General features: G+C 33.6%; 22 protein-coding genes, 2 long non-coding RNA genes, 1 other non-coding gene and 1 pseudogene across 38 annotated transcripts; 12 read left to right on the top strand and 14 right to left on the bottom strand.

The window, feature by feature from the left end:
• The first annotated feature begins 8,282 nt into the window (after positions 1-8,282).
• LOC117909955 (zinc finger protein ZAT10-like) lies at positions 8,283-9,239 on the top strand. The gene has a single exon (XM_034824004.1). The coding sequence runs from the start codon at positions 8,386-8,388 to the stop codon at positions 9,091-9,093; it is 708 nt and encodes a 235-aa protein (XP_034679895.1). The 5' UTR covers positions 8,283-8,385; the 3' UTR covers positions 9,094-9,239.
• A 10,407-nt stretch (positions 9,240-19,646) lies between these two features.
• LOC117911352 (BTB/POZ domain-containing protein NPY2) lies at positions 19,647-34,405 on the top strand. Its single transcript, XM_034825694.1, is given in 6 exon segments — positions 19,647-20,083; positions 20,226-20,993; positions 30,930-30,999; positions 31,504-32,605; positions 32,608-32,681; positions 33,552-34,405. Coding segments are annotated over 5 exon segments (1,878 nt in total). The 5' UTR covers positions 19,647-20,083; positions 20,226-20,931; the 3' UTR covers positions 34,122-34,405.
• A 13,477-nt stretch (positions 34,406-47,882) lies between these two features.
• LOC117911346 (LOB domain-containing protein 38-like) lies at positions 47,883-48,809 on the top strand. The gene is made up of 2 exons (XM_034825684.1): positions 47,883-48,180; positions 48,259-48,809. The coding sequence occupies exons 1-2, from the start codon at positions 47,997-47,999 to the stop codon at positions 48,660-48,662; spliced, it is 588 nt and encodes a 195-aa protein (XP_034681575.1). The 5' UTR covers positions 47,883-47,996; the 3' UTR covers positions 48,663-48,809.
• Positions 48,810-49,539: 730 nt separating this feature from the next.
• Positions 49,540-65,195, bottom strand: LOC117911345 (QWRF motif-containing protein 2). Its single transcript, XM_034825683.1, has 6 exons — positions 63,483-65,195; positions 59,449-59,568; positions 50,679-50,792; positions 50,343-50,432; positions 50,127-50,234; positions 49,540-50,039 (listed from the first exon to the last, which is right to left on the bottom strand). Exons 1-6 carry the CDS (start codon positions 64,884-64,886, stop codon positions 49,947-49,949), a joined length of 1,929 nt encoding a protein of 642 aa, XP_034681574.1. The 5' UTR covers positions 64,887-65,195; the 3' UTR covers positions 49,540-49,946.
• A 4,463-nt stretch (positions 65,196-69,658) lies between these two features.
• Positions 69,659-73,660, bottom strand: LOC117911450. The gene is made up of 3 exons (XM_034825829.1): positions 71,823-73,660; positions 70,351-70,412; positions 69,659-70,205 (listed from the first exon to the last, which is right to left on the bottom strand). Exons 1-3 carry the CDS (start codon positions 71,938-71,940, stop codon positions 69,993-69,995), a joined length of 393 nt encoding a protein of 130 aa, XP_034681720.1. The 5' UTR covers positions 71,941-73,660; the 3' UTR covers positions 69,659-69,992.
• Positions 73,661-73,783: 123 nt separating this feature from the next.
• LOC117911451 (40S ribosomal protein S29) lies at positions 73,784-81,435 on the bottom strand. The gene is made up of 2 exons (XM_034825830.1): positions 81,276-81,435; positions 73,784-73,892 (listed from the first exon to the last, which is right to left on the bottom strand). Exons 1-2 carry the CDS (start codon positions 81,335-81,337, stop codon positions 73,784-73,786), a joined length of 171 nt encoding a protein of 56 aa, XP_034681721.1. The 5' UTR covers positions 81,338-81,435.
• Positions 81,436-86,538: 5,103 nt separating this feature from the next.
• Positions 86,539-88,281, top strand: LOC117911857 (histone deacetylase 6). The gene is made up of 4 exons (XM_034826279.1): positions 86,539-86,644; positions 86,800-86,936; positions 87,705-87,830; positions 87,912-88,281. The coding sequence occupies exons 1-4, from the start codon at positions 86,609-86,611 to the stop codon at positions 88,072-88,074; spliced, it is 462 nt and encodes a 153-aa protein (XP_034682170.1). The 5' UTR covers positions 86,539-86,608; the 3' UTR covers positions 88,075-88,281.
• On the bottom strand, positions 88,226-93,499 carry LOC117911856 (FAD-linked sulfhydryl oxidase ERV1). The gene is made up of 6 exons (XM_034826278.1): positions 92,730-93,499; positions 92,096-92,173; positions 91,292-91,339; positions 89,656-89,720; positions 88,832-88,909; positions 88,226-88,505 (listed from the first exon to the last, which is right to left on the bottom strand). Exons 1-6 carry the CDS (start codon positions 92,937-92,939, stop codon positions 88,388-88,390), a joined length of 597 nt encoding a protein of 198 aa, XP_034682169.1. The 5' UTR covers positions 92,940-93,499; the 3' UTR covers positions 88,226-88,387.
• A 2,237-nt stretch (positions 93,500-95,736) lies between these two features.
• Positions 95,737-97,486, top strand: LOC117911648 (protein FAR1-RELATED SEQUENCE 5-like). The gene is made up of 2 exons (XM_034826052.1): positions 95,737-97,395; positions 97,454-97,486. The coding sequence occupies exons 1-2, from the start codon at positions 95,737-95,739 to the stop codon at positions 97,484-97,486; spliced, it is 1,692 nt and encodes a 563-aa protein (XP_034681943.1).
• An 8,412-nt stretch (positions 97,487-105,898) lies between these two features.
• Positions 105,899-109,115, top strand: LOC117911807 (probable polyamine transporter At3g19553). Of its 2 annotated transcripts, XM_034826228.1 has the most exons (3): positions 105,899-106,317; positions 106,406-107,487; positions 108,402-109,115. In XM_034826228.1, exons 2-3 carry the CDS (start codon positions 106,514-106,516, stop codon positions 108,940-108,942), a joined length of 1,515 nt encoding a protein of 504 aa, XP_034682119.1. In that variant the 5' UTR covers positions 105,899-106,317; positions 106,406-106,513; the 3' UTR covers positions 108,943-109,115. The 2 variants fall into 2 exon arrangements, with proteins under 2 accessions (XP_034682119.1, XP_034682120.1); XM_034826229.1 differs by having other exon boundaries at positions 105,899-107,487.
• A 1,837-nt stretch (positions 109,116-110,952) lies between these two features.
• Positions 110,953-114,622, top strand: LOC117911321. Of its 2 annotated transcripts, XR_004650862.1 has the most exons (3): positions 110,953-111,067; positions 111,845-114,051; positions 114,208-114,622. XR_004650862.1 is itself a non-coding variant. In XM_034825641.1 (2 exons), exon 2 carries the CDS (start codon positions 111,965-111,967, stop codon positions 113,027-113,029), a length of 1,065 nt encoding a protein of 354 aa, XP_034681532.1. In that variant the 5' UTR covers positions 110,953-111,067; positions 111,845-111,964; the 3' UTR covers positions 113,030-114,622. The 2 variants fall into 2 exon arrangements, 1 of the variants encoding a protein (XP_034681532.1); XM_034825641.1 differs by having other exon boundaries at positions 111,845-114,622.
• Positions 114,623-114,897: 275 nt separating this feature from the next.
• On the bottom strand, positions 114,898-118,512 carry LOC117911322 (PXMP2/4 family protein 4). Its single transcript, XM_034825643.1, has 4 exons — positions 118,158-118,512; positions 116,756-116,984; positions 115,540-115,664; positions 114,898-115,316 (listed from the first exon to the last, which is right to left on the bottom strand). Exons 1-4 carry the CDS (start codon positions 118,470-118,472, stop codon positions 115,233-115,235), a joined length of 753 nt encoding a protein of 250 aa, XP_034681534.1. The 5' UTR covers positions 118,473-118,512; the 3' UTR covers positions 114,898-115,232.
• A 6,415-nt stretch (positions 118,513-124,927) lies between these two features.
• LOC117911419 (transcription initiation factor TFIID subunit 4b-like) lies at positions 124,928-137,937 on the top strand. Of its 5 annotated transcripts, none has more exons than XM_034825787.1 (15): positions 124,928-125,045; positions 125,181-125,252; positions 126,506-126,973; positions 127,083-127,178; positions 132,446-132,728; positions 132,986-133,239; positions 134,106-134,221; positions 134,351-134,438; positions 134,544-134,676; positions 135,471-135,526; positions 135,605-135,661; positions 135,760-135,867; positions 135,950-136,015; positions 136,670-136,916; positions 137,390-137,937. In XM_034825787.1, the coding sequence occupies exons 3-15, from the start codon at positions 126,578-126,580 to the stop codon at positions 137,560-137,562; spliced, it is 2,073 nt and encodes a 690-aa protein (XP_034681678.1). In that variant the 5' UTR covers positions 124,928-125,045; positions 125,181-125,252; positions 126,506-126,577; the 3' UTR covers positions 137,563-137,937. The 5 variants fall into 5 exon arrangements, with proteins under 5 accessions (XP_034681678.1, XP_034681680.1, XP_034681677.1 ...); XM_034825789.1 differs by having other exon boundaries at positions 126,503-126,973; XM_034825786.1 differs by having other exon boundaries at positions 124,928-125,252.
• LOC117911421 lies at positions 132,592-134,646 on the bottom strand. The gene is made up of 3 exons (XR_004650878.1): positions 134,559-134,646; positions 132,751-133,198; positions 132,592-132,644 (listed from the first exon to the last, which is right to left on the bottom strand). It is a non-coding gene; the product is annotated as an uncharacterized LOC117911421 (long non-coding RNA).
• LOC117911420 (leucine-rich repeat protein 2-like) lies at positions 137,862-141,227 on the bottom strand. The gene is made up of 7 exons (XM_034825791.1): positions 141,059-141,227; positions 140,590-140,722; positions 140,442-140,513; positions 140,102-140,245; positions 139,935-140,006; positions 139,753-139,824; positions 137,862-138,140 (listed from the first exon to the last, which is right to left on the bottom strand). Exons 1-7 carry the CDS (start codon positions 141,138-141,140, stop codon positions 138,074-138,076), a joined length of 642 nt encoding a protein of 213 aa, XP_034681682.1. The 5' UTR covers positions 141,141-141,227; the 3' UTR covers positions 137,862-138,073.
• Positions 141,228-143,862: 2,635 nt separating this feature from the next.
• LOC117909174 lies at positions 143,863-145,036 on the bottom strand. Its single transcript, XR_004650313.1, has 2 exons — positions 144,573-145,036; positions 143,863-144,402 (listed from the first exon to the last, which is right to left on the bottom strand). It is a non-coding gene; the product is annotated as an uncharacterized LOC117909174 (long non-coding RNA).
• A 513-nt stretch (positions 145,037-145,549) lies between these two features.
• Positions 145,550-150,479, bottom strand: LOC117909162. Of its 2 annotated transcripts, none has more exons than XM_034823071.1 (5): positions 150,190-150,479; positions 148,247-148,408; positions 147,959-148,134; positions 145,943-147,878; positions 145,550-145,792 (listed from the first exon to the last, which is right to left on the bottom strand). In XM_034823071.1, exons 1-5 carry the CDS (start codon positions 150,304-150,306, stop codon positions 145,736-145,738), a joined length of 2,448 nt encoding a protein of 815 aa, XP_034678962.1. In that variant the 5' UTR covers positions 150,307-150,479; the 3' UTR covers positions 145,550-145,735. The 2 variants fall into 2 exon arrangements, with proteins under 2 accessions (XP_034678962.1, XP_034678970.1); XM_034823079.1 differs by having other exon boundaries at positions 147,959-148,131.
• Positions 150,480-152,012: 1,533 nt separating this feature from the next.
• On the bottom strand, positions 152,013-158,088 carry LOC117909306 (annotated as a pseudogene).
• Positions 157,823-177,552, bottom strand: LOC117909308. Of its 2 annotated transcripts, none has more exons than XM_034823304.1 (2): positions 177,275-177,552; positions 157,823-158,014 (listed from the first exon to the last, which is right to left on the bottom strand). In XM_034823304.1, exons 1-2 carry the CDS (start codon positions 177,455-177,457, stop codon positions 157,826-157,828), a joined length of 372 nt encoding a protein of 123 aa, XP_034679195.1. In that variant the 5' UTR covers positions 177,458-177,552; the 3' UTR covers positions 157,823-157,825. The 2 variants fall into 2 exon arrangements, with proteins under 2 accessions (XP_034679195.1, XP_034679184.1); XM_034823293.1 differs by lacking the exon at positions 157,823-158,014 and adding an exon at positions 167,906-168,509.
• A 349-nt stretch (positions 177,553-177,901) lies between these two features.
• TRNAE-CUC lies at positions 177,902-177,974 on the bottom strand. The gene has a single exon. It is a non-coding gene; the product is annotated as a tRNA-Glu (tRNA).
• Positions 177,975-179,481: 1,507 nt separating this feature from the next.
• On the top strand, positions 179,482-182,980 carry LOC117910912 (protein CHROMOSOME TRANSMISSION FIDELITY 7-like). Its single transcript, XM_034825099.1, has 6 exons — positions 179,482-179,720; positions 181,022-181,274; positions 181,363-181,458; positions 181,570-181,638; positions 181,935-182,284; positions 182,691-182,980. Exons 1-6 carry the CDS (start codon positions 179,503-179,505, stop codon positions 182,824-182,826), a joined length of 1,122 nt encoding a protein of 373 aa, XP_034680990.1. The 5' UTR covers positions 179,482-179,502; the 3' UTR covers positions 182,827-182,980.
• A 3,261-nt stretch (positions 182,981-186,241) lies between these two features.
• Positions 186,242-195,446, bottom strand: LOC117908559 (probable prolyl 4-hydroxylase 9). Its single transcript, XM_034822207.1, has 8 exons — positions 195,144-195,446; positions 194,949-195,059; positions 192,631-192,788; positions 188,965-189,067; positions 187,431-187,526; positions 187,166-187,231; positions 186,942-187,061; positions 186,242-186,653 (listed from the first exon to the last, which is right to left on the bottom strand). The coding sequence occupies exons 1-8, from the start codon at positions 195,255-195,257 to the stop codon at positions 186,567-186,569; spliced, it is 855 nt and encodes a 284-aa protein (XP_034678098.1). The 5' UTR covers positions 195,258-195,446; the 3' UTR covers positions 186,242-186,566.
• An 18,729-nt stretch (positions 195,447-214,175) lies between these two features.
• Positions 214,176-224,278, top strand: LOC117911803. Of its 5 annotated transcripts, none has more exons than XM_034826221.1 (2): positions 214,176-214,255; positions 214,364-214,790. In XM_034826221.1, exons 1-2 carry the CDS (start codon positions 214,212-214,214, stop codon positions 214,635-214,637), a joined length of 318 nt encoding a protein of 105 aa, XP_034682112.1. In that variant the 5' UTR covers positions 214,176-214,211; the 3' UTR covers positions 214,638-214,790. The 5 variants fall into 5 exon arrangements, with proteins under 5 accessions (XP_034682112.1, XP_034682115.1, XP_034682113.1 ...); XM_034826224.1 differs by having other exon boundaries at positions 214,180-214,255; positions 214,373-214,790; XM_034826222.1 differs by lacking the exon at positions 214,364-214,790 and adding an exon at positions 223,832-224,278 and having other exon boundaries at positions 214,209-214,255.
• Positions 224,279-228,985: 4,707 nt separating this feature from the next.
• On the top strand, positions 228,986-232,480 carry LOC117911829 (probable E3 ubiquitin-protein ligase RHY1A). Of its 2 annotated transcripts, none has more exons than XM_034826251.1 (3): positions 228,986-229,525; positions 230,483-230,679; positions 231,822-232,480. In XM_034826251.1, exons 1-3 carry the CDS (start codon positions 229,313-229,315, stop codon positions 232,183-232,185), a joined length of 774 nt encoding a protein of 257 aa, XP_034682142.1. In that variant the 5' UTR covers positions 228,986-229,312; the 3' UTR covers positions 232,186-232,480. The 2 variants fall into 2 exon arrangements, with proteins under 2 accessions (XP_034682142.1, XP_034682141.1); XM_034826250.1 differs by having other exon boundaries at positions 228,987-229,525; positions 231,759-232,480.
• Positions 232,481-234,157: 1,677 nt separating this feature from the next.
• Positions 234,158-237,985, top strand: LOC117911672 (probable protein phosphatase 2C 63). The gene is made up of 4 exons (XM_034826076.1): positions 234,158-234,552; positions 234,630-235,003; positions 236,769-237,005; positions 237,398-237,985. The coding sequence occupies exons 1-4, from the start codon at positions 234,291-234,293 to the stop codon at positions 237,668-237,670; spliced, it is 1,146 nt and encodes a 381-aa protein (XP_034681967.1). The 5' UTR covers positions 234,158-234,290; the 3' UTR covers positions 237,671-237,985.
• A 4,996-nt stretch (positions 237,986-242,981) lies between these two features.
• On the bottom strand, positions 242,982-245,261 carry LOC117911647 (putative disease resistance protein RGA3). Its single transcript, XM_034826051.1, has one exon. The coding sequence runs from the start codon at positions 245,259-245,261 to the stop codon at positions 242,982-242,984; it is 2,280 nt and encodes a 759-aa protein (XP_034681942.1).
• Between the last annotated feature and the right edge of the window lie 331 nt (positions 245,262-245,592).

Here is a 245,592-nt window from a genome sequence, read left to right as displayed (position 1 = left end):
ATGAGATTGAATAGTTGCATTGTGTGAATCATCGAAAGATAATTTAAGATGAATTGAATATATGATTCGAATTGATCTCTTGGATTAGATTACCTAATTTGAAGAAAAATTAGATCTAGACCTAAAACTAAATAAAAAATCGGTTTAGATTAAAATTTAGGTTTTCAATCTAACTTGATGAAAATTAGATCTCAACACCTATTCACCATGGAAATTGCTTTCTAGAAAATCTTAACTCCGATAATCTCACATCTTATTAATTTTCTTATCTTTTACACTTCATTTTCCTTTCAATTTGAATACATTGTTATCTTGAGATTTTATCATGCAATTTCAAGTCAATTTCACTTGATCACAATCATTTCTTATCATCTCATTCAAGCCTTATATACCGAGAATAATCCATCATTGTGGACGATACCTAAATACCACTATACTACAGTAGTTTGTACTAAAACCATTTTTGATCGGGTACAAACTACTCTAAAATAGTGAATTAGGTAATAAATTTTGTTTTGATCAAATAAATGATAAAAATCTGAGCGATCAAAAATGGCGATGTTGCTGGGGATGGTGCCAAGGTGATTGAGGCAATTTTTTTGGTCAGAATTAGTCGTCTATCTCGACTGGGATCTGCTGAGTAGCCGAAAAGAGCACCCCCCATGTTTTGTATTAGGGGTTCTCTCTTTATGATGGAAGGAATATGAGCACACGGGCTGAACCTTTCCTTTTGGCTCATCTTGACGGTATAAACGAACAAAACTTCCAACAAGGAAATATCTAGTTGAAAAAGCATGTCCAACACACTACACCCCATTAGCACTTGGACAACGTTCGGATGAAAAAAAAAAAACTAGAGGGATTTGTGTGAAATGAATAAATTGCTTGAAGAGAGAAAGGATAAGTAAACAGAGCCTAGCAACAAATTGCTCATTGGTGAAATACATCATATTACCGGGAAGGTTAGCAGAGGATAAAGCCTCATCGTCTGTTAATTGGATCGGGATATTGTCTGGAATATGGAAATGAGCTCGGAATTCCTGTTCAGATAGGACATAACTGGACACTCCAGTTTGAGGCGCTTGACTCTAGTGTTTTTATGTCCACTTTGCTGAAGGCTTCCACTGGTAGAAGCAACTCCTCCTTTTGCCATTATGCTAAGTGGATCTAAGCCGCGTGGAAACCTGTGCGGGTCAACGCAATTATCAAAACCAATCACTCAGCTCATCCATCATTTAGCATTGCCTCAACAATACAAAAAGGAACCTAAACGGACTAAAAACCCGAAACTAGACGAATTTGGCTATCGAAACTTGCAGAGCAAGTCTCTTAGCCAATGATAGAGAAAGAATTGTTCTCATCGCCCCAGCGCAACGACAACGAAACATGTGAGCCGACGATAAAAACACGGATGCCTTGGCAACACAGGAATGAAAGAGGAAACTGAAAAACCATAAATCCGACCCTTGACACATCCATCATCTCTCAAGCAAAGCATCCAAAACAAGCAAAAACACGGAGAAAACCCTAAATCTGGACGTCGAGGAGTCCATTTTCTCTCTAACCAAACAAGCCACTTGGAAATGCTTCCCAAAGCCAACTGAAGAAGTGTGTCGCTTGACAACCAACCTTGATTGATGTGATTCATCATTGCAGTCCCAAATGACACATGTTCCTAAAGCGCCCAAATAACCTGAAAAGATAGATAATCCGTTCTACCTCAACCCGTCGGCTACTCAACCTGAAAAAAGCAAATGGATTAAGGAGGCATTGTGGGGGGTTTCCCTCCACGTGTCCTCCCCCAAATCAAAAACCCTTGGTCCGTCCAAGGTAAGTAGATGATTCGTCCGAGATCGATCCATTTGAACCAAAACAAATTTTGTCTGGCGCAAAAGGAAAGAGATTTCCTTCTTTCTAGATGCCAGACAGAATGAACAAACCACGCCAGTTGAGATTCCCAAACGGATTAACCAACACAACCAAAGATTCCAGGCATTGAGCAGATGTATAATCGTACCCAATGCCTGAACAACGACCTAAACGGAATTGACGCCTAAAAGTTAATGAATGCTAATTGTTACGTGCAATCAGCAACATTGACAAACGTAAATGTATAGTCAACTACATGGTTCGAGACTCTTACTTGATAGCCAGCAAATGACACCAATTAACGGATTTTGTTTGGTATGATTGCTCAATTCGAGTACAAATGATGGTGTTGATTATCTTGTTAAGACTTGATTTCCACCCTAATGGCAATCATCATCACAAAAAAAGCATGAATGCATTATCAGCATTCTGGCGATGGTGTCATTCACTCTATAAAAACCCATCGAGAAGCATGAAACAGGTACACGCGTACAAAGCCATTTGAAATAATTGGATCCATCTTTATTAGTTTATGACTTAAGCTTCGAAGGGGTGTGCTCGAACCACCTGTCTGGACATCCTTTTGTGTAGTGAAGAAGCCCGTCTAACTCTAAAGAAGTTAGACGAACTCAAATCTGGTTGGCATTGTACCAACATAAAGGTCATATTGATTATAGTTGACTTCAAGTTGATTTCAAGTCAGGGTAATCTTCTAAGTACTTATATGTTTGAAGTAATTAGAGTTTAAGGAAATGACTATGGTATGCTAGTTTAGTGATATTTTAAGAGAAAATGTAAAAAAAAAATGAAATTTATTGTGCAAAATTAGAGAGGAACATTGACACATGTAGAAGAGCATTCAAATATCATTACAGATGGCTAAACGATCTCAAATGACGTTCAAACATCCCTTGGTATGTTCAAATATTGCCTTCCATTTGGCTAATTTTGATTTAATTTTTGTATGTTTAAACTGAGAATTATTTTCTAAAAGTTTTTCTAGGTTTTGGGTATACATAAATAATTTTATTGAATTGTATTAGAGACATAAGAATATAGTCATCATGATAATCTTAATTTTTCGTTTCTTAATTTTTTTAAGAGCAAATTTAAAAGAGTCCTTCAACGAAAAAAATGGTTTGATCTACTATTCTTAGCTAAAAATTGAGATATCTACTAAGGAATATGAGGCGTTCCATCAAATATATAAAAGATTATGTACATTCTGACCGATATAAGATCTCAAGAAATAGAAACATTCAAATCAAATTCAATATATTTATTTAAGGTTCTAATCATAATTTTTTTTTTATATCTATAGATTTTATGGGAAATTTTGTAAATATTTTTCCTATGTTATATTTGATGTGTTTTTGTATGGATCGATTATCTTCTACTTGTTGAATTCAATGAAATAAATTGATATTATCGAAATATAAATGAAATTAAAAACGAAGATAACTTGGACCACCTACTCACCCTACTAATCCTATGGATAAAATCAAGACTTGGGGAAATGGTACATCATAGGACGGTGGGTACGACATCAAGTTCACATGACCTTTATGGGTTAGTTAGCAAATATGATATAATATCAATTACCTTGGGAAACAAGGTTCTAAGGTGGAGCGAATCTGAAAAGATTGTCCCAATTCGAATTGACCTCCCTAATTCAGATTGTCCCAATTCGGATTGATCTCCCCAACTCAAAACCATGCACCAATGAAACTTGACATCTGAGTCGAAATGAAGGTAGGGGTTACATCTTACTTAGGATGAATCTATGGGTAAATTTATCTAAAATTAAAAAATTAAAATGTGTAATAAATAAATTAAAAATGGAATATTAAACATAAAAAATAAATATCAAAATATCAAACCTTTGTAGCTACTGACCGGAGTGGGTCAGGTGGGGGCTTTACAGGGGGAGGGGTGGGGGCTTTATAGTAGCAGTGGGTGCTTGCAACAGTGTAGGGGGAAGATGCGGCGTTGTAACGGTCGGTGGAGGGAAGGTTTTGCAAGGCTTCTAAGCCGCTGATGGGAGCTATCCCGGCGTGGGTGTCGCGAAGCATTGGGGGGCGGCAACTTATGCGGTTCAGACTGCAAGATGGAGGGTTTGAAAAGTGATTTTATATCCTCCAAAATGGCATTGTTTTAATGTCAGAAACATCAAAACAACGTCGTTTTGATACTATAAAATAAATAAATAAATTTAATTGATCCGTCCAATTCGTTCGATTCACTGATCAAATCGTTGGTTCAATCGATCCGATTCCGATTCAACCTATTCCTGGCCAATTGGCCGGACCGGATTGAAACCGTGATCAACCGGTCTGGTCCCGTTTCTAAAACCATAGTTATATATGATGTGTTTTTTTCTGGATCAATTATCTTCTACTTGTTGAATTCAATGAAATAAATTGATATTATTGAAATTTAAATAAAATTAAAAATGGAGATAACTTGGACCATCTACTCACCCTACTAATCCTACGGATAATTTTCTCAATCAAGACTTAAGGGAATGGTACATCATAGGACGGTGGGTACAACATCTGGTTCACACGACCTTTGTGGGTTAGTCAGCAAATATGATATAATAACAATTACCTTGGGAGACAAGGTTCTAAGGTGGAGCCAATCCGAAAAGATTGTCTCAATTCGAATTGATCTCCCCAACTCAAAAGTATGGAATTAGAATCAACATATCATATTGAAGAACTAACAATTTAACCTTCTAGATTTATTTTTATTTCCACCTTTACAAATCAAATTTTTAGTAGTGTTTCTCAATTGATCCAAAAATACTTTTCTTCGGGATGTCTTATTCTTTATGTGACTTTTACATCATGATTTTTCGATATCTAATATTAATTTTATAATATGATTTAAATATATAAAAATAATAATTATATTGTTGAAAAATTATCATCTCATCTCACTGAATACGTAAGACACGGAGAAGCACAACCAGGGACGATGGATGTGGGGGATTCTTACAAGACGTCGTAATTGGGTACACGTGAGTTGAACATGTATGATGAATGCAATGAAGTCAATGATTGGTTAAAATCTGTGGTGTTCAAAACCCAACCCAAGCTTACTTTTGACTTACATGCCTCCCCCTTCACACCATTAGCTTCACCACACCAACACTCAACCCTTACCATCTCCTCCACTCATCCCACACTCGTCGCTTCCACACAAATCCACCACGTCGATTCATCATTTGTTTTAGATATAGAAAAAATATGATTAGTAACATGGTCTAATACATCAATAATTAGATTGTCTTAATCACATACACACTTTCAAAATCGAATGATTGTATCTTAATCTCACTGATTTATACCCTCATACTATTTATATTATTATTCCATAATATAATTCTCACTGCACGTATTCGATGTCGGGTTTTTCTATTTTATAGATACTATAACGATACTTATAAAAAAAAAACATTTTTAATTCGACGATGTTATATATATATATTTTCAAGTGTTATTATCTATATCCTAATTTCACTTATTTATAATTTTGTATTTTGATTTCATTTATTTGTATTATCGTTCAATAACATAGATCTTATCATTTAATATTTTGGAATTTATGTTCTATAAATACCGAAATAGTACCTATCAAACAAAAAATTTAGACGGTTGAAATATGGATAAAATTAAAATATAAGAATACAAATAAATGAGACTATATGATAAAAAAAAAATTATATATATAATACTATCTAATTTATGTTACATTTTCGATAAATATCGAAAAAGTATCATTTGATACTAATGTCAAATATGAATATATTAATTATAATTATTTTGAAATAAAGTTACCCTTTGAGTAATTTTTTAGATTTTTTAAACAAAATGTTTAAAAATAAAATATTAAAAGGAAATTATATATTTTTAAATTTCAAAATATTAAAGTTATTTTTTGAATAATCAAATCATTTATTTATATTCTTATATTTTGATTTTATTTATTTCTAAGTTTCACTGTACACGTCTAAAAATTGAGATCGACAACTGTTATTTTCCTCGCTTTAGTTACTTGTACAGTTGTATAACAACCTACTACTCAAAGACGGACTCAAGAAAACGCAGCCACGTGTCGACGTCACGTATGCCGTATTCGTGACGGTTGGGCGTCGGTGGAGTTGCTGTCTCGCTGTTTCTCCACTGTCCTACTGAGCTCTACTAGGGGAGTTTCATTGACGGGAGTGCCCTTGGCCCAAACTAGATTCAATGGGGTATGTCGGTAATTTCGGGATTGGTGAATCATCTTCTTTGAAGTTCTAGAAACGACACCGCTTTTGCACACGTGGTCACCTGGGCTGCTTCTCAGAAAAGCTTAGGTGAGCCAACCAACGACGAACTGCCAAACTTAGACAGTCTAAATTGTAAGGATAAAAGGGGAATTTTCTGTTTTACCCTCCAAGGCCACTTTCTAGGCGCGTGAAGTGCGTGGTCTTGTCAGATTTCTTCATTGTAATAAAACTTCCTAAATATTTGAAATCAGAGATGACCATGTTTGGTTATCCAAAATTTAATAAAAAATATTAAGGAAAATATATATATAATTTTTTAAATGTTTATTTTTATAAACTAAAATCATTTAATTTTTTATTAAAATTATTTTCATTTTACTTTTTTTTTTCTATTTTTTTATCTAGTATTCATATTTGAAATAAAATATTTCTAAAATTTAAATTTATTTTTTTACATAAATATTAAATAATTCTAAAATAAATAAATTTATAATTAATTTCAATTATATTTGATTTATCAATCTTTCATCTTTTGTATTCAAGATTAAATAAATTTATAATTATTTTTAATTATATATATTTTATTTTTTTATAATAAATAAAACATAAAAAATATTTTTTTAATATTTTTTTTTCTTTTCTTAATGATTCTTGTGAGCCAAAAATAAAATAAATATTAAATTTTTTTATTCTTATGATAATGCAGAAAAATTTTAGAATCCATTTAATAGTGATTTTATAAAATGCTTTTAACCTAAAAAGCATTTTTGAAAAAAACATTAAAAGCTCATTTGCTAATAATTTTAAGACGTATTTTTAATATTTTTAATACTTTTTCGCTAGTAATTTTAGGAAGTGCTTATACAATTTTTAATACTTGAAAATTTTTATTTTCTAAGTATTAGAAATATTACAAACATTTCTCATAATTATTGCGAAACGTATTCTAAGTATTTAGCAAGTTTTTTAAAAAAAATTTAAAAATCACTTATAATGTTGAAATTTAAAGAAACACTTTATAAATTATTTTTTTTAACATTTCTATTAAAAATATTTTGAATAGAAACACTCTTAGAATGTGTTTAATGGTGATTTTAAAAAAGTATTTATGATTTAAAAATTTTTATTTTTCAAATATTAAAAAGATTATAAACATTTTTTAAAATCATTATCACATACACTATACAAAATGGATTTTACTTGAACCTTGAATGACACAGACTAATTAAATCACAAAGTTACAATCTTCGAATTTATTTATACTTGTTAACTTGAACTAAATGCTAAAATCCTATATTTCCATGATTAATTTCCTCCACTCATTACTATCACGGTGCCAAAATATTTTTGCATTTAATATATTATAGTACTATTTTAATGTCCAATCACTATTAGTGTGTACTAAAAAACGTGACATAAAAATATGAAAATTGAAGCACTCCAAAAAAAATTTAATGTTTTGGCAAGCATCCTTTTAAAGAATTATTAATGTTTGGCATGAATTTAGATTGTTGGTATGGTTTTAATAATCATAAAAATCTTGCGTGTGAGAGTGGTCTAGTCAATTAATTTAATTTAATTTATATTACATGTAATGAAATATGGAATTGATTAAAAAAAATATTTTAAATTAAGAAAAATAGAAAAAAAAGAAGGGAGAAAAATTAGCCATGGTTTTTATTGTTATTCTTAATTTTGCAGTGTGTCCATTTATAGTGATGCCATATTCCGAAAGATTCAGGAAATATCTGGCCATGTCGTGTCTCAGCCAATACAATTTATTACTATTATATGCGATATATAGTAATAATCTCACAAGCTTGTATCGTTATCTTCTTGTATTTTTGTTGGGGACGTTTGTGAGCGGGGAAGGCGGAGGGTGGGGCACACGCGCCGAAAGGAAGTGGGTCAAAAGGGTTAAAAGAGGAAGCTGACTGGAGCTTGAATGTGTGTGGTGATTTTGACTTGGAAAAAGTCATTGCAGGAAGCTCAGTCACACCTCCACAGCCCCTTCCACCACTCCACTCATCCCTTATTGACCGCCTTGCCACGACCACCACCCACCGCCTCCACTGCCACGTCATCCCTTACCGCTTCAACCCCTCTTATTTATTCCCCGCCTCATCTCCTTTCATTTCATTCTTCACTCCACTTCTCTCTCTACAATCTCATCGCAAACTCTTTTTTTCTCTCTCTCTGAAACTTCTCTGTCTCTTTCTCTTTCTCTCTTACAGTCAGTGATGGCTTTGGAAGCGCTGAATTCTCCAACGACGATGTCTCCTACTTTCAAATTTGAGGAGGCGGAGTTGCACTCTCTTGAGCCATGGACGAAGAGGAAGCGATCGAGACGACCCCGTTTTGAGAACCCCTCTACTGAGGAAGAGTACTTGGCTCTGTGTCTCATCATGTTGGCCCGTGGGGGCGCCACCACCCGGGAAGAGTCACCGATGCCGCTGCGGGCAGTGCCTCCTCCTCCCCCGTTGAATCTCTCTTACAAGTGTAACGTCTGCAACAAGGCCTTCTCTTCGTACCAAGCTCTTGGAGGCCACAAGGCCAGCCACCGGAAGTCCTCCACCGACGACGCGTCCACCTCTGCCAACACCACCACTACGGCGGGGAGTTCCGCGTTGAATCCTAGCGGGAAGACCCACGAGTGCACCATCTGCCACCGCACGTTCCCCACCGGGCAGGCCTTGGGCGGCCACAAGCGTTGTCACTACGATGGCGGCAGCAGCGGCGTCACATCTTCAGAAGGCGCTGTTTCTAGTCACAGCCACCGGGACTTTGACCTGAACTTGCCGGCCTTGCCGGATTTCTGGCCGAGGTTTCGCGTTGACGGAGGGCGGAAAAGTCAAACTGGGGTTGAGCAAGAGGTGGAGAGCCCACTGCCGGCGAAGAAGCCACGGTTATTGTTTCCGGCCGGCGATATGAATTCTTCACATGAGTGATCAGCATATTACATGAAGTGAATCCCTGAGCTTCATGTCATTTTTTTTTTTTAATTTGGTTTAATGAATTGTATCTGCACAGAGATTTGTTCATTATTTGTGGACTCTCTCATTAATTTAATTCATTGATTCACTTTCAAATTGAATATTTGCAATTTAAGGAATTTTCTCAGTTTGAGGTCAGTTTTCCTTACCTTTCATACAAGCCAAACAAGAAAAATATGGGAAAAATAAAAAGAAAATAAATAAAATTGGGTGAACAGCAGGGAAACAGCAGTGAGGACACAGAGGAAGCCGTGACTACTTCATTCCCATGCTTTCCACTTTTGAAACTTTTTGCTTTTCAATTTTTTTAAATTTCTTTATTTTTCTCTTTTTATTTTTTGTTTTCAATTTGGGGTGCATGGGTGGCCTCTGATACCAGCCAGCTCACCTCATGAACACTTCTCATCTCTCACCTCCACAAGCACCACAGGTCCACAGCTAACCTGTTTGGTGGAAAAGAAAAGAAAAGAAAAGAAAATCCCATTTCATAAAGCCAGAATAAAATTTATAAAGCACATACTAGAAAATTACTTGAGCCCAAATTTAATATAGGCATTTCGTTAAGTTCATGAAGATGTATGTGAATTTGACAACTTAAAAGAGAAATAAATAATTTTCGTAGACTTGCTGTGCTGGTGCATGCGTGCCGTGTTATTAATGGCAAGGTATCCAAACGCGGTCTTGAAGACTTTATATATGAATGCTTATCTCCAGTGGAGCATGCTTTGTCATCTACAGGTATTAGCTTTTTCTTTAACCCTAATTCCACCTATAATTAATTAAAATATGAGTATTTAATTTGCTTGTATCCACATTCTACGGGGCAGTCTAAAAATTTAATTTTAGAAATAAATAAATAAATAAAAATAGGGATGTGAGCAAAATATTTTTTTTTTGATAAATCAATACAAACCAGTCAAAACCAATTATATTGATTCAATTTTTCATAATAAAAAAGGTTGGTTCGGTATTAGATTTTCTTATCTCCTAACTGATATAAATTGAATAAAACCGACATTACCAATCAAAATTGACTATATTGATATATATATATATATATATAATATATATATATATATATATATATATATATATATATTATTAAAGTAATTCATTGTTTCATATTATAGTCAAATTAATTCTTAATCCTTTTAATATATTTTTAATATCAAATACAAGTTGATTTAAATTAATTTTAAAAACAAATTAGACTTAAAGTCTAATATAAACTCAAATTAACGGGTTTTGGGTTTAAAGAAAAAAAAAATCTAAAATTGAGCTAAGAACAAAAAATGACAATTAGGTTGGAATCGATCCATACAAATCGAACCAAACAGACCTTAAAAGGCTTGGTTTAGTTTGATTTTTCATTTCAAATCTAGTCGGTTTGATTTTTATCACATGTAAATCGATCACATCCATTCACTTCATTTTCTACTCAAAATCGATCGAATTCGTAAGAGACGTAATAAATTTTATAACATGCACGGACTTTGACATCTCTTCAAATATAAACTGCATGAGAAATTATTGAAAAAGTTAGGGTCAAAAATAGGACATAAAATATCTGGAATTTGGGAGATATAGGATAAGATTCTTCTATATTGACCATGAAGATATTTTAAGGTTTTAAAAACATTATAAACATGTCGAATTCATGAAAATATTATTTTAAATTATAAGAAGATAGAATATTAGGGGTTTTTTCTTGTCCATAGACCAAACTGGGTTGAAGAATTCTAGGCCCATGTTTGGTCCATCGTTCTGTTCAAGGTCTGCAGGTCCAAGTAGTTCGGCTGAGGTTTGCAAGCCACTGGTTGACTTTTAAAATTCAACGCAAAAGATTCTAGAATGTAGATGGTTTGGTGCGGATTTCTGGCAGTGTGGCTGGCCCATAGGATATGGGCTCAGCAAATGATGGGCCGAACTAGCAAGAAGTTCAGTCCGGATCCACCAAAAGGGTCATGCTCCATTATTCCTCAAATTAATTTTTAAAACAAATATAAAAGAAAATAAAAATGTTTTTGATAGGTTATTTGATTAAAAGGGTCATTGGAAACCAATTTCGGAAATCTAACCCTTTATTTTTTTTTGGGCTCATTTTGACAAAAATGTCCTTTTTGTTTTCTTGTAAAAATAACATTTTCATTTAAAACATATTGTAAATACTTGAAATAATTAAGGGTATTTATGTCAAAAATTAATTACTTTTTAAACAAAAAACATGGGAGGGGATAAATTCATAAATATAGGAAGTATTTTATTCTTTTTAACTAATTATTTCAATTGTAGACTTGGGAAGTTGATAGACAATAAAATTATTTTTCATTTATTTCATAGTACAAATTATATCATAATTGAATAAATTTGTCCTTAAATTATATTATATAGAAATCATATTAATGATAGAGATTATAAAACAAAGAAATATTGGTCATGTTAGGCAAATATTTTTAAAAACAATTTTCTGTTTTCTAGAATAAAAAAAAAGAGAAAAATATTTGTATTTGTTAGAAAACAAAAAATAGCTTTATGTTATTAAAAACAGAAAACAAAGTGTTTTTTGAGAACATCATTTAATTATTTTAAATTGTTTTCATTTATTTTTTTTAGGGTTGTTTTAAAAAAATAATTATACAATTTTGAAGAATGATTAAAAAAAATGCATATAAATGTTATTTTAAGAACATATTAAAAAAATAGAAAAAAAATGTTAAAAATATTTTAAATTCCCAAACATCCCTTTGTTTTGTGAAACATCATAAAAAAACTATTTTTGAAAACATGTCTCAACTAGAACCATTATTTCTAAATTGTTTTTAAATATGTATATTATGAATTTTTAAATTGTTTTTCAAAAAAGTCCAATTATAAAAGGTGATACTCTTGTAAGTTTAGGTAATGAGAATTATTGTGGTTTGACTCTATAACAACTCATTCCCAACCGCATAGATATTGTTCGTTTTGGGTTTAAATGGGTCTTCATGACTTTAAAACACATTTACAGGGTTAAGAAGAGCTCATACTTATATAGTACCATGAACTTTCTCCCATATCTGATGTGAGATATCACAAACACCCCTCATACAGATACAATGTCCTTATTGTGTCTCACAAGATTATAGGGTCAAACAAACAAACACATCTCACAAAGCCAAACAAACCCCCACACTAGGGACGATGATTGACTTTGATACCATTTGTAATGACTTACTGGTATCAGAGTCGATTCCTGACCTTGATGTAGGGGTTTGTTCGGCCCCATGAAAGGTATTTGTTAGTTTGGCACTGATGTACCACAAGGGATAGGGGAGAGAGTTTATGACACTATAAGTATGAACCCTTCTTAACCCTATAAACGCGCTTTAAAGCCGTGAGGGCTTTTTTTGGTCCAAAACGGACAATATCTACATAGTTGGGTGCAGATTATTACAAATGATATCAGAGCCGATCTTTAGCCTCGGTGTGCGGGTTTGTTTGGCCTTATGAGGGGTATTTGTTAATTTGACCATGATGTCCTATATCGGATAGGAGAGAAAGTTCCTAATACTATAAGTATGAACCTCCCTTAATCATGTAGAAGCGTTTTAAAGCTGTGAGAGCCCCTTTGAGCCTAGAACGAACAATATTTATATGATTGGGTGCGAGTTGTTACAAATGATATCGGAGTCGGTCCTCATCCCTGGTGTGAGGGTTTGTTTGGCCCTGTGGCACGAGCATAAAGGATTTCTGGACGACTTGGCATAAATGATCCCACAATGATTACTTGATAGCTAATGTCATGATTCATTATAAGTTTTATCCAATGTGTAACCATACACACTAGTGCACTCCTTATGAGAAACTTATCTTGATAATCAAGACAAGTTATTCCTCAATTTAGATGGTAATGCACTATAACCGGATAAATTGTCTAAGTCCATGAATCAACTATTAACATCTCATCAACCTATAAAGAATCCACGACTTGGATATTTCACACAACTCCTAATGTACCCAGGTTCATATATGATACAATTGATGTAGACTTGAATGCTTAGTGTACATAATGCATAAATATGACAATGAATGGAAAACCGAAATCATAATATAAATATTAATGAAATTCATTTACTGTTACATCATGTCATGCTTTTAAGACCATAATGCATAAATATGACAATGAATGAAAAACCCAAATCATAATATAAATATTAATAAAATTCATTTACTGTTGCATCATATCGTGCTTTTAAGGACTTTATCATAACATCTACAACAACCTTGAATTTTCAAAAGGAGTGTAAATTACAACATGTAGGCTATGTTTGGTACACTACAATGAGAAGTGAGAATGAACATATCATTTCATTTCTCATCCATTCCGATGTTTGAATAACTCAAGTGGGGACGAAAATATAATAAAAAATGATTCCAAAGCATTTTGATTCCCTTGATATGGTTGTTTTTAAAATCACTTTTCAAAAAATAAAAAACCAAAAACTTGTTTGGGTAAATTACTTTAATTTTTTTTTAAATTTGATTTTGTAAAAAAATTATAAATTCAGTCTATATAATATAAAATAAAATAAATTAAAGTTTTATTAAAAATATAAATAATTTTTTTTAATTGCAAATAAATTAAAAAATAAATAGTTTTTTAATAAGATATGAATATTAATATTCTCACAAAAGCATAATTGATTTATTTTTATTATAAATAAATAAAAATAATTGAAAATTAATAATTGTTAATGCTATTTTATTTTAAATGAATTTAAAAACAAATAAAGTTTATATTTTTAAGGTATAAATGAGTTAAGTTTTTCATTATATACATATAAAATATTTAGAAAATTTTTATCTACTTTGTAATTAATTGAATTGCAAATTATTTTTAAAAATTAAATTATTTATTAAAGAATTGAAAATATTAATTACGTTTCACTTAATAATTTTAATTTTTTCTTATTTCTCTATATTTTCCTTTTTTTTTCTTATTTTCTTTTGCCTACGATCAAACAAACTTCTATTATTTAGTTAAAAAAAAAAAATCTCTCAAATATGTTTTCTTTTTTATAAATGAAAACAAAAAAAATAGTTTTAACTATGTAGTTTGAGAGTTTTTTTTTTCAAATAAAAAAAAAATATTTTAAACGGATACTTTTGTCGATTTATTTCTTCTACCATTCTCATTCATGTTGTTACCTAACATTAAAATAAAAATAAATAAGTATTTCAATTTTGCATTTTTAAGTGCATCCAAACACAAAAATTAGAATTATCAAATTCATTTATGTTTAAGGAGAAATAAGAATGAAAATCAAATATTCATCTTTTTTTTAAAAAAAAAAATTAAAATAATTTAAATGACTTTAAAATATCAAATAAAAACAATTTATTAATTTTAAATCTATTTAAAAATTTTATTTCTTTTTTACTTTTCCTCCTAATTTTTTCTTCCTCGTTACCTCAAAATTGAAAAAACAAATTGAAACATTGTTTAGTAAACAAAAATTAGGTGGTACGAATCAAACAAAAGTTTTGGTAAACAAATATTAGGTGGTACCCAAACCTACAAGGTGACATGTGATGTGATGATAGAAAGTTAAAATTGTGAGTTAGACGAAACTTGTAGAAACTTCCTTCTCTCAAATTCTCAATTTTTATATTCGAGAAAACTATTTCTTTTCAAAAAAATATGAATAAATCATATTGTAAACTCTAACATTCCTCTCAAAAATCACATTGGAAACTGTGAGGTGATTTTTGAGAATCCTATGAACTTCTCAAAATTGTGTTTGATACTCAAGATCTTAGCTTTTCAAAGCCTCTCCCAAGTCAACGCTCACAAGGGCATTTGAATTACAAAATGATACTTCACTCTTAAATTTTTCAATTTTCTGACTATATTTTTAGAAAATGATTTTGCTTATTTATTTATTTATTTATTTTATTTCATTTTGGAAATAAAACATGATTTGGTAGATTTGATTTTGAACATCATTAATATATCACTTAATTGATGTAGTTGTTTTAGATACATTGACCATCAAATTGACCAAACCTAAAAGGAGGACGTGTTTGATTTGATTTTCCTTAGTTAATAAAAAATAATTGATTAAATTAATATTAATAGTTTAAATAAGAAAACCAACTATTTTTTATCAATTTGGAACAAAATACTAGAAGCTTATAATATAGCATACAGACCAATAATTATTAACATAGAATTTAAACCACTCTAATCTCATCCAAATGAGTAACAACTAAGCTCTAAAGTTATAAGTGGACTTACAAATATGTAAAGAAGCAAGGATACAAATTGCGAAGAGACAGATCGAACACGAGGGTTCTCTTTAAGCCAAACTTTGATATCATGTTGAATTATAATTCTTAAAAATTTAAGTTTACAGAATGTGTATTCATCATACATTTCATGTTATTTAACGATATCAACCCTTTATTATATGATTATTGGAAAGTAATCCGTCTTTGAAAGCAAATCAATGATAGCTAAAGCTAAATTGAAGTCTATAGAATTACCCTATCAACCTTTTATTTCAATTATTCAAGATATTAATGGATAGAAACACATTTGATCTACACAAATAACTCTTAGATGAAGTACTAAAATGAAAAGATTCATTAGATGATAATTTATTGGTTCTAGGTCAACTTCAATAATGAATCAATAATTTAGAGTGCTTTTCTTACGTATTCCCGATAAATATAATCATTTGGATTCATTTTTATATTTATTACATAAAAAATATGAACAATTATATTAAACCCATGAGATTGGATTGGGGCTAAGTCTGACCATTTTTCAAATTTTCTCAGACCCCTAATTTCACCCAAAAGGTAATGTTGTATGAACTCAATATTTAGTTTGGTATGCAACTTAAGCTGCTGACTTTTGGGTGATAAGCAACTAGCCTTGATTTATGAAGAAAATGGGTTTGGAGCCTTCATTTGGGTTTTAATCATAATGGGCTGTTCTTTGACTGACTTACTCCACTAGTCTCACAAAATTTTTGGTTAGGTTAGCTATGGTGTAGACAATGAGCAAGTTTGTCTACCAATTTCTTCCATACTGGGTTAAACTTCAACTTTTAATTAAAGCAACAAAACATGGAATCTCAAACCAGGCTTAAGCTTGTGATTCTTTGAGTCTTTTCAAAAAAGTTTAGAGCCATTGCCCAATCATTCAAAAAACTTCATACTTAAAAAGACTACAATCAACTACCCCTTTCTGAGATACATCATGTTGATTTTTTTGACCAAGTTGTTCAAGTTTCTGGTAGGATCCATGCCTAACAAGACATTGAAAATAAAGTTAGTGTTTGAGCCTTGTGCTGAAAGATTAAGTATATTGTATGTGACATCTGCCATTGAAGTTTTTGCATGTCACAATCTTGTCATCATGTCACCAATAAAATCATTATAATGGCGCACATGATCATTGGCACAAGTAGAATAAAGAGAGATGCCATGAGGGAGCTGCTATTCTATTGTTGAGGTAATTATGGCTCTTATCATCATTTCCCTGGTGCATATACACTTCTGAAAAGTGAAAAAGAAGACCAAATTCTAGGGCTTTGAAGCCTCTACTCTGAACCACACTTTTAATGGGTTGAAGTATACTCACATCTACATTTGTGGTGCCCAAGAATTTAGGTTCTGTGCTGAGTTTAGCAAGATGCTTTTAAAAATGGAACATGCCATGGCTTAGAATATTCTCCCATATGTGACAATCTTTCTAGGGGTCTCTCCTTTGAATCACCTTAGTCTGAACTTGAGTATTTTCTCTTTTCACCCCATTTTTGTCCTCAAGCTTCATTTTCCATGTTCTCTTTCTTGTGCCCACTTCTCTTCTTGCTTCAAAAACCATCATACCTAACCTTATTTGAACATCTTTCAACTTGATGGGAGACTGAGTTGATGCCTTCATCATCAGAATTCAGATGGTGACAATGGCTGCTGCACGGCATAATTACCAGGGGACTGAATTGATGCCTTGATTGCCAGCTTTTCTTGGCATAATGTCTGATTGGAAGCCAAGAAAATTAGACCAGGTTAACATTTGAAATGGGGTTGGCATAACTACTGTGTCTTCCCTGTTTTTGGAAAAGGCAAAAGGAAATTTCCCTTTTCCCATATGATAAACATTGTGCTATTGATCCTAAATACTAGAACAAGGCAAGACAGTAGTCTCTTCAGAAAGGAGAAAATTTCTCTAATTGTTAAAAAAGGGACGCAGGAAAAAGGGAAAATTTAAAATTATCCAACTAGAAGGCATTGACATGGCATGGGTGGTTAAAGGATGCATTTTGATTTTTAATTTAGGAAAATTATACCGACTGATCAGTTTTTCTATCATTTTTTTATGGTCTATTGATATCAGAAATGATGAATTACACAAAAAAAATATATTTTTCTGATAATTATGTCATCCGATGTTCATGGATCTGCATAACAAATGCAGTTGCCAACATATGAAGATCAATTTTAAGACTAAAAGTGGGCATTATTAGGGGTTTGTTGGAGGCATATCTTGGTTAATTAAGCATAGCATTACTGTTTAAAGGGCTATTTGTACTATGGCATTGGTGGCCATGTGCTCTGTGTTGGAGCATTAAGTAATAGTGTGTACTGATATATATGAGTTGTAAATGTGCTTGCTTTTTAATTAGGCCAAAAGGCAACAAAGTACCAATTGCTATCTAAAAATTTCTCTCCCTAATCAGAATATCTTGGACTTCAGGCATAAAGGATCCTCCCTTGTCTAGTATCAATTCTTCCACTGTCCCCCCCATGAAAGATCTCTCTCTCTCCCTCTCTCTCTACGAATTGGATACCAAGATGATTCTCCTCAAAATTAGGGATTTCCATTCAAGTTGGGAGAGGAAACGATTTGTTTAAGGAAAACCCATTTGATAAATGTAGGCAACCATACCAAAAACCCAAGCCAAAACATGTGGAACATGGGGGACCATTTTCCAGAACTAGCAAATGTCCACAATCAAGTGCTAAGATTCTAAAGGTTAAAACTAGGAGGTCATGACCCCATTTGAAAACAAGGTTGCGGGTTGACCATCTTATGTGGGAAAGCCCTGACCACATGATGAAGCAGATGGAACCGAAGTATTTTGCAAGGAATCAGTATCATTTTATGCATAGGATTTATAACTGTATTTATAAGGATACAGTCAGCACCATGTGTGTTAAGGAGCTCAGATAGATACCCATACCCTCTTAGGGAAAAGAGAGAATGGGAGCCTTAAAATGTGGTATGACTGATCTCTTTCTAAATTTAAAGAAATGTAGCACTATTATAGGGATGTGTTCTAAGGGAATATGATTAAATCCAAGCTTATTTTATAATCAGCCATGCTCTTCATCATTTTTTTTTTCTTTATTTTAATTTATATGAGTTTGGGTGGGAGAGGAGGATTCTTGGAATTTGAGGGTATATGCTTCTCCAATAGTCAATCTTGGTTAAGCTGCAGTGAGTTGGATGAAGCTATTTCTTCCTATTTAATAACTCTACTTCTGAGTTTGGTTAGACATTAAAGTCAAAGCAAATTAGGAGGAAGATACTTTTATTAGAAAATTCAAAATATTCAGAAATAATGAATCATGTAGAAAGAAAACATTGAATGTATTTTAACTTGATCAGGGAGAAAAAGAAATTGGAGATGATCCAGATAGAGAAAACAGGGGTGAACAAGTTATGAATTTATGAAGGTTGCCGGAAGCACAAGAAATGGGAAAATGGGTGAATTAGGACACAAGTAAAGGGTCATTTCATAAAGGACTCAACGTTAAAGAGGGTGCAAGAAACTGAGAAAGTTGAGTGTCAGCTTGGCGTGCAGATCGCAGATTGCACCCACATTTTTTCACTTTCTCACCATAATTAAACACTGAGGAAAGTTAAATAAATGGCTATTCTCATGTACAAAGAAAATTTTCTCCTTTTTCCCCGTTTGGTGAATGGGAAAAAAAAAGGGGGGGAGATGATGAGAAATCTGGAAGTTTCAATTAGTTATTAGGGTATACGATATACCCTGCAAAATGTGCCTGATTTTTGTTTTGTTTTCAAAAAAGAAAGAGAAAAAAAGGGAACTTTGAAGAAAGAATTCAAAAAAAAATATATATATGGAAAAAAAAAATATGGAAAAGAAGTTGATAATAAGGTGATTGGACATTTTCCAAAACGGTGAGTTTAGGGCGGGGCAGAAGCTGGTTGTTTCCTGTGATGGGGACTTTTGGGTTGTTTCATTAGCTTTCGGTTTTCGTGGGTCTGAGCCAATCTCATGGTGGTGCGTCTGGTCCACCAGACTTGTGCATGCTTAGTGCTTATTCATGCATGGACTCTATAGCTTGGCACTATTCTCTGCACTTCACTGTTTGATTCTTTCTACTTTCTTCAGTGAGAAGTGAGAGGGTTGGCACTTGGCACAGCTGTTGGTGTAGATTTTTGGGTGACTCTTTTACTTTTTCACTCTTGGTTGCTCTCTCTTGGTTGTTTGCTTCTCCTTTTGAGATGATTCTGGTTTGGGTTGTACAGAGTCAGTTGTCTTTGATTTCACTCCATTTCAAATGGGTTTTCTTCTATTTCTATTTTCTACATTCTTTCATGCAACCCATACGGATTTGAGAGTTGATGCCTGTTAGTATTTTTACATGGGTTTATGAGTTTATAGATTTGATATCAGCTTAAAAGGGTCTTGGGTTTTGTTGTGGTTTACACGGAGAGTGGATTTTGGGCTTTGTCTTTTGTTTTCAGCTTGATTGTGTGCAGAATTTCATGTGGGGTTTCGCGATTTCAATTTGTATGAACACAGCATGACGTTGGCCTCTACATTTTAGGCATAAATCTCTATGAATATCTCTGAGTTGATTCTGATATGTTGTTCCCCAGATTTCAATTCCGCTTCACGTTTTTGGAACCATTTTGTTGGTTGGTGATGTTGGATTGTTCATTAATATTTTACTTTATATTGTGATCCTTCTCATTTATATTCATATGAAGATAAGATGCTTGTTGTCTACCGTTTTGGTGGTTTCTTCAACTGATACCGAGATGCTGTTTTCTGTTGCAGGTTTTCAAACTTCAACGGTAAAAAGAAAATATATATAATTATATATAGGGTTTGGAACTTGAAACTTTAAACAGCACACAAGAGGGTCTTGGTGGTGTGAATCTTTGATCTTTTTAAGCTTTAAAAAAGAAAACAAAGAAACAGAGAAATCAGAGAGGGAAAGATAAAGAAATAGGGAGGGGGTGAGGGTGGAGTCAGATTTGTGCTTGTGGGTGTCTCTGGTTTGAGTATTATTTAGTGATGAGAGTCTGTTGGCTATGTCTCCTTGGCTGACTGGGTGCACCCGGGGTCCGTGGGCGCTGCCGTCGACCAAGGAAACAATCACTTCTCTGGCTCTCTTGTTATTTAAGAGAACCCCTGCTTAAAAAATTGCACTACCCCATTTGCTCTCTCTCTCTTTCACACAGACTCTTTACCTCCATTCTGGTCAAGATTCGGTCATAGTTGTGGCATATATCCTCTCTTTGATCCCTTTTTCTTCCCTTGAAACTGTGAAAGTTGGGCACATTCGGAAATCTGGTCCCCACACCTGGGGGATTCCTTTACGTCTCTCTGAAATCATTTCTCCATTCAGGCAAACTTGGATCATCAGGAGTGTGCCATGGCAACCATGAGATATCTGATTTTGCAGTGATTATTTGAGTCTTGGGGACACCTGGTTTGAAGTATTGGAGGAGAATCATAAGTGGATCCGCTGCTTGCCAAGATGAAGTTTATGAAGCTTGGATCAAAGCCAGATTCCTTTCAGACTGATGGAAACAGTGTTAGGTGAGATCTTTTGCAGCCTTAGCTATTTTTATCGTCATTTTTTTTTTTTTAATTTCTCTGAAGTTGTTTATGTTGATGTTTTATCATGATGCATTTGGTTTCACTTGGCATAAGCTTTGATGTTGACCATCTTCCTTGTCTCCATTGTTTTCTGCACATTGAAATTCTCTTCACTGTACCCTCTTTTGTTGTAGTTCTGCAACTTTTTTTCATGCTTAATCTAGGGCCATTGAAGCAGTTTGAAAATTTACGTTCTTATCTAGGATATTTCAGTATTCAGTAAGATAAAATAATGTCCAAGGTCTATTTTGGGCTTTTGTTGGTGTCTGCTAGTCACTTCATTGGTTAAAATGAAATATGCCAGCAGGCTCTATGAGCACAACCGGTTCATCCTTGTTCCACTCAGTCCATCTTACTGCCCCCAAAAAGGATTGGTCAATTTGTCTAGACCTGATTGTAATCTTGCATCCTTTTATGTTATATTCTTCTTTTGGCATTTGTGAGCCATTTCTGGAGAACTTCGAGGTCTGGAAGGAAGTGCTCAGTTATTTTAATTGTGATGGCTTCATGATTTAGCATGAATTTGCTAATAGCTTTTTTTGATGGGATGTTGAGACTTTATATCAAAAGTTCAGAAAGTTTGTTACAAAACTTTTAGCAGTTCCAATTGTTGGGTGCAGGTAATTGCTTTAAGGTTATATCTGCACTTCCTTTGAGAAGTATTGCTTACATATCATTTCTCACTTAGATGTGCTTACTGCATTCTGGAATTGAACATGGTTGGACATCTGGAAGGGGAACAAGGAGACACTATGTAATAATGACCCTTGATGTTGATTATTATCTTTGTTTTAAGCATTCAATTTATTAGTCAAGTAAATAATCACTTGTGCATTCCAACTGAAGGATTTTGGGCTTGGTGATGCAATTTTAAGTATAAGATTCCTTAGAAGGGATGGTAAAATGATTATGTCCCAATACTTTAAATAGAATGTTTGGAGGAAATATCATCATTATAAATGAGGACCTAGTTTGTCTTATCCGTGCTTACCATATTTTTGTAACTTAAAGGCTAATTTAGTGGCACATATGAAAGAATTAATAAGAAGCCTGATCTATGTATTAACTACATTAGATCTTGTTTAGTGGTATCAGTACAGAAATTGGGGAAGTTTATTCAATCATGGGCTTTGGAGAAAAAAGTTGATTTCCTTTAGAAGTGATATAGATTATATTATATCTGGCAAAGATCTGGAATTGGATCTGCTTCTGAATTTTATAGGGATGCTTTAGGCCTCTGGTATATTGGACACCTAGTCAATCCCTGGACTGGTTGTTTGTGCCTGGATGAAAGCTTGTTGCTTTGCTCATTCAAAAAGACATGGAAATAAAGTATTTGGCTTTGATTACAAGGCAAATGTGTCATATGAATGAGGATATCATCTTTGATGCTAATCCATTTAAGAGAACACCTCTGATGTGATATTAAAAATAAAATGAAGAAAATTGTGCCTTCAGCCAACAACTAGAAGATACTCTAAGTAGAATAGAGCAAATGTTGTCCATTACAGAACTAGAACTGGTGAGAACGGCAGAGTTGCCTGAAATATATACACCTTTGCATGCTAGTTGGCTTTCTTGCTTAAAAGCCATATCAGGAAAGGATAATCAAACAAGTTCTGGGGAAAGAGGATTAACATCAGTACAGTGAGATCACTACATATTACTTGAGTAACCCACCAAAAGCATTTCCAGGAAAGACTTAATTATGATTTATAACTACATCTATTTGGAAATGTGATATAATTTCAACTCTTTTACGATTTAATTTTTTTATACAAGGGACTCCTAAGTTAATTGTATCTGTAAGAAGCCACATCTTGTGGTTATGATTAACAATGGTGGCAGCGAAATATAGATTGTGGTAGTTGATGTGGTGTTTTTTAGGTAGAAATGGGAGCTGGTTGTTAGTAATTGTTGTAATTTTGGTAGCAAAAAATTGACCAGCATGGTGGTCTTTGAAGATGGCAGGTTAAGCACAGTGGGTTTAATGGCATTGGAGAGGGGTGATTCTATCAAGGAACATCAAAGGTGGCAGTGGTTTTCAGGGGTGGAATGGTGCACTATACCTCTTACCATGAAAATGTATGTATACCTGGGGTATCAATCATCTGGATTGCATTTTGCATATATGATACAACAGTTACAGAACTCTAAATTTAGAGATTTGGAAATTTTGTTCTTGATGTTCCTTCTGCTTTCCTTTATGTGAGGCAAAGTAACAATGTGAACAGCTCTAACCTAAAACAATATCCTCTGTTGCATTTGTTGATAATGCTCAAATGATCCTTTAACACCTCCTCTGCTAGTAAAGAGAGACCTATTGAAACCAGTATATCACATTCCAATTAAGTAAACTAATGCACTGTATCCTATTTGAATGTAAGCAGTATCATGTGGCTGCTATTATCTAATATACCACAGTGGTCCATCTTCCAGTAAAAGTGAATTTGAATATGGGGCGGAGTGACATTATTGGACAAGGTAGATTGTGGTGGTCTCAATGATGGGTTGTGATTGTATTTCAGTGGGTGAGAATAGAAGCAGTAGTGGTTGGTGATGGTGGCTGAAGTGGTGTTTAGATTCAGTAACAGTGGTTTAATGTGGAGATGGCAATGAATAAGGTAGTTCATTTGGGTTATTCTGGTGTTGAAAGAAATAACTAGTGTTAGGCATTTTATAGGCCTGGTGGAGAGATGGAAGAATATTATGGATATATTGTCCAGGATGCAGAGAGGATATTTTACGGACACTGATGCAACAGATTTCATAAAATAAAATAAGGTTGCATCTGGATTCTGATAATGATGTGATACACACGCATTCACACGTGTACGAGTTAAGTGTATATAACTAACAATTATAAGTTTTTGGTTCATCTATCTAAAATACTATTGTTGACTCATAACAATTGCTAATGTTGGAAAAAAGAATTAATTTTTAAAATCAAATTTGACAAGAAGCTATTTCGTTATCTCCCTCTCTTCAATTGTGAAAGTAGAGAGGCTTCATGCAATTGAAACCCTCTGTCACACATTTTCCCTTAGTTTATAAGAAGCCTCATTTATACACTTACTGAAGGGGCATTTTCATTATTTCATGAGAACCTTAGTTTTGTTTTTCCAAAAAATAGTTTTTAATCATGTCATATTCTAGCTGTATCATAAGCATATCTAGAAAGCATATAATTGTTCACAAATTATTTTGCATTCAGCATCCATCATTTCTCACTCCCCAACGCACAACAGGACACTTGTCTTTTATAGAACCATCCATGCTACTTCCTTATGGGGCTAGTTGAGGAGCTAGGGTGGAAGGTTTGGAGGTTAGTACTAGTCCTCATGGAGGTAATAATAAAAGCAGTGGGGAGTGAAGTTTGGTGTGATTGTCATGATTGAACATGTAGTGAAAAGCAAGAAGGGCAAGAGATCTTTCTCTATAAAATACAAAAATAAACTCAACAATGTATTTGGTGTTGTACATCAATCTAATTTGGGTGGACTTTGCAATATCAAATTTGATTCATTGGAAAATCCAATGAGGCATAAAATGTACATAATTGAAATAGGAATGTTAAGATAGAAGGTTCGAAAATGATAGAACTATGGAATTGGAAATGTATCATAACCTAAAAGTAGCACCCAATGTGATGGAAGAAGATTGGACAAAGGTTGTTGAATTGGCATGGTCACATGAAGCAAGGCTTAGTCATTGCACAAACATGGAGTTATATTGTATGAGTTAAATTATTAGGGCTATCTTTGTATGCATGGTTGAGAGGGGAAGGGGACCTTGCTCTGGTCTGTTGAAATTGACGACAAGGAAGAGGAAGCGACACCGAACCCTTTGTCCATGATGCTCAGAGATGGGTCAACAGTGGTTCTAACTGAAGCCTTGAGCTCTGATCCGGAAAAAGATGTGGCGAAGCAGAGAGACCTGTCGACTGCTCCCCCGTGCGAAGAAGGATGGTCAGAAGAGGAGCTCTCCAAACTATTTCATTTTAGCAAAGTCTTGGGAATGCATGTCGAAGGTCATGAAGTCGAAATTCTGGCCTTGCTTAAGAAATTGAAGTTGAGGACTGGAAGTAACTCCCTCTGCAAGAGAAGGAAGAGGAAAAAATCTTGCACCACCCGCTTTGAAAGAGAGTTAAAAAGATTGGAATGCTCTGTTAGTTATGGGGGGACATCAGGGATAACAAAAAAATCCGGTCAGAGCTCTTGGGATTTGATTCCAATTGATTAATGAGAATTAAAATTCTCTGTTGGAACGTCCAAGGGCTTAATGATTGTGAAAAAAGAAAACTGATTAAGGGAGTGGTGAGGAATCAAAAAGCAGATTTGGTTTGCCTCTTGGAGAAAACGAAAGTGAAAGAAGTTTCTCTGCAAATGGTAAAAAGTGTGGGAGTAGGAAGATTTCTTAATTGGGCTTCAATGGACGCTAGGGGCACGGCAGGAGGCCTCTTTCTCTTCTGGGATAACAAAGTCTTGGAGAATTTGGAGGTAGAAAGTGGGGGGTACTCCATCTCTGTTCATTTTAGAAACTGTGTTGATGGCTTCTATTGGATTTTCTCTGCAGTGTGCAGGCCAGTGATAGGCAGCGAAAAGGAAGAATTTTGGGAGGAGCTTGGAGCCATCCGTGGCCTTTGGGAAGACCCTTGGTGCATAGGAGGGGACTTTAATGTTGTAAGATTTCCAGAAGAAAGAAGAAATGCCCATAGACTCACAGTTGATATGAGGAGATTTACAGAGGTGATAGGGGAGCTGGGGCTGAGGGATTTGCTAGAGGTCCTTTCACTTGGATAGGGGGTTTGAACTCTCAAGCTGCCTCTAGATTGGACCGTTTCCTGATCTTGGACCAATGGGAGGACCACTTCTCTGCCATCACACAATCTGCTCTCCCTCGTTTGGTCTCTGATCACAACCCCATAGTTCTAGAAGCTGGTGGATTCTCTTCAGGCAAAAGCCCCTTCCGTTTTGAAAATATGTGACTGAAAATAGATGGTTTCAAAGACCTAGTAAGAAGCTGGTGGAATGGCTATTTTGTCGAAGGCTATAGCAGCCATTGCATTGCTGAGAAGCTCAAAGCACTTAAGAAGGACCTGAAAAACTAGAACAAGGAGGTGGTAGGCAACGTTTCTTTCAATAGAGCAGAGGTCTTCTCCCGCCTGCAGCGGTGGGAGGCCAAGGAGAATGAGAACTCTCTTACTCCTGGAGATGTGGAGGCTAAAAATCTAGCTCTTGAGGACTATAAGAAATGAGCTCTTCTGGAAGAAACTTCTTGGAGACAGAAGTCAAGAGAAATTTGGTTAAGAGAAGGCGATAAAAATACCAAATATGTCCACAAAATGGCCAATGCTAGGGTAAGGAGGAACTTCCTGTCTAAAATTAAAGTGAATGGGGTGAATCTCTCTTCCTTGGAAGATATAAAAAAAGGTGTTTGTAGAGCCTACCAGTCCCTTCTCTCAGATTCTAGGGATTGGAGGCCTAGTATCAATCGCCTTAACTTCAAGGAGCTGGGAGAAGGCTTGGCCAACAGCCTAGAAGTTATGTTTTCTGAGGAAGAAATTTTTGCAGCCCTAAGCAGCTTCTGTGGTGACAAAGCCCTAGGCCGGACGACTTCACAATGGCCTTCTAGTTGTTTTTGTTGGGACGTTGTTAAACTAGAGATTTTGGGTCTCTTTAGAGAGTTCTACCTCCATGGGACCTTCCAAAGAAGCTTAAACTCCACGTTCCTCTTGCTCATTCCTAAGGAGGGGACCGAAGACCTAAAAGATTTCAGACCAATCGGCCTGGTAGGGAGTGTGTACAAATTGCTTGCCAAAGCCCTTGCCAATAGACTGAAATCAATGATGGGGGGAGGTGATTTCTGATTCTCAACATGCTTTCGTCCATGGGAGACAGATTCTTGACGCTGTTCTTATTGCTAACAAAGCCCTTGATTCTAGATTGAAAGACAACATCCCGGGCCTCCTTCTCAAGATGGACATTGAGAAGGCTTTTGACCATGTCAATTGGGACTTTCTCATGGATGTGGTGTCTAAGATGGGATTTGGGCATAGATAGATTAATTGGATGAAATGGTGTGCTCTTCGGCTACCTTCTCGATCCTCATCAATGGAAGCCCTTCGGGCTTCTTTCGTAGCTCTAGGGGATTAAGACAGGGCGACCCTTTATCCCCCTATCTTTTCCTTTTTGCCATGGAAGCTCTTAACCAATTGTTGTCTTGTGCAAGAAATGGGGGCTTTATTTTTGGTTTCAGAGTGGGAGGAAGAGGAAGAAAGGGGTTGTTCGTGTCCCATCTCTTGTTTGCCAATGACACCTTAATTTTCTGTGATGCTAATGCAGATCAGTTGCAATATCTTAGCTAGACCTTCATGTGGTTTGAGGCGATTTCAGGATTAAAAGTCAATCTGAGCAAAACGGAGGCCATCTCAGTGGGGGAAGGCATTCCTATGGAGACTCTTGCATCGGTCTTGGGATGTAAGATAGGGAGTTTACCTACCTCCTACTTGGGTCTTCCCCTTGGAGCCCCTTACAAATCCACTAGGTTGTGGGATGCAATGGAAGAAAGATTCAAGAAAAGGTTGTCTCTTTGGAAAAGGCAATACCTCTCCAAAGGTGGTCGTCTTACCTTGCTAAAAAACACCCTCTCTAGCCTCCCAACCTACTTCCTTTCTCTCTTTGTGATCCCCAAGAGGGTGTGTGCAAGGCTTTAAAAGATCCAAAGGGATTTCTTATGGGGCGGTGGAGCCTTAGAGAATAAACCTCACTTGGTGAGTTGGAAGGCTATTTGTGCTGCTAAAAAGGAAGGAGGTTTAGGCATTCGCAATCTAGCTACTTTTAACAAGGCCCTTCTTGGGAAGTGGTTGTGGAGATTTGTGAATGAGAATGAGTCCCTATGGAAGCAAATTATCTCTAGTAAGTATGACCTTCAAGAGGGGGGATGGTGCTCCAAAGGTGTAAGAGACCGTTATGGGGTGGGGGTTTGGAAGGCCATTAGAAAGGTTGGGAGAACTTTCGTTCTCATTCCCGCTTCATCATAGGGGATGGCACTAGAGTGAAGTTTTGGAAGGACTTGTGGTGTGGAAATCAATCTCTGGAAGAAGCTTTCCCCATCTTGTTTAATCTCTCCGTCAACAAAGAAGGTTGGGTTGTTGAGGCTTGGGAGGAAGACGAAGTTGGGGGTAGCTGGGGGCTTCGTTTTAATAGACACCTTAATGATTGGGAGGTGGGAGAAGTAGAAAGCTTATTAAGCAAGCTTCATCCTTTGACCATTAGAAGAGGTGTGGATGATTTGCTCCGGTGGAAAGAGAACAAGAATGGGACCTTTTTTGTCAAGTCTTTTTATAGCTTACTCTCAAGGGGCACAAAGCCTCCCTTCCCAGCTAGAACAATTTGGACGCCTTGGGTTCCAATTAGGGCTAGCTTCTTTGGGTGGGAGGCGGCTTGGAGCAGGTTGCTCACCACTAACCGCCTGAAGAGATTTGGTTGGAGCATCCCCAACAGGTGTTTTTTTATGTAAATATGAGGAAGAAACCACAGATCACCTTCTTCTGTTTTGCGAGAAAGCCAGAATGTTATGGCTTCTGATCTTCTCCCTTTTTGGGGTGCAATGGGTGATGCACTCTTTTGTGAAAAAAAACCTCTTGGGTTGGCATGGATCTTTTGTGGGTAAGAAAAGGGAGAAAGCTTCGAGAGCTGCCCCCTTCTGCTTGATGTGGACTATCTGGAAAGAAAGGAATAGGAGGGTCTTCGATGATATTGAGAGGAACGATCAAGATATTAAATCCATTTTTTTGTACACTTTTGTGAATTAGGCTAGGGTGTATATAGAGGAACACACTTTGTCTTTGATAGATTTCGTAGACTGGCTAGCCACCAAGTAAGGGTCAGGCTTGTTTGTCCCTTTGCTTTTTGCTTCTTTGTATTTGATATATTGTGTGTATACCCTTTCTCTAGCCTATTGGCTCTTAATGAATTTACTTTACCTATCAAAAAAAAAAAAAGGTCTTAAACTTTTGAAATTGTTGATGCATTAGATTAAGTTGACAATTTTGTTCCATTATTGCATTGAATTCAACATGTCATATGTTCTGAGGGTTTTACCGGTTGACTTCAAGTAACTTGAGAATTAACTTCATTTGAGGTATGTACGTGTTCGGTGCATTAGGGTATGAGAAATGGTTTGGTATATAAAGAAGTTTGAAATTGAAAGAAAAGTATGAAAATCAGATGGAAAAATTGAGAAAAATGCATAGACGTTCAAAGGTCCTCTTGTTGGATGTTTAAATGTCCGCATCAAGTTCAAACCGGCCCCTGCAAGACATTTGAGTGTTGACTCTTCTATTCTGTATTTTTAAGCTTGATTTTTGGAATTTTATCAGATTTTTTGCTAAAATTACCTTGTAAAAACCTTCTCCAAATATCCAATTAGGGTTTTGATAGAAAAACCTAGCATTCTAGACTAAAAACTATGCATGTGATCTCAAAGCCATTATTCTTCGCTATCACTCTAGTTCTCTATATCTTTCAAGAACTTTCTTAGAAGTCCTTTAGGGGGAAAAACAAGATGGTGCATCAATCCATTAGCCTCAACACCATGTTGAGGTGATATGCTAAGGAGTTGGTTGTATCAAGGATGTGAAAGAAAAATTTATGTGTTGATTGATATAAGACCCTTGGAAGTAAGTGCATTTGGATCAGGTAAAACCATGTACCTTCTTTTCATATTTAGAGGATTTGTTCTACAATAGTTTGATCCGTGGTCTTTTATATTGGCAAAGGGAGACTTTATAGGTGGTTTTTCCACGTATATCGGTTGTTATTATGCAGTGCATGATTATTTTCACTTATCATTGATTGAATTATTGAAATTGATAAACTTTTGTTGTAATTTTGGAGTACATATTGCTTGAACTATGTCTTTACCTCCCTCTAGGTAGTTTTGTAATCAAGATTGAACTTTCAGAAATAACTAATCATGTACCATGGTGTCATAGTTTTGGTTGCTAGAGTCTTGCTTTCTGTGTATTTGTTCTCCCATTCATTTGTCTATGACCACCATCTGCCTCATAACATGTGGAATAGTCTCACCCTAGAGAGGGATATATATTGTTGACACATGCAAGACAAGAAGAGTTCCTAGCGAATCAGGATGAACTGCTGTGTAAAAGATCAGAGGACTAAATTAGTTCAGTAATAACATGCCCAAATTATTAATACTATTATTTTTTTTTCACTGGGCAGTTCCTGTAAATAAACTCAGATATTCAAGAAATGGTTCTAGAAAATTAAATTATATCTTTGGAGGCAGCTTTGCTGGTGATTGTCTAGTAGTTCACATGTGAGGTTGTTCACATTACATGGTACTTAACAACATAGTACACCAAAGCAATTATAATGGCACATTTCTCATCTAACAGCTTTGATACCCACCCTTTCCATGATTTCTTTTTTTCCAAAACAAACAGACCTCGGTTCTCTTTCTGTGGCTCCATTAATGGTCTGTCTTGAAATCTAGATGTGGCAACAGATTCTGTTTTTTCTGAAAAGTGCTGAGAATTTCATGCGGGTGACATCATATATTTCATGTGCTTCAAAAAAATTATTGTTTGATGTGACTGTACATTGTACATCCGTCTCCTGTCCTTTTTCTCTGTATCAAATAAAATAAGTAAACAAAAACATAAGATTCCATTTGGTTGTTCTCACTTATAAATCAAACGAAGTCATGAATTTTTTAAAAGACCCTTCTAACACAAGTTTATTAGCTAAAAAAAAAAAAGAAAAAAGAAAAATCGATGGCATAGTACATTAAATCGTCTCTACTTATGAAATTGCATTGACTACGTTACCAGATGAATATTCACATGTGCAGGTATGTGGCATCAGAGTTGGCAACTGACATTGTGGTTAATGTAGGGGAGGTGAAGTTTTATCTGCATAAGGTGTGTTGATCTGTTGATCTACATAGAAATGTGTGCACCTTTTACCATGTGATGACCAAACTATAATTTTTGCATTTTTCTACATGACACAGAAAACTGTGCTCACTTGATGCCATTCTGGCACATGATTTCTTTTGGGCATCAACCTGCATCAATGTCATTTTATAATTTCATAATGCAATCCATTTAACTCTAATCACTCATTTCTGCATATGCCAATTAGTCAATGGGGCTATTCTTGGTCAGTAATTTGATTGGGTTGTTCTGAGTTAAAACAACAAGAACTTGTTACTTGGCTTGAGTTCTGCTGCAATCCTCATAAGCCAAGCCTAAAACAAAGCTAGCATAGGCTTAGCTTCATGTTGAGTTTGTTATTTGATATAGGTTTTAAACTGTGTTGGATATGACACCCAATTATGTTGATACTAGGCACATGCATTAAATGACACAGCTCTCAAGATCGTTAATCTCATACTATTTCTTAACTGAATTCTGGTTCTGTAGTTTCCATTACTGTCCAAGAGTGAGTGCTTGCAAAAATTGGTTGCAGCCACAAATGACGGAAACAGTGATGAAGTCCACATTCCTGATATTCCTGGCGGGCCCTCTGCCTTTGAGATATGTGCCAAGTTCTGTTATGGTATGACTGTCACCCTCAATGCTTATAATGTTGTTGCAGCTCGTTGCGCAGCTGAGTATCTAGGGATGCATGAGACTATTGAGAAAGGGAACCTCATCTACAAAATTGAAGTTTTCCTTAACTCTAGCATTTTTCGTAGCTGGAAGGATTCTATCATTGTTCTTCAAACCACAAAGTCTCTTTTACCGTTGTCCGAGGACCTCAAGGTGATCAGCCACTGCATTGACTCTATAGCTTCCAAAGCTTCCATTGATGTTTCCAGGGTGGATTGGTCCTATACCTATAATCGGAAGAAGCTCCCAGAGGAAAATGGTACTGATCCAAAATGGAATGGTGTTGGAAACCGTCCAGTGGTTCCAAAGGACTGGTGGGTTGAGGACCTTTGTGAGCTTGAAATTGATTTGTACAAGCGTGTTATAATGAGTATCAAAACACAAGCAGTGATTTCTCATGAAGTGATTGGAGAAGCATTGAAAGCATTTGCTCTCAAAAGGCTGCCAGGTTTCTCCAAGGGCATGATCCCAAATGGAGATACGGCCAAGTTTAGATCAACAGTAGATACAATTGTGTGGCTTTTACCTGCAGATAAATGCAGTGTCTCCTGTAGTTTCTTGCTCAAGTTGTTAAAAGCTGCCATTTTTATGGATTCAGGAGAGAGAGCAAAGAGAGAGCTGGTGAGGAGAATAGGGCAGCAACTGGAGGAAGCCTCTGTGAATGATCTCCTGATAAGAGCACCAGAAGGGGAAACTGCAAGGTATGATGTTGATACAGTACAGCAAATAGTAGAGGAGTTTCTGATGCAAGAGCAGGATGCTGAGATTGAATCAACAGCTGCCCATGAGCTTCAGGAAGTAAGAAGGCCAGGGATTTTATCGGATGCTTCCAAACTGATGGTGGCAAAGCTGGTGGATGGGTACCTTGCTGAAATTGCCAAGGACCCAAATCTACCTCTGTCAAAGTTTGTTGACTAGCAGAGCTGGTCTCTGGTTTCTCTCGACCAGCTCATGACGGTCTATACCGAGCCATTGACATGTATCTCAAGGTAACAGTTTCTCAAAATTCTGCTCTTGATTTACATTATGAGACTCAACTAACTTTGTTTTTGCATGACACCTTTTGATTTATTTTTCATCTTAAAACCCATAATAGGGAATAATGAAAACGCTGTTGTCTCACCTGGAATAGGCTTTTGTTTTAGGCTATGTTTGGTTCTCATAAAGTTTGAGGGAAAATGTAAGGAAATAAAATAGAGAGGAAAAGTATAAGGAAAGAATAAGTAAAGAAAAATGAAAAATAGATTAAAAGTTAATAAATTATTTTTATATTGTACTTCAAACTCATCTTACTTATTTAACTCTCTTGTAGAAAGATTGAATAATTTAAAAATATATAAGTTTCTTATTCATTTTAATTATATTTGACTTTCTTTTGTGTTTTTTATATTCAAAACCAAACGAGAGAATCATTTTTCTTACATTTTTTTTCTTTCATTAGTACTTTTCAAAGCCAAGCATAACCTTAGAAACTCATTAGAATATATCAAATGAAAATTGCTGCTATATCTTTATAGTTCCTATGTGCACTGATTGTTTGTGGCAAGCTCTTGTTTTAATATTTTTCTTCACGAAACTTAAGATACTGCATAAAATCTGTGGACCAACTTCTGCTGGCATTTGGCATTACTCGAGGCTCATTTTTGTTGGGGGTGAACGAAATAGCCATTTTCTGTGATATTGCCAGTTTTGTGTTTTCTAATATAACAAGCGATGCAATCAAACAATACCTTAGAAGGAAACTATTTTAGATTAATATGTTATAATATAAGAGAATTAATTTCCAGAAGATAACACTTACAACATTTAGTTGATCAGGCTTATATATATTTACTTACTGATTTATAATTGTAATGCAGGAGCACCCTGGGATCAGCAAGAGTGAAAGGAAGAGAATTTGCAGGCTGATGGACTGCAAGAAGCTATCAGTTGATGCATGCATGCATGCAGTGCAGAATGAGAGACTCCCCTTGCGGGTAGTTGTGCAGGTACTCTTTTTTGAGCAGGTCCGGGCCACCGCTACATCAGGCAGCAGCACCCCTGACCTACCTAAAGGCATCAAGGATCTAAACAGTGCATCCCACGGCAGCTCAAGGTCAGTAACAACCAACACAGAAGAAGACTGGGATGCTGTGGCCACTCTGGAGGAGCTCAAGGCCCTCAAGGGGGAGCTAGCTTCCTTAAGGTTGGGCAATGGAGTGGGAGCAAGTGATCGTAACGGTGGAGACAGTAAAGGCAGCATCGACAAGGCTGCCATTAACAAAATGAAAGGATTGCTCATGTCAAAGAAGATCTTCACCAAACTCTGGTCAAGCAAATCGGGACAAGGTGAGAATAGCGGATCAGATTCATCAGGGAGCTCTGGTTCTGCCAACCCAGAAGAAGCCAAATCCACACCCTCCAGAAACAGGAGGCATTCAGTCTCCTGATACTACAAACGAATTATATAGAACGGTTTTACTGGGTTTTTTTTTTCCTTCTCTTTTGGGGTTTATGTTAGACTTAAAGCAAAAATGAAGCATATAATAGATCGGAAGAAGAGCTTGGAATTGATTTTGCAGGGTAAGTGGTTTAGGCAACTAGTGGTTGTTGAATGTTTTACAACTAAATATGAGTTTGATGTATGGTCCCTAGTCATTGTAAACAGCAATTGAGCTCTATCATTTCCATTATGGCAACTAGTAAATTTGTATTATGTTTTTGTTCTTAGCCAGTCAATTGTGTTGGTCATGAATAATCAGTATGTATGTATACTAGCCGATTGAAATGCGAGAATAGCAAGAAATATATGATGATTTAATCAATAGTGAGAAAGGGCTTAGGGATGTTGTTCTCATTCTCGTGTGACAGACGCACCACTTAAGAATAAGAATACCATGTTTTCAACCATAGTTTTGTGTATGGGAGCTTTCGTAAAACACCGTTAACTTTGTCTGCTACAACTTTCAAGGGTCCACAAAAATGGAGACCCCAGATGAGGATTTCAACCAGTCTCTGATCAACACGTCAATGAAATTCTCAGCCAGCTTCTTCAAGCACAGAACATCCTGGGCGTAGGGGTATTTCTAAATTCTAACCTCAAGTTCTCAACCCCCTCGCTCCCAGTCTCCACCCCACAGCCATCTGCAACTTCAAATTATGCGCATGCCCACATAATGTATTCACCAGTTCCCTGCGTGTGGACCTCCCTTCCCAATCCATACATCAATCGCATCCCAAATGGCCTAAACATGTCCCACTTCGTCGAAAACTGGGTGGATTTTAGAGTTGGCAGGTTAATCCAAGCGGAAGGCAACTGGTCCAATATGTTTCAATTGGAAAGGCCATAAAAACTCCTAGAATACATTTTCTTTTGTAGAAGGAATATTATATAGAATATTTCCAAAGTTTATGTGATTATAATTAGATTCCTCATAAAATAAGGAAAATTAGTAAGGATATTTTTATAAATTTTCGAAACCATGAGAGGAACAAGTTATGAGAGAGATATGAACTTGAAAATACTATACGGATAGGATATAGGTGTGAGAAAGAGGAAGAAACATTTGATGGAGTAAGAGGACTTGCAATTTAGGATGTAAATGTGAGAAAAAGTGAAAGACATGGTATTTTGGAATAGTTATATTTATTTGTGTCATTTGTAATATTTTTTTATGGTATAACTTATTGGTGAAGGTAGGGATGGTTGGCCCAACCAAGTTGACATAAGACAAGATTGCAATGCACAAAGGGAATTGTGACATATGGAGAGAGCAAGGTGTACAAGGAAACCATATATTATAGAGAGATAAAAGATTGACTTAATGAAATTTGATTCAAGGCAAAAATTGTTGGGAAGTGTATCCAATTCTTATTTGAAATCTATTTCCTTTTGTAGAAGGAATATTATATAAAATATTTATAAGTTTATATGTGATTGTAATTAGATTCACTGTAAAATTAGGAAAGCTAGTAGAGATACTTTCATAAATTTTTGAAGCCATGAGGAGAATATAAGAGGGATATGAGCCTATAAAGACTAAACATATAGGAGACACCCAATGGATTAAAATGGTTTAGATAGAGATATAAAGAGTACGAAATTATGTAATATTTCGAGACATAATAGTTGTTTTTATTTTTGTCCTTTGTAATGTTTTCTATCATATAATGGAATGTTATCTGTCATGCCCCAAGACCCACTCCAAGGGCGTGACGGTCATTTCACACTTCAAACCCGAAGGCTTACAGTGTAACCTGACCCAAACAATTATCTTGTAATCGGAAGTTACCAATTACCAAATACATGTTCAGAGTAGCGGAACAAATCTAAAATCCTCAAAATTCAATTTCAAAACTAAAACATCCACTATCCAAAATCCATTGTCCAAATATTTGCAAACTTAAACAATTCAAGTACTAGAACAAATTTCAAAATCTCCAAAACTCAACTTTGATCTAACATAAAATTTGAAGGATCAATATCCAAATAACTTCCAAATATCAAAAGATCTAAATGAATACAACTAACAGTTAAACAAAATCCAATATAAAATCCTAAGTCAAATTCTAATGATGACCATTCCTCAGCCTAGCCATCACTCCTCACCCGAACTAAGGGTACCTGAAAAGTGTCAACAAATGGAAATGAACTCATAGCCCAATAAGGAACATTAATGCAGTCCATGGATCAAATATTTCCATTTCAAATAGGAGATATCGTTTTTTTTTTTCATCAAATATCAGAGTTTCAAAAATACCAATATATTTAAATTTCAACCAACCATTTTCATGTCAAATTCAAACACTTTCACATAAGATTCAATCAAATCCATTCAATTTTTCATTACTCTGGTTATCAAATATCAAATGCCGCAGTTAGGTAGGACTTTTCAAATGGGTGGCTAGCCTCAAATTGTTCCTGGTGGAAGGAACAAACACTACTAGTACTAGTAACCTCTAACCAAACCCTAGAGGCTGGGGTCCAAATCAATTACATTCCCACCATAAAATGTAAATGTCAACTATTATATCCCGTTGACAGGGCCGAATAGTCAACTATTATATCCCGTTAACAGGGTCAAATAAACCAGAGTGATGTTTTTTTGTTCAAGTATTCAAATTTACACAACATAATATCTCCATATTTTGTGTCATAAAAAAAAATATATATTCCAACATAATATTTAGTGCAAACAGTTTGATCCATGCATGGTAACAAAATATCATTTTCTTTTTCCACAATTCAAAATACATATAAAATAATTTAATTTTATAAATATTGCATTAACTTCCCTTACCTCAAAATATGCAAAGACCTTGAAGAAAAAATAACCCTGAAAAGTCTACTCCTCACCTAACACAATAAAAAGACAACTATTACTATTTACCTCAAAATATAAATCTAATAATCCTAAAATTTCTAAATGTTAAGATTAATATTTTTGATTAACAAAGTAATAATTTAATTACTCTATTCCTTATTTAATTATAATATTTTTTTTCTAATTTAAGTCAAAGAACACTTCATAACTTAACTATTTACTATTTATTTTACTAATTAAATTTTATTCTATTTATTAGCTTAATTTTACCAACTAATCTTGTACTTCACTTTATTTACATAAACCTATATATATTATTATTATTATTATTATTGCACTTCATAATTTTCTGAATTGCTACCTCATTTCTTAATAAAAAAAATCTGGTTTATTATTACTTAACAATTACTAGCAAGCACCTATACCTCATCAAAAGTTCCAACACCTAGTTCCATATTATACTAGTCTTCATACTCAGCATTACTACCCATTCCTAACACCTGTACCTCATTTTTTTTTTTCTTTTCTACCCATTACTACTTTATTAATATAATATATATATATATATATATATATGAAAAAATTCTTTTTACACTCTCTGCCACTCCAGCACACGAGAATTTATTTTTTATTAGTAAAATATTATTTTCTCACTCTCTCATTCCCACTGCACACGGCATAACCAACAAGTCTTTTTTATTTTATTTTATTTTATTTTTATTATTCTCTGGCTATCACCTGTCGCCACAACACGCCCAGAAATTTCCTTCATTTTTTTTTATTCAGATTTATTCTTCTAAATTTCAAAGTTTCTCAATTTCCAACAATAAACTGCCCCATGTTCATAATTTTTTTTTTTTTTTTTTTATCAATGAAATAATTCATGTTCATGAATTTTCAATGTTTTGATTTAAAAACTAAATAGACAAACCCTAATCTAGATTTGGGTTTTCCAAAAGATATCTAATGTATTTGAAATTAATCAATGAATCTAAAATATTAAATTAGGGGTTAGAATCTTACCTATAGAGATTTGTTCTTCAACCCTGAATCTGACTCCAACTTACGTTCTCTAAAATTCTGCGAACAGAAACTCTATTCAGAAGAGAACAGGAAGAAATAGAATTTCTAATTTATACCTAGGGTATTTATTCGTAAAATTACACTTTTACCCCTATTCCACTTTATTAAATTAATTAATTAACTAATTTAATCATTATTAGTAATTTCCTAAATTACCCTTAAAAAAATACTTGGGCGTCACATTCTCCCCTCCTTAACAAAAGTTTAGTCTTATAAACTTGACATACCTGAGTCTTGAAATAATTGAGGATGTTTTTCTCTCATCTCTTCTTCTAATTCCCAAGTGGCCTCTCGGATACTATGATTGCTCCACTATACCTTTACCAACTTGACAACAGCATGTCGCAGTACCTTATCCATCACATCCACAATTTGAACGGGTACCTCTTCATAGGTCAAGTCCTCAGAAATTTGAATAGGCTCCAACTCTACAACATGAGAGGGATCATAAATATACTTCTTCAAGGTTGAAACATAGAAAACATTATGAATCTTAGATAGACTTGGGAGGCAAGGCTACTTTATATGCCAAAGTGCCTACTCTTTCTAATATTTCAAACGGACCCACAAAACGAGGACTAAGTTTTCCTTTTCTCCCAAATCTCATCACAGACTTCATAGGTGAAACTTTCAAGAACACATGATCACCCACCTCAAACTCCAAATCTCGCCTACGATTATCAGCATAACTCTTATGTCTACTTTGAGCTGTTTTTAACTTTTCTTTAATCAAAGCAACTTTTTCAACAGTCAACTACACAAGTTCAGGCTCCAAAAGTTTCCTTTCTCCAACATCATTCCAACATATAGGAGATCGACATTTTCTACCATACAATGCCTCAAAAGGTGTCATCCCAATGCTAGCTTGAAACTATTGTTATAGGCAAACTCTACTAAAGGTAAATGATCATCCCAATTACCTTGCAAGTCCAAATACAAGCTCTCAACAAGTCTTCCAAAACCTGAATTACCCTTTCTGATTGGCCATCAGTTTGAGGATGGAAAGCAGTACTAAAATTCAATTTAGTGCCAAAGCTTTTTGTAGACTATGCCAGAATCTAGAAGTGAAACGAGGATCTCTGTCAGACATTATAGAAACTGGTACTCCATGCATTCTCACAATCTCCTTCACATAAAGAGAAGCTAAACGATCTAAAGAAAAGTTGACTTTCATAGGCAAAAAGTGAGCAGACTTTGTCAACCGATTAACAATCACCCAAATAGCATTATTACCCCCTAAGGTTCTTGGCAATCCTATCATAAAATCCATGGTAATATGCTCCCACTTCTACTCAGGAATAGCAAGTGGCTGCAAAGACCCTGCTGGCCGCTGTTGCTCAGTCTTCACCTGTTGACACACTAAACACTGAGCCACAAATTGTGCAATATCACGCTTCATACCTGACCACCAATAGTTTTGCCTCAAATCCTTGTACATTTTTGTCCCTCTTGGGTGGATTGCAAACTTGGAACAATGAGCTTCCTCTAAAAGCTCCCTCCTTAAGTCTTTATCATTTGGGACACAAAATCTAGTCCCAAATCTTAAGATCTCATCATCTGACAAAACAAAATTAGGTTTACTGCCCCTCTTAACTTCCTCCATAACTTGCACTAATTGGGAATCATTCTTTTGTAGGGTCTTAATTCTCCCAACTAAGTCTGGTTGTACTCTGAAATTTGCTACAAGTGCTCCTAAGCCCATAACTCGAAAGTGGACTTGTAAGCTTCTCAACTCTTCAAGTAACTGCCTTTGAACAGCCTCTAATAGCTGCTAGAGAACCAACTGACTTCCTACTCAAGCATCAGCTACAACATTCGCCTTCCAGGATGATACTGAATAATAATACAATCATAGTCCTTAAGTAGTTCTATCCATCATCTCTGTCTCATGTTCAACTCATTTTGGGAAAATAGATACTTCAAACTCTTATGATCTGTGAATATCTCACAAGTTTCACCAAAAAGAAAATGTCTTCAAATCTTAAGTGCAAAAACCACAGCAGCTAACTCCAAATCATGAGTAGGGTAGTTCCTTTCATAAGGCTTCAACTGTCTAGAAGCATAAGCTACAACTCTCCCATGCTGCATAAGAACACAACCCAAACCCTGATGAGAGGCATCACTATACACCACAAATCTTCCTGAACTTGAAGGGATAGTCAAAAGAGGAGCTAACACTAATCTATTCTTCAACTCTTGGAAGCTACATTCACAATCATCAGACCACTCAAACTTAACTCCCTTCTGTGTCAACTTAGTTAAAGGTAGGGCAATCTTAGAGAACCCTTCTATAAACCGCCTATAGTAACCAGCAAGTCCTAAGAAACTTCGAATCTCAGTCACAGTACTAGGTCTTCTCCAATTAGCTACAGCATCTACCTTTTCAGGGTCAACTGAGATGTCATCATTGCTTACCACATGCCCAAGGAAAGAAATTCGGTCTAACCAAAACTCACACTTCTTCAGTTTAGCATACAATTGCTTATCTCTGAGGGTCTGTAATACAATACTCAAATGGCCCTCATGCTCCTCTCTACTTCTTGAGTATACCAATATGTCATCTATAAAAACCACCACAAACTGATCTAGATAGGGCTTGAATACCCTATTCATTAAGTCCATAAAAGCAGCAGGTGCATTAGTCAAACCAAAAGGCATAACCAAAAGCTCATAATGCCCGTATCTAGTTCGAAAATCAGTCTTGGGTACATCTTCACTTCTAACCCTTAATTGATGATAACCAGACCGAAGATCAATCTTAGAGAACACACAAGCACCTTGTAGCTGATCAAACAAATCATCAATCCGAGGAAGGGGATACTTGTTCCTCACTGTCACCTTATTCAACTCCCTATAGTCAATGCAAAGTCTCATTGAGCCATCCTTCTTCTTCACAAATAGAACAGGAGCTCCCTAAGGTGAAACACTGGGCCTGATAAAACCTTTGTCTAATAACTCCTGAAGCTGAACTTTCAACTCCTTAAGCTCCACAGGTGTCATCCTGTATGGGGCCTTAGACATAGGACCTGTTCTTGGTACCAGATCGATGGTGAACTCCACCTCTCTCTTTGGTGGCAAGCCAGACAAATCCTCTGGAAAGACATTAGGATACTCCCTTACTATGGGTATGTCTTCCAACTTCAAATCACTTTCATTACTCATCACACTAGCAAAAAATCCTTGGCAACCCTTCTTGAGCAAGCTACTAGCTCGCAAGGCTGAAATCATACGTAGTGGTCTGTCCACATGCTTCCCTTCAAAGCTAAACTTAGGCTGACCAGGAATACTAAACGTCACCCTTTTCTCAAAACAGTCAATAGAGGCATGGTAGGAAGTTAACCAATCCATCCCCAAAATCACATCAAAATCCTGAAAGTCAAGGAGTACTAAGTCAACTGGCATTTTCCCTATAACCAATCATCACAATACAATTTCTACGCATTCTATTGGCCACAACAGAATCTCCCACAAGAGTAGCAACAATCAAATCAAAGTCCATGCTAGCAACAGGCAAACCCAACAAACCAGCAAAAGATACTGAAACAAAAGAGTGTGTTGATCCAGGATCAATCAAGAATCTAGCAAATAAGGTGTGGATTCGGAGAGTACCTGTCACCACATCAGAAGTGGCCTGAGCATCTTGATGAGTCATAGCAAACACCCGTCCTTGGGCTTTGGGTTTCTGTTATCCTCCTTATTTTCCTCTTTAGGCTTCCCAGTGATGAACTTCCTATTCTCTGGACAATCTCTGATCAAATGTCCTCGTTTCCCACAACCAAAGCAAGCTTCAATCTCTCTATAGCATGACCTACCCCCATGCTTCTTACCACAAGTAGGACAAGCCCCATCTAAATTTTGCGCTACCTTCCATTTATTCTGATTTCTTCCTAATGTAGACCTTCGTTGTGCTTGATTACCATGAGCACCATCACTCCTATTTCGCTTCCTCTGCTGTTTCCTCTACTGATGAAGCTCCTCATTATCTTTCTTTGCTATAAGGGCTCTATCAACAACCTCTGAATAGACATCAAGCTTCAGAATGGATATCTTGTTCTTTAAATAAGGCTTCAATCCATCCTGAAACTTTAATGCATTTTCTTCTTCTGTAGCAATCAACTGTGGGGAAAAACGTGATAACTCTGTAAATTTGGCCTCATACTGAGCCACAATCATATCCCCCTGTTCCAAACAAATAAACTCTCCCACCTTCTGCCGCCTAACATTGTTAGGGAAATACTTCTTGTAGAAAGCCTCCCTAAATTGTCTCCATGTTATGGGTCCCTGATCCTCCAAAAGTCTCCTAGTCATACCCCACCAATGATCTGCCTCTTTATCTAACATAAAAGCTGCATAAGAGGCTTTTTACTCCTCAGAGCAATCTATTACACCAAAGAATTTCTCCATCTTAAGGATCTAAGCCTCTGCCTCTGTGGGATCTGTAGCACCAAAAAAGTAAGGAGGACCTAATTTCTTGAAGTCATCAAATGAGCTACCCCTAGAAGATGAAGACTGTCCCTGAACATTAGTCCCAACAACTCAAGTTTGGCGTTCAACTAAACCAGCTAGTGTCCCAAGATACCTATAGATCCCTTCTACACTCATAGGAGACAAACCCTCAACTGGAGGTACATCATCATTAGCCTAACTGTTTTGTGAAGAAGCTACTCTTCTTGGTGGCATGATGTCCTAAAATAATAAGGCATAACTAAATTAATCACTAAAGAACCAATTAGAAAATTTCCAAATAAAAAAAGAATTGGAATTTATACTAAATGAAACTAAAACTTAAACAAATGTGTCACTTATCTATCCCCAATCTAAACCAATTCAAATTCCCATCAAGATCAAAACCTAGTGCTCTGATACCATTTGTAACGACCCACTCCCAACCATGTAGATATTGTCCGTTTTGGGTCCAAATGGGCCCTCGCGACTTTAAAACGCATCTACTTGGTTAAGAGGAGCCTCTACATATATAGCACCAAGATCTTTCTCCCCTATACGATGTGGGACATCACAAACACCCCCCCATGCAGACACAACGTCCTCGTTGTGTCCCATGGGATTGCGGGGTCAAACAGACAAACACCCCTTACGGAGCCAAACAAACCCCTACATCGGGGTCGGGGATCGGCTCTGATACCATTCTGTCACGCCCCAAGACCCACTCCAAGGGCGTGACGGTCATTTCACACTTCAAACCCGAAGGCTTACAGTGTAACCTGACCCAAACAATTATCTTGTAATCGGAAGTTACCAATTACCAAATGTCTGTTCAGAGTAGCGGAACAAATCTAAAATCCTCAAAATTCAATTTCAAAACTAAAACATCCACTATCCAAAATCCATTGTCCAAATATTTGCAAACTTAAACAATTCAAGTACTAGAACAAATTTCAAAATTTCCAAAACTCAACTTTGATCTAACATAAAATTTGAAGGATCAATATCCAAATAAATACAACTAACAGTTAAACAAAATCCAATACAAAATCCTAAGTCAAATTCTAATGATGACCATTCCTCAGCCTAGCCATCACTCCTCACCCGAACTAAGGGTACCTGAAAAGTAGTCAACAAATGGAAATGAGCTCACAGCCCAATAAGGAACATTAATGCAGTCCATGGATCAAATATTTCCATTTCAAATAGGAGATATCGTTTTTTTTTTCTCATCAAATATTAGAGTTTCAAAAATACCAATATATTTAAATTTCAACCAACCATTTTCATGTCAAATTCAAACACTTTCACATAAGATTCAATCAAATCCATTCAATTTTTCATTACTCTGGTTATCAAATATCAAATGCCCAGTTATGTGGGACTTTTCAAATGGGTGGCTAGCCTCAAATTGTTCCTGATGGAAGGAACCAAACACTACTAGTACTAGTAACCTCTAACCAAACCCCTAGAGGTTGGGGTCCAAATCAATTACATTCCCAGCATAAAATGTAAATGTCAACTATTATATCCCGTTGATAGGGCCGAATAGTCAACTATTATATCCCGTTAACAATGGCCAAATAAACCAGAGTGATGTTTTTTTGTTCAAGTATTCAAATTTACACAACATAATATCTCCATATTTTGTGTCATAAATAAAACAAAATATTCCAACATAATGTTTAGTGCAAAACGGTTTGATCCATGCATGGTAACAAAATATCATTTTCTTTTCCACAATTCAAAATAACATATAAAATAATTTAATTTTATAAATATTGCATTAACTTCCCTTACCTCAAAATATGCAAAGACCTTGAAGGAAAAATAACCCTGAAAAGTCTACTCCTCACCTAACACAATAAAAAGACAACTATTACTATTTACCTCAAAATATAAATCTGATAATCCTAAATTTTCTAAATATTAAGATTAATATTTCTGATTAACAAAGTAATAATTTAATTACTCTATTCCTTATTTAATTATATTTTTTTTTCTAATTTAAGTCAAAGAACACCTCATAACTTAACTATTTACTATTTATTTTACTAATTAAATTTTATTCTATTTATTAGCTTAATTTTACCAACTAATCTTGTACTTCACTTTATTTACATAAACCTATATATATAATTATTATTATTATTACACTTCCTAATTCTCTGAATTGCTACCTCATTTCTTAATAAAAAAATATGGTTTATTATTACTTAACAATTACTAGCAAGCACCTATACCTCATCAAAAGTTCCAACACCTAGTTCCATATTATATTAGTCTTCATACTCAGCATTACTACCCATTCCTAACACTTGTACCCCATTTTTTTTTTCTTTTCTTTTCTACCCATTACTACTTTATTAATATAATATATATATATATATGAAAAACATTCTTTTTACACTCTCTGCCACTCCAGCACACGAGAATTTATTTTTTATTAGTAAAATATTATTTTCTCACTCTCTCATTCCCACTGCACACGGCATAACCAACAAGTCTTTTTTATTTTATTTTATTTTATTTTTATTATTCTCTGGCTATCACCCGCCGCCACAACACGCCCAAAAATTTCCTTCATTTTTTTTTTACTCAGATTTATTCTTCTAAATTTCAAAGTTTCTCAATTTCCAACAATAAACTGCCCCATGTTCATAATTTAATTTTTTTTTTACCAATGAAATAATTCATGTTCATGAATTTTCAATGTTTTGATTTAAAAACTAAATAGACAAACCCTAATCTAAATTTGGGTTTTCCAAAAGATATCTAATGTGTTTGAAGTTAATCAATGAATCTAAAATATTAAACTAGGGGTTAGAATCTTACTTATAGAGATCTGTTTTCAACCCTGAATCTGACTCCAACCTACGTTCTTTGAAATTCTGCGAACAGGAACTCTATTCAGAAGAGAACAGGAAGAAATAGAATTTCTAATTTATACCTAGGGTATTTATTCATAAAATTACACTTTTACCCCTCTTCCACTTTATTAAATTAATTAATTAACTAATTTAATTATTATTAGTAATTTCCTAAATTACCCTTAAAAAAATACTTGGGCGTTACATTATCTCTCACTAATGGAGGTAGGTATGGTTGATCAAACCATATTAAAATCTTATGTATCTTTCTATGTTGATTGTTTTATTTTTATGTTCTTCCATTAATATATTTGTATTAAAGCCTTCATTGGCACAATAAGTGGCATGGGAGCTTTTGTTTTCCTAACAAGTTGTATCAAAATTTTTGTTTTCCTGTAAATCAATATCAATGTCTTAGTTAAAGATTTTTAAAAGAGCCTTGATTGAAGATTTCTAAAATAGCCTTGGTTGAAGATTTATAAAAGAGTCGTTAAAGATGTGTAAAAGAGCCTTGATTGAAATTGTCTAGAAGAGTCTTAGTTAAAGATTTCAAAAAGAACAAAAAGAATATAATACAAAAGAGGATTGCAAAAATGAAGTTTTGTTGTAAGGTGAAGTTAATTATTCTTTCATAGAATATGATACAAGAAACAAGAAGATCGTGGCACACGACAGGACCATAATGCACGAAAAGAAGTGTGACACACAAGGAGAGCAAGGCACACAAGGAAACTGCATACTATGAAGAGGTGGAAAGTTAATGAATTTTGATTAAAGGTGTAGATTGTTGTAAAATGTCTAAAATTCTTAATTGGAATATGTTTCTTTCGTAGAAGGAATATCATATAGATTATTTCCTAAGTTCACGTGTGATTATTATTAGATTCATTATAAAATAAGAAAAGCTAATAGAAATATTTTTATAAATATTCTCGGTTATAAGAAGGAAAAATTATGAAAGAAAGAGAAAAAAATGAGCTTTTGAGAACTATATATAATGGATAGAAATGTGAGAAAGAGCAATAGATACCTAGTAGAGCAAGAGGAATCATCAAAGTGAAGAAGAGTGAGAGACACCTAGCGAATCCAATAGTTTACTAAGTTTTTTTATATTAAAGGCTTCCGTTGACCAAAGAGAACCACTATTCTACCAAAGCAAGCCACTACACTACTAGACAATCACCAGTGACACAGCATACATAAGTTTCCAAACATGGAGTCACCACTACTGTTTGACCATCCATTTTTGGGTGATCAGAAAGCCCATGAACAGTATGGTGCCTATAATTCAAAAAGAGTTTGCCAAAAAGTGCTAGTAAAGATAGGGTCACAGTCACTACGGTGGTAGGCATGCCATTCCCATGTAGTACCCAAAACGCATGATCCATGAAGAGAGTTAATTGGGCCTGAGGATGACCCCAATCTCTCCCCCTTAGCCAGCCCATAATGTTTAAGGCCCAATCTGAATCACATACACAATCCATTTCCATCCTACAAATTCAACAATAATATGCATGGAAACAAACAAAAACGCTCACATTAATCTACCAAATAAACATAAAAAACATCGACAAACGACTCCTAAACTTCGTCTCGGAACCATTTTTCGCGTAAATTATCTAGTTTTATGTTAGCTAAGATGACTTATAAAAGTGTTTAAAGGAATGCATCCCACTAGGCCGCGTAAATTTTATTAATAAACTAAGCAAAGGTTACTATGTTGGTTTTCACTTAGCTTCGGGGCTTTGTATTGAACGTTCAATTGGGAACAGCTCCACTCCCTTTTAACTCTTTCAAATGTAACAAAATGCAATGGGGCTTCAGGTATAAGAGAGAAGTCCAAAAACGTCCCAATCACAGAATTGAGGAGGGGGATTTTCTAAGGCTACAAATCCGTATCTTTGGGATCTGACAATTAAGATGGACAAATTTTCAAGATTTGGATTATGAGACAACGTTTTGTATGTGGATGCATTAGTCACCACACCACCACTTTTTTCTACGTAGTTTGGTTAGTGGTTCAGATGGGATAAAGACGCCACCTACCCTTTACTGGTTTCTCGCTACTATAATATCAATGATCTCCGCTTCATCCTTTCCGCCGTATTCAGTTATTGCCGGCTAACTCCTCACTTTTGACTAATAAAGATATGATACGTGTCAAAGACATTCAACATCAATGTTATGTTTAATCTAACTATTTTGACTTTTTGTGCTAAAGCTTTTATTGAATTTGGTAAAATCACTTAATTACTTAAGTTATTAAGTTGTTTCTTATGAGCATTTGGGTTACCACTGAAATCTGTTCAGATTCAGAAGAAAAACATCCATTTAATTTCCACTGTTACCTCTGAAGGCGCCAACAATGTGCGGAGACACGGAGCCGTCATCGCCCACGACTTGGGAAGTCCACATCCCCAACCAACCATGGTTAGCTCGATTTAACCGTGGTTAATTACCCTGGTTTTCCCTATAAAATCCTCCCTCTGTTGACGCCTTCACGACGTGGGATCTCTCTGGATAACCTCTAGACTTCAACGACGCTAACATGACAAGATAATGTAAAATTATAGTTTGAAGGTGATCCGAATCTGTACCGGAGGAGATGAGTTGCAGTGGCTGCAGAGTTCTTCGTAAAGGTTGTAGTGAGAATTGCATGCTTCGGCAGTGTTTGGAGTGGATTGACAGCCCTGAAGCTCAAGCTAATGCCACCATCTTTGTCGCCAAGTTCTTTGGTCGCGCCGATCTCATGGCCTTCATCTCCACCGTGCCGGAGAGACAACGTCCATGTATGTATTCCTCTAACGATATCTCTTTATGTACGGGCGTGTGGTTTGTGTTATGCTGATTAGGTTTGATGTTTTCAGGCTTGTTTCAGTCTCTGTTGTTTGAAGCGTGTGGTCGGACGGTGAATCCGGTGTTCGGAGCGGTAGGGTTATTGTGGACGGGGAACTGGCACGTGTGCCAGTCGGCAGTGGAGACGGTGCTCCGTGGCGGCGAGCTAGCGCCGCTACCAGAGTTTCTCGATCTCGAAGGAGTTGAGACGCCGGTATCCGAGGCATACTTGGCGGAGGAGTACCTTTCGAAGCCAGGAGATACTGATTACAGATTGACGGATGTCAATCTCCGACCAAAGCATGGTTCAGCAACGGGAATGAAGATTGAAGAAACGGAGGAGCGGAGACCGAGGACGTCTCCGGACGATTCTGCGACGATGACGTGGGAAAATGCTTTAGGAGATGAAGGAAATGCCCTGAGATTATTCCTTTAGAGAGTTAAAGAGTTGTGACATTTTGAGAGGAGGATTTTCTTTCTGAGATGAATGTTTTCTTTTGTAATTTTTCTTCCTAAGCAGTGAACAAATGAAATTTAAAGATCAGCAAGATGAAATGAAATCGTATCAGTTTTGGAATCCAAACTTCATTATTTCTGTGAATAAGTTACATTGAGCAGTTATTGAAGGATGATCCACCAGTTGAGACTTGAGATGAACCGATTTACAGGGTTTTTGATAATGAAGTTCAACGTCTCCGGCCTGACGAAAAGCCAAAAACATTTTAAGCAATAAAGGAGAAGAGATGGGTCTTCCCATCCTCAAATTGGGGATGGGATCACATGCTCAATAAGTAGTAGCAATCCAAATAATGAAAGCATTTGAAAAACAAGTCCAAAGGACAAAAGAAGATATTGCCTTTAGGTGGCAAATCCCATCTTCTAAGAGATTTGCTCTCAGAAAGTTCTAATTTAGTAATTATTTCACTAAAATTCTTTTTTTTCTTTTTTTCTTTTTTTCTGTTGACCATATATGATAGGAATTTAAGAAGAAAAGGGGAGCCGCCGTGGCTGAATTGATAAGACAAGAGACCATGAGATTCCACGACAGTAAGGAGTGTGGGAGAAGGAAAGGGGCGGCTGGTATATTACAGGAGCACGTGACTAAACGTCAGCGCATGTTATGGAGGTTGGCTAGGTAGGCTGTAGGCCCTCACTTCCGCATGCGCCGGAACTTCTCCCTCTGCCTCTCAGCTCCGCTGCCCTTTTTCATATTCATCCTGATGATTTCTATTTTCACATCTCTTCTTTTGGTTTCCCAACGTAAATGTACGTGAATAAAGTAAAATTATTAATAATAATTATAACAAATATTAGAAATTGCAATAAATTGAGATCTTACTACAAAACAATCAAGAGCATGAAACTCAGAGGCAGCCCAACAACTACTAAATAACAGGAATCAAAACAACATACATATATATACACGATCAGTTTCTTTTGGCCTTAAAAGGGAGGGTGAAGAGTTCTTAATTCTAACACAGTTGTTGTATACAGCGAAATTAGTGATGAACAGGCGGCACATTTTCTGTAATCTTTGCATACTAAGATACATGAGACATATACTAATACCTGAATGGGTAACAAAAATGCTAATATGAGAATCCAAAACTAAGGATCGTGATCGGTTTTTCTGTTTTTATTACCTCAGGTGTTGAGAAAGGGAAGGTTGGTTGGTTGTCATGTTAGCATTTTGATTACTGCAAGTCAGATGAGAACGGTTTTAGATGCATGTCGTCAGGGTTGTTGTCAGGCTGCTGGTGGCCGGGAGGCGATTTAGTTGTAATATATGCGTTCTCAAGCTACTGTATTTAACCTGTTTTCAAGCAATCACTCAAAACATCAGTGGGTGAAGTGGGAATTAGTTTGATTGACAAAGCAGCCAGCTGGCCAGCCACATCACCTGCATGGCTGCCAATGTGGACAAGAAGTCTCGGCATTGTTCCAGCAAAGCTCGCTCCTTTGCAGTGACGTCAGCGATTTCGACCACCAAGGAGTTCATTTCCTCCACCTGCAAGTGAACAATGGTTTTGATTCGTATCTCATTCTGTTCCAGCACTCCAAACTTGCCCTAAGAGTCATGGCCCTAGAAAATGAGAAGCAAACTTCAGAAGAATACCTTTGACAAAAGAGAGCAAATTGAGGATGCCATAGCCTGCATTACATCAACTGCTGAACCAACAGCATCCTTCAAGCTTTGGATATCTGCCTGTTAAAACAAAGAGAAATGTAGTCAAGGTCTATAGATTTGAGTTTTTGAACTAGTATATACTTATTTGCCTTTTCTTATCAAACTTTGCATAGATGATTTCGTAATTCTTGGAAAGATTTCTCATCATGGCATTTTCAGGGCATCCAAGGATTCCCTGAAATTGTTGTTTCTGATTTTAAGTAGGATAAAAGTATCATGCAGAAATATTTCAGAGAATTAAAAATAAAAATTAAAGACACATACTATTGCTCCAACAACTGGAAGACGGAGAGTGCTGGCCTTCAAAGCTTCTATTGCTCCATGCAAAGAACTAGAATGATCTCTTTCTAGAAGAGCCCATTCCTCCAAATAAGCCATCTATAATCACCAAGAACAACACAAATTTCAGTTATAGTTAAACAAAGAGTTAACAACGAAAAGAATATTCATAATTAGACATGCATCTAGAATACTGATTTTCAACACAATCAACAAAATTACGTCACACAAGCATGGAAAAGTAGGATTAACAAAAGGGTAAAGAAAAAGAAAAACAGGGAACTTAATCACCTAAGAGTACAGAGAAAGAGAGGTGGCATGTTGTAACTGAGGTGCCTCTTTTAAGAAGTATGTTGAGATGAAATAGAAAATCGAGAAACACAAGGAATCCACGTCCCCTGGCTCTATGAATGTTACATGAATGCATATGTTGATGAATCAGACTGATAATATATTCTCTGATTTCTGAGATTGTATAGCTGTGTATTTTCCTATTTTATTTTCTTGATTTGTAGGATAGACGATTTTTAGGAATTAGTTAGCTTCCCAATTTTGTGTGATGTAGTTTCCTAATTTTGTAGGATTGTACATGATAAATATTGTATCAATTTGTGAGAAAAAAATAAATAAAAATGATCATTCTCTTCCAGATGGTATCAAAGCCTAATCAAGGCCTCTAAGTTCTCTTCTAATTTTTTTTCCAATGGGCTTCATTCAAGCTGATTTCCAATGGCCTTCATTCCTGCTATTCTTAACCTCAAGCGACCTTCATTGTTGTCACCATTCTTTCCCCTTCTCAACGACCTTCTTTACCATTGACCATTTCCAAACCATTGCTATAGCTCAACAATTTTTCACATCAACTGTTGCACCACTACTGTCTCAAGTTTTGTCTCTATTTCATTGTACATTATGTTTTTTTTTTTTTTTTTTGATAAATTTTTCATTGTACATTATGTTGAAAAGCCCAAATAACAAAACCTCTGAAAATCCGACCTCAAACATTGCCTTCCAGAACCAACCATCTGCTGGTGAGTATCAAAACCTTCAGCCCTCATTTAGACTTAATGGCCAAAACAATTTTTTTGTTTTTTATTTTTCTTTGGATAGATTTAATGGCCAAAACAATCTAGTATGGTTTCAGCATGTACGCACATCTTTAACAGGAAAAGGCATGCTTAGCCACTTGATTGGACCAACACTGAGTGAAGATGATCCTAATTGTTGCTTGGGACGAGGATGACTCAATGATCATGTCTTAGCTGCTGAAAGTGATGCAACCCGAAATCAAGGGAATGTGTATATTCCTAATTATGGAAAAGGAAATCTAAGAGGTAATGAGACAGACTTATTCCAAAGTCCAAGATTGTGCTCAGATTTACAAGAAAAACACCAAGATTCACTCTACAAAGCAAGGCACTTTACCTGTAATTGAGTACAATAATGTTATGAAAGGATTTTGGTTTGAACTGGACTATCATCAAAATCTTAAAATGAAGAATAGTGAGGATGTTTAAGTACTCATTCAAGTGCATGGGGAAGAATCACTGGCATCCTTGAATGAAGTATTCTCAATCATAAGGGGTGAAGAAGGGAGAAAAGTGTGTAATGTTGGACACTCCAGCAAGTGAAGGGTTAGCTTGCTATTTCAAGCTCTAAAACCGGTCCAAATCCTAGCACAGTTTCAGGTAGAGGAGAGGTATCCAGGCAACCAAGTACCAAGGAAAACCTTTGGTGTAATCATTGCAAGAAACCAAGGCATACAAAAAGAGATGCCTTGAAAGTTACATGGGAAACCACAGTCCCTCAGCAAGAATCATGGAAACCAGAACCAATTTGACAATTTTAGAGGAGAAACCTAAATATAAGAATTCAAATAGCTCAGAGTTTGAAGGACTCAAAAAAGGAAGAGATTAACAGATTTCAGAGTTTCCTTGCCTGTCTAGACAAGTCTAGCACACCATACTCCTTAGCCAAATCAAGTAAGTACTCAATGACTAGTTCTTTTAAGGGCTCAAAAAATCAAAGCAACTGATGGTAGTTGAGGACTGTGGCTGGATAAGGGACTGTTACCCTTACCCCATCTCCTTCTCTAAAACCTAAGTTCCATGTGCCTAAATCTGTGAATTCATCAAGTTACCAAAGATCTAAACTGCAAAGTAACCTTTTCCCCATCCCACTGCGTTTTTTAAGACTTGGATACAGGTAGGACAATCGTTCATGCTAGGAAACAAGAGGGGCTTCATCTAGATGGTAGGAGTGACAATGGTAGTGGTTGCATCTTTATCTCATCTTTCAAGTTTTTCATCCAAGAAAGTCTAAATCTACCTACATCATTTATGTTTAGGTCATCCGTCGTTTCCTTTGTTAATGACTATGTTTCTTTTGTTATTTCAGAATTTGAATGTTAATGACTGTCATTGTGAAGAATGTCGATTGACCAAACATCATTGAATTTCTTTTCCTTTGAGCAATAATAGATCATCTTATCTCTTTACATTAATTCATACTGATGTTTTGGGAGCCTCTTGAATTCCAAATATCACTGGAGCTCATTGATTTGTTTCCTTTATTGATGACTATTCTTGTGTCACTTGGGTGTACCTTTTGAAAAACAAATCTGATGTTAATTTTGTTTTCTCTAATTTCTATAAGATGATCAATACCCTATTTGGTGTTCAAATAAAGAGTATCAGATGGGACAATGACAAAGAATACCTCAACTAGACCCTATCCTCTAACATAGAGAGAGAGAGAGAGAGAGAGAGAGAGAGAGAGAAGGAATGACTTGTGCTGATACTCTCCATAAAGAGAAGGAATGACTCAAAATGGAGTTGCAGAAAGAAAAAATTCAAGGTAATCTGTGCCTTGTTATTTGCAAAACAATTGCCTAAATCATATTGGAGGGATGCGACATTAACTACTGCTTATTTAATCAATGATTACCTTCTCAAGTGTTAGGAAACAAAGCTTCAATAAATGTTCTCTCTGAGTCCTTTCCCAATTTTCATGGGCTTAGCAAGATCCCCCCCTAACGTGTTAAGATGTGTCTCCTTTGTCCATAGTCATGCTCCAAGTCGTGGTAACCTTGATCCTTGAGCTCTTAAATGTGTCTTCATTGGTTAGCCACCAAAAAAGAAGGGGTAAAAATGTTATCACCCTAGATCCAAGAAAATTTTCATTTCCAAGGATGTCACTTTTGTTGTAAACTAACATTTTTTCACTCATCATCATCTTCAAGGGGAGTCTCTGTCATTAAATAAAGATGCAGCTAATTTGAGCTTACCCGATCTGTCAAATTTATTCCTTACAGCCCCTATTATATCAATTCCACATGCTACTCCTTCAGCAATCATTGCCTCATGCTAAAGATGCTTAAATATCACGGCCGAAGATGATATGCAATACAATCATGGGTTGCACAACATCCTAGTTGGAAATTTGCAAATGATGAAAATGTCAGAAATGGATCTTCTGGTATCAGCATTCCATACAGGTATCGTTAGAAATCACATCATGATGTTGTCACACACTTCTAGTGAAGAGGAAGGGCATTTATGCAAATGTTGGGTGTTGAAAATAATATCTAGCAACTATAAATCCTCTAATATTCTACTCCCAGATCTAAATCATAATATATGAGTTCTGAGCAGAAAAATAACCAAATTTACTGAGTAAAAGAAATACATCTGAAAATAAATCATGAAAGGGCATCATAGTATAATAATGTACAGAAGCATACATGACACTGGTCAAAGTATCACCTACTTAAGTTGCTGCTTTGGACACAGATAATGAGTATGAGAGACAGAGTAGACTAATGCATATTTACGTCATATTTCAGGTTTTTTAGACCATGCCAGACCACTTGAATCTGGAAACAAACTTCATGTTCCTGGAATGAGATGGAACAATATGCACAAATTCCTCCTTTTCACCTTTGATTTATTTTATGTTTTTCCTTCTTTCTTTTCCTCTCCCCTTACTAAACAGACTTTTAAGCTAAATACATAGTTTTAAAAGGCTCAAGGCGCAAAGTAGCCCTGGAGCCTGAGGCGCAAGGTGCACCTAAAGCGTGGGCTTTAGTGAAGTGAGGCGCACCCTAATTTACATATATATTTTTATATAATATAATCAAATTTAACAATCATTTATTTGTCCTAAACACATAAATCATCAAATATCATCCAAAACGTCAATTTAATCAACATGATGAGGTCTCGGAATGTACGTGACTATTTTTCCTCTATTTTTCCTCATCATCTTCTTCTTCTTCACTTCTCCACTGCATGGTTGAGGCTAGGGCATGATTGGGAGTGGTGTCGGGTTCAAAAATATCAGAAAAAGGGGGCTGGAAGGGAAAACAGGGCCAAAACAGCGTCATTTTGGCCTTTTTTTTTTTTTAAAGGAACAGGCTCCAAAATGACGCCGTTTTAGCCTATTCCTTTTAAAATAAAAAGGGCCAAAACAATGTCGTTTTGGATCCAAAAAATCAAAAAAAAAATTAGGGCTTCTCAACCCCAGCCCTCTGCAACCCGACGGTGACTGAAGAAGAGAAGAAGAAGGAGAAGAAGAAGAAGAAGGAGAAGAAGGAGGGCGTATCTGGCTGGAGGCGAGTCAGGCGACCGTGTCGCGCCTTGGGCCTACACGGCGCCTTTGTGAAGGGGCGTCGCCTACCTTGAGGCGAGGCGCCGAAGGGTGGCGTCGCACCACCTAAGCCTAGGCACGCCTTTCACAACTATGGCTAAATAAGAAATATCTTTGAACATAATCCATCAGAAAACTGAATAATGATCACTAGTGCAGTGGGTTTCTCTTAGAATTTTATTTGAATTCCTAGAGAGCAGGACCATAAGTTTATAACCACATGTGAGGGCTTGGAAAAGAGGTGATGGCTATTGGAAGCCAATTGGTCCATTAGGCTACTTACAACAACTCCTAGAATCCTCGCTATAATAGCATAAGCTCAACATCAAACTTGGCCAGATAGCAAGCACCTGTACCAAGTGGTCTTTTCCTTTCTGTACTCCTTCCAAAGAACGAATGTTTCAAGTGTATGATTTTGAAGTAATGTTTGGGAACCTTAACATGTCATTATAAGTTAAGGCATTTGTATATTTTCAAGCCAAAACCCTGGTCCTTGTTAGCGTTTTCAAAGTGTCGAAAGGTGGTAAAATTTCAGAAAAAGTGTGTTCAGTTCCACAAAAGCCTCCAAAGGAAGTTGATCAAAATATCTTATTGCTAGGCTATATAACAATACTTTAAAAAGGTTAAAATCATAAAATGATATGGTATGTCTCATTTCAATTCTAGAACAGTGGAAGTTCTTTATGCAACTAAAATCTTTCTCTACAGATTATGTAATATTTCTTTTTAAGAAATTTTTTGAGTTGACTGTTATGTGTTATATTAAATTATTTTTGTTGAACTACCAATTTTCTTAAAATCTAAAGTTTTTAGGACTTGGGTTCACAATATATCATATTCTTTAACACCTTCCTTCATGTGCAGCTTCATCACCACACATGGAGAGATGCATAGGCCCATAGGTAAACAACCACAATTAGCCTCTTTTTTGGGGTTACAAAATAAATAGGGGAAATAAGTATACAGTGAGGCTCGAATACGTGACCTTCCACGAAATGAGGTTCTAATACCATGTCAAACTACCAATGTTCCTAAAAGCTTAAGCTTTTAGGATTTGGGTTCACAATGTATATCATTGAAGGATTTGTTATGCAACTCAAACATTTCAGAAATGGGACATTATCAAACATTTACACCTTTTCCAATTTATGCTACTGCTGTAAGTTGATAGATATTCTAAGGATTACCATACCTGTATTAGTGGGGTTTTATTATTTGTGATCAGGATGGAGGCTTTAAGTTGCCTCATAAATAGAGCGGGAAAGGAGGGGGGGAGGGGGGGATGTTCTTATCAGGCTGTAGGATAAGGGGAAGGATTGGAGATGGGCCCAAAATCACTCGCCTGTTGTTCGCTGATTTTTTGTGAGGCTTCATAGGAGCAGATGGCTTTTTTGAGTTAGTTGTTAATGTGGTTTGAAGCCATTTCAAGGCTAACAATCAATTTGGGTAAGAGTGAAATTTTTCCAGTGGGGAGAGCAGAGAATGTAGAGATTTTGGCCCTTGAACTCAGTTGCAAAGTGGGAGCGCTTCCTTCCACTTGGGGCTCTCCTAGGGTGCACCGCACAAATCTATGGTGGTTTGGGATGGGGTGGAGGAGAGGTTTTGGAAGAGGCTATCCATGTGGAAGAGACAAAATATTTCTAAAAGAGCTCATTTGGAGCACTTTGTCTAGCATGACCATTTACTTCATGTCTTTGATGCGTATACCAAGAGTGGTTAGATTGAGATTAGAGCAAATCCAAAGGGACTTTCTCTGGGTTGGGGGAGTTTTGGAGAGGAAGCCTCATCTTGTCAAATGGCAATTGTTTGTTCAAATAAAAGGAAGGGTGGTTTAGGTGTTAAAAGTCTTTCTACACTCAATAGGGCCCTATTGTGCAAGTAGAATTGGTGCTTTGTGATAGAAAGGGAGACCTTTTGGAAGCATGTTGTTGGTAAGAAGTTTGGGGTGGAAGGAGGAGGATGGTGTAATCGATAAGTGAGGGAGGGCTATAGGGTGGGGTTATGGAAGGAAATTAGGAAGGAAGGGTCTCTGTTGCTTAAAATAATTGTTTTCTTTGTGGGGCATGGTAGAAGAGTGAGCTTTTGGAAGGACAAATGGTGTGGGAACAATGCCCTATGTGATTCTTTCCCCTCTTTGTATGCCTTAGCGGATTCAAAAGAGACATGGGTAGCGGAATGTTAGGGCTCTTTGGGTGAGGAGGGGGGCTGGAATCCTCAGTTCTCTAAGCCTTTCAATGATTGGGAGGTGGAGATAGTGGAGAGGTTACTGTTGACATTGCAATGAATGGAAAGAGACTACGGACTGGAAATTTGCTGTTAAGTCCCTTTATAGTGCTCTTAAACCTAGAAGTGCAGTAACGATTCTGAGGAACATCATTTAGAGCCCTTGTATTCCCACTAAGGTGGGTTTTTTTTGCTTGCGAAGCTTCATGGGGTAAGGTTCTAACCTTGGATCAACTCAAAAGGAAGGGGTGACCCATATCTAATAGATGTCTCCTTTTTTGTGCTGAAGAGGAGTCTATTAATCATATTTTAATCCATTGTACCAAGGCAAGGATTTTGTGAGAGTTATTATTTGCATTGTTTGGTGTGATGTAGGTCCTACAACTTTCGGCTAGAGATACCCTCCTAGGATGACATGGTTCCTTTGTCGGCAAGAAGCATAGAAAGGCTTGGATGGCAGCTCCATTATGTTTATTTTGATTGGTTTGGAAGGAAAGAAACAGGATTGCTTTTGAAAATAAGGAACTTTCGATTCAAATGATGAAAAATTCTTTTGTATGTAATCTTTGGTCTTGGTCTAAGTCGTGTATAGATGAAGGACTTTGACATTTAATCAACTTTTTTTATTGGTTGGGTTCCAGATGAGGATTGGTGAGTTTTCTTGTATCCCTTCTTCTTTTTTGTTCTTGCCTTTAAGTGCCTCTTGTATACTTCATGCATGCTTTGGGTTAGCCTTTAGGCGCCCTTTTCTCTTTTTATTTATAAATTTTTCTGTGTGTTTACCTATAAAAAAAATATTTATAAATGTAGAAATTGTGTGTTAGCCTATTTCATGCTAAAGGCTCCTCATAAACTGATTTTTGTATTAGTCATCCTGTGTCATTTGAAGGGTCAGTGAAGAGTCTTTGAAGACTTTGACATTGTGACATTCAAATTTGATCACAACCAAGTTGCATTGAAAACTTATAATGAAGCACATCACAAGGAATTGGTTGAAAAGCACAGAAAAAGACATTGAAGGTGAAGCTAATTTTTTTGTTGGATTTTGAAGCCCAAAAGTATTTCAAAATGCAGTATATTTGATAAGAAAAACAATGCAAAAAGAATCATGCAAATTGAATAAAAAACAACCAAGTTATGAAAGTTATATGTTTGGTTAAGATAGAGTGTGGGCAAGAAGATCAAGGGTGATAGTAATGATGCCAAGGAAAAGATATTGAAGGTGAAGCTAATTTTTTGTTGGATTTTGAAGTCCAAAAGTATGCCAAAATGCAGTATATTTGATTAGAAAAACAATGCAAAAAGAATCATGCAAATCGAATGAAAAACAACCAAGATATGAAAGTTATATGTTAGATCAAGATTGAGAGTGGGCTAGAATGTGGTAGTAATGATGCCCAAATATCACTAAGATCACGCATGGAGCTTCTCTTCTTTTTTGGTTACCTTTTGGCGCTTTTCGTATATGTCATGCGTACATAAGTGCACTCATTTGCTAGACACTATAAATATATTTACTGATTGCCTATAAAAAAAAGGATCAAACTTGAAGCCTGACTCCTAATCTTTGAGATAACGAAGATTGAGCATGCAGTAATGAAAATTGAGCTTAGTTCTTGGAAAAGTAATCTTTAAGCATCATACTAAGCGTCAAAGCATAATACCGAGTATCAATACTATAATGACTGAAATTGATTCACCAAAGCAAAAGGATCTTAATTCAAAAATATGAATCGGTGCAAGAGCACACATACCAAAATTTGTTTCCTAACGCTATAATGTACAAAACATATATAGAGTTTGGACATAATTCATGCCAGATAAAGTCTCACAAAAATTTCAGCATGATTCAATACTACAATACGACTGGAGTTATGAATCTTACTTGCCCCTTGAGGATGGAAGTTAGCTTCAGCTTTCGCCTCAACCACTGTAATTTCATTCTCTTACTGGTGACAGAGTCACGTAGCTTTGAGATCGTTATCCATGCATTCCATAGGTTTCTCTGGAAAAAAGACAAACATTAGAATTTGAAACTTCAGAAAATAATTTTTTGACTAGTACACAAAAAAAAAAAAAAAAAAAAAATTATAAATAAGAGGAGACAATACATGAAGGATGAAGCTAAAGCACACCAAAGTACATAGGGAGTGTAAAAAAAACGCCAAGCAAAAAGAGAAATGAAAGAAGAGTACAACACCTTCCCCCATCTACTTAGCACCTAACCAATCAATGAAATTCCCACATACAAAATCATTCTAGATGAGATCTCTAACATGAAACTTCAGAGACTAAATAATCCTGCATTCATTCTAACCAGTTTAAGACTAAACAACATATTTCCAAGCACATTATGCAACTAGAGGTCAGGGGTGCCTTTGAGGGCAGTATGAACAAATTCCAGCACTAAGAACAATGCCCTCACATGATTTAGACATGCAAACTTTGTATGAATAAGCAAAACTAGTGAACTTGCTACAAAAAGGGAATCCTTATGGAAACAAATCATAATAGAGAAGCTTGGAGAGGAGGGATGGTGTTTCAGAGGGGTGAGAGGTGGCTATGGAGTAGGGGTGTGGAAAGCTATCAGACACAAATGAAAGACTATAAAAGGTAGGTCTCCCTATTTACTTGGGAATGGGAGAAGGGTTAAATTTTGGAAAGACTTGTGGTGTGAGGATCAAACTTTGGAAAAAGTCTTTCCAAATTTATTTTCCGTGGCTTCTAACAAAGAGGGATAAGTGGTAAATGCTTAAGAGCTGGATGGGGAAGGGGGTGGGCTAGAACCCCCATTTTTCAAGGGAATTTAAAGCTTGGGAGTTGGATGAAGTGGAGAGTTTCTTACAAAAATTACAATAATTGGTAATTAAGAGGGAAGTGGAGGACAAACTGAGGTGGAATGAATCCAAGTGTAGCAAGTTTTCAGATAGATCTCTCCACTCTTCCTTTTCTAGGAGATATAGCGCGCCTTTTCCAGCTAGTATTGTGTGGAGGTCTTGGGCATCAATGAACGTAAGCCTTTTTGCCTAGGAAGTGTCTTGGGGTAGAAGCTTTACTCTTGACCAACTCAACAAGAGGGTTTGGACTTTCCCAAGTAGACGTTACTTGTGCAAAGGTGCAGAGGAAACAACATATCACTTGCTTCTACTTTGTTCCATAGCAAGAATGATATGGCACTTGATTTTCTCTCTTTTTGGAGTGGAGTGGGTTATGCATTCTTCAATTAGAGGGCACTTGTTGGGTTGACATGGCTCTTTTGTAAGGAAAAAACATAAAATAAAAAAATAAAAAATAAAAGCATGGAGGGTCGCTCCCTTATATTTGACATGGACTCTTTGGAAGAAGAGGAATAGAAGGGCTTTCAACGATGTTGAGCAATCGGATCAAACAATCAAATTCGTTTTTATACACGTTTGGGATTTGGGCTAGAGTGTATGTAGAGGATCACGCAATGTCATTATTAGATTTTGTAGATTGGTTGAGCTTAAAGTAAGGAGGGGGGTCTTTTTGCTCCTTTCCTTAGTCACTACTAGGTGTTTGTTGTATACTTCATGTGTACTGTGCTACACTTCCCATTAGGTGCTTTTAATATATGTTTTCCTGTTTGCCCATCAAAAAAAACAAAAACGCTTATAAATAAATTGGTGAGAATCCAATACACTACAAAGGGAATACATGGAGAAGGTCGATACACTAAACCATTCTTTTTTTTTTTTTTTTTTTTTTTTTGAGAAAAGCGAAAATATATTAGAAATGGCCTAGTAAAGGTGAATCAATGCACATGCAGTGTATATATATGACACCCAGAAAAAGAGCACTGGAAAAGAAAACACAAAAAAAAAACCTCCCCTTCCTTACATCAAGCTAAGTCAATTAACAAAGTCAATCATGGACAAAGAATGGTCATCTATGTACACTCTAATCCATTTAAAAAAGGTGCACTGAAAAAGGAGAGAAAACACAAAAAGCCTCCCTCTCCTTGTATCAAGCTAAGTCAATCATGGACAAAGAATGGTCATCTATGTATATTAAACCATTCATATGGCACACATCCTTCATGTTAGTATGAGAATAAAGGAATAAAAATCATTTCCAGCAGTGCCCCACCTGAATCACCTAAACTCAAAAAAGACTTGTCCCACTTATTTGGGAATGGCTGCCTCACCACATTATGTGAGGTTGGCTACAAGAATCTTTTCTCACCATTCTACTTCATCTAGGCTGGACAGCATGTCTTATCCCATAGCATTGGCTCATGTTCTTTCATTTTCTTCCCCCTGTTTTTAGCATGCTCAAATTGAATTACATCATTCATTCACTAGTGTAGTCATTAGCACTTGTCGAGCACAGCTACCATTCAGGCCAACTTCCTCTTATCATATCTCCAGTTGATACACAAAAACGTCATACAAATCAAGCAATAAGCCTAAGCCACGGATAATTGGCTCTCACACAGGTCACGAGAAGTAAGAACAAACCAGAATTATGTGTCTGCAGCTTTTGTTGATAAATATACCAGAACGTTATATCTTCCTAATCTAAAAAGATTGATGGTCAAAGTAATAACTGCTAAAAGCACCTGAACAAACATTTTAAATCTCTATTTACAAATGAGAGAATTGCATGACAAGGGCACTATTGAACAACCAAACCTGAGAAACAATAGGTCCTACTCCTGTAGAAGGAATCTCCATAATCTTACTGTCCACCGAGTTTCTTCAATGATTCAGAATTAACAAGAATGGACAGACTGACAACAGCAACAGAGGTTTTTTAATAAAGGCCAAGAAGGGGCTCCAAATTGGTAATTATTCATCCTCTTCATAATAGACCAAATTGGCTACAAGAACTAAATATCTTTGCTTATAAGATTCTCAATAACTAAGGAAAAATAACTAATGAATCTCACAAAATGCCTAGACTAACCAAGCAAGGTAGTGAGAGAGAGGTTTGCACTGATAGTCGTGGAATTGGAATTAATGGTATAAAGGTACCATCAGATCATCCACCAAAGAAAGAGTTAGAAAAAAGCACCTCTGTGAGTTTCTCACAATGACGATGCATCTCCTTTACTAGCATGAGCTTGAGCTGTCTCTAGCTTCTTTGCCCACTATCCAATCAGCAGTATCCTTCTGTAATCTACTTCTTTGTTGAATTCTCAAACACACACACACACACACACTCCCCCATACACCCAATTTAGTATGAATCAAGACAAATACTTCATCCCTGTTTGCCATGATAATGCTTGAATTAAGAGAAACAAGCTTTAGTACTTCAAAGTTTAGCAAAAACAACAATGTCAAATGGAGTGACCAGAATTTTCCTACCCCCCTATCCTCTAGTTGGTTCCAAAGATCACAGATGCATTATGATACGCTAGAAATGGGAAGCAATTTAATAATACTACACAGTGCTCTTGAAGTAGAAACGGTGAGACTTCAACATTCAAGAACTGCTACATGCTTTCACATCAGACCATTTGATCTGCTCAATTGACAAAATGCGGTGGATTGAAGATGGCCAACCCATAGTAAATGTTGGTGCAAATGCATCATCAAGATCTAGATGAGTATTCAAGATGACAATAAGGACAAAACAAACAGCATCAGATCAAGCAATCAAATCCCATTTCATGTCTATTTATCAGGAATGGATTAGAGTGTACACGGATGACCATTCAATGTATATGATAGGCTTTGTTGATTGGGTGAGCTCCAACTAAGGAGAGGGAGCTTGTGCATACCTTGGTGAGCTTGCTTAGGCACTAATAATATATTTTCTTTTCTTGCCTATCAAAAATATCATACATTTACAATTAAGCAAACACCATAGCCCACACAAACATAGATTAACCGAAAGGAGATAAAACCAAATTCCATGCATAAAACAATGAATTTGAAATGGGAGTAACCATACCTCTGCCCGCATCCTTTGCACCAACAAGGCAGCATCTGCCCTTGCATTTACAAACCGCCATTGCAAGTGCCGATTATACAAAAGTCTCAACAAGTGTGCGTCAACAATCCGATTTTCCCCCATCTTCCCTCTCCGAACATCAACAGAGAAACTAAGAATTGAAGGAGCAATACTTGAACTACTACTTAAAGGACTAGCAACTGCATTTCTCAACCTGGCTGGAGATGATGCCCTTATTGGAGACGACACAGGCATGGATGATACCATAAGTTTACTCGGAGATGCAGGCCTAGTAGCTCCCCTTATAGGGGACATCATTGTCCGAGGGGAGGCCAATGGGTTATCACTTGGGAATTTTTTTGATTGTATGAATTTGGCAGCCACTGCCATTCTGGAACCAGGGCTTGTTGACAAAGGTGATCCTGGATCCTGCAACCGCCTCAGCCGGCTATTAGTCTCCTGCCAAAACCTCGCCGAGACGACAATACCTCGAGGCCCACTTCGCCGACCACTAACACCAGCACATTCTTGCAATCCTGAAGTGCTACCGGAGGAAACACTATCTGTATCAGATGCAGTGAGATCAGTTGGCACAGATAAGTCATTAGCTGAATTGCCATCTGGGTCTGGCTTAGTTACCTTCAACAACTCAGCATTGCCCAAATCCAAACTCAATCTTCCATCAAATGAAGCCCTTCTACTCTCATCAATCATTGATTGCTGAAACGACCCAACCACTATCCCAGATCCAATGCTTTTCTTCCTATCAACACTACAATCGAAACTTCTCGCTAGTACATTCACCGACCGGGACCTCCCTGGCCATGGCCGCGAATTCTCAACCTGATCCACAGCTCCAGAACCCCTCACCGGCGTCGGCTTTCGCCTCTCCGGCGTTCCCTTCCTCACGTTACCCAAATTCGGCGCCGCCTTAGCCTTGCTAATCGGAAGCGAAAACGCCTCCCCTTGAAATGAAACCGACAAACTCCGCGTCGAAGTGAACAACAGCCTCGACGCCGCCGATACTTCTCCGGCACTACCCGGCGCCGCCGTGGCCGGCCGCCTCCGGTCCACGGAGTGCGACCGCGGAAAAGAAGAAGACGTCGACGACGCAGCCACCGGCAATGGCGTTGATGAGGCGGTGGAATTCGTGGAGCGGCTGATAAGCGGCGAAGAGCAGCGCCTGGGCACAGAAGCGGAGGTGGAAGGTGATGGGGACATGTATCTGGAAGAGACCTGTCTCGATTTGGGTCGTTTAGGAACGAGGCCATTGTCCTTCTCAGAAGGCAAAAGTGGAGGTCTAGCTGGATTCCGAAGATGGGTATCGTGGGTGTGAGAGGAGGCCTTGGGGTTTGGTGGGTTGGTCGAAGCTGCTTCAGAAATGGCAGCCAGCATCATCAGCATAAGTCACATTTCCCCCCACAAAAACACAGCTACAACCAAACCCAAAACCCAGAAAAGCCCATAGCTGAAAAAACCTGAAAAAACAAAATCAAGAAATCCCAGAAGAAACGCAAACCCCTGAATGGTTCTGGGTGGCATTCAACATTGTCTAAGTACCCAAAAACACCTGGATTCCATGTGGGCTTTGAATGTTGGAGACAGACAGAGAGTTGGTGGAGAGTAGTGGAGATTTGTGTAGAGTGTGAAGAAGCAAAGAGGAGAGAAGAGAGAAGAAAGAAGAGAGGAGAGTAGTATTGGTTTGGGTATGGGTTTTTGTGAATCTTTGGAGAGACGTTATGTTATTGCTAATCAAATTACATTTTCAATTTTCCATTTTTTTTTTCTTTTTAGTTTTTTATTTTTTATTTAAAATTGATTTAAGGTTTGAGAATGGGGTAGACTAGACTAGACCCTTATGGTTGTGAAAATTGTGAGTAGCAGAGGATGTTTTGTCTCTAGTGTGGGAGGTCCAACACTAGCCTCACCTACCATCTTCACATCTCTTAGCCTGCACTTCCCTTACTCTTTAATTCTAACTTCTTCTTCTTTTTTAATAATTTCTTTATATATATGTATAACAATGGGTACTTCAATACCTATCAAACATTGAAAATTATTTATCTTTCGAATGTAGGGATGGCAATGCCTCCGATTTTTTCGAGACCCATCCCACCCATAATGGGAAGGCTATGGGAAGGCTAGGCGTGGGCTTGAGATTTTTTTTTTTAAATTCATAATAGGTTAGAACTAAGTTCAAGTATTATCTTGTTTTGATCAATATTGATTATAAATAAAATTAATTTAAAAATAATTTTAATTTTAAAAAAAAAATTAAAGGATGTAAGAAGAGTGAGTATGAAAAATTTACATATTCGTTCAATTTCATTTAATTTTTTAAATGGGATGAAAATATGAATTATTTTGAATAAATAAATTGGAGTTAATATAGGGTCGACGGACCCTAACCCGTAACATTTTTATCCCTAATCATAAACATTTTCAAATTTTATTTACTTATAACTGTTGAACTATTTGCAATGTACAAAAGGCCCTTCATGTTACTCCCAATATTTCTTAAATAAATTTCTCTAAATTTTTAGAGAAAGTTGAGGACAGTCAAAAAGTTGAATTTTACCCATTAAAATTAATAGTAAATTTGATTTCCACACCATCAAATCAACATAAAGAATCTTATGGAATCATGTAAAATTACTATTTACACCATGATAAAGGAATAATTTTTTACTACTAGATGTAACAAGTACATTGAAGTAATAATTGGGTGAGTTAAAAGTTCACTATCAAGCATAACAGCCAATGATGATGTCACTGAAAATGCATTAAATATCATTAAAAATAAAATAAATAAATAAATAAAAATTAAAAAAATCATATTAAATGAGAAAATTCTCTTTTATAATAGTTTTTTGCAAGCTAAGTTAAACCCATGATTTAGTATAGTTTTCCTTAGGGTGCCTTGTCACTTTTAGGTCTCTCTCATTTCCATTTCAATTTCAATTTCAATTTCCCTTGCTTTTGAAGCATTTTCTCTGCCCATCTATCTCTTCTTAGTTGATTAACAATGCAATTGAATGCTTTCTAGTTTGTAAATTCATGACTTATGTCTTATTTCAATATTCTAAATGCCTATGGACCTTGTTTATTTATTTATTTAGATTATGTTTGGAAAATATTCTTAAAAATAATTTTTTATTCTTTAAAATAAAAAAAAATTTTAATTCAGAAAATAAATTCGATAAACATTTTATATTGAACAATTCTACGAGAATTTGTTTTAAAACCAGACTATTTTAGAACAAATAACCCTTTTTCGTATTTGAGTTTTGAAACGTTACTTTTTAAAAATAATTGAGAATTATTATTAATTGATAAGCCAATCATAGATTTGTTGAGTACCCTATAGAAATTTCATTGCTATATTCTTATAGATATGAGTTAACAAACATATGATTATATATGGGATTAACAAGCAATTCTAATGGACAAATCATATGGATGTAATCATATATAGTTAATCAAAATAAACCAATGATTAACTAACCAACCGACAGTCGACAAGTTTCGAGGAGTTATTGGCCAGGTTTATGAAATAATAAGTTAATTTTTTTAAGACAAGATATTTAATAATTTTTACTTCTTTTTTTGACAAATTAGAATGATGTTAGATTAAAGCTAATACTAGAGAAATGATGAAGGTTGGAAATATAGAAGGGCATATGACTTAACATACACTCCAAAGAATAATTGATTGAAAAGTAGTACACCCACTAAGTGAAGTTTGTGTAGTAAGTATAAGTTAGCCTGCTTTGGAAGTGATTACAAGCTTTTATGAGAATGACTTTGTCTGGAGGCCCATGCCTCTCTTTCCACTCCAAACACATCAACAAGAAGAATGTGCCTATTTCAATAAGGGTATTCAGTCCTCTCCCATCTTGGTTGCCCAACTTATATGTAGGGTTGGGCTACATTAAAGAAGAAGTATCTATCAAAAAAATGAGATTAATCAAGTCATATTTTGAAAAATGCGATCAATCAAGTTACTTTTTTAAAAGTATTGTATCGCGTAATATGTTTGTTAAAGTCTTAATTCCGATATTTATACTCTATTTCATTTTGTATACTTTGATCTCATTATTTGTACTTTCGTTAAAAAAATTTAGAATTATGTATTTTATAACAAAAAAGAAAAATAAAATATTTGATAATTAGAAAATAGAAAATATAGTGTTCTATGATGAATGTAGAATAAATAATAAGATAAATATAAAAAATAATTGAAAATAAAGTATTACATGTAAAAAAAAAAATTTAATATTTGAAAACATAAAAAAATATGTTGAAAACATTTAAAGTTTCGTAAGTAAACTATTATTCTAGAAGACATTAAAAATTATTTTTTGAGAACAACTTTCAAAAACCTTCCCAAACAAATCCAAAGAGTTTGATAGGTCTTGAATTGGTATCCTCACTCTTGTTGTTTTTTAAAATAGCTCTTAAAATATGGTTTTTGAAAACAATTGTTAAAATTAGGTTATGCTTGTAAAATGTTTTTAAAAGTAGTTCTAAAAATCATTTTTACTGTTATCTTATTTCAAATATGTTTTAAAAATAATTTTATATGTAATATCTTATTTCCAATCATTCTCTATATTTGTTTAATTGTTTTTAAAATATTTCTCATAAAACTAATGAAAACAATTAAAAAATATTATTTAAAAACACTTTATTTAAAAAAAATAGAAATCGATTTTTTTGTTTTCTGCTTGTCAAATATGTTTTTATATCTTTTTCTTTATATATTTTTTTGCATTTTCAATTTTAAAAAAAAAAAAAACTTTTATATATAATATTTTATTTTCATTCATTATTTGTATTATGTATAATTATTTTTTAAAATCGTCCATGGAGAACAAATGAAAAATAATAAAAAAATTTAAATATATTCTTAGAAAATAATCCACTTTAAGAACAAGTTCTTAAAAAATTATTTTTTTTGCAAAAAATTATCAAACCCGACCTCGAATGGCAGGGGGCTTACCTCTGGATCATCCCTGCTTGCAGAGTAGGAAAAAGAAATATTATTTTGGATTTTTCTAGAAGTAACCCTTCATAAATTTTCTTGAGCTTCAAATTGGGTTTTTTTTTTTTTTTTTCAAAAAAAAAAAAAAAACTATAAATCATATGCAAATCCCAAGTGAGTGAGTGTAAATGGGATGGGTGAAATCCAACTCCAAGCCTGATGTTTGTCTTGTAATCTTCAACTAGGCTGGAAGGATACCATTTCTTATACAACATTCAAAGTACTGCTCAAACTTTTGCCTCCAAATCAGACATTGGACTCATTCAAATTCTACATGCCAACCTCAACTGAAGTAAATATAAATTTCCCACAAAAAAAAAAAAATCCCCATTTCAAAATATTTGTTATGACTCCATGGAAATGTCATTCCAAACCTTCATTCCTATGATATGGACAAAATTTTGGCAAAAGATCCCGGGCACAAGGGTGTCGGCCGGACAATAATTTGCACACACATCTGGGTACTAATCATAGAGAAAATTGATTCATGTTTGAGAAGAGGAATGAATCTAGAGTGGGGTTGTCAAAAATAGCTTGAGGGAAAAGAAATTTTGATAGTTGTAACCCTAGTCAAAGAGGTTGGTGAAGTTTGTGCTTCATTTTCTTTGTGAGAAATTTTGAGCTTCCATGCACAAACACATCAGCTGAGAGCTAGTCGGTGCAGAATAAAAGGTCACAATGAATGTCTATGGAAATCAAGTAGACAAGAGCTGTCACTGAAAATGAAAGATAAACATCATAATTAAGTAATTAACACAGTAGAACTGTGAAAACTGTAGCTGAAAGTGAAACTTTCCCAGGAAAATGAGAAGAAAAAGTATGGTAATATTCATCCAGATTGTTAAAATGGAATCCAACCCCATGTCCATAGACAGCACACCAAAGTCACATCCTTGAAAAGAGTGGTGAGGGAGAAGAAAGGAAGAGAAGGGAAAGGATTTTCTACTAGCAACCTCCAAGTCTAAGCAAACATGATTAGTAAAACATCCCCTGCAACTGGTGAGAGTTTGGGATTACAGAAGGCCATGAAACCGACAATTCCATGAGCAATGGGATCTGTAAGAATAAATGCTGTCAGAGCAGGAAGTTGTGAGGCTTGGCAAACGATAAAGATATGAGACAAAATGACTTCAGTCGCAATCTTATCAGTACTAGAAGATAGACTGATACAAATGCCATGAATGACAAAGCACAATAATGCAGTGTTAATGGTAATTAGTAGAGTGAAAATGATACAAGAAAACAAAGGAAGAAAACTCCAAGACCTTAGAGGAGATATGGTCAAGAGGATGTTCATGGTTTCTGGAAATTCTTAAACCTACACTGCCCCACAAGGGGGCAGCAGGTTACACTCAGGTCTTCTTAAAACAGACAGGGCCTGATCATTGTTTCCAGGCACTCTAGTAGACAATCTTCAAATATATTACAACAGATAGTTCCCATTTTTTTACTGATCTTTCAGTAGCTTAAACAGGAGGAGAAGATCCACCATCCTGCTTAGGAGGACATGGAGGTGGCACGTTTGGAATGTAGGGGATAATGGGAGTGCCGTGCTCGATGGGTCCAGACGTTATTGCTGCCCTTGAACTTGGAGATGGATCAATTGGGTGGTAGTCTTCCAAATTCAGATTGCCTGGATTACTCTTCCTCTGCTCAGTGCTTGCCTTATAGCTTCCCAGCTGCAAACACAGAAAATAAACATTGAAAAAGAATTAGGCAAACTCCGTTTGGTTACCAAGAAAACAAGTCCTGTGTTCTTGGCAACCTAACCAAAGCATAAACAGAAAGAAACATTTGGAACCGAGTTGAACTTGGGAAGTATACCTCCAGTTTCCTGATAGATTGTGCACCTTTCATCCTACTTCCCATCATGGGGTAATTCATATCTGGATTCAACTCAATCAAAGAATTAAGTATTTAGAATAGAGCACTCTCATAGCCATTACCACTGTCACAGTTCTACAAAGTTAAACTAAAGCTCAATTCTTTCTGAAAACCTAAATTCTTTGAGTTCCAAACACTAGATACCAGACGGCATGGCTCTTTTTTTTTTATAACACATATAACCATATAAGACTATATTAACTTAACTCGGTGTGTCCAGTCACCGGGCTTGAGTTGAACCAAAAGCCAAACAGCTAGATTTAACACTCCATGACATATTGAGATTAGAAGCCACAATGAATTCTGTCCTACTCCAAATCTACCATTCTCATTCTTCATGTGCTACATTGATTCTCAACACAGGCACCACTTGTCAGACGAGGAATGAAAATGACTGGCAGGTCTCTGATGATGATAATGCATGGGAATATGTTCATAAGTCTTAAAGGAAATCATTAAGGAGCATTAAGCTTGGTACAGCTGTCATAAATAATTACTATGAGATTACTATTCTGTATGGCCCTTGATATAAGTTCTTAAGTCATCATCGCCAAATATTGGACAAAAATTTTAGGGATAAAACAACTCGTGCACCCACACACAAGATGATTGAATCCTATGCCCTCTCCGAATCATTTGAGTCTAGCTCTAACTTTGGATATTAGATTCAGTACAGGAGGTGTAGACATCAAGTAGGCCGTTTATCAATGAAAACTTCCCTATAAGGAGAAGATTCCATCAATAATAACATTCATTTGTAATCAAACAGCACAGGGAGGCTGTCAATGTATTTGCCGGAAGAGAAACTTCAACTGAATGTTGAGTTGACTCAAGAATCGACTAAACCTAACCCTCAAGGCTTGCTTAAAGGAGTGGGGCAGTGTTTGGGTAGGTCTAGGTTCAAGTCTCTTGATATTCTCCTTTGCACAAAATTCCCATTCCTTATGTTGCAAGAATGTCCTGAAAAGGGGAATTTTAAATATCTGAGCTCTCAAATCTATAGATGCAGCTCCAATCTTGTGAATATGGCTTGCAAATGGAACAACAACATCTTGAAGCAACAATAAATTGGAGCCCACCTTAAAATTTTACATGGCAAAATGTTCAGACGGTAGTGTCCAAATCCAACATGCAACCTAACGCAGCCCATGGATCTAGACAAGAATTTCCCACTTGTACAAGAAAAAGTAAAGGTAAATTCTCTTTCAAAGATGCTAACCAAATAAGGCCTGTACATCTAGCTGCACTAAAACAAAGAAGGTAGAGCTAACTTTACCAATAAAGAAAGAGAAAGAGAAACTGTCACAGCCAAGAGAAAGGCGAAAAATAAAGGATATCACTGTCACCAACAACTGAATTGAAAATGAAAAGACGGGTATGGTGAGAAATGTCAAAAGGTTGACAAAAATTACCAGGCGTAGAGGAAGAAGTACTAATGGTGGAGAAGGCAGGCAACATAAAGGCTGTCCCAGTCACCACCACCACCAGCATAACCCACAAGTAAAACCCTAGTAGTACCTTCATCTTCATCTCTCACAGCACTCAATATCCCAAAAACTCACTTTTTCACCAGAGCCCAGATGTCCTAAGTTGAAAAATCTATAGGGTAGAGGTGGTAAACCCTGTTTGTGAAATGTGGCTCTCTCTAAAACCCTCTTCCAAGCAACCTAATCTATGAAGAAATGTCCAGTTAATAAGGACACTCTCAATCTCTCTCTCTTGTCTCCCCCTCATTAAGAAGGCAGGAAAAGAACATTTATTGTGTCATGACTCATGTTAACCATAACTAGAGTTGGGTGTGAATGGAATTGAATGCTGGGTGTTGTGGAAAGAGAGCCCCCTCTGAAAGCTCTGCAGATAGATAAAGTGGATATCAATTGGGCTCCCATCTCAAGCAAAATACTTTTATCCTCTACTCTTAAACTGGTGCTACCAGCCAAGATCTGAGGCACTACATCCCTATAAACAGTATGTCAATCATGGGCAAAGTCCAAATGTTCTGTATTAGTTATAAAAGCCCTATCTTCCAGGGATTTACCCCAACTTGTAGAATTCAACTTCTCTGAAACAAATGTTGGGTCAGATTGTTTTGTCATGATGTCATTGATTTGGGCATCTGCAATTTTTCCACTGAGAAGGTTAACATAAAAACACCAACTTCATTCATTGCTGAAGGGGAGTTCAATATATATGGCAAACGATGGGGACACATACACAAGGAAGAACCGGATGTAAAAGCATAACTTCCATTGTTACACAGCGAATGAAAATACGTCTAGTGTATGTATCTCCTGAAAGATGAAAATATAGATTCAAATTTTTAATACGGCTGCAACCCACAAGGTGAAAACAATTGGTCATTGTCACATGGCACTGGAAGCTTGCTGCTCCATTTTGCCAGCAAGTTCAATCAAATTTTCGTCGCCTTGCTTCTTGCCCTATTTGTAACATTTACCATAATTGCCCTCCCGGTAGAAACAAAGTTGTCACTCATGAATAGAGCATTTCATCTAGGCAATTGGAATCCTAAATAATCCAATTAACCAGCCTCCCCTATGAATTACCCTGTTCCTGTAAATTTAGTGGGCATAAGTAGAGGCTTTATACAACTTGCCCAACGTAAAAATTCATTGATTTATATCACATATATTTCTAAACCGTCATGTTTGGATCAAAGGTTCATAAATATAGACTAATGCCATGTTTGGCTGTTCAAAAAGGACAATAAAATAACTCAAAAACACAAATCCAACTCAAATAAACATTTGAAAATTTAACCCAACATCCTCCTCTTAAGGAAATAGTTTCACACTCGTGTACCAATCTTCACACTCCTCTAGGTCCCAAATTAAGCCTCTAAGTTTGTATAAACAAAGTTTGGGGAAGCTCCCAAAATTACAGGAAAGCAATTTCCTTTATGTGATATCTCATTCCCATTACCATAATTAAGATCATGTAAATCCATCCGCAGCAAACAAATTTATGTTTGGCAACCTGCGAGAGGGAAGAGAGAGAAAAAGGAGAAAAAACGCTTCATAATAATGAAGTGAAGTTTTACCTAACAAAACAAGTGATGACAAGTAATCACTGATCCAAACAATTAATTCAAAAGTTTTCAATGATGGTTTAACTAAAAACATGAAAGAAACGTCACATAGTTCCTTCAACTAAAGACAATACGATCAGCATTCTACTTTGACAAAATCCTCCTCTGTTGTGGAAGAGATACCAAAAAGCATTCAGCGGTACTGCAAAGAGCAACAAATGAACTTGCGTCAAGTCCCTCCAAAGGATGACAAAGGTCTAGGTGATGAGTTACAAGCTTAAAGGTATAACACCGATATTTCATTTACCAGTTAGGGAAAATATGAATTTACCGGTACTTAATAAAACCAATTTCCTTGGCATTGCTGCGGAAGCATTGTCTGCAACACATGAGCCCATACTTCCGGATCAGCCCATGAGGGTTCCCGCACACACGACTGCCAACATCACAAATGTATTAAAATAACAATCATCTCAATTTACATATTTTCTTAGAAACTATTCAACACACAACTGTCAATTTAATTCTGAAACTATACACCTAAAGCCTCCTTGCATTCAGAAATGGATAAAATCACAACATAATATACAGTTCAAAGAGGTTGATGAAGATAATTTAGCAGGGGGAAAATTTCAAATTGAAATAATATCATAAATTCAGAAAAGCAATGAAACCATAACTTTATACTTCAACTTGCTGGATAGAAAGGTTCATTTTTGCACATGGAGCTCTGATAACCCAAAAATTGCTCAAGCAAAAATATTAATTGGTTGGATACAAAAGACCATTGATACATACAAAGCTCTAATGATTTCATGAATGAAATTATTTGTTTCTTTTATTGCCATTTACTAACGACTTTGATAACTCATGCAAAAAGGATAAATGTCTCAAATGTAAAAAAAGAAACAAAAAAAAAGGAAAAAATAAACCCAGCACAAGGGAGAATTAAATCCCTTGTATTTATGTCCAATTTTATCTACAATCCATCTTCCTAAATGGGGTTATCACCAATAACATCAATAGAACTCCTGTTATCAATTTTTTATGCATATTTATAACTTCAAAAAGTACAATGTCAAATTCAGTGGAAGAGTTATATGTCCATCTTTTTTTAATAGGCTAGAAGAGTTCAAACTTCAACATCCACCTTGAATTGCACAAAAAAACTAATTAAAATTAACTTCCCCCAGTTATCATCAATTCTCAACTATCATCTCCTAGAGCCCTAAACGGCTCGACTCCATACAAGCAGCGACCATTAATATTCAACCAGCATTTCTTAAAATCCTAAATTGTCCAAATTTTAAACCATTCACAAAGCACTATGAATATTTCATCAGCATATCATAGAACCATAAATTTCCCAAGCCTCAAACCATTCCCTAGCTTCCCTTAATTTTCCTCACAAATGACAGAGCAAAAAAAGTTTAAATCACATTGTTTAGAATTAATCCAATATTCACAAGAAAAACAAGTATAACCCAATAACCAATAATATACAAAGAAACCTCATTGTAGAGTTCTCACAACATTCTCAAAATATAAGCCTTCACATGAAGATAGTGACCAATTTGAGTTATGAGAAAATGTATAATAGAATTTTATTTTTTTTGCTCATCTTGTTCCAGAATTTGAATTTGCCAAAATCCTAACTTCAGGTCAAAATCAGAAAATCTTTGCTTGGTACAACCTTCCTAAATAGTCCTTTTTTATTAGGAATGGGATATCTTATCCATTGAAAGATTTGTAATTGATTATGGGTGCACCTCTTTCTAACTCAGCTTGATTTGCTGCACAACTCCAAGGAAACTTGCTTTTTCAAGAAGTTTGTGTTTTTTTTTTTTTTTTTTTGTTGGCAGTACACAAGCCATCATTCTTCATTCATTTGGATTGGTCTTGCCTTGGTGGAAAGGTCCTTTTCATTAACTTCTTTAATACATGGTAAGGATACAATATCTCTTTCTTTCCCAAAATGTATTGGGAATAAGCATATTTATCCTCTCCCAATCCAATTTTAACTTATTAATTCTCTTCATTATTTCCTTACGGCTTAGTTGTTTTTCAAATTGTTTATATTGAATTTCTTTGGATAAATACCCTATGTGTAATTGCTCCTTTTTGAATAAAATTTGAGTTTTTAAACATTTGAGTTTTTCATCATTGAAGTTTCTTAAAGAATATTTATTTCTTTTGCTTTCATGTGTCTAATGAATTCAAAACATATTTCTTGACCATTCATTCTTGTTTTTATTCCTTCAATTGTCGCAGATCTACTAGAAAAGGGTAAATCATTGAAAAAAAAGAGGTTTCCTAATATCATTTGTTGTTGCCTGTCCTTTACAAGATTAAATGTAGTTTTTTTTTATAGGTAAATAGAGTTTGCATTTGAAGCGCCTAAAAGCGGCGAAAACAGTACACACAAAGTATACAATCAGAACGCCCAAGAAACTAGGCAAAGAAGACAAAAATCCTTTCCTCTAACTAGACAGATAGTCATTCTATAAAATCAATCATAAACAAAGTGTGATCCCCTATAAACATCCTAGCCCAATTTACAAGAGTATACAAAAAGGAATGTTTTAAAGCTTGGTTCGACCGTTCGATATCATTGAACGTTCTTTCATTTCTTTCCTTCCATAAGGTCCACATTAAGCATAAAGGGGCAGCCCTCTAAGCTTTCTCCCTTCTCTTACCCACAAAGACACCATGCCAACCAAGCAAATTCCTTTTAATCGAAGAATACAAAACCCATTGCACACCAAAAAGGGAGAAAATCAAACTCCAAAGCATTGTAGCCTTTTCACAAAACAAGATGTAATGATCACTGGTTTCCTCTTTCTCTTTACACAAGTAGCACCTATTTAACATATTCCATCCCCTTCTTTTGAGTTGATTGATGGTTGAAATTTTGTTCCAAGACACTTCCCAAGCAAAAAAGCTCACACTCATCGAAGCCCAAGACCTCCACATAATACCCTAAGGAAAAAGATCACTAGAGGCCCTCATGCAGGAGCGATAGAGGGGATCTAACAGAGAAATGCCATCCCCACTTTCCTTCAAACTCAAAACATCCTCCACTTCTCTTCTCATTACCAAAGGATGCAATTTCCAGAACAAACCCTCCACTTCTTCCAATTCCCAATCATTAAAATGCCTTGAGAAGTGAGGATTCCAACTACCCAACTCCCCTCCCAAGCATTTGATAACCACTACTCATCTTTGTTAACCATCAACCGGTATAAGTTAGGGAAAGCTTCTTTCAAAGTTTGGTCCTCACACCACAAGTCCTTTGAAAACTTGACCTTTCTCTCACTCCCAACAATATAACAAGATCTGCAACGAATACCCTCCCATTCTTTTCTAATGGATTTCCACATCCCCACACCATAGCCTCCCATTGCTCCTCTTGAACACCACCGTCCTTCCTCTAACCCAAATTTGTTGATGATGACTTGTAGAATAAATGTAGTTAACAATGCATGTCTTAAATTTTATAATTAATTTTAAATTTTTCAGAATTTAATCTATACAATTGTTCGACTGTGTTTTCATAATATTGGGTTGGAATTAATCCTTATTGAATATAGCAAATTTAATCCTTCATTTGTTCTTATTTCATATTCCTTTACAAGGATTTTGACAAATACATGGCCATTTATGAATACGTGTTCTTGATTTGATTCAAAAATGTTGTTTCTTCTTTTTTAGTATCCTCAAGGCCATTATTTTTTTAAAGTTAGGATACCTTTTCTGGAAATTTTGAAGAGTAATCTATTTCAAGAATTAATATTTGAACTGATTTGACAATAATCTTGTTCTAATTTTCTTATTTATTTTTAGTTCTCATTTTGCAGATCTTGAAGCGTTATCAAATGACTTTTCCCTTTTCCAAATCTTCTTAATATGTTTCTTAGCTGGTAGGGGTCTTGTTCTAAGCGTTAATATGTCTCTTTGGATGGTTAAATTTTCTGATTTATCTATTATTTCTAATATTAGATTCTGATCGTTTGATGGGAAAACTTAGTCTTGGCTAGATGAACTAGAGAGGTCGTTCATCATTCGAGAATACAGCTTAGTCTTATCACAATGAGTTGGAGAAGTCTTTCATTGTCAAAGATTCCTTAACAGTGAAAAACGTCTCCAACTCATCAAGATAAGAAAAGACTCAACACCAACAATGAAAGGTCTTTTTATCAAAGATTCAAATTTGCAGATTCAAAACTCTCTCAAGTCCAAGGGATCAAGGCATTATGAAAGTCTATCATTATCGCTATAAAATGGAAGTCTCTTCATGACAAAGACATTGTCGGAAAACTCCCAGAAACAACCAAAATTCTTTGGAAAACTATGAATTCCTGCTTTCCTTTTCTGTCCTTGTCCTTCCAACTTTTGTTACTCAATCCTCTGCATCTCAATTCCCTCATTCCTAGACCTTGTAATCAAGATCCTGATAGATAAATCCAAATTTATTCCAAATATTTGTGATTACTGATTCAAATATCACAATTTCAATTAAGACTATAATCAAACTACATCTAGGAATAGTGTTGGTCAGCCCATGAGAGATTAAGAAAGACAATCCCCTAAGCCATAGATCTAGAAACCCATATGTGTTTGTTTAAGAGATACAAAACATGATAATTTTGGAGATTCATTAGAACATCTGAAAACAAACATGGCTTATGGACCATTCTATTTCAATTTTCAACTGCTATCCTAATTTGGCAGTAAGTTGTATAGATTATGATTCCCATTACAAAGTGTTAACCTCAAACATTTGAACTAAACGATATAACTTGAATTCAAGAGTAAAATATTTACAAATAATCTACAAAATATGTTATAAAGCCATTACCACTTCCCCCAATCCTAGATGCCTAGTCTCTTATCTAAAGAAGAGACTTCAATATTTTAAGCAAATATGGTGAGCATGCAACAACAATGGTCCATAAGTTGTTACCATGGGATCAATTGATGACTTCATCTAAATGGGACTTCAAAATTTTAACAACCTAAGAGAATTGAAAACATTCAACCAACCTATAATATTGAAGATAGAGAAAGAACCGATAACATTAAGTTCTGTTCTTCAATATCTAGGGATTGAGGAATTACCTATCAAAAAAAAATATCTAGGGATTGAGGAAATAAATCAAGAGACTCTTCATCTAGATCTTCCTTTTAGTTATACTCCAACCAGAATTAGAAATCAAGAACTATATGTACTAAACTTTCAACCTAGTATCCCAAGTGATGGGATAAACGCAAACAATGCACAACCAGATTTTATCCCCTCTTGTGAGAATCTAATAAGAATCAATTTAATAGAGTAACAATAATTCACCCAATGCAACAAGAATATGAACACCAACAATTTTTAGCGTGGAGAACCTTCCCTAATGTGAGAAATAAAAACCACGGGACCCTTAGGCCACTTAAACCCTCCACTAATATAATCAATGGGTTACACAATTCTCTCTAAATGAAACTAGAGATTTACATCAGTCATATCTCAAGACAATTAGTCTTGGCAAATACAAAACAACTTAGCATAAAACAATGGAGAGATCTCACCAAAACAGAGTCACTGGTCCCGGACACAAATCACCACTGTTCAAAATGAAGATCAATGAGTTAAGAACGTGCTAACAAAAATCATCTCGATCAGACCACGGATTAATCTCGATCAAAGCTGAAGATCAGAACTGCCCGGGTGAGAAGAAATTCAACAACAAAGACGCACTGTTCACGGACTGAAACAACAACCTTCCGGAACTCCAAAATCCGATCTCCACCGTTCAGATTAGAGATCAATGAGTTGAAAATCTCTCCTTCAAATTTCAGGTCGATCGGACCACACACGAAGCGGGATCGGCTGTTTGATGAAATCTGGATAGTAAAGAGAAGAAAAGAAATTAGCGTTTTTCTTCTCTCTAACTTCAAAAATTCAGTGGCTCTTTTTCTTTTTCTCTCTTTCTCTTCCTTTTTCTTCTTACTCTCCTCCAAGGGCTGCAAAGATGAAGAAGAAGAAGAGAAAACGGTTTCTTCTTCCCTTTTATACATTAAGGCCTAAGAAGCCTTAAATGTTTGGGCTTTGGGCTTTCCTCCACAAGAAGGAAATAACCCAACCCAACAAATCTCCCCCTTTCCGACTATGTGGAGGGACTCACCATCCCAGCGATGGAACAGTGGTGATTTGTGTCCGGGAACAGTGACTCTATTTTGGTGAGATCTCTCCATTGTTTTATGCAAATTGTTTTGTACCGTTTTCTCTTCTTCTTCATCTTTGCAGTCGTAAGAGGAGAGTAAGAAGAAAAAAGGAAGAGAAAATTAGAGAGAAAAAGAAAAAGAGCCATTGAATTTTTGAAGTTAGAGAGAAGGAAAACGCTGATTTCTTTTCTTCTCTTTACTGTCTAGATTTCATCAACGGCCGATCCCGCTTCGTGTGTGGTCCGATTGACCTGAAATTTGAAGGAGAGATTTTCAACTCATTGATCTCTAATCTGAACGGTGGAGATCGGATTTGGAGTTCCGGAAGGTTGTTGTTTCAGTCCGTGAACAATGCGTCTTTGTTGTTGAATTTCTTCTCACCCAAGCAGTTCTGATCTTCAGCTTTGATCGAGATTAATCCATGGTCTGATCGAGATGATTTTTGGTTAGCACGTTCTTAACTCATTGATCTTCATTTTGAACGGTGGAGATTGGATTTGGAGTTTGGAACAGTGGTGATTTTTGTCCGAGAATAGTGATTCTGTTTTGGTGAGATCTCTCCATTGTTTTATGCAAGTTGTTTTGTATTTGCCAAAACTAATTGTCTTGAGATATGACTGATGTAAATCTCTAGTTTCATATAGAGAGAATTATGTAACCCATTGATTATATTAGTGGAGGGTTTAAGTGGCCTAAGGGTCTCGTGGTTTTTACTTCTCACATTTGGGAAGGTTTTCCACGCTAAAAATTGTTGGTGTTCATATTATTGTTGCATTGAGTGAATTGTTGTTACTCTATTAAATTGATTCCTATTAGGTTCTCACAAGAGGGGATAAAATCTGGTTATGCATTGTTTGTGTTTATCCCATCACCAAGACCCTCTTATCAAGACAATATTAATACTGAAAACGGATCACAAGGTTATCTCCAACAAACCAAAACTTGCTCAAGCAAAAATTTTAATACTTAGAATTGGTCGGATATGAAACACCATTAATAAATGCAAAACTCTAATGATTTCATGAATTGAAATTATTTGATCCTTTGATTGTCAATTTTTTCTTCCCACAGGAATCTCATAAAATCCTAAAATGCTTAAACTGCTAACAATTACCAGCTATCATCAATTTTCATCTATCATTCCCTAAAGCCCTAAGTTGCTCTACTCCAAACAATTAACCAGTGACCACTAATATTCAACCAGCATCTCGTAAAACCCTGAACCGTTCAAATTTCAAACTATTCAGAAGCCACCATTAATATTTCACCAGCATATCATAGAACCCTAAATTTCCTAAGCCTTAAACCATTCCCTGACTGCCATCAAATTTAACAGAGTTAAAAAAAAAAAGTTTAAATCGCATTGTTTTAGAATTAATCCAATATTCACAAGAAATAAAAGTATAACCTAATAATCAATAATAATAATAATAATAATAAACACAGAAACCTCATGGTAGAGTTTCCAAGCATTCTCAAAATATAACCATACACGTGAAGATAAGACCGATATGCTGAGAAAAATATATAATAGAATAATTTAACTTCCGTGCTTTCCATTTTCCGAACAACTAAACAAAGGATGAAATCAAAAGAGATCTCTTACCAGGTGCGAGAGCCGGGACCGTAGCTCTTGGGATGCGAGTTCCAGACGTTAGAATGACCCATCTTCTGCTCTCAGTGAAACGCAACGTTTCGTGGAAGCACTAGGCACAGAAGACCGCAGCCGATGCAGAAGATTCAGGATCTCAACTGCGAGAAGAAGCTGCTTATTTATAGAGCAACCAAAACCCTAATCTTGTAAGATGCACGGTGGGCGTATTGCGCACAACCCACGTTTATTTGTACGTTGGGCGGGTTGAGCCCAACCCGGATCGTGCAGTGAAATCCGACCCGAGTTTCGGCCATATGAAGAAAATAATTCTTATGAGAAACCGATATTCTCTTTCCTTTTTTTTTTTAATTATATTAAATTTAGAAGTTAATTAACATAATACATATTAAAAATAATTTAAATGTTTTAAAATTCCAAGATAATGGCATAATGATTTATAATAAAATTAAAATGTAATTGAAATAATTTTAATATATTCAATTATTGGCTTTTTAAATTAAGAGATTTTATGCTTGGAATAGTGTGGATTCATGCAACAAATAGATAGAATTTTTGTTCAATAAATTTTAAAATTAAAAGATATGATTTATAAAAAATAATAATTCTTAACACGGATTGTTATTATCTTGAAGACTCATTTTAAAGTTGTTAGAAAATGGTGTAAACTTTTTCGGTTTTTGAATAACGATCATTAATTAATCCATAAAATATGAATATTCTCGATCCAAATTTTAGTTTAAATAAATTTTAAATCTTTTAATGTGATAAATGCATTATCTTTTCAAAAATAAAATTTTTTAAGAAATGACATCAATTTAAACAAATTTTATCCCTCTTTATAGAGGTATTGTTATAAATTATTATCATCATTTTTAAATCTGTTTATTTATCGTTTAGGTTATGTTTGATTCTAAAAAATAATTGCTAAAAAAGTATTTTTTTTATTGTAAAAAAAATAAAATAATAAAAATTAAATATAATTAAAATTAGTTAAAAAATTATATATTTTTAAATCATTTAATATTAAAATAAATAAAATAAGTTTGAAATAATATATAAAAATAATTTATTAATTTTAAATCTATTTTTTATTTTATTTCATTTTTCTTTTCTTTTTAGATTTTCCTTTAAATTTTTTGGAACCAAACAAGACTTAAGATTAAGTTTGGTTATTGAAAAATACTAAGAAAAGACAAAAATGGTAAAGAAAAATTATTTTTTCTATATATATATAATTTTATTATAGAAGAAAGGAAAAAAAAAGTCGGATATAATTAAAATGAATAAAATTTTTATATGATTTTAAATTATTTAATTTTTATAAAAATTAAATAATAATAAAATATGATATAAAAATAATTTATTGAATGTTATTTTTCTCTTTATATATATATCTATATATATATATATATATATATATATATATTTCTTCAAATTTTCCGAGCCAAACATACCCTTAATAACTTTGATACTAATTCGTTGGCTTAAAATAAAAGAAAAAAGAATTTTATTAGGGCACGCAAGGCATATGATAAAAAGAAGCTCCAGCTCTTTTTAACTGTTTGAGCGCAATCAACTACAAAGAGCGCTCACCCGTCACCACTAGCCTGTCTCATGGCTTCCCAAAGCCTCCGTCTCCGCCTCCCAACCACAAACCCCACCTCCTCCTCACCACCAATCCCATCATTCCACGTGTCCCTCCCCACCCTCCCACCACCTCCCAGGCCTCGCCGCCGCCTCTCGCTCTCTCCCTCCACCTCCAGCACTGTTGTCGAAATCTCTAGACTCTTCCTCACTAAACTCCAACAAAATTTTCTCCCCAATGCCGAAGAGGTCGCCGCAATCAAGAGCCTCCGGGACACAGCGGTATGCACGGCGGCGCCACTGTTCTTTGCTGCGATGCGGGACCGGCCGAGAGGGTACTTGAACACGCCGCTGACGGTGGTGGCGGCGGGAATGGCGAAATGGCTGGATATGTACAGCGGAGTGTTGATGGTGAGGGTGATGCTGAGTTGGTTTCCAAATATTCCGTGGGAGCGGCAGCCATTGTCGGCGATCAGAGATCTGTGCGACCCGTATTTGAATCTGTTCAGAAATATTATTCCGCCGGTGTTTGATGCTTTGGATTTAAGCCCGCTGTTGGCATTCTCGGTGTTGGGTGTGCTGGGTTCCATTCTGAATAACAGCATGGGAATGTACTGATCAACATTCCTTCTTAAAATATGTTGTCCAGTCTCAGTATTAATATTTGTCTTATTCAATCATATATTGCACAACTCATTTCTTAACGGTGTGTTTGGTTCCGAAGAATTTGAAGGGAAGTGAGAAAATTTAAAGGGTAAGAAAAACTAAATTTAAAATCAATAGATTATTTTAAGTTATTTTATTTATTTAATTTTTATATAAATATTAAATAATTTAAATATATATAGATTTCTAATTGTTTTTAATTATATTTAACTTTATTTTATATATTTTTATAGTAAAATACTCTCTATATATTATAATATAACTTATAAATAATAGAATAGATTAAATTAAGTTGCTCGTGCTGAGTTATTTTCAATTGGGTTCCCTCAACCCAAGTCTAATCTAATTATTAAAATTATTTGATCGAATAATTAAACCCTTCCAAACATTTGGATCTAAATATTTGTGTGCGGTTATTTATTAGAGCAATTATAATTTGGATGTCAATGTGCAAGTGTTCAAATTATATCACAATTAGGGATTCTCGTTATCTAAAGTTATGATCATATTAGTTATATTTAAAATGGGAAATAGGTATTAAGGTTCTTTGGTAACTATTTTAAAAAATAATTTTGACAAGTAGTTTTTTAAAATAATTTGTTTTCGGATTTTTGTAAAATAAAAGTTTGTTTGAAAACCTAAAATATTTTAATTTTTTTTTATAGTTTTAAATATGTTTTAAAAATAAATTTTACATTTAGTGTTTTGTTTTTAATCATTTTATATATTTGTATAATTATTTATTGAAACAGACTTAGCAAACAAGTGAAAACAATATAAAATAATTATAAAATATTATTTAAAAATCAATTATAAGATATCATCTAAAAATCAAGGTTTTAAAAATCGGATCGGACTAACCAATTCAACTGGTACGATGTATGACCGTTGATTGATCACAATTTAGGGATTGGTTGAACCGACTAATTGGGCGATTCCCTTCAAACTCTGATTCAATCATTTTTTTTCCCGGTTCAACCTTTTTTCTCCTAGCAACCTCTCCCGGGCCCCGGCAGAACCCCCATCCGAAAGCCCCATTTCCTCCCTTCGGCAAAAAGTTAAAAACGTTTACCTCCCCACTACCTTCTTCCCCTTTTTGGTCGCCCCACTCCTACTTTCCTTTCCACAATTTTTTTTTTAATTTAAAACTTTTACTTTATGATTTTTAAAACTTATGATTTTAATTTAAAATAATGAAAACATTACGATTTTTAAATAAATTTATGATTTTAAAATAACCTTTTGATTTAAATATAATTTTCAAATTTTCAAAATTCAAATTAAAATTATAATTTATATTTTTTTATTTTCAAATAAAATTTAATTTCTAAATAATATTTAAATTATTTTTTTATTTTTATAATTATTTTTAATTTTAATAATTTATAAATTATATATTTATGATATCAACCATGATTTGACTATTGGTCTAATCAGTAGAACTTTTCGTTGTAAAACCTACCCTTTACTCTCCCAAAAACCACCTCGCTCTCTCGCTAGAAAGCCGGAGGAAAACCTCTTCCCTTCCTTTGCAATTTTTTTTTATTTTATAATATTTTACCTTATCTCATTATTATTTATTTTCTTTTGATTGTAATTTAAATTAATTGAAACATATCAATTTTAAATAAATATCTGATTTTAAAAAAAGTTTTTGATTTAAACATAAATTTTAAAATTTCAAAATTAAATTAAAATTAAAATTATAATTTAAATTTCTAATTTGAAACTAATTTTTTATTTTTAAATAAAATTTTAATTTTTAAATAATATATATATTATTGTTTTTATTTTATAATTATTTTAAAATTTAATAATTTATAAATTATATATTTATAATGTCAATTCACCGTAGATCATCCAAAAGAACCACCCCCATGGCAGAAAACCCCTCCTCCCACCTTGTTCCATTCCTTTCCATATATATTTTATTTATTTATTTTACCTCATCTCATTATTATTTATTTTCTTTTGATTTTTAATTTAAATTAATGAAAACATTACAATTTTAAATATTTTTTAAATTTTAAAATAAGTTTTTGATTTAAATATAAATTTTAAAATTTAAAATTTAAAATTAAATTTTAATTTTAATTTCTAATTTGAAACTAATTTTTGATTTTCAAATAAAATTTTAATTTTTAAATAATATATAAATTATTATTATTATTTTTATAATTATTTTAAATTTTAATAATTTTTAAATTATATATTTATGACGTTATTAATTAGACTGTCAGTTTGACCAGTGAACCGTAAACCGATAACTTTTTTTATTCAATGACTGATCTAATTCTAAAAACATTGTTAAAAACATCTTGTTTTTTCACTTGAAAATAGAAAACAAAAAACCTTTTTAGCTGTTAAATATGTTTTATGTGTTTTTTGTTTGGAGAACATAAAATTGTTCTAAAAAAATAGTTACCAAATGCCCTAATTATTTATAAAATCCCAATGAAGATACTTTCACATAAACAAAATTTAAGAGTATGTTTGGTAACTATTTTCGAAAACAGTTTTTTGTTCTTAAACAAAATAACAAAAAAAACATGTTTGATAATCAGAAATTGTTTTTTATTTTTTGTTTTTTAAAAACAGAAAACATAATATTTTTCAAATAACATCTTTTAATTTTTTATATTATTTTCACTTATTTTCTAAGAATTGTTTTAGAAAATAATTATATAAACATGTAGAATGATTAAAAATTAATCATTAAATATAAAAATTATTTTGAAAATATATTTAAAAATAGGTTAAAAACATTGCAAGTTTCCAAACAAATTTTTGTTTTACAAAATATTAAGAAATAGTTTTCAAAAACTATTTTTAAAGTGTTTTAAAAAACAGAATCAATTTTTAGGCCTCTTATTACTTTGAATTACATAGATCAACGGCTCAGATTTTATAGCAACAGTTGGAAACGATAGGATCAGTGATTCCCTTGAAATACTTTTGATCGGCCGAGACAAATATAAACGACACCGTTTCAAACTCAACCCCCCCTCCCCATTTGAGACCCTGAACTTGATACTTCAAACGACGCAAACTCTGAAGCTCCAGCTACTGCATCAATGGCAAACCAAGCGTCCTCATCCTCTACTGCGCTGGTAGTGTCCTTTTTTTTTTGTTGCTTTTTGTATGCTTCCTGAGAAAATTTCCTGAAAGAAAGGATTGTGAATTTGTGAGTCTCTGGTTTTTCATTGCTAATAGTATAACCACGAAACCTAACGGAAGGTTTAAATGCTTTTGGTTTCTCTTTCAGGAAGTCCTAATCGAAGATGAAGAGTTCTTGTATGGAGCTGAATCGGGTTGGGTCGAGGCTCGTACCTCGTGCAATCACTTGGCTTCGCTGTCGTCCGATCTCGTACACATTCCCACTCCTGAAACTCCCTGCAACAGGTCTGATCCTGTGTCTTAGAAACCCTAATTGCTTACCCAGGAAAACCCTATCATCAATCTCCAAAACTGGAACAACCCTATCATCGAACTGTTTATCTACGCTGCATTTATTTTGTAGTCCAAAGATAGTTGCAATTGGTTCGAGTTTTAGGCAGAATGCTAGTTTTATTTTAAGATCTGTTTGGCTGCCTAGAAAAAGAGGGAAAAGAAAAGACAAGAAAAACTGAAGCCATATCTTTCCCAAAATTTAATTCTCCCAACCTAATTATATTTTCTGAATTGTATTTTGCTTGCTACTTCTTCGGGAGATCAATTTGCATGAATTCCAACTGCAAAATGCTACTGTTATGTGTTCTGGAGGGTGCTTTAATATTTTGTTGGATCATTGGGGTTTAGATTCAAGGTTGTTTCAAACGACCTTAGCATATGAATCGTCTTCTAGAATTTACAGGCATAGAGCTAGATATTCCCCCATTTGCAAGGATGACTTATACAGATGTCTGTCTCACACCCAAGTTTTGGTTTTCATGTGGTTGGAAGTTGATAACATGCTACAAAAATTGAATTTGCTACTAGAATTCACATAATGCTATAAACCTTAACCAATATATAATTCTGCATTCTGGATTCCTGAACTGTATCCTATAGAGTAGTCGCCAAAAGGCAGCCATTAGTGACCAAAAATTTCTTAGAATCAAAGCCTTTCTGTGAATAAGAAAATGAAGAAATTGCATTTGCTAACGGAATCTACGGCTTTACATTGTGAAGGTGCCATAACCCATCCGAAAATTGGTTATGTTTGTGCTGTAAGGAAGTTCTTTGCAGCCGTTTTGTAAACAAGCATATGCTTGAGCATTATCAGAAAGTAAACCATTGTTTGGCACTCAGCTACAGGTATGCATTAACATATCTGTTTTAATCTGTAGTTTCAGGATGATGCATTTGATCTGTTCTCTCTTCTGACTTTGTGAACAGTGATTTATCGATTTGGTGTTTCTCATGCGATGCATATTTGGATGCTCAAGCGATTTTGCAACTCCATCCTGTTTATGAAACTGCATATATACTGAAATTTGGCCAGGCCCCTCCATTTCCAACCACAGATAATCAAGCAGAAGCTTCAACTTCAGGCAATTAAGTTTCAACATAGCACATTAGATTTGTAGGTTCTACTATTGAGTCCTTTTTTTTGTTCTTCTCATTTTGGAAATTGGGAAGGATGTTGGGTTCTGGTTGGTTGTTAAGAAAAAACCAGTTGTTCACAACCATTGTTGAAATTATCCTTGAAATAGTTAAGGAAAACTGATTCTGTTTTATACAATACCAAAGAGAGTTATACAAGACATTCAGATGATTTCCTATATTAATTAATTTCAAATGACTGTTATTATTTGCAATTGTAACACTGAAAATCGAACAATAACATCAGTTGATGGTTTCTGGTAATTATGTTAATGTGATCCCTCACCAAAATCTGGAGTTCCTTGCAGATCACATGCACGCAGCTCGCAGTCCAGCTTGCCCCACCTTGCATCAACTCTCTTACAGGGAAATATTGGTTTATTAAGGCTGTTGAAACACAAAACAATTACAAATTAGCACAAACAAAACCAACTTGCATGTTGATCAGGCGGTTGTGGTTTTTGAGAAACTTGGTTTCATTCATCAAATGAGAAACCTGGATTGATTTGGTAAAATGGGTCATGTTGAAAACCCAGCAGAAAAACAGATGGTTCACTACCTATTTGGTTTCATCTTTGTATCCATTCAATTTTCAGGAGATGAATGTTCAAACTGGTAGATGAAAAACCAATTAGCAGGGGGCCTAGGAGAATATGTATATGAAACATTAGTAAAATAGTAATTCTATGGTACCAGTATGGGTAATCTCTCACCTTCTGTTAACAACATTGTGGACGTGACATAGCCACTGGGAGAACTCAGCTTGAGATCCAGCTTGTACAGGATTGGCTCTGTCAATGATTCACAGAAGAAATATCCATTTTTTAAAAAGATTACAAGATATATCCAGAGAAGATACTTTTCTATCTGAGAAGGTGCAGAAAGTGCATAAATGGATGTCCTGGAAAGTTAGTTTCCTTATCTTTTTGGCATAAAAGCTGCAGTGAGTCCACTTTGTTTCGTAGTATTTTAAGGGAGTGTTTGTGCGTCAATTATAGGATTATATTGGGATTTAAGTAACAAGGTTAACAACACCTTTCAACCTCACTTTTGCTAGTGACACCATTTATTCTGCACTGAATCCATTCTAAAGGACAAATGCAGCCTCTAATGCTATGGCAACAACAAAGAAAAATAGGAAGAACTTCATTTCAATATGCCATGCAGGGCCTCCTCCATCAGCCATTTCTTCTGTTAGTGTTCTGAATATGGCTCAACTTGAATATAGTAGCAGGAAGTAGGAACACAAAGACATGCCACCAATATAGGGTCAAGAATTCTGTTGCCAGGAAATAGCCATTTCACAATATTCCTACACTCAGTGGAGGGGCTTACCACAGAGAATAAGATGGATCACTGAAGATATGAATGCATGATCAGTTGAGTTTGAAATTCCCCCGTGTGTCAAATTTTGCCAGTTACACCAACACTTTTAACCACAAGGCTTTGGGGCACTGCAACCAGTTTGGTGGGTGTTTGTGTAGGTAAGGGGGTTGAGTGGGGGTTTGGGATGTTGGATGGGGTAGGGATATTGTACCTTAGAACTTCTTTGAAGTGATCTGCACATTCCTTGCATGGGTACATACGAGATAATATTGCCATCTGCATGCCAAATGCAATTATGTCAGTTTTCTTAATACAGAATAGGAACAATGCTTCAGCTCAACCATAAAATTCTGCTCCTACTTTCTTCCTAGATTGCGAATTGTCGTACATACACACACATGTATGTACACATGTGTGTGTATGTATAACAACCACTGACATGATTGTAACAGCTTACTACTATAACTTCCTTGAATGACAATAGGAATTCAAATTCACAAATAGCTTTTGTACTGACAATAAAAATTCAAATTCAAAAATAGTTTTTCTCTTTAGTTATAGCTGAAATCAATAGCTTCTTTGGCCACTTCCCTTCATATTTAATAACTTTTTCCTCATCCAATTCCCAAGGGGATTCATTTTCACAACAGGACGCAAAGATACATAATACAAGACATGTACAAGACACCTAACTTCGCCTCACAAACTTCATATTTAACTTAATTCACCTCAGAGAAATTAAACAAGTGCAAACAAATAGCTTAAAAGATTATTATAGAGGCCCTGCAATGTTTTTCTGTACATAGGCAGTAGAAACAGGGGAAGGACATTCAGGTTTCACATTTTTCTCCTAAACTTTTAGTAAATCAACCATAAATTTTTAGTAAATTTCTACATGTATTTATGCTTGATAAGTTAATCGATCATTTCGGTTTCAGTGGATTTTTATTGATCAATAAATGAGCGGTGGGATTTTTTTATTAAGGAAGTATTACATTATAACCTAGATAAAGTGATCGGCAGAGTGCAATCTGCATGCTAGACCCCAAAAATATTAGGGACAATGCTATAGTTTTAGTTGAGATAAGTAGAATTTCCATTTATTTGATCTTTATTCCAAGTTCCACATCTGAAACTTCAAGCATAATATGCTCAATGAACAAAATATTTCCATACCTAGAAAAAACCAACTAAGGTATACTTAAATCAACAGCTCACAGAAAACCTGATCATTTAAGCTGGAAGAAATATTCCGCCTTAATGATTAACCTGAGTTGATCATCAAGTCAGAAAGCAGGAAATTGGTCCCACGTGTTTCAGAAGATGTTTTGGTTGTCCTCTGGAATGTGAATGAACTAGTATTGGCCTAATCCTGTGCTCTGCTCTGGTTTACCATAACTATGAAATATATCACTAAATCTTGGGTTATCCATATATCTATTTCTGTCTATATAACCATACAAACATATACACATTGACCTTTAACATTAAAATGATCAATGATGCTTTTTCCCTACCAATTGGATCTGCTCCATCTAGTTTCACCCATTTCAGAATGCCAGATGTCATACTTGGTTAGAGATGTGCAATGGAACATTTTCCCATCAACTCCAGCCACATCTTGGCCTTCTCCTTGTGCATTTAGACATTTGATTTAGACCCAACTTAAATCCTTCTGAAGACCATACCAATGGCTTTACTAAATGGTCAGTTGATTCCCTCATTATATCTGCAATATATAAGGCATTCCACATGTTTCTAATCTTGAATTTTTTTGACAGAGTAGATGTTAGATGCTAAGTAGCATCACTACCATGTTGTTGAGAGAGTGAGGGAGAGAGTCATACCAGTTCTTTTACATCCTTCTTCTGCTGCCGAGTAGGATTGTCTGGAAACTGAAAAGTTGAAAAAATTTCTGAAAATTCAATCTACTTTTAAGGCTCAAGAGAACAATCATGAAATAATATAGAATTTTATTCTGACACAGGTGCATGTAAAGATTGAAGTTATCTTCCAGTACACTGTATTTGCTTACATACTAGCACAAATCAATCAAGCTAGTTTTATCTTTGAAACTAAAACATTTCATGAGGCAATACATACAAACTAGCAAGAGCGAGTTTTGCAGCATATAATCCAAGTGTACAGCCATTCTCATACATAGAGAATATCCAGGTAATATGGGAGGTTACTAAGATACTATAGAAGCATGCAGAGACATTAAAACTTCTGCCTTCCCATTATGCTCAAAGCTGACTCAAGGTAAATAACTAAATGCATTCAGATAGTATTAAGACCCAGGACACAGATTTATTTGCTTTAATTGAAAGTTCATAGACTCTGATAGTGCAAAATTGTTACATTTTTCCTAAATCACAAATTACCAAGTTTGACTAGTTAAAGTACATGAAGCTCTTAACACACTTCAGAAATAGTGTTTAAAATTCAAGTTCAGATGAACTATTATGGCAGAGATTATCAAATACAGTGGTTTTGCTATTAAGTTGCTTAGATTAGTTTTGCATCAAGATTGTCCAAATTAGATTGAATTGAAGTAAATAACAATTGACAGTTGAGACCTAAGTAGTCGTCAACTGATTGATAATGTCAAAATCATATCCAAACCTCCAAAGCAAGAAGTTTAAACAGACCTGAGCTGCAAGAGTATGGAGAAAAGTCCAAGCAGCCCTTCCAAGCTCTACTTTAGTCACAGGATTAGCCGATATTCCCTGAACAAAGAATTAATGAAAAATTTAGCAAGAAAGCCAAGTCTTACACAATACCATATGATAGAATAAATTCACCAAGTTGATGCAAATATGAATAGATATCGGTCTTAGAACACAAATCAGGCACTAAGAATCCTATATCTGGTATGTGTAGAAGGTTTCACTGAATCATCAATTTTGACATGGCAAGTTCCATGTAGCATGATAGAAGTACCAAACCGAGAGAGATGGCATAAAATGGGGAAAGCCCACTTGAACCAACAAGCCAGGGTGATTTTACTGAACATAAAAACAAATAAAAAAACCAGTATCCATTTTCCCCAATTAAGAATTTTTAAAGAAACAAAGAAAATTTGAAAATAAACAGCCATTATAGGAGGTCTGTGCATAACCCACATGATACGCTAAAACAATGTTAGACTATTCATTCAGTACTTTTATCGAACAGGTACCTAGCTTCAGCTCCATGGCACAAAAAAACATCAAAAAAATTCGAACCACAAACTAAATCCACTGCAAATTATCAAGTGGGTACAAAGAGGAGACAAATGGATACCTCGTCCACAAGACCTTTCTGCTGCCGAAGGGTAAAGTCCTTATGTGATAAGTTTGCTTTAGAGGACGATGTGATAGAGAAAGGAGGCTTTTCATTTGTGGGTGATGAGTGGCTTGGAGTACCACTAATGAAATTGGAGAGATGGGTTTGAATGCAATGTGAGAGTTTTTCTAAAGTTTGAAAGAGAGGATGAAATGGGGTTTCAGACATAATGCACAGCAACAAGGATATCCTCTAAAGGTTACAACTCGACGGCTCTGAATGGTTTTCGTTAAACCCAACCTTAATTCCAAAACTTTTCAATTCCTAAACCCTAAACCCTTAAACAATTTGAACAACCCGGGAAGAAGAAAGGAAAATTGATAGAACTTCTCTTCTGAAAGTTCAGAAAAGATTACAATAGCGAGATGATTTTTGCCCTCCCTCACAATACCAAAATTAGGATGGTCAACCGATTCCCAAATCCCTATTTCCCTGCTCAGGTTGAGTATGGAATCGATTATTTTTTTAAAAAATTAGATATTCTGGGTATCAATTGCAACTAACGGTCGGTTGAAATTTGACTGTTTTAGATGACATGGTTAAGTTGGGGAGAGGATGAGAATGGTGAGTTAAATGTCCATTATTGAGAACTGTAGAATTCAAGCATCTGGATGAGAGAGAGGGAGAGAGATAGGGTTTACAATTCGATTTTCATGGAGAAGAATGGAAAAGAACGAGGGGATTGGCTGTGCGAGAGGAAGGTAAAACTCCAACTAAGACATTTACACTGCAGGTAGAAGGAACGGAGAAAGGAGACGATATGGTTGTAATGACGAGATGAAGAAACGGGGTAACTAAAACGATGCGTATTGAGCAACGGAGGAATCAAAACCAAAGTGGGGGAAAATGGAAAATGTAATACAAACCAAGCGTGTTATGACTTACACCAAGGGATTTTTTAATATATATATATATATTATTTTTTTTAAAATAAATAAAAAAGACAATTCTTTTTAATAACTTGTTTGATTTTTACATTGAATTGAATTTTTGAAAATATAGTTTACTTTTGAACTCGTGTTTTGAAGAGATATATGTGGACCTCGCATTTTGTTGGATGCGTTCCCACTCGATGGGGAAACTCGTTTTTTGTTTTATTTGATGAAATTTGATTTTTAGAAAAAGACTTGGAGTCGCCACTTACTTTTGTTTTATTTTTGAAAGGGTAAACAAAATAAGAAAGAAAAACCCTAAGTGTGACTTCTTATTTTGGAAAAGACGGTCTGTAAAAAATCGGATCGGGTTCGGGGGTCAGGTTACTTATCGGGAAGGTACGGTAAACGACCATAACACCCCTCTAAGTCCCTAAATTCGGGTCTCTACTAATAAAATGAAACTGACGTGGCAATTAACGGGTAAATCAATGAATATCCTAAGGGTTGTTCTATGGTACTCACTCTTCGTTTTGGGGGTACCTACCCACATTTGACCTCAATAAAAATATGACATGTATAAAGTACATATCATTAAAAAATTTATAAAAACTTATCAAACTGGTAAAGATGACTTGTTGGTGAGAAATAATCACATGCATTTCATATATATCTAAATATTACAACTTTTTTATAATTTATTATTAAATATCAAATATAATTTGTTATTTAATGCATTACCTAACTCTATCTAAAAAAAGAAAATCTTACCTACTACTCTTATACTCTCATTATTCATATATAAAAAAAAAGATAGTAATTTAATATGAAAATTAAATAATTTCAACTACCAAATTACAAAATATGTAAGATGTATTTTGATGAATCAAATTTCAAGATCAAGTTCAAAACTTTTTGAGAGAGAAAATTTAAAATTTGTATTATATGAAGAAGATGAAGGATTTCAAGCGATTACAAGTGTCAAAGGTAATTTTTGATATTTTTTTATCCAAATATAATTGTTGTAGGAAGAAATGTGATGTTAAATAACGATTTTAGAATTTTTTATGAGTTTATTATAAAATTTTGTTATCAAATTGTTATTAATATTTTTATATAATTTTTTTTTTTTTGTTCATAGATTAAATTTGAAGATGAAGCTTTATATGTCTTGAAGGATGTCAAGTGATTACAAGTGTTAAAAGGTAACATTTGATTTATTTTTTTTCATTTACATATAACTATTGTAGGTAGAAATGTCATGTTAAATGACATTTAAATATGTAATCATTTATAATATCTATATTTTTTAATTTTTGTTCTGAGTTATTTTTAATCAAATTGAGAGCATTTAGTAATTTGTTATGAAATTGTCATTAATATTTTGTAAGAGAGGGTATGAACTTTCTAAGAGATGGTACGAACTTTCTAAGACAGGGTACAAACTTTCTAAGGGAGGGTACGAACTTTCTAAGGGAGGGTACGAACTTTCTAAGCGAGTGTACAAACTTTCTAAGAGAGGGTACGAACTTTCTAAGACCGGGTACGAACTTTCTAAGAGAGGGTACGAACTTTCTAAGAGAGTGTACGAACTTTCTAAGACCGGGTACGAACTTTCTAAGAAAGGGTACGAACTTTCTAAGAGAGGGTACGAACTTTCTAAGAGAGTGTACGAACTTTCTAAAAGTGGGTACGAACTTTTTAAGAGAGGGTACAAACTTTCTAAGACCGTGTACGAACTTTCTAAGAGAGGGTACGAACTTTCTAAGAGAGTGTACGAACTTTCTAAAAGTGGGTACGAACTTTCTAAGACAGGATACGAACTTTCTAAGATAGGGTACGAACTTTCTAAGACCGGGTAGGAAATTTCTAAGAGATGGTACGAACTTTCTAAGAGAGGGTACGAACTTTCTAAGGGAGGGTACGAACTTTCTAAGGGTAGGTACGAACTTTCTAAGACCGGGTATGAAATTTCTAAGAGAGGGTACGAACTTTCTAAGAGTGGGTACGAACTTTCTAAGAGAGGATACAAACTAGATAATATAATTTTCTAACTACTCTATCTTTTATATTTCAGTTTCTTCATAGATACAATGGACAAAGGCAAAGGAAAGGAATTTATCATTGATTTGAACGATGAAGACTTTGATTACCAATATGATAGCATTGTTAAAACTGAGTCTGATGAAGAGGCCATTCTAGTTTCGGACAAGATTTTTAATGATTTAACTATTGAAGATGTATGGAAGATGAAGTTTAGCTCAGTAGAGGAGGCAGAAGAATTTTATAATTTATTTGCTAAAGTTACCAGATTCAGTGTTAGAAAGGATGATGTGAAACGAGATAAAAATCAAAATATAGTATCTCGTAAGTGGGTTTGTTCGAAAGAAGGATATCGACATAGAGTGTGTTTAGAGAATGAAAATCGAAAACGAGAACCTAAGGCAGTAACTCGAGTTGGTTGTGAGGCAACATTTCGGATTGGGTTTAATAAACAAATGAACAAGTGGGTTGTGAAAGAGTTTATGGCTGATCATAATCATCCTTTGGTGGAACAAAAAAATGTCCAATTCCTTCGATCCCATAGGGTCATTAAAAATGCAGATAAAGCTCAATTGAATGCAATGCGAGGTGTTGGCATGGGAACTAGCCAAATTATGGATTACATGGTGCAACAATCAGGTGGATATAAAAATGTTGGCTTCACAAAAAAAGATCTATATAACCATGTTGATGCTGATCGTAGAGTTCATCTAAGAGATGGTGATGCAGAAGGTGCTCTGGCGTATTTGTGTGGAAAATCTGAAATGGATCCATCATTTTATTACAAGTACAATGTTGATGAAGACAACCGTCTAGCAAACCGGTTTTGGGCAGATTCTACTAGTAAATTGGATTACAGTTGTTTTGGAGATGTGTTAGCATTTGATACAACTTATCGGGCTAATGCTTATAAAAAACCGTTGGTCATACTAGTTGGCATTAACCATCACCATCAAACTATAGTGTTTGGATGTGCATTATTGGTAGATGAGAGTGTTAGCACTTATACTTGGGTCTTGAAGACTTTTTTGGATGCAATGAATAACAAGAAGCCTCTTTATGTTATTACTGATGGGGATAAAGCAATGCGTAAAGCCATCAAGAGGATATTTCCAGACTCTTGTCATCGATTATGTGCTTGGCATATTCAACGCAATGCATTCACTAATGTCCATGTCAAAGATTTTACTAATCATTTTTCTAAGTGCATGTTCATGGAAGGCACCGTTGAAGAATTTGAATGTGCATGGAATGACATGTTGGAAATGTTTAATCTTCATGGACATAAGTGGGTGACAGATATATATGTTAAGCGTTCTAGATGGGCAGAGGCTTATTTAAGGGGGCATTTCTTTGCTGGTATGAAAAGCACACAAAGGTGTGAGAGCATGAATGCATACTTGAATCGTTTCCTTAAAACTCGTTTGAAGCTGTTTGAGTTTGTCAAGCATTTTGATAGAGCACTCTCACGTATTCGTCATAATGAGGCAAAGGCAGAGTTTGAGACACACCATTCTTCAACTGTTCTAACAACCAAACTCTATGCACTTGAGAAATATGCAGGGACTGTTTTCACAAGACAATCTTTTCTAAAATTTAGGGATGAGATGAAGAATGCAGAGTTGTTTTTCCCTGTCAGTACAGAAAATCATGGAGGTTATCGTGTCCATACATTGACCAAGTTTAGAAGCCCTGACAAGATTTGGAAAGTATGTTATGGTAATAGTGATCGGTCTATGAAATGTACTTGTATGATGTTTGAGTCAGTTGGTTTTCCATGTCCCCACATGCTTGTTGTAATGAAGATAGAACACCTTGAAGAAATACCTGAGACTTGTATTATGAAAAGGTGGTCTAAGTTAGCAAAGGAAACGGCCCAAGTTCATCATGACAATGAAAATCAAGGTGATGCGACTAACATCATACGATATGGTGCACTCAGCTCTATGTGCTCACGGATGTCTTATTTCGCATCTCAATCGGAAAAAGCTTTTAAAGAGGCTAGATGTGAAATACAAAGACTCACTTGTCAAATGGAAGAACTTTGTAAAAATTCAGTGGAAGAAAGTGAACGAGAAGATTTGAAAGCTACAAAACACCATGTTCGAGATCCTATCATTGTGAAGACGAAAGGTAATCCGGGTAACTTAAAAGACAAATTTAAGAAACCAAGGCATTATGGAAAATGTAAGAAAGTAGGACACACTGTTCGAAAATGCCCAGAGTTCGTCAACACTCACAATGCATTTATCAACATTGAAGATTCAATTGAAGATATGGTATGTTCAAACACACATTCACTAAATTCATTAATTATTCACTTTATAGTTATTTTTATTTGGTTAAATTGGTTGAAATAAAAAATTGAATTCTTTATATTAATACAGGGGGACATGCCTTCATTACTAAATCACAACATGGAAGGTGGATCAAGACACGAGACAAATGAATTTTCTCAAAATGTAAGTTTAACATTTTTTAAGTAATTTTTATTATGATGTGAAAAATATTACTTATTAGAGTAATTGAAAAATTAAATCATATTACAGACAACACTTGGCACATTTCAGAATGGTCCAAAAACAAGCTTAAATGATTCATGGCTCGAGTTACATCCACCAAATTACTTCACAAACCAAGTAAGAATCATAGAATAAATTATTTACACCACATATCATATATCTATATATTGACAGAAGTTCCTTAACATTTAGTATTTAATCATATGGATTTTCTTTCAAAATATTATGTATAACTGTAAATATTTTCAATGTAGGTCACCATGAACCACTTTACATTCGGAATTTCGGGAGCAAGTTCTACATATCATAACCAATGAGTTATACTACAATGCAAAAAATTATGTACAAAAAAAAAAAAAATCAACTCTTGATTGTATTCTATACTCTTCTTCTCTTTATTTTTGCATGATTATGAACTTTATCTAATATTATAGCTTTCTCACTATTTTCATCATCAAGAAGTAATTCGATTGCCAATTTGTGTCTTATAGTTGTAGAGTCCCAATGGGAAGGGGTTGAACTTGAGTCCATGAAATCGGATCTTCACATATGATTAATGACATGGACTCCACAATCCCACCTAACAAATAAAATGAGTAAACATTTATCTAGTTAGTACATAGAAATATTATTTCTAACACTAAAAGGTTCAAAAGTCTAAAATTTTATTACATTTTAAATGAAAAATAAAATTAATTTATATAAAATATTTTATTTGAGATTTAGGTTCAAATCCATGTTGCATTATTATTTCTAACACTAAAAGGTTCAAAAGTTTAGAATTTTATTACATTTTAAATGAAAAATAAAATTAATTTATATAAAATATTTTATTTGAGATTTAGGTTCAAATCCATGTTGCATTATTATTTCTAACACTCAAAAATCTAGAATTTTATTATATTTTAAATGAAAAATAAAATTAATTTATATAAAATATTTTATTTGATATTTAATTTCTAAAATTTTATTAAAAATATGTGATAACATTTTTTTTATTAACATTAATGTATTTAAATAATTAAAATTATTAATAATTTATCTTATCAAATTAATTTTAATTCATAAAATATCGGTAATAAAATTCAAAAGTTCAATTTATATAAAATATTTTATTTGAGATTTAGGTTCAAATCCATGTTGTATTATTATTTCTAACACTCAAAAGTCTAGAATTTTATTATATTTTAAATGAAAAATAAAATTAATTTATATAAAATATTTTATTTGATATTTAATTTCTAAAATTTTATTAAAAATATGTGATAACAATTTTTTCTATTAACATTAATGTATTTAAATAATTAAAATTATTAATAATTTATCTTATCAAATTAATTTTAATTCATAAAATATCAGTAATAAAATTCGAATGTTCAATGGTAAAGATTTAATCAAAATGTAAATGGATAATTACTAATGGTAATGATTTAAACAAAATATAAATGGATAATTACTAATAGTAATGATTTAATCAAAATATAAATGGATAATTATTAATTATTTATATACAAAGATAAATTCCTAAAATGCCCTATTTTAACTGTATCTCGCACTCGGGGCTGGGCGTCAAGAAGGCCTCTTCTCACTCCAGACCGAGAATCCCTAAAAAGCCTCCAGACCAAGAATGCCTAAAAAGGCTCCAGCTCCCGCCACTCTCAATCCTCGCAGGTACTAATCTAATCATGTTATCATTTTTTGTTTTCAATACCCATTTGATTCTCAACAAAATCCATCCCCCATTTTTGGATCTGTTTGAGGGGTCTTTTTGCTTTTGTGCCATTCGATTTAAATTTCATGAACCCTAAATCCACGATTTTTTAGCCAGGTTGAAAAACACAACCTTTGCCTGCAAATCATGACCAGATTACCAAATAGTACCTTTTGTTTTTTTAAAAAAAATTGGACAGATTTTGTATTCTTGTGCGCGGCCTAGACCGGTAGGAAATATAGGGAAATTTCCCAAAAAAAATCGGTAAAAATACCAAAATTTTACTGATATTTTTGAATCGGTCAAAATATCATGTTTGTGCGTGGCTTGGACTGGTAGGAAATATCGGGAAATTTTCCAAAAACTCGGTAAAAATATAGTCTTTCTTAGAAATATTGCCGGAAATTTTTGACATTTCAATCACTACCATATAACATAAGATGAGTGAAGTACCTGTTCTAGGAGAGTAGGTAGAGTTGCCTGCAGGGGAGTTCTTTTCTTGTTGATTTCTCCTCTCTCTGATTTCTCCTTCAAAATCCCCACTCAGCTCACTCTCTCTGTAAATATTCATTTCACCCGAAAATTCCATCTCCACACCCTCAAATTCCTGAAGCTTAACTCTCTAAAATCCGGGAAAGTTGTAATGCCCATCAAACTAATAGCTCACCTCTCTGAAAATAGGCGTCAAGTGTAATACCCATCAGATAAATTTTTGTCTTTAGACAAGATTAAGCAAGATAGAAGCGGGAAAGCAGGTGACCGGCAACTTGCTTTTATTTTTTTTATATATTTAAATTTTTTTAAAAAAATACATAAACCAATTGGACGGTCCAGATTGAACCATTTTCATACAATGGTCAAGATTGTTTTTTGGGTAGGTACCGAAGTGGTACTGTAGAATTTTCCATATCCTGAATGATCATGCACACATAAGAGTCGAGACATGTATAAACAACGATTAGAGGGAAAATGGGTACATACCTGGGCAACAAGCCGCCATGCGCTATCAATAGAGAGGATTAGTGCACAATTTAGGAATAATCGCATGTATGTCGGAGAGTAGGGTAAATCAATCACGTATGATAATCAAAGCAAGCGACCAATCAATCAATCATGAAGTCACCCATGTTGGGCCCCCACCAAAGCCCATTTATTTAGCATGGCTTAATGTCCCTGGTTCCATTATTCTGAAATTATGAAAAATTCGTTCACGCATACTAAAACCAAGAGGAGTAGACAATCGTTTGAAAGCCAGAGCGGAATTAAAACTATTCGGGAGAAAATTAGATTTTTGAAATTTAATTGAAAAATTGGAATCTCGAAGATCACTAGAAAATTGGAGTTTTAGAGTTTATTTGGAGATTAGACTTTTAGAGATTGAATGTGAGAATGAGAATTTTTAGAAACTGAATTTGAAAAAGGTTGGAATTTTGAAAATGATTTGAGGGTTCGGGATTTTAAAGAAAGATTAAGTTGCGAAAATTGGGACTTTGGGAGTTGAATTTTGAAAGAGATCAGAATCGTAAGTTATTTGAGAAGTAGAAATTATGAAAGTCGATTTATGAAAATTGGAAATCTCGAAAATCATTTGAAGGCGAACTTTTTAGAAATGAACAAATAAAATGGTAATAAAAATAATGATGATAACAAATAAGTAACTGGGTAAATACGGTAATCGGAACATTAGGAACTGAAAATTAAGTTCGGAGATAGGACACTTGGAATTTTAGATAGCTAAATTTAGAAATCGGAATTTTGAATAATTAAACTTTAATTTTGAGAGTTATAAGAGAAATAAATGGGTAAATATGGAATAATGTTATTAATCAAGCAAAACGATATTTGGACGGATGAATAGTGAATAGTGGGGTTTGTGAGATTAAAGATTAAATTGGAAAATCGGATTTTGATGAAAGTGATATTTGAACGGATGAAAATGAATAGTGGGATTTTGAAAATTAAGTTTGAAAGTCAGATCTTTGAATAATTGGACTCTAATTATTGGAATTTTTAGAAGAAAGAAATAAGTAAACGTGAAATTTATAACAATGATAACAAAGATGATATTTGAATGAATAAAAGTGAATGTGGAATTTTTGAGTCTCAAGGTTAAATATGGAAATCCGGTTTTGAAGAATTGAATTTTAATGATTGAAATAAATAAATAAATAAATATGGAATAATGATACTAATTAACAAAAATAATGTTTAAACGAATAAAAGAAGAATAGTGGAATTTTTCTAATTGAGAATTTGAATTAGGGTGTTGGATTTTTAAAGGATATGACTTTGAATAAATAGGTAGGTATGAGATTATAATACTAATTAACGAGAATAATATTTAGGCGAATAAAGATGGATAGTAGAATTTTTGGGATTGAAGTTTTAATTCAGAAATTGGATTTTTGAAGAATTGGATTTTAAATTAGTAAATAAATATGAGATACTAATTCTAATGGATAATAATGAGATTTGAACTAATTGAAGAATTAACTTAAGACACCTGATTTCTTTGAAAACTTTAGACTTTAAATAGCTAGATAATATGTGATAATAATTCTTGATTGATGAAAATGAGATTTAAACGGATTATTGAAAGATTAGATTAAGGTATGGGGTTTTTGATGGATTAGAATTTAACTTTGATGAGTGAGATTTTAAAAGATGATAAATAGATACGTACGAAATAATAATAATAGTTGACAATCATAATGTTTAAACTAGTGAAATTGAATAGTGTAAATTTCAAGATAAAAATATAATTAACAATAATAATTTATCTTTTAATTGTCTTTAAGTTGAGCTAACTAAATTAGTGAAGATAAAATAAGATAAAAATAAGAATAAATAATAATAATAATAAAAAAGCATGAATAAGTTAATAATTTACTAAGGTTAGAGATTCAAAAACTTGTTTAGACATAATGTAGCCAAATGGGCTAATCCAACATGGACTTGGGCCAAGGAGATGGCTAGCATAGGGAGCAAAGGGGCCTTTCATCAGCAACTGTGGGTCTGGGCTCCAACTCAAGCCCAAAGTCACCAATATGGGCAAGCCCAAGGCACCAACTTAAGGTGGACTTGGGCCAGGAAGATGGCTGGCATGAGGCTCCTCACCCTCACAAACGAGCTTGGGCTCCAACTTAGGCCCACACCCATCATCAATGGGTGAGCCCAAGGTGGAAGAAGGAGAGAGGCTGCCGGTGTGGAATGAATCGCCTGGGGTGGCACCGGCATCGTCACTGGATGCCGCGCCAGCACCAGCCAGCGCCTGCCAGCAACGGCTGCACCCAAGGCCGCGATTATGGGTGCTCTCCAGTATAAAAACTCCGACAGAATGGAGAACTATGGTATTCACCATGGCAGGGCATCGAGAACATGGGAAAACAGCAAACATAGCACAATGGGAAAGGATAAAACGAACCCATACAAGCCATATTACATGTTTGAATCAATGAGTTTAGATAAGGGTGAGTTAAATCAAATAGGCATCCCATGGAATTGAAATGAAAGATAACAAGACTCCTGCATGATGCATAGTGAAATTTAAACAGAGTTATGTTATTCTCGAATCATCCCAAAGAAAAATGAAAGAGATAGCAACCAAGCATAAACCATAAAACTAAACACAGAGCCAAACGATCCACACAAAAAAATATCCAAAAAAACAGAGAGAGATTATGCTCCAATGAAGAAAACCTAAGCATTCATAGCAGTCATACCTTCCCTTTCCCCTTCAGGCTGCCTCATACCAGCAAGCTTACCTCACCCTCTCCTCTCACCAACAACCCCCTTCTTTCTAGACCCCCCAGCCACCTTCCTATTCCCCCTCGTCAGCCAGCATGGGAGACCCCAACCACTCCCATGAGCAGCCATGCCTCTTGCCGATTGTCCGCATCTCAGGCCATGCATGGGAAGGTCCCTCCCCCTCTCTTCTTCCACACATGTCATGCAAAAGGAGAAGGAGAAGAAACCAGCTTCCCCGGGTCCCCCTCACTTCTAAAAGGGTCTACAATATATTAACTTTTTTTGGTTGATCTTTAAAGAAAATGAATTCATTTTTTACATTTTGAATAAGAATAATTCTTTGGACCATTGGACGTGCAGGATGAGATCTTGACCATCCATTTTAATAGGTATTATTTAATTTTATTATAATTTTACAAGTGTTAACGTCCCATTTGATAATATGTGGAGGTATAATATTAAAAAGTTATTTTTCAATATTATAGTTTGACCTTCAAATTTTGTATATTCATATTGAATTTGTTTTGTAAAACACATTGCACTTTTACTTTAAACTTGCCCTTTTAAAAGACAAGTTGGATAAAAAATTTAAAAAATAGGATAATTCTAGAATTATTTTTGGTGGAATGAATTTTTAAAAAATTATTACAACCATACAAAAAGCTCCAAAATAAGTGGTATTCTATAGACTCATTCACCATAGAAAGTGTTAGGGTATTAAGTTTTTATTCTATTCGTTGGTAAATTTATTTCTTTTCATTCTAACATAATAATGACTTACTTTCCATTTAATTGAAAAGGTTGGTCATGTCCAAAATCATTACTTTAACTACAAGGAGGGGATGCCAAAGGTAAGGATAGTGACTTGAGTGAAGTCGTAACAGGGTAACTATAGTAGAAGGTGTGACTAGATCACCTCATTTTTCATAAAAACTGTCTATTTAAGACTGTCCTTTAACCTATAGGTTCTAATACAAGGTTAGAATTCTAAATCTTTTAAGATGGTATCTCACTCATGATCATCCCCAGAAAGAAGCTTTTAGAGGTAACTTTGAAAATGTTTGTTAGAGGCAACTTAATACACAAAAGTTAATATGAAAAAGGTATAGAGACAAGTTTATGGATTGGCCTTATAAAAATTGAATTAAAATACCTTAATTAATTTTTGGAAAGTTAAGATTTTATTTTTTAAAAAAAAAAATTGTTTTTGACTTCTTAGGCTTATATATACATTTTTAAAACCTATTTTAGGGGTTGATGCAAATCTTAACTTACTCTATTATTTCTTAAACTATAAGTCTCATATATTCGATTTTTGAATTGTTGAAAGGACTTGTATCCCCTTGAAGGCTAAATTAGAGCATTAGAAATGTTCTATCATGGATGTAGATCACAATATAGATATTGGAGAGTAAACTGATAAGATAAATGATCAATTAAATCTATGTATTTTAATTTTATACCGTGAATTGTTAGATTAGAGGTATAGATCTTATGGTTTTTTATTTTTATAGTTGGTGTAGAGGTTTTTCGTGTTGATTCAATTGTCTATCATGTAAATGTTTTTTATTGTTTATTCGTAATATCATACACATGTTAATTGTTTCAATAAAGGTTAATTCTACAAACACCCATCCCGGCAACCCGCACCTCAATGGCAGATATGAGTGACACATGGACTGAGATCCTCGACATAAATTATTATTTATTTATTTTTAATTATATTATTTATTATCTTAAATATAGAAAAATAAAATGAATAAGAAGTATAATCTTTCTCTTTTTTTAATTATATTAAACTTCTTTAACAATTAAAATTATTTTTTATAATTAAAGTTCGAGCTTATAAATTTATTTATGTTGAATTAATAGTTAATAAAAAAATTATTTTTCCATGTTCCATTATATTTTGAAATACAAAAAAAAAAAAAAAAATCTAAGATAATTATAATTAATTAAAAATTCAAGTATTTTTAAATATTTAATTTATAAATAGAATACATAAAATAAGTGAAATAAATATGATGTAATACATAAAATTTAAATTTTATTTTCCTATTTTTGTATCGAATTGAACGTATTAATTTTCGGATTTGACGCGGACTAACTGCTCAACATCCCGCAGCCTAATAAAGACGAGAAAAATGGTCACGAGACTAACGTTCAGTGATTTTTTATGTTCAATACGATCTCAAAATGGGCTTTGGCTGCTACCGGAAACACCCAAAACAAAAACAATAAAAAACGAAAACAAAACAAAAGGGAATGATGAGAAATTGAGAGAGGGTGATTGGGTTACGTGGGAAATGGGATCTGTGGACTAAACGCCATCCTGGATCAGTCCTGGCTTCCAATTTCTTGGAGACTCGTGCCATAATCGAAGCCAAATTGCGAGATTCACGCGAATTCACAGCGCTTGTGTAGCGCCTCCCTCTTACGCCACTACCCCATCACAAACTCTCGTATATTCCCTTCGACAAGCATACTTTTTTTATTAATTGTTTCCGTTTTGGGTATTTCCTGTGGAAAAAAGAGTGGGTTGAGTCATTGACCAATTGCGTAATTCAACATTGGTGTGGATCAAGGAATGGTAGGAGGGAAAGGGGGGGTGAAATTCCGGCGAGACCCATCTCGGTGATCCTTCAAAGCAGGTAGTTATTGAACTTCTTTCACGCAGATTTGTGATTTGTGTGCTTTTTTGTTGGTGGGTCTGAAGATAGGATGCTTTTTCTCTAACAGATCTCTCAAATCCACTCGCAACCCCGGTTGATTAGGCTCTTCAAATCGTCTGAATTTCGGGATTTGTGATTCAACACCGCTCTCTTTCTCTCTCTTCCCTGTTTGTGAATGGGTGAAGAGGGAATAGCAAGTGATGTCAAGAACACTGGTGGTAAAACAAATCCAAAGCTTACACTCTTGCCCCTTATTGCTTTAATCTTCTATGAGGTTTCTGGGGGGCCTTTTGGTGTGGAAGATTCAGTCAGTGCTGGGGGTGGTCCGCTTCTCTCCTTGCTTGGTTTCTTAATCTTTCCCTTACTTTGGAGCATCCCAGAAGCTCTGGTGACAGCTGAGCTTGCCACAAGCTTTCCTGAGAATGGTGGATATGTCATTTGGATATCAGCAGCCTTTGGACCCTTCTGGGGGTTCCAAGAAGGGTTTTGGAAATGGTTTAGTGGGGTTATGGACAACGCCCTTTACCCGGTATTGTTTCTGGATTACTTGAAACATTCATTTCCAATCTTCAATGGATTGGCAGCCAGAATTCCAGCTCTTCTGGGAATTACATTTTCATTGACTTATTTGAATTATCGAGGCCTACACATTGTTGGGTTTTCAGCAGTTTCTCTTGCAGTTTTTTCTCTTTGCCCTTTTATAGTAATGAGTATTCTTTCAATTCCTAGAATTAGGCCTGGACAGTGGCTAGTTGTAGATTTTAAGAAGGTGAATTGGAGGGGTTACTTCAATAGTATGTTTTGGAATTTGAATTATTGGGATAAGGCTAGCACTCTTGCAGGGGAGGTTGAAGACCCGAGTAGGACTTTCCCAAAGGCTCTTCTTGGGGCTGTGGTGTTGGTGGTTTCTTCATATATAATCCCACTTCTGGCAGGGACAGGAGCTTTGAGGTCTGCGTCTAGTGAATGGAAGGACGGGTATTTTGCAGAAGTTGGGATGCTGATAGGAGGGTTTTGGCTCAAATGGTGGATCCAAGCAGCAGCTGCAATGTCTAACATGGGGTTGTTTGAAGCAGAAATGAGCAGTGATGCCTTCCAGCTTCTTGGGATGAGTGAGATAGGAATGCTTCCAGCTATATTTGCTTCAAGGTCGGTTTTTTTTTTTTTTTGCCTGGTTCTGCTTCTTTTCTGGGCCTATATCATTGAGAATTATTTGCCATTTTCCTTTCTATTTGAACTTAAAATTTTTCATTGAAGCAACTTCAAGGGAGACTACCCTCTAAAATTCTAATAGCCTATTTCAATGTTTTCCACCTGCTCCCCCAACACACGCACACGCACATCTAATGGCCTATTTCAATGCCAGCAAGACACACATCTTCTTTTTAATTTCTCTCTGGAATCATGTGTTGCATGAGTTTTTAAGAATTATTTTTTACAGGTAAAAAGAGTGATTAAATTAAAAGTGCATGAAAGAGGCGCATCAAAGTACACACGTAGTATACGAAAAGCACCTTCCGGGAAGCCAAAGTAAAGGGCAACAACAACCTGCCCCCCAAACCAAGGCTAATGCTTAAGAGACCTAGAGAAAACAAAGTACCCCCAGAAGAGAGTCTCGTAGGCCTGCCTACCAAGCTGGTTGCTGTGACCCAAACATAGCAGAAGCCCATCTAACAATCCAAAAAGATGAAAAAAGGCATCTTCTAACCACTGCTGTGATTTCCCACGCTCCCTATCCACACCCTCATTGTTTACCTTCTGATCCCTTGTAATTCACAAAAGAGGCCAGTTTCTTTAATCCCTTTTAGATTTTTTAAGAATTATATCAGCTATGAGATTATATACATTGGATATCCTTTGAAAACCCATATTAACATTTCTAGTCTAAAAGGCTAGGGAGGATGATGAGATGTAATTCTTTCTTGAATTTACTTCTTTTGAGTTTTTCTTTTTTAGGTTTGTTGGAATTAGGAAAAGTGGAAAACAGATCACTGTTATGAGCAATTAGATGACATTTTTTGTTCCTTTTCTTTTTTATTTTATTTTATGTTTTTTGATTGCAGATCAAAGTATGGAACGCCTACCATTAGCATCTTGTGCTCTGCAACTGGGGTCATTTTCTTATCATGGATGAGCTTTCAGGAAATAGTGGAATTCCTGAATTTCCTATACTCTATAGGAATGCTTCTTGAGTTTGCAGCTTTTATAAAGTTGAGAATAAAGAAGCCAGATCTTCATAGACCTTATAAAGTTCCTCTGCAAACATTTGGCGTGATCATGCTTTGCCTACCTCCTTCATTGTTGCTTGTTCTTGTTATGTGTTTGGCTTCTATAAGGACCTTTCTAGTCAGTGGTGTAGTTATTGTTCTGGGATTCTTCTTATACCCTACTGTTGTTCATGCAAAGGATAAGAAGTGGGCTCGATTTGGTACAGAACAGCCAGCAGTGCCCTCTGATGATATTCTTGAAGCCCATCCAATTATGTCACAACTGCATCAAGAAGCTGCAGATGAGGCTTCTGTTAGCCTTATTCCAAACTTGTCATCTACTAAGGCAGAACAAGAATCTGAACTTTTGTTGGAAGAAGCCTTGAAAGTGGAATGAAAGATCTTTAGTATAGGATTGTACTATATTCTTATCAGTAAATACTGCACACAGTCAGTGAAATTAGATAAAGATTTTACCTTCTTGGGTTGTACCCTTATTGTGATTCATTAAGCAACAGCAACACTATGTATTCAATAATTTGAAGTTATATCAGTATTTTTCTGGGTAAATCTCTTGCTGCGGGTTCCTGTTAAGTTGTATCAATATATACTCGATCTTCTGCTGCATTCAGATAGATGAAGCATGTTCTGAAGCCATGAGAACTTGCATTTAGGTCTGTATGATTAGCATTTTTTAGACCCGTTTAGCCCACTGTCCTGGATCATGTCAGAAAAGTGAGGTAACTAGTCTCGCCATATCGTATTCCTATTGATCTTAAGGATGGCTTGCCCTCTTTAGCTTCTGATGATAGTTTTATTATGAAATCACCGCCTCTGCTTCCCAACTTGATTCTTAGCTGTATATGTATCACTGAAATGCTCCTCAAGGCACAATTCTATGGTTTGCATAGGATGCAGAGCTCAGTGATTACTAGCATATGAAGTCTAGAGGGTTTTCAAACATGTGGGACTGAAATTTTTAACTTGTTCTTCAAGAACAAAGGCTTGTCTGAGCATGTGACAGAAAATTAGAAGGGAAGAAAAATAAGTTAAATAAGTTTGAAATATTGTATAAAATAATTTATTAATTTTAAATCTATTTTTTATTTTTTTTTATTTTTATTTTATTTTATTTTTCTTCTTTATTTTCTTTTCCTCATATTTTTCGAAAACCAAACATAACTTAATCTCTGTGCTTATATATATAATTTGCTTGTTCTTCAAGCAATTAAGAGTTGGTTTGCGACATTAAGAATGAAATGAAGGAAATGAAATGGAATTTTTTTTTTTTTTTATATGTAAAACATTTCTCTTTGGACTAGGATATCTAGGGGTAATTTTGATGGGTTGGTACAAAGTCAATAAGATGTTTGAGTAGGTTTTGACAACCATTTTTAATATTTTAGTTTCTGTTTAGATTAAATTTTTTTAAATTCAAGTCAATTTGAGTTAGACTAAACCAAGGTTTGCATAATTCAAGTTTAATTTGAATTCAATTTAATATTTCTATAATGCATATTATCTTATATAATAATAATTATTTTTTAAGAAAAATATTAAATTATAATTGTATCAAAATAATTTGTCAATTTTCTATATAGAGATATAAACTTTTTTTATTTTTTTATTATCTTGAAATTTTGTTGTAAATGTATTTAAAAAAATTAAAAATACTTTGGATGAATTTTGAATCATATAATGCAATTAATCCCGATTAATCCTAATTTAGAAAAAAATTTGTGATTGAGCTGACTTGAATTAAGTACTTTTTTTTTTGTAATCGACTCAATTGTCCATTTCTTAATTCAAATTGCACTCAAGGTTAATCACCACCATGAACTAAAAATCCAAGAGTCACGTGACCAAAAAATAACTTTGTTTGAAAATTTTATAAATTTTGTTTTAATTAAATTTTATTTAAATGTTAGAACTCATGAATTCAGCTATATAATTATTCCACTTTATTTAGTAGTATAAGAAATTATTATTTAATCGAACAAGAATTTGAAATTAATGAAGACAAATAAAGAGAAAATAAGAAGAAATCCTTTTGTCTGAATCAAAATTTTTTAGAAAAATTGTAGTAAAAAAATTTTACTACCCCAAAATTATATATATATATATATATATATATATATATATATATATATATATATATATATATATATATAATTAGATATTTAATAAAATTTAAAAAATATTTTAAAATTTTGAAAAATCATTTGTTAGAGAAAAAAAGAAAGAATTAAAAAAGTGCACAATTTTATTAAATGTTTTCAAAATATTGTATTTTTTTTGTTTGTATGTCGGCTCCAGAGGTGAGAAAACAAAAAAAACTGAAAAACATAAACAAACAAGGCCTTAAACAGCGCACACATAAATACTCGCACATGTGTCTTAACTTCGGAATGGCTTTCACCAAATCAATAACATAAATAACATCAAAACGCAGACAAACCTTCGATCGTCAAACAAATTGGGGCCAAAAGAAACACTTCCAAACGTCAAACCCTATCAATCAGGTCTACCCTTCTCTCTACCTTTTTTTTTTTTCTTCAATTCGCACAATGGATTTTCAATTCTCTTCGTTATCTGAGATGGGTATCAATTGCTTTTCAAAATCATAGTTCGAATCCCTCATGTTTGTTCTATCTTTTCCTGCTCTTTGTTACTTCATGGAATTACAGAAAAAAAGCGGGATTTTCTTTTCTTTTTTAGTTTCTGTGCTTTTGGTGGTAATTGATATTAGTTTGTAGGTATAAGATGATCTTGATTTCAGTAACGTTGGGAACTATGTTTTGAGCTGAATTTGTTGTGGGTTTTGTTCTTTTTTTGTTTTGGAATTCTATGAGCGTGTACATTGTAATCGTACTTCGATGCAATTGTGGTAAATTTATTGGTAGGAACTGTTCCGGATATTAGGGTTTCTGTGCTGGAGAGTTCGTTTCTTACTCAAATCGTCATCGAAACCTTAATTCGTTATTTTTTTTATTTTCAATTCAGATTGAAATCTAAAATGGGTCTCAATTACTTCTTGAAATTGTAGTTCACATCTCTCCAATTTATGCAATTTTTTATTCTGTGCTTCTTCTTTAGTTTATATTTTGTGTGGTTTTAATGTTTCTTTATTAATTGATTGTTAGTTCGTGATTCTAAGATGTCTTGCATTGATGGAAATAGAATGCTGGTGACCATGATTTGAGCTGGATTTTCATATTGGCTTTGTTCACTTTTGTTGCAGAATTGATCAAGTGTGTATATTAGAACTGTTTTTTTATGTAATTTTTGTACATATACAGATGGAACGATGTTGTGGAAATTAGGGTTTGAAGTTTCAGATTGAAAATGGTCAATTTTCTCATCTGAGGTTTTCTGCAAAATTCAAGGTTCTGACAAGTGAGAGGAACTTCGAAGATAAAATGGTGCCAAATCAAAATTTTACTCGAATTGACACGTTAGAGCTAAAAGCTCTTATTGTTCGAAGGATTGGCCGCCAGAAAGCAGAAAAGTACTTTGATCAGCTGAAAAGATTATTTAGTTTGAAGCTTAGTAAGCGTGAGTTTGATAAGTTTTGCCTCTGGACGATTGGAAGAGAGAATATCCCTCTTCACAATCGACTAATTGGTTCCATTCTTAAGAATGCTTGCCTCTCCAAAGTTCCTCCATTGAAAGGTAGAAATGTGGGTGTGCCCAAAGATGTTAAAGTTGCTAATGGGTATCAGAGAAACTGTCTGCAGTCACTCTATGGAGACGCATTTCCTCCATCCCCTCGCAAGGGCAGGTCTCAAGTCAATCGGGATCGCAGGTTTCGGGACCGCCTGAGTCCTCTTGGGCCATTAGGAAAGCCCCAAAGTGTTGCATGTGAGGAATTGGCTTCCAAGGCACAAGAGCAGCAAAGTGCTACTGAATTGCTTTCTCTTGGTAGCAGACCTCCAGGTGAGGTGGTTTCTGTGGAAGATGGGGAAGAAGTTGAACAATTGGCCGGGAGCCCAAGCGTCCAAAGTAGAAGCCCAGTTAGAGCTCCTTTTGGAATTTCTATGAACATGGGTGGTCGTAAGTCTCTGTGTAATGTATCTGTCTGCAATTATCATCCCGAAACCTGTCATAACAGCGGTGAGCTACCTGATACTGGATCTCTCAGGAGTCATTTGGAGCGGAAGTTGGAGATGGAGGGCTTCGGTGTCTCGATGGACTGTGTTAACCTGTTGAATAATTCATTGGATGTGTTTCTGAAGAGATTAATTGAGCCTTGTCTGCAATTAGTGGGATCCAGATGTGGCAATGAGCACTTGAGACAACTAAATGCCCAAACCTTGCCTGGTATGAATAGGATTTTACCTGGAAGATATATTCAGAAGTCGAGAAAACCCAAATATGCATCCGTGTTGGATTTTCGTGTTGCAATGGAGTTGAATCCCCAGATTCTTGGAGAAGATTGGCCTATACAACTTGAGAAGATTTGCTTGCATGCTTCTGAAGAATGAACAAAACTTAATATCTGTGATTCATCAGATGATGAGATCATGAAAAATTAGTTTGAGAGCACATTAAATTGGCGACTTAGTGTTTTTAGGCAAATATTCACTCAAGTGAATTTCAACCTCGCTGTTATGCAAATTCTACAAGCATTTTCAAAGGGAATAAATTGTTAATGCTGTGGGAAGCTTCAATCCAGTTAGGTGGGATGCATTTAAATGTTAGTGCTGGTGGGAAAGGGGCCCTGTCTATACAGTAAAATGTAAACATCTGAATACAATTAAGAACCTCACTGTTTCAAGAGTTCAAAACCATTCTTCAATTGATATCTGTTTCTGTTAGTTGCTGAATTTTGCTGTGAAATAAAAGATTATTTAGTTTCAGATTGACTACAATCAACACTGTTGTCAGTTATAATCTCTTCCGAATTATGAATTGATCTGGAGTTTTCTTTCCTTATTCACATAATTCTATCTGAATATGTTATTCCTCCCTAATGTTATGCATGTCATTTCATCTTATATCAGTTTTGAGTTGTTTTTCAATATTTGTGACTCTGGTACTACAGAATATCTCCTTTGGGATATTTGCAGGAAGGTCTTGTATCATCCTTGTTTGGAGTTAACTAGGTTGTTTCTTGGTTAAAAACAGCTTTTAGATTGATTGTGCATTGCAACATGATTTCAACAAAATGGATTACATAACGGTATTTGATAAATTGTCAGTGTTTGAGAGTCTAATGCTCCCTTATTCTCATATTTTTACTGCTTAAATAGTACCACCACATCATCAATTTGTCATTTCCATAACAATTATGCCATCCTCATTCTAACAGCATTAAACTACTCCCCCAATTCCTTATGCCATACATATGGTTCTTCACTGGAACTGTCCAGTATTACTATAACTATGTTCTGGTTTGTTCAAGTTCCACAGAAAGCATCTTTTGGGTAGCTTCAAGTTGTCATTACTCACGAAATGCAGGCCTTATTGCGGTTTCAAGAAGGTGTACGCTTTCCCGAATAGCCTGGTGAGATTACCTTTTGACTGAATATAATTCCAGTAAACCGCAGGATCAACTGTGAGCTCATTATTCATTTTCAATTGGAGATAAAAATGAATTCTATTACCATATTCACGATATGCTTGCAAATTCTTGTTATTTCATGATGATGTGTTGATTTAGATGGTCAAAACTTGGCCCATCGTGTGCTGGTGAAAAATGAGTGAAAAGTTTTCTTGTATTATCAAAGAAAAATCTTCAGTTTGGCTGGTCATTAGCACAAGGCTAGTAATTACGAAGACTGCAGATTGAATGAATGTGAAAAGGCACGCGATGTAAAGTTCAGAGTTTGTTTAATTATATTTGGAAGGTAATTACATGTACCACCATCCTGGCGACAGGCAAGTGAAGATCCTGCTGGTTGATGGATATGTTCATGGAATTTCCCTGTTGATGTTCACCTGTGATTATTTTCTTCTTTTTTGGGACTTATTTTGTTCTTGGGATGGAACCTTTAAGTTCAAAGTCTGTACAGGCATTGTATCTAAAAGTTCAATTTGGTTAATGCTCTCTAATCACAATTACAGTTGTTTTTTAAGATTTATTCTGCAGTATATTCCTTTGTAAGTGGTGCTGTAATCTGCTATTGGAGAATGTTGAGTAACATACATATTGCTGCTCTGCTGCCTTCTTCTTTTGTGGCTTCCAAGTTCCATTGATATGACACAGATTTCCCACTACCCATTTCCATTGTGGATTCCTTCGTTTCAAGTTATCAAAGGTGGACATGACAGGAACAATGTGTAACTTCTTCACTTGAGAAGGTTAATAATAAATTCCAAATAAAACCAAAAGCAATTTTACTGGAGAATGTTTTCAAGAAAACAGAAACAGGAAAAATATTTTTCATTAACCCAATGATTTACAACACCCTGAAACTAAAATTCAATGATTTGATTTCCTATAATGAAATGTTTCACAATTACAATGAATGCATGAAGGTTAGAGTTTGCTGCTCAGTCTAAGATTGAATATTAAGTGGGGCTCTTTAATTCTGCTTCACCCATGCTTCTGCCTTAAGATGTCACATAGGAGATTGATTTGAATTGATTCTGCTTTTGCTACAACTAGCTGGAACACAAGGGGACGAATTCGGAACATGGAGGATTCATGGGGCTCGATCGGACAACAGATACCGTTTATAATCATCACTGGATGTCTGCTCTCTCAAGGCTTGCCATGTATGTCATGTAGATCGTCCAAAGGTACGAAAATGAATTGCTTACTAATGGCTGCCAATACAAAAACACCCATTAAAAGATTGAAGTAAATAATGACCAGGTTTATCTTAGAAGTAAGAAACAGATGGATCACATATGAGGAGAAAAAACAAAAATAATAATTCCTAAGGCAACTCTAGGCACTTGTCTCAATGCATTTACTAGGCTTCACTATATACCCAACCACAATTTATTAATCTAAGCTTAATATGAATAACTGAAACCTTGCACATACCTGTAAATGGACAGGGATGAATTTGAATGTAACAAAATCACATAGGGGCCAGTACATAACACCATTTATCAGTGTAGGAATCAAGTCTCGTTTCAATCGGGCAATGATATCTGAACCATTTTCACCTGAAAATGGCAATGATTAAGATATGAGGTTAGATATTATTAAACATAAGCTTACCTACACAAAGGCTATTGTCAATGGCAAATATAGATATGGACACTGATACAACAGTCAAGAGACAACACAAAGATATCCAAAACTTGTATATGAAAACATAAAGCATACATTCACTTCCTAGACAATCATTTATTTCATTTCCCTGGTGTTTTACACATTCTTTTTCACAATACTGTGATTTTCTTTAAATCATTCTATGATTAAAGTGTGCAATACATTATTTAATAGCGACAAGGAGAAAAACAAAAACAGATTTGTTACAAAAGTTTAGACCAAGATGCATCTCAGGTTCCAACCTATATTCAAATCTCAACACTTAAGAAAAGCAAATCATGTTTATTGCTTAGCTAGTGGATAATTTGCCTATTTTTTCTACTACTGTACCACAGAAGGAAAAGAACCTAACTAGCGTATTCTCATTTGTGATGATAACACAACCTCTGGCAAGCTGTTCCAACATCTTGCTGCAAGAAGCCCACATCTCAACATCATTGATTTCAAGTTACTCAAACCATATGCCTTTCTGCACTTATTTGGCTCTGTAAGTGCTCAATCTTGTAGGTAATAAAAAAAGGATAAAAACTTCAAGAAAAAAATGAAAATTGGGTGACATTTTATAGAAGTTGTGCAAGATGTATGGAACATAAGAAAAATTTATATGCACCTCACTGGCAAGCAATTTGGCAGCTCTGATGAGTTGAGCATCATAAAGAAGAGACATAAGGCGACCTATATGGTTATGGATTTAAAAACTTATTATAAGTTCCTAACATCCTTTTTTAAAAAAGACAATCACTAATGATATTAACAATATATCCAGTCTACAAACAAATACAGCACACTGGACACCTTGGATTAGTTTCTATCTATTAAACATAATTCATAACTTATAACATATAGATTCCATAATGAAATCCTTGATTTAGAAATGAGAACACAGGAGGCAACATTGACATTGAAGAATGTACAATACAAATTCTATCAGAAAAAAAGAAAAAAAGAAAAAAAAAAGTGTAATATACAGAATCTTGTATACCTTGTACAGCTGCATTTGCGGAGAAGAAAATAGCAGTCATAAAAGGTCCAAAGGTTGTCTGCCCCAGGCATATTTTCTTCAATGTAGTGATTAGATCCCGCTGTGGAAGGACTTTTGACATGAAATTGAACCAAAAATGCAGTGATGGTCCTAAAATTAGTATACCATATCCAGCCATGCGCAGAGTCCTCATAAAATCATATGGTTCTGAAGATTGACGAGAAATTGTCTGCAGAGAATCACCATAAATGAAAATAGAGATATAATTACTGCTCAAAGAATTATTTGGTTGCCAAAAAAATCGAACTTGCAGGTAGTCAAAATAGTGCCATGGTGTGCCACAACCATACAAGATCATAGATAGATTTGTATTAAAAGCAGAAGGAAGAAATTGCTAACTTGAATTATAAAAAACTAACAATTAAATAAAACTTTTCAAAATCACAAATTAAACCACTCAATTCCTCATGATTTTTCCTCCGAATAGAGGAGATGGTAAAGTCTACAATTAAGCCTTTAAGGAACCACCTATGAGGACAAAGGAATGAGAGAGATCAGTGATGTTGCTGCATCTAGTCACCTCTAACCAACCTCTTTAGCTGGCCCACTGGCAATAATTTCAAAGAAGACCGAAGATGGGGATGCACAAGCTCCTAATCCAGCTTCTCCATCAAACTCTAGTGTCTTTTTTCCCCTCCTAATCAGCCTTCTTCAAGTACTCCAATTGGTTCCTTTCTCTAGATAAATCATGGAGATCCAACCCACGAAACCATATGTTAAGCGCTAATTTTATATACCATGTCCTAAGATCTTCCACTCATTCACTCATCTGCTATGGAAATCCATTAATGTACCATGCATAATACCACAAAGTAAGGCTTCTATGAATAACTTAAGTCATCAAATTCAAGCAGAATCCATGATGCATCTCCACAAAGGGTCATATGGAGACGTCATGGAAATTAAAACAATTTTCTGAGTTGAGAATAGGCAATAAATCTGGTTTTCTTTCATATCATTGTTCTTAACAGAGACATTTTCAGAAATGAACTTATTTCAATTTTATTTTGGGAAGGTAATGCCTCTGCATCAACCCATAACTTCAAGATACAATTGCATTATGGCCCGCCCCACTGATTGCTACCACCATATCCAAACACACCCATATGTGGAAAATTTTCTATAATTAAACAAATGAAGGTACAAATATGTGAAATAAGCAACACCAAACAAGGGTTTCTCTTCACAAGTTTTCTCTAGATGAAGTACAAATGTGAAAGAAGTAACACTACTCAAGATTTTCTTGTTCTTTTCTTTTCCAGATAGGGCATCCAAATTTCAACAGCAAAACACATTCAAATACCATCTATCCAAAGAAAACAAAACAGGAGTTTTAATATACCTGGGATGTGCAATCCGCAGCAGCGTAAATAAGCGAGGAAGTGACACTTTTGGTGAGAAGGGGTCGTGACTGGACCAGCCCCAAATACCACGCAACAAATCCAACTCTTGATCGAGAAGGAGATGATGAAGAAGAAAAGGGAATAGAAAAGGCCCCCGAAGCCGATTCTTTGCTTTTGTTCAAGAAATTGTGATAATGGTGACTGCCCCTAGCATCACGATCTCTGGCGATCAGAAATGGGTTCTTCGCATCAGCTGACTTGCAAATCTGAGAAAAACGATGAACAAGACCGTTCTTGAGAAAAACGCCTCTCATTTTCAGAATGGTAAGAGGCGGAGGGTTTTGGAGGGTTTTGGAGGAGTACTTATAGGAAAAGTGGAGGGAGAAAGGCCTCTGGTGGGAAATCTGCAGAATTCAATTTTGTTCTCTCAAGTACTGAATGGGCTGCTACTCGCTTTTTCATACAGCGTTTCAAATTTAATTTTACAAATTTGGTGTCTGAAAAGGTAAATAAATATATCTTAGGACGAAGACTACCATGTTTTTCTAAAACAGTTTTTAACCACAGTAAAATGAAAATTTAAAATAGGTAAAAAGTAAAAACCCAGAAATATTAATAAATAAATAAATAATTCTGGTTTTTAATTAAAAAGAAAACTTTTTTTGACCTGTGGGCACATAAATGGAAGGAAGAGCGAGTAGCGGAATTTGGAAGACGCGAGCGAGTAGGAATAGCTGAACCCTAAAAGTGAAACACTTTGAAGAGTCCCCAGCGTTGAAACTCTTCCGGGTCTTTAGGTATGCAATAACTTTTGAACACGTGTTTAACTATGCCAACCGACTCTGCCACGTATACCTTCTTTTCACATGATTCATACATGCTTTTTTTCTGCCACGTATACGTTCCGCGCTCTTTCTGGAAAAAAAATTAAAGGAAATTTGGGTCGTGCTTGGGTTGGCGGCTCGAGCAACTTGAGTTTGACCCAAACCCCTATATATGAAAATTTTAAATTATAATTAAATATATATTATTTAATAGTAATATACTAATATCTATTTTATTTGAATTAAGATATATTTATTGTTTTAAATATTAAAAAATAATATAGAGTTGGGAATTGATTTACAATTAAAAACTTGATTATTTAGGTGCTAAGAAGAATTAATTTGCCTTTTTAATTTTAATTTTAAATGTAATTTTGTTGTTATGTTAAATATTCGATATATTTTTAAATTACTTTGGAAAACGTATTAGAAAAAACATTGTTTTTTCTAATTGTGATGAGTTGTTGGATATTGACTTTTGAAAAGTGTCATTCAATTTTACGTGATATTCTTTTATTTTATAACTTTTGATTATTTTTTTTATTTATAGCATAGTGTAGGTATTGAATTGATTAATCAATGAATGTTATGAATAAATTTTATTTATTAAATATAAGTTAATCAATATTCTCTTTTCATGATTTATAACCCAGCTTCCTTTTTGAAATTTCAAACTTTTCTTTCTTTTTTTTTTATACCTCCAATAAAAAAATTATTTGCGATTTTTTCTAATAATTCAAATTCCCCTCTTTTTAGAAAATGGAAATTTGAAAATAAAATAGGAAAAAAAGAATAAAAATACAAATAAAAAGAAAATAAAAACAAAGAAAACTAAAACTAAAAATAGAAATATTAATAAAAATAAAAATACAAGTGTTAATAGTGAGTGGATTTTGGTTCAATATGAATTTATTGATATAAAATATTATTTATTATTAAAAACTTTATGGATATAATATTAATTTATTAACATAAAGCATTATTTATTTATAAAAAATATGAATATAATAAGATAATAAATATTAATATTATCTAGACAAATATAAGAATAGAAATAATTATTTTTTATCAAATATATATAAATATAATAAGACAATAAATATTAATATAGCGTAAATCGAAACTAGTTATAAAATAAATTTAAAATATAATCTATATTTTGATATCTAAGTCCATAAGATGGGTTGAAATGGTTTGAATAGGAACATTCAAGTTCATCATATTCTTCTTTGGAGCTCTTTCGTATTGGCTAATAGATTGTGCGATCATTTGAGCATGCCTACAATTTGGGAGCTATGAATTTATATACCTATCAGGGATACATAGTACTTCAACTAAATTAATCATGAGTAAATAATAGTAATCATGTCTTGTAGTATCGGAGACTTATTTAATTACATTTTAATGTATATAACAATATAACCAATCAATCGTGAACGTATCTTTGTCAATAAAACCTAAAAAATATTCTTTTTGAGTTAAAGTTTTTTAGATTCAAATTAACTATTTATCCAATATATCTCATAAGGATAAATTATTTTATTTTATTGGAAACATATCAAAGTAACTATTAATTTGTCACCTCAAAATATAGATAAGAGTAAAAAAGAGTGCTTTAAGGGGCTATTATAATTGTAATATGTCAAAAGGATGTGTAAAGATTAATCACTCGTTTTCATTATTAATCACATTCAAATACATATAATATGAAATACATGCTATAATAGTTTTTCTTTACTTTGAGAGCCCATGTCAAACTTGCATCATACAGACCTTAATCAAAAGCTCTATATAAGTAACTTGCTGGAGTTTCATATTTATAATATTTCTTACACTTCTTATACTATAATTCATGTATGATTTAAACAAGAAAATGTAATTATGGGTGATTGCATTTGGTCATTATTTCATTTATTATATAACTTATTTTGATACTTATCAAGGTATGATACTTAATCAAGGTCACACGTATCATTCTTATATACTTTTCATTCATTTATCATTATTAGTATACTAAGTCTTATTTTGACTCTTAAACATATTGATTGGAGTGATTGCTCTTGTGAGATAGCCAACCTCTATCCGATAAAATACTTATAAGAATATATTTATGCGAATACTAATTTCATATGCAATGATATTTATGATATTTCAAATTCTTTAAATAAGTGATCATAGTTTGATTATTACTATAAACTATTGTTGGTCTAAAAACATTTGACTAGCATGTGTCACCAATATATATAAAATAAATGAAGACATGCAAATAAAAGACATGCTAATTTATCAAAAGATAAATATTCATGTGATGTCTTACATATCAAATATTTATAATTCTATGTTAAAAAAAAAATGAAAATCTAACATATAAAAGAAAACTAACCTCTTCATTTGAAGCTAAAAGAAACAATGTTTGGATTGAATGTTGTGTCTGCTATAATTCTAGAAGTTAGGAAAAGCATATAATGTTGGTGTTTGCTTAAAAGAATTTATCACATTGCATGTTCACCAATGTTCCTTAAAAATGTTTATTAAGTCATCAAAAGATTTTTTACTTTTATAGTTTATGAGCATATCCAATTTTGGTCCACGTTCTCTACCCCTTTCTACTTTTTATAGTTGTTTTTATTCATACCATTTCAAATCTTAAAAAGGAGATAGTAATTAATTTAATTTTAATGAGTAGTATATACTTATACTTTAATTAAATATTTAAACAAATAAAAAATTAATTATAAAAATCTAATTATTTTTATTTTTTAAATAATTTAGACATTTTGTATATGTTTGCCTAATTATATCTTCAACAAACCAATATACATAATTTGACTAATTTACAAAAAAAAAAAAAAAGTTTCGCTCTAAGTGTTAACTATTGTTTAATTAAAATATAGAATTAATTCTCAAAAAAAAAAAAAAAATCCAAAAAAAGTAGAAAAAAAAAAAACTCTTAGATAGGACCCATAAAAAAAAGAAAATCGCATGAAAACCACTAAGAGAAATGGTCATCAACAAGAAATGCCTCATACAAATAAATATAAGTCTCAATTCCCATTATTGTTGGAGTAGTGTCAATCAGATTTGGATTCGTTTAGCTTCCTTGGTGTCAGACAGACTTCTTCCCTGCACGAAAGGTTGTTTGGACAAGTGGTTCGAGCACACCCCTCTGAAGCTAAAACAAAACAATAAGAACGAGTCCAATTATTTTGAATGACTCTGTACGCGCATACCTTTTTTCATGTTTTTTGAGGGGTTTTTATAGAGTGAATGACACCATCGTTATAGCGCTGATGTTTTATTCATATGATGATGATTGTTGATTGCCATCAGGGCGAAAATTAAGTCTTAGCAAGAGAGTCAACATCATCATCTCTACGCGGATTGGACAATCATACCAAACAAAATCCACTAACTGGTGTCATTTGCTGACTGTTAAGTAAAAGTCTTAAACCATGTAGTTGACTATGCATTTACGTTTGTCAATGTGATTGCGCGTAACAATTAGCAGACATTGACTTTTAGGCTCAAATGCCGCCGTCGCTCAGGCACTAGGTGTGATTATCCATTTATTCAATGCCTAGAATCTCCGGTTGTACTGATTGATCCATTTGGGAATCCTAGTTGGCTTGATTTGTCCATTCCGTCTGACATTAAGTAAGAAGGAAATCTTTCTCTTCTTACACCATACGGAATTTGTGATTATCCATTTATTCAATGCCTAGAATCTCCGGTTGTACTGGTTGATCCATCTGAGAATCCTAGTTGGCTTGATTTGTTCATTCCATTTGACATTGAGCAAAAAGGAAATCTTTTTCCTCTTACACCACACGGAGGTTGTTTTGGTTTAGTTGGATCATCTGCTTACCTTGGATGAATCAAGGAGTTTTGAATTTGGGAAGACACTCGGAGGGAAACCCCACACTTATGGTTGGTACAATCCCTCACATGGGGAGAAAAAAAAAAGGCGGGAATACATGGGTAGCTTCAAAGCTACCCCATCACGGTTGTACGTAACTTCCCTCCTAGTGGTATTTATTAATATTTATGTTTTTTTTTTTCAATTTCATAAACTGTAATGTTTTGAAAAAGATAGTAATAATAATAATAAAAAAAAGGCTTGTAGTTGTTTATAATATATTTTTTTCATAAACATAATAAAAAAAGGGTTTGTTTTTTCCAATGTAAAAAGATTTCAAATATATATATATATAAAATGCAATGCTTGTGAATTCCAAAAAAAATAAAAATAAAATAAAATTGAAATTGCATAAAAAAAATCACAGAAAACTTGAATGGGTGATCGGGAATGGACAACATATGTAAAATAAATAAAGAGAAATGAAAAACATGTGATAAAAGAAAAAAATATATAAAACCAGATTGTAAGGTCCGTTAATGCCAATGGTTAAGTCGTAAATAATTAGTTTAATTGTTAATTTGTTAGAACAGATTTAGAAGCCGGGAAATTAGTTTAATATTAACAAACTATGGAAATCTTTTGTTTTATTTAATCCTAATAAGCTAACAATACTTAACAATATATTTTTAATTTCAATTTTGAAATAATAAGAAGATAATAACAATACTTACAACATATTTTTAATTTCAATTTTGAAATAATAACAAGATAATAACAAGATTTATCATAATATTTAAATAACAAAAGAATTTATTATGATATTATGATATAGACGAGATTAACTTATAAGATTTTGAAGTTAAGGGCATGTTTGGTATGTTGGAACGAGGAATGAGAATAAATATTTTATTTTCATTTTTATTCTCTTTTGAAAAGAATAAATTTGGTAATTTCAATTTTTATGTCTAGATATGTACAGGAATGTAAGGTTGGAATGATAGTTGGTTTCAATTTCAATAGTAAAAAAAATGAGAATAAAAATAAATAAATTGTCAAATATCTATATATATGGTTAAATTTTTTTTTTTAAAATTTTTATTTTAAAAAATCCATATTGTACATAGTTTCAAATATATTTTTATTTTTATTTAACAAAATCCTTGAGAAGTTTTTTTTGCTAAATAATAAAAACCTATTTGAGTGTGATTTTAAAAATTTGTTTTTAAACATTCATATTATATTTGGTTGTTGTTTTTCGGAAACAATTTTTTAAAAAAAAAAGTAAAATTGAGAACTGTTTTTCTAATTTTTTTTTATTAAAGAAAATGAATTTGAAATCAAATAAAACTTTGTATTTAATTTATTAATAAGTTTAATAATTTTAAAAAATAATTTAAAACTCTAAAAATATATATATAATGATTATAAAAAATAATAATCATAATTAATGTTTTTAATTCTTTAATAAATCTTGTAATTTTTAAGAATATTTTGAAATTAAAAAAACTGATAAATAAATTATAGATTAAATTAAATAATTAGGAATGCCATTTTTGTAATTGATTAATAAATATATACATATAAAAAAATATTTGACTTATTTGTATCTTTAAAAAATTAAATTAAATTTGTTTTTATATTCATTTAAATAGAACAGTAGTAGCAATTATTAATTTTGAATAATTATTCTTTATTTTTTTAAATAAATTAATTATGATTTTATAAGATGTTAATGTCATACTTTTATAATATTTATAAATCATATAAATAATATTAAAAATTATTAATTTTGAATTATTTTTATTTAGTTTTAACAAAATAAATCAATTAATGTTAATTTGCATATTTTTATTATATTTATAAAAATATAATTTATTGATTTTATTATATTATTAATATTCATATTTTATTAAAAGCTATTTATGTGTAATTAAAATTTATTTTTATTTTCAAAAAGACGTAAATTAAATTTACAATTTATGTTTTCATATAAATAAGGAGCAGTGAGAATTTGCTGAATCACTTTACAGCACAGGAGAAAACTAGCTCCATCAAGCATCAAATGGCCCAAAAGGCCTAAACGACAACCTTGATGTCGTTTTTTTTTTTACCCATATCACCCGTTTGGTTCCCGAGAAAACAGAGGAAAAGCAAATTTTTTTGAATGTTAATAAGTTCCGACGCAGTTCCCTACCGTGCTCGTCGTAAATAACGCTCTGATATCTTTTCCTTTTCCTACAGTTTTCTCAGTAACCGAACAGTGTCGTTTGGTTCTTTCATGGCTCTTAAAGAGAATTTGATGATTCTATGACTCTTCTGCTCTCTTTCTACATTTGTAGGATCAAACACATCTTCCACAAGTATTTTTCAGATTCTTGGAAGAAGGCTTCTCTAAATCAGAAACTTACAGGGTAAGTTGTTAATAGTACACGTAAAACTACTAGTGCTTCTTGAATGTTTTATATAGGATTGATTGGATTCATCTTGTTTGCAATTCAGCGTTCAATGTTTCTTGGAAGACTCTAGGCACATAGTTAAATCCGTTCTTATTACTTATCTATCTTTCTATATTTGGGGATTTTCTTATGACGATTACCAAGAGATAGAGAAAGAACAGTGTCGTTCAATCTCACACAGCGAACATTAATGACACCAATTCGATGCTTGGTTGCTTTCATTTTGTATGAAGACCTAACTAAAACATGCAGAGACTCTGTAAGAAATCCTAATCCATGAGCTCTGACTCATCAGATTGGTCTCTTGGATGTCTTTGCTTGGAAATTGTGGTTTTTATTGCTATCGTGTCTATTTGTATCGTGAGTAAAATATTCTCAAGTTGTTCATTGGTCTCTTAAAAACAAGCATCCAGCAAAAAATTCCTGGTGAAAAAAATTAATCATTTATTTTTAAATGGAAGAAAACAAAAATTGAGTTAAAAAAAAAAAAATCCTGATGAAAAAAATGAACCATTTCTTTTGCTTCTTTTAGGTTCTTGTTTTTCATTTACAGCACCATCTTGACATTAGTTCACTATGAATAAAGAAATGACTACACTAACAGGCTTCTTTCTCTCACCTAAAGCTGTTAACCTTTATCCTCAACTTCTATCTCATCTCCAACTCTAGACTGCCTCTTTCTTGCATTTTTCTTTTCAGCCAAAGCTAGGGAACCCTATTTTATAGGAAGAATATAAACCCTCCTTTAGAGAAAAACCTAAACCTGTGACTGGGAATACAAAAGAAGTTCTATAAAAATGGTTTTCCTGCTCTTCATTAGGAAACACTCTCCTAATAGCCACTAATCTTTGGCATGCTGCCATATGTCTTCCCATAGCAGTTCCCTACATTTCTTAGTTTTAAGAAAAGATAGTCTACAAACCAACCACCATGTGGCTGGCCCAATTGGTCACCACGTGCTACTTTAATGAATAATTCAAAGGGCTTTAAAAGCCAATTGGGTCTTCAGTTGTGCCTGTTTCATGTCCATGCCCTTACAAAGAAGAATGTCAATTTGGGGTGTCCCCAAAGTGGATTGTTGTATATGAAGAAATTTGTTTAATGTTCCGATTGAGATTGATTCTAGACTCCTTAGAATGACTTTTCTTATGATTTCTTTTATAACTAATGTGTTTGGTAAAGTAGAATCTCACCTACCTTGGCAGCAGGCAAGAGGTAGCTTTTTAAAAGTGATTCTCCAAGAACCAGGGTATCATCTACAAGAGCAACATTCGTTCAAAATGGAGCAGATGAAACATAAAGCTGATGCTGATAGTCAACAGCAACAAATTCATAACTCAGAGGAGCTTAATCAGCTCCAATTCCAACACAAGCAGCCACTTAATAATCAGAAACAGGGTCAGGGAGAAAAAAATCCTCTCCAGTTCTCTCAAAGCACTTGGATTCAAAATTCTGAAAAAAATCCTGGTCAATCCAGAGAGCTTCACAAAATGCAGTCTTCAGATAGCCAGTGCCTATATCAAAAGTTATGGACAAGTGGTCATCAACAGACAAACAGAAACCAGGGTTGTATGAGTGAAATTAAAGTGCCATTTGCTCCTTTGCTTGATTACATTCGACCCCAACTCGACGATAAAAAAGCCGCACAGATTCAAATGTTTTTCAATAAGTTGAAGGTGGGTTTTTAAACATAGATTTCTTGTTGTTACCTTTCCTTCTTCTCTGGAATTAATTACTATGTCATTTCTCATTCTAAATTTTGACTTTCAGTACTGTTATTCCTAGAAAAATGATATCAGTAATGCGAGCTTTCTCCGGTATGCAAAGAATATTGTGGGGAATCAGATGATGAGGGAGGCATTGGCCAACATACAATTTCAGGCAAGTAGATCACTGTTTCATGTAACTAAATGAATTTATTGTAGTAGAGCTCTTGTTGACTGACACATTGTTTTATTGATTAAAAAAATTCTAAGTTCGATACTTGGGCTGAAGCACCACATGTTATATCTTTGGTGTTCTTAACTAGTATGATCATACAAAAGGATAATGGTACCTCTTGTTTTGTTTTTATTTTTTATTTTTTTAAATAGGTTTGTATTCTCTTATGCAATGCCCTTGAGGCCTGGCTCAAGTGGTAAAGGGATGGGAGGGTGTGTGGGAGGTTCCAGGTTCAAGTGCCAATGGGGACCAAAAAATTTACCTATCAAAAAAAAAAAAAAAAAATCTCTTATGCAGTATTCTTTTAATCATCTAAACTGTAGACTAGGTGATCTCAAATATATGCATCATGTGCAAGAAGCATGGAAGATGTGGATCAACTATCACATATTTTGAATTGGTGTTAAATTTATAGAACTTTGGCATTGAAGGTGGTTTTGATTAATGTACCAATGTGGGAAGATCCTACTCATCGAATAGGATGGTCCCAAATATATGCATCACATGCAAAAAAACGGTGGCTGTGGGTCAATTTGTTATACCTTGTAAGTTGGAGCCAAAGATTCAGGAATTTGGGTTTTGTTTCACCATCTCTAGGATTGTTGGATTCCATGATGCTGAAAGGGTTCATTTGGATTGGTATTAGAGTAGTGTATATAGGAGAACAAGTGTTGTTTGTTGGAAAACGACAACCTTATGCTTGTATATGCCCATTTGGAAGGAAAGAAATAGTAGGATTTTAAGGATGAGGCATTCAGTGAAGTTGAAATTAATCTTAGCCGAACATCTTTATTTATTATGCAAGGGCTTTAAAGGATGGAAGTTGTTGTTAAGTTTATGCTAGTTCAAACCAAACTTTCAAACTCAAGGTTCCAATATATTAAGGCTTCCAAACCAAACTTTCAAGCTTTACACTTGGATTTATCAACTCTAATGGGCCCTTACAATTCTCTTCAAGAGATGCCTCACATTTGATCCCCAAGTGAAAAACCCCTCAAGTGATACCTCATACCTGAGAAACCTCACAAAATTACAATTGCACGAATTTGATCTCACAATATCCTGGTACAAGTTAAGCTCAAATGGATACAAGATGAAACTAGGATTGAGAAACTTAGGCTCAATGCACTCAAAATATTTTCTTAAAGCTCAAAAAATGTTTTAACAAAGATTTGAAGTTCTTCTTTGCTTAGTACATGAAGTTTGGAGCTTTTATATAGGAGATGGGGATCCAAATTAGCCATTAGACACATTTGGGACCTTTTTGGTTGAATTGGTTACTAGTTGTTGGGTATTTAATGCTTTGGTAGGTGATTGTGAGGTCATAAAGCTTGATTGATCAAAGCCCAATTCTCTATTGTTTAAGGTTTTTGGCTTCAATGGTTAAAACATGCTTTTGTCAATTTGTACCATTTTGGCCAACCTTCACTTGGGTTTAATTGGTTCCCTTGCACTTTGACTAATTATGACATTTAGCAAATTTAAGACTCATTTTAAATGGGGAAGAACGACTATGCTTCCAACACTATTGATAAACCCTTTTAGAAGTGATTTTGAGAAGTTTTGAGCTTTGGTTTTTCTTCAAAATAATTTCCATCTGAAAAGAAAAACAAAAAAAAACAAAAAAAACCAATTTAGTCACTTGGATGAATTAAGGTGTTTCAATAAGAAAATGAAATGCAATCTTAACTTAGTGCACCCACAATCTTACTAGATGAATCCTAAAGAAGAACTAGATAAACCTTCTCTTTGATATCCTTTTTCTTGATTTCCTCTTTAGCTCTGTGTAGTTTTTTCTTGATTGCTTCGAGGAAATCTTCTTGCTTATTACACTTAAAAAATATAAATGTTAAACCCCATTCTTGTTTTGTTATTATCAAAACATGAGATTAATCAAACTTTAGTTTAATAGTTGTGTAAGTGTTTGTTTCTTTTTTCTTAAGAGTGTATAACACGCCACATACATGCATCTTATCCTTTGTATTGCAATAAAATTATTACATAGTTCAATTAAAAGATATCATCATTTATCTCCATAATATGCCCTTATATTTCCTCTACATTCACCTTTTTTAGTTGGTTTTTTGTTATGTCAATAGGATGCTATAAAACCAGCTCCAAAAGGGGAGGTGTAACCCATGTAGATGGAATGAAAACAAAAGAAGCAAAAACAGGCTCCTTACTCCTTAAGGGCCGCATAAAACTACAATAGATAGTCTTCCACCTGCTATTGATCTAGTATATGACTTAAACAAAATTTCATAAAACCATGTTTCAGCTGCAATGCTAATTAGTTCAATCTATGAAAAATTCTTCTATTCCTTTTCTCTTAAATGCACCAAAATAAGCTTATTAAAGTTGTATTGTACACTGCATTGCCTTCTCCTTACTACTAATACTTCCTTTTCAACTACACAATGTATCCTTAATTGAATTAAGAAGCCTTCACAAAATTCCAAAAGTTGATAACAAATAAAGATTGTAAACTTTGTGCCGTAGCACTATAAATGGACATTTTTTGTATAACTGAGGAACTTTCCATGGTCAAGCCCTTTAGACTCCCCATGGAGACCCAAACCTTGAGGTGTTGACCTTGCTCGCTAGAACCAACGCTAGGTAAACCAAGGCATTCAACTACTATAATGGACGATTGCTTACATAAACAACACTAGTTAGATGATATCCTTCCGTTTCACATAAGTTTGCAGCAAGGATTAAAATATCAGAAATTGTGGAAGCAATCAATAGTCAGATTTTATGGAAATATAAAAAAAATACTAGAAATATTGAATTGGAAATTTGGACAAAAATTATTGGTGGTAAGAAGATTAATCAAAATTCACAACAATGTTTAGACAACTGTAAGAAATGATAAAACAAGTAATCATCTACATATTGAAGTTGTTTTACTATAGAAAATTATATATGTGTAAAAAAAATTTATAATATTTGGTAATAATCTGTAAATCCTGAAAACACATTTACTACTAAGATCATGATCTGTTTTGTTTAAATGTATTCAAGGATATATATATACATGTAACAATCGATTAAATAAAATTTGAAAATAAGATAATTAAAATTAATTTATTTACTAAAAATACTATTTTAATAGTTTAATTTTTTTTTTTTTTATATAAATGTAATTAAAGGTGTAGGAAATATAAATAAGTATATATAAAATAATGTACTATTGTTAACAAGTGCAAGGTTACCCTATTGGCAATGGCCTTGGTTTTGCATGGAGGAGAACTTAGGTTCGATCCTAGGTCTTCTTCTCTTTCCTTTTTAATCTTTTAATGTGGTGGCCTGAAAAATCAAATCGCCATCATATTGACCAAAAATTCCAAAATAATTGCTGAATTTCAACCCAATCTTATTTCCTCTTGTTTATTTTGGCGCCCACCGAAATTTCGAAAAAAATTCCTTATTTTTTAATCCAGGTTTAGTGGAAAGTAAGAATCTTTTCATAAACAAAGAAACCAACTTTGGAAGGGACAAGTGATTCCCAAACCCTCCTATGTGTGAACAAGATATATGTTGTCAACTTAGAGCCTTATAATAGGATTTCATAGAGTGTTTTCTATCTTTACCATACTTCCCAATTATCTTATTGTCCTTCTAGGTGCACAATCACATTTTGAATACAAGTCTAAAATGATTCCACTTCCAACTCCAAATGATGGAAACATTTCCCTTTAGTTGTTCCTTTACTGCAAAAGAAGCTCTTGCTTGGAGTTTTGAGTTGGTCATATCCAACTCATTCCTTTTATATTTAGTTTGAGGAATTATTTCCATTGCGTTGAATGTTGTTTTGGGTGACTGCTCATCTATCTTTATTCTCATATGGACATTACCTGATAAAATTAATTGCATATTTTCCTAATTAGTATCCTTGGTTGAAAGTTTCAATAACACAAACAATTGGAGTTCAGTAATTGAGATAAAGCAGTGAACTCTCATAACTATAGCCACAACTTCTATTATCAGGACTCTCAGAAATATGTGAAGGATCTGTGTCGGAGTGGTATGAAAAAGATTTGGCTTGGAATTATGCCCAACATGTCTATTGGTCAGGTATCCTGTAGCTGTCTCCAATAAATTAAGAAAAGAATGAAGGTCCTGAATCCTGGTTCATTCAGGTCACCTTAGTTTCATTATCATTTCTTCTATTCATAGATATGAATGAAGTATCACATTAGACATTCTAGCTTAACCATATACTTTAATTTAGCCTGATGAATGAGGAAAAATGAACATTAGGTTATTTAGCAGTGACTGCATGTTCTAAGACCTGTGAAGTAAACGAATCTGATACTTAGAAACACATCAACACCTAACACTTGTGCTTGTGTCCATGTAAAACTGGCCACAACAGGATTACTATTTAGCCTTCTTCACTATCTAATAGAAATATTGTATTACATGGGTATCCGTATTATAAAGGAGAAGGACATGACAACCTTACATGATCCAAAAAATATAACTAAAAAATGAATGAAATAATCCATTTGCAATTATTTTTCTAAGTCTCCCTTTCTGTATTTATGTCTCGGCTTCCTTTCACAATCCAGTTTGCTTTTCAGTAAGCATGGTCTTGCATATTTGAAAAGTTTTCCAAGTTTTATAGCTTAATTATGTCTGTAACTCTACATGATAACCTGTTCTTATTTCTGTAGTTAGATGTGTATTCATTAACTAATGAAGACCCAGACAGTAACATGACAGGCCTGGTCACATATCAGGCCCACTCAATTGTGCCATTTTGACAGGAATTTGAGATGGTCTGTGTGATTCCAAATGTGCAGGTAGGGCTACAATACACCACAAGAGCCTTAGAAAATTTTGGACTAACGGATAAGGTTTATTGGAGTCTGTGTGCCCTCCCCTATCTATTCCATGAAAGCATGGCATATGATGAAAATTAAGGGCATATAAATCTCATGTAATCTCTATATCATTCAAATATAGAGAAAGCTAAAGCCATGCTGCCTGCACTCATGGGATTCAACCAATTACAGTTACAGTAAAAGCCTACTGGTGCCCAAGATCTTGAAATGAGTTTGGCCTTGTTTGGGCATCAACTTCAGTTCGGGCAAAATCTTGGACACAGAAGAATAACATCTTAAAAGGCAGAAGCCCATCAGCTTAGAAGTGCTTTTTTCTCATAATTTTACAATTCTCATTCATTTGTATGGCATGATCAGATTGGACAGCGGCCTCCTTCATACTCATATCAGGCTCCCATTTCTGCAATTCAATTCCAGACTGACTCAAGTGCTTCAACCAGAGAAAGCTATGCAAAGGATTTCACAGAAGTGGAACACCCATCAGGTTTGCAGAGGATGCAGATACACCAAACATGCCAATCCAGCCTGATTACTGTCAATAAAGAAAGGAAGCTCCCTGCAGATCCATTCAGAGGACTTAACAAGCAGCAACACGTGAACATTGCACAAACTTCCTCCCTCACTACCAGCAGAGAAGTTGGTAAGTAAATGCTCATACTTACTCTGATTTACCTGTTAGTGGTTCACTCACTTCTCTTCAAATGAATGCTCAAGATTTACCTACAAAGTAAACTGTATTTCATGTTGAAGGGGAAGATTACCCAATAACATGATTATTCCAGTTCAAGACATGCCAATGCCTGTTAATGAACTCAACAGACTGCACAAGTGAACCTCTTTCTATTTTAATAGACAATTCAGAATTGTGAAAGAATCCTGATGAATTGCAATTCTCAGGTAGTCAAGAGCACAGAAGTGATGCACCTGAACCAGTTGATAAGACTGCTGCACCATTGCAGCTCTCAGCTTCACTGGGTTCATCTTCTTTGGGTGCTGTACAGGCTGGCCAGCAAGATGAAAGAACACCAGAAACATCACAGTGTAAATCTTCATTGGAGCATCCTAGAGCAGTTTTAGCAGCAGATGCAAGTATTGTGCCTACAAGTTCAGCTACACATTCCATGACTTTAAAACTTGACTCTACTTTTCTGGTATTGCTAACTTTGTTCTCAAGATTTTGCTTTATTTATATGTATGTGGTTTTATGATGTGTGGTTTAATTAAGTACTTGCTCACTCATGGATGAGATATTATTTTAAAGAAATGCTAAAAAAAAGCCTGCTAATTTTGATGTGACTTTTCTCAACTTAAAAAGAAAAAAAACAAAGAAATTTCCTGAAATCTGAATCCTTCTCAAGGTCCAAAAATCATGCTTGCATATTTGCATGTTCTTCATAACTAGAAAGGAGTTTACTTTCATATTCTTTGCCTTTCTTTGTGTTTGTAGGTCGTACTGGTTTGCCTATGAGTGTTGCTAGAAACCCGATTGACATGGTTGAACTAAATACAATTCTTGCTTGAACTTGAACTAAATTAAAAGGCAATGATTGTACTTCACACTAACTGGATGTGGTATATTGAGGACAACTTTTAGTTTTTATTGTTTTATGCATGTTAAAACAGACCATGCTATTTGAGAAAATAGGCATTGATTGCGAGTAGAAATAAAAAATTAGATTGAATCATTTTTCTTATATGCCCAGTTCTTAGTTATCTCAAGGTAGATTGGACCCCTGGTAGTTTATAGCAATGGTCATAAAAGGAAAGCCTTTTGAGAAAATGAAATTGTTTCAATCCCTTTCATTTCTTTATTCCTCCTGTTAGCATCAAGCTTCTGATATACCATATACGATCATGGTGGACTGGCTTTTATTCTGGTTTGCTATGTGATGCCAGATTTTCTGCTAATGGCTATATGTTTTAGACATGTTACTATCCATGCAACTATTGACTGCTATGATTGATATGATAATATGACTTGTTGGTTACTGCTTTCTTTTGCCTGGAACCCATGAAGACCTCATCTGCAGCAACTTCATTTGGGGCAACAGCTAAGGCCAATAGAACCCTGAAGAGACCTCTTGGCCAGGGGAAACCAATTCAAGCATTTTTAACTCCATTTCCATCCTCAAGGTGATTTAACTCTCTTTTTGAGTCACATATGTATGTGATGGACATATGTAGCTATAGTCTTAAATCTCAAGTTCTGTGTCTTTAAAAATAGTGAAAGCATGTGTACTATTTTCGTTTGGTTCCATACAGTAAAAGAATAAAGGTAACTGCAACCTCTCCTACTCCGATCATCGAAGAACTCAATGATGTTACTGCCATAAGTGAAATTAATTTAAGGGTATGATATTTTGTTTGGTTGTTTCTCAACAAGTTCCTGTCCCCTAGAGTTAGAAAATGACACACTTGAAATTTTAATTGAAGAGATTTACAATTTTCCCATTAGGAGGAAGAAGAGCACCTGTTTTCTGGGGATAAGGAGGAATGCCAAGCTTCAAAACCAGTACCAAGGGTTATAGAACAAGAAAAAAGGTTGACTTTGCAGAAATCAGCTGTTCAGAAAAAACTCGCACAAATCAGTTAAAAACTCAGTCTTCTCCTTCATAAATTCTTTGTCTAACCCCATAGGCTACATTTGGTTGATAAGATATGATAGGATAGAATAGGATAAGATATGTATATCCAAGGATATCATATCCCATTGGATAGGATATGCATATCCTAGGATATAATTTCCAATGGGATATGATATCCTTTGCTATACATATTTTATGGACATAATATTTTAAGGTAGCATATCCAATGAGATATGCTATATCATATTTATATTTAAATTTGTGAAATGAATAAAAAATAATATGAAATATATATTATTTTCAATATTTAAAATAAAAATTATATCACATTCAAATATTTTCTATTTAAAAAAATGAAAATTTTGTTATGTTTAACAATATTCATGATTAAAATATTTAAACATTTAAATAATTTTTTTTATATTATATTATTTAATATATAAAAATAATTTATACATATTATATATTAACATTATTTTACAGATATTTTTTTAGTTTTTCTTTTTTAATCATAAAATTAATTTATAATAAAAAAATTATTTTGTAAAATGAGGATATTAAAAAACAAAAAATTGATAAAAAATGAATTTAGATATGTATATCCCATATTTTACCATGGGATTAACATATCCCATGTGAAAAGGATGAAAAAAAGAGAGTGGATAATATATCTCACCACTTATCCTATTCCGTGCTATATCTGGTCAACCAAACATGGGTATAAGATATTTGCATCTTCAAGGTGGAGCTAGAATTAACTGTTTGAGTTAACAGATGGTTTCATGTGTTTCTGACAGTATCCAAATGCGGAATTGGAAGTATGAGCAATGACGTGGAGAGTTGCCTGTCATCGGTGCGATCCTAACTTCTAATTTGTTCTTTCCAATGTTCTTTTATATATATATTAAGCTCTTATGTGATTGAATGTCAGTCTGTGGAAGAAATAATGCAAGGATTGATAAGAAATATGATCAGATTGTCCAAACAGGTCAGTAAATGCTCATCTTCCTGCCAACTTCAGTTTTCTGTCAGTTGCTCTTTTTTTCTTTTTTTTTTCTTTTTTGATTTCAATAGTATCTTTGGCAGAGAGTTGATTTTGAGAAGACAAGACACCACGCTATCGTAACTTCGGATGTTGAAAATAAGATTTTAATGATGAATCTGAAAGTTAAGGATGATCTAAAACTACACAAGGTAATTTATTTTCATAAACAACAGGTATTTCTACTGATGCCTGGATCAACTCTGGTTTTCATGTGTGCGTAAATGAGTGCAGGCTGAAGGAGAAACGGAGGGTGATGCTGATATAGACAAGGATGTAGGTTTTCTGAAAACATCCAAGGTACTCAATTGATGCGAAGTTCTTATGTTAAACCCTACATGGCAGACTGAGTTCTGGTCTGTTTTCAAGGAAGACAGAATTTAGTCCGTTCCTAATGCTAGTCTGATAACCAAAATAATAATAATAACAATGAAACAAAACACAAACACACAAAAGCCAACGAACAAAACTTGGAAAAATCATGGATGGCATGGTTCTGATTGACTAGAAAAAGGATATCCTGTAGAAACCTAACATAGGATGTGGGGCCCACAGTAATTAGCAAGAATTTGGTCAAGGATAAGGTGATGTTTGTTTTTTGGCTGAATAGAAAAAGTCAAAATATTTGGCTTTTTCTATTTAGTTAAAAGTAACCTATTGACATTGTTATGTTCACTATAATTATATTGAACGATGTCAACAAGTTACTTTTAGCTGAATAGGAAAAGCAAAAAATTTTGGCTTTTTCTATTCAGCCAAAAAACAAACACCACCTAAGTGTTACTTTTCATGTTCAAAACTAGTTAGTAGTCTTATGTTCAAAGTTAAAATAAAAAATTTAAGTTACGGTTAAGAGGATGTCCATTGAGTTGTTCCGTGTATATAGGTATCCTAGATCTTTGGAACCTAGAGAACTCGATCCTCGTTTGAATGTGCTGTATGTGCACTGTGCAGGCAAATGAAATGAAAAGACTAACAGATAGTAGAGTGCAAAGAAAAGCAGCCAATGCTGCTGCCAGGGTAGCTGTTGGGGGAGATGACTTGACATTAAGATGGCAAGTTATGGCTAAGAAGGCCCAGCAGAAGAGTGATGGGGCATTTGGCAAATCATTTGTTGTTCAGCAAAGCAAGGACATGAAGCACATGCGTTCACCAACATCGGGAAGGAGAGTAGGAGATAGTCAAGAATTGCATGCAAAAGGTATCTCTGCTGATGTGGGTGATATTTTTAAATTCCTTATATTTGGATGGAAATATAAAATAATCACAACGCCGCCCATGTTGGCAATGCTTTTAAAAGCAGTTTTCAAAAAATAATTTTTAAAACCAGTTTGAAAACAGTTTTTTGGGAATGAAATTTTGTTTGAAAACTCAAAACAGTTTTGAAAATATTTCTGATCTTTTCAGTCATTGCTAATTAAATTCTATAAAAAAACAACTGAAAACAGACGTCAAAAATATACTGCAGATGTTTTCATGGAATTTTGAAAGAACAATCTGTAGGCTTACAGAGAAAACATAAAAGTGCATGTTCACATTTAGAAAAGTAAATATTGCTGCTCATTTCTATCAAATGAACAAAAAGCATCCAAATGGTTTGTGGGCATCCTTGATTGAACGATGTGGCGAATGATATAATGGCAAAGTGTTTATTTCTTTGTTTACTGGTGATAGGGACCAAAAGCAGAGTGGGAGAGAACCAATCTGCGAGACCACAGTCGAAGGTGGTGCGATCAGTCTCTATCAAGGACCTGTTAGCAACACTGGAAAGAGAACCGCAAATGGCAAAATCAGCTTTAACCCAGCGCTTGCGTGAGAGAATTCATTCTGATGGAACAGCCAACTGAGGTATTCCACTTTCACCATGAACTGACGCCCATTATCTCTTCCTTCAGGCACCATCCGAGAAGGATGGGATGCAAGTAAAGCTTACTTGGCTTACTTGTCTTACAGTTTAGGTGCTTTATTTTAGATTGGTTAGTCTCGAGCAGAAACACCCAAATACCAGTTGAATTGGATGCCCATTGCACGATAGATTGCCAATATTCCAGTTTTGCTTTCTGTCAATTTTTTTTTTTCCCGCAATGCACAGATTTTAGAGATTGCACCTTGCTATAACCTGCCAGTGAAAGCCCTGAACAGATAATTTTACAACACAGGTGAAACAATATCTGTTATAAGATTACAAACCCAGATTTTTCAAGCTAGCTATTTTCTTATTTTGCCAAGTGTTTTAAGTTACTATAATTATCCACAGAGTTATGATATATATTGAAGCTAGACATAAGCCTGAGCCTGCTGCTTGATCATACAATAAGTAGTACAAAAGAGGATCGCTGATTTCTTAGCCTATTTTTTTCAGCATCCAAAGTCGTAGGGCACCAGTCCTTGTAGCTCTGGCCCACTGAATCTGTTGTTTTGGAAACTGAAACAAAACCAGAAGATAGAAAACTTAGTTTGGATTCTGAAAGATGACAAATCAGTATCTATTCAGGTAATCTTAGACTATGCTAAAAAGAATTCCGAATCATCACATGCTTAAATTGCGGACTATAAATTTGTTGTCATCCAAAATAATTGTACAAGTGGAAGAAAGTGGCTGTGGAAAACGTTTTTTCCCTGTTTTAATGAAGTCCAGCAAATCGTCATTTATTTCATTATGGTCAAAAGCTGAATTTGTCTTCTTTAACGCAAATGACGGAACATGGGGAGCAACTATTCTCTTTTTTCATGTTGATCATGAAGCAAAATACTGTGGAATTGTGGAAAATCCCAACTAAAAACTATAAAATATAAAGAATAAAATATGTAAAATTAGGCAAAAGTTATTGCAATTAAGGAATTGAGGAGTTGGTAAAATAGCAATCTGCTGCATTTGTTCCAGAATCCTCCAGGTGAAATGCAAAGCATATTCTTATGGAAGCAGTACCACAACTTCCTACAAAGATAAATAAATAAATAAAGATGTTTTCTCCCTATTGTGGACAATTAGGAGTTTGTTCTCAACACAGTATCAGTCTTGTACTTCAAACATTAGTACTAAATGAATTATAAGATCATAAATCAGAGTCTCATTTCCATTCACCAAAAATCACTTAAACACCATATGCTCACCATAACAGATGATTACATTAGGTCAGATGGACCAAGCATGTTCTTAAATGGTTGCATAGATGGAAGATGACTACTAAGGATAGGAGAGGGAGTCATTCCAAATTTTCTTTTTCTTTTTTTGAACCTACACAGGCTGCCTAATGGCATATCAAAGGAGAAGATATAACTTGACGGGTACCTCACAAGGATAGCTTTTTTTTTTTTCCAGTTTCAAGATCATATGGAAGTTCTTGATTATTTTTATTTCCAACCTTTTTTTTTTCTTCACCTTTTTGTATGCCTAGGAAGCTATGACAAATTGACATAAGATACAAGTGGTTCATCAAATCATCAGCAAGCATAAATTATTATTAGATTTATCAAGAGCTGCATTATAACATCCCTATTGGCATTGAAACCACCATGACACAACCAGACATGATCATAGGTAACAAAATTTTGCAGTACAGTAACCATATTAAACCCCTCACAAAAAAGGTCAAAGCTGGGTAAGCAAACTTACTCAACTCCAGACTAAATGCCGGCTCAAAGCTGTATAAAGCCAAAAAATTGCCTTTTCATAAATAACGACACTTCTTAACCCTTTGTCCCAGGCAGTTGCGATAATCGACAATCGGGATTTTGTTGAACATATAATACTACAACCTAAAGGCACATAGGTTCTATAACATTCATAGCCATGGCAAACACTTTCATCCATCAAAATCACTGTTCCAGAGTAATTAAAGTAGAACTCAACTCCATGTTACAGCTCATAAAAAACACAGATGCAGAACACAAGAAAAGGATGGTATCATTTATTTCAGGTAAGACATGCAAAGAACATGGAAGCATTAAGTCATTCTAAGCTCTTACAGTTTTAATGCAGCAAATTCTAAACTTATAATTTCTTAAAAGGGAGAGAAAAGTGATAGATACAGTACCTCTCCATGGGGAAATTAGCAAAGGGGCCATCAACTGGAATTGTTCCGCACAGGTTATTATTTGAAACATCACTGTTGACAGTCAAAATCCAAAGTATATAACTTATACAATCCACCAAGAAGAAAGAGACTCCATAAAAGTAAACTAAAAATTTTTGGGGTTTAAATTTTGTCATACTTACAAAACTTTGAGGTTAGAGAGGGTGGCTAGCTCCCTGGGGATGGATCCTGTCAGCTTGTTATTGTTGAGACGCCTGTACAGTAAAGTCCAAAGGTCAACCACATTAAGTCATGGAAATTCAACAAATCCTCCATGGTTAAATTTACTAATCAAAACAAATATGCTTACAGAAATCGGAGTGACTTCAATTTGGCAATAGATTTGGGGATTTTCCCTTCAAATTTGTTGTCATACAAATCCATGCTAATAAGGTTTTTCAAATTACCCAACTCCTTGGGTATTTTCCCTTCAAAGTTGTTCCTATAAAGCTCCCTGCAATCCATTAAATCAGATTAAAAAGACAGGCCATCACGCTCATCCAAAGTGGAAATGAACAAATTTAGCTTTGTTTGGTTTCTGAGAAAAGAGCAGAAAAAGGGCATAGAAAATTTTAAAGTTGGAGTTTTTTGTAATAAAAAAGTTTTGAAAAAGGGGAAAGACTTTTCTATTTTGGTGTTCTTACAGCTCCAGGTACTGCAGATGCTGAAGCTGGCCGAGCTCAGGCCCCAAAGACCCAGAAATATTGGAATTACCCAAGTCCCTGAAATTGGAAGTATAAGAAAAAGAAGGAGAAAGGCAGGCACTAAAAAGGGAAAATGAGAAGAAGAAAATCGTACAGACGAATGACACGATTGTTGGAGTCGCAGGTGACATGAAACCAGGTGCAGGGATTGACCAGGGTCGGGTCCCAGCTCTGCAACACGTTTGTGGGGTCCGAAAGCCTGCTTCTCAATGCATGTAGCGCATTTCCTGAAAACCCAATCAACCGCTAAATTATCCTCCGTTTGGTTGCTAAGAAAATAAAGGAGAAAAAAAAAAAACCACTAAGACCCTCAAAATCTCTCAGAAATTTCCACCCCAAACCCCCACCCAACTCAGCAGACCTCATGCAACCATCTGCGGTAGCTGAGCTGAGCTGAGCTTCTTTTTCTTGTAGCTTGAAAGCCCAAAGCAACCGAAAACATTAAAAATTCAAATAGAAGAAGAAGAAGAAAAAAAAAAAACCTTTCTTTTCCTGAGTTTTCATGGAAAGTGAGGGCAAAAAGATTAAAAACCCTAGGGAAAGAATGAAAAGTAAGATTATACCTTCAGAATTCGTAGAGAGGGTGGATGTGAGAGAGAAGAGGATAGGGAGAAGAAAGCAGAGAACGGAGGTTGAAGAATCCATCTGTAGAGAGAGAAACACTAGCAAACTTCAATGGTGAAAAATTAAAGGAGCAGAGAAATTTTATAATAAAGATGAAGACGAAGCAGAAAGAAGAGAGAGAGTCTAAGTCAGCAAAATGAGGAGTGAGTCAAGTCAACATGCTTGTAATGGAGGACATATTCTGCAATGAACCCGCAGGGGGAATGGAGGGTTGTGGACCGTATGTGAGCCTGGGCCAGAGGAGTGGACGGTCCAGATGAGCGAATACTGTAGAGGTGGTTACAGAGGATCAGGAATCGAGCAGAGCCACGCTATAATTGCCGCGTTGTGGGTGGGCCCACCAATTTGGAAATTAAAGGATAGTGGGACTGACTTCGGAAATTGGATCCTCAGTCTGCACTCCTGCTCGGTCTAACACGGAACTACCCCAAAACGACATTTCTCATGTCGTTTCGTTTCTCCGTTTTCATTCCGTTAACCCACATCTTTCATTCCTTATTAATTTAATTATTAAAAAAAGATCAAGTAATAATCCAATTTTTCATCTTGATAATTAAAATTACATGATAATTACAATTAACTTGACCAAAACATAAAAAAAAAAGAAAGAATAAGATGTAAGCTAATAATATCATATTTATACAGACATAATACGACAAGATGATCGTATTATTTATTTATATATTGAATTAATTATTAAAAATTTTATTCTTATTTTAATTCATAATGAGATTATAGATTTATGTTCAATTTTGATGGCATGAAATTATTTTTTACTTATTTCTATTTTAGATTTAACCTTGGGCCATACTTGGTGAAGTTGAGCTTATTAATGTGGTATAGGAGGAATTTAGATCAAGGATTGGTAGGTGGTAAAGTAATGATGAAGTTTGAAGAAATGAGCAAGAAGATTAAATGAGATGGTGGAAGATAAGAAAGTCAGCAGGGAAGGAAGGAAGAAAGTGTACCATGGCATAAATAAATGTTCAAAGAATAGTTCAAAACCATTTAATGGGCCATGTTATGTTATCTCAAGAATATAAAAGTGAAAATAATTAAATGAAGTCAATTATTAATGATAATGATAAATGAAATTTGAATTAAATACACATGGTCATAGGAAAAAACATTATATTTTAAATTAAAATAATTATAGAATAAATCAACGCTAGGATAAAAACAAGATTGATGACTTTTTTTATATTTATTTATCAAAATTTAAGAAATTTGAGTACAGAGGACTAAAAGGAAAAAGAAGAGAAGAACGTCAATACAACACTATATACCTTCATTGTCAATTTGATAGGAATAAGATAGGAATGGGTTAATCACGATTTACATTAGGTTTTAAATTTTTAAATATAAAATTATATATTAACTAATATATTTAATATAGATATTTATTTTTAAATTTTTTTAAGTATATTATTTTTTAAAAGTGTATAAATGTAATAATAATAATATTATCTAGTTGATCATTGTACTTAGACATTAATTTATTAATGGGCTATAATATTTATACATTATTCAATCTTGTGTGATTAAGAGATAATCACTTATTTGATTGACACATACAAAGCTTCATCATATAGTATGAACCAAGATTTGTCTCTTCATGACTCCATCCAATTGAGCTTATAAATAAGTTGTTCCCTTTCCTGTGAAGAGCACCAATGAGAAAGGAAGTTTCATATGGACACACGTGATCGGTTACCATATTCCACAACAGTACCTGGCAGTCTGGGTGATAGTTGGGGAATGATGAGAAGAGATTCAGGCTCAGTGGTGTCAGAAAAGATAGGTGAAGTTTGCAATCCACATCTGCAACTTCTTTTCTCTCCTCTTTCATTTTTGAAATGTGGGCAAACTCGTACAATTGTCAGACTTTGGATGCTTTGCCTTGACATGTTGTTCCTGACACTGCCTCTGAGATCAATGTCCGCATGCACAACTTTCACAATGACTTCAACATCCGGGACTCTCTTATGAACTTCGACTGTTTGACATGATTAAAGGAGAAATACAGCCCCAGTGGAAAATCGAATGCATGAATTATGAAGATTCTTACAACTATGAATAGTCATCTAGTCTAGTATTAAAAAAATATGGTTGTTTTTTGTTGCTGTATTCAAAGACAATGAAGACCGAATCTTATACTGTTTCCAATTCCTGAAAAGAGTTCCACAGCCCCCAGTCAGGGAAAAGGAGAAGAGCTGAAAATGGACTTTCTACTGGCTTTGTTTGAACCTCAATTGTATTTTGTGAGGACACTTTTATTTTATTCACTTTGCATTATTTCCAACTCCAATATGCATATTACAAAACTGTAGCAATTATTGGTATCAGACATACATCCCATGTTTGGCCCTACTCTCACCATTCACAGGCATATTAGGGTAAGTCCGAACTTGATCTAAGTCAAACATGTAGCACCAAGAAATTTGTCCAACTGGATTAACAAAAGCTGAACCCAGACAAGAATGATTAACTTTGCTCTTTCACAAAAACATCAGTGAACAAAGGAAAAAGTTAAGAAACCTGTTTTCATTTAGTGCCACTGATCAACTAGGATTCTACAAATGAAAAAGTTTTCTGGTACCAACAAGGGCCTCAGAAAATTAGAACAAACCATTTATAATGCTTGATGGATCAGCAATTTGGGGAAATATAAGTGGACTGACACCATTTCAATGCAATGCAGAGAAAATAACAAATTTATAAAAGAGACCAGGCAATGCCTCCATTAACAAATCCAAATATCCATTTTCCATTTATAATATACCAGTAGTAATAGAACAGTGCTACCAACCGAATGGGCAGGGGTTTTTATGCATTTTATATGGAGTTTTTGAGAGGGAAGAAAAAAATCTTTGAGTTGGGTTCATCCCACTGGTTTTGCATGACAGTAGATAAGATACCAACCGAATGGGCAGGGGTTGATATGGGACTTCATATATAACATTTAAAATGCATAAAAACTGCATAACCAATCTCTTCTGCTCAAGGGTCCAAGCAACAAATTCCGACTTGCAGCCTTTTCAAGAAGCACTAACATAACTCATTTCCAATCTAGTTGCATATAGAACAAGAAAATACCATCTACACCATAAGAAATTTGTGAAAATTGAAACAAATATTGGCTGTAATTAAATTTGTAGCATACCCAAATATAAAGACTTTGTGATGAAAATATTTGACGGAAATAGTGGTAAAAATATAAAAGCTTGTGATGTTACTACCTGGATGATCATTGCTTTGCTTTGTTGGGGTACAAGATGGCTTCCTGCCCAAAAAGGAAAAAAGAAATGAATTCAAAGACTCAGCTAAGCTTCCTACAGGAAAAAAATAAAAAATAGAAAGGCAAAAATTCTGATGCAAATTAAAGTCAATATATTATATGAATATAACAAAGTTTGAGGAGATATTTAGAGAGAGGGGATAAATAAACCCAACCTCTGTTTGGTTGTCATGATTCTTGCATCCTCCTTTAGCTTTAATTCAAAAGCAGCATAAACATAGGGAACTAAAATTCCTTCACAGGTTTGCCGCCTTTCCTCCTTAAGCAATCTAAAACAAAAGGAATTACCTTCTACTCATAAAGAGAAAAAGAAAAGGCCAGTTGCTCAGTAGTTTTGAAACATTGTAAAAACTAAGAAACATACTAATTAGAATAAAGACAATATATGCAAAAAAGCATGAAAGCTTCATGAAAAATTAAATTTTAGACCATGAAAAGAAAATCAAAGAAATGAAATGCAATATGGGGTCTTGTGGAGGCAGAGTGAGTAGGAACATGGAATAGCAAGTTATATTGCTGATCTACTACTTCAGCACAGAATTTTAAATTAGACTGAAGGAATTTACTTAATATGTTAGCCAAAGAATTGACTGAAGGAAAAACTTCTTTACAGCTTGATCTGATTCGTCTAAACAGAAGGTGTTCGTCCCTAACAAGCTTAAGCTTGCCTCCCCCCCTCTCCCCCTTCAGCTTTAAAATCCCAAGCAGCCTAAACAGAAAGAAGAATCAACATAACAAGGAACACATGGCAAGACAATTTTTGAAAGAAAAGCTTATGCATCAGGAAGTTTGTCCTCAATGAATTGGTCAGCTATTTCAGTACTAAACATTAAAAATAAAGCTCTTTTATAGCTTAATCAATCAGCTTAAAGAGAAGGAACTAGAACTACTTCACAGCTTGGGCTTCCCCTTCTCTCCCCCCCCACCCCGCTCCAAGCTTTAGTCCAAGCAGCCTAAATGGAAAGAAGAACCAACATGCATGAAGAGGATAAACAAAAATGTTAGTTGTTAAGTCGGTATGGTTCAAATATTAGAAAACTGAACAGAATAAAAGTTGACATACCGGATGTGTTTGCGATGAGAAGGCACTGGGACAATGAATAAATCAGAGAAATGATATGCAAAAAGGGGATTGAATTTTCTGTGAGAAGCCAGAATGGGAATTTTATGTATTGCAAAAGTTGGTCTCTAATGAATTGAACAATAACAGCTCCAGTACAGAGCTAAGTTTGTCTCTAATGAATTGATCAACAATATTATCTTTACAAGTTATTTACTGACTGGAAAATTGAGATAAAAGAGATTTTGCCAAAAGAACTTATAACTCTTTCACAGCTTGCCTCCTTTCCTCCTCTTCAGCTTTAATCCAAGCAGCCTGAACATGCCCATAAAGAGAAAAAAAGGCAGTTCCTATGTCAGTATGGTTTTTAAGCATTATAAGAAAAATGAAACAGAACAATCTCAAACTAAATAAGGGGTGAATATTGTAAACAATAAAGGGAGCAAGAATAACAGCACTACACACCTTGTCTTGTTCAAGTTTTGAGAGATGTGGTCGTATGGAATTCCCTAAGCTCAAGCCTCCCCATGCTTCTTGCAACTCTTTCTCCCTTGCTTCTCTACGAGCTACAGAATATTTAACCTCGTCTTTGGGTTGCTGAGCAGCAGCCATCTTTTCCCTTTCAAGTTTTGATATATGTTTGACAAGAATTTGGTCCAAACCACCAGCATTCTCTGACTTCTGGTTCATGTCATTTCCCTTCACCTTCAGCACTCCTTCCTTTGAACTAAGCTTCATTTTCTCTTTCTCGAGTCTTGATATATGCTTTACTAGAACTTTGTCCAAACTCTCGAAATCTGCAACGCTGGACATTGCTTTCATTTTCTTGCTCTTGATATTTTCTTGCTCAATCTGCTTGCAAAGCTCACCTGAACAGTCGTTTGTATCCTGTGGCAGGAAATTTATTGTGCTTTCCTCTTTCTCTGTATTGAACTTTCCATCAACTTCCTTGTTTAAGTCAATATTTTCTTTCCCACAAACATTTTCTCCAGAATGTGTGATTGAACTAAATGAATTGACTTTCTTCTTCAGTGTAACCTCATTCCCTCCTTCAATTGGGCAGTTTTTACTTCTGCTCTTTGCTTCTTGAACCTCTCTTTCAAGTCTAGAGACATGTTTCACCAGAAACTTATCTAGGCTAGGAACTTCTTGAACTTTTTGTTTCCTGTGACTGACCACCCTACTTGGCATTCTGCCAAATTTCTTATCATTATTTTCAAATGTTATGTCACATTTCCTTTTTGCTTCTTCCATCTCCTTCTCAAGCTTTGAAGAATGCTTGATTAGCACACTTCCCAAGTCAGGGACAGCCTCAGATGAAGCTGTATCACTGTCTAAATTCTTGCAATTCATTTCAAACAGTTCTCCAGAATTCTTTTTTCCCTCTTCAATCTCCTTCTGGAACTTTGAAGAATGCTTTACAAGAATACTTCCCAAGTCTGGAATAGTCTCAAACAGAGTTACATTGTTATCTGAGTCACCCTTTCCATCATCAGATTTATCTGGGATTTCCCCAGATCTCACGTTAGACTCATTCTTTCTAGTGTTTTTTGCCTCTAGGACCTCCCTTTCTAGCTTTGACATGTGCTTGACCAAACACTCACCTAGACTTGGGAGTTGTGACTCAGCTCTCTTCTTTTTCATCTGCCCATCCATGAAATAATGCATGCTTGAGGTTTTTGTTGTTGCTGTTCCGAAGGAAGACATTCTTCTGGCAAAATTGAGAGTCAGGCCAGCAGCATAATCAGTGGCAGGATCTGGATCATGCAGCTTATTATTCTCTGCTTCAGCCAAGGCAGCATTTAATCCACATGTTGCAACTATTGTGGCAAGAGAAGCAAGCTCATCTTCCTTCAAACATCTAATCCTTTCAAGCATAATGTCAACAAGCTTTGATGTATTAAACTTTTCAGAAACCTGCCTCTTGTACCTCTTTTGTGTCATTTCTCCATTCAATGACTTCTGACCTTTTGATTCCTGAGAACTGAGACCATCTTTCTGCAATTCCACTTCAAGCTCTGACCCAGTATCTGATTCATTCTCTGAAGAAAAACCAGACAACTCATTCTTTTCGCCTGTATCTGGATTCTGGCTGATTTTCCATAGAACATCTTTGAATTCATCTTTGCTAAATGAAGGGCAATGTGCGAGCCTTACAAATGCAGTTTTAACTGCAGCAGCTACTTCCTTATCTACCTCAAATGCAGTTTCAAAGGATGCTGCAACAGTGTGAGTAGTAGATCCTCCTCCATTACAAGAGGATGTTTCTATTTCACAAGATTTTTGGGAGCAATTTGGCATATCATACATGACAACACCCTTAGCTGTTGCTGCCTCAAAGGCTTCAGCAACACTCTTTTCAGCTTTAGACAGCAGGGCTTCTGCTTCTTTGCTTTGGATCCTGCAAAGAATAATTAACAAGTATGAAAAATATGCCCAGAAATTATGTTATTCCAATTCTCACTGTATGAAAGAATTTACCTAGCTGCATTAAGTATCCGACACCAAGATGCTTCCACCATTGCGGCCTTCCAAGCCTCCATTGCCTTTTGTGCTGCCTCTTTAGCTGCAATTTTTTCTCTCAAAACTCTTGAGTAATGAGGATTTGAATCACCTAGAGTCTCATCTAGAGTTGAATTCATGCCACCTACTTCCTGCTATGAGCATACACAAAAACAATCATTTGCTTAAGTAGTGTAGTTCTTCTTTGCTTAAATCATGAGAGCAAGAGCGAATCCACTGAGTGAGATTAAAGGAATACAGGTTTACCTGCAGCAGTTTTATTTTCCTGTTTAAATAGGAGTCCACCTTTTTCCGTGGGAACCAATTGATAGGAGAAGTTTTCCGATGAGGGGGCTTCTTAATTTGTGATGTGAATTTGTTAAGAGCATTTGCTGTTGATTGACCAGTCTCTTTCAACACTTTATTACTCTGCACCACATATAAAAATATGAAATGTAAAAGTGGGGAAAAAAAGTCATGAAAGTTAGCTATTTAGATGTTCCAGTTATTGTTCCTTTTATGCAAATTTCATAGGGTTTGTAAACCTAGTTAAGTTCCATACCAGATTTATCCAGGATGTCCACCTTATCACGAATGGAACCACAATTTATTTTTTCACTGAAAATTGCAGAAGGGGCTGAGTAGAAAACTAACTAAAAGCACCATTCCATCAAATCTCTACTAAGGAATTCAGTAATTTGATAATTTTTTCAAGTTCCAGTAAATCTACCCAAAAACCACCTTTTAACCTAACAGTGAAAACAGTGGGAAAATCATTATTGGATCCAAAGGGAAAAATACCAAGAGTACGAAAGAAATCACAATTCCAGAGAGTTCACATGAATCCAAGTAAAGGCAATATTAACCTAACATGAAAACAATGAAGAATTGAATAATGCACCACCAACAACAAAACACTAATGCTATGTTTGGTTTCAGGAAAAGCACCAAGGAAAATATACTAACATGAAAACAATGTGGGATTGAGTAATGCACCAAGGCAATTTATTAACCTAACATGAAAACAATGTGGAATTGAGTAATGCACCACCACCAACAAAACACTAATGCTATGTTTGGTTTCAGGAAAGCACCAAGGGAAATATACTAAGAAACATGATTTTCTTATATTTGACTCCATAAAAATAGTAACGAAAATTTAATATAATTAAAATTAGTTAAAAACTTATCCATTATCCAATTATTTAATCTTTATATAAAAAGGTTAAAATAGGTGAAATGAGTTGGAAGTAGCATATAAAAATAATTTTTTTATTAACTTCAAATCTATTTTTTATTTTCTTTTATTCATCCTCTTCATTTTCTCTCCCTTGCATTTTCTCTCAAATTTTCTGGTAACCAAACATAGCCTAATAATAATGTCAAGGCTCCAAAACAAAGCAGATGAAAACCGTACAGCAAGAATTCAGTTTTTAGGCTTCTAATTCAAACCAAATGGTAATATCAATGTTTAGACGCTGGGGTTTTCAATGAACTTAATACTAAACACAGTGGAATCCAATTATAAGTATTTAGGGTTCCATATCAAATAGTGATTTATAAGTAAACCGAAGAAAAACTTCAATTATTAGGATTCCAAATCCAAGCCAAATGGTAAAAAACGGTGGTTAGAGTTTGGGACTTTGATATCTCAAAAATCCAAACAAATGAACCTAATACTGAACAGATTGGAATCCAATTGTTTGGGTTTAGGGTTCTAATTCCATCAGATCCAAACAAAACAAAACAAAGACCCATCATTCTAAACAAGAAATATACTGTGGTTCCAATGCTGAAAATTTAAATCAACAGATAAAATCACACACAAAAAAAAAAAAGCAATATACTGTAATCCAAGAAAATAAAACAATAAATCAATAGATACCCTAAATCATCACTATATTGACAAGCAAATCAAGAATCCAAAAAGGAAAGCAATTAGGCTGTATTCGAAATTGAGAATGGAAAGAAAAACGTCAAAAATACATTAAAATAGATTCTCTGTCAAACTACTTTTTATCATTTTCCTTCCCATTTGTTTGTTTTTCAAGATCTAACCGGTGCCTTCAATTACCACATTTCTTTTATCTAAACCGCTTTACAAACACTAAGCTCTCCTATCTATTCCTTCTCCTGCAACCATAATTAAGTCCTTCCCTTTCTCAACATTCAAACAGGCAAATAATCAAAGATTCAACACAAAAACGTACCTTTCCAAACTTTAAAGTCGCCGTCACTGCATCGCTCACATTGTTTTCCTTGTTCTCCAAGACACGAGAAGATTCATTGCAGGGCTTGTCTTCCACAGAAACGCGACCCAGATCCATGACGATTGATCGAAATAAGAATTGAACAACTACAAAATGCTTTGTGATGTCGTTGGTGAATCCAGACCTTAGGAATTTTCCAATTGAAATAAAATGAAGTGAGAGAGAATAGAGATTTGTTAATGGGCTCTTGAATTATGAGCGTTAGGGTTTTGAAGTGATGAAAAAGTAGCCGTTACGAGGCATCATTTTGAGCTCTAACGGTTCTTTTGTTCTTCCTGTGAGGATTTTTCTGGTGCATTCATACGCACAATAGTCATAGTGGAGTTATAATAGCAGCATGACACGTGGCTCAGGACTCTTTTGGATAAGATGACTCACACAGAGTCTCCACTGCTGCTCGTAGGATTGTGATGGAGTTGACTGCAGACGATTTCTATAAAATCCCTATTTTAGTTCCGATCAGCTCCTGAATTTTGGTTCAAGGGCTTAGGTTGTAATAATAATAATACTAATAACGTGTATATATATATATATATATAAATTAGTATTATCCTTATTATTTAAAAATGATTTGAAATACATATATTTTTTAACGTCTTAAAATGTCATTTTTATTTGTCATGTCATTAATATCAATTGACAATTATATTTCATCACGGAAATATTTCCATACATATAATTATTATTATTATTATAATTAGTGATTACCTTGGTCATGATCTTAGCCATATTTTTCATCGGAATTTTAGGATGACTCCCAATATCTTAGTTTTTAATTTTTACAAACCCTAATAAGTGATGACCTTAATCATGATCTTATCTCCATTTTTCATCAATATAGAATTTTAGGATGGCTCCCAATATCTTAGTTTTTAATTTTTCACTAACCCTAAGAAAATGTCGGCATAGAAAAAGTGTAAACCTAAGATATAAACCGGAAACAACTTCTACAAAATGTTGAACTGACAATGAATTATTAGGGTTATAAACAAAGGAAAATGTTATAGAGCATGTCAATAACATATATAATCACATCAAGAATTTTAGATGAAAAAAATTTAAAAACACAAAGTATTATCTTTTATCCATATCTCTATCTCCTCTATTGAAGGTGAAGTTTAAGGAAAGAAAACAAAGACTCAACTTTTCCAATAAGGTGTTTGTTTCTAGCAAAAAAAAGAAAAAAGAAAAAGAAAGAAAGCATTTTAGAGAATAATTATATGTCTGATTAAAAAATGTATGTTATTCAAATTATTTTTAAATAGATAAAAATACACTAATTTAAAAAATTTTGGTTTTTTTTTCATATTAATGAGTTAAAACCCACTTTTATCAAGAAAAGAAGTTAAAGAAAAATGATTTTTTTTTTAATGTTTAGTGTTATTAAAAAAAATATGAAAGAACGTCAAATACAATTATAATTAATAAGAAAATTTTATATTTAAAAATTATTTAATTTTTATATAAAACAACTAAATATATTTCAACTATGATATAAAAAGAATTTATTAATTTTAAATCTACCTTTTATTTATTTTCTTTCTCTTACATTTTCTTTTAGATGACTAAAACTGGGTTAGACTTTGCACAATTTTCCACTGAAAATATACCAATTCTGCTTCTGCACCAAAGGCCTTGCTCCTTTGCTCACAAAATGATAATGTTACAAACCATAGAAATCAATGATTTAAAAGAGATTCTGGGTTGGGTTCACCATTGCAATTACCATTGGACATTAGAGGGCATGAGAAAAAGAAGGGAGATAAGAGAGACAGAGAGGGAGGAGTGGGGTGGCACTTTGCTCCCCTCATATTTGCTACGTGAAAAAACTAATGTATCCAAATAGTTGCCTTTTACATGAAACAGTCTTCTCTTTTGTATGAACTATAGATCAACAAAAAAAAAAATAATAATAATAAGTAACGGTTCCCAAAAGAAATGACTTTTGATGCATTATTAGTCTTCTTGTTGTTCATCTCTGATCCACTTTGTAGCCACCCACTTCTCCCCTTCAATCACTGGACAGCTTCCATGCATAGATGTCTGCAATAAAGCTCAGCACATTGAAAGATAAGAAAGAATCCTACAAAAACAGAACATCAAAAGCTGCCACTGGAATTCAGCCCCAAATGGCGCCCCCCCCCCCAACTTATCAGAAACCAAATAAATCGTAGAAAGGAAGAGAAACCACACAAACTATGAACCCAACTTCACAATTTCATGTCAGGCATGACAAGGATTTTTTAAAATTCATTGGCCTGTTCAATTTATTGGATGCGTCATTGATGCATCATTGCCTACGAAAGGAAGAATCAGATCAATTTATATGCCATTGACATTCACTTGGAATCGAATAAAAAAAACTGTTACCCAATCAATTGTGCCATTTGGAAACACTGAATAAAATAAAAGTCCATCCACTCTTCGTGGCTTCACTTTCAAGCCAATGCATTTTCTGGAATTGAATGTATTGATATTCAAGTCATGCTGCAGATCAAAACATTAAGGTGACTACTCTATATGGCCAACACATATGGATGTTATAAAAAGGGAAAAATGAGAGAAGTCTGACAAATTTCCCCATCTCACCTCAAAAGGAAACATAGTTTTTCCACCTTCTTCTACATCAGATAGATACAACAAGAAGGAAGCAATCTGCAATAGTATCAGACAACATATCATACCCCCATTATAGAGATCAAAAAACATTTCTAATGTGTGGACTATTGAGGATCTCCATGTGGAATACAAAGCAATAGAAGGTATACAGTACTTCCCAGAGTATTCACAAAAGTATAGACAGAAGAGAATAAATTAGTCACTTAGCATGCTACTATGCTTCAAAAAAAGGCTTGATTAGTAGGTACCCTTTGGCTTGTTTGTATTCAGCAGGGTTGATTGCATCATAATGTGAATTATACCTCTGCCCAATCTCATACCTCAGAATATTGAATACCTGCAATCTGGTGACATCCCTGCATTACTCAAGACTAATTGACCTGTAATGAAAGGTCATCTCTTTCAATGCAAGGAAAACAAGTATTGATTGCACTATTGGTAAAACATTGATTTGGTAAATAAATAAGAAGGTGAAGTAAAAAAATCGTTCAAGAAGACAAAACAGTTTGACAATAGTAGTCTGATGAATTAGGAACAAACTACCCTCCGCACCAATTAAACTAGAGGAGCAGAAATGCACAAGATCGTGTAGATCATTTCCATGGATAAGGAACGTCCCCACAGCCACTGAACACATGAGCACACTACAGCCATGGGCAGATGCATTTGAGGGGGAACATTCAATTATTGTAATCATTGGATAAACCATGGATGTTCCTATCACTACAGAGCATTTCCATTCTGAAGGATTCAATCCAGCCATAGGTTCCACCATGGCTACCCTATTACAACTTCAACCCAGTTGAAGACCCGACAAGGATGGTGTAGGAGGTAAAAAGATGCATCATTTGTGCTTGTGAAATAAATATTCAATTGGACCCTCCATTTGGTTGACAAGCCAAGATATTCATTTCCTTTCCTTTACACATTTTCTTATCAACCAAGCACAACATTATCAAGTGATATATATCAAATACAATAAACTTATAAGAAAAAGGTTTTTTTTTAAAGGTCCGAGAATCCTAATAAATATATATATATCTAATTCACATAATTTGAATCAACACCCTAATTAATTGATAGGCACCTATAACATGTCTCTAATTTGCCAATAAAAACACTAAGGTGGTGTTTAGACACACTTCCTGGTTTTATTTTTATTTTTAAAAAATAATAGTAACTCCTATTCTTGAAAGACTTAATGATAATGATTTCTAAAAGCTATTTAAAAATTTGAGGTATTAGAAAATTTGTACTACTTTAAACTTTAAAATTTTTTTAAAGTGAATTTTAAGAAGGTAAGTTCATACGTTTTATATAAGAGTTTCTACTTTTTATATAGAAGTTAATACTATTTTTTTAAAAAAAAAAAAAAACAAATAACAGTAAGTGTATTCAAACAATACCTAAGCTATGAGAAAATAGTTTTGTGGACTCTGAATCCCAACTTCAAAAATAGTTAACAAGAAATTTGGCATATACCTAGGGGCACAAAGAAAGCATCCAACAAGAAAGGAATGTGCAATGAGAAACAAGGTTGAGAGAGAATGTTTTGTAGAGTATTTATCCACAAAAAAAGAAAAAAAAGACGAGGGAGAGAGAGTAGAGAGCTCTAGGGTGAGAAAGCAAAAGAACAAGATATAAGAGTGTGTTATACTCTGACTGTGTGTGTTTTTGTGGGTAAGCATGTGTTTGTGTGTGTGTGAGAGAGAGAGAGAGAGATAGAGAGAGATGTCCATGTGAGAGAATGAGTGAGAGTAGAGAGGGTGCAAAGAAAAGAGTATTTGGGATATTTGGAGTGGCTATGGGTCTAAAAACAGGGTGTTTGATACTGGTTTAAAGTTGTATTTTTTTATGTTTTGATCAATGACAGAATGGTTACATAAAAAAATCAATGGAAAGAGCATCTCCACAAATTGGTATCTGCTACAGTATCTTTTCATGCCTTCATAGAGTAATAGTCCCTGATGATGTTCTAGTAAATAGTGAAATATAATTCATAACTTTGTAAATTCAAAAGTGCCAATTGTTTTATTTATAAAAGTCCTAGTATTCAATACCAATTCTGCAGTCCATTTTGGAGGGTGAAAATTTAAATGGCACAAAGCACATCCATATATGCAAATATCATAACAGCGATGAGGAAGTTTACAACTTTTTCACACTAGTACCAAATTTTATTAAACGCAAATATCATAAAACTCTCATGCACTTTTGGCAATATCCCCAACTTCCTAAATCCTCTGATAAGGTCATAACTATGATTTACAAAATTTAAGCCATAATAGTGCATTACCTGCATTATCTTTAATTAATGAAATTTAGTTCAGTGGCATACTGCATATTAATACCTCAAAATGACAAATTTCATAAACAGATATAGACAATATGATGCAGAAATTCTTTTATCCATCAGTTTGTCATAAAATTTGTCAGTTTAAAATATTCCTAACACATGGTATGCTTAAATATTTTTTGATATAGAAACATTCAATTAAAAGAGCCTAACAAAAGGGGCATGACCAAATACACAGGTAATACAAGACAAGTTGCTAAACAATGAAGAAAAAGAAGGTAAAACAAATAAACAAATAAACCTCCCTCCCTTTAACTAGAACCCAACCAATCAATAAAGTCTATTAAGGACAAAGAACCCTCATCAACAAAGAATATGGATGGTATAAAGGTGAACTGTTGTACCTTCAAATTTATGAGTGATAGAAAAGAGTTGGTTTCTTATTAAAAAGAGCCGGTTGATATTTTGCCATCTAATCATTATGATATCAACCTATAGGTGAAACACATCATGGAATCCATGAATTGATGTTGCACAATTAAATTGTTTGGGATGAACAACCTCCAAAATATTGGTAAAACATGTCCCCTTTTTCTTTCCCCTTCAAAGAGAGGGAAACAACCATGTATTTCATTCTAAGCAACTTCAAGTGCACACTCATGTGACTTGTGCAGCTGAACATAAGCAATGGTGAGATGTTAGACATTTTTCTTTCAAGAGATTTTAATTATATTATAACAAAGAAGTAACCAAGTAGGAGTATATCAAACTGAAGTCAATGCATGCACAATGACCTACAAATGACTTGTTTCTTTGTCAAACATTGTCTCTAGTTATTGGTTTAATTTCTCCTTATGATACTAGAGAAAAAAAACAATTTTCTGCACAAATTATAATATTCAGTGAATAAAATAGGAACTCTATTCTGTACAAAAAGTTACCTAGTTCTAATTCCCTTAGTGCTCTCTTCAGTTTCTCCCTTTCGCAAAGCCAGGGTTGATGGACTAAGGCTTGACTTTGCCATTTCAATTATGCTTTGGCATTGTTCTGCAGTTGCAAAGTGAGGAAAATAGAGAGCTTGTGGTTTCCAACTCAAGACCTGCATTCAAGATCAAAAGGGCCAATAATGAAATGAAACCAAAGTAAAAGAAAAGACTTATACAAAAATTCTGACTATGTTGAATTCCAGAAAGAATGCTTGCCTTAAGTGCTGACTAAATGCATGGGATTGATGCTCTTAAAAGAACTTCTGGATCTTTTTTAAATAATAATAATAATAATAATAATTTCATGTGTTTATTTCCAATGTTTTTACCTATTGAACTGCGACTTTTTTGTATAGGTGAATAAAAAAGGACGCATGTGTTGGGGACCCATTGTAACCCATGGTCTTAGCATCAGTAATAAAGTGGACCCCCAATCTAGCATTTGGGGCAAGCCCATTTCATCCTACAGGCTCACACTAGGCTAGGGAAAAGACCCATGGATTGGGGGGCATCCCGGCTATAACAAAAAATAAATAAATAAATAAATAAAAAAACTTAGACAGTTGTGGGCTCTTCTTTCTCTCTTTATCTTTCTCTTCCATAAAACAGATACTGACTGAACCATCGGAGAGGGATCCCCAAGACCCTCCTCGGGCATCCTTTGTTTTGTAGGCTTTACTCAGCCAAATAGAAGGTGTTCATTGCACAACCAAAGCCAGACATCAGCTTATAGCACTGCTCATTTTTTTTTTTTTATGTACAAACAGCATGCAGCCCAATACCCTTCAAATTGCCACTTCTAATGGTCTACTGTTTTCCCTTTTTCTTGGCTTTGGCCAACTCTTTCACTTCGATATCAGAAATTCCAATCCATCTTTCTAAATTTAATTGCCAACACTGCAAACTTGGGCTCAACTCAACTCAGAATTAAGCCCTGAGCTAACTTAATTTTGAATCAAGTATTAACTGAGTCCAAGTCAACATTTAGACTCTAAGACCTTCCGCCAAATGCTAAAGATATTTCTTTTGTTTCCCAGAGATATTTTTCTGAGATGTAACTGTTAAAGAGCCAAGCATCAAATGCTACAATGTAGAAGCATTAGAATAGGGCCCAGCGGCGTATGAAATTTCACCTGCACAGCCAACTTTTCACCCGCACCCTGGAAACAATCACTGAGACATATAGTATAAACAAACAGCAATAATTTGGAAATAGGGAACTAATTTAAACAATTTATATGATCGAAACTTTAACTTAAGAAGCCAGACTAGCAGAGAGTATCTCTAAATACAGAATAATCCACCAGGAGTATGAATCGCAATCTCTTCAAATTCGAAAATTCAAAATGAGAAGCACAGTCAAGAACATCAGTTACCTGAAATGGGATCAAATCAACGGAACTCTCTCCAGTCTCCCCATGCGGCATCGAACTGTACTCCTCCTCCACCGATTCATGCAATCTCGGCGGTGATCGAATTCCATTTACATCCTGCAAAAAAGATCGACTTTGAACTCAAACCAAAGGCGACTGACACATTAAAAAAATACAAAAAAGGGAAAAGAAACCTGAGAGAACAGCATGGACCCAAAGAGCCCAGTGAGGAAGAAAAAGGACCATGAGAGGAAGAGAAGCGGCAATTCTAACTTGGGGCTCCAACCACCTTTGCCTTTCATCTACGGTTTCTTCAAATTTTCTCGCACTTTCTGCTTGTTCGCCACTGTTTTTGGTCTCTGGGATTTAAGAAATGGAATAGCGGGAGTTCCTCTTCTATTCAACAATGATGCATTGACTTGTAAAAACGTCGGAAAGATGTTCGACGATTCCATTTTCGGCCTTCTTTCCTTTAGGACCCGTTTGGCTGCCTAGAAAATTCATACAATCTCGGTCCTCTAGACCTTTAATTTATAATAAATAGAAATATTTTCGTCGAAAGTAAAAATATTTTTTTAAAAAAGAAATAGAAAAACGTCTACGAATTTGAAATCATACATCAAATATCAAATGGACTAAGATATCCTTTACCTTATTTATAAGAAGTGCTTTGAATACCATTTTCATAAAATTCAGTCATATTTTAATTATTTTAATTAAATATTAAATATAAATGCTTTTTATTTTTAAAAAATACATTGGCATAAGAATAGAATTAAAAAATTATTAAAACTAAAAAAATCAGAATTTATAGCAATATGAATCTTGCGGATGATTATTTATTAATGCCTCTTTGTAGAAGAGGGAGATTTTTAATGAAAATTTATTAAGTCTTCCTCTCGAGTATTCTATTTTTTCTTTTTCATTTTCTATAATACGTCATTGATACGACGCTCTAATGAAAGTTTGAAATACTTCTACATCAAAGATTATAAGAAGGTATGTGATAGTATAATTTTCTTCTGCTTCTAAGGGTTAAAGTCATAAAAACATTTTACCATTTAATTCAACCAAATAAAACATTTTTGTATTTTAATTCTTTTTTTTTTTTTTTTTCTATTTAGGGTCATTTTATCTCTCGCCCTTTCAAAAATTGGAATTAAGTTTAAATAATTAAAATTCTACCCTAAATGGAAATTTTATACACAATTTTCTTGGAATTTGAATGAATTTATTAGTTATTGATAAAAAAATTACTTTGAATTGAAGGAATTTATTAATGTTATGTAAGTATACTTAACATACTTTAGACCCTTGATTTTATCTCGTTGAGCATGATGTGAACCTATTTGCAAGTGTATAAGATTTGTACAAGTCTACTTATTGTGAATATATTTATATGTTTTTCTTCATTTGTTTTTTATACCATTAGAAACATTATTTACATAAATGTCAAATATTATTTGTTTATATTTTCATTTCTGTATAAGACATTTGTAATAAATGTATAGGGTATTTGAACTAATTGTATTAAACTTGTACAAGCCTACCTATTGTGAATATATTTGTGCATTGTTATGGATGTTAATAAAAACATGAAAATATCTTATACATTATTAAGTACAATTTTTTTGTATGTGTGTAAACATATGAAAAAAAAAATCATATTTGATATTTATGCATGTGTTTTTATTTAATTAAATTTCAAAAATAAAAAATTGTAAAATTTCATGAAAAAAAAAACATAAACTCCCATTTGGTCTGAGTCCACAATAAACAACTATTCTCTAAGCATGAAGATCAACAAATAATTCATTAAAATTTATTTCCTTTGGGCAAACAAATTTATCAAATTATTTATCTCATTCAATATCCTCATGTTGTTAAATTAATTTGCACAATAACCCCCTTTGGGCAGGCAATTGTAGAAATTAATTTAAAATTTTCCCCATCAACAAAATAGGAACTCATAAACTTGCAAATTATGATGATTAAATCACTTTGGTGAAATAACCTCAACAATTCACATGCAACGTTCCAAAATTGGGTAAATTAAAAAACAATATTGCCTAACAACAATAGTGCATATTAGCGATATATATGCATATGATCAAACAAGATAAAGTACGTTACAAAATGTAATTTCAATGATCAATGATCAATTATAGTTGCAAGAATTTGAACAACAATTTTTATTATTATTATTATACTTTAAACTAATTATTTAACTAGTTTATGTGATTTAGACCAAGTAGGAGAGTATGCTTGAAAAAGTTTCAATCTAAAGAGAGTGAGTACTACACTCCTTCCATATATATTAACATAATTTTTGGTAAATTCTCAACAGAAAATTATACCAAAGAATAATTTTCAACTAATTAAATCACATAAATAAATAATAATTATTTAATAAATATTTTTGACCCCCCAAAAATAAAATAATATATCCATAAAAATAGATGACAAAAAAAAAAAAAAAAACGAGCGCATAGGAAAAAACGGGACTCAAAATGGACACCGGATGAGGTTACACGCCCTGCACACACTTGACCCACGAGTGGGGAACGTGCGACACATGTGGCACGTGTGGCATGTGCTGGAGGTTATCTTCAACCTCAGCAGCGAGTCAAAAAACCTGTAATTCAGGTTAAATGATCCGATTGCTACTCGACTTACAAACAATTGAAAAATGAATGTTTTTCGATCGGGATCTCGAAGGGTTTTAAACTTTAGGTTGTTTCTAACAATTTTAAGTCATTTAATCATCAAAAAACAACTTAAAGATCTCCATAATTGATTAACAAAATTCGGTTTTTATACCTCCATAGCCAAGATCAAAAAATTCTATTTTAACACCTATTTGGCCTCATTTAACATGTATTTTTACCTTAACAATATAAGAAATCTCTCTACAACAATTAATTAAACAAAAAACTTCTCAATCTTGCTCAATTTTTTAAAAAATATAAAACGAATTTTCTAGAGTTCATACCCATATTTTCGAATTTTCAATTTTCACCAAATTGAGTCAAAAAACCGAAATTGATGCTACATATCAACTATAATATATGTAAATAACAAAATCTAAGAGTTTAATTTGAGTAAAACACAATAATTTGAACAAATAAAATTTTTCTTGAATCTTTAAACAAGAAAATTTTGAAAATTTAAAAACTTAATTACTCCCAATTTAAACAACAAAATTGCACATATAATATATCAATTTAAAGCTTGTGACAAGAGGAACAAAAGTCCTAAAGTTTCACAATTAAAAAAACCATACACATCCATGGATCACAGATTCGACTTCGAAAATAAAATAAAATAAGAAATTAAAAATTTTATTTTCGATTTCAATTGTAGATCCTAAATAATGTAAATCTCGCTCTGATACCACATGTATAATATTTACATAATCACATAAATTAATCATACATGATTAAAGGATACTAACAATAGAAAATCACTATAAAGAACATACCTGTTTGAGCCATCACAAAAACAAATAAGTGATTGATTGTTGCAACCAAGTCTTCCTCTCTATGATCTTGATAACAACTATGGTGGCTCTATGGGAAAACATAAAGACCCTTTATCTAAATTAAAGAAAGGACTTAGCATAACTCAATATTGGGTTCTTATTGGGCCCTCCCACAATGGGCTTCAATGAGACCCACAACCTACACTTGCCACTCAACTGAGCTTCTACTCAAAAGATGCAAAACTCAATCCAAATATGATCACTAGTTAATTGGGCTCATTATATAATAGACTATCCATTAACCTGTTTTTTGCAAATACAAATTATTCAATTAATGTTATCCCACATTTGGAAATTTTTTATATGAACTAACATTAATTGAATAATTTGTATTTCGAAAAAATGGGTTAATGGATAGTCTATTATATAATGAGCCCAATTAACTAGTGATCATATTTGGATTGAGTTTTGCATCTTTTGAGTAGAAGCTTAGTTGAGTGGCAAGTGTAGGCTATGGGTCTCATTGAAACCCATTATGGGAGGGCCCAATGAGAACCCAATATTGAGTTATGCTAAGTCCCATCTCTAATCTAAATAAAGGGTCTTTTTGTTTTCCCATAGAGCCACCATAGCTGTTATCAAGATCATAGAGAGGAAGACTTGGTTGCAACAATCAATCACTTGTTTTTTTTTTTTTTTTTTTTTTTTTTCTTTTTTTTTTTTTGCGATGACTCAAACATGTATGTTCTTTATAGTGATTTTCTATTGTTAGTATCCTTTAATCATGTATGATTAATTTATGTGATTATAAAAAATATTATACATGTGGTATCAGAGCGAGATTTACAAGATTTAGGATCTACAATTAGAAATCGAAAATAAAATTTTTAGTTTCTTATTTTATTTTATTTTCGAAGCCGAATATGTGATCCATGCTTGTGTATGGTTTTTTTGGTTTCTTTTTATTGTGAAACTTTAGGCCTTTTGTTCCTCTTGTCACAAGATTCAATTTGATATATTATATGTGCAATTTCATTGTTTAAATTGGGAGTAATTAAGTTTTAAATTTTTTGGAATTTTCTTATTTAAAGATTCAAGAAAAATTTTATTTGTTCAAATTATTGTGTTTTACTCAAATTAAACTCTTGGATTTTGTTGTTTACATATATTATAGTTAATATGTAGCATCAATTTCGGTTTTTTGGCTAAATTTGGTGAAAATTGAAAATTCGAAAATATGGGTATGAACCGTAGAAAATTTGTTTTATATTCTTTTAAAAATTGAGCAAGATTGAGAAGTTTTTTGTTTAATTAATTGTTGTAGAGAGATTTCTTATATTGTTAAGGTAAAAATACATGTAAAATAAGGTCAAATAGGTGTTAAAATAAAAATTTTCGATATTGGCTATGGAAGTATAAAAACCGAATTTTGTTAATCAATTATGGAGATCTTTAAGTTGTTTTTTGATGATTAAATGACTTAGAATTATTAGAAATAACCTAAAGTTTAAAACCCATCGAGATCCTGATCGAAAAACATTCATTTTTCAATTGTTTGTAAGTCTAGTAGCAATCGAGTCATTTAACCTGAATTGCAGGTTTTTTGACTCGCTGCTGGAGGTTGAAGATAACCTCTAGCAAATGCCACACATGCCATATGTGCCGCACGTTCCCCACCTGCGGGTCAAGTGTGTGAGACGTGTAACCTCATTTGGTGTTCGTTTTGAGCCCCGTTTTTTCTTGTGCGCTCAGTTTTTTTTTTTTTTTTTGTCATCCATTTTTCTGGATATATGATTTTTTTTGGGGGGTCAAAAATATTTATTAAATAATTATTACCTTTTTTGTGATTTAATTAGCTTAAAATTATTCTTTGGTATAATTTTCTATTGAGAATTTACTAGAAATTATGTTAATATATATGGAATAGGAGTGTAATACTCACTTTCTCTAGATTGAAACTTTTTCAAGCATACTCTCATACTTGGTCTAAATCACATAGTTAAATAATTAGTTTAAAGTGTAATAAAAAAAAAAATGTTGTTCAAATTCTTGCTACTATCATTGATCATTGAAAATACATTTTGTGACGTACTTCATCTTGTTTGATTATATGCATGTATATTACTAATATGCACTATTGTTGTTGGGCAATATTATTTTTTAATTTACCCAATTTTGGAATGTTGTATGTGAATTGTTGAGGTTATTTCACTGAAGTGACTTAACCATCAAAATTTGCAAGTTTATGAGTTCCTATTTTGTTGATGGATAAAATTTTAGATTAATTTCTACAATTGCCTAGCAAAGGGGGTTATTGTGCAAATTAATTTAACAACATGAGGATATTGAATGAGACAAATAATTTGATAAATTTGTTTGCCCAAAGGAAATAAATTTTAATGAATTATTTGTTGATCTTCATGCTTAGAGAATAGTTGTTTATTGTGGACTTTGCCCAAATGGGAGTTTATGATAATACAATTGATTCTTGTATTGTATTGCTTATGCTTATTTGAGCATTTTATCTATTGCCCATAATTGATCTAGTTGCAAATTTTTGTCAATAAGTTTCCTTTGTTGTGAACAACAATAATGCTACAATTGAAATTCTAAGTGGGTCGAACTATAAGAGATGGAGATCATACATAGAGTTTGTTTTAGGAATGATGGACTTGGACATGGCTCTACGTGAAGATGAACCTCCTAAGCCTACTAATGAAAGCACTGAAGCTATGAGAGCTTATTATGCGAAATAGGAAAGATCGAACTATTTGAGTCTCATTTCAATCAAGAGGTCCATTGCTGAGCATCTCCTTGGAGGAATACCTGAGAGCAACAATGTTAAGGAATTTCTCGTTGCTGTGAGAAATAAATACCAAACATCTGACAATGCCGAAGCTGGGTATTTTATGGATGAATTGATGAATATGAGGTATAATGATATGAAAGGGGTTCGTGAGTATATCCTAAAAATGGTGTATCTTCAGACTAGATTAAAAACACTAGACATTCCCATTCCCGATAAGTTTATTGTTCATCAAGCCCTCAATACTCTACCATTTTCTTTCAGCCAAATCAAGACTGCATACAATACCCGGAATTAGTCTTGGGGTGTGAATGACCTGATCACTAAGTGTGTGGCTGAGGAAGAAAAGCTGAAAAGAGAAAAAAATGAATCTGCTAATCTCGTTGCTCTTGGAAAACCGAATAATCAGAAGAAAGTTGAAAAGACTAGAAAACCCAACTTCCATGATCATAAGAAAATGAAGAATTTCAAGAAGAGTGGGAGTGAGAAGTAGAAGAATGGAAATGGAAATGCCAAGAACACAGACCTTAAGTGCTATCACTGCAACAAAAAAAGTCATAAGAGGGTTGATTGCTTTAAGTTTAAGAATTGGCTAGAGAAGAAAAAAAAAGAACATAGTATGTTATCTGCCTATGTCTGTTTTGAATCTAATTTAGTTAATGTTCCTTTAGATTCATGATGGCTTGACAGTGGTGCTACTGTTCATGTTGCAACTTCTTTACAGAGGATAAGAAATCTGAGGAAGCCAAGTGAAAAAGAGTCAAAGCTTAAAGTTGCCAATGACATTGGGATTGATGTTGAGCATATTGGGATTGCTGTTTTAGAATTAGATTATGGTTTTCAGCTTGTTTTGGACAATGTTTTTTGTGTACCTTCGTTTAGAAGGAATTTAATTTTCTTTTCAGTACTTAACAAAGCTGGATATAGTTTCACTTTTGCAAATAAAAGAGTTGAGGTGATTTATGACTCTAAAGTGATTGGCAATTGTGTTTTGTCTAATGGGCTTTATAGATTGTCGTTGTTATCTGCTTGTTCTTACAATGTTGAAAATAGTGTTGCTAAAAGACCTTTGACGAAGAAAAGATCTTCATTGTTATGGCATAAGCGTTTGGGGCACATTTCTAAAGAATGAGTAGAACGCTTAATTAGTTATGAGATTCTTTCTCGCCTTGATTCTGATGACTTAGAAATTTGTGTTGATTGTGTGAAAGGAAAATTGACAAAGACTAAGAAAAATGGTGCAACTCGTAATCAAAATTTGTTGGAGATTGTTCATACAAACATTAGTGGGCCTTACTCCACTACCTTATTTGGCAACAAGTACTTCATTACATTCATTGATGATTTCTCCTGATATGGCTATGTATATTCAATCAAAGAAAAGACAGATGCTCTTGAAATGTTCAAAGTCTTCCGAACTGAAGTTGAGAAACAACTGGGGAAAGTCATCAAGATTGTAAGATCTGATCAAGGTAGTGAGTATTATAGGAAACATGGTGATGTTGGACAACAAAAGGGACTTTTTACAAGGTACTTACAAGATAATGGTATTGTTGCTCAATATACTATGTCTGGTAGTCCTAAACAGAATGGCGTGGCAAAAAGGCGCAACCGCACTCTTATGGAAATGAAGAGGAACATGATGAGTAGATATATTTGATCAAAGAAAAGACAAATGCTCTTGAAATGTTCAAAGTCTTTCGAACTGAAGTTGAGAAACAACCGGGGAAAGTCATCAAGATTGTAAAATCTAATCAAGGTAGTGAGTATTACGGGAAGCATGGTGATGTTGGACAACAAAAGGAACAAAGAAAAGATAGATGCTCTTGAAATGTTCAAAGTCTTTTGAACTGAAGATGAGAAACAACTGGGAAAAGTCATCAAGATTGTAAGATCTGATCAAGGTAGTGAGTATTACGGGAAGCATGGTGATGTTGGACAACAAAAGGGGTTTTTTTGTAAGGTACTTACAAGATAATGGTATTGTTGCTTAGTATACTATGCCTGGTAGTCCTAAATAGAATGGCGTGGCAGAAAGATGCAACTGCACTCTTATGGAAATGAAGAGGAGCATGATGAGTAGATCAAATTTGCCAGAATACTTATGAGATGAAGCCATTAAAAGAGCAATCTACATTTTGAACTATGTTTCTAGTAAGTATGTGCCTAAAACACCATTTGAATTATGGACAGACAAAAAACCCAATTTGAATCATTTTAAAGTATGAGGATGTCTAGGTGAGGTGAAAATCTTTGATCCTTCTTTAAAGAAGGCAAATTCGAGAACTACTAGGTGTTACTTTATTAGGTATCCTAGTCACTCGAAAGGATACAAGTTTTATTGTTCGACTCATGGCACTAGAGTTGTTGAGTCTCAAGTGGCAACGTTTATAGAGTTGGATGTTGCTAATAGTATAGCCTCTCAATCCAATGAAAGAGTGGAACCCATGGATGTTATTTCTTTACATTTTTTGTCTCAGACGTCAACCTTAATGTTGGAGCTTTTGATTCTGGGATTCAGCAAGGAGTTGTTACTGTCAATTTTCCCACTATTGAAATAACCCCTATTGTAGATGAGATTTCTCATGTGGAAATGAGAAAATCGCAAAGAACTAGAAGGCCTGTTTTTTCTAACGATTATTATGTTTACCTCGGAAAGGGAGAGTATGACATTGGAGAAGAAGTGGACCCTACTACTTATCGTGAAGCTCTCAGTAGTGATAAGGCAAATGAATGGCTGATTGCCATGAGAGATGAGATGCAGTCTATGTCAGACAATGATATTTAAGAACTTGTTGATCTTCCCAAAGGATATAAACCCATTGGATTAAGAATCCCACCATAACCTATGTCAGAGGCATCAGTCTCAACAATCTTAAAGGCTTTTGGATCAGCTAGGGCAAAGTAAGGTTTTGACTCTAGATTTGACAATTTTGACAATCTTGGTATGATCTTTGTCTTGAATGTCGACATGTGTTCGAAAAAAGTAAGTCTTTCTCTTCCTTGAAAAAAAAAACACTTGCATTTGAAAATGTGAAGATTTTTCGCGGTGAATTCAAGTCGAGTTTCTCAAGTTGGGTTGAAGAACACCCAAAGATCAAAAGGGCTCTCTGAAAAATTTCAAGTCTACTTTCTCAACTATTGTCCCCTTTATATAAAAAAAAAATGTGTATAGGGATGACAAATTGGAAGATGATTGAAAGTGTAAAACAAGTAGGAAAACGAAGCGGAGTTTGGAAAAAAAGTGGAAAAGAAATAATTTTTTTTGGAAAAAATAGGAAACTTCTAATTAAAATATTTATTTGAAAATATTTATTTGAAAATAAAAAAAATTACTTCAAGACTCACCCCATCCACATGACAATGTTTGTAGGTGATGCGTCTTAAAGTGGGGGCATTTGTAGACATAAAAAATTAGTTGATTAAATTACCACTAATTTGGTATTCAAAATGAATAAATTTAAAAAAAATCATCTTATATCCAAGTTTCCCTAATCACCAACAAAATAATAATAATAATAAAGAAAATTATTATTGTTATTATTATTTAAATCAGAGTCTCACACCTTCCCGTGGTTCTGATACCATAGACACCCAAGACAAGGTCATATGCAATGAAAACATGAATTATCCCAAAATTCAAAACAAAGAAGAGGATTTAGAAAATAAACAAGATTAATAACCAAAGAAATTTAAAAAGAGAAGGAACCACAAACTTTAATTACATAAAATTAAAACCATCCATGATAGGAGGTAAATTGAAAAAATAAAACAAACTTGAAAATTTACGTAGCTTAAAAACCATCCATCATAGAAGGTATAACATAAAACATAAATACATAAGGAGATGAATATCTTACAATGGGAGAAGGAAGGAAAGCTTTGAAGAAAGCTTGGGGCTTGGAAGGCTTACATGTTGAGAGAGAAAGAAGAGAGAAGGGAGAACATAAGCTTGGAAGAGAAAAATGAAAAATTAAAGGATGCTTATAAATGAGGATCAAGCCTCCTTAAATAGCCAAAAAGATGGGACAAAGCACTGTTTGCTTTTTGACTAACTGTTGTGAATAGTAATCCCGTGCAATAATAGTGAATAGTGAATAGTGAACAGTAAAAGATGCTACTGTAGCATTTTTGACATTTTCACCGAGAATCTTACTTTTGGCTGAGAAGACGACTGACAGACTGCTTTGGAATGTATAGTCACATGCTTGCTGCTTTTGGTGCTGAAACTGCTTGACTGGATAATATTCTTGTCGGTAGGCCAACAAAAGGAATATGTTTAAGGTAGAGTGTAATCCTTACGATGTTCCTCAAGAAGCTTGACTTCTCCAGTAATAGACTTGGTTGGAAGAGGATCCAACTTCTTGCTACAGAAAATTTGATGACAAGAATATGCAGCAATGAGATAACCCATATTTTTTGGATAAGCCTCAAAATCCCTGCTAATAATTTTGGCTCTCCAATGGTTGATTTGCTTAATAATGGGTTCAACACAAATATCAGAAAATTGCAGAGAGAAAGACAATCGCGTAGGTCTTCTGTTATGATAATGGAGATAAATAATGTGCTGAGCTGGAATAAGTCTGCCACAAGAAACCCACTCAGGAGCTTTGCTGATGATGAAGGCATCAACGAATTTCTTGTTCATTTTAAATCCTTGAGTTAAGCCAAGAGCAATTTTTCTTCCAAACTGAGATACCTGGTTTGGATCATAGCAGATAATTTGATAAACTAATCCACAATTCAGAAGCTTTTCTAGAGTTAAGAGTAAGTCTTCATTCTTGAATTTTCAGCTGATTGGCGAATAGTACTGCAAGTCCAAGCAAACCCGACTGATTGTGAAATTTCTATTGCAATTGCATAACATCTTCTTAACGCCTTGTTGGCATTGGATAGGTTCTTCGACAATTCTATAAAGTTTAGAATCATCAAATTCCCTGTCAATAACCAAACTTAAACCTGGGACCTTAAAACCAATATTGGTTAAGAGATAGATATGAAGATCCTGAAGGTAAGATGAGATGAAGATTTGCTTTTCTTCAGCTGAAGACTTGACTTTTCCAAAAATTAGGAGACGTAGATCTGGCTGAAGAGAATATAAATTCTCTGTCTTATGGAAATACATTATTAACATACGGTAACCCAACTCTTTCTCACTCAATTTTTTAAAGTCCACCAGTAGGGTAGAATGCTTATTCTCAACATATTCTAGTGGGGAAAATAAGGCTTGAGCTTTTAACATAAGGTGATGAAAGACAATTAATTCAATCTTCCTTTCAAGAGTCTCACACATTTTCTGCAAATCAAAAATACAATTGATATATCCAGATAAAGGGTTAGTATTAAAAAATGGATTTGTGGGGAAGGAATCCTTCACAAAAGGTAGAAATTCTGAGCTTGAATATATATCCCTGCTAGGGGATGATGAAGGAATATGATGTTTGAAGTGGCTGCAAGAACCTGCTACTTCAAAATGTTCATAATAGAGTGGCATGAATTTCTCAGAAAGAGCTGAATGAGATTTCTTAGAATCTGGAGATTTCTTAATGAGCTTAAGAGGTTGTTTTTCTTTTTTAGGGGCCATGTTCTTGTGAATCCTACAAAAATTCACGAGTTAGGAAATTAGGGATTGAGTTACTTTCTCCTATAATATACTCAATTTGAAAATCAAAATTGCTTAAAATAGCTTGCTACCTAGCAAAAATATGCTTAGAAGCTATATTCTTAACATTCTTTTGTAAAACCAATTTTGCAGATTTGCAATCAACTCTTAATAAAACAATGCTTAAAATCTCTTTTTTGATGATGCTATAGTTGAGTTGGGCATGGTTCCAAGTACCTGAAGTAAACCTAACCAACAACTCTTGATTATTACTTCTTTGCTTAAGAATCCCCCCATATCCTATGTCAGAAGTATCGGTCTCAACTATCTTAAAGGCTTTATGATCAGCTAAGGCAAGACATGGTAGGGTCTTGACTCTAGACTTGACAATTTTGACAATCTTGGTATGATTCTCATTTCCAAGGAACTGAATCTTAAGTCTCTGTCTTAAGGGGGCACAAAGCTGGCTTAAATCTTGAATAAAGTCTGACACATAATTAAGGCTTCCTAAGAAACGTTGCAATTGTTTCTTATCCTTAATCTCATCAGGAAACTTATCAGCAAACTTAATTGATCTTTGAATATGAGTGAAAGTTCTTTGGTGAATATGATGACTTCAGAATCTTACCTTAGTTTGAAAGAGGTTAATCTTAGTGGCTGACAAGCTTAAACCATTACTCTTAACAGTCTCAACAAACTTATTGAGATGTTTCCAATGTTGTTCAATAGAATCTGAATAAATCAAAACATCAACAATGTAGACAATAATGAAATCAGAAAACTGGTTAAAGATTTCATTCATTATGTTATGGAACTCAAAAGGTGCATTCTTAAGGCCAAAGGGCATTACATTCCACTCATAATGTCCAAATGGGACCACAAAGGTTGCTTTGTATCTATATTTTTCTGCAATTTGGATTTGCCAAAATCCTGATTTCATGTCAAATTTAGAGAAAACTTTGGACTTAACTAATTTTTGAAGGAGGTCTCTCTTATTTGGGATAGGATACCAGATCCATCTTAAAACATCATTGAGAGGTTTATAGTTGATGACTAGTCTAGATATTCCTCTTTCTAATTTAGCTTGTTTCTGAACATAAAAGGCTGAACAACTCCAATGGGACTTAGACTTCCTTATTAACTTCTTATCAATGAGATCATGGATTTCCTTTTCACAATAGCTTAATAAATTCTTGTTCATTTGGATTGGTCTTGCTTTAGTGGGAATATTTTTCTCACTAAAATCTGGCTTATAAGGTAATTCTACCTCATGTTGCTTCCTGTGCCAAAATGCATTAGGAATGTTAGAACAAACTTCTTCAATAATTTTATTCTTAAATTTTTCTATGGCATCTTGAGTTTTCTTAACCTTCAATTGTTCTTCTGTTCTAACCAGCACAATCTCTTGTTTTAAGAGATTAACATGATTTTCCTTAGCCCTAATCACCTGATCTTTTATGGTGTTTATACTTCTTTCTCCAGGTGGATTGGCAAATTCAAACAGAATTTCCTTATCTAAAAGCTTAGTTCTTATACCTTGGTCATCTACCCACATGGGAAAGATGGAGCTTAGGAAAGGGACTCCAAGGAGAGCTTTCTCCTTAAGGTCTTTAACAAGGATGAAGGTTTGCTTAATGCAAATGCCTTGATTACAAATATGGGCATCTGACAACTTGTATTTGATAGTAAGCTTTTTACCATTAGCTCCAAAAAGAGTTTGTCTGGTTTTCTCATAAAGCTGGGTAGGTACTAGACATTCTTGTAGATAATTCAAAGCTACACCTGAATCAATTAAAGCAATAATATCAAAGATAAATTTGTTCTTAATTACTATAGTAAGGGAGATTTCCCACATTTGGAAGATAACTTTACTAATAGTATTTAAGTATGCATTTATCTTATCACTATTGACTTGTGAAGATTCAAAAACTTCTTCAAAGTCTTCATTTTTAGGATTACTATGGTAAAAACCAACCCTATTGATATGATCATAGGGGGTAAAGAATCCTAAACTTGTAGGTTTTTTTAGGCTCTTAATATCCTTCTTATACTGCCCTATTTCTTCTTGAAGATCCTTAATAGTCAAAGTATTAAGGATAAGCCTTTTCTCTTGTCTGTCACTATGATCCTTAAAAGGCTTTTGGATAGAGGGTTCTCTGGTTATCTTAATTAGTCCATTAACCTTTGTTTCAAGACTAATATTCCTTTTAACCAAATTGATTCTCCTATGGGAAGGTAAAGGTGTTTCAGGGATAGCAAAAGGTTGAGGTGTTTCAGGGATAAGAAGGTTATCTTTAACCTTTTGGCTTATTTTATCAATGAAAGCTTGATCAATATGAGGATTTTCCTGGAATTTCTTAGATAATTCAAAAAAACAAAGGCTTATTGTCATTCTTAACAAAAGACTTCTTAAGGTGATCCTGAGTTTCAATAATCTCCTCAACATGGTTGACTTGATTTCCAAGGGTTATGAGAAACATATTAGTGTAGTTAATTTGTTCCATGATCCTTCTAATATCAGCTGCACTAGTAGTTCCTTTATCCTCTGACTTAGTCTTAAAAAGTGAAGCTGTGACTATGGTTCCATTAATATTCTTTTCTATCTTAGCTTCAGGAGGATGAATGGATTCTATGACAATATTGTCACTAGTTTTCCATATCCTAGTTTTTGTGGAGGTGTTATTAATATGCTTACAAGGATAATCTGGATATTCCTCTTGTTTGAAGAGTTCAAACCAAATCCAAAACTTAATGTTTTTCTTTTCTTATCTTAAATAAGCATAAAATTCTTTCCGGTAAATGGTTCTAATGACTTTAGAGACAGTGAATCCTTCCTTTGCTTATTGACTTCAGAATAGAAGTCCTTTCTTAAGAGATCCCTGTTGATCTCAAAGTCCTCATCACTTAGGCTTATAGTATTAATCATCTAGGAATAGGTAGGAGACATAACGAGGGACTCATCCTGTTATGATTCCTGAGTAGACTCATTTTCCTCAGTGTAAAATGGTCTGGCCACGTTGATGTGACTTCTAACACCTGTTAGCTTAATATTCTTAGGATTTGCTGAACTGAAACCTTCTTCTTCCCTATTGGTTCTAACTGGGATAGAAGAGCTTGAAGCTCTAAAGGGTTCATAGACTGAAACTCCAGGGCTGCTGGAATGATGGAAAGATTTGGAGATAATCAGATCTCCTCCTCCATCATGATATTGAACAAACCTTTCAGTTCTCTATTCTATGGCTAGAACGACATTAGCAAAATGCCAATTTTCTGGAAACTCAACATCTTTCCACAAGATCTTCTTGGGGAAAATGAAGTTTGACTTATCTAACATATTTGAGTAAAAGAGAGTGGTCTCACCCTTAGGACTAGTGCAAAGTACTCCAGATCCAACGCTTGTGTTCATGCTCTTATAGACAAACTTGGTTATGATGGAAACATGACTGTTTCCTGGTTTGATCTTAAAGCCATGGGTTAAGATATGCAGGACAACAGAATCTAAGATGTCTGCATTTCTTAGTCTAACAATGAAGTTAGGGAAACACTGGAAATAAACTAGGCCATCATTTAGTCCAGCTTGGACCGCGCCAATAATAGAATCTCGATAATCGAGATGCCTGTTATCTCTTAAACACATGACAATAGAGGTGTTTAAACCTAATCTTGTCAAAGGCTTAGCAGCTACTTGAATCATACCAAAGTGTATGAAATTATAGCTAGATTTCTTATGCTTCTCAACGGACTTGTTATCTAGGAGTCTTATGACTTGATCGTCTTGTTCTAAGCTGATTGACATTTCAGAGGTTTTGATAGTATAATCTGTAAAAAAAACTTCAAGGTTCCTTTCTTATAAATTTCTTGATTAGACACCTTGGGTAACTTCCAATCATCTAAATCATTTTGGATCTTAAGATAATTGATCTTTTCACTGTTTACAACAGTATCTTGAGAATCTGTGGATCTCCTAAACATGGTTCTGAAAATTGAACTCATTTTAGGGTTTTGATCTAGAGCCTAATAGCAAATTGACAGACCTTATGAGACGTCACCCCAACCCTCTTACAGCCCTAACAAACGCCTATCCTTGACTAACAACGGGCTCAACCGACAGGGCTCGCGCTCCAAGGCACACTGCTACTTATCCTAGGATAGCTCAAAACACCCAAAGCAAACCCAACTTCCTTTCTCGTGGCTCTAATACCATAGACACCCAAAGCCACAGAATCATACCAAGATTGTCAAAATTGTCAAGTCTAGAGTCAAGGCCCTACCATGTCTTGCCTTAGCTGATCATAAAGCCTTTAAGATAGTTGATATTGATGCTTCTGTCATAGGATATGAGGGGATTCTTAAGCAAAGAAGTAATAATCAAGAGTTGTTGGTCAGATTTACTTCAGGTACTTGGAATCATGCCCAACTCAACTATAGCACCATCAAAAAAGAGATTTTAAGCATTGTTTTATGCATTTCAAAATTTCAAAATGATCTTTTGAATCAAAACTTTTATTAAGAGTTGATTGCAAATTTGCAAAATCAGTTTTACATAAGGATGTTAAAAATATAGCTTCTAAGCATATTTTTGCTAGGTGGCAAGCTATTTTAAGCAATTTTGATTTTCAAATTAAGTATATTAAAGGAGAAAGTAACTCAATCATTGATTTCCTAACTCGTGAATTTTTGCGGGATTCACAAGAACATGACCCCCAAAAAAGAAAAACAACCTCTTAAGCCCATTAAGAAATCTCCAGATTTTAAGAAATCCCATTCAGTTCTTTATGAGAAATACATGTCACTCTATTATGAACATTTTGAAGTAGCAGGTTCTTCTTGCAGCCATTTTAAACATCATATTCCTTTAGCATCCCCTAGTAGGGATATAGATTCAAGCTCGGAATCTCTACCTTTTGTGGAGGATTCCTTCCCCACAAATCTATCTTTTAATACTAACCCTTTATTTGGATATATCAATTGTATTTCTAACTTGTAGGAAAGGTGTGAGACTCTTGAAAGGAAGCTTGAATTAGTTGACTTTCATCAGCTTATGTTAAAAGCTCAAGCCTCATTTTCTCCACTGGAAAATGGTGAAAATAAGCATTTTACCCCACTGGTGGATGTTAAAAAATTGAGTGAGGAAGAGTTGGGTTACCGTATGTTAAGAATGTATTTCCATAAGACAAAGAATTTATATTCTCTTCAGCCAGATCTACGTCTCCTAATTTTTGGAAAAGTCAAGTCTTCAGTTGAAGAAAAGCAAATCTTCATCTCATCTTACCTCCAGGATCTTCATATCTATCTCTCAACCAATATTGGTTTTAAGGTCCCAGGTTTAAGTTTGGTTATTGACAGGGAATTTGATGATTCTAAACTTTGTAGAATTGTCGAAGAACCTATCCAGTGCCAACAAGGCATTAAGAAGATGTTATGCAATAGAAATTTCACAATCAGTCGGGTTTGCTTGGACTTGCAGTACTATTCGCCAATCAGCCGAAAATTCAAGAATGAAGACTTACTCTTAACTCTTATAAAAGCTTTTGGATTATTAATGTTCATCAAATTATCTGCTTTGATTCAAACCAGGTATCTCAGTTTGGAAGAAAAATTGCTCTTGGCTTAACTCAAGGATTTAAAATGAATAAGAAATTCGCTGACACCACCATCATCAGCAAAGCTCTTGAGTGGGTTTCTTGTGGCAGACTTATTCCAGCTCAGCACATTGTTTCTCTCCACTATCAGAATAGAAGACCTACATGGCTGTCTTTCCCTCTGCAATTTTTTTTAAGCAAATCAACCATTGGAGAGCCATAATTATTAGTAGGGATTTTGAGGTTTATCCAAAAAATATGGGTTATCTCATTGCTGTAGATTCTTGTCATCGGATTTTTTGTAGCAAGAAGTTGGATCATCTTCCAACCAAGTCTATTACTGGAGAAGTCAAGCTTTTTGAGGAGCATCGTAAGGATTACACTCTGCCTTAAACATACTCCTCTTGTTGGCCTACCGACAAGAATATTATCCAGCCAAGCAGTTTCAGCACCAAAAGCAGCAAGCATGTGACTATCTATATATATAGTCCAAAGCAGTGTCAACCGTCTTCTCAGCCGAAACTAAGATTCTCGGTGAAAATGTCAAAAGTGCTACAGTAGCATCTTTTACTGTTCACTTTTTACTATTCACTATTTCTTGCACGGGATTACTATTCACAACTGTTAGTCAAAAAGCAAACAGTGCTTTCAGCACCAAAAGCAGTTTCAGCACCAAAAGCAGCAAGCATGTGACTATCTATATATATAGTCCAAAGCAGTGTCAACCGTCTTCTCAGTCGAAAGTAAGATTCTCGGTGAAAATGTCAAAAGTGCTACAGTAGCATCTTTTACTGTTCACTTTTTACTATTCACTATTTCTTGCACGGGATTACTATATTCACAACTGTTAGTCAAAAAACAAACAGTGCTTCGTCCCATCTTTTTAGCTATTTAAAGAGGCTTGATCCTCATTTGTAAGCATCTTTTAATTTTTCATTTTTCTCTTCCAAGCTTATGTTCTCTCCCTTCTCTCTTCTCTCTCTCTCAACGTGTAAGCCTTCCAAGCCCCAAGCTTTCTTCAAAGCGACCCTTCTCCCATTGTACGATATTCATCTCCTTATGTATCTATGTTTTATGTTATACCTCCTATGATGGATGGTTTTTAAGCTATGTAAATTTTCAAGTTTGTTTTATGTTTTCAGTTTACTTCCTATCATGGATGGTTTTAATTTTATGTAATTAAAGTTTGTGGTTTCTTCTCTTTTTAAATTTCTTTGGTAATCTTGTTTATTTTCTAACTCCTCTTCTTTGTTTTGAATTTTGGCATTTTGTTGGTAAAACCTTTCGGAGAGGAAAATTTGCTAAAATCAAGGAACTAAATCCCTTGAATTAAGCAACTAAAATTCGGAAATTTAAAATTCAAATTCCCTATCAAGGAAGGAAATTAAGAAATAAAAAAAATCCAAAAAGAAAAATCATAAGAAGAAAATCCAAAGGTAACTTCGTACGAGAAAAAGGGTTTCATAATAAAATAAAGTTTGATCAAATCTCCCTACAAGTTCAATAAACGGCAAAAAAACTGTTATATGCATTTTTTGCCATTCAACAAGGTCATTCGACAATAAGCCACTTTTGGCCCTTGGTTGATCTTCGAAATCAAGAAAATGTTATCATCATTTTCTAAAGTGCGATCAAGGCAAAATAATCAGAGGGAAAATATTCTTTTGGAAAGAATATTATTTTTGAGATTGTACACATAATATATTTTAATAATTATTTTGTTCGCATTATTTTCCTATTTGTTTTGCTAATTTTTGCAGGACCAAAAAAATTACGAAATTTGTGCGTACAGTTAGGTTTTAGGGTTCCAGTTCCATCATATCCAAACAAAACTAAACAGGACCTATTCATTCCAAACAAGAAATATACTGGATTCAAAAACTGAAAGTTTCAATCAACCAATAAAATCGCAAAATTCAAGAGAATAAAACAATAGATGAATAGATACCCTAAATCATCACTGTATCAACGAGCAAATGGAGAATCCAAGAAAGAAAAAAGGCAAATTAGCTGTATTTGAAATTCAGAATGGAAAGAAAAACGTCAAAAATGCATTAAAATGGATTCTTTCTCGAGCTACTTTTATCATTTTCCTTTCCATTTGTTCCTTTTTCAAGATCGAACCGGAGCCTTCGATTACCACAATTTCTTTGATCTAAACCGCTTTATAACACTAAGCTCTCCCATCTCGTCCTTCTCCCACAACCATAACTAAGTCCTTCCCTCCATTTTCTCAACATCCAAACAGACAAATAATCAAAGATTCAGAGCAAAACGTACCTTGCCAAACTTTAGAGTCGCCGTCACTGCCTCGCTCGAATTGTTTTCCAGGTTCTCAATAATCAACACCCAAGGCAGGAGATGATTCATTTCAGGGCTTGTCTTCCACAGAAACGCAACCCAGATCCATGATGATCGATTGAAATAAGAACTGAACCACTGCATAATGCTTTGGTATATCATGGGTGAATCTAGACGTTAGGAATTTTGAAATTCAAAAAAAAAATGAAGTGACAGTGAATAGACATTTGTCGTGTGGCTCTGGGCATATGAGCGTTGGGTTTTTGACGTGATGAAAAGTAGCCGTTACGAGCCATTATTTTGGGCTCCAACGGTTCTTTTCTTTTTCTAGTTCCTGTTGGGATTTATCTGGTGCATTAATACACACTATAGTCAGCACGACACGTGGATTATAATTCGTTTGGAAATGGTACATAGGCCTCAAAGTAACCCCAAGTAAAAACCCAAGATGGAAACGGTATACAGGCCTCAAAGTAAGCCCAAGGAAAACAGCCCAACTATTAAAACCTTCTCTGTATTTTCTTTCCCAAAGATGGAAATGTTATATAGGCCTCAAAGTAAGCCCAAGGAGAAAACAGCCCAGCAATTAAAAAATAAAAATATATATTCCGTTGCCGGGACTTGAACCCGGGTCTCTCGGGTGAGAGCCGAGTATCCTAACCAACTAGACTACAACGGATTGTATTTGAGTTTTGATAATATAAAATTATATATATAAAAAACAATTATGATAGACAAAAATGTCTAAATCCAAATGAACCTCTCATTTCTCCCCACCATAAAACACACAGATTTTTTTAATAAAAATATTTTTTTAACAGTTATTTAAAAAATAAATATACACTTCTCTTATATATGTATTAAAATCATATTTTCAAAAAACGAATTTGCTTTTTATATTGAACTTGCCTTTTTAAAAGATGATTTCTTTTTTGTGCTAAATTTGTCTTTTAAAAAAATTAGTTTTATTTTTATCTTAAAACATCTTATATTGAACCCATCTTTTTAAAAAAGTTGATAAAAATATTCTTTTAAAAAAATATTATTAAAATATAACTATTTAAAAAATAAATATATGCTTACTTATTTTTGTAGTAAACTCATATTTTTAAAAGACGAATTCACTTTTTATATAAAACTCGTCTTTTTAAAAGATGATTTCCCTTATATCTTTTATTGAATTTGTATTTCGGAAAAATAAGTTCTATTTTTATATTAACACATTTTATATTGAATTTGTCTTTTTAGAAAAAAAAAATCATTGAACTCATCTTTTAAAAAATGAGTTTGTTTTTACAAAAATACCATAATTTTATAATCATTTTTTATGTTACAATGTTTTTTTTTAATACACTAATCTTTTAGAAAACCCTAAAACACATCCACTATAAGTCATATTTTTCTAATTTACAAGTAGTTCCTTCATAATTCACCTTTGTGTTTCCTTATTGAGAAATTATATGAAACTAAATAAAATTAAAATATTTTGGATTATTGAATTTAGGAATCATTGTTGAACAAAACATGGAGAGAGAGAGAGAGAGAGAGAGAGAGAGAGAGAGAGAGAGAGAGAGAGAGAGAGAGAGAGAGAGAGAGAGAGAGAGAGAGAGAGAATTGAGATTGATTCTATGAACAAAAAAATGAAATAAATTTTCTCCTCTTTGGAGTGTTTTTTATTTTTATTTTTTATAAATACTAATTAGATTGATCACAAAAAATGAAAATAAAAATGTCGAAAAAATTATTATTTTAAAATACTTTTAAATAAACAAAATGGTTAATGTTTGTTTAGATACCATTCATATTTTCTATTTTTAAAATTAAAAATAGTATTAAATTTAAGATATTATAATTTTTGGATGTTTACACTAAAAAAAATAATGGTTTTAAAAATCGTTAAAAAAATTAAGGTATAAAAAAATTATTATTTTAATTTTTAAAATTTTGAAAGTGATATTTAAAGACATAAGTTTAATTTATACTTTTTATGTAAAATATTTTATTTTTTATATAAAATTTATTAGTATTTTTTATTTTTAAAAACAAAAAATAAAAAGTGTATATTGAAGATTACTTAGTAATTCAAAGAAAGAAATTATTAAAAATGTATTTCCCTCCAACTATTTTGGCGCCAAAAGAAAGGAGACGCACTGAAAAGTGTAAGATACCAAACAATCAGGAACGAACCACGAAGCGATGTCGTTTTGATGATGCAAGCCAAGATCAGCTCCTTCTTCAAGCCCTCTTCTGCACCTAAATCACCTCCAATTTTCGATGATGATGATGATGATGCGGACGATGAAACAACACCGTTTTCCGCCATGGAGGAACCTCCCATTTTCGGTGACGACAACGAAACGGCGTCGTTTTGGGAGAAGGAACCAAAGGTCATCACCTACAAGCGCAGAGCTCCGAACCCAGATTGGTAAGACTCCGTTTTGATTTCCCTTGATTTTGCTTCATTTGGGTTTTGATTATTGGTATTTGATGTTTCGGGTGTCTCGTTTTTCTCGAGGTTCTGTTTGGTTGTTGAGAAACTGTGGGAAAGTGGAAGAAATTGTTGGCACCCAACATCATTGTTTTGATTCTTAATTTTTGTTTTTTTGTATATTATTTGGAACCTTTAGGGGGAAAAAAGGGGGGAAATTTGGCTGAATTTCTTCAAGGGTCTGTTTGGCTGCTGAGAAAAGGTTGGAAAATAGAAGATGTCGAGGCTTTTTTATTCTTTGCTATTTTTTCGTTGTTTAGAAGGTTTTGTGGGGAAAGGGAAATTTTCAAGATGTAAGGAAGTATAAGAAATTATTGAAACTCGAAATCAACGTTTTTATTGTAATATTTTTGTTCATTGTTTCAAACATTTCCGGGGAAGAAAAGGGGGAAATTTCTCCGAATGGGTGTTATGTTTCTTTGCTGAGAAAGGTAGGAAAATAGAAGACACTGAAACTTTAACTCTTAATTATGTTTCATTGTTAAAGTGGTGTTGGGGAAGCCAAATTCCATTGATTTTTCCTCTGTTTAGGTGCTGAGAAACCTTAGGAAAAAAAGAAGAATTCAAGATTTTGATTATTATTTTTTTCTTATTATTTAGAACATTTGTGTGAAAAAGAAAAAAAAAAGGGAAAAAAAAAAAAAAAAAGGGAAAACTCTACTAATGTTTGAAGGTTCTGTTTGGCTGCTGAAAAAAAGTGTTGGAAAATAGAAGAAACCAAAGCTTTGATTTGTAATTTCTTATGTTTCCTTTTGGTTGGGGAGAAAATGTAGGAAAAGAAGAGAACCAATGAAATTTTTATCATCAATTTTTGAACTATTTAAAACGTTTTGGGAAAAAAATATTCTGCTTCAGTCAAATTTTAAGTATCTGCTTGGTTGCTGGAAAAATGTGGCAAGGTAGAAGGGATAATATTTTTGTTTCTCATTGTTTGGAACATTTTGGGTAGAACGTTTCACTCAGTTTAGTCTGACACCACATTTGAGGTTTTCTATTTTGCCCAACAAAGACTGGAAAGTATGATGCTCTAAATACATATCCAAGTGTATTGCTCCTTTTTTCATAAGGGTGATAAAGATATTCATTTCAATTTTCTGTACATCAGTTTCTTTTGGGTTACAACAACACTCTTTTTCCTTTTTCAATTTTAATTCCTATCTCACATATTTTCAACCTTGGTATGTTTTCGGGTTCTTGTTATTTTTCAACAACTTGGGCTTTTTGGTTTTGTCATCAAGGGAAAAAAGCGAGACGGATGGTGGTTTGATTGCTGAAACTATGAAGAAACCCATTGTAGTGGATTCATCACTCCCAAGCAGAACCCTCAATAAGAAGAGAAGCTTTGCTCAGTTCCATTTAGAGTTAGGCCAGTCTGATTTCCTTCTGCATTCATGCTCTACATGTGGGCTTAAGTATTCTCCTGGTGATGAAGGGGATGAGCAAGTTCACAAGGCATTCCACAAGAATTACACCCATGGAATTCAATTCAAGGTTCATTAGTAGGAAATGTTGGCATCTAGCTGCTTTCATTTGGATTGTTTTGGTGTTTTTTGAATCAGATTGTTAGTTAAATTCACAGGGTTGGCGCAATGAGAGAATCATTCGTATGCCTTCAGCTGGAGGGGGACGAATCATTTTGGTGTTGGATGGCGACCCTCCTGCTCAGAAGAACAAGGTTTATATCAATTTCTTGACCTTGGATCTGATGGGTGAAGTTTTCTACATGTTGATCTTGACATTTGGTCATTATTTGGAGCTTTTAATTCGGATTCTATGGTATTAGCAGGTCCATGAGGTTGTAAAGATGATGGAGATTGAACTTGGAGGTAGATGGATTTTTCATAAGAACTGTAAGGTGATCAACATCAAATTCTACTTTGTCTTTTTGAAGGGTTTATTATCTGGGGGGCTTATCTAACTATATTTCTTTCCAAATTATGCTTAAAGAATAGTAGAATGTGCTTTCTATTTTCCAATATGCTTTGGTCTCCTTGGAATTCTTATCCTTGAGTTTCTTCCCAAAATTATTTTTGAAATTTTGATGAAGTTGTTACCATCATTGGCCTCAAAACCAATTCTAGAGTAATGATTCTCAACTCTCAATTTCGTATCTTTGGGTTTTTCCTTTGTTTCTCATCCTTATGATTGCAGGTGTATCTATTCATTTCCTCCCAAAGGGTTGCTGGCTGTCTTGTTGCAGAACCAATAAAGAAAGCCTACAAAATTCTCTCGTCCTTAGCAGATGAAAGATCTAATGATACTAGTTCAAAGGAAGCAAGACCGAATTCAAACACACTTCAGTTTGGGACTGTAAGTTTTCAGAGGGAAGTCATCAAAAGAGCCCCTTCTGCTAATAGCTGTGAAGTATTGGATGGAACACCCAATGGACCTGTTGTTTGTGAAAATGAAGCTGTACCTGCTATCTGTGGAATTAGAGCCATATGGGTTACTCCCTCCAACAGAAGAAAACATATTGCCAGCCAACTTCTGGATGCTGTGAGGTGAGTTCATGAACTTCTGTTTCTTTCACTGTGTCCTCTCAGTTTTGTTCATTTGATTTCCCTCGAGAAACTATCAAATTATGTTAAGTAAATGGAAGAAAACAACATCAAATTGATTGAAGGGTTGTGTGTGATATCCCAAATGACCAATTTAGGCACCTTTTCTTGAATTTTACCGAACAGCTGGGAAATTCTCTACTGCAATTTGATGATAAGGTAACCTAAGAAATCATAGCTGAGTTTAATGATTTCCAAATGTGAGCTTAGGCACTCAGGATGAATATAAGCCATTTTTGTCCTCCCTCGAGTCTGAAGTAGCCTCCAGATGGAGGTTGATTGTTGCTTTTCCTGTCAATTTGCTGGTTTTTTCTTCTTTTCTGTTCTTATAGTTTCTCTTTTAATGCAGGAAAAGTTTCTGCATGGGGTTTGTCCTCAAGAGCTCTCAGCTGGCATTCTCTCAACCAACATCAGCAGGAATGGCGTTGGCTTCCAATTATTTTGGTTCAGGATCTTTCTTGGTGTACAAGACTAATAAATCATAAATCATTCTGCTGAATGGTATGAAGAAACTTAGATTTGTAGGTTGGGCTCCATCAATTTTGCCCATGTTTTCTCATTCTCATTCTCATCCCATGTATTATAACATTAACAAGTAACAATATGTATTCAAATTAAAATAAAACATACTAAGAGGAACTTGGTGCCTTTATATTCAACATAGTGGATTTGGATACATGCAAAAGCATTTTAGAGCTTACAATGTCTCTTTTCCTGAATGATTGCCTCGCATACATGTTTGAAATGACTGTGATGTCAAATGTCATAAAAGGTTTGATCTTTTTTATTGGTCATTAATTAGCTTTTTGATGACATCGTTAAAGCCCTATTCAAATGGTATCAAAGTGAAGAATACGAGTTTAGCTAATGTCAATAAAAGGTTTGACTTTATTAGACACCAACTAGATTTCAAGCAAAATAGTGAAAGTCGATGTGAGGTTAAGAGCTAGCTCGAGAATTGTTTTTAAAAATAAAAACTAGTTTCTAGTCTCAAAAAATACATTTGACAACTTTGTGATAAAAAACAATTTTTTAAAACTTGCATGGAAATATGATGTTTTTATAACATATTTTAATCGTTGTCAAATGTTTTCAATTGAAGTCAAACTTATAAAATGAAAGCAATTTGAGAATCAACCAATGAAATAGTTCGTTTTGTTTGAAATCACGAATAAAAGTTATGACTCTATTCATACAACATACGAATTTATGTCATAGGATAATCTTCTGATAGATTTTCAAAGACTTTTGAGCATTTGCACAATACCATGAGCAATAATTCAAGCATTTCTTGACTTTATTGACCTCTGACAATTGTGATATAAAAACAATAAGAGAAATCGATCAAGAAGGGAAAAAAAAGCAAGAAAGAGAAAAAGAGAGAGGAGGAGAGAGAGAAAGAGAAAGAAATTTACGTGGGTTAATTTGGTGCTGATACAAGCACACATGTTTAGGACACAACGCATGTTGCAGAAATTATAATTATTTGTATCGAATTTGGATGAAATTTCAAACATTGCGGTGCACAAACAAAAGGAGCTTTGATCTTTATGGTAGTCACAACCATAATAACATGCGGAATGGCAGTGTTTGAAAGAGGTTGTTTGTTTTGCGAACATGCCTAATGTCAAACCAATGACTATGATAATAATAATAATAATGTAATAGTAATATATAGTCTTTCATCCAAATCTTGATAATTTAAAAATCTTAGTTTCACAATCCTTCTTGCATTAAGCATGACTTAAAAGAAATGAACTATTTGACTAAATATTCAACAAGTATACACAACAATGAAAAGTTTCACATATGTAGTATATATAAACTATTTGTATATTTTTAGGGATAGTAATGAGACGATATTTTTCAGGTACCTTGTTTCACCTCACTTTTAATGGTACCAATTTGAAATTTAAATAAACAAGTTAGGAGTAAATTTAATTTTTTTTAAAAAAAAAATTAGAATGGGTTTGGATATTGTATTGTCCCACTATACTCATCTTGATTATATACAAAATTAATTTGATTTATTTTTAATTTATATAATAATAATAATAATAATTACTTTTCAATCAAATAAGTGATAAAAATATAATATTTAATTATTTATAACATATATTTATTTAAATGTAATAAAATTTTAATTTTTTTTTAAATTCAAAAAAAATTAATTGAGATGGAGCATGTATGTAAAATTCATATACCTGCCTCACCCTATTTATTTTTTATTTTTTTAATGAAACGGGAATGAAAATTATTTTGAATAAATGAGACAAAGTTGGGATGAGGGTGATCCATCCTGAACCAGTCTGATTGTCATCCTTACATGTTCCATGAATATAACTTGAAGGTTTATGATCTTAATTATGAAACTATTAAGAAGGGGGTGGGTGGATTAGGGAGGTGAATGGTTAGTCCTTTTTATTATAACCCAAAGATTACAAAATTTTATTTTCATAATTCTCTTAATGAATTAAACAATCAATCGAGAATTAACAAAGCTTCTTAGAAACTTTGTGAATGTCAAAATCATGGGATCAAAGAGCAGAGTTATAATCCACTATTTGGAAAAAATGGTACACCAATTTACCTTGCAAATGCATGGTTAAAGCCACAAATTATGCTCTAATGACAAAATTAGAGAGTGAATTATGTTATAAAAAGGTTCAACTCACCCGACTTAACTTAAATTGTTACTAAGACCATAACCATGAGTTTAACAAATATCTTAAGTCAAATTTCAAGTTTAAAAGATGAAAATGATGCAAGTTATAAGAACCGCTTTCATTCATGATAGCGAAGGAGCTTAATTTACATCAAAGGAGCTTTAAGGGTTGTGAAATGTGATGGGAGTTGTAACAAGTGCAAATCAAGCGATGCATAGCATGAAAGATGATAAATGAAGATTATAGAAAGAGATAAAGATCAAGCAAACAAGAAAAAGAAGGTTGGAGGCTATAACTTGAAGTTCAACATGGGAATTGGAATTCAAAATTTGATAACAACATATATATCTTTGCTTTGAGGTGAATTCTGGAACACTTTTCAATATCATTTTTAGACAAATTATATATTGGTTTGAAGCTTAGGGATTTAAGATTCTAAAACTTAAAACAATGCACAAATCAAAGTTGAAACAAACAAAAAAAAGTTAATGATCATTTGAAGACAACTAGGTAGAACTGAAAAGGCATTTTGAATTAATTCAATTTATGATTTTGAAATTCATTTCAAAATTATCCCAATTTTCAAATCACAAACTACTATTATGAGATTTTGCTTCCTCCACTTTAGGAATTACATATTGGGCACTCCATCAACCCTATATTTGCGGGAAATTATTTGGGAAATACTTGGCCATTAGGAGCATGCCACTTGGTAGTTCTTTATTATTCTATAAAACCCCCAATTTTAGGTTTTGAAAAAGACTTCAGAGAATTTTTGACATTTCTTGAGAGAGAGAGAGAGAGGAAGACAGAAGATTTTCTTGATTTTCTTTCTCTTTTTAAATTTGAGATAACTTTTATACTTTGATATAGAGAGTTTGAATTTTTGTGAAAGGAGAGAAAAAAAGGAATGACTTGGAGAGGTGGCTCTCGCTTCTCTCATTTGTAAAGATAGGTATGATTGACTTAGAACCTTGATGCCTTTAGGTGTGGATTATTTTATTTTTGTATTCTTCCATTAATATGTTTATATCAAGGAATAAACAAATTTTTCAAAGTTTTATATTAAAAAGTTTTAAAAATTATTTAAGAACTTTCTCTCAAAATATTTGACAATCAAGCTTCTGCACGGTTAATATCTTTAATAATCTTTGACTCCACAATTTTCCACTGCTAAGATACCAATTCTTCTTCTGCACGCAGGCCTTTCTCCTTTGCTCTCAAAGTGATGATGTTACACAAATCATCTGAAATCAATAATTTAAAATAGATTCTGGGTTGGGTTCACCATTACAATTGCCATGTGACACTTGAGGGCATGAGGAAAAAAGAAAGGACAAAAAAAAGGAGATAAGGGGAGACATTGAGGGGGAGAATAGATGGAGTGGAGTGGCTCTTTCCTCCCCCTCATATTTGCTTTGTGAAAAAAAATAATGTATCCAAATAGTTGCCTTCTACATGAAATAGTCTCCTCTTTCGTATGAACTACTGATTTAGATCAAAAGAAAAAAAATAACAATAATAAATAATAGTTCCCAAAAGAAATGACTTTTGATATATTAGTCGTCTTGTTGTTCATCTCTGATCCACTTTGTAGCCACCCACTTCTCCCCTGCAATCACTGGACAGCTTCCATGGAGTGATGTCTGCAATAAAGCTCAACACATTGAAGATAAGAAAGAATCCAACAAAAAAAAGAACATCAAAGTTGCCACACTCTGATTTTAACCTCCAAATAAACCATAAAAAGGAAGAGAAACCACACAAACTATGAACCCAACTCCACAGTTTCAAGTTAGGCTTTACAAGTATTTTTTGATAATTCATTGGCCTGTTCAGTTTATTGGAAGCATCATTGATGCATTGCCTATCAAAGGAAGAATCAATCAGTTTATATGCCATTAACATTCACTTCAAATAAAAAAAACAGTTACCCGATCAATAGTGCCATTTGGAAACACTGAATAAAATAGAAGCCCATCCCCTCTTTGTGGCTTCACTTTCAAACCAATGCATTTTTTGTAATCATAGCCCGTACCGATATTCAAGTCATGCTGCACACATCAAAAGGTTAAGGTGACAACTCTAGACCCAACATAAATTATGGATATTATAAAAAATGAAAAACAAGAGAAGTCAACATATTTTCCCATCTCACCTCAAAAGGAAACATAGTTTCTCCACCATCTTCTACATCAGATAGATACAACAAGAAGGAAGCAACCTGCAATAGCATCAGACAATATATCATAGACCCATCAAAAAGCATTTCTAATTGTGCAGAACATGATCTCCATGTAGGAATACAAAGCAATAGAAGGTATACAGTACTTTCTATAGTCATTCATGAAAGTAAAGACAAGAAAAAATGTAGTTACTTAGCACACCATCATGCTCCAAAAAAAAGCTTGATTAGTAAGTACCCTTTGGCTTGTTTGTGGTCCATATTCAGCTGGGTTGAATGCATCATAATGTGAATTATACCTCTGCCCAATCTCATACCGCAGAATATTGAATGCCTGCAACATGATGACATCCCCGCATTACTCAAGACTAATTAATAATTGACCTGTAATGAAAGGTCAATTCTTTCAATGCAAGGAAAACAAATATTGATTGCACTATTGGTAAAACATTGATTTGGCAAATAAATAAAAAAGCGAAGTAAGAGGATTGGTATAAGAAAACAAGACAGTCTTACAGTAGTAATCTGATGAACTAGGAACAAACTACCCTCCGCTTCAATTAAACTAGAGGGCAGAGATACGTGAGATATCACAAGATAGTGTAGATCATTTTCACGGAATAAGGAACATCTCCACAGCCACTGAAAACATGGGCTCACTGCCGTGGGCAGATGCATTTGAGGGGGAACATTCAATTATTGTAATCATTGGCTTAAATATGGATGTTCCTATCCCTACTGAGCATTTCCCTTCTGAATGATTTAATCCCACCATAGGTTCCACCATGGCTACCTGATGACAACTTCAACCTAGTTGAAGACCCCACAAGGATGGTGGAGATAAAAAAGAGACTAAGAAAGACAAAGAAAAAAATGAAATAGGAGTCCAGAAGCATTGGACTATAGGGATGCCCATGGGAATAATCATGAGTAACTCTCTTGATTGACCTCTCTCTCTCTCTCTCTCTCTCTCTCTCTCTCTCTATATATATATATATATATAGATCCATTTTAAACCATTTTTAAGGATATGGCTGGTCATCTATCTATCTATATATATGTATAAATCCCTTTTTAACCATTTTTAAGGATATGGCTGGTGTAGGAGACAAAAAGAGAGACAAAGAAACAGAAGTCCTTAAGTAATGTACTATAGGGACACCCAAGGGAATAATCATCTGAACTCTCCTGATTGACTTAACTCTATCTCCAAAAAACAACTGAATATAGAAGGAAAGAGGAAAAAAAAAAAGACTAGTTAGTATTAAAATTAGAAGATAGAAACAGGAGAAGAATAATAACAGAGGTTCCTTTTTTTCTTTTTCTTTTGGTAGATGGGAGAAGAATTATAATAAACTGTGTTTTACCTACATGCCCAGGTAATGAAAGGGCAGCTGAAGCCTGAAAACAGTTTCTATTCATATCCCTAGATGCAAAAAACCTGCCAGCATTCCACAATATTAAGGTCTTGAGGACAACAAGTTTTCAAAAGTCCCCTTTGTTGCTTCAGTATTTATATTAAATAATAGTCAGAACTTTATTTTAGTAATCTAACTTGCTGCCAAACAAGCACCGACATTAATGTATATAGCATGAGCATCACTCTAGTCAAGGGCTTCAAGACAGATCATAACAAAATAAAAAAAAATATATAAAATTTTAAAAATAAAGAAGGTAAAATATTCCTTAACTAATAATGAGTGCAGAAAGATAAATAGCACTCCAAGAAAAAGCTATCTCACAGAAAAAATTAATTCCATAAGAAAACACACCTCTCCATGGCTTCTTGGAATCATTGTAGCCTTTGCAATTTTTCGCTCAACAAAGTCCAGAGTCCCAGTTTTGTCTTCTGATGCACTAATAAATGTACCTGAACTGTTGCCAATGAAAGTATAAGCTGAGAAAAGAAGAATAATAATATGTTGCACATGCAATTTACAAACAAACAATGAAATTGAAAATAAGAGTACTATCATCAATCAACTCCTATGTAAAATCTAGAGAGGAATTTTATTGATCATATTGTGGACCTGGTACATGAGGGAATACAAGGGTATAAACCATATTCTCTAGCCTTGGCTCAGATGGAAAAGGAGTTAGGGTTGAGTTGTGGAGAAAAATCCAAGTTTGATTCCATGCACCAAAAAGTTGAGTGACAAAAAAATTTCTCCATTTACTAGGGTGTGTTAGGGAACTATTTATTTTATTTAAGATGGCATGAAAAGCCTCTTTAGAAAATATTCAAGTTCTACAAATTCCATTTTCAGTGGCTTTTAATTTAGCAGCTTTGCCCTCAACTATAAAAGATAAACCAGCACTCAAATCCTAAATCCATACCAAACACCCAAATCCATGAGCACTCCTAATATCCTAGACATGCCCTTATGAACCCTCTTTGCTTTTGGATGTCATCTCTTTCTCTGTATCATTCTTTCACTTTAGGAATGTCAATGTGACGGACCCTTATCTGAACCCTACATCCATGATATAAATAATTTCCCATCCTAGGGTCAAACTTGAAGGTACTGTGGGAAAGTGGGATTTGTAGACCCATCCTACCCTACCCCAGTATATAGAGTTGGTCATTATATAAAATCACTAATGAATGACAAACAAGTAAATTAAATTTTACGTAATGTTTTATATTTTGTTTGAAAAAAAAAAAAAAAAGTTAACTTGCATCTTTTCTTGTACATCTGTTTCAAGAGAGAGAGAGAAACAAAATATGGATTTAATTTTCCTTTCACATGATTCATAATAAGCGCAAGATGGTGTGAGACCCAAATCTTATAAATTATTGTTCTGACTAAGGTTTCTGAATTTGGGTTCATTACTAAATTATGTTTCGAGCCTTTTTTCGTTTCTTTTCTTCTTCTTTTTTTTTCTTTTTAAAAAAAAAATCTATTCTCATAAATTTGTTGTACTTATGCTTGGGATATATTCTTGCTAATTTTCCAATTGGTTGATAAGAAAAATGTAGTTAAAGCTCTATCGAAAAAAAGGGAAAAGAAAAATGCAGTAAAAGGCAAGAAACTAGCATCTTGGCTTTAGATTCCTGAATGCATCATTTGTGTTTGTAAAATAAATATTCAATTGGACCCTCCATTTGGCTGATAAGCCAATATATTCATTTCCTTTCCTTTTAACAATTTTCCTATCAACCAAGCACAACATTATCAAGAGACATATCTCAAATACAATAAATTTATAAGAATAGATTTTAAAGTCCGAGAATCCTAATTAATATATATCTCTAATTTGCATAATTTAAAAACCCTAATTAATTGATAGGCACTCATAATATGTGTCTATAATTTGCCAAATTAAAACATTAAGTGGGTGTTTAGATGCACTTTCAGTTTTTTGTTTTAAAAACAAAAAAGAAGAGTAACTCCTGTATAAAATGCAAAACTCTTAAAAGACTTACTTTAAAATGATAATGATTTCTAAAAACTAATTAAAAATTTGAGGTTTTAGAAAATTTTTACTACGTTAAACTTCAAGATTTTTTAAAGTGATTTTTAAGGACACAAGGTGAGTCGATACTTTTTATATGGGTCTCTCTACTTTTTATATAAAGTTATTAGTATTTTTGTTTTTAAAAACAAAAAATGGGAAATGTATCCAAATGAAACCTAAGCTATGAGGAAATGTTTTAGTGAATTCTGAATCCCACCTTCAAAAAAGAGAGTTGAGATAGAGCATTGAGATAGAATATTTTATAGAGTATTATCTAAGAAAAAATTAAAAAATAAATAAAAATAAAAAGGTGAGAACATGGAGCTCCATAGCAACAAAACAAAAGAACAAGAGAGTGACCCACCATACCAGAATGATAAGTTGGAAGGGAATCAGATAAGAGAGTGTGTTCTACTATGTGTGTGAGTTTGTTGTGGGAGAGAGAGAGATGTCCATGTGAGAGTAGTGAGGGTGCAAAGAAAAGAGTATTTGGGATATTCTGAGTGGCTATGGGTTTAAAAACAGAGTGTTTGATACTGGTTTAATGTTGTATTATTTATGTTTTGATCAAGGACATAATGGTTGTATAAAAAAACCAACTTAATAGCATCTCCATAAATTGGTATCTGCTACAGTATCTTTTCATGCATTCATAGAGGGAATAGTCCCTGATCATATTACCTACCAGAAAGAAAAAAAAAAAAAATAGTCCCTGGTCATGCTCTAGTAAATAGTAAAATATAATTCATGACTTTGTAAAGTCAAAAGTTCCAATTGTTTTATTTGTAGAATTCCTAATATTCAATACCAATTCTGCAGTCCATTTTGAAGGGTTAAAATTTAAATGACACAAAGCACATCCATGTATGCAAATATCATAGAAGTGATGAGAAAATTTACAACTTTTTCATACAAGTACCAACTTTTATTTAAATGCAAATATCATATAACTCTCATGCAGTTTCAGCAATATCCTCAACTTCCTAAATCCTCCAGTAAGGTTATAACTACGATTAACAAAATTTAAGCCATTGCAGTGCATTATCCTTCTTTTTTAATTAATAAACAGTTCAGTGACATAGTGCATGTTAATACCCCAAAATGACAGTTCTTAAATGGATATAGACAATAGATGCAGAAATTCTCGAGTCCATCACTTTGTCATAAAAATTGTCAGTTTAATCCAAAAACATGGTATGCTAAAATATTTTTTGACAAACAAACACTCAACTAAAAGAGCCTAACAAAAAGGGCGCAATCAAAGTATACAAGTAGTATAAGACAATCGCTAAACAACCAAGAAAAATAAGGTAAACACAAATAAACCTCCCTTCCTTTAACTAGAACCCAATCAATCAATAAAGTCTAATAAGGACAAAGAAGCTTCATCAACAAAGAATACAGATAGTATATAGGTGAACTGTGGTACCTTCAAATTTATGAGTGATAGAAAAGAGTTGGTCAGGAGTGTTTGAGATTTGGTTTCTTATTAAAAAAAATTCCGGTTGAGATTTTGCTATCTAATCATTATGATATAGAAGGAAAAAAAAAACACACCATGGAATCCATGAGTTGATGTTGCGCTATTAAATTGTTTGGAATGAACAACCTCCAAAATATTAGCAGAACATGTCCTTTTTTCTCCTTCCCTCTCAAGAGAAACGGCCTTGTATTTCATTTCTAAGCAACTTAAAGTGCACATTCATGTGACTTGTGCAGCTGAACACATGCAACAGAGAAGTGCTAGACATTTTTCTTTCAAGAGATTTTAACTATAAAAAAGTAACCAAGTAGGAGTATGTAAAACTGAAATCATGCATGTACAATAACAAAAAACAAATGACTTGTTTCTTAGTGAAAAATTTTCTCCAGTTATCGGTTTAATTCCTCCTGATAATACTACAGCAAAAAACAATTTGTTGCAAAAATTATAATATTCTCTGAATAAAATAGGAACTCTATTGTGTACAAAAAGGTACCTAGTTCTTGTTCCCTTGGTGCTCTCATCAGTTTCTCCCTGCCGCAAAGCCAAGGTTGACGGTCTAAGGTTTGCCTTTGCCATTTCAATTATGCTTTGGCATTGTTCTGCGGTTGCAAAGCGAGGAAAATAGAGAGCTCGTGGTTTCCAACTCAAGACCTGCATTTAAAATCAAAAGGGCTCATAATGAAATGACACAAAAGTAAACGAAAAAGCTTTTAAAAAAATTTATGACTTGGTTGAATTCCAGAAAGAATGCCTGCCTTAAGTGCTGACTAAATACATGGGGTTGATACTCTTAAAAGAACTTCTTGATCTTTTTTTTTTTAAATTTTAATTTCATGTGTTTATTTCTAATGTTTACCTTTCTAACTGCCACTTTTTCTTTATAGGTGAATAAAAAAAGACGGGTGCAGCCCAATACAGCTTAAACTGCCACTTCTAATGGTCTACTGTTTTCCCTGTTTCTTGGTTTTGGCCAACTCTTTCACTTTGATATCAGAAACTTCCAATCCATTTTTCTAAACTTAAATTGCCAACACTGCAAACTTGGGTTCAACTCAACTCAGAATCAAGCTCTGAGCTAGCTCAACTTGGAATCAAGTATGAACTGAGTCCAAGCCAACATTTAGATTCTAAGGCCTTCAGCCAAATGTTAAAGATGTTTCTTTCTGTTCCCAGATATCTTTTGCAGAGATGTAAGCATTAAAGAGCCAAGCATCAAATGGTACAATGTAGAACCATTTAGGTAGCGCCTACAGGCATATGAAATTTCACCTGTGCAGCCACTTTTCACCCACACCCTAGAAACAAACACTGAGAAATATAGTATAAACAAACAACAACAATTTGGAATGAGTCTTTATTTGGCATGCAAACATCATAGCCCTTTATAAAGGCTAGGTTCTTCAATTCATGGAAGAACAAGCCTGGAACCTAAAAAAGCTCACAGAATCTGTAAAGTAGGAAGGTCCAACTTTTCTTGTTCATAAAAGAATGCAGAAAAGGTGTGGAAAGAACATCCATAGCTAAGTTCCTGCTAAAGGGAAGAAAGAGAGAGAAGGGGTTAGTGAAGAAGGGTATTGGAAATTCATCTTAGGGGCTCCAACAAAGAGATTTGAGGTTAACAAATAACAGAACAGGGAATTTCCTAGTGCCAGTCTTTCAACTTTTCATTTGTTTCACATCACAGAATCCCCAATTAATAACTAAGCCAATGATAAAGGAAATCTGCATCTTTGTCCCAACCTTTTCTTTTTAAGTTACATCTTCAATATTCTTCAAGCTGAGTTCAGATTGTGTTGCTTTAATGACAGAGGTCAACAAGTAAATGATAAACCCTCCAAGAATTCATACAATTCTAATTTTTCTTCAATTTTTTCAATCTCCTGAGGAAAAAAAGGACCCACAATATCCACTTCCACAGGAAGATACCGTAAAAATTAAGAAACTACAGAACAAACTTGGATTATCTACAACCAATATCAGATTACATATGCGCATGAAATTTCCCCTACTGAGCTACAAAACTTGACAGAAGGAAGGAAATTCAAGGAGGGGACAGAGATGCCTAATTAAATATTCTCAAATTGATAGTTTAAATTTTTTAATTGTACAAATGAGCAAAAGTTTAGAGTGATTGATTCTACTCAGCAAAGCCTTAATCAATTAACTAAATCCTAAATAGACAAATACAAATTCAAACAAATTCAAATTTATTAATTAAACCACCTAAACCTTGATTTGCTTTTGGGAGGCAGCAGGCTGGTAGCATCTCTCTCAAATGAGAATGAGGCTTTAACCTGATATGGTGAAGCATGTTCCAATACAATTGGTTTCTAGGAGCAGTGCTTCAAACTAATCTCAAATTGCTCAACTCAATTTGAACCTCACTTTTATAGCACTGTAGCAAATCACTGATGAAAAACAATGCTCTTCATACCAAAAATAAATATGTGACTGATCCTCTACATATCACAGTCATCACCACCTGCCCCTAATTCCAATTCCATGGTAAAATCAAAATTTACAAATTCCAGAGAACTGAATTCTCAAATCAAATACAGTTCCTTGCAATCAATCATGCTCAAATTCCTCAGACTCAATGCAACCACTAATTTATAGAACTCGTTTTCTTCTTCTCCTTTTTTTTTAAATCTTTTTCATAGGCAACTAATTTAAACAAATCAAACTTTAACTTAAGAAGCCAGACTAGCAGATAGTATCTCTAGATATAGAATAATCCACCAGGAGTATGAATAGCAATCTCTTCAAATTCGAAAATTCAAAATGAGAAGCACAGTCAACTACATCAATTACCTGAAATGGGATCAAATCAACAGAACTCTCCCCAGTCTCTCCATGCGGCATCGGACTGTACTCCTCCACCGATTCAAGCAATCTCGGCTGTGATCGAACTCCATTTACATCCTGCAAAAAGGATCGACTTTCAACTTAAACCAAAAGGCGACTGACACACATATTAAAAAAAAATCCAAAAAGAGGAAAAGAAACCTGAGAGAAAAGCATGGATCCGAAGAGCCCAGCTAGAAAGAAAAAGGACCATGAGATGAAGAGAAGCAGTAACCCTAACTTGGGCCTCCAAACACCTTTGCCCTTGCCTTTCATCTACGGTTTCTTCAAATTTTCTCGCACTTTCTCCCTGTTTAACACTGTTTCTGGTTTCTGTGCATTGAAGAAATGGCAATAGCGGGAGTTCTCCTTCTATTCAACGATGATGCATTGACTTTTGAAAACGTCGGAAAGATGTTCGACGTTTCCATTTGGGCCGTCTTTCCTTCTGGGCCTGTTTGGCTGCCTAGAAAATAATATAGTCACGGTCCTCTAGATCTTCAATTTATAATAAATAGAAATATTTGCGATAAAAGCCAAAATATTAATTAAGAAAAAACGTCCACGCATTTGAAAATATAAATATAATATCAAATAGATTAAAATATTTTATTTTAAAAAATAAAATATTACAACCATTTTTAAAAAAATTTAAAAATAGTTTTTTAAAACTATAATACCTTTTAAAACAAAATTTATTTAAGAATTTGAAATGTTTTTAGGAAGAATTGTGTTTTGGGCCCAATTGGGCCCAAAAATTAACATTTGGTCCATATAACTTCCATAATTGATGAAAATTATATAAGATATTAAAAGACCAATATATCCTTCAAATTTCTATATATTACCTTTTAAGGATATAAAATAGTGATGAACTAAAATACCCGATGACCTTTCATATAAGCTTTTTTTGCCTTTATTGTACCACTATTCATGCAACCATAATGATTCTATTTTAACAATTTGGATTTTTCATGTTTTTTAATTTTTTTATATAAATAATTAAAAATCAACATTATTTTCTATTTTAAATTATAAATAAAGAAAAATAATGTTTAAAAACTATTTTAAAAAATACTTTCTAAAAAAATGGTAATATGATTTATATTTTTTATATTTTCTTTTGAAAAACATTTAATTAAAAAATGAAAATTATTTTTAAAAATAAAAATTGAAAACTTTGTTTAGTACTATTTTTTATATGAAAATAATAAAAATAATTAAATTTCAGTAATTGATTATCCATTTTTATTTTTTTCCATTAGTTATTTTAATAATAAAATAAAAATATAATATGTTTACAATTAAACAAAGAAATTGATTAATTATGTGTTTTTTGTGGGACTATCTTTTACATGAAAAATAATTAAATAACTAAATTATATATATTTATTTCTCTTTTTAATTTTATTTTCTTTATTTATTTTTTGTCTAATAGAAAATTTTAATATATACATAATTAACAAAGTAATAAATCAATTGTGCACATTTTAATCTATTAAAATAAATTACTTTCTAATTTAAATAAATAAAATGAAATAAGTAAACAAATTTGAGGTTATTTCTATTTTTTAACATATCTTATATCAATATTTTTTCTTTAATTCCAAAAATAAAATAAAATAAAGAAATAAATTTGATATTTTCTAACTGATCTTATATTCATATTTTTTATGGTTAAATAAATTTTTTATTCTTTTTTCTTTATTTCCAAAAATAAAAGGAAATAAATAAATAAACTTGGCTTAAATAATAGTTTTTAAGTAATTTCTTTGTCTTATTTTTAATTACATTTTGCATTGAAAATAAAAATAAAATAACGTTTTATTTGTTTTAATTATTTGAAATGTCAAACTATTGGGAACATAATTTACACACTCATGTGGATATAATTTATACATATATATGAAATTTATACCATTATATAAAGTTATTACACTAATTGTACAAGAGGTGTACAAAATTGTACATTTTGAACAACTTTTTTTTTTCTTGTCATCTAAGGATTATATGTTCTCCTACCACAAATTATTTTATTTCATATACTTTATTTAACTCGCATATAACAATTCAAATACTTACCTTAATAATGATGTTTAGAGAAAAATTTTGTTTTTACATTTTATATCATTTTTTAAGTCAAACCATTTGAAACATGGTTCACACATCATATGTGGCACATAATGTATGCATATGGATGAAATTTGCACCATTGTACAAGGGTGTTATACTAACTGTACAAGGTAAATGTTCAATTGGACAAGACAAATGTTCTAACTGTACAAAACAAATGTTCTAACTATACAAGGGGTATACAAGATTATCATTTGTGAAAGATTTTAATCAATTTTGGACAACTTTTTTTTTTTTTTTTGTCTTGTCATCTAAAGATTGCACACTCTTAAGGTATACATTCTTTATTAAGGAAATTATATTTTAGTTATTGTATGATTATCTTGACATAATTAGCTGATTGTATAGGAGCATAATTTACCTTATATTTCTGATTCTATAGCTATAATTTAGGAGAAGATTAGATCAAACATGTGTATATATATACTACATTCTGTTAATGAGAAAAGTATCCAATTTGAAGCCAATCTCTTTATTCTTGTTATGGTATCAGAGCCAGAACAACAAACCACCATGGCTGGCAGTCAGAAGGCTTCTGGATCAGAAAACAAGACCATCGATCCTTCACATCCCCTCTATATTCATCATTCAGATCAACCAGGCCATCTTTTGGTGCCCATCAAATTAAATGGGGTCAACTATCAATCATGGAGCAAAGCAGTTATTCATGCCCTTACTGCCAAGAAGAAGATCGGCTTCGTCAACGGGACAGTTGAAGAACCATCGCGGGAAGATGAACCCTTTCTATTTGAACAGTGGAATCAATGCAACAGCATGATACTTTCTTGGCTAACTCATGCTGTTGAATCGGACATTGCTGAAGGAATTATCCATGCTAAAACAGCACGCGAAGTGTGGGTTGATTTACGCGACCAGTTTTCTCAAAAGAATGCTCCAGCTGTTTTTCAAATACAGAAATCAATCGCCACCATGTCGCAAGGAACGATGACAGTAGCTGCATATTTTACAAAGATCAAAGCCTTATGGGACGAGCTTGAGACATACCGTTCCCCGCTGACCTGCAACCAACGACAAACACATCTCGAGCAAAGGGAGGAAGACCGTCTTATGCAATTTCTAATGGGTTTGAATGAGTCATATAAGGCAGTGAGATCCAATATTTTGATGATGTCGCCATTGCCCAATGTCCGTCAAGCATACTCTTTAATTGTCCAGGAAGAGATGCAATGACAAGTTTCTTCTGAGCCAACCGAGAATTTCTCAATAACTGCCGCAGTCCCGGGAAAAGGAGGTAATCCAAGACAGAAAATGTGTGACCATTGTAACAGATCCGGACATACCATAGATGAATGTCGGACTCTTAAATTTCATTGTAAGTTCTGTGATAAAAGAGGTCACACGGAGGATAGATGCCGACTGAAAAATGGGAGCAATAACAAAGCGGGACAATTCCGAGGACAACGTCCTTTTGGTCGTGGGAATCAGCCCTCAGCAAACGCGACAGAATCCCAGGAAATGTCTGATTCGACTTCTTCTAGTACAGTCCAGGGGTTCACTACAGAACAAATACAACAGTTGGCTCAAGCAATTCGTGCATTAAATCACAGTAATTCCGGGTAATATTGACGCATATGCAAATGTTGCAGGTTTGATTCCATCAACTCTTGTGTCTGTTAATTCTAGTAGTACAAGTTCTTGGATTTTGGATACAGGTGCCACGGATCATATCGTTTCCCACATGTCTCTTCTCACTGATCTCAAACCTTCTAATGTCACAACTGTTAATTTACCAAATGGTGCAGCATCACCAATAACACACACTGGCACCGTTATTTTTGATTCCCAATTGACCCTTAAAGATGTTTTATGTGTCCCATCCTTTAACTTGAATTTAATTTCGGCTAACAAACTCGCAAAAGATCAGAATTGCTGCATCATATTCTTTCCTGACTATTGTATTTTGCAGGACTTGGTTTCGGGGAAGATGATTGGCTCGGGTAAACAGCGTGGTGGTCTATACTACATGCATCCATCAACAAATAAATCGGTTGTCTTTCATGTTTCTCAACCGTCTGACTTATGGCATTTACGCCTGGGTCATCCCTCTTTTTCTCGTTTTAAATTATTATCACATTTGCTTCCAGATGTTCATAAAGAATTAGGAAATCATTGTTCAATTTGCCCACAGGCTAAGCAGACACGCTTGCCCTTTCCCAAAAGTTCAATAACTACAAAATTTCCTTTTTCTCTTTTACATTGTGATGTCTGGGGTCCTCACAAAATTCCTGCACATACTGGTTCACGTTATTTCCTTACAATTGTTGACGATTTTTCTCGTTGCACATGGCTTTTCCTTATGCATCATAAATCAGAAACACAATCTTTGTTAACTAATTTGTGCAATTCGTCAAAACTCAATTCCACACAGATGTTCAAACGGTAAGAATGGATAATGGCACAGAATTTATTCCTCTTCGCATCTTTCTTCAAAATAAAGGAATTGAACTTCAAACCTCTTGCATTTACACTCCGCAACAAAACGGAGTTGTAGAACGCAAACATTGACACATTTTAAATGTTGCCCGTTCTCTCATGTTTCAATCAAATGTCCCACTTGAGTTTTGGGGGGAATGTGTTTTAACAGCCGTTTATCTGATAAACCGCATTCCGACTCCATTGCTCTCAAACAAATCACCATTCGAGGTCTTATATAATCGACCTCCTTCACTCACACATTTGCGAGTTTTTGGTTGTGAATGCTATGTAACCAATGTTCACCCCAAACAGAAATTTGACCCTCGGGCATCTATTTGTGTTTTTTTGGGGTATCCACATGGAGAAAAAGGCTATAAAGTACTCGATTTGCGAACACAAAAAATATCAGTCAGCCGAGATGTATTCTTTCGGGAAAATATTTTTCCTTTCCATCCTAGTTCTTCTCAATCTCAACAACATTCACCTTCTCTTCCTTTACCGCTTCCCATTTCTTTTGATTCCACACCTCAGTCGATATCTCTTCCTCGTTTTTCTCCAAGTTCCACTCCTCCCTTGTCGCATCACAATCCTGTATTATCTCCACCTTCCTCTAATACTGATGTTCCCGAACCTTTATCCCCAGAATCAGTTGTGTCACCCTTACCTTCTTCTCCATCTCCTTCTTCGCTTTCTTCCCCACCTTCCGTGCCCTCAGTACCCTCCAACACGTCAGCCCTTCCCCCACCCATGAACCCCCTCTTCGACGTTCCACTCGCCATATTCAGCCTCCTGCCTGGCACCACGACTATGCCATGTCTGCCCAGCTTAATCATTCTTCCACGCAATCAAGTTCTCGTCAAGGTACAAGGTATCCCCTCTCTTCTCACCTTTCTTTTTTTCGTTTTTCACCCCATCACCGTGCTTTTTTAGCTCTTTTGACAGCCCAAACCGAACCTTCATCCTTTGAACAAGCTGACTGTGATCCACGTTGGCGCCAAGCCATGTCCACTGAACTTCAGGCTCTAGAACGAAACAACACTTGGGAGATGGTCCCTCTTCCTCCGGGACACAAACCCATTGGCTGCCGCTGGGTGTACAAGATCAAATATCATTCTGATGGAACCATTGAACGCTATAAAGCACGTTTGGTTGCCAAGGGCTACACACAAGTCGCCGGTATCGACTATCAGGAAACCTTTTCTCCAACTGCCAAACTCACCACTCTTCGCTGTTTGCTGACTGTCGCAGCTTCCAGAAATTGGTACATCCATCAGCTTGATGTGCACAACGCATTCCTTCATGGCAATTTACAAGAAGAGGTTTATATGACTCCACCTCCTGGTCTTCGCCGACAGGGGGAGAATCTGGTATGTCGGCTTCGCAAATCTATTTACGGTTTGAAACAGGCATCACGCAATTGGTTCTCAACTTTTACAGCTACTGTTAAGTCTGCGGGTTACATACAGTCCAAAGCAGATTATTCACTTTTTACTAAATCCCAAGGTAACAAGTTCACTGCTATTCTCATTTATGTTGATGATATCCTGTTGACTGGTAATGATTTGCATGAAATCAAGATGCTCAAGACTCATCTGCTCAAGCGTTTTTTTATTAAAGACCTCGGTGAATTGAAATATTTTTTGGGTATAGAATTCTCTCGCTCTAAAAAGGGAATCTTTATGTCTCAAAGAAAATATGCATTAGATATTTTGCAAGACACAGGATTGACAGGAGTGAAGCCCGAAAAATTTCCAATGGAGCAAAACTTGAAATTGACTGACGAAGATGGCGAGTTACTTCATGATCCAAGTAGGTATCGGAGACTGGTTGGCAGATTAATATACTTGACTGTAACCAGGCCTGACATAGTGTATTCAGTACGTACACTAAGTCAATTCATGAACACACCTCGGAAGCCGCACTGGGAAGCAGCATTACGGGTCCTCCGATATATTAAAGGATCACCAGGTCAATGTCTTTTTCTTCCATCTGAAAATAATTTAACACTCAGCGCATTTTGCGATTCAGATTGGGGAGGATGTCGTATGTCAAGACGTTCCGTTTCTGGTTATTGTGTTTTCCTCGGATCATCACTCATCTCTTGGAAATCAAAAAAACAAACGAATGTTTCACGTTCGTCAGCAGAAGCAGAGTACAGAGCAATGGCGAATACTTGCCTGGAATTGACTTGGTTGAGGTACATACTTAAAGATTTGAAGGTTGAATTGGACAAACCAGCACCATTGTTTTGTGATAATCAAGCAGCTTTATATATTGCGGCTAATCCAGTTTTTCACGAACGTACTAAACACATTGAGATTGATTGTCATATAGTTCGAGAAAAACTTCAAGTTGGGGTAATTCGTCCGTGTTATGTTTCTACAAAGATGCAGTTGGCGGACGTTTTTACAAAGGCACTTGGCAAGGAGCAGTTCGAATTTTTGTGCACCAAGTTGGGAGTTCTTGATTTGCACTCTCCAACTTGAGGGGGAGTATTAAGGAAATTATATTTTAGTTATTGTATGATTATCTTGACATAATTAGCTGATTGTATAGGAGCATAATTTACCTTATATTTCTGATTCTATAGCTATAATTTAGGAGAAGATTAGATCAAACATGTGTATATATATACTACATTCTGTTAATGAGAAAAGTATCCAATTTGAAGCCAATCTCTTTATTCTTGTTATTCCTCTATTACACACTCATCTTATGCACTTTATTTAACTCGCACATGATAATTTGAATACTTATCCCACTAATGATGTTTGAGAGAAAATTTTGTTTTTTCATCTTTCACTTTTTTTAAACAAACCAATGAAAACATGGTTTATCTTATACAAGACTATTATTTGTGAAGGATTTTAAGTGATTCTGAAAAACTTGTTTGTTTATTTCCCCTAACCGATGATAAATGGCATTCTTTACACACATTGGTTAAGCATACTGTAGAACCTCAGGCTATACCAACTCTCCGAAAAGCAATTGTTGTTAGGAAAGACGCATACCCTAACCTTATAATGCATTCACCTAAGCGCCCACGGCGAACACAAGGGGAGTTGATGGACGCAGCCAACCCTCCGATCTACCAACAATCTTCCCCCCAGCGACACCCCTAGGGTTCGAACCCGTGACCTCGGTTATGATACCACTTGTAGGACCTCAGGCGTTACCAACTCTCCTAAAAGCAATTGCTGTTAGGAAAGGCGCATACCCTAGCCTTATAGTGCATTCACCCAAGCGCCCATGGCGAACACAAGGGGAGTTGATGGACGCGGCCAACCCTCCGATCTGCCAACACATACATTCATCTCATGCACTTTATCTAACTTGTATATGATCATTTGAATAGGTACCCCACTTATGATGATTGTAAAACAAAATTATACAACAATTTTTCTTCTTTTTTAAAACCAAACCAATGCAAACATGGTTAACAGACCTATTGTCAGATATTTATGAGATGATGTATGAAATTTGAGTTATTGTACAAGGGTATTACACTAACTGTACAAGACAAATTTACTAATTGTACAAGGGTGTACAAGACTACTTTTTGTTAAGGATTTCAAGTGATTTTGAAAACTTTCCCATTTTTTTCCACTCAAAGATTTTTTCCCTACTCAAATTCTCTCACTCAAGAATTGTTTTGAATTTTAGTTTTAAATTTCATTATCAAAATGTTGTAATTGCATATTTTGTTTTTGTAGTTTTAGCAATGTTATTTCTTTCCACTATTTTTTTTTTTTTTTTTTTTGTGAAAATTTATCCAAAGGAATCTATATTTATCAAATTTTTTACTAAGAATATCTTTAATTCTTTTAATATATTTATACTCATTTATTTAAAAAATGAAAAACTAATTTTTTTTTTAAACATGTTCTATTACCTTTCAAGTAAAAAATTAGATAAGTTTGAAAGTCACTAAAAAAATTAAATACCACTTTCAATAATTTTTAGATAAAATTTTATATAATACATTTTATCTGAAATTTAATCTCTAAAGTTGAACTAAAATCTTATATTGACAATTTTCTTGTTGTGAGTCAAAATACTTTGCATTAGTCTATCTAAATAAGAAAAATTATTAATATAATATTAAAACTTCATATCTTAGTTATTTTTTCAATAAATTTATCTTTTTAAAATAAAGACATTAAAAATTAAAAAGCTAAAAGGATATATATATATAATAAAGTGAAGTGATAGTCAATTTTAAAAAATTTTAAAATATGGTTAATGTAGAAAATATAAAAAATAATTAAAAATAAGAGAAAAATATAAATGAAAGGGTAATATAAATTTAAAATAAAAAATGAAAATTAAACTAAAAGATAAATACAAAAAAGATAAAAAATATTTGGATGAAAAATCCCAAATTTTTTATCATTGCTTATAATAAGAGCAAAAAGATTCAATATCTTTAAAAATGAAAAGCAAAAAACATTATTGCTTTTTATTTGACATAAAATAGAAATATAGATTGGAAGAAAAAGAAAAAGAAAAGTTAAAAATGAGTAATACTTAATAGGGAATAGAAAAGGGAAAAAAAAACACAAAAAAATTGAAATTCACACTCACTTGTGTCTATATAAGGGTGTAGACCTCTTTTGTGGGAGAGGGCCCGGGAAAATGGTTTTTTCTCTTCCTTTGCATTTCCTTTTGAAATAAGGGGGGGCCCCTTTCCTCCCGGGAAATCAGCTGCATGGGCATGGCAGGGGCCATGCTGGTGATGAAGAAGCCATGCTGGCTGATGAAGAAACAGTAAGGTTGGTGGCAGAGAGCAGAGGGCAGAAAAAAAAAAAAAAAAAAAAAAGCTGGAGCGGAAGAGGTTTTGAAGGAGGCCGCTGGGGAGGTTGCAGAGGGCATTTTGGTGGGGAGGGTACTCTATAGCCAGCAAGAAACCAAGTGAAGAGGGAGCTTATTCTCAGGTATGGTACCGTAGACTCTCTATTTTATTCATCATCCCCAAGCTTACATTTCTTCCTAGCTATTCCTAGTTATTACTTCCCTGATTTGAGAATGGAGAATTGGTCACGTATATATTTTTTTTGGGCTGAGAGCTAAGCTGTAGGTGAACTCTGACATTGCTGATTCATGTTCTGTTTATGCTATTATGCTTATGTGTTGCTCTGCTTTGTCGGGATTTTTGCTAAAATTTTTGCCACTGTTAACATTGCCTTTAAAATCTGTTTCTATGTCCCACCTGGCTCGCAGGCTTAAATGTTGCTTGTTTCGGATCATTTGTTTTTCTTTTTTTTCTTGGTGTAAACTCCTCCGTTCTGGTTTCCTTTCTCTCATTCATTGGAGCTGGTTGCAACTGATGTTTCCATGGAGCTTTTTGTTCTAAGTTGCTGTCGCCTGAAAAGTTTCTAAATGCTCCCAGATCTGAGTGTTAAATGTTTGGAACCCCTTATTCATCTTTTAGCCATCACCATCATCATTCTCGTTCACATACCCCCCACGTACATACGCTTCTATTGAATATTTCATCACCTCTCACCCTTCAAAACCATTTCTCGGACCCGTGCATGCTGCCACTTTTTCCTTTTCTTTTAATATTACACACTCACAAGCAATGGGCATGGGCAGCCAAATGAATGGAAGATTTACCCTTCCAGCTTATAATGGCCACGTGCCATCATTTTGTTTTTTTTTATCTTTTATCATTATTTTATTATTTTATTATTTTTAATGTTAAAAGTTTTGTTTCTTTGATTATTTTATTTATTCTTTTATATATATATATATTCTCCATTAACTCTTTTAAAATTTCCTAAAATTTCAAAGTCCCAAATTTATTCATTTATTCATTTATTTATTATTTGTTATTTATTTATTTAAAAAATGCCATTCTCGGAATAATTTTCTAAAATTCTAATTTTAAATTTAATTTCCTAATAATCAAAATTTAAAATTTAATTTTCCGAAAATTCCTAATCCCGAAAATTTCCCATATTCACATTAATTTATTATTATTATTTTATTTATTTATTCTAAAATTCCATTTTAAACAATTCATTTAAAACTTTCGATTTCCGAATTAAATTGCTATTTCTGAAAATTCCGATATTCACATTAATCTATTTAATTATTATTATTTTAGTTATTTATTCTAAAATTCCATTTCAAACAATTCTTCAAAATTCCAATTTCTGAACTTAATTTCCGATTTTCAAAATTCTAATTTCTTTCAAATTTAATATCCAAAATTCCAATTCTTAAATTTAATTCTCAAGACTCTAGTCTTCAAATAATTTTCGAGACTTCAATTTCTAAATAAATCTCAAAAATCCAATTTTCTCTCGAACAGTCTTAATTCCACTCCAATTTTTAAATAATGTTCTATTTCTTTTAATTTTTACACAAGTAAGAATGATGAATCTTCATAATTCCGAAATAATGGGATTCATGAGATTAATTCATGCAAGATAAATTGGGCTTTGGTGGGGGCCCCACATATGTGATTTTATGACTGACTGATTGATTGATTGATTGATTTATTTACCATGCTTGTTTGATTTGTTCTGTTTCCTTGACATGCACATAATTTTATCTATTCGTGATTCACTAATCCTGTTTCATGGTAGCGCATTCGTGACTGGAGGACCAGGTACGTATCCACTCATATTTTGTTCATTCTTTATACATATTTTGATTCTCACATGTGCATAATCACTCTGAGTATTCATTGATTCCCTCATCAATTGCCATGATTGCTTCATTTTATTAGTAGAGACCCGACTTTAGGGACTTAGAGGGGTGTTACGGTCTTTACCGTACCTTCCCGATAAGTAACCTAACCCCCGAACCCGATCCGGTTTTTCACAGACCGCCTTTTCCAAATAAGGAGTCACACTTAGGGTTTTTCTTTCTTATTTTGTTTACCCTTTTAAAAATAAAACAAAAAATAAGTGGCGACTCCAAGTCAATTTTTTCTTAATCAATAAAAATCACTTTTTGAAATCTAAATCGAGCTTGCCATCGAGTGGGAAACGCATGAGCCGAAATACGGGGTCCACAAAGGGTTAAGAGTATTTTAGGGATTAATGAAATATAATATCCTTTATCTTAATTTTCATACTTTGTTTGGGTCTTGGGCTTAAATATGTATGATGTGGACCAAATGTTAATTTTTAGGCCCAACTGGGCTCAAAACATAATTCTCCCATATTTTTAACAAATTTTTAATATTTTTAAAATAATTTTTATATCTATAATTTTATTTTTAATTGTTTAATTATTTTTTAAAACGGTTTTAAAAAATAAATAAAATTAAAACTAAAAATGACTAAAAAAATGTTTTCTAAAAATACTTTATTTTTTATTTTTGAAAACAATAATTTTTAAAACAAAAAATTGAAAACAATTTATGGGTATAAAAGTGTTTTTCGGTTTTTTTTTTCTAAAAATAAAAAATTATTCTAAAAAACAATTGTAAAACGGGTCTTTAAACTTTTTTTCCACAAAATTTTGGAAAAGAATAGGTTAACGTTGAAATCATGTGATAATATTATTTTTATTTTAATATTAAGTTTTTATATAGTCCATACAAAAGCTATACTTTACTTGTATTAGTTAAATGGTTCACATCAACAGCTCGTGAATACCTATTTTTAGGTCGGAAAAATTTGTCACACTACTTTTCTTGAAAGCAACTTGCCATTTAATTGAACCAAATAAAGCATTTTATATATCAATTTTTTTTCTACCAAAAGTCTACTTTTTTTAGCTGCCAGCCTTTTAAATATTGAGATTAAGCTTAAATAATTAAAATTCTGCAGCAAATGAAAATTTATACAAATTTTTCTTGGAATTGGACAAATTTTTATATATTGTTTAAGAATATTATTATATCATTTAAGAATATACTAAGATATTTGTAAGCTGTTAATGTTTGTAAAGTGCTCCAAATTTCTAATTAGCAAATTTTTATATATATATAAAATATTTTTAAAATTAATATATTATTGTAACATTAAATTTTGTTATAAAATAAAGAAAGTTGTTGAAAATACCTCTATAAATATTTTAGGTTAGAAAAAATGTTATAAGATGAAAATAGACTCGTAAAAAACTGTAAGGGATGAATAGAAAAATGAGGAAGAACTAAAGGTGCCCAATGAACCGTGTCAGGTCGGCACGAAACGATATTGATCGAGCCATTACGGGTCAGCACGACTCACTTAAAAATCGTGTCGGGTTAGGCTAGCCCATGCAAGCCAAATGGGTGGCCCGATATGACCCATAAGCTTGCGGGCTAATCGTGCCATGCTGTGGCTCATGGGTCACTCATTTTGTTAAAAATTTTAATTTATACTTTTTAAGTCATTTTTTTAAAAGTTTTTTTTATTGTTAAATAAAATTTATTTTTGTTACTTTAAATACCTCTAATAATTATATTTTTTTATTTTTTATACACCTCTAATAATTATACTTTTTATTTTTTATATTTATATTTATCGAGTTTGTAAATGTAAAATTTATAGAAATGTTAATTTTTTGTTTTTAAAAATAGTAAAAAAAATTACATTTGAATTTGTTTTTTTTATCAAAATAAAAATAAATTTAAAATAATGGAATATAAAAGGAAATGAAATATAAAAAAATAATTCTTTTATTCAATATTTCAACAAATTACATGAAAAAATAAGAAGAAACAAAAAATGTTGGAATTGCAAGGTGGGTCGGCATGGTGGGTTGGTGGGCTGTTTCTTTAGACCCAACACAGTATGCTCCTTCAGGTCGTGTCAGCCCATCCTGCTACAGTGTTGGGTCGTGTCGCCCCGCCCGACATTTTGGCATGCCAAGCCATGGGCCAAAATGGGCAACCCGACCCAATGGATACCTCTAGAAGAACAGTGGAGTAAGAAGACTCGTACTTAAAGTGTGAATACAATGAGTAGAAAATATGAGATGTTTCGAGACTCGATAATTATATTTAGTTTCTGTCCTCTGTAATATCCTCCTAATAATTATATTTGGCTTTTGTTCTTTGTAATTATTATCTATGGAATAGTGGAAAGATTTTGTGAATTAAGGTATCTTTCTGTGCTTATTGGTTTGAAAATTCGTCAAATATCTTCCTTATTTTAAATTAGAAATGAGAGTGAAAATATTAAATGAAAAGAGTAAAAGAGGTGTTTGATGAAATTTAAACCAATGAGGGATAGATGTATTTAGCTAAAATCTTAAGAGAGGTTAATGAAATTAACACATTTATATAAGAAAGCAAACATAAGAAATTAAATTGTGATTTAATTTACATAATCTTAAAAAATTAACTAATGAAATTCCCATTTAATGAATATAAACTTCATAAATCAATTAGTAAAATAAATTGCTAATTTTTATTAACATCAATTTACACAAAATTAATATATTCACCAAAATCTAATTTAATATTTATTAGCTTTAGGATTGATAATTGATAAAACAAGTTTAGATCATTATTAACATTAATTTATATATAAAAAAAATCTGATTTTACGTAATTAAATGGGTGTTTGGTAAAATTAATATTTACTTAATGATTTAAGTTGATTTTAAGTTAAATTATACTTACGTTATTGACTTAAAAACTTATTACTTAATTATTACTTTAAGTATTAATGTTGTTTGATAAAAACTTAAAATTTATTTTAAATCATTAAATTAACATATTTATCCTCATAAATTATAATTAGGACAAAAGATGTTAAGTAACAATAAAAATGCTTTTGACAGTGATTCTACAAAATGTTTCTATCATTTCTAATACTTGAAAATTCTTATTTTTCAAATATTAAAAAATATTATAAACACTTATTAAAATCACTATCAAACGCACTCTAAATGTTATAAAATAAAAAAAGAGATCGTGAAGGTAATTATGACAAATGAGGATAAAAAGTTAAAATGAAAATGTAGATTTAAGAATAAGTTAATTATTTTTACTTATTATTTAAATTAATTTTTAACTTTAAGTGATACAATTAAGTTATTTTACCAAATATACTTAATTTATTTAATAACTTAAATAAAATTATTAAGTTAATTTAAGTTATTAAGTTAGTTTACCAAACACACTAATTTTACCATAAATTGACAAAAGAATCTTTTGAATTATTTTTTACTAACATCAATTCAAAAAAATATGCCAACAAAATATCAGATTTAATGTAACAATAAATCTTATTTAATATATATTAATTTTCAATTACTTGGGGCTCTCTCTCTTTCTCTTTAAACATCAATTCATGAAATTGGTTATAGTGCATTCACCCAAGCGCCTAAGCGCCCACGGTGAACATAAGGGGAGTTGATGGACGCGGCTAATCCTCCAATCTACCAACAATCTCCCCCCAGCGACACCCCTGGGGTTTGAACCCGTGACCTCGATTCTGATACCAATTGTTAGGAAAATTAGGTTAATCCAACCTATGGTAATCACCCTAGAGGGGGGGGGGGGGGGGGGTGAATAGGGTGATTGTCTCTTTTTGCAAATTTAAATTATGTGAATATAAGAGACAATTATATACAAGTATATAATAAACAATATAAAGACAATTGCATATAAATTAAAGAGTAGGGAAGAGAGAATGCAAACACAAGAGTTTATAGTGGTTCGGTGCAACCTGACCTACATCCACTCTCCTCTAGCTTCAATCCCAAGCTTGAGGTTCCACTAATTCAAGGCTTTCAAACCAAGCCTTCAAGCAATACAATTGGATTATGGTTCCAATTCACCCTCTTGGACTTTTGGCTCCAAGCACCCTTTACACTTCTCAAGAGATATCACACTCTTGAAAAACTTCATCTCAAAGGTTTACAAATGAATGATCTCACAAAATCTTGGTACAAAGATTTTAAGCTCAAATGATACAAGAAAACTAGGATTGAATGATGCACTAAAGATATGCAAGTTTTAGAACAATGGTGCACTAAAAAACACTCTTCCAAGGCTCAAATATAATCAAGAAAGGTTTGGGAAGGTTAAACTCTTTAAACAATGAAGATTTGAGCATTTTTATAGAAGAGAAAAGCCAAACTAGCCGTTTGGGGTTCGACCGGTTGACTAGCCGTTAGTATTAAATGTTTAGCAGGTGACCGTTGGGCCTCAACCAGACCTCGATCGGTCCTCGACCGGGAAGAGAAGGCCACTGGGAGAGAGAGAAACTTTTTGGCCTCCCTCGACCGGTGGTCTACCGGATGAGCACAATCGGTCGACTGGTTCTTCAACTGGTTGAGTCATTTTTTGGCTCAACACCCAATTTTTTCAACTTAAAACCTTTTAAAACAAGTTTGAAAAATATTTAACACAAGGTTTTAGTTGAAAACATGAAATCATCCAATTCTTAATATATTTAAAACAAAATAACTATTGGATGATTTTGGTGCATAAGTAAAGAATGTAATGCATGAAAATCCTAGTGCACCAACAACTTTACAAAGAGATCTCATGAAGCTTGGGTCTTGAAAAACACTTCTCTTTGAGGTTGTCTTCTTCTTCATGATTTCTCCTTGGCTTGATTTGTCTTTGTGATTGCCACTTTGTAAATCGTCTTACCTAATCACACTTCAAATATTATCATTAGTTCTAAACCTTGTTTTGTTATCATTAAAATCAAGATTAACCAAACCTTGATTTCACAATTTTGATTTAAGCAAATATCAGTTTTATAAAAGTAATTACGTTCATAGTATGAAATTTACTATTATTAAGTTAATTAGGATTGATTTATTTTGCAAACAATTTTAAGTAGGAAATTTCTATTCCACGGTCAATTTTTATTATTAGATCTTATTTTTTAAATTTTAATTAGTTGTAATTATTTGGTTAATAAAGATTAGTTTTTTGTTTTGAAAAACAATTCCATATTTAATTTTTTAATTATTCAATGTTATTTGGTAATTTTGGTTAGTGATAATTAAAATTAGCCTATTTAATAAAAAAAATTGGACTAGAAAACTATTTTTTTTCCATATTTAGATACTTTATTGTTTGATGTTAATATTATTTGGTAATTTTATTTAATAATAATTTGAGTTTAATTATGATTAATTTATTTATTAAAAAAATAAAAATATATTTAGTTCATAAGTAGGTCTTTTATGGCATAATATTAATATTATTTATCAAATTTAGTTCATAATAATTAAGAGATAATTAGGTATATATTATTTCACATAACATTTGATACAATAGCGAAATAATTTTCCTTTTTCCTTACAATACCTATTAAACGAGAAAAAATAGAACATGTCACGCTCATGATCTCGAGAATCAGACCTTATTTATCTACGTATTTGAAACATCCCAAAATTAAGACGATTAATTGATTCTCATATTATTTTTTCAACACGTAACAATATTTAATTAGAAATATATATTCAAATTAATTATTCTTTGCATAAGATTAAGTTATATTGTTTTTATGATAATTCTATAAATTTTTAAATTTTTTTTTTTTTAATTTTATAAAATTACTATTCTTTATAATTAAAATTTTTATATAATCTTAATTTTATTAATTAACCATCCACGTGACCAGGACGTGGTTCGAACCTAGTATTGAAAAAGGCAGTTGAAGAGAGGTTTTCTATTGCTTTTGAACGCATCTTTCACCCAAAAAAAGCGGATTGAGGCTGGAAATAGAAGGCAAAAAAGTTGAAAAGGGAAAGCTGTGGATGCTTATTCTGGTTTCCAGTATTTGACTTCCACCATCTTTTTGTGCTTTCTAACTATATTTCTATAATTTTCTTTTATTTATTTATTGTAAGGAAAAATCTAGGAATTTTTTATAAAAAAAATGCCATTTGATAAAAATATTTTAAAATTAATTTTTTTTATTAAGGAAGTAAAAACAATGCTCTTTTTCATAATTTTTGGGAAAATTATTTCATAATTAATGTTCTAAAAAAATGATTTTTACTTTAATTTTAATTTATGAATAAAGTTAAAAAATGACATGTTACCTTTGCCAGTTCCATTTACAAAATGATTAATTTCATTAAGACCCCATGTTTAATATAAATATTGTAGGTTTTAAATTTCGTCAATTATCACCTTTATAAACTTATTATATTTATTAAATTTATTTTTTAGAGAGAATTTAAGTTAAAATATTTTAAATAAGAGTGTTTAATAATTCTCTAATAATTAAATTTTATTATTTTAAAAATAAAATTTATATATATAATATATTTATAAGGATGTTAATTGATGAAATTTAAAATATGGGGTGAATTAGCTTATTTGCAATAAACCTTTTGAGATTATAATAAAATTAACCTTTTACAAAAAAATAAAAAATAAAAAGACAAAAGTGTCCGACCCATATTTTTTTTCTTTATTCATTTATATATATAATCATATTTATTTTTTTATAAATGTTATTTTGGATATTATCATTTAAAAATTTACATTAATTGAGGTAACAGGAAATTATTTTTACTAGTGTGATTTTTTGCTTTCATTTTGTCAATGTTCTTGTAGAGGTATCCATGGGATGGAAGACATTTTATCAAAATTCCATGTGGGACAAATTATTTGGACAAACAAGTAAGAAACATACCTTCTAAAAATGATTCCACCTTTTTAAAACAAAGAGAATAATACTTTTCATCAAACTCTTTATACCCATTTTACAATTTTTATAAAATAATATAAAGAATATTTTGATAAATTTGAGATTATATGTTTATAATTTTACTTTTCAAAATGGAAGATTTTTTTTTTTTTGATACCAACCATTACTCGTGCATGATCTTGACTTGACGATCTAGGAATAATTATTGGATATAAACTCAAAAGCAAGTAGACGGTCTTTACTTCTCTCCTAATATTCTTTATTCTAAAGTTTTTTTGAAAGTTAACACATATATTCAATTTAATTTTCTTGTACATTGACTATTTTGAAATGTCGGAATAAAGAACGAGAATTCAATTTCATTTCCATTTAATAATTAGTTTGAATTACTTTTTAAATAAGAATAGAAATAGAAAAATCTCTATTATAAAAATTAAATTCCACTCTTTTTAGAATTTTAATTTTTCTTTTTTATATACTCCTATTTCCACTCGTAAGCACGTAAATATACTAACATTAACATTTCTTAATTGTTTTGTCATGTGTCGATTTTTTAGCATTACTTTTTTTTTTGCTTGGCCTTGAATTTTTCATCCTTTTGGGAGTACATGAATGGGAATTTTTTACTTCAGTTATAAGGTATGTACAGTCATGGAGCACATTGAACATACAAACATCAACCCGCATCTCACAACTCCTTTACAAAATCCATATATTCTCAATGTACTCAACCAAGATCGATCGTCAACAAATAAGCACACGGACGATGGCATTTTCTTTGGTCCATTTAACGGAGGGTACCCCCATCAAAGAACAAACAAGAATAAGGTTCAAGACCACAGTACTTTTCAGTACTCCTCATCTTACCCGAATGGAGAAGGTGCCGAAATTCACTTTTCCTTTAGAATGTATACTTTTCATTTGTCTCAGGTAATCTGCACGAAAACTGTACAGTGAGAATCGATTCTGTAGCGCCGCTGTTATGCATCAAGAATGTGTCATTTTTAGAGCATAAAAAGGGGTCAGGACTCCACACCCTTGGTAACAAACCCAGCTCTGGGCTTACATCTTTGCTGCTGATCAGGCCATGGCTAGAACTGGTGTAGCCAAAACACAGATGTTATTTCTTAGGTAACTCCACTTTGGGTCACTGGTTTGCGTTCTTTTGCTAATGGGGTGCTCTAAATTTCTTGTATATATGTAAGGCATATTTTACACAAAATTCTAAGGCAGTGTCAGTTCATGCAGGGGAGCAAAGCCGGTGTGGCGGGGCTTGAGTAAGGTAGCTGGGGCTGAGGGGGCGCCGGGGAAAGCTAGAGGACGGACGGATGGTGCTGATCATAAGGGCGACGGCTCATCGTCCAGCTGGGTGCCGCACCCTCGGACTGGGATATACATCCCCGAAGGGCATGACCATATGATGGACGATGTCCCGGATGGTGCAGCCTCCTTTGGCCAGACTTACTGGTTGAGGACTGTGGATGGAGTGGACAAACCGGACCCTGATGTTTGAACTCAATATTGAAGTCCTAGGAAGGGCCTTGTACGTATAATAAACTATGATCATGACCTTCATGTCATAGGCTTATGAATCTAGTATATATATATAAAAGAAGATGATGGCCTTTGATGTACTAATATTGGTTGTTTACGTAGGATCTTAATATATAATATCAGTTGAAAAAAACACTTCTAAAACTATTTTATGGCAAAGGATGATTGTTTATAGTCTATTTTACAATGTTTTTAATATAAAAAAAAACATTTTAAAAGAAAACCACATGTTTTATAAAACTTAGAAAATACTTTCAAAAAGTTAAAAAATCACTTGCAGTATTTTCTAAAGAAGCAATGGATCGATAATTCTCCCAAATTAAGAGTATGTTTGATAGTAATTTTTGAAAGTATTTTTATGCTTTCTTACACTTGAAATTTTTTATTTTTTAAGTATTAAAAAAACTAAAAACACTTTTTATAGTCATTACCAAATGCACACTAGAACATTTTTACTAAAAATATTTCAAATAAAATTACTATCAAACATATTCTTATTATTTTATTTAGTGTTATGAAAGTCGGGAGTTGGATATTACAAGAATTTTATAGAGAACAACTAACCATTCTAATTTTATGTGGTTCAGACGAGGGTTTGTTGTCCATAATAGACGGTTTTTTGTCCTTGCAAGACAATCCTTTAGAACTAATGATTGTAGTGATAACTCTTTTCTCTTTAATTTTCCTTTCTTCTGATAGTATCACGGTCATCATCTCTTACTTACAAGGGAATCAAGGTCATCGGTCATCATCTCTATTTTCTTGTTAGAGTTTAAACAATGTTCTGAATAACTTGATTGTCAATGATTTATCATAGTCTTCACACGGATGTGCTTGTAAAGGAGATATTATTGTGAGTCAATGGGAGTCTAAAGATGTCATCCCTTTTTAGTGATAAAAGAATGTAGGGAGAATCGTGCTTTACTTAAAAATTGACCGAAGATGCTTATATCCCTTGTATTTAAGCCTAAGACCTAATGGATGAGTGAAAATTGAATTAAAGAACATTACCTTTTAAATTTCGTGAAATGCCCTTGGTTGTAAAAAAACTAAATAAATAAATAAATAAATAAATAAATCAGTTTTTCGTTTCTCTCTCATTCTCTCATTCTTTTTCTTTTGTCTCTCTCTTCATTCACCTTACCTTTTTCTCACAGATTAATTGGTAGGACCATGTAAATTAATTCCTAGCTAGAGAGGTGTCACTATTTCCACAAATTATTTTTCTCCTAAAAACCATGCCTTAATTAATAAATTGAATATTGTAAACCAATGGTTAAAAATAATTATTACTACATTTTTTAAGTATATTTTTTTAAACACCTCATAAAATATTTTTTTTTTCAAACTTACAAAATATATAATAAATATTTTTTAAAAACCTTAAAAAATATTATTATTCTTTTTTATCTAATATATATGTGTATATATAAAATCTATTTTTTATATAAATATCTTTAAAGTTATAGACAATTATCTGAATATTTTCTCTATTTTATGAACAATATATAAACATTGTCTTAATATATTATTTTGTAACATGATCATCTTTTAACTAATGGTGATAATTAATTTTTAATTGAATAATGTATTATAATTTAATAATTTGAAAAATATTAAAATACTCTTTTAAATCTGAAATAGATGTGAACTTGATATGGTTTAAATTATTAAAACATGATGTCATCAAGTCAAACAAATGTTTCATGTTAAGAGATGTGTATGTAATTATATCATAATTTTCTGTTCTTTTTTTTTTTTTTCTTGTACATGATATCTTTTGTATAAAGTTTTGTAGATGAAAAATGACAAAATCTTTTGTTATGCAAAGAGGTATAAAAACACATTAAAATTGAAAAGAGAATATAATGAAGCACAAATGAGATGAAAATCACCTTAAAAAGAGATATAATAGAAAACATGAAAATATGGGTAAAAACAAGTTTGGATGAAATTTAAGATAAAGAATCAAAGAAAATAAATTAAAAGTAATAATATAAAAATCATGGGATCTTCAAACTATAATTACAACAAAAAAAAAAATTTATTTTAAATTAACTGGATAATTTAAATTAATGTTTTTGTTTTAAATTACAAATGTTACAAAAATATTTTTTTTATCATTTTTAATTCTATTTAAATATGATTTTTTTTAAATCTATGCTAACATTATGTTTATAAAGGTAAAATAGTAAAATTATATATTCCATTTGGTTTACTTGTAATAAACAATTTAAATATGATTAATTTAAATTTTATTTCTTATGTTTTAATTTTGGTATGGAAGATCTAAATGACATAGTTTGATAAAAAATATTAATAATTTTTCCTAAACAGTTATTATATGTTGTTTATATTGTCTTGAGTCATTTGAAACAATGACACTAATGTGTTATCCATTTATATTAATTTGATTTCGCATAAATGTAATACCTAAATATTATGGTTAATTTTCCTTTATATAGGATGCAAATGTACTAAGAAAAAAATATTATTAAAACTACTCAAACGAAATATGCAATTACAATTTTGGATGATGAAATTTAAAACTTCAAATTGAAACAATTTTTAGGTGAACGAATGTGCAGGGGAAAAGTGTTCATTCCTTAGGTGATAAGAAAAAACAAAGTTGAGAATTGATTGAAATCTTGCACAAAGGGTAGCCTTATATACCTCTTGTACAGTCAATACATTTGCTTTATACAATTAGTACATTTGCCTTGTACAGTGAGTGTAACACCTTTGTATAGTAGTACAAATTTTATATACAATCTGTGGGTGACAACGAAAACAAAGATGTGATTCAAAATCGATTAAAATCTTTCACAAAAGGTAACCTTGTGCACCCATATACACTTAGTACATTTTCCTTGTACACTTATATATTCCCCTTGTACAGTTAGTGTAACACCATTGTACAATGACATAATATATCCATCTTAGGTTATGTGTCTACATAGGTATGTTAACCATATTTCTAATAGTTTGGCTGAGAAAATGATGGATGAATTAAGGTTAAAAAAATTTCCCCAAACATTATTAATAAGGAAAGTATCGGAATTTCCATGCGAGAGTTAAATAAAGTGCATGACATAAGTATATAATCCGTGGGTGACAAGGAAAATGAAGAAGTGATTCACAATCGATTAAAATCTTTCACAAATGGTAGTCTTGTACACTCTTGTACAGTTAGTACATTTCCTTTATATAATTGTACAATGACACAATATATCCCTCCTAAGTAGTCCACAAACATGTGTAAACCATATTTCTAATGGTTTAGTTGAGAAAAAGATGGATGAATTAAGGTTAAATTTTTTTCCCCAAATATCATTACCGGGGAAAACATCGAAATTAACATGTAATAGTTAAATAAAGTGCATGATGTGGGTATACAATCTATGAGTGACAAGGAAAAAACAATATAGAAAATAAAAATTATTTTTAAAAATATAAAGAAAACTAGAAAAATATTTTAAAACTAAACTCAAACATAATCTATATAATTTTTAACTACTTATTTTCATTTAAAATAAGAAAATATATCAATCAACCCTTTTATATGAGAAAAAACTTAATCGACTATACTATGTATTGATATAATCCATTTCTAAATACGAAAATATTTTGGTTGGATATTTGAAATAAAAACTCTCCATCCATCATATTTCTTTTTTTTTTTTCTTTTTCTTATTTCAATAAATTTTCAATTAATTCAAATCATTAAAAAAAATAATTCTTAATAAACAAATTTGCAACATTTCATATAACTTATTATCAAAAGTCTATATTAAAAAAAATATTAAAATAAGAAAGAAAGAAGATTATAAAAAAAATTAAACCTTTTATTTTATAATAGTAAAAAAAAACTTTAAAATACCTTTTAGTATAAAAAAATAGCAAATATATTTATTTTAAATTGTGTTTTAATCATTAAATGATTTACTTTTAAAATGTAAAATATATTTTTTATTCATTTAAATTAATATTTTTTTGGAAAATATTTTCCAAAATAGTTTTTGAATCATTAATATAATATTTGTTTATTTATAATTTTAAAATATAAAATAATACTAATTTTTCAATTATTTTTAAAAGAATTTAAAAAAACAATGAAAAATAAAATAAATGAAATAAGGGAGAATTTTATGAAACTAAGAGTGGTGGTATAAAGATAAAAATGATGGGGTAAGTTAAAGAGTTATTTTTGTCTATTCATATTTCGTATCTTTATAATAAATTATGAGTGTTAGAATGACTTTTTATTAATTATCACACTCCAACGGGTGTAAAACACAATTCTCCGTAAAATGTGTATATTCATAACAATCTAAAGTGGTATTTGTTTTTTTACTTAATTCTAAATACAACCTTAATGCTTAATAACGTTAAATATTAGATTGTTTGTTTTTATAGTATTTTATTTCTATTAAGTATTAAAAATAAAAAAAAAAACCAATATGTTATTTTTTCTATTTAGAAAAAGCTACATATTTTGGCTTTTTCTATTTAGTAAAAAGTTTATAATAAGTCATGAAAAAAATAAAAAAACAAACAACTTAAATTCTAAAAACAAATTACTTTCAGTAAAAAGTAAAAAAAAACAAACCCCACTTAAATATGTTAACCCTTTAAGTAATAGAATATATGTACTTCTTATTCATATCGGCATTTCATATAGATATCACATTAGTAATAGTGCCTGTATCCATGATGAACTATAACTATTGGTGCCACCTAATTTTGACATACTATGAAAATGGAATTGTAGATTAAAAAAAAGAAAAATAAAAAAAAAAGAATAATGGGCCCAAATGTTATGACATGTGTCTTAATTAAAAAATAACTACATTTAAAATTGGAAATCTTAAATTTAGAGTCTTAAATTCAATAAATTATTTGAATTTGGAAATATATTAATCTCCTTATCCATAATTCTTTATCAGTAAAGAAATTATTAGACGAGGAAAAAAAACAAAGGAAAAAAAAGAGAGCTCTATATAATTTTACAAGTGTCTTCCAACACTCTCCAAATTTGCTTTAAGTTCAATTTTCTTTTCAAAATTTAAAGTGGATTGTCAAAGTAAAAAAGTCAAGAACAAGCCTAGTTGGTTGTTGACCAAGTCAATCGAGAGCACATGATTGACATCTCCGAATCAAGATCAACTTAAGAGATCAAAAAAAATATTCTTTATTATAAAGAATATCAAAGAATAGTGTACCCATTTTTTTTAAATATAAATTTGTCCACAATTATTCCATAATTTCCTAAGAACAAGAAATTTGAGTGTACAAATGAGTGGATGCTTGATGGGAATCTTTTGCCTTTCATCTTTTTTGACCAAAGTTTCTCTATCATCCTAAGTTAGTGGCTTCAAGAAAGAACTAAGTTGGATATGCTTGCAAAAGGAATGGTAAGACTATTATTACCTTATCATCACAAAATACTTCTATTGGTCTAATGATTCGTAATAAGGCAAGAGCATTAGTAGTTACCTTACCTTAAAATCAACATATGTTGGCGCATGCTCATTCATTGATACTTGTGAAATGGTAAAACAATGACTTTAACATTGAAGATGACCTTCTTGTCAAGCAATTTGTGCACTCCCTTTGAGGAAATCCCTTTGATTGATGCACAAATCTCGAGCCCAAGTCCAATGACATATGAGATAAAATGGAATAGGAGTTCTTAAACTATTTCTATAAAACACACAAGATTAGTAGTAGAAAGATTAGCTTGTGGTTGACTAGAGTCTTAACTATAAAGATAGGTTATCAAAAGTATCAATGGTAGAGGTGTACATACAAGATATACATTGGAGTCTCTTGTATAATCTTCAAGAAATTAAACTTCATATCTTTAAAGAATTGACCACATGAGCTCATGACATAAAGCTTAACATTACTAGTCATAGTATGAAGAAAAAAAACTATGAGGGAAAATGGTTGACAAAACTATGAAGAAGTCAACTAAGGAACGGTTAATATGGCTCGTATCAAAATTTCAAAAAAAAAAAAAATGAAAAAAAGAAAGAAATAAAGAACTTAGTTTGGATTCATGGGTGGAAATGTGATGAGTCCATTAATTGGTTGCCTAGAGAGTAATTAATGGATTCTGTTCGAGTTCTATGTTGGATGAATCATACACATCTCGAGGAGATTAATTGGCCCTTAGGGCCCATAATAAGTGTAAAATTAAAAATGAGTTCATAAAGTTTTATTTTTATAAGTTTCACATTGTCTTTGCTTGAGGTTTTATATTTTTAATACCTAAAGTTGTGTTGCTGACTAAATCTTACCAAATTATCATTCATATTAAATAATTCAATAACTTCATACAATTTAAGAATTTTCATTATATAAAAATCCAAAAAGAAATAAAATGAAAATAAATAAAAGAAGTTTTAGCATTCTTTTACAATATTTTTTTTTAAATTTCTTTTTAAAAGTTATTATAAGGAAAGAACAAGTTTTGAGAAATATTTTTAAAAGTAAGAATACTTAACATGTTAACTACAACATTACAAATATCAACATTTATTAAAATTGTATCTTGTTTTATGATATATATTCTTTTTATCAATATATTATTTATTAGTACAAATTGGTATCTCTCCACGTGCACATAATTCAAAAGGTTTTGATTTTTTAATATAAAATCCTTAAAAGGTGAGAAAATCTAGTACTTATCTAAGACATGGTACCTCTCTTGGTTACATTTACAAAAAGCAAAAAGAATATGAAAGTGGATGTCCCTTTTTTTTTCTTTTTTCTTTATTCATTTATATATATATATATATATATATATATATATATAACCATATTTAATTAGATTTATTTTTATAAATATTATTCTAGATATTATTATTTAAAAATTCACATTAATTAAAAACCGATCAATTCATAGTAACACAAAATTATTTTTACTAGTGTGATTTTTTGCTTTCATTTTGTCAATATTCTTGTAGATGTCTCCATGGGATGGGACACATTTTATCAAAATTCCATGTGGGACAAACAAGTAAGAAACATACCATTTCTAAAAAAGGTATTCCATTAAAAAGTTCAAAAAAAGAAATTATCTTGTAAAAATGATTTCACTTTTTTAAAACAACTTTTCATCAAACTCTTTATACCCATTTTACATTTTTTTTTATAGAATAATATATAGAATATTTAGATAAATTTGAGATTATATTTGTTATTTTACATTAGTGAAAATCACTTTTCAAAATGGGAAATATTTTGTCCTTTTAATACCAATCATGACTAGTGCGTAATCCTGATGTTCGAGGAATAAATTATTAACCAATGAGCTCAAAAGCAAAGACACGGTCTGTACCACTCTCTTAGTATTCCTTATTCCAAAGTTGGTTTCAAAGTTAAAACATATATTCAAATTGATTTTCTTGTACTTTTGTTATTTTGAAACGTTGAAATAAAGAATGAGAATTCAATTCAATTCTCATTTAATAATTAGTTTGGAATATTTTTTTAACCGAGGATAAAAATAAAAAATTCATTATTATAAAAATTAAAGGGAAAAATGGGTTTTGACTCGTTAATTTAGAAAAATATAAAAAAAATAAACTTCAACTTTTATAAATAAGTTTTATCTTTATCCATTTAAAAATATTTTAAAATACATATATTTTTTTTACAAGTCGGATAATTATTTCCTAAAATGATATTTTACTTGTTAGATTATTAACATTAAAAATTGATTTGAGATCAATAAAAGAAAAAAAATTATAAAATACAATTAAAAATAAAACAACTTTAAAGCTAAAAATATAAAAATAAAATATTAACTTTTATTTGGTTAAATCATACTAGTTAAAATATAGATTCGAAAAAGAATTGAAAATACAATGAGAGTCTATTTTATTTTTAAAATTTTAAGTTTTCTGGTTTTCAAAATATTTAATTTTTAATTTTTTAATTTTAATTATATTGTTCATGTCCACTAACAAAAATTTTATCCAATTTTATTAAAAAAGAGAGAGAAAATGAGTGAATTTATATATAATACATGATATAAAATTATTATTAATTAGAAAAATAGAAATATTTTATTTACAATTTGAGGATTCGTGGAGAATTTTCTCGCATTATATAATAAAATTTTTATAATATATTTATTTGTAAAATATTTTTATCAAATTAAAATAATAAATTATTTTCTGATGATTTTCTTTAATATTATAAAATAAAAAGGTATTTCAAAAAATAATTATCCAGACTTATGAAAAAGTATATATAAGATAAAATTGATTTAAAATTAAAATTCCCCTTTTTATATTTTTTCAAATTAGGGAACGAAAACCTACTTCTATCCAAATTTTAAATGCCACTCTTATTAAAATTTTGATTCTTCTATATTATGACTCAACTCTAAACTCATTCTATTTCCCACGTAAGAAACACGTAAATATACTAACATTAACATTTGTAAAGTGTTTTGTCATGTTTCGATTTTTTAGCATTACTTTTTTTTTTTCCTTGGCCTTGAATTTTTCATCCTTTTACCTGAATGGGAATTTTGGACTTCAATTACAAGCTATGTGATAGTCATGGAGCACATTGAACATACAAACATCAGCCCGCATCTCACCATTCCTTTGCAAAATCCATATATTCTCAATGTACTCAACCGAGATCATCAACAAATCACACTGACAATGGCATTTTCTTTAGTCCATTTAATGGAGGGTACCCCCGATAAAGGACAAACAAGAATAAGGTTCAAAACCACAGTACTTTTCACCCCTCATCTTACCCAAATGGAAAAGGAGCTGAAATTCACTTTTCCTTCAGAATGTGTATTTTTCATCTGTATCAGGTAATCTGCGCGAAAACTGTGCCGTGAGAATCGATTCTGTAGAGCCGCTGTTAAGCACCAAGAATGTGTCATTTTTAGAGCATAAAAAGGGGTCAGGACTCCACACCCTTGGTAACAAACCCAGCTCTGGGCTTACACCTTCGCTGCTCATCAGGCCATGGCTAGAACTGGTGTAGCCAAAACACGGATGTTGTTTCTTAGGTAACTCCACTTTGGGTCACTGGTTTGCGTTTTTATGCTAATGGGATGGTCTAGATTTCTTGTACATATGAAGCATCTTTCACACAAAAATTTTAAGGCAATGCCAGTTCATGCAGGGAAGCAACGCTGGTGTGGCGGGGCTTGAGTAAGGTAGCTGGGGCTGAAGGGGCGCCGGGGAAAGCTAGAGGACGGACGGATGATGCTGATAATAAGGGTGACGGCTCATCGTCCGGCTGGGTGCCGCACCCTCGGACTGGGATATATTTCCCCAAAGGGCATGACCATGTGATGGACGATGTCCCGGATGGTGCAGCCTGCTCTGGCCAGACTTACTGGTTGAGGACTGTGGATGGAGTGGACAAACCGGACCCTGATGTTTGAACTCAATATTGAAGTCCTAAGAAGGGCCTTGTATGCATAGTTATTAATTTTATGATCATGAGCTTCATGTCATAGCTTATGAATCTAGTTATATACTATAACAGGTGAAGTTAAATAAGGTTGAAAATGAAACTTTATTTCAATTTTTGAGGGTCTATGTTGGTTCATCCCTATTTTTACTAGTCTTTGTTTCAAAGTTGGCAATATCTACGTGGAAGAGAGCAAAATTTAGTCATTACATAACTTGTAAAGAAAATATGAAAGGCTATTTTTTTTTTTTTTTAACTTAAAAAACAAATTTTGATTTTTTTATTTTATTTTATTAAAGTTAGATTTTTGAAAATTTGTTTTCTTCAACTAGTTTTTCAAACATATTTGATTATTTTTCTTGTATTTTTTGTAGAGTATGTTGAGAAATAGTTAAAAATATGAAAAATACTTTGTAAATTTTTTTTATATTATACATAAATAAATAGTACTTTTATGGCAAATAAACCAAAAAATCTATCTTTTGTATTTGAGCTCTCAAATAGAGTTTTACTTTTTATAGTTTATTTTTTAAAAAACTATTCTTTAAAACAATTTTTTTTAAACCATTCATGAAGTTTATCAAACAAGTTCAAAGTTTGTTCAATTGTCACATCCTTATCCTTATACTTATGATTTTTCTTTTTCTTTTTTATGATTAATTACTTTTAAAAAAATATAAAAAAAATAGTAGTTATTAATCTATTTAAAAAAAATACAACTTTTTATATCAACATCAAAATCGACTTTTGAAAAAAACAATACAAATCAATAAATTGTGTTTATATTAAAATTATATTTTAAAAATCAATTTTACTTTATAACTATTTACGTCAAAATTGTCTTATGAAAAAATGATTTCAATTTAAATTTATTAAACCAAAATTTGGTTAATCTAGATTTTGATGATAAAAAATATAAGGATTTGAACTAATGTTTTATATTGAGTTTATACAATAAAATTTTCAAAGTGACAATTACAAAGACAAATCAAGTAAAAATAAATAAAAAATAAAATAAAAACATCAAAGAGAAGTATTTTCAAGACATAAAGTTCTTTATGATCTTTTTGTAAAGTTATTGACACACTAGAATCGTGCACTTTATTTTTATTCATTCACTTAAATGAATCAAAGGGTTGAATTGTTTTAAAATATGTTATAGTCGGATGATTTTATGTTTTTAATTAAAACTTTGTGTCAAATTCTTTTTAAACTTATTCAAAAGGTTTTAAAGAAAGGTGCATCACTTATTAGAGGTTACAAACCTCAAAATTAGGTTATTTGAGCATGTCACAATACAATCAATAAAAGGGTTAGGGAATTGGTCGAGGGGTATTTTTATACTCTATTTTTTCTAGTAGTTGTGTTTAACTGGTTCAACTTTAACCTTGTCCAATCAACGTCCAGTTGAGGATTGATTGAGCATTGGTCGAAGCTCGATCGAACCTTGAAAAGCTCAACGATCACCTATAGAGCAGTTATTGTATCAACGGTTTGATCAATCAACCCCTTAACTTGCTTGACAGCTAGTTTAGGCTTCCTAACCCTATTTAAAGCTTCCAAACTTCATTGTTTTTAAGAGCAAGAATTCTAAATCCTTTATGAATTAATTAAGCCTTGGAAGAGTGTTTTGAGTGCAATTTGTTTTCAAACTTACATTTAGTTTATTTTGTATCCATTTGTGCTTAAGTTTCTATTAGGATTTTGTGTGATCAAGTTCTATATTTTTCTTGTAACCTTTAAGATGTGAACTCAAAGTATGGGGTATTATTAGAGGGAAAAATTTTAATATAAAATATCATTTAGTATTTGTTAAGTATGAGATATCATTTGAAGAGTTCAAGAATGAATTATCTCCTGAAGAATTTGTAAGTATCAATTGAAGTCACTTAATCCAATTGTAATGCTTGAAAGTATAAGTTGGAAGCTTCAAATTAGTGAAACTCTCACTTAATTAAAAACTTGAGGAAAATAAACATAAGTCAGGTTGTGCTGAATCATTATAAAATATTGTGTTTATATTCTCATTACCCTATTCACTCCCTATCTAAGGTATTTTTACCTTATGTTGATCTAACTAAAATTCTAACAAAGAAACTATGGATCATTAAATGGAAAATATCTCTATTGGGTCAAGTTTGAACTTATACCAATAGTATATAGCTTCCTAATAAAATTTTATTTATTTATTTATTTTCATTATTATTAATAAAGTTTTAATGTAGAATTTTTACACAAACATTGGGAAAAGTTTTAGAACCATCTTTTATGAAAAAGAAAGATTGTATTTTATTTATTTTGTTTAGTGTTATACAAGTCAAGCCTTATTCATTTTTTCATTCTTTTCCAACATTTAAATTAAATATTATAAGGCCTTTCATGGGGACCCACCGTTATGATTTCATGAGATTCAATCAATGATCCTTTTGTTCTCCATAAAGTGTGATGTTTCTCCTACATTGGAGATTATCTACAATATCATATTCATAACTCTACACTTCTTCCTAACTTCCAACACTATCACATTCATCATTTCTATTTTTTTTAGAATTAAATTATTTTTTCCATGGACATACGTATAAAGAAAATATTCTTCAATTTAATTAGGGCTGCATCTGAAAACTGCTATCTTTCATTGACACCTGTATATAGGGAGACGATAGCTGTTTCTAGACATCATATAATCATATGACCCACATAAAAAGGCCAATTATTTCTTACAATACTACAATTTCTTAATTATAATTCTTGATTTATTACTACTACAACCAACAAATTTGAGATATTTGGTAAAATTGTACATATTTAATTTTTGTCATATATCATGTGCTCACACACTATTCTTTTCATATATATATATATATATATATATATTTGAATTAATCGGTTAAAAATGATGAAAAAAATCCTCATATTTATAAATTTAACATTTCTCATGTTTTTGGTTGAAGAGTAATTCATTTTTTATATAAATGTCTTCGATTATTTAAAGTATTTACAAGTATGTTTTAAAAGAAATTGTTATTTTTATAAAAAAAAAAAAAAATGAGGGCAATTTTATTAAAATAAAGTAAAAAAAGAATAAATGGTTAGATTTTTAAAATTGGATTTCCAATGATCGTCTTAATCAAATAACTCTGGATATTTCAATGATTTTATAAGAAAATATAAATAAAACGTTTGTGTGTGTCTACGGATGCGGCTACACCCATGATAGGGTGGTAACCATGGTCTGGAGCTAAGTAGAGACAATACTTGTTTAAGCTCTTCGAAAAATTAATTCTGCTGATGGAATATGACCTAATTTATTTGTTATGTGGATTCCTTTGTCATTAAGTTATATGTTTTAATTAATAATTATTTAATTTTTATTATTTAAAATTATTTCAATAAAATATTCATTTAAATTTGTTCCTTTTGTTTCTTACATAAAAGAGTTTCTACCCACAATCCAAATTCTAGGAAATCAAAAGATCATTACATCCTTCGTCACTTCATTTAAGATAAAGAGCTTTGTTTTCTTACAATGGAAAAGTACAAGATTTTTTTTTGCTTTTCCACATTTTCTTTCCTTTTTGGATGCTTATATAATGAAAAATTTTAGATCTTTTAATCATATCATTAAGCAGTAAACAATGAAATGAGAATCAATGAATGAATATTAACTTGGTATAGGAAACAATGGAAAAAAAAATCAATGGAGGAATGATAACCTAGCAAGATACAATGAGATGTAGTCTTCTGATCTTATCTAGTAATTTGTTGTAGAACAATGACAAATAATAGAAGGCAAGTGTTATGGTGGTATAATTTAATTTTGAATTACTATTATTTATAATTTTATTATTTTTGGAAAAGAATGTGAATCGATAAATTAGGAAGAAGTTAAGGGTACTGAATCGGTACGTATGTATCCAACTCTTAATCATAATCGATAAATGCATATAGTGAAATCTAAATTGTTGAACGATGGTACAAAACATAAAAGATGACAAATAACTGAAATCTAAATACAAAAAAATGAAACTAAGGTACAAAATTACTTGGTCATAAAACAATGAGACGCAAAATACATAGATGAAATGTGATTGCTCTTGTTTTATAGGCACTAATTCAATAGGCAAAGACCCATAAATTGATTGAAAAAAAAAATAAAATCTACCATCAAGAATGAAAGTAGGGATGAAAATTGAGACATATTCAAAACAAGTTATTTCATCCCATTTATATAAATTGATTCTCATTTCCATTTCAATGAAAAATTTAAATGAGACTTTTTATACTTCACTCACTCCGTTCTGCCCTTATTTAATCTATTTATTTATTATTTTTAAGTTTTTTGAAAATTTAATTACATTAAAATTAAATAATAAAAATTTACATTTAATTATATATATAATTTGACCAACGAGGCAAAACAATATCCAAACTTGCTTAGAATCAACGGCGAATTAAAAAAAAATCATTTCCTAAAGGCAGGTGGATGGGTAGGTAAAAAACCCCCGGTCCAAACGTCATGAAAGCATTAAATTATGTTGAATTTCCTAGGCCTTTCCATGCAACCTATAGTCGAAGTGGGTGTGTTCAACAAGCCCATACTACGATAACGACTCGTATTGAGGTGGCAAAATCCTGCACATTTCCCTACATTTTCCTATCTAAGAATTCGTATACTTGATGTATACCTCAACCCATACCTACCCGAATCCAAAATCCGGGTCGGGTCAATTAAAATCTAACTTAAATAAAGTGTAATTATGATTAAGTTACTAAATAATAAAAACAAAATAAAAGGAGGCGTTATTGATTAACCTGACTTTGTAACGAGCGGAGGTCAAATCGATAAGAAAACGAGTCGGTGTGGAAGGGCAGATCAGGCCAAGTCGACCCGGGCACGTAGCAGTTCGCTCCCATTTTCGGGAGAAATGGATGGAAAATGGAGGAAAGGGGGAGGATAAAAGGACTGGTCCATATCATCAACTAGCCAACCTCTCTTCTCTTCAAACCCTTCGTTTCCCTCTCTTCCTCCTCTGCTTTTCTTGGAAGCTACCGCTGATCTTCCCTCGTAATTCTCCTCGTCTTCCGAATTCTATATATAAACCCACTCTCTGTTTCTCTTCTCCCAAAATATTACCGATCAAATAGGAATTCGGTTCAGGAGTGGGGGCCCATAATTGCATGACGAGCGCATCGGAGCTTTTCTCCAGAAGGTCTCGTCTGGGCCGAGCCGCGCCACCCGCTGATTTCGAGGGGCTTGAATTGCCTGATGACCGGAGTTTTCATTACGTCTCCAATCGTCGCCGTCACCACCATCGCCATGATCCCGATGGCTGCGACCCTCTCCGGCGGGCTCAGCATTTCAGGCACGTCTCCCATCGCGTCCACCGTCCGGTAAGTTTGGGGTTTTTTTTGAATTGTGTTTGTATTGTTGCGTTTTCCTTTTTCTTTTGAAATTCCTAGGTCTTCTTTTATTTCTCTTCATGAATTAGGCTTAGATAATAAAATTTTTACTCCATGTTCGGATTTCTGGAGGAATAAAGCAAGATAAAATCCTGAATCTTGTGATTAACGTTTCCCAAAAATTAAGCATTGACCCCTTTTCAGTTTGGCCTTTTCTTTGCTATTTCAATAATCAGCTGCCAACCCTAATTTTTGTTTATTTTGATTATATACATCAAATTGCTTGGAAATCATTCATTTGTGTTTGGTATAGCAATAACTTCATCAGTGTTTGATATGAAGTGTGGTAACCAGACGATCGATCCAGTAGGCTTATTTAGATTTTATGTCCGCCACTTTGGCTTGTATGCTTAACTTAAAGGGCGCCATAATAATTGCATTAAATTAATTCTTATGAAGACGAATACAGTGGTTGTTGCTAGTTTCACCCAATTGTTCTGGTGGGTCCAGTTTTGATTGGGATAGGCGCGTCAAATTGAATGGGTGTGAATTTTGTTGGGAAACCACAAAGATGAGAGCAGAAATATAAAGAAATGGCTGTAGACAGAAAAAGGGAAAGAGAAGGAAAGAAACAAATGGAAAATGGAGCAAGTGGGCGGAGAAAAAGTGAAAAACTGCGAAACAGATATGCAAGATATGATAGACATCTGGAAAGTTGACATATGCTTACTACCCTTTTTCTTTTTTCTTGGTTCATCTTATGAAACTCTAATGACAAAACCCAATCTTTTACTTTATTATTTGTTTTCTTAACTTGATGTAAATACTATTGTTCCTGTGAAATTATTGTTATTTAAACCCCTAGTAAATGGATTAGTTTTTGATGAGTCAATTCATGCTACTATTATACTTTTATGCTCATCTTTCTGATGGATTTGGCATGCTCAGGAGCGTGAACCGGTTCGGCTGGACCAAGCTACCCATCAGCCCAGTTCTAGCGGCATCAACAGTGTCAGTGCCGATATTTTAAGTGGTATAAGCCACAGGCAGAGATTCACTGGGAGTGACAGGCTTCCTGGAGCTGTGTTGCTTGCAAGGGAAAGACTTCTTGCAAGGTTGAGAGGTGTCCCACTTTCTGGAAACAGGTTGGTTCTCACCTCTGATTGCAAGTTTGGTATTAGTTAACTTTTTCACAAAACTAATATTATCATGTATACTCCCTGATGGTTTCTAGATTAAAATGCCTTCATTTAGCCTAGAAAGTGGTGCAGTGGTGGAGAGAAATAGGATGTGTAATTGTTAGTTTGCTAAGGATTTATTATATGTCAATACTGTTGGGTGGTTGTGTCTTAGTTTCTCTTTAGATGAAATGCAAGCTTTCAGGACACATGCAGCAAATTCTGATCTGCCTTCTTAAGATGTTTGCTGTGATCATTGTTATACAAGCCTGACCTATCAAAAAAAATATTGTTGTACAAACCTGAAATCTTAATTTGATTTTGGACTCACAGTAAGAACCCTGATTGATCTCATATGTCATCTGGAGATATCATTGGATGACGTTAAAATTGGTTGGACCTCAGTGCACTTATTAGAGTGATAATTTAACCCCTTAAATCCCCTATCTTTTGCAAATTGGAAGCTGGAGAAGACCATGAACCAGAGTGATGAAATACTGGAATATTTTGAGAAATAAGAAAGCCTTTTAATTAAATATAATTATTGATAAATATGAAGTATCACTTTGTTATTAAGCTAATGAAAATACAAGTCCTATCATGCAATGTGTTTTATGCTTAAATTCATTCTTTAAATTATTAACGATGGGTTTCCCAGTCAAGATTGTGCTGGCTATTATTTGAATTCCTAATAAGTCCTTGTTGAACAATTTCTGAATGTTAGTTGCTGTGAACTACTACAGCACCGCCTACTACTGTTGTTGTTTCTTTAATTTATGGTTTGTGAATGGTAAACTCTTTTTTTTCAAAAGAAATAAAGGGGGTTTTGGCTAGACATGAGCCTATTGTTCTGGTGACATTTCTTGGCTACTTTCAAACATTTTCCATAATAGGAATTGTTTCTCTAAATAGATGATTGGACCATGAGGCACATTAGTTTCTTTCTAAGACATCCTTTTCACCATGCCCATCTCTGAATGCAAATGTATGCTACCACTTGTGTTGAATGTTAGGTAATGACCCAATTTGTTTGTCTTTTTGTTTAGGCGAATCAGCAGACCTTCATTAGACTTCCACCTTGATGATTTCACATTTGGTGATGACTTCAGGCTCATAGACGTGGGGGACTGGAGCACTGGGTGGTTGACAGGAGGCACTCCCTCTTCTGATTTGAACTCTGTAACAATGCTGCCACCTTTAATGCGAGAACCAAGCAAAAGGAAGCCACCTGGACTCACTCAGGAAGCCCTGGACTCCTTGCACCGAGCGGTGTTCAGCAGAGCAGAAGGTGCAGAAGAAGGGATGTCAAGAGCGTCACGGGACTGTTCTATATGTCTGGATGGTTACAGGGAAGGAGACAAACTGACATGCTTACCTTGTGGGCATAAGTTCCATTCTGCCTGCCTGGATCCATGGGTTCGTACTTGTGGGGACTGTCCATACTGTCGCAGTGTTATAGATATAAGCTCGTAAATAGCCGCAGAACCATAAACAGGACGGGAAGTCCTCACCTGAGTTTTGTGAATCAGGGGTTTTTCTTAGATTGTGGTTTAAGTTTTGGGAGTTGACCAAATTAGGGAAATGCATTGTAATTTTACCATGTACTGTTGTTGTTTTGTCGTGAGCGACTTTTAACTTCAAACACCTGTTCATGTTGTTTACTTCCCTAGTCGTGTAGCACAAACATGGCACATGTGGCTACTTTTTTAGATCAACTGTACGCTTCTTCAAACCGATTAAAGATTATCAATTTTTTGTGTTTTTGAGATGGCCTTTTTCACAAGCGGATACGAACATTTCGCATTGATTATGATGCTCACTCAGTATTTTGATAATGCTTCAATGGTATAAATTCATTACCCATGGTATCAAATTGGACAGGCTCTCTACTGTGGGCACGACCATCTTCTTTTCATAATTTTGTCTTCCACCCTAACAAAAAGGGGTCATGGTTTGGACAACTTTTGACCCTAAATGGGGATGCCTTTATTTAAGCAACACGATTTCATAGCTTGTAGTGGTGTCTATTGAATAAAATATCTGAGGGTATACCAATGATATCAAATTTGACGGTGTCTTATAAATAGGAGAATAAATATCAAAATTGGTGGTGTCTTACAAGTACAAGAATGAACCTAACCTAATGAAAGTGATAGGAGAAATGAAAATGAACTAAACCTAATGAAAGTGATAGGAGAAATGAAAATGGTTGTTTGATTAAAAATATAGTTAAAAATCTATTTTTTTTGTTGTAAAAATAATAATTTCTTTTTAATATTAAAGGGTAGTTCAGGTGGTCCGACCTTAGGTTTGCTCCTCAATGGTCAATGGTCATCCGTTTAAGTCTTATCAAAGCTATTGGAGGCTTATCCGATCCTTAACTTCAGACCCTATGAGATTAGTCGAGGTGTGCATAAATTGGTATGAGCATCCACTTTATAAAATAAAAAAAATTCTTTTCAAATAAACTAATAAATAATTAAAATAATAAAGAATATTTATATAAAAAATAAATTAATTTTTAAGTAAAACCATAAGAGAGATTAGATTTTACCTCCTTTAACTAATTAATTCAAATAAAAAAAAACTAAATATAGAAGCAAGGGTCATTACCATTCGATAGAAAAAGAAACAAAATCATACAAAGATATGAACGGATCGTAATCATTAATCACTCTTTATTCCACAATTACGTATCATCGAAAAGAAAGAGAGAGAGAGAAAGAGAGTAAAATTGGTGACCCCAGAAAAGGGTCTTAAAGCTTGTGCTTTAGCCTTTAACCCCACATCCTTTCCTTCTCTCTTAAGCATTCTTCCCTTTTAATGTAAAGCAACATCCATTTGCCTAAAAGTAATGCAAGAAATCAAAGCTAAACATGCCCAAAACCGCGTTAATCCCTTCCCAAATTCATCACCAATATATATATAGCCATTTGATTAAAAAGATCAATAAAAATCCAATTTTAATTTTTTTATCTTATTTTAATAAAAATGATCTCATTATTTTCATATAAAAATAACATTTTAAAAATTAATATATAAATACTTGAAATAATAAAAAATATTTACATAAAAAAAATTTACTTAAAAAAAACATAAAATAAGTTAAATTCACAATTTAAGATCATTTCACCTCTTTTAATCAAATATGTAATTTTAATTAATTAACAATTTTTTTACTTTTTATTTTTATTTTTATTTTTTTAACTACAATTAAAAAAGTCAAGACAACCCACTTACAAACAACAGGAATTTCGCTGTAATACCACGCCTTCATTGAATTCAGGTCAAATATTTTGCTTTTTTGGTTTTATTTGGTTTTTTATTTTATTTTATTTTATTTCAGTTAATTTTTTTTGTTAGTTGTTTAAAATTTAAATCCCACGCGGAGGGAGGACTCGCTGGTCTTTTTCTCAAACGCGTCATCTCCTTCCCGCAGACTCCTCTTTTTCTATCTTCTTCAACCCATTACACATTTACACCCAGGAATTCAACAAAATACAGAACAGTTTTTTATTTTCTCTGTGAGATAGAAAAGGTTTTCTAGAGAGAGGGAGAAGGAGAGGGAGAGCAAGAAGATGATGTTGCGTTCGTGCTTATGCAGACCTCTGGAGAGGTGTTTTGGGAGAAGGGGCGGCGATGGACTCATGTGGAACATGGACCTCAAGCCTCACGCCTCTGGGGACTTCTCCATCGCAGTCGTTCAAGCCAATTCTTCTCTTGAGGATCAGGGTCAAGTGTTCACGTCGCCCTCCGCCACCTACGTCGGTGTCTACGACGGCCATGGCGGCCCTGAAGCTTCTCGATTTGTTAATAAACATCTATTCCCTTATCTCAACAGTACGCCTATTTAAACCCTAATCTTTCGGTGTACTGTTTGGTTATGTTATGTGTGTAATGTTTGTTTTTCGATGCAGAATTTGCCTTGGAGCAGGGAGGGTTGTCGGCGGATGTGATAAAGAAGGCGTTTAATGCGACGGAGGAGGAGTTTCTACATGTGGTAAAGAGGTCGTTGCCGGCTCGGCCGCAGATTGCATCGGTGGGGTCCTGTTGTCTAGTTGGTGCGATTTCGAATGGTGTACTGTATGTAGCGAATCTAGGGGACTCGAGGGCGGTTCTTGGGCGGAGAGCTTCGGAGGGAAGGAAGAATCCGGTGGTGGCAGAGCGTTTGTCGACGGATCATAATGTTAGTGTTGAGGAAGTAAGGAGGGAGGTTGAGGCGCTTCACCCGGATGATTCGCATGTTGTGGTTTATACGCGTGGTGTTTGGAGAATTAAGGGCATTATACAGGTAAAATGGGCTTATTCTTATTGACTCGTTTCGTTTGTTTAGAATCAAGCTTCCACTGATTAAAATTTGTTTACTTTAGGTAAGGTCTGGAATCCATTACCAGTCAATTTGAAATTTCTATTGATTTCTTAGGTTTTTGGGGATTGTTTGATATCCAGTGTTTGGTTTTGTGATAATGGCTGAGCCTCTAGACCCTCATGGCGATTTCGATGTAAAATAGTTGCAACTATTATTTCCTGCACCCTCCGCTGGTTTATCAGGTTATAAGTTTGTTTCATTTGGTAGTTTATTGTGTTGGGAATTTGAGTCTGGGGGTTTTTGTTTGCAGTTCTCTGCTTTCTATAGCAAGTGTTTGTTTCGTATTCTCATGTTATTCCTTTCGGATGTCATGGGCCATTTCTTCAATGTGAAATTTTATGTTTGCATATGTAGGAAGTTGATTGTGGGGTTATAGATTGGGAAACAATCAGAGGCAGAGAGGGATTACAGCATGTGTGTGGTTGATCTCATATTCTAAAGATTGCATTAGACTATGCTAAGTGGTGTTTGCAAATCTGTTTATGCATCTTCCATGAAAATTTGTACTCTTTTCTACTTAAGACAGCGTGTCATGCTGGCCAAGTAGTTTACAACTCTGCCCGTTGTTCCGACAAGGAAATCTAGGCATTTTGTTAGATACAAATAAAGGTTGTGCAGGCGTTAAACTACTAAGACTGTAATTGTGGTTAGGTTTTGTAGATAATGTCGGTGTTCTAACTTGGTATTGAAAAGTGGCAATCCCATTCTGGTTTTCTCATGTACTATTGTGGTTCCTGGCTCATGTATCCTTGCCATTGTTGCATCTCTTTCACCCTGAAAAAATTCATTACTGAACTCTGGTATCATGTATCTTCACTTCATGTTGTGCCATAGTTTAGAAATCTTTTTTGCAGCAAAAATTATGCCTGTGCTGCAAACATGATTAGAGCTTTGGTTCATGATGTGTAAAGCAGTAACCTACAAGAAAAGGAAAAAGCTTCCGTCTTTGCATGATAAGTAGCATACCATGAAACCAGCATTTTAGAAACTGGGAGCGAGTTCAGCATTTCAGCTAGTCACTGAAACTACTAAAGCAAAGAAGCTAAATAGAATTAACAGTAACAGTAGGATGAAAAATATCAGGGAAAATGCATGATATGAACTACTATTTATTAATTTATCCATGTTCTTCATCACTATTGACAAGCATAAATCCCTTTATGGATATTTTTTGTTTATATTATCTGTTTAATTTTGCTTTCTTTTAGCTTTATAAAAGATGTCTATTTTGCATCCTACACAGTAGTCAAATCTATTCTGAAAGGGGCTATATATTCCCCTTTATCCATTAATACTCTTGCAGGAATCACATGCTTTGCCTCTTAGTCCAATCACCTCATGCAGCTTAAATCAAAAGTAGTATATCTGTGTGCATGTGATGTACATGAAGCCTCCTAAAATTTAATACTATAATAATGTGACTCCAGCGACAAATATTTATTCCTCTTCCTTGGCATCTTGGCAATCCAGAAGACCCGATTCCCCTGTCAACTGCAAGGAATCAATTTTGAGTTCCTCCTCTATGACATTAATATAGCATGTGATGTTTGATTTTTTTTCCCCTTTGTAGGAATCCAAGTGAATAGGTTCCTCATGAATGCTGTTACTTTACTTCCAATGTTCAACAGCTTATCCATATGGACATGTGACTGAAGATGCTAATCTAAACACCTTTTTCCTTTTTCAGGTTTCAAGGTCTATTGGTGATGTTTATTTGAAGAAACCCGAGTTTAACAGGGACCCGATTTTCCAGCAATTTGGAAATCCTGTCCCTTTGAAACGTCCTGTAATGACAGCAGAACCCTCAATCCTAATTAGAAAGCTTCTGCCACAAGACTCATTCCTAATATTTGCGTCAGACGGTCTATGGGAACAACTGAGTGATGAAGCAGCAGTAGAGATTGTCTTCAAAAACCCAAGAGCTGTGAGTGCCCCATCTGTTGACCTTTTTTTCTTATACTATTTATTTATTTATTTATGGTCGTCTTGGCTCAACCCCACAATTTCAATTTGTCTATCCCAGTTTGTCCACTAATTTAGTTCCTGCTACTGCCATTGATGCCAATTCTTACCTTCCATTTGATTGGATGCTAGGAAAATGGAATGTTTGGGTTTCACTTTTGACTGCATCCTAAGGTGCCAACAATACAATTCATGAACAAAATACCATTGATCTTTTGAAATTTGTTTCGTGTGATAGAACACAATCAATTATTACAATTGCAACCAGAGCAGAATGAATCACCCCTAGAATGCTCTTTGGTAGTGTTTTGCAGAATCCATGACATGATTTCATTTTGATCCTGATACACGCAGGGAATAGCTAAGAGATTGGTGAGAGCTGCACTTCATGAGGCTGCAAAGAAGAGGGAGATGAGTTACCAGGACATCAAGAGAATAGAAAAAGGAATAAGGCGCCATTTCCATGATGACATCACTGTGATCGTGATCTATCTGGATCACCACAAGGGCTCCAGTAACAGACGACCTAAGCACAGTACTGTTAACGGCACCACCAACGCACCTACTGACATCTTCTCGCTTAAAGCCCATGCAGGGGATGAGGATCTGCTGCATACCTTTTCATGAGCAAACAAACCCAAGTAGGGGGCAAGCACACTGACTCTGTTGTGGTAAATGTTATTAATTATACAATAATCAAAGACACTGCGAAGAGGTGAATTGGTGCCGGAGCAGCCAGGCAGTTGGGAGCCACGAGAAGAAATTTTGTAGATAAATGAGTCACTGATGGATGCTGATAGGTGGAGGCTAATCCGTACACTTTGCCATAGATTTTTTTTTTTCAAAATTATAGTTGTAATCTTCTTTCCTCTTATTCTCTCTTGGTTATTGTATGTGATTGTTACCTTTGTCAATTGAATACATAACAGATTCTCTTCATACATAGTGCATTGATGGTGTCATGTTTTGACGGAGTCATCCTTGGTTGCAGTTGGACCCCTGGATTTTGACCCGATCATAATGGGGTACAGTTTTTGGATTTTCATAGGGCAGTGAGAAGACTTGAGCAATGACTTCCAGCATGACATAATATTATTAATTTTTATCTTTTGGCCAAACATATCCACGAAAACAAAAAGGGACAATTGTGTTTTGATCAGTTGGGCTTAAAAATTAAGGTTACTCTATCATTTACATAATTGATGAAAATGACATAAGATATCAAAATACCAAAATACTTATTAACCTTTCACATAAGTTTTTTTTGTCTTTATTACACCATTATTCATAAACCATAATAATTCTATTTTAACCATTTAAATTTTTCATTGTTTTTTAAAACTTTTTTTTTTATATAAATAATTGAAAATCAACATTATTTTCTATTTTAAATTATAAATAAAAAAAATAAAAAATTTTATTTTTACTTATAATAAGAGTAAAAAGATTCAATATCTTTAAAAAAGAAAAAACAAAACAAAAAATTGAAATTTGCACTCACTGTGTGCCTATGTAGGGATTAAGGGTATCTTAGGGATTAATGAAGGATAATATCCTTCAACTTAATTTTTATATTTTATTTGTATCTTGTGTTTAAATGTGCATTATATATGGATCTTTGGTCAGTTTTTGGGCCGAGCTGAGCCCAAAACACAATTCTTCCAAACAAAAATGAATTACCATCAGTCTTCAACGATAATATGTATGGAAAATTATGTGGACATCCCGGGGTATTTGATAATTATAGTTTAGTCCCCCAATTTTATGAAATTACACTGACGTTCCTTGTTAGAGTTTGTTAGCTAACAGGATTAATGTCTAGTAAAATCTCATAAACACCCTCTTAGTTAAATGACAACATTTTGCATCTAGAGAGAAAGACAAAGTGGTGTTTCAAATTCGTGAACAGTCAAAGAACAAGTCATTTGATATCAGTTTGAAGTAGGGATGACAACGGGACGGGTTTTTTCGGATACCTGCCCCGCCTCGCCTCGCCCCTAATGGGACGGGGTTAAAATTTATTAAACGGGTTTGAGATGGGTATGAGATTTTTTTTTTAAACCCAGGGCGGGTTCGGGTATTGCCCCATCCTGCCCCGTTTACATATAAAATTAATTTAAAATTTTAATTTGATTTAATTTTAAAATTAATTTAATTTAAAATTTCATTTTACTATTTTTAATATATAGATAATAATAAATTTTTTTAATAAAATAAGTTATAAAAAATATAATAATTTTATTATTTATAAAATATATTTATTTTAATGTAATTAAAATTTTTAAAGTAATTAAAAAAAAAAAATAAACGGGGCGGGACGGGCGGGTATGGGATAATTTTTTAAATGAGACGGGGATGGGAATTGGTTTTGCTAAATCGGGCAGGATTGGGATGGGGGCAACCCATCCCGAACCCGTCCCGTTGCCATTCCTAGTTTGAAGAGCTACTGTAGTTGAGGTTGTGTTCCCAACACAATCTTCAGAAGCTGGTGGAAGGTCACATGTGACAGAAGTGAGGCCTGATCAAGATATATTTGAAGATGAAGTTGGGCTTTCCGTGAAGCCCATTGGGCATGGGTTTGTTGGTGGCGGAGGACCAAATACTAAGGGTGGGATTGACTCGAAAGGGGAAGATACCATAGGGTTTAAGAGTGATGAGAGGAAAATGAACCATAAAGCCCCGGAAGATGCGGAGTGTGAGATTAAGGATGAGGATGCAGAGGTGATAATGATGGGTGAGATGTCTATAAAGATTTTGTGGATGATTGGGAATTAAGTTGTTTGTGAGGGCCAAGAATTTGGCATAAGTGAGGATTATACTGACATTGAGTGGTGTCCAGCTAGTCATGTAGCGGAGATTTCATAGAGTGATCAACAATCATTGGATAACGGAGAATACGGGAAACTTCCCAAAAAATTTGAAGAAAAATGCAAGAGAAAGAAAATATAAAGAAAAAGTAGAACGAAAGAAAAAATGAAGAAAAATAAAAAAATAAATTAAAAGTTTATAAATTTTCTTTTTGTTATTTTAAACTCATTTTATTTATTTTAACTCATCAATATAAAAATTAAATAATTTAAAAATATATAAGTTTTTAATTAGTTTTAATTATATTTGATTTTATTTGATATTTTTCATAGAACAATCATGAAAAAATCATTTTCTTTTACATTTTTTTTTATTTCTTTAGTATTTTCTAGGAACCAAACATAACCTTATAGGGTATGAGTCGCATAACAACATTGGGGTATATGGGCAATTCGAGCTGAGGAAATGAAAATACTAAAGTAGCTAGTTTTGATGACATAAACAAAGGAGTTAAAAGGGAGACATATAATGTGATTGAAGGAGAAAAGATAAATTTGAAAAAGGATTAGTTATTTGGAAATTTCCTTAAGTTTAGAGAATTGATGTTTCTCCTATCGTTAATGGGGTGACATACATGATTAAGACATAGACAAGGTGACAATTGTGTGAGAATTTCAAAAAATTTGATTTTGATATTTGAATGGACAAACACAAAATAAAGGGAAAGCTAAAAAAGATCTTAACAGGGTGACATACATGATTAAGATATAGACAAGGTGACAATTGTGTGAGAATTTAAAAAAATTTGATTTTGAAATTTGAATGGACAAACACAAAATTAAGGGGAAAGCTAAAAAAGATCTTAACATGAAATTGGTTGGAACGAGGAAAGAATGGAGAGGAAAGAAAGATGTAATTTTATAAGGCAAAATGGAAGATAAGTAAGAATGCTTTAAGCATACACTAAAGTTGTTAGGATGACAAATCCTAAATCTTAACTGAAGATCAATGGTGACGGGTAAACTTCAAAATTTGATTTTAATCAAAATAAATATTTTGTAAAATTTAATAAAAATATTAATTTCTTTTTTATTTAAAAAATATTCAATAAAATTTGTTTTCTTGACACAAAATTTTATTTTATTTATTTTACAAAATAATTGTTTTATCAAATTAGTAACAAGTTCTATATTGTTTATACAAATATATATTTTTTAACGAATAATACACATACATGCTCGGCCGCACCTTTCAAATTATCAATTTCGTCACTTCTAATTTTTCTTAAGTCAAGTCAATCGTTGCATAGACCAAGGTAGATTAGAAATGATACAATGAGATTTTGAAAAAAAAGTACAATACTTTCAAAAAATATTTTCTAAAATATTTTCAACTATTATCAAATCTATAATAACACTACTTGATGAAGCAACCATAAATATAGTATTAAAGTTGCTCTTTTCAAGAAAACCAAAAGAAAAATGGGATTTATGTTCTATAGAATCATAGTTGCAGGTCTCATGGTGAATTAGAGGCCTAATAGCTCCCAATTGCTTTCAAGGGTCTTTTACTCACCTTCTTGGATGAAGTACGATTAAAATACACCTATAGACTTGTCATTACTTAGTCCTAAGTTCAAACACAAAACCTAACTACTTATCCATGCCCTTAACTATAGAGTTTTCAACTCGATCATAACTCATACAAGTCTCAGTGCAAATGAAGTAGTTTTGAACAAACAAAATATTGCCAACCTAACTCATACAAGGCAGAGGAGTACAGAAAAACACAAATGAAGCTCAAGAATTCAGCACCGGTGAAACAAAGAAATCAACAATCAAGACTCACCTGCCATGAAAACTGACTCAATGGCCTTCATAACTTGACGAGCAAACTAGCATTCTTGTAATATCCCACATCAAGAAGGAAAAAGAAGTTTCATGAGAGCCACGAGCAGTGGTTGGGAGCAAACCATTACAAATGACATCAGAACTAATCCTGTGGGACACGACATGTTAGGAGAACCCTTTTGAGTTTAGAACAGACAATATTTATGTGAAACTACTTTAAGCACTTCTACATGTTTAGAAGAAAATCTAATCATCCCAGCAGTCATGGGCCTTTCCATCCTTCAAGCCTGTCATTATGGAGTTCAGGAGAAGAATTAGTCCTCCAGGCTTCATATTGTATACTTCCTCAAAAGCTTTAGCTGACTCACTGTTCTGCACCTAGACATAATTCCTGATAGAAACAAACCAGTAAGCCAAGAATTGAAAATGATGGTATGAGAAAAAAAAAAAATTAATGCATTTGAGGAGATTGGTTTGATAGCATACATCTCCCACTCAGGGAACACAAAGTTCAAACAAGAAATTATGTAGTGTGCACAGCATCAAAACAAATTTCATGGAACATGTCTACTGAATCAGCTGTATGAAAAAATCAACCAGTATGGTTTCGTCTATTTATTTTAATCTTATATTTTGAACCTCAGGCAATTGAATCCATGTTGCACAGTCAATAGTGAAAGAAGATGGAATATTTCGCCCTTACCAAAACATCGGTGGTTGTTTCTTTTTTTTTTGTCACCAACATGTGCACCTGGGTCAGGAACAGTTGATTTAGGACAATCTTCGATGTTAAATTGAGGATAGGAACCCAACTTTTGCAGCACCTCCCGTGACAATCCTATAGGCTATGTTTGGTTCCCGGAAAATTTGAGGGAAAATGCGAGGGAAAGAAAATACAAAGGAAAAGTAGAAGGAAAGAAAAAGTGAAGGAAAATAAAAAAATAGATTAAAAGTTGATAAATTATTTTTTTTGTTACTTCAAACTCATTTTATTTATTTTAACTCATCAATATAAAGATTAAATAATTTAAAAATCCATAAGTTTTTAATTAGTTTTAATTATATTTGATTTTCTTTGATATTTTTCATAGGACAACCAAACATGAGAAAATCATTTTCTTTAGTATTTTGTTTTTCCTTTGTACTTTCCGGGAACCAAACATAGCCATAAAGTTGGGACAGGCTTCAATGACTATGCATGACAGAGTGTTGATAGCAGAAGCAGCTGCCTGAAGGATCCACTTGGGCAAAGTCCTCAACCTTGGTAACTTCACAATCACCTAGAGCTTGAGACTCTTCAAGCCTGGAACGTTGCCATCATCACCATCCAGCAAATCAAGTGTCCCACAATCATCGATTCTCAGAATCTTTAAAGCAGATAGGTGTCTGACGCCACATGGCAGAGAAACCAAACTTGGACATCTGTGAATGAACAATGTTCCAAGGGCAGTGAAGGTTTCCCTCCCTCCAAACAGAGATTTCAAATTGACACATCCTACAACCCCCAAATATCTGAGAAACTTAAAGGAATTCAACGCAGGCAAAGCCTCCTCTTTCGTGGATATTTCCAAATGCCTCAGGTTGATCATAAGCTCCATACCTTTTGGCAAATTTGAAAGTTCTGAACATCCTCCAAGCATCAATGCACGCAAATTCTTCAACCGGGAAATGGAATCAGGGAGTTTCATGATCCTATCATTCCTCTTTAAACTGAGAAATCTCAGATGTTTTAGACTAGTAATGGACTCTGGCAGTGCCTCAAATCTTGAATCACTCAAATCGAGCACCTGCATTGATTTGAACCTCTCAATGCAAGTATTGACAATTGATTCACTATTGAGCCCCACTCCATCGACTGGGAACAAAATGGTTTGAACATCAGTCAGCTTCCCTAAAAAATTTAGAACTTGCTGTTCATGCCCTGACCAATCTTCATCAGAAAACGACACATGTCGGATCTTTCTGGAGATATTTTTTGCAGTAAAAGTCAGCATAATGTTCTCTTGCTGTGCCAGGGACGCTGCAAGATCATGTACAAGATCGTGAATTCTAAAACTGAAACAAGCCCCATGCTCTCTTTTTTCAAAATCTTGAAAGAAGGATCTCTCCAATAATTCCTTGATGTACTCCTCGCCAATATCTTCCATCTCTTTATCACCTTGATTTGATATTGCTTTTATCAAGTCATGCATAATCCACAGCTGAACCAGATCATCACTACGAATTTCAGAATTTTTTGGGAAGATTGAACAAAAAGTGAAGCAGGGTTTTAAGTGAGATGGCAACTTTTCATAACTCAACTTCAGCGCTGGTAAATGCTCTAAGCTCCATATTCCATTATCTCTCACAGATGTCCAATCCTCTGTCTCCTTTGCAGAATACATTAAGTTTCCCGACATTCTCACTTGTATAGGAATTCCTCCACATTTCTCCACAACTTGGTACCCAAATTCCATTAGATTTGAAGACTGTCCTTCTAGCCTTTCTACACATGCGTGTTCCAGAAACAAAGACCAGCTCTCCTCAGGAGGAAGAGGGCTCAATACATACGTCTGAATAGTACCCATTATCGGTCCGACCCCTATCTTACGAGTAGTCACGACGATTTTACTCCCACGACCACCACCCATTAGCAAGGCTCTCAGCTTAAGCCATTTTTCGCGATCTCTATTCCATACGTCATCCAGGATGATCAAGAACCTTTTCCCATCTAGGATACGTCTTAGACGAGTTTGCAATTCATCTAAGGTTAAATTGCCACACTTTTCACCAGTTGCAGAATAAATCATTTCCTTAATTATCTTCGTGATATTAAAGCTTTCTGAGACATAAACCCACATTCTTTTTTGAAAATGTGTAGCTATCTGTACATCATCATACACCCATCTAACCAGAGTTGTCTTGCCTATACCTCCAACTCCAACAATGGGAAGGACAGAAACATTCTCACCATCTCCTGAATGCATCAAGAGCTGGATAATATTTTTCTTCTCCTGGTCTCTCCCAATAATATCTGTAGCACCAATAGAGAATTGCGCCATCCCCCTCTTCCTGGGCTTCACATACATGTCTACATGTCTGGGTCTCACATGCATATCTACAACTCTTTTAGCATACACAGTGGAATTAGAATTTGGCTTTTGATATGCAATCTTCTCTACCTTCATCCTGACCTCCTTGATGTGGGAAATCGTGGATGCAAGTGAATTTGATCTTGAGAACAAACTGCATACCTCTCTTTTAATGCTCCCAGGCCTGGTCCTTTGTGCCGCTTTTCTCCCTAAAACTTCGAGCTGCAATTCATCCATCAAACTTGGCATAGAGTCCATAGCCTGCGTGATGTCGTACAGCCAAATTCCGAGCTCAGAGCCTTCCGTTTTCTGTGTGGGTTGCCCCTCAGCTACTAAGACCAGGTCTTGGATGGTGGACAAGGTGGCTCGAAGCAGTTTTAGCTCGCTTCCGACGTCCAATACCTTTTCGAGGCCAATTCCTTGGGCTAAGAGGGAGTCTAACTTCTCCAAAACCAGGTCTGGTACCACATGTTCAAGTGATTCGGCCATAATGCTACAATACCAGAGGTCAACCAGAGAGAGGATGTTGTTGCATATCGACCGCCACTACCATTTCATTCATGTCCGGGCTACAATTACGGGAACCAGTCAATTTTCACAATTTTATTAAATTGATAAATTTCAATAAGAACAAAGATTCAATCATATTAGGTTAGGTTCACACGCCTATCGAATTGACTCAGACAAAATAGATCTCATCTAATTGATCATTTGAATGGTGGCACCAAAAATGCTAAGGTGCAAAAGTTATACTTATCAAACTCCACATCTGAGCAGATGAATGGATGTGGTAAAATCTATAATAATAGTAGATGGTATA

The sequence above is a fragment of the Vitis riparia genome, chromosome 3 (genome assembly GCF_004353265.1).
Source record: "Vitis riparia cultivar Riparia Gloire de Montpellier isolate 1030 chromosome 3, EGFV_Vit.rip_1.0, whole genome shotgun sequence".
Lineage (NCBI taxonomy): Eukaryota > Viridiplantae > Streptophyta > Magnoliopsida > Vitales > Vitaceae > Vitis > Vitis riparia.
The sequence above is the reverse complement of the archived record's forward strand: the minus strand, read 5'-3'. Positions and strand labels throughout refer to the sequence as shown.

What these genes read in the sequence shown, in the direction of transcription:
- LOC117909955 (XM_034824004.1), top strand. Translation starts at nt 8,386, where the DNA reads ATGGCTTTGGAAGCGCTGAATTCTCCAACGACGATGTCTCCTACTTTC.
- LOC117911346 (XM_034825684.1), top strand. Translation starts at nt 47,997, where the DNA reads ATGAGTTGCAGTGGCTGCAGAGTTCTTCGTAAAGGTTGTAGTGAGAAT. An exon ending in GCCGGAGAGACAACGTCCAT is followed by an intron (nt 48,181 to 48,258) that starts GTATGTATTCCT and finishes TGATGTTTTCAG; the next exon opens with GCTTGTTTCAGTCTCTGTTG.
- LOC117911345 (XM_034825683.1), bottom strand. Translation starts at nt 64,886, where the DNA reads ATGCTGATGATGCTGGCTGCCATTTCTGAAGCAGCTTCGACCAACCCA. An exon ending in TGCAAAGGATGCGGGCAGAG is followed by an intron (nt 59,569 to 63,482) that starts GTATGGTTACTC and finishes TCTTTTTTCCAG; the next exon opens with AGAAACCTATGGAATGCATG. An exon ending in CTTCCATCCTCAAGGGGCAA is followed by an intron (nt 50,793 to 59,448) that starts GTAAGATTCATA and finishes TGGTGATTATAG; the next exon opens with ATGGCTTATTTGGAGGAATG.
- LOC117911450 (XM_034825829.1), bottom strand. Translation starts at nt 71,940, where the DNA reads ATGAAGATGAAGGTACTACTAGGGTTTTACTTGTGGGTTATGCTGGTG. An exon ending in TACTTCTTCCTCTACGCCTG is followed by an intron (nt 70,413 to 71,822) that starts GTAATTTTTGTC and finishes AGTTGAATCCAG; the next exon opens with ATATGAATTACCCCATGATG. An exon ending in AATCTATCAGGAAACTGGAG is followed by an intron (nt 70,206 to 70,350) that starts GTATACTTCCCA and finishes CTGTGTTTGCAG; the next exon opens with CTGGGAAGCTATAAGGCAAG.
- LOC117911451 (XM_034825830.1), bottom strand. Translation starts at nt 81,337, where the DNA reads ATGGGTCATTCTAACGTCTGGAACTCGCATCCCAAGAGCTACGGTCCC. An exon ending in GGTCCCGGCTCTCGCACCTG is followed by an intron (nt 73,893 to 81,275) that starts GTAAGAGATCTC and finishes TGATGTTGGCAG; the next exon opens with TCGTGTGTGCGGGAACCCTC.
- LOC117911857 (XM_034826279.1), top strand. Translation starts at nt 86,609, where the DNA reads ATGGCAAACCAAGCGTCCTCATCCTCTACTGCGCTG. An exon ending in CCTGAAACTCCCTGCAACAG is followed by an intron (nt 86,937 to 87,704) that starts GTCTGATCCTGT and finishes TACATTGTGAAG; the next exon opens with GTGCCATAACCCATCCGAAA. An exon ending in TGTTTGGCACTCAGCTACAG is followed by an intron (nt 87,831 to 87,911) that starts GTATGCATTAAC and finishes CTTTGTGAACAG; the next exon opens with TGATTTATCGATTTGGTGTT.
- LOC117911856 (XM_034826278.1), bottom strand. Translation starts at nt 92,939, where the DNA reads ATGTCTGAAACCCCATTTCATCCTCTCTTTCAAACTTTAGAAAAACTC. An exon ending in TCCATACTCTTGCAGCTCAG is followed by an intron (nt 91,340 to 92,095) that starts GTCTGTTTAAAC and finishes TCAACTTTTCAG; the next exon opens with TTTCCAGACAATCCTACTCG. An exon ending in CACAATGTTGTTAACAGAAG is followed by an intron (nt 88,506 to 88,831) that starts GTGAGAGATTAC and finishes GTGTTTCAACAG; the next exon opens with CCTTAATAAACCAATATTTC.
- LOC117911648 (XM_034826052.1), top strand. Translation starts at nt 95,737, where the DNA reads ATGGACAAAGGCAAAGGAAAGGAATTTATCATTGATTTGAACGATGAA. An exon ending in GCCCTGACAAGATTTGGAAA is followed by an intron (nt 97,396 to 97,453) that starts GTATGTTATGGT and finishes TGTTTGAGTCAG; the next exon opens with TTGGTTTTCCATGTCCCCAC.
- LOC117911807 (XM_034826228.1), top strand. Translation starts at nt 106,514, where the DNA reads ATGGGTGAAGAGGGAATAGCAAGTGATGTCAAGAACACTGGTGGTAAA. An exon ending in CCAGCTATATTTGCTTCAAG is followed by an intron (nt 107,488 to 108,401) that starts GTCGGTTTTTTT and finishes TTTTGATTGCAG; the next exon opens with ATCAAAGTATGGAACGCCTA.
- LOC117911321 (XM_034825641.1), top strand. Translation starts at nt 111,965, where the DNA reads ATGGTGCCAAATCAAAATTTTACTCGAATTGACACGTTAGAGCTAAAA.
- LOC117911322 (XM_034825643.1), bottom strand. Translation starts at nt 118,472, where the DNA reads ATGAGAGGCGTTTTTCTCAAGAACGGTCTTGTTCATCGTTTTTCTCAG. An exon ending in CTGCGGATTGCACATCCCAG is followed by an intron (nt 116,985 to 118,157) that starts GTATATTAAAAC and finishes GATTCTCTGCAG; the next exon opens with ACAATTTCTCGTCAATCTTC. An exon ending in CGCAAATGCAGCTGTACAAG is followed by an intron (nt 115,665 to 116,755) that starts GTATACAAGATT and finishes TGCCATTTTCAG; the next exon opens with GTGAAAATGGTTCAGATATC.
- LOC117911419 (XM_034825787.1), top strand. Translation starts at nt 126,578, where the DNA reads ATGGAGCAGATGAAACATAAAGCTGATGCTGATAGTCAACAGCAACAA. An exon ending in TGTTTTTCAATAAGTTGAAG is followed by an intron (nt 126,974 to 127,082) that starts GTGGGTTTTTAA and finishes TGTTATTCCTAG; the next exon opens with AAAAATGATATCAGTAATGC. An exon ending in TGGCCAACATACAATTTCAG is followed by an intron (nt 127,179 to 132,445) that starts GCAAGTAGATCA and finishes TGGCATGATCAG; the next exon opens with ATTGGACAGCGGCCTCCTTC.
- LOC117911420 (XM_034825791.1), bottom strand. Translation starts at nt 141,140, where the DNA reads ATGGATTCTTCAACCTCCGTTCTCTGCTTTCTTCTCCCTATCCTCTTC. An exon ending in CCTCTCTACGAATTCTGAAG is followed by an intron (nt 140,723 to 141,058) that starts GTATAATCTTAC and finishes TTGGGTTTTCAG; the next exon opens with GAAATGCGCTACATGCATTG. An exon ending in TTGAAGTCACTCCGATTTCT is followed by an intron (nt 140,007 to 140,101) that starts GTAAGCATATTT and finishes TTTACTGTACAG; the next exon opens with GCGTCTCAACAATAACAAGC.
- LOC117909162 (XM_034823071.1), bottom strand. Translation starts at nt 150,306, where the DNA reads ATGGATCTGGGTCGCGTTTCTGTGGAAGACAAGCCCTGCAATGAATCT. An exon ending in GGAAAATAAAACTGCTGCAG is followed by an intron (nt 148,135 to 148,246) that starts GTAAACCTGTAT and finishes GTATGCTCATAG; the next exon opens with CAGGAAGTAGGTGGCATGAA. An exon ending in CAAAACTTGAACAAGACAAG is followed by an intron (nt 145,793 to 145,942) that starts GTGTGTAGTGCT and finishes GGGCATGTTCAG; the next exon opens with GCTGCTTGGATTAAAGCTGA.
- LOC117909308 (XM_034823293.1), bottom strand. Translation starts at nt 177,457, where the DNA reads ATGATATACCAAAGCATTATGCAGTGGTTCAGTTCTTATTTCAATCGA. An exon ending in CGACTCTAAAGTTTGGCAAG is followed by an intron (nt 168,510 to 177,274) that starts GTACGTTTTGCT and finishes GATCCAAACCAG; the next exon opens with GTATCTCAGTTTGGAAGAAA.
- LOC117910912 (XM_034825099.1), top strand. Translation starts at nt 179,503, where the DNA reads ATGATGCAAGCCAAGATCAGCTCCTTCTTCAAGCCCTCTTCTGCACCT. An exon ending in TTTTTCATAAGAACTGTAAG is followed by an intron (nt 181,639 to 181,934) that starts GTGATCAACATC and finishes TTATGATTGCAG; the next exon opens with GTGTATCTATTCATTTCCTC. An exon ending in CAACTTCTGGATGCTGTGAG is followed by an intron (nt 182,285 to 182,690) that starts GTGAGTTCATGA and finishes CTTTTAATGCAG; the next exon opens with GAAAAGTTTCTGCATGGGGT.
- LOC117908559 (XM_034822207.1), bottom strand. Translation starts at nt 195,257, where the DNA reads ATGAAAGGCAAGGGCAAAGGTGTTTGGAGGCCCAAGTTAGGGTTACTG. An exon ending in ACCAAGGGAACAAGAACTAG is followed by an intron (nt 189,068 to 192,630) that starts GTACCTTTTTGT and finishes CATTGGCAACAG; the next exon opens with TTCAGGTACATTTATTAGTG. An exon ending in GACCACAAACAAGCCAAAGG is followed by an intron (nt 187,232 to 187,430) that starts GTACTTACTAAT and finishes ATGCTATTGCAG; the next exon opens with GTTGCTTCCTTCTTGTTGTA.
- LOC117911803 (XM_034826222.1), top strand. Translation starts at nt 214,212, where the DNA reads ATGGCTAGAACTGGTGTAGCCAAAACACAGATGTTATTTCTTAG. An exon ending in ACACAGATGTTATTTCTTAG is followed by an intron (nt 214,256 to 223,831) that starts GTAACTCCACTT and finishes AGGCAATGCCAG; the next exon opens with TTCATGCAGGGAAGCAACGC.
- LOC117911829 (XM_034826250.1), top strand. Translation starts at nt 229,313, where the DNA reads ATGACGAGCGCATCGGAGCTTTTCTCCAGAAGGTCTCGTCTGGGCCGA. An exon ending in CCCATCGCGTCCACCGTCCG is followed by an intron (nt 229,526 to 230,482) that starts GTAAGTTTGGGG and finishes TGGCATGCTCAG; the next exon opens with GAGCGTGAACCGGTTCGGCT. An exon ending in GTCCCACTTTCTGGAAACAG is followed by an intron (nt 230,680 to 231,758) that starts GTTGGTTCTCAC and finishes CTTTTTGTTTAG; the next exon opens with GCGAATCAGCAGACCTTCAT.
- LOC117911672 (XM_034826076.1), top strand. Translation starts at nt 234,291, where the DNA reads ATGATGTTGCGTTCGTGCTTATGCAGACCTCTGGAGAGGTGTTTTGGG. An exon ending in TCTATTCCCTTATCTCAACA is followed by an intron (nt 234,553 to 234,629) that starts GTACGCCTATTT and finishes TTTTCGATGCAG; the next exon opens with AATTTGCCTTGGAGCAGGGA. An exon ending in GAATTAAGGGCATTATACAG is followed by an intron (nt 235,004 to 236,768) that starts GTAAAATGGGCT and finishes TTCCTTTTTCAG; the next exon opens with GTTTCAAGGTCTATTGGTGA.
- LOC117911647 (XM_034826051.1), bottom strand. Translation starts at nt 245,261, where the DNA reads ATGGCCGAATCACTTGAACATGTGGTACCAGACCTGGTTTTGGAGAAG.